Source organism: Lissotriton vulgaris, chromosome 7, assembly GCF_964263255.1.
Source record: "Lissotriton vulgaris chromosome 7, aLisVul1.2, whole genome shotgun sequence".
Lineage (NCBI taxonomy): Eukaryota > Metazoa > Chordata > Amphibia > Caudata > Salamandridae > Lissotriton > Lissotriton vulgaris.
In genome coordinates, this window is record NC_141695.1 from 845,401,163 (window position 1) to 845,689,520 (window position 288,358).

Consider the following 288,358-nt stretch of genomic DNA (forward strand, 5'->3'; position numbering starts at 1 on the left):
GTGAACTCTGCATTCCTTTCCATGGCGGTGTCTATGGAAAGGCATTCTACTGCACACATCTTTTCCGCCTTTCCGCCCGGCAGGCAATTGTGACGATTGCCTACGGGCGTAAAAGCGCCAGACGGACTTTACGTCCATCGCGGTACCCCCCGCCATGCTAATCTGGTGGGGTAAATGGCCGTCTGGTGGTGAAATTTGGCAGGCGGATCGCCACCGCAGGTCGGGCGATGGCAATCTGCCCGCCATGATAATAGGCCCTAAAATGCCAAATGTGATAGGATGAAGACCAGATGGAAGTGTGTGGGGAGCGAACTGTGACTTGGTCATCACAATGAAGGATGCCTCTGTATCAATAAGTGCTGTGAAAGGCGGATAGGAAATTTCTTATTTGGGCGTAGGCTGAGTACTGAGGAGGGATGGACTCACACATATGTTTGGTACAGACTAACTGAACTGTTTCTTCTCTATCTGTGCCATTTTTGTCTGTCATTGATACTCAAAGTACAGCCGGGGAGCTGCTTGTGGCCCTCCTGACCTTACTTGCGGCCCTCTGCTCAACAGCAGCACCGGGCTGCTGGTTACCTGATAGAGCACTAACATTCAGAAAATGCTAAATAAATTGGTAAACATTTATTTACAGGTTAACTGAAATTTTAAAAAAGGAAGTAACTAAAGTGTTCCTCACCACTTAACTTTATGAACACCTACATTTTTAAAGACATCTTGCAATGAACATGTAAAAATATGATAAAGTCGCTTCAAAATTTCTAAACTATTTCATTCACATGCAGAAGAATTTCACCTTAGTACATCAGATTATATCAGTGCATTGAGAAATAGTTTTTTTAAAGGTATAGTTTTCAAACATACATTTAGAAACATCAATGCGTACCCACCCTAGCAATAATGACAATATTGAACTAAAAGGCAAGTCAGTTGTTTTATGCACCCTTGGGGGGCTTGGGTTGCTATTATACATAAACAACATTATAGTTTATTAAATCAAACCCAAGAGAATGCTTTCTACAGTGTACATCCTGAAACGTATTTTGAGGCCATCTAATGTGTAATAATGAAGACAAAGGAGACAAAGTGAAATAAAACAATTGCATAGGATCACACAAGTGGGAAAGTGGGGAAGTCGGGATTGATCCCAGGTTTTTTTAGGTTTCACATTGTGCAATTAAGCCACTAGATGTACTTACTTCGATTTCCCTTTACCAACCTTACAATGACTCCTTTTAATACCTTTGTAGGGATGAAGTACATTTCAAGATGTCATACTCAGATCCTCTACTTATGGGCTTGTTATGAGGGTGAGCTGACAAAGTGAAATGGGCTCATCGAAGGTATGCTTTAGATGATAAACTTGTGGACACCAAACGTGGGCCACAAAAGGATCTGAGAGTATGCAGAATAATGCTACAACCTGTGTGGGTAATTTGTACCCGTGAAGATAGCTCTCCAATAATATGAGCTTAACATAGTAACAGAAACATGCCACAAAAGAAGGCTGCAGGAAAGATGTATGCCATACCCTTAGGGGCAGATGCGTGGCCAAAGACAGGCAGTGAGAGCCCACTCAAAGGAACAGAAATGTCAAGCTTTGTGAAGCTCAATGGCCTGGCAGTTGGCCGCCATGAGCACTAGAACAGACTGATGGCTACAGGGTATCTGGGCCCATTCAAAGAGCAGCGACTAAGGGGCCGATTAGGATTGCGGTGAATCCGCATCCTCCGGGCCGGCGGAAGCCACCGCCGCCCCGGAGGATGCGGATTCACCGCTGCAGTGATAGAAAAGCCCCCGGACAGATTAGGATGGCAGGGGGGTCGGGAAGACCGTCCGCAGCTTTTCCGCCACGGTCCCGCGGCGGAAAAGCTCTAATATGGTGGCTGTGTCTATCAGACACCGCCAGCCATATTAGGATGCATGGGGAAACATGCTTTTCCACTGCGGCTTTTCCGCTGTGGAAAAGCATGTGGTCTTTACTGTTTGGGGGCCCGTTGCGGGCCCTCAGGGTGTAGGGGGTGGGGGTGCACATGGGGGTACCTATGGTACCCCCCAGCATTTGCCTGCATATAGCGGCAGGCACCGCGTGGTGCCTGCCACTTTGTGCATGCAAATGCACTGCATGTATTTTTAGCATTGCGGCGGGTGCTGCTTCAAGCAGCACCCGCCGCAATGTTAAAAATACAGGATGTGAGCACCACGGTGGCGGTCACATCCTGATTTGCACGGAGGGACCGCCGCTGCCCCTGCGGACGGTCCCTCCACCTCTGGGGTGGCGGATGGACGCAAGTCCGTCCGCCATCATAATGACCCCCTTAGTGACAGGTGACCATAAGCTTCTGGAGGAACGGCTGGGGTGCGGCAAGACTGTATCAGGTTAGGGCGGTGAGACTGCAGTAAATTGAACAAGCAGGGTTGCCGAACTCCAGTGGAGCGGTCTCAGCTGGGGAAGAACTAGGCCCAATGTGTTGACAAGGCTTTGTCCCTTAATGCACATCTTGAAATGATAGTGAGCAGGTCCAGCTTTCAGGATGGGCGAACTGTGCCTAGGCCTAAGGTGCCAATCTTCACAGGAGCGCAGGAAGCTGTCTGCATTAAGGGCATGCACTTTGCTCCAAGGATTCAGAATAAACTGCCTTTAATCATGCATTATTTGCAGCACTTGCTGTTTTTAACACTGTATTAACCCCCTTTCTTCCCCTCCCATCTCTCCATCTCTCTCTCACCCCGCACACTCCAACAAACCCATCCGCCCTACCAAATTGGCATCAGCATGATGGAGCCAAGTTGTGGGTGAATTAGACAAACGAAGGATGGTGCTGAAATGTTTGTGTTCAAAGATTAGTTACTGTTGTGATATAATCATCCAGTGACTGTCATGAGTACAAAACGGGCCCTCCTGCCTCATTAGGTCTGGCCTTGGCAGACCATTCATGCGCTGTCTCAGCGAGATTTAAAGTAATCTGTATAGTGGCTACACCTCTGTGTAATTTCTCCTGCCCCTCGTGATAGGTTTAAGTTTGACATTGCGGTTGTTTTCTTGATTGCTGTTGGCCCTATGGTCACTTCCCTGTAGACACAAGGCAGCAGCGCCTAACTACAGTTTCGCTCCGCTTGCACTTAATTGCGTGCAGTGGGCCATCTGGTTGATGGCGTGGCCCTCTTCTCCCTCGTTCCGTGCAGCCGCTTGTTCTAGTTTTTGACCGTTAACCACCAGTTTTACAGCTTGTTGCATTCTTCCATACTTTGCACTGCCCTGCCATCTAGTGATTTGTTTGGAATATGCACTTTGTTATTCTTTTCCCAATTGTCTAGTTTCGGCCACATGTTACAACAACATCTCCAGAGAAATAAACATCAGTTTAGGTTACGCGCTTGCTTCCCTTTCCGTTTTGGAATGCAGTGTGCAGATGCTAAACTCCATATTACATGGTGCTATGTGAATCTTTAACACAGTCTGCAAATCAACTGTCCTAGGAAAATCACTTTTTCCATATAAAACATGTATGTTGTAGATTCACATGCACACTACAGTAGTAACAGTTCGTATTCAACTAATCCAGTAACTGGCAGAAAATCAATAGGAAATGAGAACCTCTCTGTTCTCTTGTGCTTGCATAATCATTGAGTAAAGTCTAGGGAATGAATGGACGGATGCTTAGCACACTCCCACGTATCTCAGACACACCATTGTCACTCCCTTCTTGGAATGTAGGCAAGGGTTCAGTATACCCTGGAGTATACAACTGAATTGCACAAAACACATTACCTCCTCGTCCGTCTTCCTCGCCACAGTATGAACCAGTGAGCCTCCGGCTCCCACAGAAACTCCAAGCAAACTTTAGCGCTCTAGTCTCCCTCTCCCTCCCTCCAAGATGGCCCCCAGTGGCTACAGCCAATCCCATAAAGGGATACAGAAAACAGCCAAATGACCTGTTTTTTTGTTTCTGCAGTACTCAGAGTGCTGTGTGCCTGCGATGCAGGTGAGTGTGGCTGGGTCCGGTGTTGGCTGGTCTCTGTGAGGTTTGGTGTTGGGGAATGTTGGTTATGTGTCCATTGTGTTGTTTTTCTGTTCCCCTCATCTGCCTGTTTTCTCCGGTCCCGCTCTAGCGTACTCTGGGTTTCGTGGGGGTTGGTTCGTTTGGGAGCCGAGCCTCTTGTTCATACTTTTCTGTTTGAATATTTGCGGGGATGCGAGCATCTTTGACCTGCTTTAGCGGTCTTTTTATTATTTGAGATGCTTTTCTATTTGCAACGCGCGTCCTGCTCAGCGGACATGGCGCGATGATTCCCCGTTGGCTAGTGGTGCTGCTGTGCTTCTTCGCTGTGCCTTACCTGTTTCCTCACTGCTGGTTTCTGGCGGGGGAGGGCCTGACGGCTTCGTTAGGGAGGCGCGTCAGACTTCCTCCGTTATTATGCTTCTATGCGAGCATGCAGTGGGAGGGTTTATTGGTTGCCATGACGCCTTGAAGCCTTTTTTACCCGGTGTTGTTTGATGTTTGCTGTCTGTATGTTTCAGTTGCATTTTTGCTAGTCATGGAGAGTGGTTCTTCGACTGGGGCTGCTCCTGTCTCATTAGATATGGCTTCTGGTTCTGGCGTGCCAATGCCTTCTTTGGATATGTTGCAGAAAAGGATTGATTCTGCGGTGGCTGCTGCTTTGAAGGACAAGGTGGTTGTTCCTCATGCTAAGAAGGTGAAGGCTGATGATGCTCCTGCTCTTGACTCTGAGACAGAGGAGGATGTTGACGTCAAGGGACGTTTTGTGCAGGGTGCCGACCTTAAGGTGGTGCTGTTGAAATATATAATCGACAGACATGAACATCGCCGGCGCCATCTTGCCTAACAAGAGCCATAATATACACGTAAACGGCACCCATTTTAGATACCGCGGCCATTTCGTGCGTTGCCGATCACCAGCTCGCCACCCTGAATTCGCAGTCATCCCCCGCGCTCTGCCAACCCCCAAGCACACATGCTAGAGTCTAAGCATGGGCAGAAAATCAGTTCTGCTCGCGGATTTTGCGGATTTTTGGTAAATTCGCGATCCGCGAACGCTCGCGAATTTACCAAAAATCCACAAATTCGCACGCAGCGGATTTTTTTTTATTGGTGATACAATTTTACGGCATGCGGCGTAAGTTCGCAATTGCGAACATGTAGGTGCGGCGGGCAGCAACAATCTCACACTCGCGAAATTACAAAATTTGCAATTCTGCACAGGAAATCCACTAGGAAGCAGCATAGACCTTCTGAAAATTATGATTTTTATCAGAATAACTCCTCAGGTTGACATTTGCCTGCCCTTTTTTGGATTTGAGGCCTTTTGACTTTCTTTGGATCACTTTTGGATTAGAAATCAACTTTCACAAGTAAGTTTGTTTGGGGCATTACATTTGCTGTTCTGCAGAAAAACGAGTTTTGCTAAACTGAAAGCACTCAGCAGGTGCAAAAGTTAAAATTCATCATTAGTAACCATTCCCTGTAGTGCTTCCTGACTGGGGCCCCTCCAGAGATTAGTTGCTAGTTGCAACAATTGTATGACCCTGCTCTGACCCTCACAGCCGGATCATAGAATAGCTACAAGTAGGCCACAAAGGTCCTGGAAAAAAAATTGCACTGCAACAGAAAGCAAATTACAGATAAGGAAGCAGGTGCCAGACTGGAATTTTAAAACAGTGACACATTAATAAATCAACCCCAAATTAATTCATGTCAGTTGAAGCAGGGCAGTTGTGCTTGCTTTTCCCCCCCATAATCTACAGTGATGATGATGAACCAGAGGGTGGCATTGATGTACCAGAGGGTGGCATGGGTGAAACAGAGGGTGGCAGTGTTGAAACAAAGGGTGCTGTGAACCTGTGATGATGAACCAGACGTAGAAACAACATAGTCGCGACCGTTGCATGCCGACAAGTAAGTTCGCAATTGCAAACTGGTACAAAATCCTCGCGAACTGGCAGAAACCCTTGCAAACACTATAAAAACAAAAAAATCCGCAAATTTGCGAGAATTCACGGATTTTGCGGATTGCGAGTTCGCAAATACGCAAATTTGCGAACGCCGGATTCGCAAAATTCGCCCATGCTTACTAGAGTCATAAAGCATCCTCAGCGCGACCCAGCCCCGGAGCCACTTCCCGTGCCTAACACCCATGTGCTTTCATCCCCCTCGCACGAACAGGCCCATCGATAACCTCCTCCCCTGCATCTGGTTGTTTGATCCGGTCCCAGGCAATAACCAGCCCCTGCGGATACAGTTTATTACCGCCGTACAGTAGAAACTCGCTCACCATCAAAGGGGTAGGAATTAATCAATTACACAACCCTCTTAGATCTGACTGATTCCGCATACTTCAGACCCTGCCTGAATGCCTAGCTGCGCGATAACAATCCCCTGCTGAGACCGGGGTGGGGGACATTTGCTGTTGGGTATGTGTGGGAACAAGTTGGAAGCAGGGATTCCGGGGATGCAATAAACCATTGTCAGGAATGTGTTACCCTGCAATAAACAGCCAACATTGTGTATAAAAGGCTATGCCACAGAGGTACAGTAAGAGCACCTCAAGAAGACATTTTGTTTGTCCGAATTGACGTGTTCTCCTCCAGAGAAATAAACCTGTTCATTGCTTTCCAGTGCCTGCCTCTTTATTTGATTAGCTAATAATCGAGTAGATCAGAGGCGATTAACGCAAAAGCAGTGATTGATGATAAATAGAGAAAATCTGCTTTTCTACAATTGGCGTACCAACGCGGGGCCCATCAGCGACACGTGGGTCTGGTAGAGAGGTCCTAACGACGGAGTGAACGACTGCAACGATCGGGAAAGTGCACCTGCCTGAAAGAGACCCTCGTCTGGCAGCCGATCATCCGAACTTCACCGGTTCCGAACGGACCTCTCTCGAGTGATCTACGGTCCTGACTGGGATCCCACAGGAGTGCCGAGGCAAAAACGGAGAATAGAGGACGATCGGGTGCTGGAAGTGGAAGACGAAGAAATATCCAAACGGTCCGAGTAAAGTTGAGTAGGACGTTTATACGTCTGATTGGTAGGACGTTATACGTCTGATTGGTAGGATGATTTATCCATCTGATTGATTGATTGATTGCATTGGAATTGTTTGATTTAAAAATACTAGTATTTGGTTCGTTGGTTCTTTGGTTATTTGGTTCTTTGGTTCTTTGGTTCTTCGGTTCTTAGGATATTTGGTTCTTTTTGAGATATTCCCTGCTTGAAAATAACGACGAATAGGAACGTTCTCTCTCTTTGCAGACAGTGAAGGATAGGTAGTACAGATCTTTGTCCACAATTGTTTGAGATCTTCAGTTGTCTGATTATACGTCATGCCTATTTCTTCCCACTGATTGGTAATTGGTTCTGCCCGGACCGCTTATTAGAGGTCAGTCATCCGGCTCCACCGGAAGGCACCCCTAATAAGGACATGTATGTAAAATATGGATTAGTCGCTGTAGCTTACAGTAAACTATGGCATAAAAGCACTAAAAAAGATCAAGATAGTCAGTGGCCACTCATGGGATCTTTTGACCTAGATAAAATAGAAATTCTACAGAAAGCTCTACACAAAAAGAAAACTACGCCAACTATGCTTGACAGTCTCGGCATGTGGCGAAAAGAAACGATTCAACAAAAGAAGAACGATGAAGCAAGAATAGATAAGGAACTACGGAAATCAGCTCACCTAGCTGGTAAAAAGTTAGAAGAGGAGATTAAGTCAAGAGAAAACGCTTGGAAGGAGCGAGAATCAGAGATCGCAGGAGAATGCCCTGTCAGAGTGCCCTCGGCTATTTACTCTGAGTTACCATCAAAACAGAAGATAGAGAACGATTTACTCCTAGGTCCACCAATTATCAACACCAAGATTCTCAGAACGTAACCAAAGGTGGCACCAGGGGCTCGGTACCCACGGCCTCTGCGCCAATCGAACCTCTCGTGCCTGATACTTCGTCAAACGACACACCAGTAAGAACAGAAACAACAGAAAAGGGGCCGGTAAGAATCCCGCGATTGAGTAAGAGTGAGCGAGCAGGTATTGAGAAAATCGTCAAAACTCTGATAGACAGGAAGGAAACAGAAGAATATATAACAGATATATGTAACTCCTATATCGACAATCACAAGCGACACTTTGTTGTGCGTTTTTGTTATTGCACCCTCACGGCTTATGAGGAAAAGTATAAGAAAATAGGGCCTGACCGACTCATTACTCTATTCAGGAAGGTAGATACAGGAGACGAGAATGACTGTGATGTGGCAGAACTTTTCTCCTATACCCTAGAAGTCTTCCGCCACCTCATAGAACAAGGACGGGTAGTCAAAAACACAACATCGGAAATGACGGAGCCTCCGATGGAGAGGCTAGACAATATGATGCCCATAAAAGAAGCTGCCCCCTATTGGGTCCCCCCTAGAGGACAGGGAACTCATGATGACATAAACCACCAGGACACCAAAGGAAGAGTGGTTTATAATTGGGTATATCAACCTTGGGATAGACAGGACATCTTGACGTTCTGCAAATCCTTGCCGGACTTGCGAAAGAATCCCACTGCGTTTTACACAGAATTAGGAACCGCTCTAGGATCGACAATTATGACGCTTGCTGACATCGACTTGTTCTTTCGGCTATGCCTACCAGCTGATGTGTGGAAACAGATCAGGAAAATAGACCACACTGACCTGTTCGGTCATACCTGGGGACAACTCGATATACTAGACAAACAACCAAACTCCCAGACAGAAACCTGTAAAAGCTATATTAGACCTCCCTGACAAGATAGTACAAAAAGTAAAATCCCTGATTCCTGAGAAAAAGATAGATTGGTCCATAGTAACCGCTTGTCGTCAGAAACCCCAAGAAGATGTCTCAGAATACTTCTCCCGGTTCAAAACAGTGTTCTCCGATTATAGTGGACAAGACATGTCCACTGCGACCGGACATCACTTTTTCGTAAAGAACTATGTTAAGGGTCTGTTACCAGAGGTATCGCAGATGCTACAGACCAGCGAAAGCAGTTGGGTGGCCTCTAAACCAGCGGCCATCCTCCAGATTGCCCAGTACTATGAGCACCAGAAAAACGAAAATGATAGGGCCACCGAAAAGAAAAAGAAGGATTTAAAAGAACGAGTTATGATAGCGCAGTTACAAGGGGTGAATATAGGGAAAGAACAGTACAAGGGAGAATATCATCAAAGTATCCCTCGAACACCACCACCCAGAAATAATGTCTGTACACCCTACACTGGACGTCCGGACTTAGGAGAGGATCAGTGCGCATTTTGTAGATGGTACGGACACTGGAAATCCGAATGCCCGATCCTGTTACGAATGAATAAGGAAAAAGGGGCGAGAGAATTGACAAATGGACCGAGAGGTAGAGGACATGGGAGAGGGTACGCAAACGACGCTAGTGAAGTGAGACCCGGTAGAGTAAATGCATTTGACCGTCCCGACAGAATCAATACCAACAATCTGACTCCAACAACATGTACGACTTCGCATAGGACTGTCAAGGGCAAGGGAGGGATTCAGTCGAGCTCTATGTTGACCAGCAAGGCCCTTATGTTACCGCAAAGGTCCTGGGCACGAAGTCTCCATTTCTGGTAGACACAGGAGCAACACGTAGTGCATTATCTAAGCGACTGATTCCAAGGGCACCCTTGTCTGGCTCACATGTTACATCAATAGGATTTGATGGTACGCCCTCCACTAACCCCTTGTCCAAACCAATCCCTTTTGACCTTGGAGAAAATATCATCGACACGACATTTCTCCTCTCCTCCAATACTTCAGACGCCATTATGGGTCTCGATCTGCTGAAGCATTTTCGAGCGACCATCAGATGCTCGCCTGACGGAGTCCGAGTCATCTTATATAACAACCACCACCACCTAAGACCTCACCCATCCCAACACATGTACCCCATTACCGAAGCAGACGTGTCCCTACTACTGGACACTTTGCCATCGCACTTGTGGGCCAAGGCTGACTCAGACATAGGACGAATGATGTTAGTACCCCATGCAGTTGACACGCTCCTGAATCAAACCAAAACCCAACATCTGATTAGTGCACGACTGACAGGATACGAGTTGACCCTGCTAGCGGCACACATTACTCTGAAGCGATGCACCACTCTAAATCCAGCTACATTGTTACCTCTGCCCGAAAACGACCCCAGCGTGACTCCCCTACATGACTGTGTGACCCTCACTGACGAACAGACATGGAGCAGGGTAGATCTCCGAGACACTGCTTTTCCAGAACCTGACGGGGAACTATGGGTAGATGGCTTGTGCATCAAACTCTCAGATGGTACGACCTCAGCTGCATACGCCATCACCACTGCCCAAACCATAATAGAAACAGCCCGCATTGCCCAACGATCCGCGCAGGCGGCAGAACTGATTGTCTTCCCTCGAGCATGCATCTTAGCAACAGGAAAGACAGTAAACATATACACAGACAGCCAGTACGCTTTCGGGGTGGTTCATCATTTCGGGCTCTTGTGGAGGGAAAGAGGATTCCTGACCTCGCATGGCACACCCATCCTACACGGAGATCTAGTTTCCGCCTTAAATGAAGCAGTCCTCCTCCCCAAGCAGCTAGCAGTAATTAATGCCAAGCACATAAGAAAGTGACGGACATTATTGGACAGGGAAATGCACTAGCTGACATTACTGCCCGAGCCACAGCTGAAGACAGAACTGCAACACGAATGTATGTGACTAGGTCACAAGCTGAGAAATGGACAGACACTAGGGCCACTATAAGAGACATCCAACTGACGAGTACACTACACAAACTGACTGAATGGGCTCAGGTGGGACTGAAAGACGATGAAGGCTGCTGGAGAACAAAAGACAGAGACAAATGGCTGCTACCTAACGCCTATCTGATCCCCATATTGACCATGGCACACCTACCCGCACACATAGGATCCGCTCCCATGACCGAACTGATTGCTAGGGTATGACATAACGGCAAGATATCAGACTCAGCAAAACGCCTAGTGCAACAATGTATGGTATTCCTGCAACACAACCCAGGGAAAGGGACAGTAGTACCACGGGGAGGGTTTGGAGTCCCAGACCATCCCTTTGAAATCCTCCAAATGGATTACATTCAACTAGAAAGGTGCCATGGTCTGAAATACGTTCTAGTTATTGTGTGCGCCTTCTGCAAATGGGTGGAAACATACCCCACTCGTGACAATACCGCCGCTGCCACTGCAAAGGTATTGCTGAAGGAATTCTTCCCCCGATACGGCCTTTGTAGAGTTTTATTGAGCGACAATGGCCCCCATTTCATAGCCGAGGTCATCCAACACATACTGAAGGGACTGGGAGTAAAACAAAAGTACCATGCCGTTTTCCACCCCCGTCAGCGGGCCTGGTAGAAAAGCACAACGCCACACTGAAATTGAAACTAGCCAAAATAGTCGCCACCACTGGGCTGAAATGGCCCAATGCCCCTCCACTGGCATTGCTATCCCTACGCCCCACCCCAACCAGACACCAATTGACCCCGTACGAGGTTGTTTTCGGCAGGCCGATTAATATTTGGGCGGCCCTGAAACGAACAACCATTAACGATGTCCCGGACATACTCATGTCCGACTATTTGTATAAACTAATGAGCGAACTAACTGTTATCCACCAACAGGTGCAGCAAGCCATACCAGATGTATCCAGGGGCCCAGGACACGATATCAAGCCTGGGGACTTCGTCCTGATTCGGAACTTCCAGAGGTCGAAGAGTTTGGAACCCCAGTGGACGGGCCCCTGGCAAGTCTTAATCACCACCCGAACTGTACTTTGAGTGGAAGGAAAGAAAAACTGGCTGCACGTTCACCACTGCAAACGAATAGCACCGACACTGGCAACAAAAGAAGACGTGGACACCCAAGAAGAGCTCCTGACGAAAGATCGACCAGCCCTGAGTTTTTACCCTGAAACAGAGGCACTTGAACTGACAGAGTTTCCAGACCCCACAGTGCCGTCCAAGGAAGGGTACAACTTGTGACGAAAGGAGAGTGCTCCGACGAAGCAGGCCACTAACTAAGTCAAAAGTCTCAGAGCGGTAGCTAACACTACAAAGGCTACAAGGAGAAACGCTAGACGAAAGTATGGGGTCCTGCCAGTCATCGAGTCTCTTGAAGGTGATGGAAGCTCTCGGACATCCAAAGAACCGCCGCAACGACTCCAAGACTGCCAAGATCCACAGCATAAAGACAATCATACTCCTCACAGCATCTCTTGCCAGTCTCTTGCTAATGGTCACAGTCTAGATAATTGAAGAGAGTGCTCCTGCTTACCGAACACTGATACCGACTATGCAACTCACCACTGAAAAGGAACACTATCTGGTTTCACTAGCACCACGACTCCGAGAACGACGCAAAGAGTTCTGGAACAATTATTTTGTACAGTTGTTGCACCAACACAATCTTGCCGCAAATGCCACCAACTGTTGGATCTGTGGGCTGCTCCCACATGCCACTGAACATTCCATTCCTTTCATCCCTTCGCCCTTCTCTGTTCATGGGTCCTGCCTCGCCTGGTTAATGCTCCTGCAAGATAGCTACAAAGACAATGCCACATCCGATGGGAAAATTAAACAATTCTATAACGAGTTCTGGCTGAACAAAACTGGAAGAACGACTGCACCCTTTTGTCCTCTCACTTCAAACGCAACTTTCCCAATGAACATTCCTGCAAAAGAACGAGTGGAAATGCGAATACTGAATAACCCAGCCAGACCAACCTTCTCCTTTCTAAAAAAAAGAACAGCTGCAACCACAACTGTAGCCCTATCAAATTCAAATTCAAAGATCTTTATTCGGTTATTCGAGCAAACAACCATAAAAGCATAATTCAATAGACAAAATTTAAAATTAGATTAATACAATCTAAAAACCACTTCCAGAATTAAAAGTAACAGTTCACCATGTGCATTACAATGTTAAAAACAAGTTAAAACGTTTATCCCTCAACGGTTACAAATAAAGTACAATCGTGGGTTAGCAGCTGTAAATAACAAAGTGCAGGTCTAACCTGTGTAAAATTCATTTTTTTCAGAAGGGGTTTTAAGTAGAGTCTCCGAGCTATGTCATAATAAGGACAAATAAATAGGTAGTGCCCCAAGTCCTGCGGAGACACATTGTCGCAGCCGCAGGACGGTAGCACTTGGCCTCGGTGGCTCCCCTTGGGAACAGCAAGCAGTAAGTGGGAAAGGTCCAAGCGGAACCTAGTTAACAGAAAACGATCAAAGCCCGACATTGGCCAAGACAGATACGATTCCAGACTGGGTGTAGATTTTATTACAACATATTTCCAAACGCTGCTTTTGTTCAGTTCCATCTCCTCTCGATGCAGATACAGAGAGAGGGAAAAGGTTTTCCTCACAAATGTAACCTCAGAACTGCTAATAGACTCTGGTCTTAAAAAAAGCTCAGGGCGCCCCAGTTCTGAGAAACAATCTTTCAAGTATTTAAGCCATGGGATTTTGTGCATATTATCCCAGGATAGAGCTTCTCTCAGAAGTTGGTGATTAAGTGGCAGGTCTTTATTTAGCCAACAATTTAACCAGCAGATTAATGGTCGTAACACTGTGGTATCACTTAAGAAGGGGACGCCTAGTTCTTCATGCACAATAAAACTGGCCGTTCCCCTTGGGACCCCCAACATCTGTTTCAGGAAATTGTTTTCTGCCACCGCCAGGTCATTGGTTGTCGTGTGCCCCCAAAGCTCACTCCCATAACAGCCTATCACCACACTCTCAGCCTGGTAAATTTTTTGCAATGCAGCAATTGGACGATTGCCCATTTTCCTAGCAAAGCTAAAAATGGCTGCATTAGCCCGAGTTAGCTCCCCCCTTTTCCTCTGGACTGCAGGGCCCCATTTCAACTGATTATCAAACAGGACACCCAGATATGAAAAGGTTTTTGTAGTAGGGATCTTCTCCCCATTAACATGAAATGAGGGTGTCTTTTTAGAGCCCTTCCCTACATTCATTACAAAGGATTTTGTGTTGTTAATGGCAAGGTCTCAGGATTTCATGAAGCTGTAAAAGGAGTTAAGTAACGATTGAAGCCCTTTTGCGGTCCTTGCCAGCAAAACGGCGTCGTCCGCATAGAGTAGGATGGGTAGTCCTTTACGTCCAACATAGGGGTAATCTGCTCCAGTATTTAAAAGATTCTCTTCCAAATTATTGATGTATAAGTTAAAAAGAAACGGAGCTAAAATACAACCCTGCCGGACTCCCCGGTGCACTCCAAAATCTCTTGTTACCTTTAGCTCTTGGGAGTAACGGACATTGGCCCTCGTGTCCTGGTGCAGATCTGCCAGCAGGTTAACTAAATTTTGCTCCACGCCAATGTGACCCATGGCCTCCCAGAGCTTGGCCCGGTTAACACAGTCGAAGGCTGATGAGAGGTCCTTAAAAGCCATGTGTATTATGCCCTGACGTGCTAAGGTGTATGTTCCCCGGACCATATACAGATTAAGACACTGTGAGATCGTGGAGTGGCCTGGTCTTAAGCCGTATTGGATCGGGGAGATTATATTGTGATCTTCAGCCCAGGTTGTTAGTCTATTCAAGATTACCCCCCCCGCTACTTTGACCACGGAATCAATTAAAGATATTGGTCTGTAGCAGGCCGTGCTGTTACGATCCCCTTTCTTAAACACGGGAACTATCGTGGAGACCCCCCACGACCTGGGGCATCCAGATACAACGGCTGCAGACCGTCGGGCCCTGGGGCTTTATTACTTGTTAGGCCCTTGATTCCCTTTTCAACCTAGCTAATAGAAAAGCACAGAGGGTTGTCTACTAAAACACCATTTTTAAATTCTGCTTGTGGTGAATTACTGTTAAAAATAGAGCTAAAATGAGAGACCCACTCTTCTTCTGGTATGCTACTACCTACAGTGGAGTTACCTGTTAATTCAAAAAGGGGTTTATTTATAATTTTCCAAGGATTTTGGGGTCTAACAGGTTTCCCCAAATAGAGGCCTTCACTTCTGATTTGCGTTTAGCTAGGGCCTTCTTGTAACAAATGCGTGAAGCCCTAATTCATGCAAGGTCTCTGGGCCTGGCCTTTAGTGCCACCTTTAAGTTACGACTTGCCTTAGAGCAAGAGTGATCAAACCATTTCGGGCCACTGCGAGACGGCCCCATAAAGTGCATGGTTAACATTGCCCCAACTTTAGATACAATGCCATCAAAGGCAGACAGAATCTCCTGGGGCGAAGGTGCCGAAGACAAAGAGACAACTCAGGGCCACCCATATTATTAATTGACTCGTACAAGTGGCTCGGGTCTACCGTTGCCCACTTTAAACGACGTTTACCGTCAGTACACTGTAAGACACCACCATCTAACCTCTTCTTACGCAGTTCAAGAATCACACCACCCAGTTGAATACAAACTGGGTTATGATCGCTATGTTGGTTCTCCTGAATTTTAAAGTCCAAAATAGAGGTACCAAGGTCACCAGAAAAAAGTATGTGGTCAATGTAGGATCCCCCTGGGATGCCTTTGTAAGTAGGTACATCATGAAGGGTGTGGTCAGCCACCACAGACATGGCTGGGGTTAAATTAAATTCATTCAGAAGGTCATTCAACAAATTACCCCACCGTGTGTGATCAAAATGAAAACTTCTCTGTCTGTGGCAGCCCATTGAGCCTGATACAGTAACCCCTAGATTCCCACAGGGGTGTGCGTTGAAGTCCCCTGCGATGAGTATATGGTGTGGGAGGGTCTCCAATTTGTTCCTAAGGAAGTTACCAAAATCCACAAGTCTACACTCACCATTATAATTTGCAGCGTTATAAAAATTGATCAGGGTTAGTGAGTCTTTCCCTTTCTTAACCAACAGCACTTGAATATCGGTATTACAGAAGGAATATCTTTTGACTGTGCATACTAATGCTAGATTAATAAACACAGCCAAACCCCCTTTGGCTCTACCGCTACATGACGGCTCTGCTGGTACAAAGAAGCTTTTGTATACTTCAATGAATACATTATTCCCAACCAACCATGTCTCTTGAAGACATACCACTGCAAAAGATCTTATATAGGCTACCCAGGTCTGGCCACTAATTTTGCCTGCTAACCCAACAATGTTCCAGGAGATTACATTGAAACTAGGTGTCATCAGTTCAGTGGGGGCCTTCACACATGCATCTAAGGCTTTTCTGGGGGAATCACAGGACTAACTTCAGTGCTATCCCCTGTAACTGTGTTTAACTCAGTGTCATTTCTCTGGGTAATTATTGACACTTGAGTAGATTCACAGATTGTTACTGGGTAAACTTTCTCTGGGCCGCTATAATTCAGGGGAACATTATCTACCGCTAGTTGCCCAGGGTGAGGCTCAGCCACGTCAGTTACCCTGGCTATATCAGCTGTGAATGAGCTTGGTGTATCCCTTACAGCAGCTAAAGAAGCCTGAACTACTTTCATCTGTTCCCTATTTGCTGTCCCACCTCATGGTTCAGTAGAATTATAACTAACAGGGAACAGGGTCTTTACACAAAGTCAATCCACTCCCTCGAGGTCTCCCTGAGAGTGGAAGGCGTTAAATCGATTAAAAATGGGAACCCTATATTGATTTTCATAGTGGCCGTAGTACCTGTTTACATGGATATAATTTGAGTACAGGTTACCATGCATCATTGGTTGGTTGTCGTGGTAATCATAAAACCTGTTTCCCTTTGTGTGATATTGAGACGTATTTCTTTGGGTCGTGGGGGTTGGTGGGTAAAAGTAACTGAGTTTGACAGTTTGAATCCTGCTTTCTAGGTTGCCCTCCCTCCAACCACTAATGTAATTTGCCACATGCCTGTCTTTAAAATGTATAATGATGTAATCGCCTTCTTGGGCCTTGTTTCTCTGACCCACCCAGTCTACCCTTCTGACGTGAAGTATTTGGCCATTTAGGTGTGAGGGAATTGGTCTATGTCTGGTTAGCCAATGGCTAACTTTATTTTTCAATTCACTATGATTTTCCGATTTTCCCTCTCCTAGTGTTGGTCCACCTATCATGACCAAGGTGTAGGGGTGGGATTCAGGGGGCAAATCAGTGTGCATGTTCTTATTTACAGGTCTTGGTCTTTTGGGTTGCTCTGGCTGGCTATTGGTAACAGTATGTGTCATGCCCTCTGCCGCCCACTCACTCACGTCCATCCCATTTATATTTTCTGCTGCTGCTTCCCTAGACTTTATTTCGGGAGGGGGCAACACATCCCTACTCTCGCCTTGCTTTTTTCGAGTCTCCTTGTGACTTTTATCTGAAGGTGTCTGTGTCTGTAATTGCTTAGGTGACTTGCATGTAACTGATTCAGCTTCCCGGGTATTTTTATTGTTTAGCGGGTTCAATGGTTTATCATTAAGTTTTTGTTGAAGCTGTGGTTTGTGGGATTTGATCAATTTTATCGTAGTTTCGTTATTTAGCTGTTGTGCTACTTCTAGTTTCTCCAGTTTTTCCCCTATCATTTTTACCCTTTCATGAATGGGGAGCATAAGAGACCTCATTAGGTGTTCCATTTTTTCCATAAAGGACTTCACACAGATATGGTTATCACAGACCTGATTTACTAGTTCAATAGTGTCTTGCCCTGTGGCTCCCTGGATGTCAGCTATCTGGTTTTGGGCTATTGATGTGGTGGGTTTTAGTGCCCTGTAGGTGATCCTCTGTTTATGGCTCGTACTTCTCTTCTGCCTGTGTCTAGATTTGTGCCATACAACCTTCGATTTTGTCCTGAATTTACTGGCAGCCCTCATGGTTCTTCTAGATGACGAGTTGCCTGTGTACCCTTTCACTCTCGAACACTCATTTCGGGGGCTTCCTTTATCAGATGATGTACAGACTTCATTAGGGATGCAAACATCAACCCTTTCTTCTCCGTCCAACTCATTAATGAGGATGGGCGGTTCTACGTTTGTCGGCATGCTGGGGGTCAATGACAGCCTGCTTTCCCTGTTCTCAAAGTCAGGTGGCAGAGTTAGGTCTAATGGGATTATCTGATTGCTATCTATGTTTGGGAAGCCTGCATATGATTGCATGAGGGTGAGACGTGGGAGTACAATGTAGTATTAGAAGTGTTAACATTCGTGGTCATTTGGGTTGACTGGTGGGATAGGCACATAATTGGGGGTAAGGAAAGACGCCTCTCCGTACTCTCAATCGCATTGACCACGATGCCAATGGTCTTTTGGATCATTCTGTCAATTGCGGTGAGAATTGGGAGTGGAGTGGTAACTAGAGCCTTTTTCCTTGAGGTAGATCTAGTCGACATTGGTGTATGTTTGGACTTATTCATCTTGTAATTCCTTAGCACGGCTATAGGTATGGTATACAAAACCCCCCTTATGTAAAATTATTATACAGGCACATATGTGGACGTATGCCAGAATAGAAAACCAGATACCAGGAGGAAGTAAAGTCAAGAGTCACCTTGGTCACAGTTACAGGGAGCAACACGAAGGGGGGATGGCCCAGCTCAGCCTCCTCGGGCCTCTGAGGGCCACAGAGGTCCCGCCCTTAGCCCGGGCTTCACCCGGGCTACTCCCGCGCGCGTCCCGCGGCGCGGGAGAAACGCAGCTGTTTTTGTGCGCCTCCGGGCGCGTCCAATGACGTAGGTGGGCGGGACTAGGAGGGGGTTGTGGGGGCTGTAGTCCCCCCGCTCAGCGGGCGTGTTTGGTAGGCGGCAGCGGGGGGACCGGATACCCAGGTGGCAGCGCTCCAATGTAAAAGCGCACAGCAAGTCTGCAAAGTCCCCAGCAGAAGGAACACGGTAAAAAGCTCCAACAGGATTCCGGCGTGAAAAGAGGGCTCCCGCTCCCTCAGCGAAGCGCAGCTGTTTTTGTGCGCTTACGGGCGTGTCCAATGACATAGGTGGGCGGGACTAGTAGGGGGTTGTGGGGCTGTAGTCCCCCCGCTCAGTGGCTGCGTTTGGTAGGCAGCGGCGGGGGGGACCGGGTGCCCAGGTGGTAGCGCTCCAATGTCCAAGCGCACAGCAAGTCTGCAAAGTCCCCAGCAGAAGGAACACGGTAAAAAGCTCCAACAGGATTCCGGCATGTAGCCCTATCTGTAGTAAGCGTCCCAGGTCTTGCCTACATCGAAGGCCATGGGACTGAAATCGTGGGCCACAGCACTTGCCAGATAACGAGAACACTGAACACTGTTGATCTCCCTTCATTTGTTGCATCACCCAACAATTACTTCATCTGTGGTACAAAATCCTACACCTGGCTCCCAAAAGGCTGGGGGGTCACATGCTACATCGCTTTTGTTCTGCCTCCAACATACACTGTACCTGCTGGACACCACCAAGAAAGGCGATCCGGAGACACGGACCAAGCGGACTCTACTGCATCCCAGTTTCTTGATGCAGCCAAAGGCCTTGTCCCGCTTTGGGGTCCGATGACAAACTGCCGGGCCATTCGACACCTGACTCAGGCAGTAGAGACAGCTCTGAACGTCACAGCCGGCATCCTCACCAACAACACCGCCAAGCTTCAAGCGTTCCGCCTGTTGGCTTTGCAGAATCGCCTTGTTTTAGACGTTGTACTGGCAGACCCCGGAGGAGCATGCCGCATCATTGGTACCAGCTGTTGCACTTTTGTCCCTGATGGCTCGCCTTCTGTCTATAAGGCAATTGAACACCTTCACAGGCTGGCATCAGAGATCCATCAAGAACAAGAGACTTGGACACTTGGAAGCTGGTTTTGGGGCATTTTAAAAGATTGGGGTTGGAAACTGTTGATGATCATCTTGGTGCCAGTTTTCTTAATATGTGGCTGCTGCTTGGGGATACAATGCATACCGCCCTTGTGTTCTCTATGTCTGAATTCTTTATGTTCAAGGACTGTACTAAGCATGGGCGGATTTTGCGGATCCACGATTCGCGAATTTGCGGATTCGCGGATTTTTTAAATGGGGGGGTCTTTTGTGCGAGTTCAAGTGCCTCTTGTGTGTATATATGGTCAGAGACCGATCAGAGCAGCAGATGAAGAGAAAGAAGCTCCTGGTCACAGGAACAGCACGAGGATTGCGCTCGTGAAAGTCAAGGATACAAAGGCCTCTATCCAGCATCACAGCTGATTTTCGATGGTAGATTTGGGAAGAAGGCACACCTGCCCAGCCTCGACGACGCTCACGATTGTTTTTGGGCTGATGAATGAGTCACTGAATTTGAGCTTCAACTAGTTCCAGCGACTATGTGTGTGTTACTATGCAATCGCCCCGAAGGGCGCAGGGGTCCCTTGAGTGAGCTGTCCATCATAGTGGGTAAATGGCGGGAAGACGGTGCACACCGCGAGTGTGTGAGCGGGGCCAAACGGGCGGGCTTCCATGCGAGTTCACATGCCTCTTGTGTGTATAAAAGGTCAGAGACCGATCAGAGCAGCAGATCAAGAGAAAGAAGCTCCTGCCAGGGAAGACATCCGAAGCCGGATCTATTGGCTCGGTGGAACGCGACCAAGCCATCCGCCGGCGCGTTACCTGCACCCTATCATGGGTTGCTTCATTGCATCGTTCACCCCCAAACGGGTTGATGACCTGATTGTTCGCCTTATCACTCTTCCATAACCAAACCCTGGCCGGTGTAGGATTTCACTAATTAAGTGATGGATGCCGTGATGTCCCGCCCTATCCCTTCACTCTACCTGAGGGTTTAATTCGGATTCTACCAGGCTATTGTGGCTTGTATTATTTAGGCATACCTTTTGTCCTGATGATGATCCCTTTGATTTTGTAAGTGGGATCGAAACGCCGTCGACTTGTTAAAACACCATATACCTGAAATGTATACCGAATGTGTTATGCTTGTAATGGTGTAAACTGAATTTCTGTTACTGTTGTATTTACAGAAATCGCTCACTCCTGCCTAAATACTCTTCTCTGTCCCCTCACTACCTTCTCACCTTGCCAATTTGTAAGCGTAAGGGCACAGGCTTGTGTCCTTCTCTAAAGAATTGAAGGCATTTTATATGACATATCAAGTGTACAGTAAAAATTCTTGACCTATGTCCTGCTGGACAAGTCATACTACTCAATATAGTTTCCATTGTGTCTATATTCATTGCTTTCACATAACCTTTTTTGCATGGGACCATTGTTGTAGTAGAAATATGTTCCCCGAGGTCCTGTGCTGACTCGTATGGGTGCCCTTGTTGTTCTGAATACCTGGTCACACGAACAGCACGAGGATTGCGCTCGTGAAAGTCAAGGATACAAAGGCCTCTATCCAGCATCACAGCTGATTTTCGACAGTAGATTTGGGAAGAAGGCACACCTGCCCAGCCTCGACGACGCTCATGATTGTTTTTGGGCTGATGAATGAGTTACTGAATTTGAGCTTCAACTAGTTCCAGCGGCCATGTGTGTGTTACTATGCATTCTGATGTGCGCAGGGGTCCCTTGAGTGAGCTGTCCATCCATCATCCTGTAACTATTTTAGGATGGCGCCGGCAAGCTGCCAGCGCCATCCTAAAATAGTTACTAAATTAGCTTCATCAGGAAGCACTAATAGATAAAATAAAGCAGGTGCTCGAGACTCCCCCTGACTGTTTCAGGTCCACTCCTTGTCCACTCCTTGTCCCAGAGACGCTCTGAAGAGGGTGGCGCTTTTGGAAGGCATCGAATCCCTTGTGCAAAAGAGAGCGGTGATTCCCGTGCCAGGAGATCAATTGGGGTTGGGAGTGTATTCCATCCCGTTCCTGGTGTCCAAACGCACAGGGGAGCTCAGACCTGTGATGGATTTGAAGTGGGTGAATACTTTTGTTCCTCATCAGAAGTTCAAAATGGTTTCTCTCCAGGTGATCCTTCCTCTTTTGTCTCAAGGGGATTTTCTGGCGTCGATAGACTTGAGGGATGCTTATCTACATGTGCCTGTACACCCCGACTCTCAGATGTTTCTGCGGTTCTGCGTCCTGGGTCGACACTATCAGTTCCAGGTATTACCTTTTGGGCTCTGCTTTTCGCCCAGGGATTTTACTAAGGTTCTGGCTCCTCTTATTGGCCATTTACATGGGGAGGGCATTAGTGTTTTTCCTTATCTGGACTATATTTTGATTTCTGCTTCTTCTCTTTCTAAGGCAGAGTTGCATGTCCGGAAGGTGTGCCATGTCCTGGTGCGTCACGGATTCCTGGTGAATGTCGCGAAGTCCTCCCTGGTTCCTGCACAGGAATTGACTTACATTGGGGCTCTTTTCAAAACTCAGTTGGGGATGGTGTTCCTGCCCCCTGCTCGGATTCTGTCCCTGATGTCTGCTGTCCGTTCCCTGTTGTTGGGGCCTTCTCATCCTGTGAGCCTATGGTTGAGAGTGCAGGGTCTAATGTCTGCGTCTTTGTTGAAGGTACCGTGGGCTCACCTTCACATGTATCCAGTGGTATTGAGGAAATAGAAATTTTACGTGGCCAGTGTGTCCCCTACATGCACCCTATGTATGCACCTATGCCCCATGTATGTCCATGTCATCATACAATTCCCTTCTCATGCCTGTAATAATAATGCCTCTGCATTTCCGTCCAATGTTAGCATGTCAGTTATTAGGCCCTCCATGAATGAACTGTCAATTCTGCACTGAGGCCTATGTTGCCAATGCATTTACATGGTACACGTTTAAAAGTCGAGATGCACGCGTTTTTGTGCCACAGTCGAGCCAAGACCCGAATTCAGGCTCCGAGCCTCCTGTTGATACTCTGAAAGCTGCAGTTTAGTTATGTATCCATGACCTCTCCCTTACTTCCTGCTCAGCCGAGAGGTGCCCAGCCAGCATGGTCTGCCAAGACAGTATTTTGCCTACAGTTATCTGTTCAGCTCCACGGAAACACATTCCTAACTAACGAAAGGGATAAACATATTCCGCCTGCAGAAGATAGAGCCCAGCCTTTCTGTCTCCATGCAAGTGATTTACTGAACCCGTTTCCATAGAGGGCCCATGGCCCCATGCAATGCATGAAGAAAATATATGCATACACTAGCATTCAGTGATGAGCAGCCTTTGCTCGAGCGACCTTTACTTCAGACAATACATCCTCCAAACACAAGATACCAGATAATGCCAAAGGTGCAGGTCGTTCTGACATCCCAGACTCTCCTACTAGTGCTAAAGTCAGCTCCCCCCAGCTCTCCCCAGTTACACGTCAAATTTCACGTCATGACTAGTTTTGCGCGCACAAGTAGGGTAAAGGTTCCTGCTGACCATGCAGACCCCCTCTATGCATCCACCCACCTATGACACACCTATGACTCATCAAGTGAACACCCATGTGTACACCTCTTTTCACGCCTCTTTCACGCCCATGTGCTCCTATCTCTCTCACTTGCTCCGCCTGGAGCGCTCCGCCTTCTCTATCCAATGCAATGTATGGTTTAACTATATATAATGTGTTATGTGAATAAAATATAAGATGACGACCCTTCCTGAACCTTAGTGGTGATGGAACCCGATTCTCCTGTAGCTCGAGCTATTGTATTAAAGCCCTTTTGAATCGGACACCACGGACTCTGCCTCTCATTTTATGAGCAATCCTTATTAATGTATAGAAATTATGACTGGGTAATTAATTATTTACCACATTAATTTGGCGCCCGAATAGGGACCAGTCCCCTTCCCCACGCGCCGGTGATGAAGGTCCAGCCCCCTACCCCTTCTAAAGCCGTGACGGACTCCAAGTGTACACGAAAGCGGGACTTTAGCCTACTCCCTCAGGCCCACGGAGGAGACGGAGACTGCGACCAGGCATCCACACGAGGCGGTGAGGATTGCGGACCATCCCGACCAGAGCCCAAGCAGAGAGAGCAAGGTCCGAGGTATCCCGAGGCCCACCTGTTCCGAGGCGCATGCGCAGCACCAGAAGCCGTAGCTGTCCAGTCCAGTATCGAGTTTCCGAGGCCTTCAGTTTTGCTTCCCGGTGAGTACCGTTATTGGGAACGCATAGAGACGGGTTCATTTATTTGAGCCCGGTAAAGACGGGTCTGGGTACACAGATCTGGTAAAGACGCGTCCATTTAGGTGGATGCGGTAAAGACGTGTCTCTTTACGAGACCGGTATGGCTGTACTGTTTTTGCAGTGCATAAAGTAAACAAGTTTTGTTTAATAGTGTGTTTTTTTTCTATGTACTAGTTAGGATGTATCTGTTTTTATGTTTTGATGTCGTAGTATGAATGATTGTCTCCAGTCTATTCTTGTGTATATTGTATGTTCATTCAAGTTAGCTCCAACATGCCACTGTTTTCGAAATTACGTCAGATAGGGACCAGGAAAGGGATACTCGAAGAGGCAGTTCCCGTCCCGCCTAGGGACACTCCTGGCCATTTTATGTACCAAAAGCATGGGCTAGATGCCATACTATTTTTAGACTTATGGGTAGATTACACGAAGGATCTGGAAGAGAAATATAGATGGCCTGTCTCAGGGACATGGGATGCTGATTGCATCATGAGAGTAGAGGAAATACTGTGGAAAAAGAAAGCTAGACAGTCCCAGAAAGATGCCATAGAGTTATGGCGTAAAGAAGCGCATAGGAGATCAGAGAAAGAAATCAATAAAGCAGAGAGAAGTAAAGAAGAAGCAGAAAAAGTTAGAGAAAAAGAGCTAAAGGAAGAAGGTGAACGGGTTAAGGCAGAACAAGTGGATAGACAAAGAAATGCCCTTATTAAAGGCATGTATCCCGTCCTCGCCGAAGGACTACCTAAAGTGACCCCGGAAGTACCTGGTAATTTGCGGCCACCACTGATCCCGACCAAAGTACCTAGTCATAAACAGACAGCAGCAGACATTTTTCTTTCCTCTTATTTGGAAGACGCCGCTCCGGATTATGTTAATGTAGATTTTTCTCCTCCCCCTGGCAACAATCCTAACAATCCTTTTCACCCTCCGCCCGCTACACAGGATCAACCCTCACCAGTAGTGGCCCCGACAGTGAAAGAAGACTCAAGTCAAGGGGCCATGGGAGGGGGGCCCATTTTAGACTTACCACGAACACCACCTCCATCACGAGCATTTCATGAATTAGCATTACAACGAACGCCAAAACTGACAGCCACACCTCTTAAACAAAATGTAACGCTTTCACCTTGTATATATGATCCCGTACTAGGTGTGGGCCCAATAGCCATGATCTCATTACGATTAAGACGCGTTGTAGACTTTTTGATCATATTACCAGGTATGAAGGACTATTTAGACAGAATATACCATTTTATTAGAACGAGGGAGGGACCCGAGAGTATACAAGAGGCAATGGCACAAAGAAAAGTGGAGATTCAACGCTCACTCCTACGTTTTTTAATTAATTGCCTGATCAGGGAACAAGACCAGCCAAGTAAAGAAGTGACTAAAGGTATGCTGGAGTGGAGCGATAACATAGCTGCTTGTAAACATGATACAATGTCAAAAATAGAATGTATGTACAGAAAAATTCGTAAAGAAATTCTGAACTTACACAAGAAAGAGTCAGACGAGAAAGAGGACGATTCAGTCTCTGAAGAGGAAGGGCCAGTAACAGAGGAAGTGGATAAACTGAATTACATAGGTAGAGCAAGACAGTTTGACAGGCCTAAAGGCCTAGATTACAGTAAACATGGCCCTCCCATACCAGAAAGGTATTCTCTCGAACACCTATTCCAAGCTACTGAGAATGCACTGAGAAAACGAGCAGGGGGCGGTGAACCTCATACTATGCATGAACAAGAACTAGCCCGGTCAGCCGTTCAATGGGCTTGTAATTCTAACATATATAATGATGACGTAGTAGCGCAAACGTTTTTAAGCCTTCCCCTGGAGGAACAGCGTTTAGCAGGTATTTACATGGTTCAACATCTGATCACATTGTACGAGAGCCAGCATTCTGATCCAGGTCCCTTGTATAAATTATTGGACGATTTACTCCTAGAGAGATGGAGAGACCTAGGTACCGAATTAATTAATGTCATTCTAGACCAACGACATAAGTACTTGACTTTTCTGACCACGCATTTGATTCCTGCCCCACACCGAGTCAGAAAAACCTTCCACATAGACAGACTGAACCCCCTACGAGAAGTACATCCCGTTAGAACTGCAACCAATGAGCTTCAACGAGTATACGTTTACACACCCTTGACGAAAATAGAAATACTGGAAATGAAAAAATTACTGCCCTGCCATGATAAAGACCCGGGGGGGGTTCCACCGTGAATTAAAAGACATTCTCCGCAAAGGGGATTACACATACGCTGACATCATTAAATTGTTAAAGGTACTGTTACCAGCAGGCATTTACGAAAAGCTTAAAGAAAAAGATTGGGAGGTGGGAGAGAAAAAGATTAATTGGACAGAATTGGAAGATGAAGACAAACTTCGAGGCCCTGGTGTTGGTCTCGGGGAAAAAGCTAAAGCACTACCTGAATTATTGATACAGGTCTTGCCAAGATTATTAGTTACTAAAAAAGAAGATTGGGATGCTATTTCAGCCTGTAAACAGAAACCAGATGAAGACACTAGTGATTTTTATTCTAGATTCGAAAAATGTTTTATTATTAATAGTGGCCTGAAGACGAATAGTGAATCGTACCCACATCTTTTTGTGAGCAAATTAGTAGAGAATTCCTTACCTCCGATCAAAAATATAGTACAGAAGGTTGAGAGTACCTGGCAAGCAAATAGCCCTTCCCAAATGTTACAAATGTTACAGTACCACCAGAACAGAATTAGAGAGGAACAGGAACATGAAAAGAGACGCATGAAAGACACGAAAATGAAAGTACTAGTTGCACAATCAGTACCAGCTGATGGCCATAAAAAGGGCACTGCACCTGTTAAGGGAGACTGTAATTATTGCAAGCAACCAGGTCACTATGTGAATGAGTGTGCAGTCCTGAAACATAGCATAGCTACAGGCAAGACAAAAGAAAGACCGCGTCCTCCTAGACAGGATAACATTCCGCAGAACATGCAAACGCCACAGAACTCGCAACAGACAGTAGCTACACCGCAACCCATTGCTGCCACACAACATGTCACGCAACACATGTACCAGTACGCACAGTCAGACTATCCAGAATATCAACAGTACTCGTGAAATAGCCTAGAGAGGGAGGTTGGCTTGCCCCTTATTGAGGTTCCTGTAGATCAAGAGGGTCCCTATGTACATAGTCGTGTATTGGGAAAAGACAGAAAATTTCTAATTGACACAGGGGCGAGCAGAACTACCATCAGTCATGACGAGGTTCCAGGGGCACCCCTCTCAGGCTCACAGAATATTGCCCTGGGTTTTTCAGGAAAGCCTATTGTTAACGAAGTGTCAAAGCCAGTTTCCCTAGAAGTCGGTCCATTGTCCCGCACTACAGACTTGTTACTTACTAAGTCATGCCCAGAAAACTTGCTTGGTATAAAGACATTGAAAGAACTAGGAGCAGTGATTTGTTGTTCTCCGGAAGGAGTGAGATTGTTTTTACGTGATTTTAAGGGACATTATGTGTTGAGAGATTTTGATCCCAGACTCCGGAATGTACCACAGCATTTATGGGCGCAAGGTCCGACTGATGTAGGTTACATGCACATTACGCCACACCGTGTCACTCTCAAACAAGGAGTTGTACTGCCACGAATCCGACAATACAAGTTACCATCTGATGCCGTAGTAGCATTACTGAAAATTGTTGACGAACTCATTGCACAGGGAGTGGTTGTAGAAACTGACTCCAATGTATGTAATTCTCCTGTCATCCCTATACTTAAACGAACTGACCCAAATGCACCACCAGTCTACAGACTAGTGATTGACCTCCGAGAATTGAACAAATGCATAATACCCCAGTACCCAGTGGTCCCAGACATTTCTTCATTACTGACTGCGATTGATTCTGAAGCGACGTTCTTTACTGTAATCGATCTCAAGAACGCCTTCTTTAGTGTCCCAATACACCCAGAAAGCCAGTACCTTTTCGGATTCTGTTTAAATGGACGCAGCTTCAAATTTACGAGGGCTCCTCAAGGATTTACAGAAAGTCCTAGTATTTATAGTCAGGCCTTGAAAAGACAACTAGACAGTATTCACATGCCTACCGACACTGCATTACTCCAATACGTGGACGATATCCTCATTACAGCACGAACAGAACGAGACTGCGAACGTGCATCACTGACAGTCTTATACTTTCTGGCAGACAAGGGGCACAAAGTGTCCCCTTCTAAGTTGCAATTCTGTGCACAGCAAGTGGTGTACCTTGGACACTTGCTGTCCAAGAGGGGTAGACAGCTGACACCAGACCGCATTCAGTTAATTGCAAATCTTTCACAGCCAAAGACACAAAAGGAGGTACGGGCCTTCATTGGCCTCACTTCTTACTGCAGACAATGGATTCCCCAGTATGCTTATCTAGCCAAACCACTCATACAGTTGACAACACAGGAGGCAGCGTCTTCGACTGTCCTCCCCTGGACTCAAGAACATACCCTTGCATTTGGGGAATTGAAAAAAGCTCTATGTCAAGCACCAGTTTTAGCGACTCCCTGTTACAGCAAGCCTTTTACACTTTTTGTCACTGAACGAAAAGGCACAGCATTATCTGTCCTTACACAAGATCAAGCAGGAAAACACAAGCCCTGTGCTTATTTTTCTAGTACATTGGATCCAGTGGCCCAGGCTCTGCCTGCATGCCTGAAATCAGTTGCAGCAACAGCCTTAGCAACCAGACAAAGTGACTCTATCGTGTTAGGACATCCCCTGACAGTACAGGTTCCACACCCAGTGGAAGTCCTCTTGAACAGAACACAGACTCAACACCTGACTATAGCAAGACTGACAGGATATGAACTGACATTATTCCAGCCACACATAGAGATCAGACGATGCAATATACTGAACACTGCGACACTTTTGCCCTCAAGCACAGCAGACCCTGCACCACATGACTGTGTGGAAGTAGTTAATACCGTAACGAAACCAAGACAAGACCTGACAGACATTGCACTACCAGACCCCGACCTGACACTTTATGTGGACGGTTCATGTATGAGAACAAGCACAGGAGAGTTAGTGGCCGCATATGCAGTGACCACTGATACTGAAGTCATAGAAACACAACGAATCGACACACTGTCAGCTCAAGCAGCAGAGCTCATCGCTCTGACACAAGCATGCATACGAGCCAAGAACATGAAAGTAAACATATACACAGATTCACAGTATGCCTTCGGAGTCGTTCACGACTTCGGAGTCCTGTGGCAAGAGAGAGGTTTTCTGACCTCTCATGGAGCCAAGATTCAGCATGGTCCCCTCATCCAGGCTCTGTTAGACGCAATACACTTGCCCACAGCTGTAGCCATCATGAAGTGCAAAGCACATACTAAAGTCACAGACACTATTTCCCAGGGTAATGACCTGGCAGATCGAACAGCCAAACTCACAGCTCAGACTCCAACAGACATTCCCACAGACACGACAAAGACAGAAGTACCATCATTGACAAACTGTATGACAGTCAGGGATCCCTCACAAGATGTACTCGATATCCAGACACATGCCACTCCAGACGAAATAAAGAAATGGACCGAACAAGGAGGGGTCCAGACAGACCAGGGTTGGATGACAAAAGGCAAAGCCACATGGTTTCTCCCTGACTCCATGGTTCAAGTTATCATAAATACAGCACATAGTCCAGCACACTTAGGAGAAAACTAAGTGCGCTACTAGACAGTTTACAGAATATCTGGTTCAACAAGCACCTGCGTGCAGCAGCAAAACAGAAAGTGCGTACCTGCATGATCTGTTGCCAGTTCAATCCAGGCAAAGGCATTCCCGTGGAACAAGGTGGATTTCATCCTCCTGACCACCCTTTCGAAGTCCTCCAGATGGATTATATTCAGATGGACAGATGTCGAGGATACAAGTACGTCCTCGTAGTTGTATGTGCACTATCTAGATGGACAGAAGCGTACCCAGTCCCAGATTACACTGCTGTGACCACTGCCAAGCAGTTGGTCCGAGAATTCTTTCCACGATACGGCTTGCCCCGTGTCGTGTACTCAGATAACGGTCAGCCATTCTCTTCTGAACTGATGAAACAAGTATCCCTTCTGTTAGGATACCAATGGAGATTCCATTGCGTACGACACCCAGAGGCAGCAGGTCTCGTGGAGAGACACAATCAGACACTCAAAACCAAGTTAGCGAAGGTCTGTGCAGAAAAAGGCGTGGATTGGATGGTAGCTTTGCCGGTTGCCCTCTTGTACATGCGAATGGTAGCTCATTCCAGAACAGGATTGTCCCCGTATGAAGTTGTTTTCGGTAGACCACTAAATATGTGGGGTACGCCTATGCCCAAAAGGATAACAGATGTCGATAGTAATATGCTGACAGATTACCTGGCTTCTTTGATGTCTGCACTCCTTTCTTGTCGTTCACAGGTTGCAGCTGCCTTCCCCGACAACACCCAGGTGAAGGAGCATTCGATTGTCCCTGGGGACAATGTCTTCATTCGAAATTTTGATCGTTCAAGTCCTCTCGAGCCCCGCTGGCGCGCGCCGAAGCTGGTGCTACTGACGACGAGGACCGCCGTCAAGGTCGAGGTGAGGAAGGGCTGGATTCATGCCCACCACGTAAAACGCTTCCATGGACTTGGATCAGTAAAAGACACTAAGGACTGCCCCGATATCATTGACTCAAAACTCCCTTTGCTAGAAAAGACTCCGCAACAAGAGTACAAATCAAAACTACGGTCTAGTAAGTCAGACAGCGTTTAATTGTTTAAGTCCCCCTCGGGTGAAGCGGTTAGACAGGTTCCTGACATGTAAAAGATCGTAGACCCAAATAGACAGAGAGATAGACAGAGAGACAAACAAGAAAAATATTGCAAATCCTTACGCAGTAGATGCATAGTAACTCTGATCGTAATGTTTTTTTTAAGTATATCGATTATATGTATAAGCTTGACGCTACATGTTTTCTTTCCTCCTCTTGGTTCACATATACATTCTTCCTTCAATGACACTGTAGAGCATACATTCAGTGATCTGCCACCCCATGAACTGTCATATCGACTAGCACTACGCAACAATACTTTTATTCGTATGTTACACCATTCTCACCAGACCAGCAATGTAACGAATTGCTGGGTATGTGGCCGACTCCCACCTTATCAGAAAACGAAGGGAGTTCTGCCTCTTTTTCCTTATCCGTTTTCGCACAATGGTTCGTGCGGAGCATGGTTTGCTTTAATGTCATCAACACAAGACAGAAAGTTTACAAATTCCCAGAGTGAATGGGTTTGGGGGGACCTGAATATAGTAATGAACAAGGCATGTTTCCCAGACAAAGATGGTTTTCCCCAATGGAAAGGAACAGAGCTAGAAAATGAAGTGTACGAATTAGGAAATGTTTCCCTTAACTTTATGATTCTGAATGTCCAATCCGAGACAAATGTAGGTTCACCGTTCATAACAGTGTTACTGGTGAAAGGTGAATTATGCATTAAAAAGAAAGGCTCAGTACATTTAGGACACAGTGAATGTAATACTGTGATCGAGTTTAATGATAAAGGAAAGTCTTCTTTCAAAGCTTCCCGCCATTCCTATTTTATTTGTGGTCAGACAGCCTATGTACGTCTGCCCTTAGACTGGGATGGGACGTGTTATATAGCATTCCTCCTGCCACCTGTTTTTCTAGCCCCATCCCACTATCACCGAGATTCACGATTAGTACATGTCAGACACAAGAGGGAGACCGAATCCCCTGTTGTCGATCAGACTGAGACAGCTCTGGAGCAATATACAGATTTCAATAAAGGATTCTTTTTCTTCATAGGTCCCGTCCAAAACAGTAAACTAATACGTAGGTTAACAAGAACTTTGGAAGCAGTAGTGAATGAGACTACTTCTGCCTTAGGTAACTTGACAGAGGAGCAGTCTGCTATGAGACTTGTTGTTCTTCAGAACCGCCTTGTTCTTGACGTCATCCTGGCAGATGGGGCGGAGCTTGTAGAGTGATCGGCTCCAGTTGTTGTGTGTTTATTCCTAATAACGCGCCATCAGTGTATGCTGCAATAACAAGATAGCTCACGAGATACATCAAAATCCAGGCACATGGACTTGGTCCGGTTGGCTCTGGAGTGTAATATCAGCCTGGGGATGGAAAGTACTGTCATTCCTAGGAGTAATACTACTAGTCATATTCAGTTGCTGTCTCTGTCTGCAATGTGGGCCAGCGATTTGCGGCTTGTGTGCCACTGCCTGTATTCCCCGTCCACGTTCACATCCGCGGATGACAAAGGACGAACAAATGATGCTGTATGAACAAATAGATGGTCTCATGAATATAGACGTGTCCTAAAGGGCACAGTAGGGAACAAGGAGGGAATGAGGAAATAGAAATTTTACGTGGCCAGTGTGTCCCCTACATGCACCCTATGTATGCACCTATGCCCCATGTATGTCCATGTCATCATACAATTCCCTTCTCATGCCTGTAATAATAATGCCTCTGCATTTCCGTCCAACGTTAGCATGTCAGTTATTAGGCCCTCCATGAATGAACTATCAATTCTGCACTGAGGCCTATGTTGCCAATGCATTTCCATGGTACACGTTTAAAAGTCGAGATGCACGTCTTTTTGTGCCACAGTCGAGCCAAGACCCGAATTCAGGCTCCAAGCCTCCTGTTGATACTCTGAAAGCTGCAGTTTAGTTATGTATCCCTGACCTCTCCCTTACTTCCTGCTCAGCCGAGAGGTGCCCAGCCAGCATGGTCTGCCAAGACAGTATTTTGCCTACAGTTATCTGTTCAGCTCCACGGAAACACATTCCTAACTAACGAAAGGGATAAACATATTCCGCCTGCAGAAGATAGAGCCCAGCCTTTCTGTCTCCATGCAAGTGATTTACTGAACCTGTTTCCATAGAGGGCCCATGGCCCCACGCAATGCATGAAGAAAATATATGCATACACTAGCATTCAGTGATGAGCAGCCTTTGCTCGAGCGACCTTTACTTCAGACAATACATCCTCCAAACACAAGATACCAGATAATGCCAAAGGTGCAGGTCGTTCTGACATCCCAGACTCTCCTACTAGTGCTAAAGTCAGCTCCCCCCAGCTCTCCCCAGTTACACGTCAAATTTCACGTCATGACTAGTTTTGCGCGCACAAGTAGGGTAAAGGTTCCTGCTGACCATGCAGACCCCCTCTATGCATCCACCCACCTATGACACACCTATGACTCATCAAGTGAACACCCATGTGTACACCTCTTTTCACGCCCATGTGCTCCTATCTCTCTCACTTGCTCCGCCTGGAGCGCTCCGCCTTCTCTATCCAATGCAATGTATGGTTTAACTATATATAATCTGTTATGTGAATAAAATATCAGATGACGACCCTTCCTGAACCTTAGTGGTGATGGAACCTGATTCTCCTGTAGCTCGAGCTATTGTATTAAAGCCCTTTTGAATCGGACACCACGGACTCTGCCTCTCATTTTATGAGCAATCCTTATTAATGTATAGAAATTATGACTGGGTAATTAATTATTTACCACAGTATCCCACATTTTGTTACATTGGGACCCCTGTTCTTAGATATGGATGTTTTGGTCCCTGTGTCCTCCGAGGTTCGGGTGGTTCTGGGTTGGTGGTTGGACGAAGTTCATCTATCTCAGGGTCGCCCATTTCTAGTTCTTCCATCTCGGATTCTCACTACAGATGCCCGCCTGCTGGGATGGAGTGTTGCTGTGGGGGATTCGACGACGCAAGGGGTTTGTTCTCACTCTGTGATGTCCTGTTCGTCCAACTACAAGGAACTGAAGGCGGTTCAGTTGGGTCTGTTGGCCTTCTCGGATCTTCTTCAGGGTGACCATGTGCAGGTCCGGACGGACAATCAGGTGGTGATGTCTTATGTCAACCATCAGGCGGGTTGCAGGGTTCTTTCCCTCAGTTGCCTCAGTTGTCGGATTTGTTCTTGGCAGAGTTGCACTTAGCGTCCCTGTCTGTGATTTACCTGCCTGGTCAGGAGAACACTGTGGCGGACTGTCTGAGCTATGTGTTGCCGTCCATGGGGTCTTTTTTCCTGACGCACTCGATGTTCAGGAGGTTGAGGCGGATGTTTGGGTCTCTGATTGTAGACCTCTTTGCTTCCCAGTCCAATGCCAAGGTCCGCTGCTGTTGCACGATTATGCCTTGCCGAGATGCTTGGAGAGAGGATGCTCTGTCGTTCCTTTGGCCGAGGGGCCTCTTGTATGCCTTTCCCCCTGATTCCGGCTGTCTTGCAGAAAATCAAGAGGGAGGGATCCTTTGCCCTTCTGATTGTTCCGGGGTGGTGTCGTCGCCCTTGGTATTCCCTGTTGTTGGAATTGGCTGTGACACCGGGGTGGACCTTGCCATTCGTGCCTTTCCCTCTGTTGGGCCCTCTGCTTCCTCTGGCTGTGTTCCGATCCCAGGGTCTGTGGGCCTGGCTCTTGAGAGGGATTCGCTGATCCGTGGTGGTTGTTCGTTGGCTGTTTCTGATGTTATTCAGCAGTCCCGGAGGCCTTCTACACTGAAATTCTATGCTAAGCATTGGGATAACTTTGCTTCTTGGTGTCTTCGTCGCGATCTATCAGTGGCTTCTTTGGACCCGGCTCTCATTCTAGATTTTCGAGTCTGAGGGTTTTGAGTTGGGTTTGGCCATTTCTACTCTTTGTGCTCAGTGGGCCGCTATTCGGCCATTTCATGTCCTTCCTTTGGTTTCGGTGGCTCCTTTGGTGGTGCGGCTTTTTAAGTCTCTGTCTTTCCAGCGACCCTGACCTATCCTGTGTCCTCCTCCTTGGGACCTTCCTTTGGTCTTGCGTTCATTGCAATCTGCTCCTTTCGAACCTTTGGAGACGGTTGATTTAAAGTTTTTGACGCTTAAGGTCGCCTTTCTTATGGCTATTGCTTCTGCCAGGCGTATTAGGGAGTTGGGGGCTTTCCTGCGGTCTGCTAAGTTTTTGGTGGTTTTGATGGATCGTGTGGTCTTGCGCCCTCATCCTACGTTTGTGCCGAAGGTTGATTCCTTCTTTCATCGGTCTGCTGAGGTGGTCCTCCTGTTCTGTGCCCGGATCCTTCCTCGGCTGAGGAGTGTCTTTTGCATCTGTTGGATGTTAGACGTGCCTTGTTGGTATATTTATCCCGCATGTCTTCCTTCTGTAAGGTGGACAATTTATTTTGTCAATTTTGGTTTGTCCCATCAGGGCTTAAAACCTTCCCTTTCCACGGTCAGTCGTTGGATTAAGGAGACTATTTTCTTGACATATGGTTCTGTTTCTGAGATTCCTTCTCTTCCTGTTCAGGGCCGTTCCACCAGGTCTGTTGCGGTCTCTTGGGCGGCGTTTAAGGGGGTCTCCATGGAGGATGTTTACCGTGCTGCCACTTGGTCGTCCCCTCATACCTTCATGTCCCATTACCGCCTTCAGGTTGGGGGTGGGGGCTCTGTTTCCTTTGCCTCTTCTGTGCTGACTGCTGGTGTTCCTTGAGGGGATTTTCTTTTGTTTATCTGCAACTTGTTAATAAAATTGTTGTTTAACTGCCTTCGTGATGTGGGCTGTTTTTCCTTGCATGAAGCTGATATGCTTTGGTATCGGCTCACTAGTTCATACTGTGGCGAGGAAGACGGACGAGGAGGTAATTCCCCAGTTACTTACCGGTAATCTTCATTACTCCGAGTCCTTGTCTTCCTCGCCACAGTAAAGTTTCCCTTCCCTCCCGGCCCTCTTGGTGGCTTCATGTCTGCTGCTTGGTTTCAGGTCGTTTGGCTGTTTTCTGTATCCCTTTATGGGATTGGCTGTAGCCACTAGGGGCCATCTTGGAGGGAGGGAGAGGGAGACTAGAGCGCTAAAGTTTGCTTGGAGTGTCTGTGGGAGCCGGAGGCTCACTGGTTCATACTGTGGCGAGGAAGACAAGGACTCGGAGTAATGATGATTACCGGTAAGTAACTGGGGAATTACCTCCTCGTCCGTCTTCCTCGCCACAGTATGAACTAGTGAGCCGATACCAAAGCATAACCGGGGCATTTCAGTGCATTGCCTGCCACCGGGTAATTCCCAGTTTGCACCGTGTGAGGTTGTGACAGTGCAACAAAAAGCTGTTTTCTCATTCTAGTATGCTCGATCCTGCTTAGCCTTCCTCGGTGGCCACATGCCTTTCAATGCTAAACCTGTCATGTCTGCTCCGCATCTCATGCGGGATATATCAGATATAAAGGTGTCCTGCTGGTGAATGTCTACAAAAGGTTTGCCCTGTAAAAAGCATAAAAGGCTTCAGTCGATGGCGCAGCCTACCTCTAGCTACACTAGACCACTCAGTGGCACCGATACCGTGGGCCATCATACTCTTCTTGACAGGGTGACCTCGGTGGTAACGGATGAATGGTTTTTGTCATTTCAAAAACAATGTTGAGAGAGCTGCCCTGGGCCAGTACTGATCATCAGTAATCTTTCCCAATTGTTGTGTCTCAGAATCCTTAGCTACTATGGTTGTCTTTTCAAGTACGAAGTGGGTGCTTTTTTCTTGCTGGACATGGGTTTGAATCATTTGTAATAAGTTCAGTGCAGATGTAACACACTTATGGACGTTTCTGTTTCGTGAACATTTTACATTTTTACAAAAATCGCATCAACCTTGGGCCAAAGAAATATTTGGATCAAATGCCATATTAAGTAGACGGTATAGAGTCAAAATATCGAGTTTTTATTACCGACTAGACATAATATCGAGTAAAAATATAGAATAGACATAATATCGACTAGACATAATAAAGACTACCACAATATCGACTAGAAAATTTTAATATCGAATAGAATGGACATAATATTGAATCAAAAATATAGACTGGACATAATATCGACTAGACAGAATAAAGACAAAAAAAAATCGAATTTAAGGTAAGTTAATATTAATTTTTAATTTTTGTGTAATATAATTCTGTAGCGGGTTGTGGGTTTATAGGGGAATAGGGTGGAAAGTAATGTCATTATAATTATTTAAATATGTTATTTTATTTATTGTTATTTATTTAGAATTAATTGTTAATTAATTATTAATTGGTAATAATTAAAATATAATTGGTAATTAATTTTAAATGATTAATTGATAAATATGTTCATTTTAGTAATTTATTTTCTGTAGCGGGTTGTGGGTTTATAGGGGAATAGGGTGGGAAGTAATTTAATTATAATTAATTAATTATGTTATCTTATTTATTGGTATTTATTTTGAATTTTGCACCAATCCACTCTATGCCACTTCATTCTACTCTAAAACAATCTACTCTACGCCAGTCTACTCTAAACCACTGCACTCTATGCCATTGCACTCTACGTCACTGCACTTCTGTAGTCTACTCCTCGGTACATCACTCCACTCTGGGCCACTCCACTCTACTTTGCACAACTCGACTCTACGCCACTCCGCTTTAATCCACTCTGCAACATTGCACTGTACACTGCTGCACTCAATGCCAATGCACCCTACCCTGAACCACTCCACTCTAAGCCCTACACTTTATGGCAATCCACTGTACGCCACTCTGATCAACTTTGCACCACTGCACTCTATTCCATTGCACTCTATACGCCTTTATGCCATTACTCTACACCATTCTTCTCTATGCTACTGCACTATAACCTGCCCTACTCCACTCTACCCTGCACAACTCCACTCTATGCCACTTCACTCAACTCTGAAACAATCTAATCTATGCCTCTGCATTCTACATCACACTACTCCACTCTGCACCACTCTACTCTGAACCACTGCACTGTACATCACTGCACTCTGCTCCACTGTAGTCTACACCACAGCATTCTACATCACTCCAATCTATGCCAATCCACTGTATGCCGCTCTAATCTACTCTGTACCACTGCACTCTACACCACTTAACATCATTACTCTACAACACTCTACTCTGCAACACTGCACTCTCCACAACTCTAATTTGCACAACTGCACTCTATGCCAATGCACTCTGCAGCACTCCACTCCATGCCACCCACTCTACGCACTGCACTCTATGTCAATCTACTCTACGCCACTGCACTGTACACTGTTCCACTCCACTGTATTCTATGACACTGTATTCTACGTCACTGCACTCGATGCCAATCTTCTGTACACCACTCCATTCTCCACCACTGCACTATATGCCACTGCACTCTACTACGCACCACTCTAATCTACGCCACTGCATTCTATGCTGCTGAATTTTATGCCGCTGCACTCTACGCCACTAGACTCTGTAGCACTCAACGTCAATGAATTCTACAACAGTCCACTCTACTCAAAGCCACTTAACTCGCCTCCACTGTACGCCACTCTGCACCACTCTACTCTTCGTCACTGCACTGTATACCACTGTACTCTATGCTGCACCACTGTACTCAACTACACTGCACTCTACACCACTCTATTCTATGCCACTGAACTGAACACAAATGCACTCTACGCCACTGCAATCTATGACACAATAATCTGCAACACTGCACTCTACACCACTCTATTGAGCACTGCTGCATTCTATGCCAATGCACTCTACTCCACTCTACTTCGCATCACTCTACTCTACGGTACTATACTCTACTGTCACCACTCTATACCACTGCACTATATGCCACTCTACTCTGCACCACTGCACTCTACATCACTGTCCTCTACATCACTCCACTCTACACCACTGCACTCTACTATGCAACACTCTAATCTATGCCACTGTATTCTATGGCGCTGCATTGTACACCGCTGAGTTCTATGCCACTATACTCTGCAACACTCTACGTCAATACACTCTACACCAGTCAACTCTACTCTACGCCCCTCCACTGTACGTCACTCTTGCGATTCCACTTTATGCCACATCACGACATTCCATGCCACTCCACACTACTCCTCTCTTCACCATTCCGCTCCAAGACACTACACACCACTCTTCTCTATGTCACTAACTTTTAGCCATGCAGCCATACAACATGGCTAAAACACAATGGTAAAGCCAATAGCTCTTGCATAGGCGAGACCTGTTAGCTTTACCAATGATTATATTCACAATCAGCAGTGAGGGAAACAATGTTTCCTCTGCTTAGGGCACTACCTGAGCAAGGGCCGGCTCTGAAAGTGGGGTTCACTGCCTCTGTAACATTCCTGTGCATTGTTTGACAGAACCTTTCGTTTATATGCACCCGTCATAGATTATATAATGACACACTTAACCAAACACAGAGGAAAGCAAAACCTCTGGGGTGTGCATGTGCAACACTTCACCACATCTCGTTGACAGTTGGTAATTTACAGTTAAGTGCTATGGGGTATGCATTTCAAGATGATCCGTGGATTTTAGAGGTTTGTTGGGTGGGATGATCAGATTTTGAAAAACAAACACTAGGACATAGCACTGACACAAATGGAAGTAAAATTCTGCAGGGACTATGATATACTGAACAGCTTACCTGACAGAGCTCGCCAATCTTGAAAAGGGATGAAAGTGCATGCTAAGGATCCAAGTTTGGCAATTTTGCATTAATAACATGCACACACATTATCAGTGTCAGTTAAACTCTCCCTCACTCTGTAAAAGCTAGGACGGGGGTTATAGAAATTTGTAGAGACACAAACTGAAAAATCGGATCTGAACCACTAAGGCCAGAGCGATTGGTTCTATTGTTGGGGCAGACACGGCCCTCGCAGGTTGGGGCGGGGGGATTCGACATACTATGACGACGAGGGAAACTTGAATAAAAGAAAAAAGAAAACCACGGTTTTCTTTAAGTATCCCTCGTCATATGACGGTCCCCTGCCCCACTGCTCTTACCTGCATGGACCGCACCTGTGTTGGGGTTTCCCATCATGTTTCAGCGCGTCCCAAAAGGAGTAGGAAAACTTGAATAAACCTTTTGGCTATGTAGTCGAAAGTGCAAGTTACCATCTGCATCATTAGGATTGATAAATAAGTGTGGTGTAATCCTGTCACCAGGGGTGTAGCTGACTCAGTTAAGACTTAGAGGGTATTTGCTTCAGATTTTCTGACAATCGTGTTGGCATATCACCGTTAATCATTATCCGAGAAGGAGGGCATGCGGGGGGCTTAAGGGCCAGTGGAAAGGGGAAACAAGTGTGGATTATGAGGGATATTTACAACACATTATTTTGTAAAATAACCATTTTGACCTTCAAACAGAGAGCCACAAGTGTATTTGTGTGTGTTTTTGTCTGAGTATTTAAAAATTCCAAGTGAAATCCTATAGACACCTTATCTTTCCCAACGGAAAGCTCCTGTGTACTGAACTAGTTATCAAATAATCAGGGCAGAAGTCAGGGGTACACTTGGGTGGACGGCATCCACCCACTATTTTCACAGGGTGGACGCCATCCACCCTGCCAAGAAGTTGGGCCCCACTGAAAAAGTATGCTGAATTCGTCCTGGTGTATTTTCCAAACACATTCAGCAACGCCTACACGTTGCTGTTTGCTTTCGATCCGCAACAACGTGCAGGCGGGGAGGGGGCTTTCTTATTGCAGACTCCTACTGGGCTCAAAACAAAGGCCGGGTCTGAGGGGTCTCAGGCCTCCTTTTGTTGGAGTCTCCTGGCTGGGAGCAGTCAGAAGCCTCACACCTGCAGCAAATTAAGCGGAGGGGAAAGAATGGTGCACACCTTGTTAGCACTTCACACATACTTAAGACAGGCAGCTTTTCACTTTGTTCAGGCTCTGTTTAGGAGATATGCATGGCTTTAAGAATGTTAGATGTTTTGGTCTTTCCCAGTATTTACACAAAATAAATAGCATTTCTTTTTTGATAATCATTTTTTTTGTTTTGAAGAACATTAAACAAATCAGCAATAGCAGGGAAGACAATAAGTCATATACATTCATAGGAGCATAACATCCCACGGTTTCTAACCCCATAAGATCTACACAGGCATAATAATTAAGCGAATTGTATCGATCATTCCACGGTACCCAGCCACTTTCCCCACACCCTAAGGTACTTCTTGTGTCATCCTTTTGCCACATATAGGGTTTTTTCTTGGGTCGCGCACCAGTCCACCCCTTTTCGCCACTTCCCAAGGTCGGGCGGGTCAGGACATTTCCATGCCGCCACTATGTCACGCTTGGCTACTATCATGGCTGTGTTAAAAAATATTTTTTCATTTCTGGACCCATCCAGCTCATCTGTGATCCCCAATAGAGAATGACGTTGGTCATGGGGAACCACCCATCCTAAGAACTCCGTGAGCTCCTCCTCAATGGCTCCCCAGAATCCCGCCAGGTGGGGGCATGTCCAGACCACATGAAGAAAGTCAGCTGGGGCATGGCCGCACCTTGCGCAGGACGCGTCCAGGTATAAGCCGCTTGGTGAATGTGCAAGGGAGTGAGGTAAGCAGTGTGCAGGTAGTAGAGCTGGATCAGCCTAAGTTTGGCGGATGCAGTGATCGTCTTGGGCGCCATGAGGGCATCACGCCAATCCACCTTGTCAAGGGGGCCCACCCATTGGTCCCTCAACTTGTCCAGCGAGGTGGGGTGTTGGTGACTAAAGTGCGGTATATGCGGGAGATGCCCCCTTTGCCCAGGTCACCTAACATAGTCTGCGCCTCGGGAGGGCTATACTCAGGGAGCCAAGTTTCATCTGTGACATTTGTGTGGAGGGCGTGACGCAGCTGTAAATATTTATAGAATTGGGATGGGTGTAGGGAGTAGCGGGCCTAGAGTTCCTGAAATGAAAGCATGTGGACTTTAGCCCAGACATCCCCCAGTTCTGAGATTCCAATAAGGTTCCATGGTTTAAACCTGTGCAGCCCACTAACCTCTTGGAGCCAAGTCCCCTGCCAGAGGGGTGTACATTGGGTCAACTTATGCGTCCAGCGAGTATGACGCAGTGAGGCCCGCCAGGCCAACAACACGGAACGCGGCGCATCGGACAACTAAGATGTAATGGACCCCCGTACATCATCAAGTGGATTTTGGGTAGACCTAGCTCACACAGCTCGAGCCGATAGGCAGGGTCGGACTAGCCCCTATTGAACCTGAACCAGTCGTGGATTACTAGGAGAAGCACTGCCACGAAGTAAAGATAGAGATGCATCATCCCAATACCCTTGTCAAAGGAGGGGATCTGGCAGGTGGTCAGGGCCAAACGCGCCCTCCCCCTGCTCCAAAGAAATTTGGTGACGAGACTGTCCAGTTCCCTGAACCAGGTCCCGGGAAAGCAGAATGGGGTGTTCTGGAGGACGTAAAGAAATTGGGGGAGGATCATCATTTTGAACAGGGCAACCCACCCCAGGGGATTCAGAGGCAGCACCTTCCATTTTTGAAGATCCTCTTTAGCCTTCTTCACCAATGGGGTGACATTGAGAGACCAGCCCAATTCGGGAAGAAGGGTGACCCATATCCCTAAGTATTTGAATGATTGACGCTTAAGCGGTATGGTGAATTGCCAATCGTAGCAATCCCTAGATAGGTGCGGTGGGACCAGTGCCGATTTCCCGGGATTCAGCTGGAGACCGGATGCTTGCACGAAGGACTGCAAGTTCTGAAAACAGTGTGGTCCCGATCCGGCGAGTTCGGCCATAAAGAGCAAGACGTTGTCTGCGTACAGAGCGATCTTGTCCGTTTCTGTACTGGACCATTCCCACCCATGAATACGATCTTCAGCCCGCACCAGGGAAGCCAGGGGCTTCATCGCCAGGGTGAAGAGCAAGGGTGAAATGGGGCAGTCCTGCCATGTGCCCTTGGTAATAGGGAAAGCTTCTGATAACACACCATTGACCAACACGCCCGCTCGCGGATGGGCATAAAGGACATGGACCAGAGCCCTAAAGTGGGGTCCGAACCCCATCTCGGCCAACACATCCTGTAAATATGCCCAATCCACCGAGTCGAAGGCCTTTTCAAAATCTATGAGAAGGAGTGCTAGGTAGGGAGTAGGTAAGTACCGATGGGCTAGGGTCAGCTGTAGCCTCTGAAGGCAGTGTCGGGTCCCACGCGTGGGCATGAAGCCACATTGGTCTGGGTGGACTAGCAGGGACAGATATGGCTTCAGTCGTTGAGCCAGAATGGTGGCATACAACTTGTTTTCCGTGTAGAGGAGGGAGATGGGATGATAGTCTGCGCAGTGACTGGATGGAGGCTGGGATTTCGGAAGGACCACAATGGTGGCGATGTCTGTCTCAGGTGGGAAGGAACCTTTCTCCAAATAAGTCGGCCAAACTGGGCACAAGACTTTTAAGATACATCGCATAATATTCCTGGGGAAGGCCATCTGGGCCCGGGGTCTTTCCCGATGAAGTAAGGGAGATTGCATCGTTAATTTCCTCCCGAGAGATGGGGTGGTCCAGATCTTTCAGGGTGGCCGAGTCCAGCCGAGGGAGATGTACGTCTCCTTGTTCGAGGAAGGCAGCAAGCGATAGGCCGGGGGCTCGTGTTGAGTACAATCGCCGATAGTAGAGGGCGACGATGCGGGCCATCGCAAGTGGGGCACTGTGCACCGCTCCTTCCTCGTCCATTCATTAATAAGAAAGTACTGCTTGAGCTCCGTCCCACCACCTTTTTGAATTCTTTATCTTGGAGGAACCATGTATTCATTCTCCAAGTTTGATGGGCTGAGGAGGGGGGAGCCCCTGAACAAGGAGCACTGGGGAGTGATTAGAAATCCCCTAGGAAGGATATGGACATCTAAAATCTTGAAACAGTCAGTTGAGTGGACAAAAATCGCATCTATGCGTGCCTGCGTATGGTGCGCCGCGGAGGTGTGGGTGAAATGGACGGTGCAGGGGTGCCAGGTACGCCAAGCATCGCAGAGGCCCAGAGACTCAACCCCATTCCGTAACTGTTTCGCCTGCGCCAATCTAGAGGTAGAGGGAGGACCCGCCGTGTCGAGGACCGGGGAGGAAACCGAGTTAAAGTCGCCCCCAATAACAGTGGGACCCAGAGGCAGGGCATTCACTAGGGCCGCAGTGCGTTTAAGTGAGGGTGCGGGCATCGAGGGGGGAGTAGACAGACATAAGATTGAGGGGGAACCAACCAGCGAGCCACAGAGGGTCACCAATAGGCCCTGAGGGTCATGAAGGACCTGAGAGAGAACACGTGGCAGAGTGCGTTTCAGAAGGATAGCCACCCCACGGGAACTGCCGTGCGCTTAAGGCGGTCCAAGAGACCATTGACGATAAAACGTGAAGGGACGCCCTAGGAACAGTTGTATCGGTCATGGTGGTTGGAACATGGGTCCGGGTCATGTGACCTTACAGGGATGTGAGAATGCGCGTGGGGACCTACATTCGTACGAGTGGCGCAAATAGTGAGTACATGTCTAGCCCCTGGAGAGTAAGCGTGAGTTGATCCGTGTTAGCTGAAACAACAAAACTATAAGAACAACAACTTAGGGAAAAAACAATCCCAAACCTCCCCCACCCTACACTTCGAGAACAGAAGCATTTGTCGACCCCCCCATTATAACAATGCCAAACTAAAAATCTCAGGTTGGTTGCGTGGAGGACCCCTCCATATGAACGGATAAGCTATAGATCGGCCGTGTAACAAGATAAGTGAGCATGAAAGTCTACCAGTATTCGAGAACCCCAAAAGGGGAGAATCTTGCCCTTGTGGCCGATAGGCAGCAAACCTGGCTAGGCAGGCCCTCAGAGAGTAGGAGTGCAGGAAAGGTCTGAGTCTAGTCTGGGTGAGCACTCCCAGGTTGGCGATGAGGATGATCCAGGTAGGTCATCGACAGATCGATGCCTGGTGCGGGGTGGAGAGCCGGATTGGCTAGAAGAATCTCAGAGTCTATGGGCTGTCACGCTCGAAGACCTGGACGCCGCTGCCTGAGATTGGCGTCCCCTATGGGAGTGCGTGTGCCGCAGGCGCCGACGTCCCTGTGACCGCGACCCATGGGTTGGGGTCCCATGGGTTCCGGAGACAGATCACGAGGGGACGATCCTCCGTCAACCATGTCCATGCCTCCTGGGGTGATTCAAAAAATAAATTCTTCTGGAAGATGACCCGGAGGCATGCGGGGAACTGAAGTTGGTACTGTAGGCCCAAGGCGCGCAGCTTCTTTTTAAAGTCCGTATAAGACCGTCTGAGTTCTTGCACCTCCCTAGTGTAGTCCGGGAATATCATAACAGTATGGTTTTGGAACTTGAGTGGTCCATTGGCACGTGCCACCCACAGGGTGGCATCCCGGTCTTTGAAGTTGAGAACTTTAAGTATGATAGGACGAGGTTTAGCTCCAGGTGGTGGCTTAGGTGCAAGGGATCTGTGAGCTCTCTCAACCACAAACCATGTCGAGAGGGTGTCTTTAGGCATCCACAACGGTAACCAGGCCTCAACGAAGGTGGCCACCGAGCTCGTCTCAACCCCTTCGGGAAAACCCACCAGGCGGAGGTTGTTTCGACAGGCACGATATTCTGCCTCTTCGGCGTGCTGGCTAGAATTCCCTGGTAGTGAGTGCGGAGGTGCGCTACCTGTTCCTTCAATTGTGAGATGTCATCCTCCGCTGTGGACATGTGGGATTCAGCCTCCGTAAGCCGCGCAGTGGCGGTGCGGAGGTCCTGCTGGAGGGTGGATATGGCCACTTTGATCTCCCCAATCTTCCCCTCGACGGACGCCTGCGAGGCAATAATGATTCAGAAAAGGGGGTGGTGATGAACAGAGTGTCTGAATTAAGCAGACCACTCTTACCCAGTCCAAAGATCAGGGCTTGATCCATCACCGTTTTTCAGCTCACTGCACCATCCCAGCTCAGAACTTGGCTATATGCAAATTAGTCTGACCCTGGCCCAGTGCATCATGGGAACAGGGCAGACCAAACTACCAAGCCAATTCTTATACTGGGAAGGAAACAAGCTACCGGGGACCGGTTTCTGGCATTTCAGCCGTCTTCGGCCCGGCTTGCTTGAATCCTGATGGTGCAATGAGCTAGGGACTCACATCTGAGTATACGCTTCCACGCTTATGGTGGACAAAAATGATTCAGAAAAGGGGGTGGTGATGAACAGAGTGTCTGAATTAAGCAGACCACTCTTACCCAGTCCAAAGATCAGGGCTTGATCCATCACCGTTTTTCAGCTCACTGCACCATCCCAGCTCAGAACTTGGCTATATGCAAATTAGTCTGACCCTGGCCCAGTGCATCATGGGAACAGGGCAGTCCAAACTACCAAGCCAATTCTTATACTGGGAAGGAAACAAGCTACCGGGGACCGGTTTCTGGCATTTCAGCCGTCTTCGGCCCGGCTTGCTTGAATCCTGATGGTGCAATGAGCTAGGGACTCACATCTGAGTATACCCTTCCACGCTTATGGTGGACAAAAATGATTCAGAAAAGGGGGTGGTGATGAACAGAGTGTCTGAATTAAGCAGACCACTCTTACCCAGTCCAAAGATCAGGGCTTGATCCATCACCGTTTTTCAGCTCACTGCACCATCCCAGCTCAGAACTTGGCTATATGCAAATTAGTCTGACCCTGGCCCAGTGCGTCATGGGAACAGGGCAGACCAAACTACCAAGCCAATTCTTATACTGGGAAGGAAACAAGCTACCGGGGACCGGTTTCTGGCATTTCAGCCGTCTTCGGCCCGGCTTGCTTGAATCCTGATGGTGCAATGAGCTAGGGACTCACATCTGAGTATACCCTTCCACGCTTATGGTGGACAAAAATGATTCAGAAAAGGGGGTGGTGATGAACAGAGTGTCTGAATTAAGCAGACCACTCTTACCCAGTCCAAAGATCAGGGCTTGATCCATCACCGTTTTTCAGCTCACTGCACCATCCCAGCTCAGAACTTGGCTATATGCAAATTAGTCTGACCCTGGCCCAGTGCATCATGGGAACAGGGCAGACCAAACTACCAAGCCAATTCTTATACTGGGAAGGAAACAAGCTACCGGGGACCGGTTTCTGGCATTTCAGCCGTCTTCGGCCCGGCTTGCTTGAATCCTGATGGTGCAATGAGCTAGGGACTCACATCTGAGTATACCCTTCCACGCTTATGGTGGACAAAAATGATTCAGAAAAGGGGGTGGTGATGAACAGAGTGTCTGAATTAAGCAGACCACTCTTACCCAGTCCAAAGATCAGGGCTTGATCCATCACCGTTTTTCAGCTCACTGCACCATCCCAGCTCAGAACTTGGCTATATGCAAATTAGTCTGACCCTGGCCCAGTGCATCATGGGAACAGGGCAGACCAAACTACCAAGCCAATTCTTATACTGGGAAGGAAACAAGCTACCGTGGACCGGTTTCTGGCATTTCAGCCGTCTTCGGCCCGGCTTGCTTGAATCCTGATGGTGCAATGAGCTAGGGACTCACATCTGAGTATACCCTTCCACGCTTATGGTGGACAAAAATGATTCAGAAAAGGGGGTGGTGATGAACAGAGTGTCTGAATTAAGCAGACCACTCTTACCCAGTCCAAAGATCAGGGCTTGATCCATCACCGTTTTTCAGCTCACTGCACCATCCCAGCTCAGAACTTGGCTATATGCAAATTAGTCTGACCCTGGCCCAGTGCATCATGGGAACAGGGCAGACCAAACTACCAAGCCAATTCTTATACTGGGAAGGAAACAAGCTACCGGGGACCGGTTTCTGGCATTTCAGCCATCTTCGGCCCGGCTTGCTTGAATCCTGATGGTGCAATGAGCTAGGGACTCACATCTGAGTATACCCTTCCACGCTTATGGTGGACAAAAATGATTCAGAAAAGGGGGTGGTGATGAACAGAGTGTCTGAATTAAGCAGACCACTCTTACCCAGTCCAAAGATCAGGGCTTGATCCATCACCGTTTTTCAGCTCACTGCACCATCCCAGCTCAGAACTTGGCTATATGCAAATTAGTCTGACCCTGGCCCAGTGCATCATGGGAACAGGGCAGACCAAACTACCAAGCCAATTCTTATACTGGGAAGGAAACAAGCTACCGGGGACCGGTTTCTGGCATGTCAGCCGTCTTCGGCCCGGCTTGCTTGAATCCTGATGGTGCAATGAGCTAGGGACTCACATCTGAGTATACCCTTCCACGCTTATGGTGGACAAAAATGATTCAGAAAAGGGGGTGGTGATGAACAGAGTGTCTGAATTAAGCAGACCACTCTTACCCAGTCCAAAGATCAGGGCTTGATCCATCACCGTTTTTCAGCTCACTGCACCATCCCAGCTCAGAACTTGGCTATAGGCAAATTAGTCTGACCCTGGCCCAGTGCATCCTGGGAACACGGCAGACCAAACTACCAAGCCAATTCTTATACTGGGAAGGAAACAAGCTACCGGGTACCGGTTTCTGGCATTTCAGCCGTCTTCGGCCCGGCTTGCTTGAATCCTGATGGTGCAATGAGCTAGGGACTCACATCTGAGTATACCCTTCCACGCTTATGGTGGACAAAAATGATTCAGAAAAGGGGGTGGTGATGAACAGAGTGTCTGAATTAAGCAGACCACTCTTACCCAGTCCAAAGATCAGGGCTTGATCCATCACCGTTTTTCAGCTCACTGCACCATCCCAGCTCAGAACTTGGCTCTATGCAAATTAGTCTGACCCTGGCCCAGTGCATCATGGGAACAGGGCAGACCAAACTACCAAGCCAATTCTTATACTGGGAAGGAAACAAGCTACCGGGGACCGGTTTCTGGCATTTCAGCCGTCTTCGGCCCGGCTTGCTTGAATCCTGATGGTGCAATGAGCTAGGGACTCACATCTGAGTATACCCTTCCACACTTATGGTGGACAAAAATGATTCAGAAAAGGGGGTGGTGATGAACAGAGTGTCTGAATTAAGCAGACCACTCTTACCCAGTCCAAAGATCAGGGCTTGATCCATCACCGTTTTTCAGCTCACTGCACCATCCCAGCTCAGAACTTGGCTATATGCAAATTAGTCTGACCCTGGCCCAGTGCATCATGGGAACAGGGCAGACCAAACTACCAAGCCAATTCTTATACTGGGAAGGAAACAAGCTACCGGGGACCGGTTTCTGGCATTTCAGCCGTCTTCGGCCCGGCTTGCTTGAATCCTGATGGTGCAATGAGCTAGGGACTCACATCTGAGTATACCCTTCCACGCTTATGGTGGACAAAAATGATTCAGAAAAGGGGGTGGTGATGAACAGAGTGTCTGAATTAAGCAGACCACTCTTACCCAGTCCAAAGATCAGGGCTTGATCCATCACCGTTTTTCAGCTCACTGCACCATCCCAGCTCAGAACTTGGCTATATGCAAATTAGTCTGACCCTGGCCCAGTGCATCATGGGAACAAAGCAGACCAAACTACCAAGCCAATTCTTATACTGGGAAGGAAACAAGCTACCGGGGACCGGTTTCTGGCATTTCAGCCGTCTTCGGCCCGGCTTGCTTGAATCCTGATGGTGCAATGAGCTAGGGACTCACATCTGAGTATACCCTTCCACGCTTATGGTGGACAAAAATGATTCAGAAAAGGGGGTGGTGATGAATTCAGAGACTCTGTCCCTCACCACCCCTTGTTGTAAATATTTTTGTCCATCCTAAGCGTGGAAGGGTATACTCAGACATGAGTCCCTTGCTCATTGCACCATCAGGATTCAAGCAAACCGGGCCGAAGACGGCTGTAATGCCAGAAACCGGTCCCCGGGAGCTTGTTTCCTTCCCAGTGTAAGAATTGGCTTTTGTAGTTTGGTTTGCCCTGTTCCCATCATGCACTGGGACAGGAACAGACTAATTTGCATACAGCCAGGTTCTGAAACTGGGATGGTGCAGTGAGCTAAAAAACGGTGTTGGATCTAGCCCTGATCTCTTGACTGGGTGAGAGTTTTCTGCTTAATTCAGAGACTCTGTCCCTCACCACCCCTTGTTGTAAATATTTTTGTCCACCCTAAGCGTGGAAGGGTATACTCAGACATGAGTCCCTTGCTCATTGCACCATCAGGATTCAAGCAAACCGGGCCGAAGACGGCTGTAATGCCAGAAACCGGTCCCCGGGAGCTTGTTTCCTTCCCAGTGTAAGAATTGGCTTTTGTAGTTTGGTTTGCCATGTTCCCATCATGCACTGGGACAGGAACAGACTAATTTGCATACAGCCAGGTTCTGAAACTGGGATGGTGCAGTGAGCTAAAAAACGGTGTTGGATCTAGCCCTGATCTCTTGACTGGGTGAGAGTTTTCTGCTTAATTCAGAGACTCTGTCCCTCACCACCCCTTGTTGTAAATATTTTTGTCCACCCTAAGCGTGGAAGGGTATACTCAGACATGAGTCCCTTGCTCATTGCACCATCAGGATTCAAGCAAACCGGGCCGAAGACGGCTGTAATGCCAGAAACCGGTCCCCGGGAGCTTGTTTCCTTCCCAGTGTAAGAATTGGCTTTTGTAGTTTGGTTTGCCCTGTTCCCATCATGCACTGGGACAGGAACAGACTAATTTGCATACAGCCAGGTTCTGAAACTGGGATGGTGCAGTGAGCTAAAAAACGGTGTTGGATCTAGCCCTGATCTCTTGACTGGGTGAGAGTTTTCTGCTTAATTCAGAGACTCTGTCCCTCACCACCCCTTGTTGTAAATATTTTTGTCCACCCTAAGCGTGGAAGGGTATACTCAGACATGAGTCCCTTGCTCATTGCACCATCAGGATTCAAGCAAACCGGGCCGAAGACGGCTGTAATGCCAGAAACCGGTCCCCGGGAGCTTGTTTCCTTCCCAGTGTAAGAATTGGCTTTTGTAGTTTGGTTTGCCCTGTTCCCATCATGCACTGGGACAGGAACAGACTAATTTGCATACAGCCAGGTTCTGAAACTGGGATGGTGCAGTGAGCTAAAAAACGGTGTTGGATCTAGCCCTGATCTCTTGACTGGGTGAGAGTTTTCTGCTTAATTCAGAGACTCTGTCCCTCACCACCCCTTGTTGTAAATATTTTTGTCCACCCTAAGCGTGGAAGGGTATACTCAGACATGAGTCCCTTGCTCATTGCACCATCAGGATTCAAGCAAACCGGGCCGAAGACGGCTGTAATGCCAGAAACCGGTCCCCGGGAGCTTGTTTCCTTCCCAGTGTAAGAATTGGCTTTTGTAGTTTGGTTTGCCCTGTTCCCATCATGCACTGGGACAGGAACAGACTAATTTGCATACAGCCAGGTTCTGAAACTGGGATGGTGCAGTGAGCTAAAAAACGGTGTTGGATCTAGCCCTGATCTCTTGACTGGGTGAGAGTTTTCTGCTTAATTCAGAGACTCTGTCCCTCACCACCCCTTGTTGTAAATATATGCGAGGCAATAATAGCCTGAAGAATGGTGTTAAGATCCCTTTCCTGGGGGGTAAGGGGGCCCCCTGCCCGGGGGGATCCTGATCAGAGGTGGTAAACCGGTCCATCATCATCTGCGTGGGAGCCAATGCGGATTTAGGGGCCCTGTCTCTTCCCATGGCTGGTGATAGCTCCTATCGTTACCAGGATTCCAAGGACCAGGTGTGAGGGGAGCCGGCGATCGCGAAGGCCCTGCATGAAAGCCAAGATCCCCCACCGGTTCAAGAGGTCTTCAAGTGGAATCACAGGGTCTGCGTGGAGGGCAGGCAGCTGGGGGCCTAGCCCAGTGGTGAATCGAAGCGCAACAGCGCAGTCCGCAAGGCTGGTGCCGGTGGGGGACTGTCGTAATTTGACGGTGATCGGGTTAGCGTTAAGCTTTGCTACACAAATTTTCCCCTTAACTTGACTATGGTACTCGGAAGCCATTTTGAAAACACTGGCGTCCATTTTATATGAACGTGCTGCCTCGTGGTCAGCATGCCCTTTTGTCCTTTCTCTGTACCACTGACCACGTAACTTGCCCAGCAACAGGCTATTTTTAGTACTGGTCAAGCTTGCACATGCGTAGTCACACCCTCTGTACTAGTGGACAGTCATCACTTAGGAATGTCCTTTCAAACTGACCAGTGGTGTTGTAACTCCTCCCATGTGTTGGCTGTGTTCCAAAAATGACCTTATATGTACCTAAATTGAGTAAATGTGTTCTGCCTACTCTTTTTTATTACTGTAAAACTGTATAAAAGAGGTCTCACATCGATGTTCGGTGTGATACTTCTTGCATTGCCGAAGGGTGCTGTAGGAATGTACCACCACCCCATGGGGTCCTAATAAACTTGTCTTTTGCATTTCCAGTTTCCGTGCCAACGTCTGTTTTATGGTGTAGCGGGTTTTGTGGAATATGTAGGCCTGGAGAACCCAATACCACAAATTGGCGACCACGAAGGGACTCATCGGCGACTCGGATGCCCGAAGGAGAGGTCGTGACGAGGGATTGGAAACTCGCCATGGACGCGTACGCTGCCATTGAGTGACCCGAGTCTTGGCACCCACGGTGTTTTCTTCCTTTCCTTCTGATCTGACCTTCCAGGTGGCGCCGGTCCTCGACTGAGATCCTGCTCGTTCGAGTTGTCGTACAGTGCCGGTTTGGCTGATTCGATTAAACAACTTGGCAGTTGGAACCTGGATATTTGAGAATTTGGTAAGCTTGTGATTGGTAAGATTGTCTACGGACGCTTACTGTGACTCTTTGACTATGTTTTGAGTTAGCTAACATTTGGTTCTATGATTTGAATTATATGTGCAGTGCACTCCACATAGGCGGGCATGCGGAGGTATTTCTCTAACTCTGTCTTTGTTTGAACGGCACACCTTGTGTGAAGTATATTAAGTGCCATTTTTGTGATATCACGTTTTCGTGATATTTTGACATGCCCATTTTAAGCACACTCCGAGGAATGTGCTGTCTTGGGAAAGGTACCAATTATCGACTAAATGAATCTCAGCCGGCTCCCCCAGAGGGGACCCCTAATCGCGAAATGTACGTTAGATTTGGCATTCCCCCTATTCTATACAGCACATTGTGGCATAGGTATACCAAATCTGATCCCAAATTACAATGGCCACTACATGGGTCGTTTGATTTACGAAAGGTTCAGTATGTGGAGCAATGTTTGTTTCAGCGCAGGTCTAGACAAGATATGTTTGATTGTGTACGTGTGTGGGGGAAAGCGGTGCGTGAGCGAATGAAGCGTGAATTAGCCTTGGCGGACAAAGAGCAGCGGAAGGCTGCTCGGGATAAGGCTTTACAGCTAGAGGAGAAAGAGTTACAGGAGAAGAAAGAGAGGGAGGCACGGGAACGTAATTTGCAAACGAAGGGTCAATATCCTATTCGACGTCCTCTTTATCCTGTCCTTACTAATGAAATTGATGATTTTTCATTATTAGATCGTTGCCCGCCTCCGTATGTTCTACCTACGGCCCCAGACGAGGATTTGGACGGAGATGATCGAGGGAGTAGTCGTGTTAGGTTGAATGCCAGTGAGGCTGCGGAATTGCGCAGTTTTGCCCGTAAACTTAATTTGAACAAAATAACTATGTCAGAGATTAATGACCAAATGAGTAGGTGGTCTGAGCGAGAACGGTTATATTTTTTGGGTCAGTTTGGAGACGAAGTTGTAGAACGATTCAGGAAAAATTCAAATGATTTAGAGCCTAAGGATGTATCAGTTAGTCGTGAGAACATGCGTAAAGGTCTTTTTGTTATTGCAGATGCGGATGGGTTTTTCCAACGGTTGGTCCAGCTACGGGATGAGGCGTCAAGATTACGGGAAGCGAGGAAAGAATCAGAGGCGTCTGTGCCGGGATCGACGGAGATATCCAAAGAATGTTCTATCTTTGGAGCAGATAAGAGTTCTACGGTTCATGTTATGCCTATGCGTGAAGCTGCACCTTAGTATGTCCCTCCTAAAGGGCAAGGTACAAGCGACGATAAATCCTCTGGGGATGCAAAGGGATATTTTATATATAATTGGGTTTATACACCATGGAATAGAGCAGATGTTATGGCACTGAAAAATGCTTTGCCTGACCCCCGTAAGAATCCAGCAGATTTCTTTGAAGGAGTGGAAGGGGCTATCTCTTCGTGTGTTATGACGCTGGTTGATATTGATCTTTTTTTTGGGTTAATATTGCCCCCTGATATGTGGAGGGCAATTCGTAAGTTCGATGATCAAACGATTCTGGGGGTGGATTGGAAAACTTTATCCCAAGCTGATATAGACAGGGAGCCTGCATGTAAGCCATGTCAATTAATTTTAGATCTCCCGACGGCTATTTTAAATAAGTTGAAAACGCTTGTTCCCCCTAAAAAGATTGATTGGACTATGCTAGCCTCTTGCAAACAGAAGGCGGATGAGTCGGTTTCTGATTTATTCTCATGTTTTGAAGAAGCATTTCATGACTACAGTGGGCAGTTACTAACAGACGATACGGGTAGGCATTTGTTCGTTGACAAGTATGTAGCGAATCTCCTACCGGAGATTGCAAAACGTTTAAAGACTAGTGAAAGTTCCTGGACCACGGCGACCCCTGCTTCTTTATTGACTATGGCTCAGTACTATGAGCGACAGGAATTGGAGGCTAAAGAAAGTACAGATTAAGCATGGGTGGAAAATCCGTTACACTCGCGGATTTTGCGGATTTTCGGTAAATTCGCAATCCGCGAATGCTTGCGAATTTACCGAAAAACCGCAAATTCGCACGCAGCGGATTTTTTTTTTCTTGGGGATACAATTTTGCGGCGTGCGGTGTAAGTTCGCAATTGCGACCATGTAGGTGCGGCGGGCAGCAACAATCTCGCACTCGCGAAATTACAAACATTGCAATTCTGCACAAGAAATCCACTAGCAAGCAGCATAGACCTTCTGAAAATGATGATTTTTATCAGAATAACTCCTCAGGTTGACATTTGCCTGCACTCTTTTGGATTTGAGGCCTTTTGACTTTCTTTGGATCACTTTTGGATTAGAAATCAACTTTCACAAGTAAGCTTGTTTGGGGCATTACAGTTGCTGTAATGCTGTTCTGCAGAAAAACGAGGTGCAAAAGTTCAAACTCATCATTAGTAACCATTCCCTGTAGTGCTTCCTGACTGGGGCCCCTCCAGAGTTCAGTTGCTAGTTGCAACAATTGTATGACCCTGCTCTGACCCTCACAGCAGGCTCATAGAATAGCTACAAGTAGGCCACAAAGGTCCTGGAAAAAAAATTGCACTGCAACAGAAAGCAAATTACAGATAAGGAAGCAGGTGCCAGACTGGAATTTTAAAACAGTGACAAATTAATAAATGAACCCCAAATTAATTCATGTCAGTTGAAGCAGAGCAGGTGTGCTTGCTTTTTCCCCCCATAATCTACAGTGATGATGAACCAGAGGGTGGCATTGATGTACCAGAGGGTGGCATGGGTGAAACAGAGGGTGGCAGGGGTGAAACAGAGGGTGCTGGGAACCTGTGATGATGAACCAGACGTAGAAACAACATAATCGCGACCGTTGCGAGCCGACATGTAAGTTCGCAATTGCGAACTGGTACAAAACCCTCCCGAACTGGCAGAAATCCTTGCGAACACAAAACAAAAATCCGCAAATTCCCAGTTCAGTTGCTAGTTGCAACAATTGTATGACCCTGCTCTGACCCTCACAGTAGGCTCATAGAATAGCTACAAGTAGGCCACAAAGGTCCTGGAAAAAATATTGCACTGCAACAGAAAGCAAATTACAGATAAGGAAGCAGGTGCCAGACTGGAATTTTAAAACAGTGACAAATTAATAAATGAACCCCAAATTAATTCATGTCAGTTGAAGCAGAGCAGGTGTGCTTGCTTTTTCCCCCCATAATCTACAGTGATGATGAACCAGAGGGTGGCATTGATGTACCAGAGGGTGGCATGGGTGAAACAGAGGGTGGCAGGGGTGAAACAGAGGGTGCTGGGAACCTGTGATGATGAACCAGACGTAGAAACAACATAATCGCGACCGTTGCGAGCCGACATGTAAGTTCGCAATTGCGAACTGGTACAAAACCCTCACGAACTGGCAGAAATCCTTGCAAACACAAAAAAAAAAATCCGCAAATTCCCAGTTCAGTTGCTAGTTGCAACAATTGTATGACCCTGCTCTGACCCTCACAGCAGGCTCATAGAATAGCTACAAGTAGGCCACAAAGGTCCTGGAAAACAAATTGCACTGCAACAGAAAGCAAATTACAGATAAGGAAGCAGGTGCCAAATTGGAATTTTAAAACAGTGACACATTAATAAATCAACCCCAAATTAATTCATGTCAGTTGAAGCAGGGCAGGTGTGCTTGCTTTTTCCCCCCATAATCTACAGTGATGATGAACCAGAGGGTGGCATTGATGTACCAGAGGGTGGCATGGGTGAAACAGAGGGTGGCAGGGGTGAAACAGAGGGTGCTGGGAACCTGTGATGATGAACCAGACGTAGAAACAACATAATAGCGACCGTTGCGAGCCGACATGTAAGTTCGCAATTGCGAACTGGTACAAAACCCTCGCGAACTGGCAAAAATCCTTGCAAACACAAAAAAAAGCCGAAAATTCGCGGATTTTGCGGATTGCGAGTTCGCAAATTCGCAAAATTCGCGAACGCCAGATTCGCAAAATTCGCCCATGCTTAGTACTGATAAGAAAGCGAAGGAATTAAAGACGAAAGTGATGTTAGCTCAGGTTTATGCTACACAGCCAAGAGGGAAAGATAGAGGTAGGCGTGGATTATATACTACGTCTTCTGGTCGTACCGACATTGCTGAGGATCAGTGTGCATATTGTAAAGAGTTTGGACATTGGGCCTCAGATTGTCCGGTGCTTCGTGAACAACGTAATCAGCGTGGTCGAGGAGGTGGAAGGACACGGAATAGTTATTCAGGAGCGAGGGGTGGAGCAAGTGATCGCGGCAGGTTTGAAGCGAGGGGTCGTGGTCAGGCTGATAATAATACTTTTGATCGACGGAATCAGTATCAGATATCGGAGGGTGAGAATGTGGAGTCTCAGGACTATGTACATGCATAGAATTGCGTAGGATGGGGTGTGGAATCGGTTGAAGTACCAGTAGATCAAAGAGGTCCATATGTATCAGCGGGCGTTTTGGGTTCTACTGATCAGTTCCTGGTTGATACAGGAGCTACTCGTAGTGCTCTGTCTAAAAACTTGGTTCCAAGGGCTCCCCTGTCTGGCAAAACGATTACATCTATAGGGTTCGATGGAACACCCTCTCTTAGCCCATTGTCACAACCCCTTTCATTTTACAACGACAGATTCTGTGGTCCGTGCCCGTTCTTATTGTCACCAAACACTCCAGACAATATTATGGGAATAGATTTGCTCAAATACTTTCGAGCAACAATACGCTGCGCTCCTGAAGGAGTACGAGTTATTTTGAATGACAATTACCCAGATGTAGAGAGATTGTGTACCGTGCAAGAAATTGAAGCGCTGGCCTCTCTCCCACAAACGTTATGGGCTACTTCAGACACGGATGTGGGACAGATGCTTATTCCCCCTATTCGAATAACTGTCAAGGAGGGAGCGTCTCTGCCTCGTGTACCGCAGTATAAAATATCCAGGGAGGGTGAAATTGCCTTAACTCATATTGTACACGATTTGATTATTGCAGGTGTTGTGGAGGAAGTTCCCTATAATGTCTGTAACAGCCCTATTCTTCCGATTTTAAAGAAAAATACTGATGACAAAATCTATCGATTTATTATTGATTTGAGAGAAATTAACAAGATAGTAGTGCCCCAGTACCCAGTGGTGTCTGATATTACCACTTTACTCACTTTGATTCCGCCCACTGCAACCACGTTTACCGTGATTGACCTGAAAAATGCCTTCTTTTCCATTCCCATCCATCCTGATAGTAGATATCTCTTTGGCTTCACATTAAATAATAAATCGTATAGATTTTGTCGAGTTCCTCAAGGCTATACAGAAAGTCCTAGCATTTATAGCCAGGCTTTAAAAAGACAGCTCGATTCCTTTGATTTGCAGTCTGGAGTGGCTCTCATTCAGTATGTCGATGACATTCTACTTGCAGCAGACACGCAAGAACAATGTGAGGAGAGTAGTCTTGCTTTGCTCTCCTTTCTTGCTCAGCACAATCACAAGGTTTCTAGGAAAAAGCTTCAATATTGTAGACCAAAGGTGATCTACCTCGGTCATCTTTTGTCTAAGGAGGGACGTGCATTGACATCTGATCAAATCCAAGCGATTTTAGATACACCAGTCCCCCGCACTCAGAGAGATGTGCGCGCTTTTATAGGCTTAACGTCTTTTTGTAGTCAGTGGATAATGGGATTTTCACATATTATAAAGCCTTTGTTAGCACTATTGCCCAAAACTACACCAATGCCCCTTGAATGGACGGATGAATGTCAGAATGCTTTTGAACAATTGAGACAAGCCCTTTGTTCTGCAACAGTGTTAGGTACGCCCGATTATACGAAGATTTTCACATTATATGTACACGAGAAAGATGGGTGTGCATTGTCAGGCCTAGTGCAGACACACGGGGATAAACAGAGACCTTGCGCGTACTTCTCGGCAGTACTCGACCCCGTAGCACGAGTATTACCTGGGTGTTTTCGAGCAGTCGCAGCAACAGCAGTGGCCATACGACAGAGTGAGGGAATAGTTTTGCCACACAAATTATTGGTGTTAGTTCCCCATGCAGTAGATGCTCTGTTAAACCAAACAAAAACTCAGTACCTTACGAGTGCACGTTTAACAGGATATGAGCTCACACTGTTGGCGCCGCATATCACATTAAAGAGATGTGCTACTCTGAACCCTGCTACTTTATTGCCGTATCCAGTTGCTGAGGGCCAGGAGGAAGAACACCATGATTGTGTTTTCCTGACTGAAGAACAAAACAAAGGGTCGTGTCGACTTACAGGATACGCCACTTCCAGATGTGGATGGGGAACTGTGGGTTGATGGATCGTGTTTAAAGCTGCCAGATGGTACAACTTCTGCAGCATATGCGATCACGACACTTAAGACAGTGGTAGAAGCAGCACGAATACCACAGAAATCGGCCCAAGCAGCGGAACTGATAGCTTTAACAAGAGCATGCGAATTGAGTGCTGGCTTGTGTGTAAACATCTACACTGATAGCCGGTACGCCTTTGGAGTAGCGCATGATTTTGGCCTACTCTGGAGAGAGCGAGGGTTTTTGACTTCACACGGAGTGCACATCATGCACGGAGAACTAGTGCGTGATCTTTTGAATGCGTTACTATGTCCAAAGAAAGTGGCGATAATCAAATGCAGTGCACATAAGAAAGTGACAGACAAAGTAGGACAAGGAAACGCCTTTGCAGATTGCATAGCGAGGGAAACTGCTGTGCTACGAAATGTCTCGCCAATGTATGTAGTGAAATCGCAGGCTGAGCGATGGCATGATGCTAGAGAAGAGATACTAGACATTCAGAAATCAGTGTCTGAAGCAGAACTCGCAACCTGGGCAACGGAGGGAGTGCTGGATGATGAGGGTTGTTGGAGAAGCAAAGATATGGAAAGATGGAAATTGCCTTCAGCTTACTTGCAAGCAATGGTTCAAATGACACATGGATTGGCACATGTTGGAGCTCTCGCAATTACTAAATTGCTTACGCGAGTCTGGGAGCATCCTGAGATTGCCAATACGGCCAAAAGAGTAGTGCAGACCTGTCTGATATGCTTGCAGCACAATCCTGCTAAAGGGAAGTATACTCCGAAAGGAGGGTTTGTTCCACCTACTGCACCATTTGAAGTACTACAAATGGATTATATCCAGCTTGAGCATTGCAATAACCTTAAATATGTCTTAGTGGTGGTGTGTGCTTTCAGTAAATGGATTGAGGCCTTCCCCACGAAGGATAATACAGCGCTGACAACAGCTATGGTTTTGCTCAAAGAGTACTTCCCGCGCTATGGTGTTTGTAAATTTTTGTGGAGCGATAATGGTCTTCATTTTGTTGGGAAAATTGTGGAATACGTGATGAAGGGATTGGGAATTCAGCAGAAATGTCATGCTGTATTTCATCCGCAGTCAGCAGGTCTTGTGGAAAGGTATAATGCTACTCTGAAATTGAAGCTAGCAAAGATCGTGGCATCCACGTCTTTGAAATGGCCGGATGCTCTGTCTCTGGCATTGCTATCTATCAGATCAGTGCCCCATTCTCGAACTGGCCTCACACCTTATGAAGTGGTGTTTGGAAGGCCTATGAATATATGGGGAGTTCCTAAGCCTCGATTGTTACATGATGTGCCTTGCATAATGATGAACGATTATTTGGCACGATTAACAAATGATTTACTTTCCATTCATCAACAGGTTCGAGAGGCGCTCCCCGACAATTCCATTGGAGAGGCTCACAATCTTCGTCCTGGCGACCATGTGATGGTCAGGTCCTTTGAGAGAACAAGCAGCTTGGAGCCGAGGTGGCTTGGCCCCGAGCAAGTGTTACTTGCGACTCGAACGGCTGTGCGAGTTACTAACCGGAAACGTTGGGTGCATTCGACCCATTGTCGTCGTGTCTATCCGGACCTGGTGAGCCCAACCGTGCTGATGGATTATCGAGACATCTTGGACGAGGAGAAGAGCCCAGCTGTTACGTCTACTGAATCGGAGGGAGCCTTCCCGGACCACACCGTCTCTGGTAGAGAGATATATAATCTACGACCAAGAGAAGCAGTTGTTTTGTGCGAGACTGGTTGAGTTACCGCTCCAGGTTTGTGAAACGGAAGCCGGGAATATCAAGGGGTGGGGGGATCAGTTTTGCCAAGTGTAGCGACACCCGTCTTGAATCTCGGAGAAGAAACCAACGGCTACCTCGGAGCTCAGCACTCATATTTTTGTTTTTTAGTTGCTTTCTTTTTGAGACACTTTGAACTCTGAACTATGGCATCTTCTACAATGCGAAATAAGAGAATTCTTGGCGCAGTACTCTTTGGTATGACAATTGTGGTGATAGCAGTAATAGCTTGGGTGGTAGAACTACTGGTGCCGGCAAGAGAACATTTATTGCCAACTACCCCAATTCCATCTGAACATTTTCATTTTACTTTGCCTTATCATGAAGAACGACACAGACATACTTATCTGAATAATAGCTTCATCCAGATTCTGCATCACACCCACAATATGACGAACACTTCAAACTGTTGGGTGTGTGGGATGTTGCCTGGACATCAAAAGAAAGGAGGCACTCCGCTTATCCCACTCCCATTCTCTCACAATGGTTCTTGTAATGCTTGGTATACTCTTTTATTCACTTTGCGATGGCCGAAAAAAGGTGGATTACTTTTCCGACTCAATAAGGTCTGTTTTAATGACCAAGATGGTTATCCACAAGCTGAAGGAACTAAATTTGAATGGGAAGAATATCGACCTGATAATGTATCCTCGCCTCGAATTTACAGTAACCAACGAAATGTAAATATGTCTAGTCTGCATGTAATCACAGTCATTGATACGAAAGCCGATTTGTGTGTCCGAAATAAAGGTACAATCCCAGTAGGAAGAAGTGAATGTAACACTACTCTCACCTTTGACACTCCAAATGGTATTACTTTTGTGGCTTCACGAAATACTTACTTTATCTGTGGAAATAAAGGTTATCACCGTCTCCCTATAGGATGGTTAGGAACATGTTATATATCCTTTGTATTACCCCCTGTGTTTATTGCCCCACCTATGTACCATAATGACTTTGTTCTGTATCACGATTTTATATTGAATAGGGTGAAGAGAGCATTAGCTCTCGATGAGATAGACCAGACTGATACTTCTCTGCAGCAGTATGTTGATTTTAATTTAGGTCTTTTCTCATTTGTTGGGGCTGCTTTAAACAGCCGAAAAATAAGACGACTGACACGTGTTGTAGAAGCTGTAGCTAATGAGACAGTTTTTGCTTTAGGGAATTTGACTAAGGAACTTCAAATTACCAGAATTGTAACTCTCCAGAACTGAATGGTTCTAGATGTAGTATTAGCTGATCGTGGGGGTGCATGCCGCATATCTGAAGTAGTTGCTGTGTGTACGTGCCAGATAATTCACCCTCTGTATATGATGCAATTTCTAAGTTGCATAAAATAGCTGCTGAGATACATCCTGATAATGGTACTTGGACACTTTCGGTGTGGTTTTGGACATTGCTTAGTACTTGGGGTTGGAAGTTGTTGACAATCCTATGTGTAATAATTGGGATATTGTTCTCTTTATGTCTTTGCATTCAATGTGGCCCTATGTTATGTTCTATGTGCCTTTCTGCTTGTATCCCATCCAAACGAGCTATTGTTAAGAATGAACAAATGATTCATAGAGAAGTAGCAAATATTATGTCTATTGATATTGAGGATGAATACCCTGATTATGTCCACTATGAGGTAGCTTCAGCTAAACGCTAAAAGGGCTGTCTGTCTTAATTTGACGGTGATCGGGTTAGCGTTAAGCTTTGCTACACTAATTTTCCCCTTAACTTGACTATGGTACTCGGAAGCCATTTTGAAAACACTGGCGTCCATTTTATATGAACGTGCTGCCTCGTGGTCAGCATGCCCTTTTGTCCTTTCTCTGTACCACTGACCACGTAACTTGCCCAGCAACAGGCTATTTTTAGTACTGGTCAAGCTTGCACATGCGTAGTCACACCCTCTGTACTAGTGGACAGTCATCACTTAGGAATGTCCTTTCAAACTGACCAGTGGTGTTGTAACTCCTCCCATGAGTTGGCTGTGTTCCAAAAATGACCTTATATGTACCTAAAATGAGTAAATGTGTTCCGCCTACTCTTTTTTATTACTGTAAAACTGTATAAAAGAGGTCTCACATCGATGTTCGGTGTGATACTTCTTGCATTGCCGAAGGGTGCTGTAGGAATGTACCACCACCCCATGGGGTCCTAATAAACTTGTCTTTTGCATTTCCAGTTTCCGTGCCAACGTCTGTTTTATGGTGTAGCGGGTTTTGTGGAATATGTAGGCCTGGAGAACCCAATACCACAGGACCAACAGGTCAGCTGCGGGGGCCCCGGGAATGGACGAGCCCGGTCTCAGGTCCGCCGACCGCCAGGTAATTTGCCATAGTGTATGGAGCCCCTGTACTACTCGTGTGACACTGAGGTGGTAGGGAATTCACAGCAAGACGAATTCGCCGCTAATGGATAGGCCGGATGGTCCAAGACATGTGCCCAGGAGTCGCCTACAGTGCCGCCCCCTACCGCCACACGATATGCTGTCCGAAGTCGCCTGCCCGTGGATAGCGGGCACTGGAGCTCAAGGATGTGCCAGCTCCAGCCCCGCTGACGCAGCAGGCAGTGCAGTCCTCCACACAGCACTGAAGGTGGAGGAAGGCCTCCGCAGCGCGCTGGGGCACAGCCCCCTCACCCTCACTGGCCCCTGGAGTAGCCCCAGAGAAGCGGGCGAGGGGGTTCCTCCGCGTGAGGCCCGGGAGGGGGGCACAAGTTTCCCTCCGTGCGCTGCTGCCCGACAAGACAGCTGGTCCCGCCCAACTCACCAGAGCATGCAGCAGTCTTCAATCACGGCCAGGGGCACAACACAGCAGCCCGACTCCACGGGCGCCCCTCACCACTCCGGATGACACCCCAGATGTACAAGCCGACTCACTGGCCAAAAAGCAGAGGGTGAAGGATTTCTGGCCTGGGACCCGCCACTGCCAGCTTCGCAGGCGGCGGGATTCCCCGACTGTCACCGGGCCGATCTTGCCCACCGATCATGGGAACTTGCTGTAGGCCGTCGCCGCGGATCACTCAGCCCCAGCCGGCACCGCCAGGAGAGAGGCACTTTGGCGCCGCCATGATGGGAACGTCAGGCCTCCATGGGTCTCGGGCTCCGGACGGTCTCAGGGACCCCGTGTCAGCATTTCGGGCACAGGAGGTCGGTGCCTCTGCTCCGGGGTGTCACTGCAGACAGGTAGGAGTGGCGGATGGCTGCCGAAAGTATTAGGATGCGAGGCGGATGACGGAGGGGTCCGGAACACTCTTAGAGTGGGACCGCCATTTTGACGCCTCAGGCCCGCCCCCCAAATAGCATTTATATAGTACTTACTACCCCTGAGGAGGCATTGTAATAATTTAAATATCACTATTTTTCCTTGTAAACCACTATGGGTAGGGGAAATTTACACTGACAAAAGGCAACATTGTTTTAGGCATAGCTTACAAAAGAATGAATCTTCTGCCTAAATCAGGAGGGTTTCCTTGTATACTTGAAATGTGCTACAATGTTCTCATGATAGACATGTTAAACATAAATGTGAGAGTTTAAGATCTGATGACACTTCTTATGATGCCACTTCCTGTGATGTCACGCGCCGTGATGCCACTTGCATTCTGATTAACCAGGTTAGTCCCCCCACTTCTTTTTAGGTCGAGCCTGAGCCGGCGCGCATGCACTGCTATGCGGGGCTTCTTGTAAGCACGTTTAACTAACTATGTGTGGGTCTGAATCCCCCCAAGCATTGGGTTGGTTGTTGGCTGCGTCTTTTTAAAATCAAAGCCTGTAAAGGGCTAAATGTGGGAGCATGTTCCACCTCTTTTGAAAAGGATGACTCCCACAGTGTTTTGCTTGCAGGAATGAGCAGCGGAGCGTACGGTGGCAGACGCTGCAAGGCCTCCTTGGGTGGCAGCTGCATTCTTCGTGGGTCAGGTTACTCTTTCCCGCTGTGCTTTCACTTTCGCTTGTTCATATAATCCGCACGACTGCCACGCACTGAGTTATGTTTTTGTTTTATTTGCCATCCACCTCCCTGGTCGTTCTTTTCCCCTTCGTGTCTGAGTCCGTCCACCACCCCTGGCACGTCGTTCTATTTTGGAGCTTCCTATTTGTCAAACCTTTGACCCCAACACAGGGAAGTACTTTGGAACATTGCTGTTAATCGCAGCAGAAATTATTTACAATTACAAAACCTCACTGTCACGTCAAGCATCTAGAATTTCCGTTCCTGTGGCCCCTCTCGCTTACAGACATGCAAGGCTGCACCCAATTTTCCCCTCCCCTCTACTGAAGAACATGTTTACTCTGTGCAAAGGGGACGTGCTGTGTGCTTAATCACCATCCATTACCGGCAGCTGGTCTCCTCCAAATCAAATTAATAGCTTGATTAGTCCTATTCCCAAAAATGGCTGTTGTGTTTTACATACTTGTCGCTCTTTACTGTGGCTCAGGTAGCTGCACTTCACCCCATCTTCCTGTGCCATCCCCCAGCACCTCCAGCGTCTCCAAATCTCAGTTTATAACTCCCCGGGCTCAGAGAAGGCACTCTCTTCACGTCCATCAACAGTTCCCTGGCGTGCATGTTGCCCTGTTCCCAGGACAGCTTTCTAGCTAGGCCTCAGCATGAAGATCAAGGAAGCAAAGAGCACTGCACAGGGCTCATGGGCAGAGACCTGTCGAGAGATGAGGAGAGATGTGCACCTGCAGGGCGGTTTACGGAAGGTATTTTTCAATGTTGCTTTTTTTCTGTTCCCCCACCACCACGTTGCAGCTTGCCCCGATTGTTGCGTCTCTCCTGCCCCGAGTAGTCCGCCATGCAGCGCAGCACCTTACATTAATGAGGTCAGAGAGGTGCATAAAAGGGGGAGTAGCACTAGCAGAGAGTTGTAATTAATCTATGCAACTGAACGTACACAAGAATATGTGCGCATGTATTTATGTACCCATACCTGGGTATAATAGACGTCTGCATATCCAGTACAGAGTTTACTGCTTAAAACAATGTCATACTGTTTTATGCCACGGTGTACATGGGCTTTCCACATTCTCAAAGAAAGTGGCTCAATAGTATTTTTCTAAACTGGGGCCCATAAAAAAAAAATCCAATTCCTCCGTGTTTTTTTTTTTATTACTTATATGTGATTGATGCATTTGTGCCTGGCTGTTTTGTCTCCTGGACATTTCTAAAGAAACATTTGGTTTCCTTGTTGGTCTACAGTTCCTTGCACTAAAATATATTTTGGAATTTGTGTGTGTTATAGCTGGGGGGACTCGAGCCCCAGCCATTCATCTTGTCTACTTTAATTTCTATTGCGGAGAAGAAGGGCACACCTCGGAGAGCCAAGGCTTGGGTTGGAGTGTGGGGGCGGAGACAGCCTTTAGACACCATCACCCCCCTGGCCGGCAATCTGCCCATCGCCAAATGGTGGGTTTTTTTCAGGTCTCGCGTGAGACAGCGCATGCGTTGTCTCTTCGAGACATTTAGTAAGTGGCTTTTAAAAGTGCCACCAGAGGCTTTTGGTGGCCTCCAGCTTGCGTTCATGAGCGCGTGCACAGCTGCCATCTGTGTTTTTATTGCTGTAATCAGGCTCCTCTGCTTGCACTACCCCCTCCCTTTTCCCCCACTCTTGGTCAGCTTCATTTGTGTCTTCTATCGCTGTGAATCATGCTCCTCTGCTCTCACTCCCCCCTCCCTTCTCCCCCTCCCTCTTCGTCAGTTTCATTTGTGACTCCTATCGCTGTGAATGCTCCTCTGCGCGCACTTTCCCCTCCCTTCTCTCCCTCCCTCTTCGGATATTCTGTCTGAACTCATTCTTCGTCCATACTAGATTTTATGAAGTTACTGGTTCCCACCCATTTATTTGCTTTTTTTCTGAATTTTGGAGGTTCTCGCATTTGAAAGTGGTTTAGAAATGGAGCTTCTTGAAATTACGTTCCTGCGTGAACTGTCACAACATTAGGGCTCTAGAAGCCACTGTAAAAGACCACAAGAACTCTAGCTCGTCCATCTGCTCTGACGTAGCCTGTCGGCAGCTGGGTAGCTTATGACCCTCTTTCATAGCACACCGACTGAAAGGCTCTTAACAGGGAGGTTTATACTTGGTGCTATTTTTACATTTTTTGCTAGATTGCTCTGTGTTCTGCTTAGAGTTGCCCCCTGGTTTTGTCCTCTCCTATTTTACTAGCAAGCTTGAATTCGAGTTTGTGAGCTGCTTCACCAAAAGTTCGCATGAAACTAAACAGACCTGATCTGTCAAAGCTGCCCTGGCAACAAGGTGTAAATATTCATGATGGAAATGCTCTTCAAAGGACTGTTTAGTTTTGGGTGTCTCACGGGAGTACCATGGCACAGCTCTTTGCTTGAGTACGGAATTCAGTGGAAGGCCATAGCTTCATTTATGGAGTTTGGCCAGCTATATGCATACTACTCTGCAGCAGAAACCTGGAGTAAATCTGTAGCTGTCAGTGTGAGATCGCCACACACCTAAGGCACTTGTTTGGATTTTCGTGGAGTTCAGTTACGGGAATTCTGCAACAGAAAAAATTGACACTGGAGCAAGATGGCATTCTTGGAATGAAACATTAACGCACTATTCAGTTCCACGTTTCCGCACTGATTTCGGCAGTTTTCCCCCCACATTTTGCACTGTTTTCTGCTGACATATTCAATTACAATTTACGTGGTGAAATGGGTCCGTAGAAAACCTTGGAATCCTGATTTAGGAAGAAACTCCAATTTCTACCCATCTTTCACCGGAGGGCCCCTTTAATTCGGATTCGGGGTAGACCACATCGTCCCTTGCACGAAGATAAGACGATTTTGGGTTGAGGACTGTCACATTAATATGTGATACTTGCTGTTATATAGTGTTATACACCTGAAGCTTTGTGGAAGTTATGTTGTTTGTAGCTTTATGTTAGATATGCCAGTAGCAGGTTCAAGTATCGGCGTCGGCTCAACAACCTGTGATTCTAAGCAAATCACATAATCTCCCCCGCAGCTACCAACAAGCATTGGCATAGCCAATAGGTCTCGCCTTTGGGACCTCATAAGTGTTTAGCCATGAAACACTCCCCTTTGGGACCTTATAAGTGTTTAGCCATGCAACACTTGATGTTGTTGCACCAAGGATATTGTGCTGGATAACTAAATTATTATTATTATTATTGCATTTCTTATATAGCGCCAGAATCGACCCCCGAAGGGGTATCTCCGCGCTTGCCTTGGGAACCGTCCTGGTTTTTCCCTATGAGATAGCCCCTACAGGGCATCCCCAAGGTGAAAGCCAGGCATCCCGCCGCGGGGGGCCGTTGTGGAGATTAAGCAAGCTTAATGCCCAGAGTTGCAGAGTGTGAACCCATGATTAGGTCAGGCACCGAAGCGAGAATTATCGAGTCCGTGGACATTTGAGCTCAACACCCTGCCGCGTCGGGAATCGAACCCTGGTCCCGGGTCTGACCTCTGCTTCAGGGTCTGCCTGCTCTAACCAGTGAGCCACACTTCTCCACCCTTACACTCTCTAAACACTTATAAGGTCTCAAAAGTGAGACCTATTGGCTATGTCAATGCTTGATTTAATTACTTCCACACTGCATGGCTAACCAACACACAGTGGCCCAGATCACAGCAGTCCCTTCTGACTCGAGCCTACGGTGCACACTGCAAATTACAAGTTAACATTCCATGTCGTGTTCCCCACCAGAACTACTCCTCACCCTCTTCTGTTATTTAAACTGCAAACAGGGGCACTCAGCTAAAATGCAGCCGGAAGCTTCCTATTTTGGCATAGTTTAATGGAAACAAGTCGGACGATAACAGGTGTTCCCATATCTTACATTAACTAAAAGGCAGGGCATTAAGTGGAATAAAAAAACGGAAGGGGTCTCTCAAAGGGGCGTGGCTTAAAAAGACGTAAATAAAAATCTGTGCTTCGCAGTGTGCCTCCCGACTAATATTCGGCTATTTCTATCATTGCATCCAGATATATGATACAACTAGTAACACTATACCTACAACACGTCAGGACTACTGGCTTTGTCAATGGTTGTTAGTTGCATAATATAAATAAGCAGCAACTATGGCTTTTATAGAATATTGCTAAAAAATATCGGCACAAAGCAATGGCAAAACTAGTGGGTCTGCATTCACATCCAAAAGGCGAGACATATTGGCTATGCCAATGGTTGTTTTAGGACTTTTGCCCTGCAAATAATAAATGTATGGGGGGGGGCTAACAGCCCAAACACCTCCCTTGCAACCACGCCCATACCCGCTGCATTTGTAACTGTTAGACACTTAGCTTCTGCGTCTAGAGAAATAAGAAGCTTCCAACGTGATCGGACAAAGGGGAAGTAGTTCAGAAGAACGTCCTTACTTCCGTTTATTATAGCTCGGGAGAACGCGTGTATGTATGCGCATGTGCGTAGGGAAATATCCCTCATGTGGATAGCGCGAACGAGTTCAAGGGGAATCTAATATGACAAAAGCAACGCAGTGGTCACTCGATTGCATAAGATTCCAATAATGAGGAGCCGCGACTCCTTCGAGTTTCACCTCGCTCCTTTTTGAGCGTCACATCTACAGTTATTTTACGACTTATTTTACCAGAAATACATTATTTGTAACTTTCCTTTACCTTATAGTAGCTGCCCTGCAAAATTCAAATTAACATATGCATTCTGCTTAATAAAACAATATCACATACTCCAATGCAGCCACCATTCTAAGAGGGCTGCCTTCTGACTACCACCTACAGCTTGAAGTGCATGTCCTTCTTCAGTGTCTTGTCAGAGACTCGCCCTGTACCTCTTCTCGCTCCACGCCTATTAGGTTGTGCTACAGGATGGATAGCAAAGCTAACCAACGGAAAGCGCTTCCGTTTGATGGATGTGTGAGAGCATCAATCAAAACGAAAAGCTCTACTGCAGCCAATCAGAGTAAGGCTTTTCTTGAGATTACCGTGGCTTCTAAATGGTTGACATTTCGTGATCCAATAAAAAGTTGGAGTCTCCCGGGAAGCCCTATGATGGACGTTTTTGCAGTCCATTCCTGAATTACAAATAAACGTATTAGTCCAATGACCAGCCAGTACCGTCCTTGGGGGCGGGCCAGAAGGCGGGTGGAGGGTTCGGGCTGAGCATCGATCGGGCGCTGGAGCAGCGAGACAGAAAATGGCGGCTACGGCAGGAGAGGCCGAACCTGAGGCGGAGCCGAAGCTGGGGCCCCCGGGGGCGCGGGATGAACAGACTCCGTGCAGTCCGCAGAGCAGCGGGGAACTGTTGATAGTGGCACCGCACCTCCCTTCAGCAGCTGCCGTATTTGAGGGGGCTCACAATGCACATTCAGGGCTCTTAACCCAGGAGGATCCCCTCCACTCACCTTCAGGGACTACAGCTCAAAAGTTGTCTCTCCATACAACGCTAGTAAGACACCAAACGCAAAAGGCTGCCCCCGGTACACCTTTGGAGGTGCTTTCTCCTAAGGCATTTCCTTCAGAGTCACCTCTTCAGGTAATCCCTCTTCACACTCCCCCAGATAGTCAAGCTCAGGAGTGTTCCATGCGAGAGCCTTCTATTCTAGAATGTCGCTCCCAGCGTTTCTCAAACGTTCAGTGTCACGAGGGGCCCTTGCCTGAGTCTCCTGCTGAGGAGGGGCCCCTGCACACATCTCCAGAAAGGTTTCTGACCCAAGAGGGGTCCCTTCGTGTTCTCAGAGGGACTTCCGCCTGTTTTGGGCTCTTCCACAACCCACAAGAAAGGCTTACAACCACGGAGGAGGCACCCCTTTCACTGCATGGGGTTTCATCAGATGATGGAAAGCCCACACTCTCTGATTCCTCGGAACAGGAGGAGGCATTTATAGAGCCCCTGAATTCTCAAACACCAGAGTGGCGACTACCTACTCACCCACTTCCATCTATAGATGTGAGAGGAAGGTCTATGTCCTCCGCACTCAAAGGAGCTGGGACGCAGGGAGAACCACTCCATGGCCCTTTACCTTTTGCGGAAGCTTTGCAGGTGCCAGTGCATGATGGTGAGAACCTCTGCAATTCATCAAGCAATACCTTGTCACACAAGGATTGCACACTGGAGGATCAAGAAAAGAAAAGCCCCTTAAGTGCATCCTCTGGTTCTTCTGCACTCTGTAGCCATACGACTGCAGAGTTACTTCAAACATGTAATTTTCAAGGCCAACTGTGCCCTGTGGTTGGGGCGCAAATCCTACAGGACAGCTCCCAGTGTGTTGTTTCATCAGTAGTAGAGGGACGGCTAGCCAGCAACTCTACTCTCCTTTCTGAGGTGTTGAACAGAAGTTCCTCTCGTGTGGATGGCCCTGCTGTTCCCTTTCTCGTAATTGGACCTACCGTTCCCTTGCCTTTGGCTGACATCGCCACCCCCTCCTCTACTGCTGACCCTTTACTTCCCTTATCCCTTGATTCTTTCTCTGCATTTTCCACCCTTGATTGTCCTGTGGCATCATCAAACACAGTTGAAACCCTGCCATTGAGAAATCAAAATGTTGATGACTTGTCACCTAAACATAGTCCCAGGACCTTATCCATGGATGACACATTGGCTGAATCTTCCAGCCAGGCTGGCCATGTGGCTACAGATGTATCATTGTTGATAATCCCAACAGCTTTCTCTCCAATGCAGCATCATATGGCCCCATCCCTGGATGTCCCTGAGGTGGAGGCCTTCCCACCCATGGACATTCCTGTGCCCAAAACTTGGAGAACTGGTGCTTGCTCAGAGAATGAGGCATTCATGTCTATGCATAGTCCAGAGGCCGTTTCAAATTTGAATAGTCGCTTAGTGAAAGATCCCTCTGTTAATTCTCTGACAACAGCCTCCACCTCTCCAATTTCTGCTTCTCTGGTAGAGGGCACCTTTGCTGGGGATGGTTCTGAAGATGAGACCTCTCCTATGAATGTCAGGAATACCTGTACAGTTAACATTCAGACTGAAGGTCCAGTTCCAATGGATGTTGATGGTGGTGACCCAGTTCATACAGATCGAGTTGATAACCCCTCTCCTGTAACTCCATCCAAAGCCATGCCAGCATTGCTTGATTTAGTTGCTGAACCATCCACTTCCTTGGAAGGTTCCGACTTGTCCTCGCTGCTTAAGGTCCCTATAACAAATGTGCACAAGCCCCATTGGGTCCTCCTGAACGAAATTCCATCTACCTCTGAGATCGCCCTGACTGAGACTCCCACAGCTGACAATGCTTTAGCTGAGACCTCCATGGCTGAGGACCCTCTGGGTGAGGTTGCCTTTTCTGGTGATTCCCATAATCTGGATGACCTGCATGCTGAGGTTGCCCTTGCAGAAGCTCCCTTATCTGAAGTTGCCCTTGCTGAAATCCCCATGTCTGACTTTGCCCTTGCTGAAACCCCCATGTCAGATGTTGCCCGTGCTGAAACCCCCATGTCAGATGTTGCCCGTGCTGAAATCCCCATGTCTGACGTTCCCCTTGCTGAAACCCACATGTCTGACGTTGCCCTTGCTGAAACCCACATGTCTGACGTTGCCCTTGCTGAAACCCACATGTCTGACGTTGCCCTTTCTAAAACACCCATTTCAGACATTGTCCTTGCTGAAACACAAATGTCTGAAAATGTCATTGCTGAAACCCCCATGTGTGAAATTGCCTTTGTAGAAACCCCCACATCTGAAATTGTTCTTGCTAAAACCCCTCTGTCGGAGGTTGTCCCGGCTGAAGCTCTCCTTCCTGCAGTTGCCACAGCTGAAGCTATCCTGCCTGGAATTGCCATGGCTGAAGTTCCCATGCTTGCAGGTGCAGCTGCTGAAGTTCCCTTGTCTGTAGTTGCCCTGGCTGATATTCCCTTGTCTGTAGTTGCCCTGGTTGATGTTCCCTTGCCTGCTGTTACCCCGGCTGAAGCTTCCCTGGCTGCGGTTGCCCCTGTTGAAACTCCCCTGGCAGCAGTTTCCCCTGTTGAAACTCCCCTGGCCGTAGTTGCCCCATCTGCAGCTATCTTGGCTGCAATTATCCCGGCTGAAGCTCCCTTGGCTGCAGGTGCCCCGGCTGAAGCTCCCTTGGCTGCGGTTGCCCTGGCTGAAGCACCCTTGGCTGCGGTTGCCCTGGCTGAAGCTCCCGTGGCTGCGGTTGCCCCGGCTGAAGCTCCAGTGGCTGCGGTTGCTCCGGCTGAAGCTCCCGTGGCTGCGGTGGCCCCGGATGAATCTCCTGTGGCTGTGGTTGCCCCGGCTGAATCTCCTGTGGCTGTGGTTGCCCCGGTTGAATCTCCTGTGGCTGTGGTTGCCCCGGCTGAAGCTCCTGTGGCTGTGGTTGCCCCGGCTGAAGCTCCAGTGGCTGCGGTTGCCTCGGCTGAAGCTCCCCTGACTGGTGTTTACCTGGCTGAAGCTCCCCTGGCTGGGGGTTCCCCGGCTGAAGCTCCCCTGGCTGGGGGTTCCCCGGCTGAAGCTCCCCTGGCTGGGGGTTCCCCGGCTGAAGCTCCCGTGACTGTGGGTTGCCTGGCTGAATCTCCCCTGCCTGCAGTTGCCCCTGGTGAAGTTCCCCTGCCTGCAGTTGCCCCTGCTGAAGGTCCCCTGCCTGTGGTTGCCCGGGCGGATATTCAGTGCGCTGGCAGGTCTTCTCTGCCCTTACTGGTTGCTCAGTTTGAGGCTCACTCAGAGGTTGCTGTGGATGAAAAACCTTCACAGGTTGATCTGGGTGAGCATAGTGCTGAGATTGCTCTCCTTCCGAATCCTTCTGGTGCAGCTCTGGGTCAGACTTCATCTGAGATTGCCTCTGTGCCTATGGATGATCTCCAGCCTTGGGTGCCCTCGGACAACGCCTCAGTCCAGATGTCTACGGGGGTTGCTCCAGGCAGGGTATCTTTAGAACGCACTCCGATGCAGGCATCGTTGACCTTTGATTTTCCCCCAGGTCAGGCATCTGTGGATGGTTCCCTCTCCCAAATTCCTCTAAAGGTTGTCCCTGTTGGGATGTCGATGGGTGTTAAGCAGGTCCTGGTACCCTCAGAGACTGTTCTATCACAAGAACTATTTCATGCTGCTCCAACTGTGGCTCCATTAGAGATAGACCCTGACCAATTGCCTATGGAACTTGTATCAGCCCGGGAGCTGGAGGTGGTCTCAACTCACAAAGCCAAGGAGATTGCCTTTGCTGGATTGCCATTGCATCTTGCCCAAGGGCCCTTATCAGTTCATCCGATTAGTATACCACCCAAGGTTGTCCCTGCTCGAGTGCCGTCAAAGGTTGTTATGGCTACACACCAGTCTGAGTTGTACCCTAGCCAGGAGTTTTCTAAAGCGGAAGAGCATTCTTCCAGGGACAGTCTGCTGTTTACTTCTGATGAACTGGTGGCTCAGTCCTCATTGCCTTGTAAAGAAACCTTGGTTAAACCGCTCATACAAAGCGATGGTCCTCTGCTAACTGAAGATGGTGCTCTCATTTATACTAATGCAGCATCTCTCATGGACGCTCCCCAAGTTTCTCAGGATGGACTTTTGAAGAAGGCTTCGTTACTCCATGACGGATTCATTCACCAGGATGAGCTTTTAACAGATTCTCCATCAAATAATGAAGAGCCGTTGGTCATGGCCACACGAACCCAAGCTGAACCACTACTTTCCAAGGATGGCTCTTCAAAAGTGGTACCATTGTGTCAAGATGGGCCCCTGACTGCTTTGACCCAAGGCTCCGAAGTGCTGGTCACTTTGGATCACATTATTGAAGATGCCTTGGTGGTATCTTTCAGGCTTGGTGAGAAAATCTTCTCTGGAGTCTTGATGGATGTTTCAAAGAGGTAAGAAAAGTGGGGAACTTGCTGTAGTCAGTTAGAAGTCATGATGTGAAGCAAAGTGTGGGTCCTAAGAACGGTTTGAGAGGACTGGTGTTTAAAGATGTCTATTTTCAGGTGCTATATGGCGATAAGATGACGCTTGAGTACATTAGATTTGCTTGGAAGGTTTATCTACTTGCACTTATGCGTATAACAGTCATGACTGCTTGGACCATTTTAAGCTTTCGAGAATCACATGGAAAGTGTCAAATGACCATTGTATGATATTTTTTGCTATGATCACTGGTTACTTAGCGCAAAATGCAAGTTGGCTTTACACTGGATTTAGAGGCTGTGGCAGCATCTAAAATGGCCTTCAGAAAATACTAACACTTGTCTATTCCGCCAGCATTTCTTCAGTATTTGATTATGGACTATCTCATACCCTCCCTCCTGTCTTTCTTGAAAAACGGACCAGTCCCCTCTCTGTCCTCCTTCTGTGTGTTCATTCACTGCTTGCTGCTCCAGCAAATAATCACAGAACCTACCTGCCATTCTACCAAGTGCTTTATCAATATCTATTACCATGATGGGTCCAGGGGTTGATTTTTCAGTTTTGTGAACCAGAATGCTGGGTCACCTTGGCTATTATCAGACCCTGTGGCCATCAAATGTTGAGCAGTTTCAACAGCAGATACATTGACTAGGGAGGCCTTCTGAATTGTCTTTAATATGACAATTGCTTTGTGGATTGCTTGAGGGATTTTTTCACTCACTACACAAGCCCTTTAATCTTTGGTTTAGACTTTGATCTATTGTAGATGCTGCCACGATGTATAGCCATTAACTGATTCTTATCCTTGTCCCGGTGCACAAACATCCATGTCTTTAGCTGCCTACGAAATCTGCTTTCGGATGGCTCTGTTCTTAGATCCATCGGTAGGCTGTTCCACATTTTAGCTGCACGGTACCTGAATGAGCGTGCCCCCATTCTTGCTCTGAATATTTTCGGTACAGTCACCAGAGCCTTTTCCAATGATCTTAAGCTACGCCCTGGTATGTATTTGGTAATTAGAGGTTGGAGATATCTTGGGCCTTTCTTTAGTAGGATGCGGTGGCAATGGCACATTGCCTTAAACACAACTCTTTTCCACTGGCAGCCAGTGGAGAGCTGTCAAGGCTTTCTTCGTGTTAGATCTTCTCGGAAGGCTAAGTACCAAACGAGCCGCCGCATTCTGTACCATCTGCAATTTGGACAGACACTTTTGTGTAGCTCCAAGATATAGTACATTCCCATAATCCAATTGGGGAGGTTATTACTGAATGTACTATGGTTTTCCTGGCATTAGATGGTAAGAGAATCAGAATTTTCATGGCCCCATAGAATTTTCCCGCTACCTTCCGAATTTGGCTCTCAAATGTCAACTCTGAGTCATACCAGACTCCGAGGTTTTCCATTTCTGCTTTTGGGGTATGTAGTTAGCCTAGTGAATCGGGTCACCACGCGGTTGACCATATGGATGTCATCTTGCCTACAATCAGTACCCTCCGTTTTGTTCCCGTTTAACTTGAGGCAGTGATTCGACATCCAGTATGCTACCTCTTTTAAACATTCGGAGAAAAGTATAGCTGACTGGTCCTTGTTCTGTGATACCAACACACTAAACTGTGTGTTGTCTGCATAAGAGACGATCAACACCGTAAACATATAACCTATTAAAGACATTGTAGTGTGAATAGTTGTCAGATGCAGATCTCTCTTACTTGATGTATACCGCTCAAACCATTCCATACATTATAAACCATCACTGTAGTTCAGTACAATATTTACACTATTTTTTGGTTAGCTTAATGTGTATTTTTGTGGAAATTTTTTAATCTGCTTTTCGCTCTTATGTGAAGGCATAAAATATGCACAAAATGTAGTCACTGGACAGATCAAAATGTATTGAACTGAAGAGGTGGTGTAACTATATGATAAATGGGAATGTCTGATTAGTTGGCTGTGATATATGGATTATGAAAAGAATAGTTCCCCCATATACAGCTTTATTTATAAGAGGGCTGGGAGTTTTGTAACTAAACTTCTGTCAGAACACTTAACTCACTGTTACTTTTTTACGATGCTACACACAAAACATATGCAAAAACAACAATTGATGGACGGAATGCAGAGCAATGTCATACATTCACCCCAGTACAGAGATCTGGACCTAAATTCATCGTTTTTTTGGACTCCACACCACCCTTGTTCAGACATGGCCATATGCAAATCAGCCTTGACCCTGTGCCTCATGGGAACAGTCCAGCCCGAACTGCCAAGCCATGTCTTCCCTGGACCGGAATCGAGCATCCTAGGACCGGTTTCTGGCTATCAGCCGTCTTCAGCCAGGATAGCTGGACTCCAGTGGTGTGGAGAGCACAGGACTCACGTCTGAGCCTACCCGTCCCACTCTGGGTGACAAATGCAAAAACAATAATTGATGGACAGAATGCAGAACAATGTCATACATTCACCCCAGTACAGAGATCTGGGCCAAAACAAAAACACAAAACCTAAGCAAATTAAACTGTGACTAGCCCTTATGTTGATATATAAAAAAACGACAAAGGTTACATTAAGGGTATAGTTAGGCTCATATTTCCCTTGTATAAAACCTGTGAAATTCAGAAGTTATAGTTACTTAAGATGACTGTGACCTCATATATTACATCACTCATGACATGGTCAGTGTTTTTACTGATATCTTAAATGAGATCAAGTGAATGTAAGTGTTTTTAAAGAGTTTATGGGTGTTAAACATTTATAGCACCCTATCACAAAAGTTAAATTAGTATACTAGGTGCACTACTACTGAGTGATACTACCTCTAACATATAGTATGTGAGTAGCTGTGTTACTGTACTCTTGTGTGTATGTCTGTTTGAGTGGGTGTTTGGTTCAGGGAGTTGTTGTGTGAGTGGCTGTGTGGGTGAGTGACTGGATTTGTGAGTGCTTGAATGGATGTGTGGGTGCTAGAATGGATGCGTGGATGGAATGCAAGTGGTTGTGTGGGTGTGCGAGTGAATGTATGGTTAAGTGAGTGGCTGTTTTGAAAGGCTGTATGGGTGAGTGGGTGTGTGACTAGGTAAATAAGTGGGTGTGCAGAGTAGCAGTATGGGTGAGTGTGTGGCTGTACGGGCGGGTGAATGGTTGAGTCGCTGTACAAATGAGTGAGTGGGTGTGAGTGCCTCTGTGAAGGAGTGAGTGGGTATGTGACTACTGATATGGGTCTGTGAATGGGTATGCGAGTGGTTGTATGGATGTGTGAGTGGGCGTACGAGAGGTTGTATGGGGGTATGAGTGGCTCTGGATGATGTCATCCGTGATGTCATTTGAGATGTAATCCGTGATGTCACTGACCTTGTCATGAGTGATTTAATATGTGCGATCATAAGCAGTTCATTGCGGCGGCATAAGTTATAGTTCGCTCAAGCAACTATATCTGCTGAACTTCACAGGTTTTGTACAAGGGAAATCAAGTCTAACTATAACATCCCTGTAACCTTTGTGTTTTTTAAAAAGTGAATTTGTATGGCCGTTTTAACTGGTAGTCGTTTGCAGAATGGTGGAGAATGGGGCTGGGCCTCTGACCAGTTCTCAGGAATACAGCTATAAGGGACTGTTAGAAATGGGGGTCTCTAGTTTGCAATGGTTTGCACATATGCCCAAATAGGGATCCTTTCTTCTAGTGAGGACAAGGAAGATGCTCTTCTAAAATAACCGCTGCTCAACCCCTTGGTAGGTTGGCACGAGCAGTCAAGCTTATTTCCGAGGCAATGTGTAAAGCATTTGCACATAACACATAGCAATACAGTGAAAACACTACCAAAGGACACTACATCAGTTTTTGAAAAAACAATATTTATCTGTGCAAACAAGACCAAAACGATAAAATACCAACATAAAGTAATAAACAAGCATTTGCAATGCAATATGTCTCGCATTTGCGAGAGTTTGAGCTATTTTTATTGTAAATGACTGCCTTTTATTTATGTTTTGGTTTTTGAAAAATAAATAAAAGCCATTGTCATTTACATTGCCAATAGGTCAAACTCGCGTAAATGCAAGACCTATTGCATTGCAAATGCTTGTTGTTACCGAAAAGCCCTTTCTACAGCGCATACTAGCTCTTTCAACGTTACTCACAAAAACGAACAAGTACAGGTAAAGCACGAGATGGGTTTGTGTTACCAAAACCACAATGCTCCAGCACTGGAATTATAATTAACATAATGGCAGAACTTAAATCCCAGTGGCAGGAGTCAGGAGGCCTCACAACGACCATATTAACCTGTAATAATGTGCTAGAATCTGTTGGAGGAATATGGTTAAAGACTAGTGTGCACACTGATGAGGCATGTGAGTCTAGGACAGTGTCTCCTATGAATGAGCAGTGCGGACCCCGAGTAACAGTCTCTTAATCATGCCGTTTTGCCATCTGCACTAGTCCGGTTATCAGCGCTGTTCTCATTGTTTACATGGGCACTAGTCCCATTGGTATCATCAGTGCTATTCTCATTGTTGGCATCAGCACTAGTCCCATTGTTATAATCAGTGCTATTTTCATTGTTGTCATGGGCACTAGTCCCATTGTTATCATCAGTGCTATTCTCATTGTTGGCATCGGCACTGATCCCATTGTTATCAGTGCTATTCTCATTGTTGGCATCAGCACTAGTCTCATTGTTATTATCAGTGCTATTCTCATTGTCATCGGCACTAGTCCCATTGGTATCATCAGCGCTATTCGCCTTGTTGGCAAAAGTACTAGTCCCATTGTTATCATCACTGCTATTCTCATTGTTGGCATCGGCACTAGTCCCATGGTTATCACCAGTGCTATTCTCATTGTTGGCATGGGCACTAGTCCCATTGTTTTCATCAGTACTGTTCTCATTTTTGTCAGGAGCACTAGTCCCATTGGTATCGTCAGCGCTATTTGTATTGTCAGGAGCACTAGTCCCATTGTTATCAGTGCTATTCTCATTGTTGGCATCAGCCATAGTCCCATTGTTTTCATCAGTGCTATTCTCATTTTTGGCATTGGCACTAGTCCCATTGGTATCGTCAGCGCTATTCTCATTGTTGTCATGGGCACTAGTCCCATTGGTATCATCAGTGCTATTCTCATTGTTGGCATCGGCATTAGTCCTATTGTTATCAGTGCTATTCTCATTGTTGGCATCAGCACTAGTTCAATTGGTATCATCAGTGCTATTCTCATTGTTTGCATGGGCACTAGTCCCATTGGTATCATCAGCGATATTCTCATTGTTGGCATCGGCACTAGTCCAATTGGTATCATCGGCGATATTCTCATTGTTTGCATCAGCACTAGTCCCATTGTTATCAGTGCTATCCTCATTGTTGTCAGGAGCACTAGTCCCATTGGTATTATCAGCACTATTCGCATTGTTGGCCAAAGTACTTGTCCCATGGTTATCACCAGTGCTATTCTCATTGTTGTCAGGAGCACTAGTACCATTGGTATCGTCAGCGCGATTCGTATTGTTGTCAGGAGCATTAGTCCCATTGTTTTCATCAGTGCTATTCTCATTGTTGGCATCAGCACTAGTCCCATTGTTAGTGCTATTCTCATTTTTGGCATTGGCACTAGTCCCATTGGTATCGTCGGAGCTATTCTCATTGTTGTCATGGGCACTAGTCCCATTGTTATCATCAGTGCTATTCTCATTGTTGGCATGGGCACTAGTCCCATTGGTATCATCAGTGCTATTCTCATTGTTGATATCAGCACTAGTCCCATTGTTAGTGCTATTCTCATTGTTGGCATTAGTTCTATTGGTATCATCAGTGCTATTCCCCTTGTTTGCATGGGCACTAGTCCCATTGGTGTCATCAGCGATATCTCATTGTTGGCATCGGCACTAGTCCCATGGTTATCAGTGCTATTCTCATTGCTGTCATGAGCAATAGTCCCATTGTTATCATCAGTGCTATTCTCATTGTTGGCATGTGCACTAGTCCCATTGGTATCATCAGTGCTATTCTCATTGTTTGCATCAGCACTAGTCCCATTGTTATCAGTGCTATCCTCATTGTTGTGAGGAGCACTAGTCCCATTGGTATTATTAGCACTATTTGCATTGTTGGTAAAAGTACTTGTCCCATGGTTATCACCAGTGCTATTCTCATTGTTGTCAGGAGCACTAGTCCCATTGGTATCGTCAGCACTATTCGTATTGTTGTCAGGAGCACTAGTCCCATTGTTTTCATCAGTGCTATTCTCATTGTTGTCATGGGCACTAGTCCCATTGTTATCATCAGTGCTATTCTCATTGTTGGCATCAGCACTAGTCCCATTGTTTTCATCAGTGCTATTCTCATTGTTGTCATGGGCACTAGTCCCATTGTTATCATCAGCGCTATTCTCATTGTTGTCATGGGCACTAGTCCCATTGTTATCATCAGTGCTATTCTCATTGTTGGCATGGGCACTAGTCCCATTGGTATCATCAGTGCTATTCTCATTGTTGGCATGGGCACTAGTCCCATTGTTATCATCAGTGCTATTCTCATTGTTGGCATGGGCACTAGTCCCATTGTTATCATCAGTGCTATTCTCATTGTTGGCATGGGCACTAGTCCCATTGGTATCATCAGTGCTATTCTCATTGTTGGCATCAGCACTAGTCCCATTCTTAGTGCTATTCTCATTTTTGGCATTGGCACTAGTCCCATTGGTATCGTCAGCGCTATTCGTATTGTTGTCAGGAGCACTAGTCCCATTGTTATCATCAGTGCTATTCTTATTGTTCGCATCAGCACTAGTCCCATTGTTATCAGTGCTATCCTCATTGTTGTCAGGAGCACTCACTACTCCCATTGGTATCGTCAGCGCTATTCTCATTGTTGTCATGGGCACTAGTCCCATTGTTATCATCAGTGCTATTCTCATTGTTGTCATGGGCACTAGTCCCATTGTTATCATCAGTGCTATTCTCATTATTGGCATGGGCACTAGTCCCATTGGTATCATCAGTGCTATTTCCCCTTGTTGACATCAGCACTAGTCCCATTGTTGATGCTATTCTCATTGTTGACATTGACACTAGTTCTATTGGTATCATCAGTGCTATTCCCCTTGTTGACATCAGCACTAGTCCCATTGTTGGTGCTATTCTCATTGTTGACATCGGCACTAGTCCCATTGGTATCATCAGTGCTATTCTCATTGTTGACATCGACACTAGTCCAATTGTTTTCATCAGTGCTATTCTCATTTTTAGGTCTCGGCCTATTTCCATTCCGCAGGAATGGAATAGGACGAGTCTATAGCAGTGAAACCAAGAGTTAACTAAGCTCTCCAAAAAAGAGGATTTCCACGAGTACATGTGCTCTCGTGCACGAGCTTGTCCGAGTCTTCTGCCTGCCTCCTGCCTTGAAGGCAATCTGCTTCTCCACCCCCTGCTGTTCCCTCCCACTCGCTCGCACATCAAAGGCTGCTCACTCAAACACCATATGCCTGCTACCCTCCCCCACCCCACGCCTCGCACCAGACTTCATTGGAATGTGCTACGTGCATTCTCCCCTCCCTTTCAGCCCTTTTAGCCTCTTTCCCAGCCGGACCCTCCTTTCGTCTATCTCGTTATCTTCTCCACTCTCGCCTCATTTTCTTTATTTTCTCTCCCGGCCCCTGCTTATCTTTATCTTTCTCACTGAGTTTTCCGGCCGTGTCTCTTTCATGGCCAATGCTTGTTGGTGTTGGGTCTATCTTTTCGCACTGAGTTTTCCCGCATACGTGATTCATTATTTATTTAGTTTTTCTCTGTGCATGTATATATGCTTTCCCATAGCAACCTTCAACCTAAGCACATAGACGCATACGCACAACACTCAGGAATGCTTGTATTCGTAGTGTGTAATTTTCTATGCATTTTTCGGACACCGAGGTTACTTACGTTTTCTTACTTACACTAATAAATCTTGTATAGAGAATTTATTTGATTATCATTATCAGTTTTAATGTTTGTTTACCACTGGCATGACCCGACCCCATATGTGGTTCCGGTTTAGAAGCACTTAACTTCAGTGTTATGGCTACGCGAGCTATCACTTCACCGAAAGCATTTGAATGTCAGAAGGTAACAGGTAAGCTCCTCAGTGTACTTGGATTCTCACAACTTCAGCGAAATGATTTAGGCACGTTTACTCACTTTTTAGGTCTTTTAGAACCATCTGTCCGCCTGCAGGCTTTTGGGAGCATTTTCGGGGCGGCTTTGATGTTCTCAATGAGCCGCGCGGCCACTGAGCACATCAAAGCGGCCGCGAAATTGCTCACCATTTGCCACCCACTTCCTTCATTGGCACTTGCGGGATAGCCACGGCCAATATAATGCTGTTCCACCATCTCCTGCAGAGCTGGGGGTAGGCGTGCATCCTTTTGCTCACCTCATTTCTCTGCTTAGCTCAGGGGTTACTTGCTGCTAAATAGCTTGATGGGTTCATACAATTACTGCTGCGTCCAAAATCTGTGCTGACCTTCCACGCTGAGTGTTAATTAATTCCCCTACACCCTAAAAGGAGCTCTGCAGGGTAATTGTATCCTTCTTTATCTACAGCTACGGGCAGGGATTTAAGTGAGCCGGGTCCTGCCAGTGCTCAGCACCTACAGCTCTGAAGAGCAGGTGCTGAGACGGGTCCCTTTGGGGCTCACCATCAAATATTTTATTTGCTTTTCATGTAACTTTTTTTTTTGCAGTTCTATATTGCGCGAACTCGAAGCGCTTTGCATGAGCTTCATCAAGGACATATACATTTATTATTTGGTAGGCACAGGGAGAATAAGCCATTTGCCCAGCATCACAGGATGTTGAGCCAACGAACACTCGAACCTCCTTCCCCAGCTCCAAAGTCGGTAGCACAGGCCCTTACGCCACAACCTCTCACACACAAACTGAAGTATTTTCAATATTCTATATAACGACGCCAGAGCTGTGTTTTCACGTTGTATATTTATTTTATGCAACTATTAACCGTTGTCAAAGGCAATAGTCCTAACTTGTAGGTGTATCGTTACTTGTCTTCTCTTTCGCGTGTATCTGCACTCTGCTGATTGCCAGTATCAGCGGCACCGGTCCTCAGGGAGATGTTAAGTCGGGCTGGAGGCAGCTGACACAGCAGACCTCAATAGCATCCACATACCGTGGCAAAACGGCTCTCTTGGGCTCCCAACCTCCATCACAGGTGTGAGGGGGTGTCATAGTACTGCAGCTGGTCGTTAGACAGGCCTTCTCTGGGGGGGTGGTCTGAGGCAGAGGGATTGATATGATCAACAAGTGTGCGGGTGGGTTAACACAATGTTCAAAGTATAGATAAAGGGGAATCAGTAGGCATCTCGAAGCTCTACTGATCACAATACATGTGTTTGTCGTTTACTAGGCTCTCATGATTATAGCATTAGTTAAATAAAAAATTGATTCTGAATAAAAATCCCATCTGAAGCTACGCGTCTCTAAATTCATCAGTCCCACAGCGGATCAAAGGTCGAGTACGGATAGGAGATTCGGACGCTATACTGTGCCGCTCCGTCGCTCTCTGCAGACAGCACTTTAAAGCAGCGAGCGCTCTCCCCGTTCTTCTTCACTCAAAGGACATGCGAGTTCCCACAACTTAAATCTGTATAAGACAATTGTTATTCAAAGAAACACATTCATTTACATGATTTAATCTTTTCGAAGTGTTCTCTGTCATAAAAACACCATTGGTGGGTCTCTGGGCACTCATTCAATCGGTGCAGTTATCAAATATCTTTATTTTATCGCTTTACAATGGATACAAAGCTGGTTCAATTGCATGCAAAGTAAAACTTAATTAAGAAAGCATAGATGAAAGGGGAGGATGCTGGCTGGTTTCTCATGCCCCACCCATTCTTCAGTTCCATTCCATCATTGGACCTCCCTTCCCTTTGTTTTTTTCTTCTTTTCTGCCCCCCTGCCATCGCACAAGCTGGGACCTTGCAGGCTCTTACTACTATTGTGCTTTGCATGCTACGCACTGGGTAAAAGTGAACTTTGTTGCAGTGTGCATGTTCAAATAGCCTGTGGCTGCCCACCTCCGTTTACTTTCATGCCCCCTGGTTAGTTAACTAAATACTAATAGTTTTGTGTTTTCCCCTCATTACAACAAGTTATAATAAACACCTGGCTACAGTATGAATACAGCTCATTATAAAGAGAGACCGGGTGCTTAATTTTGTGACACAGAGTTGATCATGATTATATTGTACACTACTCCGGTGTGGTGAAACTGGCTGACTCACTCCATTGTGGTCTATGAAGATGAGCATCCAGACGCCCTGTGCATAGGAACAGATGCCTGTTCGTTTTCACTACACCCTGGCACCGGCTAACTCTCTCTCTCTATCCCCTCCCACCTCCCTCTTTTCCCCTTTCATCGTTATCGTATCCCCTCAACTCCGATCTTAGCACCTACACATTCCAAAAGGACAGGTGAGTTCTTACATAGACATAAAAGGCATATAATATTTATAGTTTAATATCTACAAGGTTGGTAACAGGACAGTATGCATACAATATTCAGGTAAATGCTCGCCCGTGTGTGCTCTTCCTATTGGCTCGTGCAGTGGTGTAATTGCGGCGCTGGGGGGCACTTTACAAGTGCACAAATTCCATCTTTCCTCTTTCTTTTAAAAGCACTACTCCTACCACCCCTGTTTTCCACTGTTTTCTCTCCATCCCCTTTCCTTCCTATCTATCGCTCGCCCTCACTCTATCGCTCGCCCTCACTCTGTCGCTCGCCCTCACTCTGTCGCTCGCCCTCACTCTGTCGCTCGCCCTCACTCTGTCGCTCGCCCTCACTCTGTCGCTCGCCCTCACTCTGTCGCTCGCCCTCACTCTGTCGCTCGCCCTCACTCTGTCGCTCGCCCTCACTCTGTCGCTCGCCCTCACTCTGTCGCTCGCCCTCACTCTGTCGCTCGCCCTCTATCTATCTGTCGCCCTCCCTCTATCTATCTGTCGCCCTCCCTCTATCTATTGCACCACCACAACATCACTCAGGGGCACCACAACATCACTATGCGCTACCACAGCATCACTGAAGGCGACAGCATTACTCGTCACCACCACAACATCTCTCCGCGTCACCACAGCATCAATCTGTGCAACCATTCAACAACTGGTTCAAATATGTTCTGTCAATGTTTCAAGCTTTATTACAAATGTCACAAAAAGATGTTAATATTTCACTTCTGTTCTTGGATTTTCATCAAAATAAAATACACTGAACATAATCTTCACAAAAGTTATTTACAAAAGTTTAAGCTATTGCCATTATAAATTACAATAACTTTTATTTAAGTATTATTCAAAAAAATTGAAAAGCCATTGTTATTTGTAATATCAATACATCTGTCACGTAAATACAACACATATTGCATTACAAATGCTATAGGTGTCACATTTGCGAAAGTTACAACTATTGGCATTATAAATGACAAAGCTATTAGTTTTGCTATTTTCAAAACCAACACATAAATAAAATATTTTTCATTTATAATACCAATAGCTCAAACTTTCCTAATGCGAGACCTATTGCATTGCAAATGCTTGTTGGCATTGACACTAGTCCCATTGTTATCATCAGTGCTCTTCTCATTGTTCGCATCAGCACTAGTTCGATTGTTATCAGTGCTATCCTCATTGTTGTCAGGAGCACTAGTCCCATTGGTTTCATCAGCGCTATTCTCATTGTTGTCAGGAGCTCTAGACCCATGGTTATCAGCACTATTCTCATTGTCGTCATGAGCAATAGTCCCATGGTTATCAGCGCTATTCTCATTGTTGTCATCGGCACTAGTCCCATGGTTATCATCAGTGCTAGCCTAATTTTTGGCATCAGCACTAGTCCCATTGTTATCATCAGCGCTATTCTCATTATTGGCATCAGCACTAGTCCCATTGTTATCAGTGCTATTCTCGTCATCGGCACTAGTCCCATTGGTATCATCAGTGCCATTCTCATATTTGTCATGGGCACTAGTCCCATTGTTATTGGTGCTATTCTCATTGTTGTCATGGGCACTAGTCCCATTGGTATCATCAGCGCTATTCTCATTTTTGTCATGGGCACTAGTCCCATTGTTATCATCAGTGCTATTCTCATTGTTGTCATGAGCACTAGTCCTATTGATATCCGTGCTATTCTCATTGTCATGGGCACTAGTGCCCTTGTTATCATCAGAGATATTCTCATTGTTGTCATGAGCACTAGTCCCATTGTTATCAGTGCTATTCTCATTGTTGTCATGGGCACTAGTCCCATTGTTATCATCAGTGCTATTCTCATTGTTGACATGGGTACCATGTCATGCCATGGTTATCGGTGCAATTCTCATTGTTGGCATCAGTACTAGTCCCATTGTTATCATCAGTGCTACTGTCATTGTTGGCATAGGCACTAGTCGTATTCGTATAATCACCGCTATTCTCATTGTTGGCGTGGGCACTAGTCCCATTGTTTACTAACAGTGTTTAAGAATGATGTTCCTGAATTTTTGACTGATGACGGTGTACTTTGAAACCACTATCATATGTTTGTTCTCAGTCTTCTGTTCTTTGTTGGAAAGGCATGGCTGTTATGTCATGTTTGATGAGTTTTTTGATGAGGTTTTCGAAAGTATCGATCTTGTGGCTCTGTGGAGCCATGAATGTGCTATGTGGTCTCAAACCTCTCAGTATATCATCTTCTTGGACTGGTGTAGGTACCACATTTTGAAAATAATGTCGCAATCTCGAAAAACAGAACAAAGTAGATGATCGTATCCAATTTACCTGGGACTATGACAAAACAAGCATACACTTTCTGGACGTCAAAATCCAACGACAGGATGGCAATGTATCCACCACAATCTTCCGCAAACCCACAGACCGCAATTCGATCCTGCACTATAACCGCTTCCACAGATTTGGTTTAAAACAAAATTTACCCTTTTCCCAACTTCTAAGGGTCAAACGCATCGTCTCCTCACCCTCAAAGTGAGACTGAGATGACAACAATGCTTAACAGATTCAAAAACAGAGGATACCCAGAAGAGATTCACAAGATGGCTGATGAACGATGCAAAAGGACCAACAGAAAAGATTTACTAACGGTAAAACAGAAGACTAAGAACAAACGTATGGTAGTGGTTTCAAAGTACACCATCATCAGTCAAAAATTCAGGAACATAATTCTTGAACATTGGCCATTGAGTAGAGAACCAGACTTTCAAGGATTGTTCACACAACGACCAATTTTTGCATATACTCAAGGTCGCAACCTCATAGAGATACTCACGAGACCTGCGGAATCTCTATTCACAACCACATACAAGGGACTAGTACCATGCTATAACTGTAGCAACTGCCATAACATCATCCCAGGCAATTACACTCATCACCCCATGAAAGGCACTCAGATCAAACTTAAGGTCAATGCAACCTGCAATACATCTAATGTAATTTACATGCTGAAATGCCCCTGTGGCTCCTGCTACTTGGGGCATACTGAAAGGAAAATACGTGTACGAATCTTGGAGCACAAGAGCAACATAAGAACCAGAAATGTAAAATCCACAGTGGCAGCACATTTTCTGGAAAAGAACCATACAGTGGTGCAATTGACGTTCCTCATCCTAGAACAGATACAACCCACCAAGAACAATAAAAACACTCTTCTCAAATGAGAAAATTATTGGATCCGTTATATGGCCACGATGCAACCAAACGGGCTAAATGACGGGATGGAATTTTCCTGTTACCTATGACTGACTCTAATGCACTTTTGCTAAAAATTGATAATACACAGCAGCATTGGTTTATGTTTATCTATGTTCATGTTTTACATACCAACTGTATATACCTTTTTTATGTTCATTCTGTGCAGCGGTATACTGTTGACTATCTTATTAGTGAATGGCACCCTTCACATTGCACACACCTCTCTAAGATTGCGCCCACTCTAGGGACTCACATCACTATCTGTCTATTTCCACACTGATCGCTCCGTTATAGTTCTGGCTAACCACACAGGCGGGATACATCGTCTATCCAGATCACCTTGGCGTTTTGCAATATCGCAGCTTTCATCACAGTCTAGCACACAAGTAAGACCCTCGTATCCTAGGACCAGCCGGCGGCACAATAATGATGTACTTTTTATAAGCACGATATAACAGAGAAACCTGTGTTCATAACGCTATTCTGAAATCCGCTGGTTGAGAAGACATTCACGGCGTCATCGCGTGAGTGTAAACTTTTTTCAGTCCTGCATGAAATCACACTGGGTACACGTTCCCATATGCTTGGGCAGTTCCGACACTAATAATTATTTTTAATTCACTTGGCTACCACTAAGGTTTCGTGTTAGTTCAGCGTCCATTTTTTAACCACCCCCATTATGTTCGGCACTAATCCGAGATAACATTTTATTGGTTTAAAAGCCTTCACTATTTCGATTAAACGGTAATGTCGCAACACAAGGCAGCAGTATTATCAATGTTTGGCATTTAATGCATGATTCACGCACATGTACACTGAACCACAGTGTTAGACACACTCAGAAATTAATATATATACTTTCTTTGCTCACAAAGTTAACCCCTGACGAAGGGGGTAATTTGAGCCCGAAATGCATTGGGATAGAAAATAACGGTGATGATATACTCCAGATGATTTATTGGAGGACCATGATGATGTGTGGAAAATCAATTATGAAGAAAATAATTTGATCAATAATAAAAAAAACAGAAACCATATCATGGGATCGAATAAACTTTATTGAACGTTGACAATTGAATTAAACCTGAGGGTTACCCTATAGCTGTGCACAGAGGTGCCACCTCCCATCAGGGGTAGCTTTGTATTAGTCCCATTGTTATCATCAGCGATTATTCTCATTGTTGGCATGGCACTAGTCCCATGGTTATCAGTGCTATTCTCATTGTTGGCATGGGCACTAGTCCCATTGTTATCATCAGTGCTATTCTCATTGTTACCAATGGGACTAGTGCCAATGCCAACAATGAGAATAGCGCTGATGATACCAATGGGACTTGTGCCCCTGACAACAATGAGATTAGCGCTGATGATACCAATGGTACTAGTGCCAAAGCCATCATTAGCACTATTCTCGTTGTTGTCATCGGCACTAGTCCCATTGGTATCATCAGCGCTATTCTCATTGCTGGCATCGGCACTAGTCCCATTGGTATTATCAGTGCTATTCTCATTGTTCGCATCAGCACTAGTCCCTTTGTTATCATCAGTGCCAATCTTCTTTGTCATGGGCACTAGTCCCATTGGTATCATCAGCGCTATTTTAATTGTCATCAGCACTAGTCCCATTGCTGTCATCAAGGTTACTCCCATTCACTTAGAACAGGTCTTGAAAACATTGAAATGTGGTGCCTGTTGCGGTTGCTGCAGTCTTCCTGCAGATTTTGAAAAGCCCTTGCTGTTGAATTTACTTAAAGAGCAGATCTGCCTTCTGAAGAATCTGACAAAGAATCTGCTACAGGTGATTCTGGAAGGAAGCCAGGCACTGACCAAAGCAACCGCCTTGATTGACAATGTATATGCTACGAATGTTGTCTGCTGTGAAGCTTAAGGAGATTTCACCGCCAACATCGCTATCCTGGGAGGTGTGAAAGTAAGTCCGAACAAAACACAGCTTCTTTCATTTAGTTGGTTCCCTTAGAAATGGATTAAAAAAAAAGAACAAGCCCGCGAGTGGTGCACGTGCGCCTTCGAGCCACGTTGTTTCAATTATCGCGCCTGTGTCTGGGCACGAGAATTGAAACCACATGACGGCCGGTGCGCAGTATAGAAACCAATAGGCCATGGGCGGAGCAATGTGCCCGCCTTTGGCCTATTGCGTGCTCTCTTGGTAAAAAACACGCACGCAAAGCCCAATAGCGTGCCACACAAGGAAAAGCACACACTCGTGTGTGTGCCATTCCTAGGTCAGCTTCTGTAACTCCATTTTTACCTACTAAATGTCTCGCCCTGCGCGTGCACTGCAGCGCTAGGCGCGAGAGCTAAAAATATGCACTTTGCAAGAATAACTTTAAAATGCAGTTCCTTTATGCCGAAAGCTCCGTTCGGGGCTACAACGGTGCAGAAAACAAACTCCAACAGTTCCGGCTGAACGCGTCGGTGCGGATCAGTGTCATTGTCAGCAGACTTGTAAATAATACCTTTGGTTTCGGCTGACCGCGTCGGTGCGGGACGGTTGTGGCAACCGTCGCGATATGTAGCGTAGCGGTGCCCTCATGTTGTAGTGCAGGCAGCGCAGTGACAGTCATCCAGCGGCGTCGGCGAGACCAGGGCTGCGGTGCGGAGCGGAGCTCGTTGAAATGCTGTCAGGTCACGGTGCAAGCGGCCATGCCGGTTGAGGGAAGCTGGATTCGGTGAGCCCAGGCTGTGGTATGAGCTGGGCAGTGTGTTGTGTGACTTACAAGCAGTGCCCCCCAATCCACGGTGCAGACACGGTTGTCGAGGTCGGCGGGCAGCGACATCGGCGGTGAGGCCAGGGCGGTGGAATGAAGCGAGGCGGTGCAATGCCCACATGTCACAGCACATGCAGAGGCTCAGTGGTTGCGGCTGTTGTCCTTGGTTAGACCAGGGTTACGGTTATTGTTAATTGGGATTTATAGAGCGCTTAATACTGGCAGGTCTCTAAGTGCTACGAGAAGATTAGCTTTAGTCCCAGAAGTGACTGTAGTCTGTAAGTGGTGGATGCTATGCCAAGGCTTCTGTGAAGGTACCAAGTGCGGCGGTGCCTTCAGGACACGTAGCCAGCAGCTGTGTCAGTGATGGTGTCTGCTGCTTTCCCCCTCTGTGGCAACTGAAACCCACGGTTCCAGAGCCAGTACCCAGAGGTAAGTGAAGTGTTTGCTGTCCCTGAGACTTCATGAACAGGAGGCAAAGTCTTTTTTTTAGCTCTTGGAGATAGAAAAAAGTTCAGTTCAGTCCTTTCAAGGCAGATGCAGCAACTGCAGCCCAAACCAGCAAAACAGCAAAGGAACAGTACTCTTCCTGGCAGCTCTTCCAGCTGTTCTCCTTGGCAGGTTCTTTGATCTAGCAAGTTCTAAATTTCTGGGGTCTGGGCTGCCAAATGTATACTCTGTTTCCATTTGTTATTTTGGGCAGCGAGTGTCTGTGCTCAGTCCAGCCAGTTCTGTCCCCTCAGGACCAGCTTTTTGGCAGGAGGTGGAGGCAGCACTGTCCAAGGCAGACCATGCCCATTCTGTGCAAGTGAAATCTCCCACCATTCTAAATGTAGACCAGACCTATTCTGGTGCTAGGGAAATCTCCACCCACCACTTTAAAGGCAGACTAGGCTTTTTCAGGTGTTACTGAAATCTCCTCCCACTACTCTGAATGCAGCGTAAGTCTATTCAGCCCAGCCCTGACTCATCCATGAAAAGCAAGACACACCTCGACCTCCACCCCCCCAGTGGCAGTCTACAGTGAATGTACATCCCCAGCCCCTGTTACTCCAAAGCCAAACAGTCAATCCACAACCCAGCAGAGAGAGACAGGATGGCAAAGCAAGAAAATACCCACTTTCTAAAAGTATTTTGAAGCACACTACGTAAAATCATCTTTACTAAAAGATGCATTTTTACATTCTGAGTTCGGGCATACTATACTCCATTTCTCTATCTCGTCCTAATGGGAAGTTATACTTGTAAGAGGTTGCAAAGTACCTCTCATTCTATCCCATGGGACAGGTAGCCTTTGAATAGTGAAAAACAAAATAGACTGTATTTCACTATCAGGACATAACACACACATCAGTACATATCCTACCTTTCACATACACTGCACCCTGCCCTTAGGGGTACCTCTGGCCTACGTAAGGGGTGACTCATGTAATAAAAGACAAGGTTAGGGCCTGGCAAGTGGGTGCACTTACCAGGTCGACATGGCAGTAGAGACTGCACGCAGACACTGCAGTGGCAGGCCCAAGAACACTTTGAAAGGCTGCTTGTGTGGATGGAACAATCAGTGCTGCAGGCCCATTAGCAGCATTTGATTTACAGGCCCTGGGTGCACACAGTGCACTGTACTAGGGACTCTGTAGTAAATCAAACAGGCCAATTATGGAAAAAACAATCCATAATAACAATTTAGACAGAGAGTATATGCACTTTAGCACTGAATAGCAGTGGTAAAGTGCCCACAGTTCTGAAACCATCAAAAACAGGAGGCCAATAAGCAGAAAGTCTTGGGGTAAACCTGCTGAAAAATCTGAGTCTAACACAGACTTACTGAAGGTAACAGGAGGGCTTCTTGGCCCCCAAGGTCCCTTCGCATCCAAGCGGACTTTATCCCCCCAACCAGTAGTGAGCCATGTGGCATGTGAGCAGAGTGGTCGAGAAAGGTGGCAAGGCCTCCTAAGTCTTCACACCAGTTGTGCTCTGTGGGACTTACTGGAGGTAACAGGAGGGATTATTGGCTCCCAATGACCCTGTGCAGCCAAGTGAACTTAATCCACTCAGCAGCAGGAGGTGCCTTTGCAGAGTGGTGGAGAAAGGGGGCTTGGCTTCCAAAGACCTCTCAGCAATCCCACTATGTGGGACTTACTGTAGGTAACCGTAGTAGGGCTTGTTGGCCCCCAATGACCCTCTGGACCTAAGGAGACTTATAATGAGAGTTCCATACATTTGGTTGATGTGATTTAGCGGAATTATTCGGGAAAAAGAAACCAGGCATACTTTGCAGGGTCTGAATTGAAGCAATTTGAGGTCACCAATGCTTGGTTACATAAAAAAATAAATCTTAGCTCCATTTAATAATATCCCACTACAAGCCATGACCTTTGAGCTTACTGTTATTAATGAGGTTGAGTCTATTGAGTTTAAGATGAGATAAATTTAATACAAGGTGAATGTGCCGTACTGGAGAAATGATGTATTCTGAACTGATGATAAAACCTGCAACGGTGGTGCTATTGTGATAATGTATATCACTGTAATAGACAGGAATGTCTGTCTTTTAGGGAACACTCATAATCTATCTATATCTATACTACTATTATAAAGCGAGATCTTGGAACCTTTGAGGCGGGTAAACTCCAGAAGTACACCACCAATCACAACACCCAATATAACGTTGGAAAGGGTAGGTCCAGGAGATGGGCATAGGCTATACATTTGTACAGCATATACATTATAAAGGGCAAAGAACATTCGGGCTAAAGTAGTTCCTTGTGGGCGTTGTTCTGCTGTTAGGGAGTAGCATGGGCGTGTCAAACTAATGTCGGCGGTTACATTGACAGAGGGGCATGTCCCAAAATGCATGACACTTCACTCGCTTACAGGGGCCAACCACACACAAAACACAGCCCCTTCCGGGGCCAAACACACAGGAAAAACACAGCCCCTTCACAAAACACAGCGACTTCATGAACAATCACTGGAGACATACACACCGATTTGTAGACAGCGATTTCAAATACAAACCTTTAAGCATTTATACAGCTTTCGATGGTGACCAAAACAGCGTTTTGGGAATGTTACTGAGGACCGACATTGTGATAGGGGCATGCCTCCAAACATTACAAGTTCGCTGTGTGGCATGGGCTGGGTACTCACTTCAAACATCGCTCACACATTCAGCGAATTCACCAGGGTTTGGATCCCACATAAACAAAGGGGCGCCTCTTCGTAAGAAAAAGGGTCGCAGAGATAGGGGCGCGATACTACAAGTCACAGCCCACTACACAATCCGATCAGTGTCAGTCAAGTGACACCACACCAAAGGGGCGCGCCCTGCCCAAACTACCTATCACACTACATTACATAAAAGTTCTGCAGTACTTGCCAAGAAAACTTTCCTACACTTTCACACATTGGTCCAACACGCACGTGACTACAAAAAAAAAGAACAAGGATTGGTTGACACACTCTGCACATTATTCCTGTCGTACGGACAAACGCGTTCGAGGAAAGGAGCACTGTATTACCTGCGCAAAAGCGGAGATACTTTCAGACTTAGCGGTACAACAAACTTTCCACCACGGACCACATTATTAACGTCAAAAGGACAAACCCCGTCACGGAGGGCTCAATTAAATTCAGGCAACAACGCGGACACAAATTAACAATTTTCAGCACTCGATTTACATGCGAAAAAGCGGACACACTTTCACACTTAGCAGTAAAACAAACTTGAATGCACAGAGCACATTATCAACGTCGTCACGAAAAAAACACTTTCACAGAGGGCTCAATTACATTCAGCCAAAAACGCGGACACAATTTCACAATTTCCATGACATTAAACGTTCGCACAAGGGGCGGCCAAGAAAACAAAAAGAAGACTAATTGACTAAGCCTCATTTACAATGCCGAGGCATGATGGCTGGTAATTGACGCCGCTTTGCATTGCCTCGCAACAAACCTCTAACTTCATTTTCAAACCACAATCAGTGCTTCACTAAATGCACACATCATTTCAACAACTAACAATAAAACCTTCACGCACACATGTGACAGTGCAGCATGAACCAACAAAAAAAGTCTCACACTTGCACATAATTAAAAGGTTCTCGCTGGGGGCTGAAAAAGGCAGACTCGGAGGCCTCGTTGTAATTGCTCCACAAAGGCAGACACACTTCCACAATTTGCACTACCTCAAAGGTTCTACAAGGGGGCTGCCAGTGAAAGGAAAACATGCCAAGATAAAGAAGGCTCATTACACTTGAAGAAACACATGCATGAGCTTTCACGGACATTTCCCTAATACCACTGTTCACTAAAAACAACAATAAAAACAACAATAAAAATTGAGTACCAAAACACAGCGCAAAAAGCAAAACAAAACATTAATTACACTCCCTAATTGAAAAGGCAGACATAGGGGCACACAGTACAAGCAATAACACCTCAAATTAAACTTACATTGCAACATTTAAAAAACATCAAGCATCTTTGGACCGCAAACTTTAAGAGTTCTCTCTTTATAATCTATACTACTATTATAAAGTGAGAACTGGGAACTTTTGAGGCGGGTAAACTCTGGAACCACAGCGCCAATCCAAACACCCAATACATCATTGGAATTGTCAGGGTAAGCAGATGGACATAGGCTATATATCTCAAAAAAAATGTTATAAGGGCAAAGTAACTTTTTGGGAAAAGTAGTCCCTTCGAAGTAGCGCCAGCTAACAACGTGTGTGCTGACATCTCTGGTCAGCGAACTGGAGCGCGGGAAGGAGCGTCCAGGAGCACGGAAGCCGGAAGCAACACCCTGCGAGAGCCGGAGCGCGGAAGTGACACCCTGCGAGGAGCGGACAGGAGCGCGGAAGCGTCACCCTGCAAGGTTGGGAGCGTGGAAGCCACACCCTGCGAGGAGCGCCCAGGAGAAAGGAAGAGACACCCTGCGAGGTCCAATTCACATGGGGTAGGAGCGGCCAGCAGCGCGGGGAGGAGCGTCGACATCGTCATGCCCAGGGGAGCGCGAGGAGCGCCCAGGAGAAAGGGTGCGACACCCTGCGAGGTCCGGAGCGCGGAAGCGACACCCTGCCAGGTCCAATTCACATGGGGTAGGAGCGGCCAGGAGCGTGGGGAGGAGCGGCAACATCTACATGCCCAGGGGAGCGCAATGCTGGTGAGTACCTCAAGCCTACTGGGACAAGGTCGGGACGGGCTGCTAGTTGTCTTAATATGCACATGAATACCACTAAAGATATGTTGGCATTGATCAAGATGATGGTGGATGGAGCTAAGCAGCTTTATTGGATTACTAAAAAGGAGGCAGAGTTTCTAGTAGTTAAAAATCCTAACATTGAGTATTTTTACACACCACATAACATTCATAAATCTAGTACACCATCCCCTATGTGCCCAATTTATTTCTTTTATTTGGTCAACCCTGGAAATATTTTTTACTTTTTCAGGTTCGTTCCTTTGTTCTTTAGTGTTCAATATACTGTCCTGCTTCAGGAATACTAAGGAAATGTTTAATTTACTCTCCGATATACCTTTGATCCAGACAAGGATTTTTTTTAACTTGGTCTTAACATTAAGCCATTACATACTGGTATCCCACAGGAAAAGATGATGCATGTCATTGAAGAACTTTTCCAAAATTCTCTGTGGGACATCCTTACACCCATTCACTTATTCATTGAATATGGTTGTCTAACCTGATTCAAAAGTCCTTTTGCTCCAACTTTGGCATTCCTCTTTGTACAACTAACACAAGTTGTGCGTGTCCTTTCTGCTGGTAATCCTTAGAAAAATCACTTGAGAATGTACCGTAGATACATTGATGTATTTATAATCTGGAGTAGTGACAGAAATCAACTCTTCCAGTTTATGGAATAGATTATCACCCACAATGGATATTTTAGAAATGCACACGCTATCTGGATATTCTAGATATAAATCTTGCCCAAAGATAACTATCTTATCTACTTTTCAAATTATTTCACTCATGACCTTTAAGAGACCATATATGGTTTGGTCAGACGCGGAATAACTGCTGTTCACTCTTTCACACAAATTGGCGAATTCCACTCCTCCCCCCCCCCCCCCCCCCCCGCCATTATCATTTAGGCAGCCAGAAATCAAGAAGGCAATAATAATTGAGGCACTTTTAAAAACTTACAGTTAATGGCTTTGTCCGTTTTTTTAGCCATGTTGTACAGTAGCGCGGCTGCTCAGTAGAGTGGCTGAAAGTGAAAATAAAACAAGCATTTGCAATGCAATAGGTCTCGCATTTGCAAGAGTTGGAGCTATTGGCATTGTAAATGACAATGCCTTTTATTCTTTTGTTTTGAAAACCTACAAGCCATGCATAAACATGCACTTTGTACGTATAGTCCTTGCTTACGAGAAGCAAGGCTGTCAGTAAAAGAGACTGCCAGCTTTGCTTCTCATAAGCAAGGACTACAATCACAAAGTGCTTGTTTACGCACAGCTTGCAGGTTTTCAAACGCAATTAATAAAAGGCATTGCCATTTACAATGCCAATAGCTCAAACTCTCGCAAATGCAAGACCTATTGCATTGCAAATGCTTGTTTTAATGAACTGTGCAACTACAGATTTGACTCTAGTGATTCACCGCTTGTGGCGGCGCAGAGTACTGTGAGCCACAGCATCCCAATGCTAGGCGTGCCAGGGGAAGGCCAGATTCTGACAGACGGGTATCCCTGAGACAACATAGACGGAACAGTTCCAGTGTCAGGAAGCCACCTGAGCCCTGTGAGCCACGGATTTCTCAAGTCACCAGAGCCTGTGGCCGGGCAGAGAAAAGCAGTGAGCCATGGTGAAACAGAGCTACCTTAGACCGTGGCAGGGCATCCTTTTAAGATGAAGTTTCGTGCAGCTCTGTCTTAAATGCACCAAAATGATTACAAACACAAAATTGTTTTTTTCCCAAGGACTTGCGAGTCTAATAGGCACCAGAGAGGCACCAGTGCCACCGCATTCACACTTATAAACATCTGCATAGCTCCCACGCGGTTGTCTCTTGAGAGGCGCTGTATCAGTTGTGCGTTTTCCTGCAGACCCCGGCCAGTATGCACTAGCTGTAGTGCAGTGTGAGGGCAGCAGCAGCCCAGACCCCTCTGCGGAGGACGCCCCCTAACCAGCTGTGTGGGGCTAACAGAATGCTGGTGGGATATTAAGCCGGCCTTTGATTAGTAATTACAGTTATATGGGAATCTCAGCATATGACATGATGATCCACATTTGTAAAGCGGCACAATCACCCGTAAGGGTCTCTAGGCGCTGGGGGCCGTCGAGAAGATTAAGCAAGCTATTGCCCAGAGTCATGATGGTAATTTAGAAACGTTACTATTGATGCCAAGCCCCTCCAGAGATCAGCCCCAGCCCGTTTTGAGAAGGTTGCAAAAGTCCCCTCGAAGGGATTCCTCAGATCTTGCGGTTGTCGAAGTGCACATAAATCTGAAAGGCGCTGCTTCTGAGCGCTCCATAAAATCATAGCTCCCCGCCCCTTCCTCCGGGAGAGCCCCCTCTCCTGACCATTCACCCTCTCCCGCCTCGTGTTAATTTCTAGGCAGATGCATTCAGGGGCCGGCAGCGCTCGATGGGGCTGTGTGGCAGCCGCCCCTAATTGGCGTTAAAGCACTCAGTACTTGGGAGCATATGCGGGGAGGGGGCTCCCAAGTCCCATCGAGCAGCGCACCCACCCGCAGGACCCTCACCCCGGAGGGGAAAGGCAGAGCAGAAGCTGAAAGTGTCAGGGTGTGAGGGAGCGGGCACTGGTACGGACCGAGGGACATTACCCCTTGCATTCCGCAAGTGTCGGAGCAGGAAGGGGGTTACTGGAGATCTGCCTTCTACAGGCAGAGAAATCTCGCAATAAGCCCCACAGGCCAGGCCACGAGGAAGGGCCAGTTGTTCTGCACTCTGGCTCTGCAGTACAAATGGGAAAGGGTTGGGGGGGATGCGCACCCCATGGGGGGCATCGATGGAAGGACATTACCCCTGCATTCCACAGACTGGGCCCAGTGAAGAGCGCTCATGCACAGGTGCCCTCTACAGGCAGAGACATCGTGCTATAAGCCCCACAGGCCAGGCCAAGAGGAAGGGGCAGTGGCTCTGCACTCTGCAGTACAAATAGGAATGGGTGGATGCGCACCCCATGGGGGGTCCTCGATGGAGGCACAGTGGTTTGGGTCCCCTCAGGCAAAGAGCCCGGAGGGGATCTTGGCGAGCTGCACTGTACAGGCAGGGCCTAGAATGAGGGCTGCGGGCATCGGACTGAGTGCCACACAGGCAAAGCCCCAGAGAGGGTGCTTCAAGGCTTTGCGCCCGCATGCAGGGGCCCAATGGGGTGTGAGGGGGCTCAACACCTCAGAGAAGAGGTCTGCTTGAATCTCACAGGAAGGGCCATGAGAGGCTGGGAGGGAGTCCCAGAGGATAAAGGCGGTGGTCTCACCCGGCATAAAGAGGCCACTAAACAGGGTTCATCCAGCTGAGAGAGCCTGCAGTGAAGTCTACCCAACAGGTGGATCCAAGGAAGACAGTATCTCGCACAGCTGAGGCAGTTCTTTTTCCTCCTAAAACAGTCTATAAATGGTAAAGTTTGTCTAAGGCTATAAGAGTAAATAAATTTGCCATTCAGGTCAGAGTGAGCGTTGGAACTTCAGACTGAGGTGAGCTGGGGCAGAGCAGAAAGTGTGTCTCTCTCTCTCGAAGAAGAAACCTAGGTTGGGATCCCGGCTCCCCACTTCATCAGCTTGTGTGATTCTTGGCCTATCGCGCCTCCTTGTATACAGCAACATTCGCAGCTCTTTAAAATGTAAATATTCTTATCTAGCTAATTGAAAGCTTAGAGCGCATCAAACAAAGTTGGTAGACACTGCTGAGAAACGCTGCAAGCTAATGCCGACCACAACACGCAACATACCTTTCTTGGATTGAGTGTTTCCGGTCCCTCTGCACGGGCGAGAAACAGGAAGCCTGGCTGGAATGCCCGGGACTGCCTGCTTGAGGGCGGGGCCAGCAGCACAGACCGGAAGCGGACGGGAGCCTACCCCGCGCTCCTGCGAAGGGAAGGGAGCTAGCCGCCTACGAAACCCGTGCAGCGCCACTACCGTGGGACAGGACGAGAGTAGTATGAGAGACCCGGTGAGTAGGGACGTCGGGGCACATTGACGGCTTGACTGATAGACGGAAGTCAATAGGCGCGGTCATTAGGCACGTTCGGCACGTTCACAACACCAGAGCTGCAGCGCCCAGGAGAATCTGAACCAGTGATGCGAGCCTGCCAGCTGAAGCGCGTCCTCGAGGTGAAATCGCCGAGGTTATGCGCGTAACCACCCCCTCTCAGCCATTCCCAGGAAACTCACAACAATAGGTCTTTCGCTGGAGCAGCGCTATGCGCTGCTAACACCAGCAAGACCTAAAAAGCACCAATCACATTAGTTCACAACAGCTGAACGGAAGCGCACAGGAGAGTCTGCACAGGGCCAGCAGAAGCGGCAGTGAGGCGGCTTTTTACATAACTTGTTGATTTTAAATAATTCCATAACATGAGAGCCCACCGTGGTTAAATAAAAATCACCAATCACATTAGTTCACAACAGCTGAACGGAAGCGCACAGGAGTGTGCGCAGAGGGCCAGCAGAAGCGGCAGTGAGGCGGCTTTTTACATAACTTGTTGATTTTAATTAATTCCATAACATGAGAGCTATCGTAGAAATGATATATTGTAAGACGTTCTTTTAACCGTAATGGTGTCAGCGACAAGAAGGGTTACGAAGTTTGAGACGTGGTAATGCTTTGGAATTTAAAAGCAACCATAGTCCCAGTGAGGCGGCTTTTAACGTACCTTTGCGACCTTTAACACCGTGGTTAAATAAAAATCACCAAGCACATTAGTTAACAACATCTGAACTGAAGCGCACAGGAGAGTCTGCACACGGCTAGCAGAAGCGCGTGCCTCTTGCCTAAAATAATTAGAGACGCGGAAGTCATTAGGCGCGATCACAACAACAGATCTGCAGCGCCCTGGAGAGTCAAGCGCGTGCAACTTGCCTTTCAAAAAATGCGAGGCATGGAAGTCATTAGGCGCGATCACAACAACAGATCTGCAGCGCCCTGGAGAGCCAAGCGCCTGCCACTTGCCTGCAAAAAAAAAAAACGCGTGCAACTTGCCTAAAAAAAACGAGACACGGAAGTCATTAGGCGCGATCGCAAAAACAGATTATTAATTAATTGCAAGTTTATATAGCGCTAGGATCGACTCCCGGAGGAGTATCTCCGCGCTTCGACCGCTGCGAAACCCTTCCTGGCTTCCCTGAGAGATGGTCCCTTAATGGGTATCTCCAGGGTGAGACCAGGCATCCCCGGCGGTCTGGTGGGGCCGTTAGTGAAGATGAGGCAAGCTAGTGCCCAGAGTTGCCGAGTGCGATCGCTGATCAGAGTGGGCACCGAGGCGAGAGAATTATCGAGTCCGCTGACCCTGGTCCAGAAACTCTGCAGCGCCCTGGAGAGTCTGCACACGTGATGCAAGCCCGACTGCAGAAGCGAGTCCTCGAGATGAAATCGCCGAGGTGAAGCGCGTAACCACCCCCTGTGCCCCATTCCCAGTAAACCCACAACAATAGGTCTTTCGCTGCAGCAGCGCTTTGCGCTGCTAACACCAGCAAGACCTAAAAAATACATTACTCGGCCATAACTTGAGAACTGTCCGGGGTATAACAGTTTTTAGGTTGAGCTTGCTAGACTTTTAGTAAGGGGGTTTTCAAAGTGCTCCCCCAAGCTTTTCCTGACATCAAGCTTGCTTGCACGCGCGCAGCCGCCATCTGCCTTTCTTATCTCTTCCTCTGCATCGCTGGCCATTACTTTCACTTTCGCGGCCTCACACGTCATGATTGTATCCAGTGCAACCCAGGTCAACTGGAATTCCGAGCAGCAGCACTTAACGTTTCCAAAACTGCAACCGGGCTTGTGATTTTAAAATGCATTCCATCTACTGAGCTAGTGGCTTAAGCAAGTGCTTCTGTGTTTGGTGCTTTCTCGAGACCCGCCAGGAATATCAATGAAACCACTAGCGCTGCCCTTTCGTCAACCTTTTATAGACTGCCATGGATCTTTGTTGAAAAGAATTATGCAGGGTGCAGGTAGCGACTTTAATAAATATGAAAAACAAGCCCAGATTAAGTCTGACACCAAAAATATCTTACTTCACTATGCTGCACAGCAGTTGCCTTTCTGAAGATTAAATGTAAAGTGATGTAAACAGGCAGAACAGAGCGCGCTTGCCATTCTTAGTCGTGTCGGCCAGCTCTGACACTTTTCTCAATGGCGTCCCCCGGCACTCTGGGGCTCTCCACATACTTCACCCTCCGGATTGGCCTGGTTTCATATATTTTTCTAGGATTAGAGCTAAAAAAATATGTTCAAAGCAAAAGGGCTGCCTTAAATTTTGAAAGTTAAATACTGCCTATCAAATATGAACTAAATGACAAACAAACTCCTGATCCAACAAGGACAGACTCCCCAAATAAAGCACAAATGTTGTTCACTACAGGATGCCCACCCACTGAAATGCAACAAATGGGCAAAGGTAATTCCTACCATAGTAGCCAAACATAAGCACTGCATAAGGCTGCAAGCGAAGCATGGACTACCGTAAAAGTCCAATCATTTGTATTAAAATTGAACCTCTAAAGCCAAGCAGCTTCACTGAGAGCAAACATGCAGCACCGTGGCTGGCTACAACACACACACCACCACGCATTCATTCAAACCTACCACCAAGTAAGTGCAAGTGTGCACCATCTATGATTGTGGAACTAACATATGGATGGCTGACTGCAAGCTACCAAAACCAGAGCCAAGGCACTGAAGATGACAAATATTCTGCTAAAGGTAAATCTGTTTTTGCTGGTCATGTGGCGAGTCATAATAATAATTACATTTTTATATAGTGTTACATACTGAACTGGTGCTGTTTCTGTTTATCCGGTTACCACTAGTTTACTGGCCTTGGGAGGATGGAGGTCTGAATCTGCCTTGCCGGCATTCAAACACATTTGTCAGCAGTGAACGTTCAGCTCACAGCGCTATCCCCGACTACAGCCAACACCTCTGTGCCAAAACCAGCATGGCTGAACGCCTTGGGTGGAAGATTTAGACCACTACCTGCTAAGTCAGAACGGTAGAACCAGCGGGAAGTGTGGCTTCTTAACACATACTGCAGAGGTTCAGAGATGCAGTTCAGCATTCCTTCCGGGGCACAAGGGGCACTGATCCCAGAGGCTTCCTTCCGTTCTCTCTGCCTGCTCGTGTATTGCTAATGCTGGTTCCTGGACTGCTGTCTTGCAGCTGGGACCAGTTCTCACCGGCGGCCGGCAGGAGTTGGACTTTGCACCACTCCACGGTGGTCAGGTGCGCAACACCCCCCCCCCCCCCGTCCTGTGTCGCTGGGTTACAGCAGCTCTCAGTCCCTTTTGCAGATATGCGCACGAGGAAGGACACAATGCTAAGCATGAAACCCGCTAAGTGACACGTCCACACTTTCATTTGGAGCGTCTGTTTTTAGGTCTGGCATTAGCCAAAACCTTTTGATTTTTAGGTCTCGGCTAAACGCGCGGAAGCGCGTCTCGCCGAGAACTATTGTTAGCGAGTGTGCTTCCCAGGAGACAGTTCCGACCGCGCGCATCCTTGGAGCCGATTTGAAACGGGAACGCGCGCTGTGGCCAGGCGCTGTCTCCTGGGAAGCTCAAGCACCACACACGCATGCGCATACACACACACAAGCGCCCATGCACGCACGCACATACATACATACAGAGACACCCCCCCCTGACACATACACACACACACACGCGCACACACACAGGTGCACCGAGGCCCCCCCTCCCTCCCCCGCCCGCCGTCGCACACATGCATACACACACGAGCATACACGCACACACACAAGTGCACCAAGCCCCCCCAGCCTTTTGGAACTTACCTGGCCAATGTCGGGGACTCTGCTCTCAGCACACGGCGCCCAACCTCCTGCTGGCGCGGCCCCGGGGCTCCACACCGCTCAGAGGAGCCCCGGGCGCGAGACGCATTTGACTCCGCCTCCCCCCCCCTGACACATACACACACACGCGCACATACACAAGTGCACCGAGGCCCCCCTTCCCTCCCCCGCCCGCCGTCGCACACATGCATACACACACGAGCATACACGCACACACACAAGTGCACCAAGCCCCCCCAGCCTTTTGGAACTTACCTGGCCAATGTCGGGGACTCTGCTCTCAGCACACGGCGCCCAACCTCCTGCTGGCGCGGCCCCGGGGCTCCACACCGCTCAGAGGAGCCCCGGGCGCGAGACGCATTTGACTCCGCCTCCCTCCTCTTCCGGTCTGGACGTGGCCCCGCCCCCGTCACAGGCGACCGTGCCTGACTTCCGGGGCGGCCGCGGCGGGATTCCGGGGGCATTGTCAACCCTTCCCACGTTATTAGCTGCAATCTCACGTGTTGAAAGTGCAAGTGATGTGTTTTGACATCGCCTGCATAGTGCGAAAGACATTCCACCCGTTCGACTTAATGGATGCCCTGCCACAGAGTTCACATGAAGCGAAACTGAAACGACGTCCAACACGGAATTGCTGAATTTGAGCATTACTGTTTTAGTTTTTACACGTCGAATTTCCTCGAGGGCCTAATGTCTTTAAATCTATCGATTTAAAACCGATGTGCTCTTTTGGTTATTTCGTTTTCCAAGCAATTTACGATATGACTGGTTCAAATGGTTCCCTATAATTATTTGCAACTTTGCGTTCTACACTATCAAAGAATGCTTATTTTTAAATATGTATATTGCATCTCATGATTATCCAAGTGAAGTTGTTATTTCTGCTAAAATTGTTAATAAACAGCTTCTTGGTTCAGCATAGTTTCTATATCGATTGAGGAATACAAATGCTGCCTTTTATCAAGTTAGGAATACACTGATACATGATTCACGAATCGAACTGTGATACTGAGTCATGCATTTATGGACTTTCTGCCCTTTATTACGCTCTATGCACTTTAAACCCTTAATCAAGCTCATATCCACCTTATAAACAGTCGATGGAATTAGTGCAAAGAAATACATTGTTTGTTGAGTACGTATATTAGCCAAGAACTAAATGATCTTTTGTATCCCACACTATAGTGCAGAGTGCGCAGTTGAGTGCAGAGTGCTGTGTATTGGCAATGTTAATGACAATGCCATTTATTTTTGATTTAAAGAAAAAAAGTCACGAGCAATGCCAATAGCTCTACCTTTAATGATGCCGAGACCATTGCATTGCAAATGCTTGTTATTATAATTGAATCTCTATTAAACTTACCCACAGGGCCCTCCAGCCTGTCCTCTTCATTCACTGTCTTTTTTAAGTGTCGTTCGCATTTTTCTTCTGCTCACTGCAGCTTGGGGCACCGGGTCAGCCCACTTCCGCCACTAGCTGACTGCACTGTGCATGACACCATTCAGAGCACATCCGTGCAAATGAGATCCCTTGTTTTTAGCCAACATGTTTATATTGATGATGGCCTAGAAGGCCTTAAAAAAAAAAAAGCTTTACAAAAACCATGAAAAAACAAAATAAGTATTGACAAAGTATAAAGGCTGGCAGACAACGCCAGGGCTATTGGCTTTGCTAATGCTATTAAGTTCAGCACGTCTCTGCAGAAAACATTAAATAAATAGATTGTCCAAACACAGGGATTTGCAAGAGGAAATAACAAGCATTGGCATAGCCAATAGGTCTCGCCTTTGGGACCTTATAAGTGTTTAGTTATCCAGCACAATATCCTTGGTGCAACAACAAGTGTTGCATGGCTAAAGATTTATAAGGTCCCAAAGGCGAGACCTATTGGTTATGCCAATGCTTGTTTTATATTGTTGGTTTGAGAGAGGGAACACAGAGTATGTGTGTGGGACAACACAGACCAGGGTGGGTGTGGGAAAAAACTGCTTTGATCGAACAACTCTGACTGGGACGTGTCGCTTTTTAGGTCGAGTCTAGCCGCAGCTCGTATGCGCTGCTCTCTCTGTGAGACTGCTATTGTAGAGCATGGGAGAGAAGCTGCACCCACTCTGCCATATTTTTCATTGGCTTGTGTCATTGTATATCGTAAATGCTGCCTTTGGATTTGTTAATAGGCTTGTTAGTTCCTCCTTAGTATGGCTTTGTCTTCATTTGTAACCTCCCAAGGCTACTGACCCCTTTACTCCGGTTGTTACACGGGACCTGTTATTTAGTCTGTAAGCACTATTTACTTTATTGAGTTTCTCTTACTGCAGACCAGACATGCCCTGCATGAGCTGTAACCGCTTGGGTCCTTTTAAGCAGCAAGGCGGCTGCCCCCCTAACACAGGCACCCGCTTTCAATCACCCAACAGTTATCTTGTGTCTGTTTCAACCGCCCAAGTAAAATGGATTTAGAAATGATTAGTGAATTAAGTCCTCTGAATTCCAGGTAGCACATATTCGTGTGCTGATGGCCTGAAGCTTACAACAGCACACCTAAGTTACATGTCATCTGCACCAAGCCACCTGGCAGGTTGTTTTAAAAAGCCTGTTTATATTAGCACCACCACCAATATCAACACTACTACCACCAGCACCAATTCCCCACCACCTATACCACAAGAGTAACACCACCAATGCCGCCACCACCACCACCAACAATACCACCACCAGTACCACCACCTCAGCACCTCTCGCTCACTAGTAATAGCAGGGGCACTGTACGAGGCTGGAGCTGCAGCCAAGACCATCCCTGCCTTCCTCCATGCCTGCCATAAAGCACAGCCTGCCTTGAGCGAGAAAGCAAAAGACACACAATTGATGGATGGAATGCAGAACAATTCAAAACATTCACCCCCCGTTAAGAGATCTGGGTTAAATCCATAATTCTTTTGCTCACCATGCCACCCCAGTTTACACCTGGCCATATGCATGCAAATCAGTCTTGACCTTGTGCCTCATGGGAACAGCCCGCCTTGCACCTGGGGGTGAAGCCAGGGGCCTACTTTAGCTGGAGTGTTTTTTATTAGGCCAACGATAGCAATGACATTACGCACTGCCACACAGCACACTCAAATCACGGAGAGGGCATGAAATAGCCCCCTCCTTCCTGCTCTTCAACCTGAGCTGCGACAGTGTAATCACAGTGCGAAAGGTGTTGGAGCGCTTTGTTAGTGTTTATAGCTCGGATCATATGTAACTCTCACTTCACACTTTGTGTCTGGGTAATTTACAACAGTTACACATTTTCTTCACTGCACTATGTACCACCACTTTGAAGACATCGCAGGCCGGTCTCTTCCTCTGATTTTTACAATTTAACAAGCGGTCGAGAAGGCCCTTTATTGCACTGCAATAGGTTGCGCATTTGCGAAAGTTTAAGCGATTAGCCGCTTCCATGCGTCGGTCGGCCCTTGCTGTCTGACATCACGGTGGGCGAGTGCGGAGGACTGCCGGGGGCTGTTTGAACCGCGCACTCGTGGAATTCTTCCGCACAGTGGGGGAATTCCGGCAGCAGCGAAGCAATTAGTATTGTAAATTACAATGCCTTTTATTTATGTCTTAAAACCCAAAACATTAATAAACGGCATTGTCATTTACAATGCCAATAGCTCAAACTTGTGTGAATGCGCGACCTATTGCATTGCAAATGCTTGTTTTTGTTTTCTGCATGGCGATGGGAACAAAGGTACATGGAGATAGGGTTGCTGGAGGTAACATGGGAGGGGTATAGGAGGAGAGGCAGAGGGCATGTCAGGGGCATCATGTACAACGTAGGGTGGGTGGGAGGGGCGGAGAGCCAGCTCAAACAACAGAGATGGACTGGGGCAAGATGCCACAGTGGAGGGTCGGGGGGTGAGAGGAACACGGGATAGTACATGAGGGAGACCTCTCAAAAGACGCACTCTTGTAGAATGCTTAAAGACAAAGTAAACCAGCATTTGCAGTGCAACAGGTCTAGCATTTGTTAAAGTTAGAGCTGTGGTGTTGAAAATAAAAAAGATTTTTACTTTGTTTTATTTGCAGTCATTTTCAACTCCAACAGCTCTAATTTTAACACATGCAAGACCTATTGTATTGGACAATCAATGTGTGTTATTGGCATTATAAATGCCAGTGGTTTTTACCTAGCCATTTTGCAGGGTGCAGTACCATATGGGACCCATGGAACCTCTTTTGGCCACATATGGTACTGCACCCTGCAGAAGATATGGTAAATCCACCCTACCCATAATGCATTGCATGCAAGACAGTACCACAAGTACATTCAAATAGCAATCTCCATATATTAGTAGCTTTGAAATGTGACAAAATAATGATTATATTAATTTCGGATTACGTTGTACTCTGTGCGAAGCTGATAAAGGGAAATTTATAGATGGTCTCATATAAATGTGAGCTGTTCTAGTAAGTAAAGTAACCACTGCCAGCCTTGCTTAGGACCAAGAGTGTGTTCTGGCTGTAGCCCTTTAAGAAAATAGTGCTCTGAGGCTGTAATTAAAACTCGGTGACTAACAACACTTGTTAAACAGGGTGTTCTCATGGGAGGTTACAATAAGTGACAGTGGTAGTAAGGATGGACTACTAAGCCTATTGACCACTGAAAAACCACCATTTTTAAAGGACAGGGACAGGAGCCAATTAAAAAGATGGGTGGAGATTTATGCTCATATCCTGAATACATCTTGTCTCGAAGAGACAGCACAAGCGCTCCGTAGGCGAGACCTATAAAGTGGACTCTAAAAAAAGCAAGCATTTGCAATACAGTCGGTCTCGCATTTGCGAGAGTTAAAGCTGTTGGCGCTGTAAATTAGAATGTCTTTTACTTATGTGTTTTTGTTTTTAGTGGAGTGGATGTATGTAGTCTGGAGTTGAATTATATGGTTTTTTTGGGAAATGTTGTGGAATTGTGTGGTGTAGTGCAATTATGTGGCACAGTGAATAGATAGGGGTGATAGATCCATAGAATAGATGGAAAGGAAGATAGAAAGGGATGGGTAGTTTGTGTACGAAGTGGTTAATGAACTCAAGATAGAGGAGCAGAAAGGGGTGTGAGAGAGTGAAAGAAAGCGAGAGTAGACCAGAGACTCATAAAGAAGGAGCGATTGTCTACGTGGGAGACAGCCTAAGAAGAGGAGGAGAACATGTTTTTGAGGGACGGAAACCTTGAAAAGGCCTAGGTTAGGAACTATGGTGGAAGTCTTGAATTTTAGCATATGAGAGCGGCGGGAACAATGGGTGAGAGAGTAAGAGGCGTGAGAGATTTAGAGAGAGAAACTAGTGTGAGGGACATCCCCTGGTGGGGGATGGTTGGGTAGAGGTAGACTAATGCAGAGTGCAAGGAGGTACATGAAGGTAGCATGTGTGAGCAGATAGCATAGAGAGGAGATGGGTATTATGAGGGAGGGATGAGGGGGTAGTGGTATTGTGAGATGGCCTAGTAGCAGTGTGAGGGAAAGAAGAGTTGGGTAGTGTGTGTGTGTGGGATAGATAATAGGGTTGGTGGAAGTGTGCTGAGTTATATTGGAGTTGTACTTCGTGAAATTGCGTGTGTGTAACTGCAGTTTAAATATGTGGCATTTGCAGTGGGGAATTATGTGGATTGTAATTAAATGATATTAGGTGTACTGGAATTATATGCAGTAATATTGTGTGTTATGGAGTTAATTATGTGGAATGGTATTGTATGTTGTGTAGCGGTATATTGTGTAGTTGAATAGTTTGGTGTTATGTTTAATTTGGTGGCATGATGTGTAAATCGGTGGTGTGTGGTCTGTGGAGTTGAGTATTTGAAATATGTTTTGTTGCTGAAATATGTGGTGTGAATTGTAAATGTGTGAAGTTGAATTGTGTGGTGTTGAATTGTGTGATGAAGTGTGAAATTATGCTGGAGTGTAATTATGTTGCTTTTAGTGGTATTATGCGCAGTGTAAATATGTTGTGTGGTAGTGAGTTGTGTGGTGTGTGAAATGATGTCTTGTAGTGGTATTATGTGCCATGGTGGTAGTGTGAGAAATGGGATCCCTGGCTGGCCAGGGCTCGCGCCAAGGTTAGTCAGAGATCACCACTCCCAAGTCAGGGCAAGGGGGTTACACGCCGAGATAACCCCTGCTCACCCTCTAGGTAGTGTGGCACGAACAGCAAGGCTAAACTCGGAGGCTATGTAGGTTAAGTATCTGCGCACGCACCCACCAGCAACAACATCCAGGGCCCCCCACAAAAGGAACTCCACACAAGGTATATATGAAAATAGTCTTTGTATTAAAAAGGACACATAGGAACACACACTTTACAAGGTGCCAGAGGCACGGGCAGGATTTACAAGGGACTATGTACAGGGCAGGACCAAGGGACCAATGCTAGGAATATGCACTTGATGGAATGGCATTTTGAACATATAACAACTGGGAGCTTCACAGAACTAGCATTAGAACTCATTCTAACCAGCAGTACATACATGAGGCATAGGACATTCAAGAGGGGAAAATTAGCAAGGCACGTAACGCATTTGAAGCACCTGCAGGGAAGAAACATAGAATAACTCTCAAGAAGCAAATTTAACATTGGCCAATACTTTCAACAGGCCAACTGGCCTCTCTGGGCTTAGGACACCCAATGTCTCAATGTCAGGACAGCTAACAAGTACCCAGGAACGAACGTACAGGTGGCAGCTGCCCACGAAGTGCTGTGCAGCTGAGGGGCAAGGATGGGACCAACACGTTGGAGCCTCGCAGGCTCGGTATAAATGTGCAATGATGGAGCCTCTCTGGCTCTAGGGCAAAGATGCTGGGCTGAGCCTCGCAGGCTCGAACAATAGGCCAAGGTGGAGCCTCTCAGGGCTCGAGGGACAATCAGGGCGGGGAGCCTCTCGAGCTCACTGAAGATGCGGGCATCATCGTTGGAGTCCTTCCCGGACTCGAGAACAGGGAGGGGCCCTCAGGAACCTCGCAGGCACACGGAACTTCCCCAGGTAGAGGAGCGACCTGGAGCCCGCCCCCACTCACCGGTTGTCGGAGGCGGCGGCTCCTCGTGGCCTTCAACTCCTCTCTGCTGGGCTCCTCGGCGTGGCGGTGGCGGGGCTCTCACTCGGCAGGCAGTGCCTAGTTGATCGGCCAGACGGCGGAGCTCCCAGGACTTCCGGGTGCGCGTGGGGGAGCCCTCTGGGTCGGGCCAATCCCTGCGCGGCCCAGGAATGACGTGGTAGGAGTCCCGGCCGCCGGGACCAATGAAATTTCGGCAATGCTTTCTCCGGGGCCGCCAATAGCAGCGCGGCCCTGGATAGGGGGGCGGGCGCATCGCCTCTCTGGCTGACTCCGTGCTGCGGCGGTGACGAGAACAATCTCAGGGCAATGCCGGGTGGGCACCGGCGGGATAAAAAGGGTCCATAAGTCTAGGTTGGCACTTAATGGGGATCCGAAGCTGAGCAGGGTCCCTGGGCAGGGTAGGGACGTTACAGCAAACAGCGGCGAGGGCAGCCGCAAGAGGGGAACTAAAGCGCTTCCCAAGCGCTAGGCAGAAGGTAGAGCGCTTCCCAAGCGCTAGGCAGAAGGTAGAGCGCTTCCCAAGCGCTAGGCAGAAAGTAAAGCGCTTCCAGGCGCTAGGCAGAAAGTAAAGCGCTTCCAGGTGCTAGGGTTTCAAAAAGTAGCAGAGTCTTGGTAGAGTCCAGGACAGCAGAAGCTCAGGGGCTGGGCAGGGCTCAGGGAGGCAAGCCGTCCCCTGAGCCCAAGCAGCAGCACGCCCCTGGTAGGATTCAAGTCAGAACAAGAAACTTCAGAGTGTCACAGCACCCTTTTTATACACAACATCCTTGGTCTAAGGGGGCAGGCAGGGGGAGAACCAGCTAGAACTGGTTATGGGGGATTCTTTTTACTGGCCAGGCTAGGGACATCAGACGCACCCCAGGTGGTGGAGCCAGCATTGTGTGGGGAAAATGCAGCCTCATTCAGGACCCTCAAACCAGACAGTCAATCCACAAGCAGGCCCAGGCTCACTCCTCCCCTCACATCAGCATGCTAAACGCTCCATTCACCATCGGGGCAGACCCTCCCAGATTCTTGGAGCCAGGCTCACCAGTCAGCCTCAGCCAATCACACGCCAGACACACATTACACAAATATGCCAACTTCTAAAAGTGGCGCTTCTGCACTAGACACAATCATACCGCATATACCGTTGCGCAGCATTCAATCTCACGAGTTCACACATACCAAACTCGACCCTGCACACCCTACGCATCTGGAACTACCAGGGACACATACATTCCCCATGCATTCCTATGGAAGGGCAGGTCTCTCTCACCACACGCACTCAGAGTGGGAATCACCATTCCCAGGTTACCTATAATCAAACAAAACTTCAGGGGTGAACCTGCCAGAAGGTAGTATTATATTGTGTGGAATTATGTGACATGTTGTGAAGATGAATTTATTTTGTGGAGTGTAACTGTTTGGGAAATTGGTGGATATATGTGGTGGGAAATGTTTGTAGTGGAATTATATGTAGTGAAATTATCAATATTTGAATTGTGTTGTGGGGAGTGTAATTACATGGATTCATTTGTAGTGGAATTATTTAGTATTTATGCCAATAGGTCTCACATTTGTCAGAGTTAGCACTATTGGAGTAAATGTCAATGCCTTTTATCCATGTGTTATGGAGTGGATGTGTGCAAAGTGGATTGGAATTGTTAGTCGTGTTATTATGTGGTGTGGATGTGTGTATTGAAATTATTTGGCATGGTGTGCAGTGTTATCGTGTGGCTTGTAATTATGTGGTTTTGAGTGTATTGGAATTATGTGGAGTGCGAGTGTATGGCATGGAGTGTAATTATGTGGAATGGTTTTTTTGTGTTGTGTAGTGGTATATTGTGGAGCTTATGAGGTGTGTTGAATTTTGTGGAATAATATGATTTTCAGTGGTGTGGATTGGATGTATGTGATGGGTTGTGGAAGTGTTTTGAGTTGAATTATGTGGTGTTGCTGAGTTATATGGCGTGGAATCCTAATGTGTGGAAGTAATTGTTTCTTGGAAGTTTGTAGCGCTGAGTGGAAATTGTTTATTGGAATTATGTGGCATGATGTGGAATGTATGTATGTGGATTGTTGCTATGTGCCGTGAAATGAAAAATCACACGTTGCCTTTCAGATACTAACAAAGCAGTAGTAAAAATGGGAAAACTTGAATAATATCACACCCGGAGCACGAGAAGTACAATGTTGGGGAATCCATTTGCGAAGCGGATATGGGGAACCTACAATGGGTGACAGTAGATTATAAATCGTACAACTGGACATATCTGCATGCAAAGACCATGTGAGTAGAAAGAGCACTACCTGAAACTTTTTCGAATGAAGGCTTCAAAAATGTGTCTTGAGGCACTAATCTAGGCCATTTAATTAGCACCGAGATTAGTACTACAGGCGCAAGGCCCACTGATCTGTTTTACCAGTTTATAAAGTTACTTGTACTCACCAAAGCATGGCGTTTTGCCAGACTTGGCATTTTCTTGACACGGTCTGGGTTATTGGTCCATTCTGCAGGCATCACCTGGTAAGTTGCTGGGATATGGGTATAAGCTGCATCAACCCCAGAGGCACTACCTAAACCTAGCCTCGCCCTCGAGCCTCTCTTCAGATGGGCGGGTTTGCACACCGAGTGAAGGAGGCCCCCATTCGGTACAGTGGGATAATGTCTACATCTGCACTTGTGAATTCACGCTGCTCATTGATCAGCACTCTGCTCGTACCAACATTCACTCACCTGGGTAATGACATGCTGGGGGTACTTGCACGTGTGCACAAGCAGGATTTCACTGTTTGGAAGAGAAAAGCGTGAGCCCCAATGGGGTATAAAGGGGGGTAAGGTAGGTTAATGCTCATGCTACATTGATCGTAAAGGTGTGCACTCCTGGCAAGATTGCTCAGCAGGGCATCTTTCTTAGCTTCTTGGTTAAAGGCTAAATGCTAGTCAGGTCGCTCGGTGCATTAGGGTGCCTGCTGTGGAGATCTGTGTGCAACCTATGGGTCTCAAGATCCAATCCAATGAAAACAACACCGTGGGCTAATGCACAAGAGCATCGCGGGGTGACAAAGATAACGAGACACTAGAAATTAACATTGACCAGACAAAATGAAAGCAATTAACACCATAAGGAACTTTTTTTAAATAAGTGAGCCTGGTACCTTCCATGCTGCGGACGGTCCCCGGCCATCCCACGTGACGGTGGACGTGTGCGGAGGATGGCCGGGGGCGTCCGAACCCCGCCCACTGATTAGACTGCCAGCACGCGGCGGAATTTCTCGCCGCGGTCAAGGTGTTAATAAAACAAGATTAGTTATTGTTTACAAACTTTAAAAAAATAAAATGTATATTGACTTTTATTCAAACAAATATCAGCATGTACCATATTGTGTGCATACATTACTGATTGTCCAAACAATATATACAACAGGCCTTAGCCCAAGTACAGCAAAAGTAAGTGCAGTTTTTAAACTAACGTCTTCCCCACATATATCTTAATGCATAGTGCCTCATATATGAACAATCCCGCAGATTCCTACTGTGGCCCATGCCCTTAAACGTCTGTGCTACGGAACAGCCAACCATCACCCCCTCCCATCCCTCCCCTTCCCCAACAGAACTCCCCCACCATGTATAGTGTACGATACCACATGATGTATCTTGGTGCACCAAGCTCCTCAGATCATTCTGATCCCTGCCATGTAGAGCCATGTTACCCTGCCTCCCTCACCTCCTAGGTACTGTCTGGCCCCCTTCCTGAGGTTATGTTCCCCCGCCCCCTGTCTACTTCGCCGTCTTCTCCATCTGCCCCTTTTACCAGCCCTGCCACCATTGCCCTCCAGGCCTGTACGTCATCTTCTAACTTCTCATTGCGTCTAGTCTGCTGCATCCAAATCACCTCGGCAGTCGCCCATTCCTGCATATCCTGCACCCACTGTTACATACTGGGTGGACTGCGACCCAGCCATTGGGCACTAGCTACAAACTTGATCAGAACGGGCTGTTGACACAGCTATGTGGAAGTGCATTCGCTGCTGGCATGCCAGATCTACTGTGCGTCCTGAGGGTGAGGGTACAGAGGGAGCGGCATCAATTTTATTTATCCACACGGCCAGCGCTCTCTGGTTCCCATCCAGAGCAGCAGTGGACAAGATGCCCCCACCCCTTCCAGGGTTGCAAGTTCACGGGCAGAGAGTCGGGGTCCCAGCAAGCAGCCATTGTTTGCTTTTGGTTCTGCAGCCAACTCAAGCGGGTGCGGCACTGGGTGGGCTACGAGGAGCACTGGGAAAGCACCGGGCTAAGTGCAGGAGGAGGGACTGGTTGAGATATTCAGAGGAAATACAAACAGAGCCATTGATTTCGATGACAGATCTTCAGCCTCCGTTTTCTCATGTGCACTGAGGCATTAAAGCGCTGTGAGCTACAGAGGCAGCTGCAACCTGAGATGGAGCGAAGAGCAGCTTTTTAGAGTAAAAACAAGCTGCGAGGGGTGAGAGTTGTTGTGGGAAGAGTTCAGGAGATTAAGTAATCTGGGAGCATGGGCCAGGTGAGAGCAGAAAGACAAAGTAGTGCACTGAAGTAAAACATATGGCCCCTAGTGAAAGGATCCATATAGCAGGGGCAGTCTAGATGGGGAACAAAACACCCCAAAGGTGGGACAAATGTATGCAGTTGACCAACGGAAACAAAGGAATTTGTAAAGGCAGACAAAAGAACCAATGGAAAGTGCTGGGCGTGTTTAAAAGCCCATAGGCTGAATACCACATGTCTTGAAGATACAGCGCAAGCACTGCCTAGGCGAGACCTAATGAGCAGAGGAAGGACACAAGTAAAGGATCTGTGCTTTAAGGAAAAGGCAAACATGAAGAGGAAGGCAGTCTATGGCAACTGACCACTAGGAAGCAAGGAAATGAGTGACAATGAACCCAACCAATATTAAGCAGTGGACGAGCTCTGAGCCCACTAATACAAAACAAAAGGTCTTAAATGGGACACCACGTGCTGTCTAGATAAGACCTAAAAATTGGTGAATTGAAGTTTCAGGCAGTCTGGCAATGGAAAATCTATGTTCTTTAAACAGGTGCCACTTTTTGAGGCATTTTGGTACATAGAAGACCAAATACCTCTAATTGTGAATATAGATTTACAAAGATATAGGGCTTACCCTTGGTGAGGGATCACTTGATGCAGCAGGTTGTAGTATTTGTCCATTCACCAAGTCCAGCAAATCCATTGACCTGGGCCTACAAACACCATAGCAGCTTAATAAACGCACCTTTGTAATTCAGAGAACTTGATCTATATACTCCTATTTTTTGGGTGGATTAAAGCACATCAGCATTATGATACATAAGGCATGGATTCATATTGGGGAACATAGAAGTAATATCCAGTGTAAAAGAGAAACAACACTTATGACCACTTTATTGAATCTGGTCATACTGAGAAGGACTTAGAATGGGTAGTTACTGAAATATTTCAGGTGGTTGAATTCACATCAAACACTACCATACAATTATTGGCTAGAGATCAAAGATGGGTATATACATTCTACACACATGATTGGTCTTCATGCCGAATTCCAGTAGTCAAAAATATATAAGCAGTGATAACATTAATCTGATTGTCGAGCTACTGCTAAATGCTCTATATACTTTGAATATAGGAGTGCTGTCTTTAGTATTTTTCTTTTATCGATCAGCTCCCTCCTACGCTTGGTAATCATTTACCCATTCAATATGACTTGCCCTTTGGGGTCAAGACTCTCTCATAGTAGCTACACCCTATAACCAGGGGCACAGGGATTATGGGATTTTGCACCACTGCAATTCTCTCAACTAGGGAGATGCCGTATTTACCATCATCTTATGCTTAATTTTCACATTTTAACTAAAATGAATTGTGTGCAGCACAAGGCACTTTGCAAAGTTTGACTGTACATCCTTCAGTTGCATATTGCGGTATCTGGGTCTTTAACACTGTCTGAACAAGTTTCATCTTGTGAGTACTAGTTTAAGTGTAAGAATGACAAAATAATAAACTGACACCATAACAATGTGACGCATTATGCCACATAATTTGCCTTTCCTTGCTGTATGACTTAGTTAAACCTGGTGCATAATTTGCTCTTCAAAAAAGACCTTACGTTTTAGTTATGCTAAAAAATCTAAAAACTCCGCCAGTCGAGGGAGGCACAATCGAGGACCCGCACACGCTCTGCATTGTTACCAACTCATCCTCACAGACACTCAAGTGAGGGTCTTGAACAAAGGTTTGGGTTTTGTACCCACGGCACATCTCGATAAATTCAGCCTTCATTGTGAAATGTCTGAGTTTGTTTTAGAAAACTAAAACTTTAGGCCTTTTAAGGTCTCGCGATTGCAGGGTCCTTTTTGCTTTCAAGGACTAGGCAGAGCGGACAAGAGGCTGTTACGTGCACGCAGCCTGCCGGAATCGGATCAGGTCGCGCGCATGAACACGCGCTCGATTCCGGCAGGCTCTTCACAACACATGCACAACACACATACAGCCCAACCCCCCCCGCCGCGCATACACCCACATACCGAACCCCCACCCGCCGAGCATACACACACGCACACACAGAACCCCTGGCGCTTACACACACACATCCCCAACTCAACCCCCACCCCCCCACACACGAGCGCACACACACAGACAATCCCCGCCGCCCCCGCCCACACACACACACACGCATTCAGAGACCCCACACACACACACACGCATTCAGAGACCCCACCCCCCAACTAACCCTACTCACCGCATCACCGGACTCTGCAGCCTCCGCGGGGCTCTCCCTCAGGCATGGGAGCCCCGCGTCACCAGCACTGCTTTTCTGTCCAGGCACTCCGTGGGCGCGGGCTTCCGAAAACGGAAGACCCGCCCCACGACAGGTTTCGTTAGGGCTCGCTGCGAACGCACATTCAGACGCATGGCAGAGTCGGATTCCGACGCGCGCCTTGGGATTGGGTCGCGCGCGTCGGAATCCAACTCTGCCATGCGCCTTGGACTTGGGTCGCGCGCATGAGCTTCAGCTGACGCCGCGCAGCTTGAATGTCAATGGTTTTATGCGAGTAAAATTTCCATCTAACTATAACTGGTGTGAAACCTATGGTTTTTTCAGTGAATAAATAAATATATATATATATACATATAGGGCTTTCGTCATACCTGTAAAGACACTCTGGTAAATTGAAGGGACACCCTTGTAAAAAAAAAATGAAAAAAGGTATTGACTTCCTTTAGCAATAGGCACACAAAAAAATATATATTTTTATCGAGCACAGTAAAATATTTGGCTGACGACATAATCGTGTTAAAAATAGAATTCATGTCAGGAGCAACAGGATATTGGGGTACTACAACTTTATTAATAGCTAGAAGATCAATCTATATTTATCAGGGATTCCCTCTGTGGGTTTTTTCAAGAACAGGAAGTATAGGACTATTACATGGGCTGCCTTCTGTTTCTTTTATTATTACCTTAAATATTAAATCTCATATGAACTCTTTGAGACCTTCCTCTCCCTACCGGGATATTTTGTATTGAGGAATGCGGGTAAGGGAACACCTTGTTTAAAAGTGATAACTATGGGATCTATGTCCATTTTACCAACATCATTATCTCCTGGTGCCCAGACCATTTTATCAATTGCCTGTAATTCAGATGGTAGGTGAGTAACATCTGTCATTGTAAGAAAAAAAATCTAAAATTATCAGAAGCCATTGAGATAATAACTCACTCAGGAGAAGTATAAATGTTAGCATTCTCTCTTTTCAATAGGTCCAGACCAAATAAGTTCTCAGCACAGTTTTTTAGTGAGCACAAATGTCAGAGATGGTGAAGGGACCTATAGTAACAGCTAGGGGTTTGTAGATTGGGCTCGGGATGGGGATACCTGATAATCCCACTGATGTATTCATTCTGCCCGAGAGAGGAGCCCCTGGAAATTGGTCATGACTCACAGAGGTGCAAATGGCACCAGTATCAACTAGGAAGTTGCGTACTTCCCCTTTCTATACCCATAGTGACATGGACCTGCTTGATTAACTGGCATCATGACCCTATTTCTACCCTTTCCATTGCTGTCCTGTTGTGAATACTTAAATGTATTGTAATCAATGTGAGTAAAATCTTCAGTATAGAAACTTCTGTCAACTTGGTGGCCATCAAAATAATTCTGACTTCTATTATCATTCTGATGCTGGGTGATATCTTGCCTATTTGTGTCCCCTCTCCCTGTACCTCTTAGCACCAAACTACCTCTTCCGCTTGCCACAATTGCTTGGCCTTGTAGGCTAGGGCATTCATCCTTCCAATGACCCTCCTGAAAACAATGGGCACCCTGATTTTGGCCTAATCCTGCTCTGTGTTGCTGTGCAGGAGCTGATGACTCTGCAAGCCCCTCTTCCACGTCCACCTCCCCTCACATTTCTCATACCCCTTTGTCTTCCCTTGTCTGGGAATGCTTGCTGTAGCAAAACGTTTGTTTTTTAATTCTTTAACTTTCTTATCATTCTTTATTTTCTGTTAATTCTCATAAAATGTAGCCATTGCCAAAGCAGTTGGTTCTTTATTTGGCCAAGTACTCTGGTACTTAAATCAACTCTCCTAATTCTTTAATCGAACTATTCAAAAATGTGTCAGCAAACATTCTTTTCCCCGTGACAGTTGCTAAATCTTGACCACAGTGAGCCCTGAATATTTCCTCCATCCTAGTGCAATATAGTCTGCGACTTCTTCTGCAGGCTTTTGTTTACAAGCTGATATTTTATCCCAATTTACGTCTTCCCTTGGTATTATTCTTAGCAATTAAGCAATGATTAGATCAGGTACATAGAGTATAAGTTGATCTGGTCTGTCTCCTGGCCTTCTCTGTGTCTCAAGATTTTTAAAATGTACCCAAGCATGCCCAAAGTGTGCCACATCATGTCTGCATATTCCGTTCCATATTTCTCTGGGGAGTAAGGCAGCAAAAAATAGATCCAAGTCCTTGAACGTCTTTATAAATAATATAGTGGCTGACTCTAGGGCTTCATAAAACCCTTTTGGGTTTTTCCTTAAGTCTGGCAAATATTTCTTTATTGTCAATAAATCATACCTACTCCACGGAGTATGGACAAATTGGTGAATGGGGTTCTGGGGTTCTGACCAGGAACGCCAGCAGCAACAGGGGTTGCAGGAAAAGGGTCTTTTTCCCTCGTGGGATATTCCCCATTCATTTTTTATATTTTCTTCTAACCTTAACACCCCCCTGCAAACAATTTTGAGCAGCCCGTGGGACATCTGGGGAAGGGATCATGTGACCTTGTGCATCATGCCACAATAGTAACCACTCTTGTGGGGTATTTTTAGTACACCATGTCCACCAGTCCTCTTTCCTTTCAGTCATATATTGAATGAGTACGTTTTGCTGAAAAATATCAAACCTATTTACTGTTGGCATAACAGTATTTATGGTGTTATTTTTTATGTTATCCGTCTATCTATGCGCTATCCGTTTTAACTCTTCTAGATCAACTCTCTGTGAGCCTTATCTAGTATTATGTCTGTCCCTCGAATTCCCACTCAATCACCACTATGCTTGTGAATCAAATGTGGGGTACCTGCAGGCGTGTTTCCAGCAGATTTGGATGCAGGTATCGCTTGTCCTGCTTGTGTCCGCTGTTAAGCAGCGGATGGATTAAGTATTGGTCTGGGTGGGACAGGCAGTTGCTGACCTGGTAATGGTGCAGAAAGAATTGGTATATTTAGAATGAGTACTACAGCTGCATTTCTCTGCTGACCCATCTGTAATGGTGCATTTGTGCCTGTGCAGCAGGTATGGGAACCTGTGGAACATATGGTGGGGGATTCTCCAATAGTCTCTCTAATACCTCATCCTTGTCCTCACGTTGTTTCTCTTGTAACATATAGCTTTATGGCCATTCTAAACTCTCTGTCCATACGTTCAATACTTTCATTTTGTGGTAATTGATCATATGCTTTGGCTTTCTGCAACACTCCCATTTTCTGTTCTCGTTCCTTCTCTTTTTGTTCTTTAATTACTAACATTGTAGCATGTTCTCATTTATTGAAACAGTCCCACATCGCTTGTCACCTTTTTCGCAAACAACCATTGCTGCCAGTATTGAATTTTATCTAGATCAAATGAACCGTCCAGCGGCCATCTCAAATCCTCATTTCCTTTAGTATATCGATGCCACAGTCTGTTTCAGAAGTTCACACCTGCCCCATATTTTGTCGTCATCTTCCATGCAGGACTACCCTCAACTGGGACTCATCCAGGCGTGGACTAGTGCAACAGCAACAATGACACTGTGAAATATGTTTCATTTGTTTGCTCATTGTGCCTTAAAGTCAAAGACTAGCTAAATGAGAAAACGTACAAATACAATCAATACAAGCCTATTTATCAGGTCCAACCTGAAACCCAACCAATATAATGCAATAAAATTCTCATTACCATAAACGAATCAATAATTCAAAACGCCTGTTTCAAAATAACTCAGAACAATCTCACCAGGTATTTGCTGAAGACGTCCGACTCTCTATACTCTGCAATTCATCCACTTTTCGCTTGACCTCTGCCGGGGAGATCCTGTTGTCAAGGGACAGCAGTTCGGGACTTCAGATGGCATCTACGAGAAACTTGTCTCTTCTGCAGGGGCCGCCACTATCTTTGTCTCTGGTCTTGTCACCTCAGCCACCGACTCAAATGCTATTGGATTTCCCACATAGATGTCCCATTTGGGGTGCCATCTGTGGAAAGCGCACCTCTCCGCTCTGGATACTTCCACTCTTATCCACTTATATCCAACAAAGTACAGGTAGACGGAAGTAAAACAGAGCAGTTTATTCACGCTTAAGCAGGTGCAAAACCAACAAGGAAAAACCTGTTCCGTGAAGGTCATTAAGAACTGAAACCAATTCTCCTTTCATATTTATACTATATTTCAAACAAGCCTGCGTGCAGACTCCACTCCCCTGCCCTGATCCATTGGAAATGTCCTTCCAGTTATACATACAAAACGAATAGCTAACCACGCTACATTTTCAATGTAAGAAAGAATAACAGACCTTGACTAATTGCAAATTAAATGGAAAAAGAAATGTAGCTTTACATTTCTGAGAAGCACAAATGATTAACAAGGTGTAATTATTCTAGCAACCATTCAGTACTTTTCCAAGGGCATGCAGAGTAAAAGAATGCACAATGTTAGCAAGTACATGGAAAATTCCTCCGACAATGTTGTACAAAGTCATGTGAATTTAAAAAATGACTGCACTCATGTTCAGATTATATAACTTTTGCCTCATGCCAACTGTGGTTATCTGGTCGCTTCAGTCTGGGATAATGTCACAAGGTCAAGCTGACCGCGATGGAGCACTGGCCGAATACAGGGACCAAGTTAGCCCGCTGAACAAAGCGCCAAAAATCTTGGTAGACTATGAACTTTGCGATGCAAAGGCTTGCATCACACAGCAGCAGTTCCGAGGAGACGGCGGGCTGCGATTCAAGGACCTGAGTTGGGGATGTGTTGCGCAGTAGTGGTTACAAAACCGAGATGATTTGTGCATTAAATAGGGTTTTAAATTCCAATTCTTTGGACACGAAACTTGACATTCCTACCTGCTGCCATTGCAAGTTATCACTTACTGAATGTAATAAGTTAACCCAATGTTATCTATGAGAGAGGTAGTCCTTGCAGTAGTGAAAAACATTTTTTTTAAACATTTGTTTTTCACTACAAGGACATGTTAAAGTTAAGTGCATATCCAGCTTGTTAAATACACTGCACCCTGCTCTATTGACTGTTTAAGACATATCCTAGGGGTCACCTAAATGTATTAAACAAGCATTTGCAATGCAATAGGTCTCGCATTAGGAAAGTTTGAGCTATTGGTATTGTAAATGACAAATTTTGTATTTGTTTTGTTTTTGAAAATAGAAAAATTAATAGCTATGTCATTTACAATGCCAATAGTTATAACTTTCGCGAATGTGACACCTATAGCATTTGTAATGCAATATGTCTTTCAATAATTAATACTTAAATAAACGTTATAGTAATTTATAATGGCAATAGCTTAAAGTTTTGTAAATAACTTTTGTGAAGATTGTGTTCAGTGTATTTTATTGTGACGAAAATCCAAGAACAGAAGTGAAATATTAACATTTTTGTTACATTTGTAATAAAGCTTGAAACATTGAGAGAACATATTTGAACCAGGTGTTGCTGAAAGGTTGCACAGATTTATGCTGTGGTGGCGCTGAGTGATGTGATGGCCAACGAGTGATGCTGTGGCGTTCAGTGATGCTGTAGTAGCGCATAGTGATGTGGTGCCCCCGAGTGATGCTTTGGTGGTACGGAGAGATGCTGTATGCTATGCTATGTTTTGTTTTGCTTTCCTATGTTTTGTTTTGTTATGCTATGCTATGTTTTGCTATCCTATGCTTTGATTTGTTATGCTATGATATGCTGTGTTTTGTTATGCTATTTTGTTACGCTATGCTATGCTATGTTTTGTTAAGCTATGTTTTGTTGTTTTATTATGCTATGCTTTGTTTTGCTATGCTATGTTTTGTTATGCTATGCTTTGTTTTGTTATGCTGTGCTTTGTTGTGTTTCGGTATGATTTCTTTTGTTATGCTATGTTTTGTTTTTCTATCCTATGCTTTGTTTTGTTATGCTATGCTATCTTTTGTTATGCTATGCTGGTGAGGGAGTGTGGGTGAGAGTGAGGGTGTGTGGGTGAGAGTGAGGAGGTGTGAGGGTGGGTGAGGAGGTGTGAGGGTGGGTGAGGAGGTGTGAGGAGGTGTGAGGGTGGGTGAGGAGGTGTGAGGGTGAGAGGATGTGAGGTTGAGGGTGGGTGAGGGGGTGAGGGTGTGTGTGAGGGTGTGTGTGTGGGGGAGGGTGTGTGTGGGGGAGGGTGTGTGTGGGGGAGGGTGTGTGTGGGGGAGGGTGTGTGTGGGGGAGGGTGTGTGTGTGGGGGAGGGTGTGTGTGGGGGAGGGTGTGTGTGGGGGAGGGTGTGTGTGGGGGAGGGTGTGTGTGGGTGAGGAGGGTGTGGGTGTGTGAGGGTGATGGTCTGTGAGGGTGAGGGGGTGTGGGGGTATGAGGTTGTGAGGGTGAGGTTGTGGGGTTGTGACGGGTTGTGAGGGTGGGGGTGAGGGAGGGTGTGAGGGAGGGTGAGAGGGTGTGAGGGAGGGTGAGAGGGTGAGAGGGTGTGAGGCAGGGTGAGAGGGTGTGAGGCAGGGTGAGAGGGTGTGAGGGAGGGTGTGGGTGTTTGAGGGTGAGTGGGTGTGAGGGTGAGCAGGTGTGTGAGGGGGGTGTGTGAGGGTGAGGGGCTGTGAGGGTGAGGGACTGTGCCTGCGAGAGCGAGTGTGCGTTGTCAGAGCTGTGTGTTTGTGTGGGAGAGTGCGTGCGCGTTGTCAGAGCTGTGTGTGTATCTGCGTGTGCAAGAGTGAGTGTGTGTTGTCAGAGCTGTGTGTGTGTGTGTGTCTGTCTCAGTAGAGCGGAAGCTCAGTGGCCTGGCAGAGCAGTGTCGCCTAGTCCTGGAAGGTCATGTTTGCTGAGTGTCATTGAGATACTTTGGCAGAGCAGCGTTTGTGTGCCCTGGTGCCCAAGTTACTGAGTGCTCTGGGCGACACTGAGGTGCACTGGCAGAGCTGTGTGGGCATGACCTTGTACTGTGAGAGCAGAGGTACAGAGGGCTACTGAACAGCACGAAGGTGAACTAGCAGAGCTGTGTCCGTGTACGCTGTATGGTAGAGCAGGTGGTGCTGCGGTCCTGGCAGTCACATGTGTGCATCCTAGTTCCAGAAGGGCAGGGTGGATGCAAGTCGCCGGGAGGGTCACTGTTAGCAGAGTTGGGCATACCAGCAAATTAACTGGGAGGTCGAGCCTGTGCCCAGAGAGGGTGGTAGCCAGAGCCCGAGCCGTAATGCACGTGGCAGGTGCATTGTGCAACAAACAACATGTAAAATATGGCGAAGACTTCAAAATCCCCAAAATAGGTTTGTTTTTACATGCAAAACATTTCACTTCCGGGATTTATATCACCGGTATGAGTGGCATTTATTAGAAATGATGGTTTCTAAACATGAGCTTAGAAACATGTATGCCATTCTCCACCGCCTTGACGACAATGCCATTACTGACCCAATTAGCAAGTCAGTTGTCGTGCATATCCGGTCTGTGGCTTAGATTGTCACTACAGATGGAAAAATATTTAAATGTAGCCAACAGCATGTTTTCGTACTGCACGCACCCTGAACGGGGGAGTTTAAAGGTGATGATAAAAGGAGGCACAGTGGAGAATAAGTAACTGCCTAGGATCACACCATTTGTTCAAGTGGGGGAAGCCAGTATTTATCCCGGGTTTGCTGGTTTCATGTTGTGCAGCTCAGCGGTAAAACAGGTGTCTCTTCTTTCTCCCGAATTACATCAAAGGCTAATGCCATGCTTGTGGAATCCTGTGAGAGGCAGCTGCTGCTGTGCTTAAAGCGAGCCCATCGGGGATGAGTAGCTTTAAAAACAAACCAATACGCCCACTTTTTTGGGATACAGGATTCTGCATGCAATTTTCTTTTCTGACATGTTGCAAGTTGCGAAGATCCGACGCTGAAAGCGCTTCAACACAAAATAATCCATGAGCAAACCGCGGGAGGGGAGTAAGCGGACTGTGTGGAAAGTTAAATGCAACATGAAACATGAAAATAAAGCTCATCAGCGGCGCTGAGATTTGCATCGGATTAAGTCAAAGAGGCAAAAGAGAATGGGTGAAAAGGATGGGGGTGCGAAGGGAGGCTGCGCAGAGGAAGGAAGGAGGGAAGGGGAGAAAGAGACGAAAGCTGAACAGTGAGGCTTTAGAAAAGAAGCTCTCTGCATTGCTGTGGGGGGGAGAGCATTCCTTTGAAGACTGCTGCGGTGGGGGAGGAGAGGCCATGAGACAAGGCAGTGCTGGGAGGGGGGCTGGGCAGAAATGCGAGTCACGGCCTGGCGGGCGTGAAGTGTGAAGCAGTGGGCGGGGAGGCAGGAGCAAATGGTAAGGGGAGCCTTTGAAGAGCAAGGCAGGGGGATAGAAGCGCGTTCACGAACACGTGCACTTCTACAAATCCGCATCGTAAAAAGTCAGCTTTCTGGTTTGGCTGCAATAGGTCTCTCTGCGAGACCTAAAAAGGAATGCTTGGGCCTGACAAAATGTTTATTTTGCCAAGTACAACTGGCAGTTTAACTGTACACACCGGCTGCAGTGGCAAGCCTGAGACATGTTTAAAACGACTAGTGAATGGGTCGCACAGTTAGTGCTGCAGGCCCACTAGAACTATTTAATTTACAGGCCCTGGGTATATTTAGTACCACTTTACTAGGGACTTACGAATAAACTGAATGTGCCAATTGGGTGCAAGCCAGTTTCACCATGTTTAAAGGAGAGCACAAGCACTTTTACACTGTTTAGCAGTGGTAGCGTGTGCAAAGTCCTAAAAACCAACAAAAACTGGTTCTGAAAACATGAGGATGAAGGAATAAAGATTGGAGATTGCCCTACAGAAAGAGCCAGATCCAACACTAGGGCAACTGGGATATTCCAAGTATATTGTTTGTAGCTAGGGAAATAGTTATGTGCAGAAGAGGCAAAGTTTCTTCCAGAGTTGATAGAAATGCAGCAAGCTCCGCTCACCTCTCAGGGTGAAAGACTGGGGAGAAGAGAATGCAGGCTAGCAGAAAACACTTCGCCCAGCTATTTCTTGCCTTAACCCCTTCTGTGCTGGCCGACGGGAGCACTCCCCTCCCTAGTGCTGCGAACGACCAACGGCCGTCGCAACCCCGCCCACTCATTAGAACACCTGCACCTCTGCGGAATTGCCACCGCGGTTAAGGCGCTATAGTTGTCACTGTGAACTGTACACAATGCTATGCTGGTGAATGTCTTGTTGATCAATAAACAGAGATCCTCTTTTTGATGAAGGCTGAATTTTGGGTGTATATTGCCTTGTAGGTTGTGACCAGTTTACAATTTTCTGTCTTATCTGTAGGCAGCTCATGGATGTTATTCAAGGCTGGCATGCATTCTTCCACAAGAATGGTGGCTGGATATTAGCTTGACTGTTATGTTTTGAATATGTTGAATTGTGATTATTTGAAGGCATTGGTGTTCAATGCACAGGGCACCAGCAAAATCAAGCTCAGAGAATTCTGGAGTCTGGCACTCAGGTGGGCTGGAAGAAAGCAAGATAGGTCTATAACCATGTTAATGTGATAGTTACAGTTCTTGCCTACAATTTTTTGGGGGGTAAAGTCTGGTTTATAGTTAATAAAGATGATTATGTATCTGCCCTGAATACCACTACTCTCTCTCTCTTTCAAGCATTCTCTGCTTTTAAAAAGTGTGATATGGCGTCCTTCTAATTGTTTGTTTTTATTTTTTTAAGGTTTGGACCGCATGGAATTCCAGTGACAGTGTTTCCTAAAAGGGAATACAAGAATACATCACCCTCCATTCAGCCCCAGGTGAAATCATGCCAAGAAGAGACTGTTGCCAAGTGTGAGGCAAAGGGTCCATCCGAAATACCTCCTTCTCCTGTTCAGTCTTTGGAGCCAAGTCCAATTCAAAGCGTATGGACGTCCAACCCCCCACCGCTCTTCCATGAAGGAGCCCCTTACCCCCCACCTTTGTTCATCAGGGACACGTATAACCAGTCTTTACCTCAACCTCCTCCCCGGAAAATTCGGCGTCCCAAGCGGAAAATGTATAGGGAAGAACCAACTTCAATAATGAATGCTATCAAATTGCGACCCAGGCAGGTCTTGTGTGATAAATGTAAAAACAGTATTGTAACAGACAAAAAGGAAGTTAAAAGAGGGGGGACTACAAGTGACGACAGCAGAAAACGCAGGCACGAGAGCGTAACTAACGTAAGTAAGAGATTAAAAACACATCATGGGGTGGATGGCAAAACCCAAACTGAAAGCCAGAAACGGAATCCTGTGGGTAAAGTGGCCAGTCTTTCACATGGTCGCAGCAGAATTGTGCGTGTTGTTTCGGCTCAGGCGAACACTTCAAAAACACAGTTACACACAGAAAAAGTGCTCCAGAACAAAAATATGGAGCATGCAAAAGCAAGAGAAGTGTTGAAAATGGCCAAAGAAAAGGCACAAAAGAAACACATAGACACACCCAGCTCCAAAAATGCACATACCAGGGTCCAGGTCACGCGGCGCTTTCAGAACCCCAGCTCAGGAACTCTCCCGCCCAGACTGCGACTAAAGCCACAAAGGTACCGCAATGAAGAAAATGATTCCTCGCTGAAGACCAGGCTTGAAAATGAGCGCAGCAGAAAAATGGTGGTCAAGCCCCAACCTCGCTACATAGCTACTCGCTCAGCAGGTGAGGCCCTCTCAGAAATGCAGAGCCCTGCAATTGTCCCTGAAGAGACCAGCAGGGAGGTTCAGGACATTGAAGTGTGTGCAGCACCTGGGGAGCCGGACGACCCACCGCCACTGGACAAGAGTGGTAGCAAAAGCAATATAACAGTTTACATGACCTTAAAGCAGAAGCAGCCGGGCTCTTCCAGTGCTTCCGTCTGTAGTAGCGAGGGCACAGACGATCTGAAATCCTCCCACTCTGAATGTAGTTCCACTGAAAACTTTGATTTCCCTCCAGGCACGATGCACACACCTTCCTCTTCCTCCTCCTCCTCCTCTTTAAAAGAAGAGAAAAAGCGGAATAATTCCTTGAAAATAAAGGTGTTTTCTAAAAACGTTTCTAAATGTATTGGAGCCGATGGCAGGACCATATGTGCAGGGGACATTGTGTGGGCCAAAATTTATGGCTTCCCCTGGTGGCCTGCCCGCATTCTTAATATAACTGTGAGCCGGAAGGATAACGGCCTGTTAGTGCGGCAGGAGGCTCGCATTTCATGGTTTGGTTCCCCAACAACCTCTTTCGTTGCTGTGTCACAGCTCGCCCCTTTTTTAGACAACTTCCAGTTGCGCTTTAACAAGAAGAGAAAGGGCCTGTATCGCAAGGCAATCACAGAGGCAGCAAAAGCTGCCAAACAGCTCACTCCTGAAGTGCGGGCTCTGCTGACGCAGTTTGAAACGTGAACACAGCAAGTAAGGTAGGCCACACCAACTTGGAGGTGCCAGCTTTTAAAGCCTAGTCCGATTAAAGTACTAGGAAGTTAATTTGTCTGAAAGTGAAATGTTGCTGTTTGGCTTCTTCTGGAACATTGCTGCGACGAATTTTGTGGGTGGGACGTGAGTTGCAACGGAAAAGGAGTGCACTTGATGTGGGTTTGTGGGGGACATTAAACACTAATTTATTTATTTCCTTATATGTCTCCTTTAAGAGCTACCCACCGTACATTTAAAGGAGCCGGACGATGGGTAATTAATGTCACTAAAAGAATTGTCAATTTTCGTAAACTGTTAACATTTTTTGTCTCTAGGAGCTAAGTGTCCAGGATGTGAGTTGCATACAGGCCAATCTGGCAAGTTGGGATTGCCCTACAAGGCTTCAGCTTGGGAGCAGTTTCATTTTTAGAAGGCATTTGAGCCTATTGTAGCGTCAGCTTCTTTCCACAGAGAGTTCTTGATTTCTTGTCTCATAACTAGCTGCTATAAATCCTGAGAGAGTTTGCCTTGACATTTAAATGATTGCCATATCGGGTCTGTTGCTTCCTTCTAGCCATTGCTGAAATCCTAGGGTATGTTCCAATACAGAACAATTTGTGAATGATCAGATTTGCAATGATTTTTTTTTTCTGATGTTAATTGTTTTCCTCCAAATTCAGGGTTTTTGTTTCCAGGTCAAGATTGATGTAATATTTGAAATGGTCTCAAATGTACAAACATGTAAATAAACTTGAATAAATCAGATTTTCTTTTGTGCCCCAGGACGTTTTGAAAGTCAAATTTGTGAAATTTAAAATGATGCAAGGCATTCAATTCCATGCTTTCCAACACTGTATTTTGGCCTTCTGAACAAAAGCCTTTGATCCTCACGGATTTGGAAATTTCAGGTTTACATTTTTTGTGTGTTTCTGCTGTGTATTGGAACATAGATAGGACAGATGCCACATTTTGGGTGGACTAGTTAGTTTGCTCGCTTTGCATTAAATTAAGAGGTTGTTATAATGAATTTATATATAGTCAGTGAAAAATGTTAAGTTACAGGGATATTATAGTTCTCTTCCAGGGGATCCTCATCAATAGTGATAAACACTGAATATTCCCGCCCATGTGCGGGGACCCCGGAAACAATATAAAAATATATATGGAAATCACATGTATCTCGCTCCCCATATATGTATGTATGTACATATATCATTTTTTCTCACACCAATGCAGCCCCAAAACTGAGGCTAAACAATGTAATTATCCTCACATAAAACTGTATTAGCAAGCATATACAAACACATTAGATCAAATAGCACTTGAACTCTGTTTTAATGAGCAAAACACTTAAATTGTGAAAATTGCTAATAAATACAGGCTGCATTGAAAAGCAATAGCATAGAAATAGAAAGCATTTTCAACAAAAATGGTCACCGTGCCTTTAAGGCAGCCATGACCCCTGGCTTCCCATCATGCCTCAGGGGTGACAGGTCAGTTATTCTTTCCGGCTCCTTCTGTCAGGACCCTGATTTAACAGCTCCCTCCTTTTGGACTTTCTGTTAAAAATCCTTTGTGATTTTCCTCAATTTTTGCTTTCACCCTACAGTTTTTAGCCTTAGAGTGTTAGTGCTGCCTTTTTTGAGTTTCAAAAAAGGATAATTTTTGTCAAAATGCCTTCTCTTTTTGCCACTGCCCTTCCTGTGGGAAGAAGACCAGGTCTGATACACATCCTGTGTGTATCCTATGTCTCCCTGAGACGCTCTGCAGATTCCTGTGAACACTGCAAGACTTTGTCTAGGTGAACCCTTAAAGATAGAGCGAGAATAAGGATTTATGGTCTCTCTTGAGTGAGGTAGGTCTCTTTAGAGGCAAAAGAGGCGAAAGACACGATCGACTTCGAGAGAAGTCCCGACTTGTTCACCTTCGACGTCGGGATCGGCGTAGAAGATTCCGTCGACGACTAAGACGAGTCACCTTCCTTCGACGGCGAAGACTTCAGCGTCGAGAACCAAGGTACCTCCGCTGCCGTCAACGGGGCGATGCACAGCGTCGTGGGAGAGGTCTCCGTTTTTGCACAGGAGCTCAACGTCGAAACAGCTGTCGTCGAAGCCGCATCACCAGTCTTCGACGTCGAAGCTTACTCCTTCGACGCTTAGTCAACAGCGTTTGACGTCGAGGCAACCTCCGTCGGCGTCCAGTCATCGACGCTCGACATCGAGGCAAATTCCGTCGTCTCCCCATCACCGGTGTGCGACTTAGAGGCGACTCTCCGTCGACTTTGGCTCACACAGGATGTTCGACGTCGAAACACACTCAGTCGGTGTCAGAACATTGATGCTCGACGTCGAGCCATCGGTCGTCAACTTCACAACACCGAAGATCGACATCACGACAGGTCTCTCCTTAATAATCCAGAAGGCATTTGACGTCCAGTCATCAGCCCTCAGCGCAACCTTCATCTGCTTCGAGGACGGTGCTGTCCGGGTCAGCAGCGGCCCAGAAGACCATGACGTCGGGCCAGATGTAGGAGCCCTAATACCGGTCGGAAACGGCCGATTTCGGCCTTTTCCGACCGGTATTAATGTTTTCAGATGTAGGGGGCTGAAAAATCTAGAATCGGTATATTTACCGATTCGGTAAAATTACCGAATCGGTAAATATACCGATTCTGTAATTACAAATGTAGGTGGCACAGTTTACAGTGCCACAGGCCCTTAAGAGTCGGTATTTTACCACACAATCCTATTGTGTGGTAAAATACCGAATTCAGGTGTGCATGCACATCTGTGCAATGTGACACACAGACATGCCCTTAGGGCATGTATGTGTGCCACATTGCACACAAGCCTGTACTTGGGGTGCTAGAGGGTGTCAAAGTGACACCCCCTGCACCCTTGCAGGATTCGGTATTTACCGATTCTGTAAATACAGAATCGGTATTTCCCATTGATTCCTATGGGCTTCTAAGCCCATAGGAATCAATGGGAAATACCGATTCTGTATTTACAGAATCGGTAAATACCGAATTTTACAGATTTGGTAATTCAGATTTTAAAATTACCTACATCTGCCCCCTTCCCATTTACAGACTCTTAAATACCGAATCGGTAAAATTCGGTATTTAAGAGTCTGTAAATGGGAATTACCTACATCTAGCCCATCGAGTTTGCCACCTCCGTCGCAAGGTCCACAAAGATCTCCGGTGTCGGCTGGTGAAGGAGAATCAACCTCCGTAAGAAGGCCTAGGTCTGCAGAACATTCTCCTGTGGGCATGAGCCCTCCTGCTAAAAGGAAGAGAGGTCCAGCGGATCAGACTTCTCAGAGTCGGTCTAGATCCAGCTCGAGAGACCCTTCGAGAGGAGACACGCCAGTGAGCCTTTCGTCATAGTCTTCAGGCTCTAGATCTTCACGAAATAGATCACTGGATGTGGTCATCTATTTCTCTGGCAGTGAGAGGTCAAGACATTCTCGTGCAGGTTCACAGCATGGTAAGAGAGCATCACCTCCTCTGTCACGTTCACCATCAAGGAGAGGTTCAGAAGTCGCCTCACATCAGATCAACATGATGCGGTAGGCTTACTCCTGCATGGTACCCCAGCCAGACAGGTGTCCAGACCCAGGGATCAGTCACGCACCCCAATGCGTTCCAGCAGATGGAGGTACAGGTCTAGGAGTAGAAGAAGAGAACACAGGTCTCCCACTCCCTCCTCATCTCCTACTCGCTCTCACATAGATTATTCGCCGACCTTGGCGGACAGTCCGCCCTCGAATATCTCCAGTGGACGATATCTTCACTTTTCAAGACATCTTGGGCAGAGGGGCGCTTAAGCTGGGAGTCCCCATGACGACTCACCAGGTCAAAAGCTCAGTGATTTTCGAGACTTTGCACCACAGGTCAGCACCCAAACCTCTACTACCCTTGGTTTTGGATATTATAGAACCAGTGATGGAGGTGTTCCTTACAGGATTCTGAAGAAATATCGTTCACCAGAGGAGGATCCTCTTTTCCTCCGGGCCGACCCTCCACCAGACTCAAGTGATTATTGAGGCGGCAAGAAAATCACACGCGGTGGCTTCCTCCTACAGTTCCTCCGGATAAGGAGAGCAAATCTGAGGATTCTTGGGGAAGAAGAGTCTGTAACACCTCAGCCTCACTTCTGAAAGTTTCTAATGCGGAAGCACTCTTGGGCTGCTATGATCGATCCCTGTGGGATTCTCTGCAGCGGTTCACCGAAAAACTACTGCAAGAGGATCGAAGGACTTTGAGGAGATTCCCTTGCAGGGCAGCCAGGTCTCCAATCAAATAACCGGTGCAGCTGCAGACGGAGCTACTCTATCTGCGCACGGCTATGCACACGGGGTATGTGCAAGGAGATCTTCCTGGCTGCGTCTTACTGCCCTTGAACGGAGGCTCAGTCCCACATCTTGAACTTGCCCTTCTTTGGAACATCGTTGGTTGGGGCAAGTACCGACGAAGAGATGGAGCGAATGAAAGCAGAGTTGGACTCTCTTAAAGACGTAGGGCTTCAAAAGAAGAAAGAGTTTAGAAAAAGGTTTCGCACCTACAATAAGGGCTCTTCCAAGCAGAGGGTTCAAACCCCTCAGTGGCAGAAGGGTCAGGACCAACAGGGGCAGCAGAAGTCTCAGTTCAGAAGCAGGCGCAATTCCAGAGGCGGTGGAAATCAGCGCCAGGGCAACAATTCCAACAAGGCCCAGTCCAAACAATGAGTTCTTCCTTCCCCCAGCGCTGTTGACCACTCCAGTGGGGGGGAAGCATTATGCATCATATGACAGAGTGGCAGTCCATTACAAAAGACCGCTGGGTGTTGACTGCACTTCAGAATGGCTACTGTCTTCGTTTCCAATGTCTGCCTCCACCCGTTCCTCCAATGCCAACATCCGTTCCTGAGCTGCATCGACCTCTGCCACCGGTTGGGACTGCATGTCAATGTCAACAAGACAATCTCACAGCCTACGCAGAAGATTCACTTCCTAGGGGCTCTGCTAGACTTGAGTTAAGAAAAGTGTTTCCTTCGGAGGAGAGACAGTGTTCCATAGCTCAGAAGTGTTGTCTGGTACTTCAAAGCAAGGTCCAGAAAGTGCGAAGAATTGCCTCCCTACTAGGGTCGATGGAATCCTGCATTTTCCTGGTCCCGAATGCCAGACTTCGTATGCGTCCTCTTCAGCAGGATCTGGAGGACAAGTGGGATCAACAGTCATCTCGCTGGGACGACTAGATTTCTCTGTCAGAAATAGCTCGAGCCTCCATTCCGTGGTGGACAAAACAGCAGAATATGCAGGTTGGAGTCCTGTTCCATCAACCTCCTCCTGCACAAACGTTGATCACGGATGCTTCCCTACAAGGCTGGGGAGCACACATGGGTCATCTCCAGATACAAGGTCTGTGGTCTTCCAAAGAGCGCATTTACCACATTAACATGTTGGAGTTGAGGGCAGTCCACCTAGCTTTCAAAGCATTCCTACCCTTGATTCAAACATCATCAGTGTTAGTACAGACGGACAACACCACCACAATGTACTACTGAACAAGCAGGGAGGAACACGCTCACGGACTTTTTCATTGGAAGCCCAACGCATTTGGCATTGGCTTCTGGCTCGCAAGCTGTCAGCCACAGCAGTCCACCTACCAGAAGAACAGAATGTGAGGGCGGACGCTCTGAGCTAGCATTTCGAAGACAGAGAAGACTGGGTTCTCAACGACGAGGTAGTCAAAGGCATCTTCCAGTCTTGGGGTCGTCCCACAATAGATCTCTTCGCGGATGATGAAAACACCAAATGCCAAGACTTTGCCTCAAAATTTTACCGGCCAGGATCTAAAGGGAGTGCCCTTTTGATCGACTGGTTAGGGGAATTTGTGTACGCCTTTCCACCCCTTCTGCTGATCCCGAAGGTGGTGAGCAAGCTGACACACTCTTGCACAACGATGATTCTCATTGCCCCCGACTGGCTGAGGCAAAGGTGGTACACCGACTTGCTTCATCTGTCACTGTCCCCTCACAAGAGGCTGCCATGCAGGCTGGACCTGTTATCCAAGATGAACGGGAGGATTCATCATCCCAACCTTACGTCACTGAGCTTGGCAGCATGGCTTCTGAGGTCATACAATACGGCCATCTAGGACTGCATGTCCATCTTGAAAGAAGCGAGACGTCCTTCCAAAAGACATTCCTATGCATGTAAATGGAAGCACTTCTATATGTGGTGCATGCAGAACGATCGTCATCCTATCGGGGGTCAGGAGGATGTTGTTCTTCCTTATTTACTATATCTGGCTAAAACAGGGTTGAAGTTTAATTCTATTAAGGTGCATTTAGCTGCTATAACAGCTTATAGGCGATCACCTTCACAACCTTCTTTTTAGGTGTTGCCTATTCCAACACGTAAGTGATAAATAGGACGAGAGTATAGAGGCTCAACCAAGCTCTGAAACCATTGCAGATTTCGTCGAGTGCATGTGCTCGTGCACGCGCTCCCTGAGCCGCCTGCCTCCAGAGCTTCACTTCAAAGGGCTCCGCTCCCCTGCCCCCTGCTTCACACTTTTCACGGGCGCCAGGCCGTTTCTCGCATATCTCCTCCCCTCTCCCCACAGCAATGCCAAGCCAAGAGCTTTCCTGCTTTCACTTTCACTGCCGTAAGCTTCTCTTCAAAGGGAACAAAGGAATGCGCATTTCCCGGCCGCTTGCATTTCCCGGCCGCTTTTCATTATTAGTCAGTGAACCTTTGTCAATGTGTTAATTGGCCCAGACCACATGGGTGCTGCTGCAGTGGAGATCACACATGGTCACAGTACTTTTAAAGCTACCAGCAGCAGTAGGCCGTGTGTGCTCTCTGCACTTCTTTCTATTTACTGTTGATGTAAAAATATTGTTCTTTTTCCTGATACCCGGCTAAAAAACTCCGAAGAGCCATTGCCGTGCACAGCCAGGCCCAGTCACTGGGACGGCACCCGCATCCCATGATTCTCACAAAGAATCCTACTGTAAACCTGCACCTCCCCTTGCCCCAGCGCAGCTTTCACATTCACAGCTGCAACAGAGTGAAGGCTTCAAAATGACTGCCGTGAGCCGATCATTTCTATCAGACGCAGGACTCCGAAAGGGTACCCTGCAGCAGGCTTCATTACATTACTTAACATTGCCAGATTTGCATTCAACAGGATGTGGCCTTGGGTTTACTGTCTTGGGCAAGTACTATTCAGCGCCTCGACGCTTGCATTTCCCGGCCGCTTTTCATTATTAGTCGGTGAACCTTTGTCAATGTGTTCATTGGCCCAGACCACATGGGTGCTGCCGCAGTGGACATCACACATAGTCACAGTACTTTGAAAGCTACCAGCAGCAGTAGACCGTGTGTGCGTGCTCTCTGCACTTCTTCTTTCTATTTACTGTTGATGTAAAAATATTGTTTGTTTTCCCGATACCCGGCTAAAAAACTCAGAAGAGCCATTGCCATGCACAGCCAGGCCCAGTCACTGGGACGGCACCCGCGTCCCATGATTCTCACAAAGAATCCTAATGTAAACCTGCACCAGCGCAGCTTTCACATTCACAGCAGCGACAGAGTGAAGGCTTCAAAATGACTGCCGCGAGCCGATCATTTCTATCAGACGCAGGACTCCGAAAGAGTACCCTGCAGCAGGCTTCATTACATAACCTAACATTGCCGGATTTGCATTCAACAGGGTGTGGCCTTGGGTTTAATGTCTTGGGGAAGTACTATTCAGCGCCTCGACACGAAAAAATGTAGTGCTGATGCAGCAAGTGCCAGGTATCATCAAATGACCCCTCGTCAGCAGTATTAGGTTATTTGGGAAGAAAACCTTCTTTGTGTTCAGGCACACAAAAGGCTTGTTAAAAGCGTTTTACATGTTTGCAAAGTATTTCTGAATTCCACTTTTTAGAGTGCTCTTCGGTATGTAGGATTAGACTAAAAGGAATTTTCTGTGCCTTTCTGCCCTCTGTTACACTAGTCTTTTTGTGCCTTTCTGCCCTCTGCATCACCACATCATCACTCAGCTCTACCCCAGCATCACTCAGCACCACCACATTCTCACTCAGCACCACCACATTCTCACTCAGCACCACCACATTCTCACTCAGCTCTCACTCAGCACCACCACATTCTCACTCAGCACCACCACATTCTCACTCAGCACCACCACATTCTCACTCAGCACCACCACATTCTCACTCAGCGCCACCACATTCTCACTCAGCGCCACCACATTCTCACTCAGCACCACCACATTATCACTCAGGCCCCCTCCGCATCGGCTGATCTGAAAAACTGTTTGCTCCCTCGCCTTCACGGGATAGTGCTTCGACCCTGACCAGAGTGGACCCTTTTGGACTTTGTGCAGAGCTGGCTGTCCCTTGATTCGGCGCTTCACATCAACTCCTCGCCGGACCCGCTGTGCGGGTCCCGCTTCGTTAAGGGGGTCTCCAGGGGACTTCTCATCTGTGTGGCGGCTGGGGAGTGCTGGGGCTTTACACAGGGCTGCGAGCATAACTGCAGGGACTCCATATCCCAGGAGTCCCTGACTGGCCAATTGCTTACACCTAGCCTGCTCTCCCTGTTTGCCCCGCCCCCTCCGCGGCCCTTAACCGATAATAGATGAACCTATTGCAGCTACGCGGGAGCGTCCCGGGAGAAGCCCAGGACAAGGGCGGGCTGTCTGTGGCCGTCAGGGGCTGCAGGAGGCTGGTCTGGGCCCACTCTCTGACATCTCATATCGCCAAATGGACATTATTGTAACTAGCGAGGCAATTTGTTATTTAGTGTTGCTTACTTTACGGGCCGTAGTTTTGTTTGCTCCTGTGCCTCGAGAAGTCCCGCTCTGGCCCACATTGATTCTACCCGCATTCTAACTGACACTGATTACTAAATATGTCTCCCCCCCCCAACCACCCCTGTACTGAGTCCCCTCCAGCCCATGGTAGGGAAAACAATCTTGGGTCCCCTAGACAAGAACTTTAGTCGGGCAACCCGTGATATTGATAAAGGGATTGCCTACGCTCAGCGCGTCTCTCAGCTAAGGCAATCTATTGAACTCCTCAAACTTCGTTGGAGAAACGGCCACCTTTGGGTTTCTTTGCACCGGTTCCCTTTTCACCATCTTTTACCTTGCCAGTGTTAGTAGAAAAGCCCCACGCCTCCTCCCAGTCGTCCACTTTGGATAGGGCGGAAGGCAGGCTAGGTTCAGAGCCCCACACCGGAAATACCCTTTCGGCCGCTGTCTCGACCACCTTGCCTCCCCCTTTATCTAATATTTCAAATGTTTCATCTATTGACGAGGAAAACACTGCCCAATTGGGTGTGTTATCCGATGCGGTTTCCAAAAACCCTCGCACCAAAAGGAAAAGACACACTACCCTGAGGAAGTGTTGTTTCCCTAAACATCCCAAGAAAATTAGGAAACTGGGCATAGGTCTGGGAACTCCCTGTAAGCCTAAAGGGGTCGGTTTAGGTGGGGCTCAAGTTGCTAAGGATGGAGTCACCCCGGTTAACTCTGTATCTAACCCTAGTGATTCTCCGGTGACCGGGTCCGCTGAGATTTCATCCTTAGATTTATCTTTGCTTACGCAGCTAGAGAAGCTGATGAAGTCATTACTGACCCCTATTGAAGAACGAGTTAAAAGGTTAGCTGATCGTTTAGACTGCTTGAACAGGCTACCTTAGACAACTTCGTTTCAACTAAATCCTTAATTAAAACCCACCTTAGGACAGGGGACAGTAATAATCCCACTAATATAAGTGTGTTGGCAAGTGGAATACCTGTTCCAGAGCCCCTCCTAACTGTTGTTACTACTACCAAAACGGGGCCCCGTCTCTCAGGGCAAATCCCTAAGATCACTCCCCACCCACCAGACTATTTACGGGTTAATACATCTCAACCCAAAAAGCGTCTAGATACTGTGGCCACGGGTATTAATGATAGATTAAAAACTGGGAATCTTGGATTCAAAAATCCCAACGCCTCATCTCAAATTCAATTGACCAGCCCTGCTTCCTTTGCCTCTAGCCTGCCCGACAATAATCCCTACTAAAGTGCCCCGCAGGATACCACCCATGAATCTGCCCCCAGACTGCTATCCTTTTGTTGCCATCCTTACCAACGTACCACCGTTGTTGGTTGGGCAGAAAGAATCCTTCGAAATGTTGAAAAACAAAGCAATGCACTGGTTAAGGATCAACAGACCACTGCCCAGGGAAGTGGATGGGCTGATTATTGGTGTTAGAAGGATAGGTTGGGTAGGTAGTACCCCTAAGCGCTTTGAGGGGGATTGTGTAGTTGTCAACTTCCAGGATTCTAGGGTCGCACATCTAATTTCAAGGCAGAACTTGGGTACAAGTAGCGCCGGTATTGGTGTAGTTGACCTGACCTTCTTTTACCCGCGACCTACAGGTATCTTTTCTGGCAACACCCCAGAAGTAGGTCGCTATTGCAACCTTCCCTTTCCCGGACTTGACCTTTTCACTGTACCTTACCAGCAGGGAAATCTTTATAATGTACCAACTTGTAATCGTTTTGAAGTGATGGCAGATCCGGGGTGGGTTAACTGACAAAATGGTAACAATCTACAGAGATCGGGCTGCGATAAACCCAGTCCAGATTATACTATGATTAATTGGGAAAGTATGAATTTAGAGGAAAGGGTTGGGGAGTCTGCTTCAATTCCCGGGGTATTAGGAAACTAGGATTTAAATGAAACTAACATCCCTGGCATTCAGAATATTGCGAATAATAATGAGGACAAAAATTTATGGTCTCATGGAACATCGCGGGATTAAGTAGTAAGTTGGCATCCCAAAAGTGGATAGACTTCATCAACAGCTTTGATGTATGTCTATTCCAAGAAACATGGGCCTGCGATCCTATATTCCTCCCGGGTTACCTAAACTTCTCAATCACGGCTAGCAAAGGTGCCAAGGGAGGACCCATGGGGGGCTTAACTATTTGGATACGTCATGGTCTACCCGTTACAATCAATGTGGTGGAATTGGGTAGCAATGATATCCAATTGATAAGAATGGTTTTAGACCCCGGGGGAGGACTAGGCATTTATAATGTCTATGTCAGGGGCAATATAAGAGGGAATTCAGCTATACTAGAGGCCTTGTCCTCTCTTTTGGAAAAACAGTCCTTGGGCAACAATGTTATAGTCGCTGGCGATCTAAACCGGACATTTGAACCCCTAGATATCTGACGATTCACTGGGGCGGGAGGAGGACATGCAATGGGGTGTTCCAATTTTAGATCTGGCCCCGGTTAGGTGGTGGACTAATGACCTAATACGATTGAACGCCATCTGCCTGGAACAGGGACTAACAGCCCTAAATGGGAGAACAAAGAGTGACGGGAGGCGTCTGCACATTTGACAATGGTTGTACTCAAAGTTGGATAGACTATGTCCTTTGTAGCCTGAACTTGTTGCAGCTAGTATGTGATATGGAAGTAAAGGGTAGATTGGAGAGTGATCACAACCCTCTCTGTGTGGCCCACTACTGGTGGTCGGTCACAACAGGGAATTCCCAATTGACCAATGCTCCGCTGCCTGACATGACTAATGACATGCGTAGATTGAAATGGCCTTGTGTACTGGCCAATGCAGAATCCATGGCATTTATAACCTCCAAGGTGGATACTGCTATAACCGCTATGGAGGATGCAGCCTTAGTAACTCCAGGGTCAAGGGAAATAACTGACATCCATGATAAACTCTTTTCCCTCCTAAAACCGCACTTTCTGAGGCCTTGCAAGATAAATACCAAACAACCACCTAGACTAGCCAAATGGTATAATCATCAGTGTAGGGAAGCTAGGCTAAGCTTGGGCAGAGCAATTCGGAGTAGGGATGGGGTAGCGATTAGTGGCGCCAGAAATCATTACAAGGCCAGCCTATCCTTAGCTAAAAAACTATGGGATGAACAGCATTGGGCCGAATTAAAGGAGGCCTCGGGGGCTAAGGATTCTAGGTTATTCTGGAACATTGTTAAGTGGGGCAGAGGTGGAATCCCAGACAAACCCGGTAACATTGTCCAGAGGGTGCCTGGTTAGATCACTTTAAACCCCAATATGCAGAGACTGCTCAGCATAAGGGCATGGAAGCTATTCCATCTGTATATTCCACTGGGAATTTATTTACCCTTAAGGAAACTGAAACTGTTCAATGTACTGTCCCCGGGGGAAGGGCCCCGGGTTTAGATGGCGTACCAGCTGATGCTTTCATTAATGATAAGGCGCAGTGGGCCAGATATATATTCCTTCTGGGAAATGCCATTGCGAAGGGATCGGTCGTTCCGGAATCATGGAAGGGAGCGATCATTATACCCATATATAAAAAAGGGGATCGGTCACTTCCAGTCAACTACAGGCCGATAAGCCTGATTGCCACTTTTCAAAAAGTGGTAGGTAGGATGGTGGTTAACAAACTGATGGATTGGGTTGACAAAAACAATGCCCTGTCCCCTTACCAGGCTGGTTTTCAGCGGGCCACTAGTACAGTGGAGCAGGTGTTTCGTTTCGTTCTGCTACAGTGGGGGACAGTGGTGCTAGGCGAAGGCAGTCTGTATGTTGCTTTTGTCGACCTGCGGGCTGCCTTCGACCTGGTCCCAAGGAGAAAGCTCTGGGCAGTTTTGAGTGAAATGGGTCTCGCGGCTGAGCTACTTACCCTGGTAATGAGGTTGCATGAATGCAACTTCGCTAAAATCCAATGGGGCATGCATGGTGAATCCTCTGCTGACTTCCCGGTTGAATGTGGAGTGCGCCAGGGGTGTGCAATGGCTCCCTTGCTTTTCTCATTATTTATAAATGGGATTGTGCCTCGGATGTTCGACGCCAGTGTAGATGCGCCATCGTTGGCGGGCCTCAGGGTTCCGATCCTGATGTTCGCCGACGATACGCTAATTCTATCCAAAACTCCAGGCGGTCTGCAGCGAGCACTGAACATCTTCGATTCTTTTTGTGGGGAACATGGCCTGGAAGTCAATGTGGGTAAGACCAAGCTGATGGCCTTTACACCAAAACGTAGGCCCAGGCCAAAAATATTCTTGAACAATTGTTTGCTAGAGGTGGTCACTGTATTCACCTATCTTGGGATACAGATAACAAATGATTCGAGATGGTCCCAGCACATAGAAATGGCGGTCTTGAGACACCAACAAATCTCGGGGACACTTCGGGCGGAGCACAAAAAATCCAGGTCCAAACCAATAAAACCTGTTTTGGCAGTATATGAGGCAAAAGCTCTTGGGTCTGCTCTATATGGTGCAGAGCTGTGGGGCTTTGGGAAGCTTCGTCCCTTGCAGACCTCCGAGAATAGGTTTTTTAGGGGAATTACAGGACTTCTGCAGAGCACCCACTGAGTCCCCTTGGTCTTGACCTGGGGAGGAGAGCAGTAAGTGATCTAGTGAGGTTGCACCCGATTCTTTATTGGAGACGCCTCTGGACTACCCCGGAGATCCTGCACTATGCAGAGGGCTTTTTTAGCCATAATAAATGCTGATATCTTTCATAGGATAGATTGGCTAAAAAATCTTAGGTCTTCCTTATGTGATCTTGGTCTCTCAAATTTATGGGATAATCCAACCGCGGAGCTCTTTCCAAGTAAAAAAGCGATTAAAGATCTGTATTGGGATCATGTAGCTGCAAGAGTTTGGAATAAAACTAAATCTGACTCCATGACGGGGCGTTTTGTGGTAGCTAAACTGTATCCAGTCTTGGAACCCTACTGGGATAGTATAACCAACCCGGGGGACAGGAAGCTTTTCTTCCAGTTAAGATCATTGACAGGTAGGTGGAGGAGCTCCTCCGCCCTATATTGTCCAGCCTGTGGTGCATCAAACGAAAGTATAGGCCACTTTTTATTCTCTTTTAAGGCCTATACCACCCCGAGGAAAGTTTGGCCAGTCCCTGCTTGTAAAAATCTAGGGACATCTAGGGGTGTAGAGGCCTTACAAATTATTTGTACCTCTACTTATATGCCTGTAGTTTTAGCAACAGCTAAGTATTTGGCTTGGGCATGGTCTATTAGACGGAGGGCTGTTCCCAAGAGTACACTGAATGGAGCATCCCTACTGGCACCTGTGTAATTATGTATCAACGTTTTTTATCCATTTGTTTTAATCAATTGTGTAGGTCTGTTTAATCCTTTCTAAACTATCGCATTTAACGAGGAAACAGCTGTCTATTGATGTATTTTAAATGTATGCTTGTGCTTTTATGAGATTAATCCTCGAATAAAGCTTTAATACCATTACCACTCAGCACCACCACATTATCACACAGCACCACCACATTATCACACAGCACCACCACATTATCACACAGCACCACCACATTATCACACAGCACCACCACATTATCACACAGCACCACCACATTATCACACAGCACCACCACATTATCACACAGCACCACCACATTATCACACAGCACCACCACATTATCACACAGGATCACCACATTATCACACAGCATCACCGCATTATCACTCAGCACCACCACATTATCACTCAGCACCACCACATTATCACTCACCACCACTCGGCACCACCACATTATCACTCACCACCACTCGGCACCACCACATTATCACTCAGCACCACCCCAGCACCACTCTGCACCACTCTGCACCCCAACAGCACCACTCAGCAGCACCACTCAGCATCACCACAGCATCCCTCAGCACCACCACAGCATCCCTCCGCACCACCACAGCATCCCTCCGCACCACCACAGCATCCCTCCGCACCACCACAGCATCCCTCCGCACCACCACAGCATCCCTCCGCACCACCACAGCATCCCTCCGCACCACCACAGCATCCCTCCGCACCACCACAGCATCCCTCCGCACCACCACAGCATCCCTCCGCACCACCACAGCATCCCTCTGCACCACCACAGCATCCCTCCGCACCACTCTCTACCCCACAGCATCCCTCCGCACCACCACAGCATCCCTCCGCACCACCACAGCATCCCTCCGCACCACCACAGCATCCCTCCGCACCACCACAGCATCCCTCCGCACCACCACAGCATCCCTCTGCACCACCACAGCATCCCTCCGCACCACTCTCTACCCCCACAGCATCCCTCCGCACCACCACAGCATCCCTCCGCACCACCACAGCATCCCTCCGCACCACCACAGCATCCCTCCGCACCACCACAGCATCCCTCCGCACCACCACAGCATCCCTCCGCACCACTCAGCACCACTCTCTACCCCCACAGCACCACTCAGCAGCACCACAGCATCACTCAGCACCACCACAGCATCCCTCCGCACCACCACAGCATCCCTCCGCACCACCACAGCCTCCCTCCGCACCACCACAGCATCCCTCCGCACCACCACAGCATCACTCCGCACCACCACAGCATCACTCCGCACCACTCTGCACCCCCACAGCACCACTCTGCACCCCCACAGCACCACTCTGCACCCCCACAGCACCACTCTGCACCCCCACAGCACCACTCTGCACCCCCACAGCACCCCTCCGCACCACCACAGCATCCCTCCGCACCACCACAGCATCCCTCCGCACCACCACAGCATCCCTCCGCACCACCACAGCATCCCTCCGCACCACCACAGCATCCCTCCGCACCACCACAGCATCACTCCGCACCACCACAGCATCACTCCGCACCACTCTGCACCCCCACAGCACCACTCTGCACCCCCACAGCACCACTCTGCACCCCCACAGCACCACTCTGCACCCCCACAGCACCACTCTGCACCCCCACAGCACCACTCTGCACCCCCACAGCACCACTCTGCACCCCCACAGCACCACTCTGCACCCCCACAGCACCACTCTGCACCCCCACAGCACCACTCTGCACCCCCACAGCACCACTCTGCACCCCCACAGCACCACTCTGCACCCCCACAGCACCACTCTGCACCCCCACAGCACCACTCTGCACCCCCACAGCACCACTCTGCACCCCCACAGCACCACTCTGCACCCCCACAGCACCACTCTGCACCCCCACAGCACCACTCTGCACCCCCACAGCACCACTCTGCACCCCCACAGCACCACTCCGCACCCCCACAGCACCACTCCGCGCCACCACAATATCACTCGTCGCCACCACAATATCACTCGTCGCCACCACATCACTCCGCGCCATTACAGCATCAATCTGTGCAACCATTCAACAACTGGTTCAAATACGTTCTCTCAATATTTCAAGCTTTATTAAAAATGTCACAAAAAGATAATATTTCACTTCTGTTCTTGGATTTTCGTCACAATAAAATACACTGAACATAATCTTCACAAAAGTTATTTACAAAAGTTTAAGCTTATAAATTACAATCACTTTTATTTAAGTATTAATTATTTAAAAAAATTAAAAGCCATTGTTATTTGTAATATCAATACATCTAAGTCACGTAAATACAAAACATGTTGCATTACAAATGCTATAGGTGTCACATTTGTGAAAGTTATAACTATTGGCATTGTAAATGACAAAGCTATTAATTTAGCTATTTTCAAAACCAACACATAAATAAATAAAAAAAATTTACAAGACCAATAGCTCAAAGTTTCCTAATGCGAGACCTATTGCATTGCAAATGCTTTTTTTCCAGTTGCCAGCTGTAAAAGACTTCCTGCAGAGGTTGAAGAAGGTTTACCCTCCCGTGCGCCCACGTTCTCCCCCCTGGGAGCTGAACCTGGTGCTATCAAAATTAATGGGTCCACCTTTTGAACCCATTCACAAAGCAACTTTGCAGCATATTTCCTGGAAGGCAGCTTCCTTGGTAGCAATCACATCAGCTCGTAGGGTGAGCGAAATTCAAACTCTTTGTTCCAAAGAGCCCTATACTGTGTACCATTTGAATAGAGTGGTACTGAGGACACAGCCTTCTTTTCTACCTAAGGTGGTGTCAGATTTTCATGCAAACCAAACCATCTCTCTACCCACCTTTTTTTCCCCAATCCTTCTACTCCAGCTGAGAGGGCCTTGCATTCTTTGGACCTGAAAAGGGTTTTAAAGTTCTATCTGGATAGGTCCAAAGCTATACGCAAGTCTGATTATTTGTCAACTGGTTCGATCAGACCAGGTTATGCAGCCTCGAAACATTCTATTTCAAGATGGATAGTTTTGTGTATCAAGCTTGCCTACCAATTGGCGCAGAAGACTCTAGGGTTTTCTCCCAAGGCACATTCCACAAGGGGGAAAGCAGCTGCTACAGCTTTTCTCCATAATGTACCCATGTCTGAGATTTGTAAGGCGGCAACTTGGAGGTCCGTCCATACATTTACCAGACATTACTGTCTTAATTCGGACACTAGAGCAGGTACCCAAGTATGCCGGGCCTCCTTGCGGAATCTGTTTAACGGCTTAGTTTTCGGCTGTTCAATTTTTTTGTTGGGTCATGTATTTCTCATTTACCTGCAGATGGTTGATGGGCTTGCTATTCTATTCAGTGCTTATGACTATGGATGAGGATCCCCTGGAAGAGAAGGATAAGTTACTTACCTGTAATCCTAGTTCTCTTCCAGGGGTATCCTCCTCAAACTCATAAGCAACCCACCTGCCTCCCCAGGTAAATGAGATTTGTGATCAATGTGTTTATAGTTTAATTGTTGAGCCCTGACATCAGGGTTATGCAAGGAACTGACCTAACTGTCACCCCTGAGGCATGATGGGAAGCCAGGGGTCATGGCTGCCTTAAAAGCACGGCGCCAGTTTTTGTTGACAATCCTTTTATTTTCTATGCCATTGCTTTTCAATGCAGCATTTAGGCTAACAATGTCTATTTATGAACAATTTTCACAATTTATGAGTGTTTTGCTCATTAAAACACAGAGTTCAAGTGTTACTTGATCTAATGTGTTTTTAATATGCTTGCTAATACAATTTTATGTGAGGATAATTACATTGTTTAGCCTCAGTTTTTGGGCTGCATTGGTATGAGAAAAAATGATATACATACATATATGGGGAGCGAGATATGTGATTTCCATATATATTTTTATATTGTTTCGGGGGTCCCCGCACATGGGCGGGAATATTCAGTGCTTATGACTTTGATGAGGATACCCCTGGAAAAGGACTAGGATTACAGGTAAGTAATTTATCCTTAAGCTCAGACTTCAGTCGTACAAAACAAGTGAAATTCAGCAGGTATAGTTACCTGAGCTAACTTGGACCCCCGCAAGGAACTGCTTATGACCTCACATATTACATAACTCATGACATGGTCAGTGACATCACTGATAACCTCACTGATGACATCATCCAGTGATTGTGTTTTCTAAAGGTTTCAGAGTTTTTAATATATATATATATATATATGTGTGTGTGTGTGTGTGTGTGTGTATATTATGATACTACGAAAGTTAAATGAGTATACTTTGTGTACTACTAATGGGTGATATTTGAAACGCATATTGTGTGAGTGGCAATGTGATTGTGTGTATTTATGTGCGAGTAGGTCTATGGATGTGTGAGCGATCAGGTAGTGCATAAGTGGTATATGGGTCAGTGAATAGGTGTGTGAGTGACTATGAGTGAGTAAATGTAAGAATGGCTGTATGGGTAAGTTTGTGCTAGTCAGTGACTGTATAGGTGAATGAGTACATGGTAGCATACATGTGAGTGGGTGAGTAAGTGACTGGGTAAATTAGTAGGTGTGTGAGTAGCTGTATGGGTGACTGACTCAGTGTTTGGGTGGATGGGTGTGTGAGTTGGTGTGGTAGTGTCTATGACTGGATGTGAGTGGTTGTATTGGTGAGTGAGTGGGTGCATGAGTGGCTGTATGGGTGAGTAAGCAGTTGTGTGACTGAGTGATTGAATGTGTGAGTGGCTCTATAGATGAGTGACTGGTTGAGTGTGTACTTGTATGGGTCTGTGAATGAGTATGTGAGTGGTTGTGTGGGAGTTGGTGTGTGTATGGTTCTATGGGTGGTTCTGTGGATGATATCAGTGATGTCATTTGAGATGTCATCAGTTATGTCACTGACAGTCATGAGTGAAGTAATATGTGAGGTCATAAGCAGTGCATTGCGGGGGCCTAAGTTAAAGTTAGCTCAGGTAACTAGAACTGCTGAATTTCAGTGGTTTGTATGAGTGAAATCTGAGCTTTACTCTAACGTCCCTGCAACCTATGGTCCTCTCGCAGAGGATTTACATTTTTTGTCATAAGTGCTGAATAGTCCCGCCCACATGGGGGACCACAAAGCAGATATATATATATATATATATATATATATATATATCTATCTATCTATATCTATATCTATATATATCTATCTTCGTAAGTGTAGGTTTTTGCTTTTGTTCAGGAGGGCCTACAAAGACAATTAAGGGAGAAAAACAGATTATGCAGCCTATTTACCTAAGGTACAATGGGCAGAATCTTCACCTCGAAGAGAAAAAAGGGGCCAGGATAAAGTAATTTTCAGATAATTATAGTGCCAAACAGTAAAAATATCCCTCACAAACCCATTTTTATGATCGAGATGAAGGGAGCCTGACCGAGTAGCCTCGTAGGCTGCCATTATCGGTCTAAAAAAGTCACTATGCCTTTAGGAATCTGGACACCACCAGTAGCCCATCAAGCACAGTAGGTGGCAGTTACTTCAGTTCTTTTTTCCGGCTCCTGCTGACGGGACACTGGAGCATTGAGCTCAACCAAAAATTGTTTTTTTCTTCAAAATTCTTAACTGAATATGACTAATTCCACTAATTACTGTTTCACTCAATTATTTTTTTTTTGTCTCTCCCTGCCTTTTTTGTGTGTTTTCCTGACAGGAATTACAGGCAATTTGTCAGGAAAATGCCATCTCTTTTTGACAAGTGCCCAGTCTGTGGGAGAAATGAGACCAAGACAGATCCACATGATGTGTGAATAATCTGCCTTCCACGTTCCTGACTCTTGCCAGCGCTGCAGGTACTTTTCCAGGCTCACCCCTTGAGACCGTGAGAAGATTCGCCTTCATGGAACAGAGGAACGATCAAAGGCTACAGTCTGTCTGAAGGTGGAACCTCAGGGCATGGAAAGGGTCAGACCTCTACCAGGTCACTGTTACCAGCCTCTGGTGTACATGCCAATAAGGAAACAGCGCAAAAACATAATCAGTCCTGGTCAAGGACATCGACGTCCAGGAGAGGTATAGCACCGACCTGTTCGCCGTCTATTCAAGGTACAAAGATCCGCGTCTAGGCTAGGGACAATCAACATTGTGCATTGCTTCATTGATCTGCAGGCTCTGTTTGATGTCTAGGTCTCCATTGAGGTCGTGGTCTCCATTGAGGTCAAGGTCTAGGTCGCCATCGAGGCACTGGCGAAGATCAACATAGAAGTGCAGAAGATCACTGTTGAGGCATACTGCGTTGACGTTCACCGTCGCCAAGTAGGTCGAGGCATCGAGGTTCATAGACATCTTCCAGTCTACAGGAGGCTACGGAAAAGAGAAGGTGCATTTACTCCTCACCAGACTCTTGAGTATTCGAGAACGTATTCTCCATCTTCCGGTCTTCATCCTGCTCCTCCACCATCACCTCTGCCACCACCACAGTCACCAATCACACCACGGAGATCACAATTGTGCCGTCATTCTAGGCACCGTCATCATCACAGCTCACGGTATACTTCAGCTTATTCTAGACGCTCCCATTGTCGTCATAATCACTCGCACTCTCGGTCAAGATCCTCCACGTCTACTGACGTTCACCAACATTGTCTGACCCTCCACCTCCACTAATTTCACCAGTGGATGATGTCCCCACATTCCAAGAAGTCCTTGTTGACACCAACGACATCGATCATTTACGAGACTCTGCAACAGAGATCAGTAACTAGACTCTTGTTACCGTTAGTGCCAGATCTTCTTAAACTGGCTAAGGAGCCTTTTCTAACACCAGCCTCTGTAAAGACAGCACTTTCCAGACTCCACAAAAAAAATCATCCTCCGAAGCAGGATCCAGCTTTCCTTCGCACAGATCCTACACCAGACTCTGTGATTGTTGTGGCGGCAAAGAAACATGCCACTACTCCTTCTGCTATGGTTCCTCCTGACAAGGGAAGTCGGACATTGGAACTCTGTTGGTTAGAAGATGTGCGGGACGGCTGAAACTTCCTTCAAAGCAGTTGGCACCACTGCCTTACTAGGCAGGTACCTCAGGGCTGTTTGGGAGTCCATAAATCAATTTATTGAAGGTATGCCTAGGGAGAAGAGGGAAGACTTAATGGAGATCCTGGGTTTAATGGTCTTGAATCAAGTGATTAATACTTCAGCAGAGTACTCTTTATTAGCTGCTCATGAATACTGCAATTGAGTAGCTCTTAGATGACACTCATGGCTATGCCTAACATCCCTCAAGCAAGAGTTACCACAGAGAATTTTAAATCTGCCTTTCTCTGGAACAACTCTTTTCGGGCCTCATGCGGACGAGGAAATGGCAAGGATGAAGGAAGAAATGGAAATTCAAGGCAGTCAGTCTAGAGAGACCCACAGTGCAGAGGAAATCTTTTTGGTCATACCAGTGCCACTTTTCTTCCCAAAGAGGCCTGTCCTTTCCATTGTATCTGAACTGCCAGCAAAGCAGTGTTCCCAACAACAGCACCAACGTCCCTACCTGTCTTAACGATAGCATTCTAGAGGGAGATCTACCCAACAGTTTGGTCAAGGAGTCAAACAGCCTTTTGGGTTGAAGCCCTGAATTATTACTTCACCCTGTTCTGTTCCCCTCTCCGGTAGGGGGAAGCATACAACATTACCTGGCAGAGTGGCAAAAAATAACACAAGATGCCTGGGTACTGAATATTGTTGGCAATGGATATTGTCTGCGGTTCATCAGTCCTCCACCGAGCATACCTCCAAAACCATCCAACTACCAGCTTCTACTGTTACAAGCAGAGGTCAAAATCCTTTTACAGAAGTTGGCAGCGAAACCGGTTCCTCTCCATGAACGAGGCAAAGGCATTTATTCCAAGATACTTTCTCTTCAAGAAAAAAGACAAACTAATTCAGACCCATTCTTGACCTTCAAACAGCCAACAAGTGGATGTGGTGAGAATAGTTCCGGATGCTGGCTTTACACCAAATTTACCCCAATTGCAACAGTGGGATTGGCTCTGCTCTATCGACCTAAAAGCAGTGTACCTTCACATTCCAGTCACCAGAAAGCATCACAAGTTCTTGAGGTACGTGGTAGGACAGGACCATTACCAATGCCAAGTCCTGTTTAGTCTGAAGTCAGCACCAAGAACAGTCTCCAAGTGCATGGCAGTAGTGGCAGCCCATTTCTGGAGACACAAGGTATTCGTCAACCCATACCTAGACAATTGTCTAATCAAGGCGTCCACGTCTCAAGAAGTTCAGCTACATTACAACTGGACTTGCAATCTGCCACAGAGGCTGGGCCTTCAAATCAATCACAGCAAGTCCATTTCTACCCCAGTACAAACCTTGATTTATCTGGGAGCCTCCATCGGCACTGTAAGGGAAAGAGTGTGTCCTTTGGGAATAGCCTATCGATCTTTCGGAAATGTCAGGCTCTCATGAAAGCTTCCCTTCCAACGGTGAGAAAAGTATACTGCCTTCTCAGATCGATGGCTTCCTCCATCTTTCTCACACCAAATGCCCGTCTCCACACGAGGCTTCTATATGAGTGTTTTGCAGATCAGTGTGACCAACTAGCAAGCAACTGGGAAGTTAGGATATAACTGTCCCTTCATGCAAAGCTGTCCCTCAAATAGTGGTGTTCTCCAGCCAATATCCTCCAAGGCACTCCTTTTCATCAGGAGATTCCGCATCAAACCATAGTCACGTATGCTTCACTGCTGGGTTGGGGAGCTCACATGGATCGAAGGAAAGTGGACATAGAAGGAATCAACGTACCATATCAATCTCCTAGAACTTCATGCAGACCATCTGGTGTTGAAAGCTTTTTACTCGTCGTTCACCTCCTGCTATCTGTTTGTTCAGATGGACTACACCTCACCAAGCAGGGAGGGACAAGGTCCAGATCCTTGTCTCACGAGTCCCAAACTATCTGGAAAGGGATTGACTATCAATCACAGCAACACACCTGCCTGGTGTTCAAAATGCACAAGCCGAATCACTCGGCAGACTCCTGCAAGAAAACCGTGAGTGGGCCCTAAACGACGACTTAGTGCAACACATTTTTCAACAATGGAGAACTCCTGCCGTCAACATGTTCGCTACCGCAGAAAGCAGCAAATGCCAAAGCTTTGCATCACGGTTCTTCCAAACAGGAACTTTGAGAGAATGCCCTATGCCGGCAGATTTACCTACGCTTTTCTGCTGATTACTCTGATCCTGGCAGTTCTCTTAAAAGTGGCTCACTTCTCGACAAAGATGATCCTCATAGCTCCGGAGTGGCCACATCAATGGTGGTTCCTGGACCTTCTTCACTGGTCTATCCGTCCACATCTGAGGCTGTCATGCAGACCAGATCTGCTGACAAAATTCGGAAGTCCGGTAGTTCAACCCAATTTCTGCTCTTCGAATTTGGCAGCATGGCTTCTGATTTGGTACAATATAGACATAAAAATTTGCCACAAGACTGCATGGAGATTCTCAAAGAAGCTAAGCGGCCTTCTACATGTTCCCCATACGCTGTCAAATGGAGGAGATTCTGCATATGGTGCTCATCCAAGAATAAGGACCCTACCACCTGCCTTCAAGATGTTAGTCTTCCATACTTACTCCCAAATTTGGCGAAATCTGGTTTACAGTTTTCTTCGATATAATTTCATCTGGCAGCTTTGACTGCCTACAGGAAGTGTCCTTCACAAACCTCTTTTTTTAGAATCCCTATAATCAAAGATTTCCTAGAGGGCTTAAAGGTTTTTCCTCCCATCAGACGTCCTTCCCTTCAATGTGAGCTTAATGTAGTCATTTAGTGCCTTTTGCAGGATCTATTTGAACCCCTACACAAGGCGTCTCACCAACATTTGTCTTGGGAACCCGCTTTCCTTGTGGCGATAACATCAGCCCCCAGGGTTAGTGAGATCCAAGCTGTCTGTTCTCATGAACCGTATACTATTTTACATTCAAGCAAAGTGGTGAGGAGAACTCAACCAAAGTTCCTCCCTAAAGTGGTATTGGATTTTCATATCAAAACAGAAAATCTCTCTGCCTACTTTCTTCCAAAATCACTCTACTCCAGCAGAAAGAACCCTTCATTCCCTGGATGTTCCAAGAATTCTGAAATTTTATTCAGATAAAACTAAGGCCATCCGCAAATCAGACCAATTATTTATCAACTGTGGCCCAGTCCATACAGGGGGAGGTGTTGGTCACCAGAGCCGAGGGTCCATGCGGACCAGTGAAACCCCCCCCCCCCCTCCTCTCCATTTTGATGTATTTAGCCCTGGGAAGGAGGTGTTACCCGTGGGCTTTCAAAAGCTCTAGAAGAGGGTCCGTGCGGCTCCCCCCTTTTTTAAAATTCTGACCCAGGGAAAGGTGCGCCCCGGTGGGGTCCTTGAGCCCCCCCCCATATGTATGTCGCCCCGGGACGTGGTGGTCCCCAGGGGATAAAAACGACCTTGAAGGTGGGCTGTGGGTGATGAAAAGCAGCGTGACTCCCAAGACTTTCGATGCCGCTCGGTGCAAACCACCTCTAATTCACCTTAATATTAGCTATCGAAATAACGAGGCAGGTGCTGGAAACTGGAAGGCGCAGAACAGGTTTATTACTCCAGGAGGAGAACACATCACATCAGACACCGGGGCTATCGTCAGGAGGTGCTCTAACTGCATCTCTGTGGCATGGCCTTTTATATGCTTTTTCGTCAGTTTATTACATGGTCAAACATTCCTGGCATCAGTTTATTGCATAGTCAAACATCTTTGGAATCCCCGCCTCAAGCTAGTTCCCACACATACCCAGCAGCAATCGTCCCCCACCCAGATGTAACAGATGATCGCTATCTCTCAGCCGGACATTCAGACAGGATCTAAAAACACGTGGGATCGGTCAGATCTAAGGGTTTGGGTTATTGATTAAGTCAGGCCCCTTTGTTGGTGAAACAAGACCTGCCGTGTGTAGGCAATAAACAATGTCCACAGGGGTTGGTTAGTGCCTGGGACCGGATTGAGTGGCCAGGTGCAGGGAAGGAGGTTATCAAAGGGGCTTGCCTGTGCATGGAGGATGAAAGGACAAACGAGCTTGGCACGGAAGTTACTCTGGGACTTTGTCAGGATGACCAGATTTTACAACCCCAGTACATTTGTTCAGGCTTAGTCAGAGCGCGGGGGATGATAGCGAGGTCTGGGTGACACACAGGTGACCAGCAGAGTATGAAATGGCCGCGATGTCTAAAATGGTTGCCACTTACGCGCACGCAGAGGCTCTTGTTAGGCAAGATGGCGCAGGCAATGTTCATACTTGTCGTTTTATATTTAACACGGGCACCCGCTCCAGTATTTTTAGGTCTCGCGTGCGTTGCAATGCAAATCGCTGCTCGCTCGCCGAGAGATTTTGTGGATGAGGGGTTTTCAGAAATGGACTTGGAGCCCCACCCCTCATTTCCATTGTCTGGCGTCACCATTTATACTAAACGGTGGCCTGCCATTGGAAATGAGGGTTTTTGGTGGACGCTCTTTGGCCTCTGAGCCTGACTAAGTGGCCTGCTTTGCTGTTGTCTCAAAGAATTTTCTTATCTTTAGAGGGCCATGTATTTCTAAACACATGGCCCCATAAAGATAACCGATTGAAGACTAAACCAAAGCTGATTAAGCAGGGTTGAGTGGAACTCTGCTCCTCCTGAGATCCTTGCGCTTTGTTTCTGCCTGGCGCAAAGTGCACTGCATACTTGTTTGGCATGGCTCATTATGTGTTTTTTACTGAATTTGTTAAGAGATTAGAACGTGTTACTTCGTCGGCTGCCACTGGTCTGGTGACTTCCGGTCATATTGCACGGGAGAAAGGTGCAAAAAGCTGTCAAGGGTGACTTGCTGGTTTTGGAAATATCCCAAAGCTGCTTTGTACGGCTATTATGGTGTGCGCTTGGATCAGGTGATTTAATGGGCCGCCCTTTTAGTGCTTTATAAAGACCTGCTTGCCATTTTGTAGGCTTACGGAGTTCTGGAAAAAGTCTCGGTGATAAATATCCCTGGAGAAGAAGACATTGTAGTGAACCCCACGCTTTATTTTCTGGTGTGACTGCCGTTAAAAGCCTCACACGAGATCTGGTGTGATTGCGAGTGCCCAAACTAGGGCGAGCGCAAATCTCTTTTGTTAATCGAGCACTTTTCATCTTCTAAGTTAACAAAATGAATTTTCAAAGAATATTGGAACGTGGTTGTTACGCCATAAACAGCCGCCTTCACCTCGCTGAGAACGCTTGCGGACATGAGCTCCTCTCAAAATCCTTCCTATACATTTGTGTTTACATCACTTGGCTGCGACCTGGGTGTATTTTACTCCGCTCCACACAAACGCACAATAACCCACTGACATGTCGTCGATCAGGGGTTGTATTCCCGCGTGTTCACTTGCCGCCCGGACAGTGGGGTGTTTTATTCTGCTTGTTGCAGTTTTGTAGTGTTTGCACATTGTGCTGGTGCATTGTGCTTACTATAAGATACACAAATGTGCACCAAGGGCTCCCTGACGGGTCTGTAGGTGAAGGAGGGATGAAGGGTGAGGTCTTGATTCCAAACTCCGTCCCGGCGCCCACCATGCGTCACTCTCTCCATGATGGGTGCGCCTTTTTCTGTACCCCTGTAGTGCTTTTGTAGGCCACCTGTAGTGCTCCTACGTGCCGTAGTGAATTAGTGCCCAACCCTTTAAAATGGAAGGACACTGAAATAGTCATCTGCTCAAAATGGCCCTGGTCTTCTCTGCACTTTACTTCAAAGGAAGTTGGATTCACTGGGACACCTAGGAGTGGTTAAAGAGCAGCCCTCGCCTACTCTCTCGTACTCATGACGGGTGCTGTTCTATTTCCCCCACAGCCAAGAGCACAGTCAGCCTGAGAGCTTGAGTGGAACCTGTGGCGAGTAAACCATCACAATCTCCGTCCCAGAACTGGAGTCTCGTGGTCCGGAGGACGCCATCTCAGGGCTCAGGTGCCGTGTGTCAGTTGAGGCAATGTTTGAAGCGCAGAACCCCCTCTTCTGGGGAGAGCATTGTGCCGGGGTATATTGGGCCCTCTTGTCAAATTCTCACTCCAAAAGAAAGGTTTCGAAATCCGAATGGGTTTTGTTTTCCTTATTCGGAGAGAGTAGTTACGTCGGCAGTCCTCCTGCCACACTTGCTGGCCGCCAGCCCGAAGCTGCCAATCTGTGAAAACACTGAAGCCGGGGTGTGTACTTCTACCATCGCGGAACGTGCGACTGTTTGCGATTTACTGGGTAATACTAACACTAATAAAAGTATTTCACTTAAAGCGGCTTTCCGCTTCTAATCTTTCACAAATTTTGATGCTGTGTGCATATCTTATAATTTCACACCTGTATTCACCATTTACCCTTCCATTGACTAATTGGTTTGGAAATGCTGCAGTTCCTTTAGTACGAATAAAAGCTAACTGTCTCGTATCCATCCTGTGCCCAAAGGGAAAAGAAGTATTTACAGCTCTGTCCTTTCTCAACACGCCCTAAGGGCTTGGTGACCCAGCAATGCACTTGAATGAAAGTTCCCCGTCTTGTGACGTTACAAAGCTGGTTTGTGGCGAGATGATGCTTTCGGATGTCACAAAGCATCCAATTGGGAGTAGTTTCCTGCTTTGTGACGTCACAGAGCACCTAGGTGATAGGTTTTTCAGTTATCATAGAACTTCAGCTGTGATTCAGAGCTTTGTGACTACAGAAAGAAAAAACAAACATGTGCAGTGGTCTCTAGCGCTGTGACATCACAAAACTCAAATCGACTGCTTCCTTTGTTTAAGTCCTTTTATTTAGTTTATATAAGCACGATACAGTGAAATATTTAATTAAATCCACACATACACATCTCCTAAAGTGTGTAACCAACTATAATGTTCATTTATAACACAAAATATATGTTCGAGGCATATGAGCTGCAGATTGCACACTATGCATAGATTGCGACCTAGTGTTGGGCCCGGATGTTTGCAGTTTGTTTTGTAGGAAAGTCTTTGGAAGTCCCGGGATAGGTGACTCCTTCTTTGGATGATACTGCGCATGGTCATCGGCTCCTTCCCCAGATTGTTTTTTTCCGCCACCGGGCTCGGATGTGTTTCCAGCGCTCAGTGTTGAAACCGAATTCCTTCGGCGCGCAATCCTCACCAACTTTCAGAAAATAAGTTTTGAGCGCTTCTCCACTCTACGCTATTCTTCAACGTCGAATACTTCGATTCCGGTCGTCGTCGACGGCCTTCGGGCCTAACTTGGCCTCAACTCCAGCTCATGGAAAGGACGCCATTCAAAAAGTGTCCTCAATGTGGGTCGAAGTGTCCCCACACTGACCTTCACAAGGTGTGTAACCTCTGCCTTTCTCCGGAGCATGAGGCAAGGGACTGTTCAGCTTGTGACTCTTTCCGCTCCAAAAAGACTATCCGGGACCGAAGAGCGAGAAGAACATTGGCTCGATCTTCATCCTCCATTCCGGACGACATCTTTGAGGAAGGCGTCAACGTCCCAGAACAGGACATAGACAGCGGTTCCGAACATGAAGAAGATTCGGATGTCGAGGACGTCACTCCAGCGCAGCGGGTCGTAAGTAAGACCGTCGACCCTGACCCTTACTCGACACACCCAAAAAAGGCCCAGGTTACACCCTCGCCCTCGTTGCACATCGACACTCCGCTTCTACTGCCCCACCTTCGGGCCCAGCAAAGAAGCTAATTAAGCCTTCGGGCGACTCTGGCTCGAGTTAGCCTTCCCATGGTGCCTGCACCAACTTAACGGCACCGAAAAAGACATTGACACCGGCTACGCTGACGCCCAAACCATCGGCGCCGAAACACACAACTCCTTCGGCACCGAAACCCAGGTCGGAACCAAGCAAAGCTTCGGATTCCAAAAAAACGCCGGAACTGAAAAAACCATCGATCCAAAGAAACAACCGGATCCGAAAACAGCACCCGACCCGAAAAAACCTTTGGAACCGAAATAACATTCGGAGCCGAAAAAGACTCCTGCTTCCCCGACAAAGGACATTGTCATAAAACCAAAGCAAGCCGCTTCGGTGCCGAAACCTTCCACAGCACCAAAAGATCGGCCTCCGGCAGAGGACTTATATATTCCGGACCCTGCCCAAAAGACTCTGGCTAAGGACCTAATAACTGGACAGTTGATTTTGGCCTCAAAGAAGCGACCACTGGACAAGCCAGCTCCAGGTCCGCTTGCAAAGAAGAAGGACATGGCTACCTCGCCGTTAAGACCGCCTTCCCCATCTCCTCCACCTATGCCATCACCACAATCTCCCATACCACAGCATTCCCCTACACCTTCTCATACAGATGATAGTTCTGATGATATGGGGGAATATGCCTGATCCAGACACACCTACAGGATCACCTGACCCATGGGTTGATTACACCACTCCATATGTACCAAATGTTCCTAAGGATGACTTATACCCCTCATGGCCTTCCCCACCTGAAGACACTATAGGGTTTAACGAACTAATACACAGAGCTGCACAATATCACGGGGTAGACATGCATACAGACCCTGTAGACGAAGACGTCCTGATGGATGCCTTTTGATAACGCACAAAGGTCGGCATCCATCTTACCAATGCTCAAAGGAGTAATCAAACACGCTGTTGAAGTCTTTAAAGACCCAGTCAGGACTAGAATTATTAATCCTCGTGTAGAGAAGAAATATAAAGCTGCCCCTTTAGACCCAGAGTACATTAAGGTGCCAGTACCACTAGACTCACTTGTAGTTTCCAACGCACGCAAGAGAGCTAACTCGCAAACATCAGGTGATGCTGTCCCACCAGATAAGGAGTCTAAGTTACTAGACGCACCAGGGAACAGAACTGCATCTCAAGCTGCAAACATCTGGTGTATCGCCAACACACAAGCATTGCTAGCCAGATATGATAGAGCACATTATGACGCATTAGAGTCAATAATGAGACACCTCCATGATAAGTACAGGGATAGGGCACATGAACTCTTCCTAAAGGGTAAAAACATTACAAATACCTCCATCAGTTGTGCCCTTGACGCAGCGGATACTGCGTCTAGAGCAGTTAACACCAGCGTCCTGCTACACAGACATGCCTGGCTACGTATATCAGGATTCAAACCTGAGCTACAAAATGCCATTCTAAATCAACCTTTCGATGAGCAACACCTATTTGGACCCAAAGTGGATGTATCTCTTGAAAAAATGAAAAAAGATGCAGACGCCGCCAAATCTATGGGAGCCCTGCAGTCACAGGCTCCCAGACGTTCATTTTATTGCTCACCATATAGAGGAGCCATCAGAGGATATTCCTCAGGCACAGCCTCTGCCCCCACACAATCCACTTACGGCAAGGGCTACCAAATGGGCGGGTACAGGGGTAACAATAACAAGGGCAGAGGCAAAAATAACAATTCCCGCTCTGCTTCCACTCATGCCCAATGACTCCCTTCCCCTTCCCCCGCCCCACTCCACTCCGGTCGAGGGAAGACTCCAACAGTACCTGCCAGCCTGGGAATACATCACATCAGACAAGTGGGTGTTACAAATTATTAAATCGGGTTACTGCCTAGAACTACAATCTACCCCCCCAAACATACCACCCAGGCAGCGTCCAATACATAAATGCGAATTGCAATTTCTAACCTGGAAAGTAGCTTCCCTAGTAGCCATTACGTCTCTCAGAAGGGATAGTGAGCTACAAGCATTTACCATTCAGGAACCCTTTCTGCAAATGCATCATAACAAAGTGGTTCTTTGTACTAATCCAAAATTCTTTCCAAAAGTAATTTCCCCTTTTCATCTAAATCAATCTGTTGAGCTGCCTGTGTTTTTCTCGCAGCCTCAAACAGTCGCAGAAAGAGCTCTGCACACTTTAGATGTCAAGAGAGCATTACTGTACTACATTGAAAGGACACAAACCTTTCGTAAGACAAAACAACTTTTTGTGTCTTTCTCACCGCCACATAAAGGCAATCCCATTTCAAAGTCGGGGATAGTTAGGTGGATTGTTAAATGTATACAAATATGTTATCAAAAAGCTAAACGCACATTAACAATCCCACCAAAAGCCTATTCGACCAGGAAAGTGGGGGCTTCAATGGCATTCTTAGGGAACATTCCCCTAGATGACATATGCAAAGCAGCCACATTTGCTACACCGCACACATTCAAAAAGCATTACTGCGTAGATGTGCAAACTAAACAACAAGCCACTGTGGGCCAGGCTGTACTCAAAACTCTGTTTCAAACCACTGCAACAGATACGGGTGGTCGCCGCTAGGTATGGGAACTGCTATGTAATCTATCCATAGTGTGCAATCTGCAGCTCATATGCCTCGAACGGAAAATGCTATTTACCAGTATGCATCTGTTCTTGGCATGTAGAGCTGCAGAGTTGCACACGCCCACCCGCCTCCCCGGCTACCTTTATCTGTTCCAGTATTATCTTAATTAGATACATATCACATGGACATCACTATCTCTTATACAGCTCCATCACTTCCCTAATGGCGAAAAACAATCTGGGGATGGAGCCGATGACCATGCGCAGTATCATCCAAAGGAGGAGTCACCTATCCCGTGACTTCCAAAGACTTTTCTAAAAAACAAACTGCTAAACATCCGGGCCCAACACTAGGTAACAATCTATGCATAGTGTGCAACTCTGCAGCTCTGCATGCCAAGAACAGATGCATACTGGTAAGTAGCATTTTCCATCCTTGTCGCAAGGCTGTCTTTTTTTTATTTTGTATTTTAACTAGAGATAAACCGTCTACCGGATGGAAAGGGTGTCAAAGACATTATCGAGAAGTTTTCGACCCTTTTTTCATTGTACAGGTTCCGCTCATGCTCACAAATGTAAATTCATTCTGACACCAGCTGCCTATTGATTATTCAAATAAGGCATCACATGTGTTAATTGGAATATCCTCTGATAGGGGTTGTTAAATAATAATTTACATGTAGCTGTGCAAACCACAGCACTGAACGTGCTGTAACAAGACATACACTAAGGTGTAAGTCATGCAAACTTAAATACGCACCACACACAGACACTCACTCACGCTGCTCAAAACAAAGGTACACCGGTAGATCGTGGGAGCCTACAATCCATATATAAAAGCCTACCTCTAATTTACATATACGCGATTTGTGAAGTCCCTATTGTCTGTAATAAAGAAATGAGGTAGCTGCTCAACTGTAATATTGTATTACAGTTCAGTTCTGAGTCACAATGCCTGCTGCCAAAGCCCGCAGACCAGGGAAAAGACAAGTGAAGGGGTACAGTTTAAGCTGCACTTAAAAACATGGAAACAGCGATGGATTTTCCTTATTCTGCTCTTTGTTTCTAGATGAACGTCTCAAAAGCATTAAGGAGCTATTTATGGCAAAATGTTTGTTTATTTTGAATTTTCACAATGTAACTAGTCATTGGAAAGAGACTCTCTGCTTGCTTATACTTATGAGGTACAGTTTTTTTTTTAAAGTCTGCCTTGCATGACACTTATTCTAGTATATTTTTGCAACAAATACCTAGCTGCTTTTTGGTGTATTTGGTTCTGCACTAGAGCTGCTATTTATATTCTTCATGTTTACAATTCAATTCAGTTCAAAAATACTATATTCGGTTTTACAAATAGAAAACCATAAAAGCAACATTACAATAATAAAAGGGGCAATTTAAAAGACAAATACATTAATCATGAGCAAGTATTATAAATAAGTCATACAGATATTGGCACAAACATGTTAAAAACGTAGCACCCGTACAGTATGTGCAAACTCTAAGAAATGTTTTGGTTAAAACAGTAATCACAATATAGGGAGACGTTAATTTGGAAAACTTTTTCTCAGTCTCAATGCCGATTTTAAAAATCCAACCACAAATAGGGTACTTTCTGGTTTTAGCATTTGCAGGAAGCAAAGAGCTGGGCAAACCTGAATAAAATTCATCTTTTTTAAAAGGGTCTTTAAAAAGTATCTCCTGGAGGCATCATAGTGGTGGCAAAAAAACATAGTGCGTCAGGTCCTGTGGAGATGAATCATCGCAGCCACAGAGAGACAACACCTGACCTCTATGGCTTCACTTGGGAACAGCAAGTAGGAGATGGTAATAATCAAGTCTGAACCTGGTTAATAGGAACCGCTCATGGGAAGAGAGGGGCCGCGTAGGATATGGTTCAAGCGATGGAACAGTTTTAAGTAACATAAATTTGCGTTTGCTGGGTTTTACCAAGTCTGCCCCATCTCTGTTTGATTTTTGCCATAGAGAGAATGTATTTTTTGCATAAGCCACGTCCCCAGTGGTAATAGTTTTAGGACTTGAAAAAAGATCCGGACGCCCCAGTTCATTAAAACAGGTTTTTCAATATTTTAACTAGGGAATATTAATCATGTTATCCAAGGACATGGCCTCTTTAAGCAACTGGTGGTTAAGGGCAAGATGTTTATTTAACCAGCACTTAAGCCAAAAGAGCAGTGGTTCACATAGCTAAAGTGTCTCCGATATATGGGAGCCCGGTTTCTTCGTGAGTAATTAGATTTGAAGTTCCTTTGGGTTCTCCCAATAGCTGCTTTAGGAAGTTGTTCTCCGCCACCTTGACGCCCTTGGCTGCTACATATCCCCATAGCTTGCTGTCATAACTGCCAATTGCAACGCTCTTCGCCTGGTATAACTTCAGCATTGCGGCAATTGGGCGCTTGCCCATCTTGTTCGCAAAGCTGAAGATAGCGGCGTTCGCCCGTGTAATCTCTCCTCTTTTTCTCGACTAGGGTGCCCCAATTTAGTTGGTCATCGAATAGCACACCCAAGTAGGAGAAAGTTGTGGTTATAGGCACTTTTTCACAATTTACCATAAAAGGGTGATTACGCTTCGTGCGGGACCCAACCTGTAATATGTAGGATTTGAGGTTTGGAGTTGTTTATGGCTAAGTCACGGTCAGCCATAAAACTACGGAAGGTATTCAATAAAGACTGCAGGCCTCTTGCGGTTCTACCCAGGAGGACCGCATCGTCCGCATAAGGCAGGACGGGAAGGCCCTTGCGCCCTACATATGGGAAATCCACCCCAGTTTCGGTCAAAGTCTTGTCCAGCTCATTAATATACAAGTTGAATAGAAAAGGGGCTAAAATACAACCTTGCCTTACTCCCCGGGCAACAGTGAAATCCCTTGATACTCCGAGGTCCTGGGAGAATCTGATGTTCGCCCTAGTGTCCCTGTGCAGATCCCTCAGGAAGTTAACCAGAGTGACATCCACCCCCATGGCGTACTTGGACTGCCACAATTTCACCCGATTGACGCATTCAAATGCGGAGGAAAGGTCCATGAAAGCCATGTAGATGGCACCCTTACGGGCGACGGTATACTTCCCGAGGATCATGTACAGGTTAAGGCATTGTGCCAGAGTAGAATGCCCTGGGCGAAACCCGTATTGGATATCAGAGATGACCCTATTTTCTTTTGCCCAGGATGACAGTCTATTCAACACTACTCCACCCACAACCTTACCCACAGAATCAATAAGAGAGATCGGTCTATAACAACTAGTGCTGTTACGATCTCCCTTCTTGAAAACTGGGATGATCGTGGAGGTACCCCATGACTCTGGACACCCTTCCACCACCGCTGCGTTAAGCACGGCCGTGAGGACCGGGGTCCAGAGGGACTGATTTGATTTAAAGAGGTCTGGTGGCATACCATCCGGGCCTGGGGCCTTGTTACTGGTCAAGCCTGAGATACCTTTCTCAACCACACGCAACGTGAACGGGAGCAGGGTTTCTTCACTTCCTCCCAGCTGGGGGTGTAACTCGGACGTGGTGCTCTTGAGTATGGATCCGAATGTTGTACCCAAGCATCTGTTAAGATGTTAGTGCCAATAAAGTCCGTCCCTTCCCTCTCAAATAGGATTCTGTTGATTAGTCCCCAGAATTTAGTACTGTTACCTAGTATGCTGGGATCTAAGAGCTTTTTCCAAATGGTGTCTTTTATTTCAGTTTTCCGAGTTGCCATGGCCCTTTTATAATTAAGACTGAGAAGCCTAATCCAGGGCTGGTCTCTAGGGCTGGACTTCAGGCCCGCCTTTTGCTCTTTTGCAGCTTTCGAACATAGACAGTCAAGCCACTTGGGGTCTCTGGCTAACGGTCTTTGTGCAGGAATCAACATCAAGGTTCCCACCTTGGTGATGATACCCTCAAAGGCCTTAAGTACATTCCCAGGTGAAGAATCAGGAGACCTACATGATGCTAGTTCAAACATTCTATTTCTTTGTACGAAAGAGCACAGCACTCTGATTTAAGTGGTTTGTGGGAGTGGTTATGGGGTGAACATGTATTATAAGGAATAAAGTACCCCTTCCTTCTTACAGATGGCAATTGCAAGTCACCTCGGAGTTCCTAATCATAAACCTGTAGGTATTCCAATTTTGAAATTGGCCAGTTTCTGATCGGGGTTATGGAAACTGAACCAGCATTTTATCATTTCGTATTCATTTTCTCCTGCATCTTAAACACTCTGCTGTACCCTTTTTGCTTCAGCCTGGCATTACCCAGATGTACCTTGGACCGCTCACCGGGAGACTTTATTGAGTTATCTCTAATTTAATCCTTTGCAAAATGTCATCTTGCTTTATTTTTGTTTCACATTAAAACAAATTGCTGTTAATAATGGCAAGGTGAACTGAAAATCTACATTTGCCACATAGTTACCGGACATCTGACAAAGCATGACATGCTTGCTATATTTGAGGGGGTGCTAGAGTGGAAACATGTCTGGGGTCTCAGGTTGCCTCTTACCTTTCCTTGTGAGGAAGAGTCCGATCATACCTTTTACTCCGACCAGACCTCCTCTGGGGCTGAATGAACGGGTTCACATCTAAGTGCTCAGGGCATGATTGGTGCGTCAGGTGCAGTGGCACTGGGGCCCAGAGGGAGCCCCTGAACGCCAATTCTTGCTATTTCACAGTTTAACCAGTGGCCAGGAGACCCGTTTCCTTGCTTGAACTAGAGCCCATGACGCGCTTGCAGAAGTCACGGTATGCAGTATAGTGACCACCCCGACTCTTGTCTCTTCTAGCATGTCTAGATGTGCCGCTTGGTTCATTCAAATGATTAAAACCGAGACACCTGCACCGTTGAATCCTGGCCTATATTGCACTAGTGACGTCAACGCTCTGTAGTACTAATAATGCCGGTGCACCACTGTGTTTACGGCACAGACCCTCTCTCGTCCCAGCTGTCACTGGCCTACCTTCCTTCAACTGGCCCTCCGCTCGCCTGCTATTACAGGCAGGGGTCCTCTGCATAGTCCTTGTGTAGAGTTTACAGGGCAGTGCAGGGCACAGGCAGCACTTTGGCACTAGAGAAACAAGCGTTTGCAAAGCAATAGGGCTCGCATTTATGCAAGTTGGAGCTATTGACATTGTAAACGAGAGTGCCTTTTATTTTTTATTTAGTTTTAAAACATAAATAAAAGACATTGTCATTTACAATGCCAATAGCTTAAACTCACGTAAATGAGACCTATTGCATTGCAAATGCTTGTAAGTGAACTCACCTGGGGGCTTTAGTATAAGCAATTCCGGGAACTGCGTGTGTTTATTTATTTTCTTTAAATTTTGCTGCAAATTCGCTGATCCACCAGTGATTTTGCGGCAATATTGAAAAAAAATTTTTGACCCAAAGCGAAGTACCGGTGGGACCCCAACCCCCACATCTGGAAGGTCAAGGAATTCTACCTACCCTGCCTCCTTTTCTTTACTTTTAATGTTTTTGTGGGGATTGGGCTGAAACAGAGTACCTAGGTGGCTTCTAAACGTTCCTTGTTGAAGTGTTGGCAGCCAATCAGTACCGTTGGATTCGCAGAAGCGCTGCGCCAAATCTGCACGGTTTATATCTTTCAAACTACTGACCAAATTTATACCAAATCACAAAAAGCGTGCTTTCTAGACCAAGAGCTAGCTGTCTGCCAAATTTGGTCTAATTCCGTCCAGCAGTTTGGGCTGCAATCGTGTTCAGAATCCCTGTTGGAATTAACTTTGGGAAAATGCTTTTTGAGACCCTCCCTTTTTCTCAGGACCCACTTCGAGGATCATCCTGAAATTTGTCAGACAGTAGCAGATTTTGGGGGGAAAATTTCATAAAGATTCGGTAAACCGCGCCTAAGGTAAAAGCCAAAAAACGCTTTTCCTATGGAAACTAGGTCCTATTTCTACCTACCTTCTAGGGACTGTCAGTAAGTTTTTATATATATTATATATCAAAACACTCCAAGTTTTGCCTGCTGTGGAGGATGCACACAACAGGTAAGAATTTGCCACATCAGCTTTATTGGCGGAGCAGAGAAGGACTGCAACACCATCCACACAATATCGAGTCCATTCCCAACGCGTTTCATACAGTAACTTCCTCAGAGGCTCTGGACTGGGAGGTGGCAGCAGAATGATTTGGCGGCAACCTAAATGTTCAAGAGACCCCGCCTCCATGGCCGTGCCCACTGCTGTGGCCTGCTGGTACTCGTGGAACAGTCCGTTTTACTCTGGTGTTGGGCTTGGACACGTGTAAGTTATTTTTCTATGGAGAAGTCTTTCAAGTCACAAGGTGTAGTGGCTTATTACTGGTATTGCACAGGTGCATCGGATCCATTGTTAAAAAAAAATGTCTCTGCCATCTCATTCAGACGTGTCCCTTCATGTTTCGAGTTTGCCACTGCATGTTCTCGCCAGGCCAGCTCGGACCCTTCTTACGCGTTGGATGAATTAACAGTTGGTTTTCCTCGTCAGATCCAGAGTTGCATACCCTTTCTCTTCCGATCTGCTGTCGAACAATTTTGACACGCTGTTCGAGGCCTAGCCCGTCCGGAGCTCCATTAAGTCCTTCACACCTTAGACTGTATCCATGATGGAAAGAACTCCATTCCACTACTGCCTGAAGTGTCGAGCAAAATACCAGAGGGCAGACCCTCCATCAGGCATGTAAGGACGGTCTGTCAGTCCCTGAACCACTAGGAGGTCTCCTGCTCGGGGAGTCTATTAGTTCCGGAACAAAAAGACCATCAGTTACCGTAAGGATCCTTGCATCACCTCTGCTTCGAAGGATGCAACATAGAGTGAATGATACTGTAGACCTGTTTCGCAAACAGGACATCAAGGGCGAATTACATTCAGAGGCTTCAGGCACAGAGACTCCAGTTTTGGAGATAGAGGAAAGCTTCGATAGTGAATCGGACAAACCTGGACAGATACCACCTACCTCCTTCCACCCCTCGACACCACTCAGAAGCCGAGAATTGCTCTTGACAGGGTAGAGCATCAAGTTCACAGGCCCCCCATGAGACCTTCAGTCTGCGACTGCCAAATGCCCTGGTTGGAATGCCCTCCTGCCCATCTCTTGGTGCTGAAGCCTGATGGATCAAGCCCTGATCTTTGGACTGGGTAAGAGTGGTCTGCTTAATTCAGACACTCTGTTCATCACCACCCCCTTTTCTGAATCATTTTTGTCCACCATAAGCGTGGAAGGGTATACTCAGATGCCCGGTAGCTTGTTTCCTTCCCAGTATAAGAATTGGCTTGGTAGTTTGGTCTGCCCTGTTCCCATGATGCACTGGGCCAGGGTCAGACTAATTTGCATATAGCCAAGTTCTGAGCTGGGATGGTGCAGTGAGCTAAAAAACGGTGCTGGATCAAGCCCTGATCTTTGGACTGGGTAAGAGTGGTCTGCTTAATTCAGACACTCTGTTCATCACCACCCCCTTTTCTGAATCGAAACCGGACTGCGAGCATCGCCCTTCGACCAGCTCTTCAGCTCTGGCCTCAAAGACACAGCTCGGTGCTGGCAGGCCAACAGACTTCTTTGGCTCCGAAAAAAACAGTTTTTAGGGTAGCTATCGCTACTACTAGGATCAAAACATACCCATCCTCCTAAGTAGCCGTGGTGCCATGACAAAGGCACCCCTCGACCGCTTCTTTTGCCTTGCTCTCCTCCTCCTCGCCCTTCTTCTTACCTCCTCCCCACCACCCCCACCCTCGCCACTACTACCAGTAGATCTTTGCCATAATCACCAGAGGATTCTTCTCCTTCTGAGTTTGGAGGTGATCATCTAAGGTCTCCCTATGACCCAAACAATACATTATGCAACCCACAACTCAACTGCCACGGATGGGATAATTATGATGTTTAACACTCGGGCAATACTGACCATGTCCTCTGTATGGCCAAGCCTTCACCGCCGGACAATATAACTGCATACCACGAGTTAGAACAAAGGGGAGCCGCATTCCATAAATGGAGATATATAAACAATCAGTGGAGGACGACTTCACTCTCTACCACCCAGAAGTCCATGTAATGCTTGCCCATGTTAAGGGGAATGCTTAAGCCTGCCTCTGACATCTTTAAGGAGCCGGTAAAGGCACGATTCATCACGTCTTAGGTCGACGAGAAATGCAGAGCTTCTCCTTCCTATCCTCCCTACATCATGGTTGAATTTCCGCCTGACTTCCTAGTCGTGTAGATGGTTCGGAAACGTGCCAGTTCTCAGGGCACAGAGGATTCGTTCTGCATTACCCCCCATCCCATCTGACCGACTAGGAGAGTAAAAAGATAGATGCGGCAGGAAAGCTTTGATCATTGCCGTAATGCCAGTTCTGTGTATGTTCTGCCCCAGTACGATTTAGGGGCCACTGGGATGAGATGGAGAAGTTGTACCAGCACCTTCCATATGAATATAAGAAGAGGGGTCCAAAATTGGTAACTGAGGGGAAGATTGTCTAACAGAAACATTTGGTGTACCCTAGACGCAGTCCAGTCGCATATGGTTAACATGTCTTCAATGGCGAGCATCACTTCTACAGGGGAGGGTATAAAAATAACACCAGTAGAGGTAAGGGCAAAGGCAGAGCCCCCAAAGGGGCTTCTCCTCCCAAACAGTGGCTGCCCCCACACCTCCCAACCATTTAACACCTGTTGGGGGAAGATTGCAAGGATTCTGGTCCCGCTGGACAGTGGTCACCTCAGCACAATAAACATTAAAGAAGATCCCCTAAGTGCTAATGACTTTGAACTAGTCCCACACAGACAGCATCACAAATCACTTTTTTAAATGTTTTATTTTCAGAAAATATATATATCATTATTTCTTTTACTCAATAGTCAATAATTTTTAGGTTGAGTTTACTCGAACCTATTGTCAACCCAAAAAATTCCTTTCCTAACAGGCGGATTTTGGACAGTGCACGAGAGAGTCACGTGACTCCTCGTGGACGAGCATGCCCGAGCCTTCCCACTGCCAGCAGCATTTATCCACGGCTGCCAGGCCACATCAAAGGCTTCCCCAGCACTGCCCCGCCCATCAATCACCCTCCCACGCTGCTTCACACCCTCATCGCCGCTCTCCCCGCTTCACCCCCTCCCCTGCCCGCCGTGTCACATTTCTACTCCCCCCCCCCCCCCTCAGCAATGCCCTCGGTCTTGTTGTTTATTTAACTCCTTCGACGCTGATGACGAGCTGGGCTCGTCATGGCGTAGCCTCCTCGCACGCTGATGACGAGCCCAGCTCGTCACGTAAAGTGCGTTTTTTAAAAACCCAGCGTGCGAGCGGAATTCCGCTAGCGCGCATGCGGTTAAGCTTTGGGTGGATGCTCATGTTAACTTTAAAGGGTTCTCTCATTCTTAGGCATATCCTCAAAGGCTTCCTAAAACTCTTCACACCTGAGCTCTAATACGTGCCTTGTTTCTTGTTTCATTTCGCGGCCGATTTTCGTCAAAGACACATTAATTGTTTACAGGCACAGAGAGTAAGTGATTTGCCCAGAATCACAGGCTTTTGAGCAGACGCAAAGACCCCTTTTCCCCGTTACAAAATCGTCAACTGTGGCCGTAATGCCACATCCTGGGTAAAGCTCGGCTCGTTATGGGCTGGAGGTTCAAACGGGAAGGAACTCGAGCTGAGCCAGGCTTCAGGCTTGAGCTTACACCGGCTTGCACACCTCTAATGGGGTGGGGGCATGACACAGAAGAGATGAAGTCTCAAGTGTGACACGATACCTCCCACTTCTTTGACAGTGGCAACAAACCGATTATACCGTATGTATCAGCATATAGCGTTTATGCCATTTTTAATATATAATATGTGCTTTAACAAAATATATTTAACTACAACGAGAATGCACAGGACCACGAGAACATATAAAAGGGCAAAGCTCACACTATTAGAAGGGATATAACTGGAATCAATGACACAGAGCATCAAAAAGAGTGACATTTGGTTGAGGGGGTGAATAACGAAAAGTACATGTGCATGGGCTTTAAAGACGTATACATACAATTTTATAAGGACATGTAAAAACATTACAAATGCCATTCATGTTCTTTTCCATTAGAAGAACTAGTTTGTACGTGGATTTACGCACGTCATGAGTGGGCCGAACATCATTTCCCGCAAATTATACACCTTAAACTTGTAGTTGGTGCATTTTACGCGTTAAGCTACAATCTGTGTGTGTGGCGTTAATGTAAATATTGTAAGAATGCTGCATTAAACCAAATCCTCTAACTTTCGTGCCTGGCCGTCGTCTATGCAGAAGGCGGCTCTGTGCAGCAGGGCTCTGCAGAGCCGCTGCCGGCTGCCATGTCTGAGCTCCAGCTTTAAGAGCCGCCATTCCTCGCCAGGCATCACGTAAAGGACACCCGCAGCGGGTTCCTGGAAGACGGAAGCCTCGTTTCCAGGAATCTCACATCTGGCTAGTGAATGTAACTATGCACAGAACCACCATGTCACATGTGTCAGAATTTGACTGTGTCTCGGCACAGAATGAACGTGTGGATGCGAAAAGTAAGTATACCAACATAAGATGGCGGGTGATGGAGACCGTTCTCTGGAAAAACTTACCCACAAGTGCTATCAAGAGAGCAAGAATGCTACACTGTAAAAAAAAAAAATGGTAATAATACAGGTTTTACTCTTCCGAAAGTTTTTTTAGAATGGGCATATCAGGAGAAGAATCACCATCCAGACAATGTAGGAGATGGCCAGGTGTTGGGTTGTAAGACTCAAATATAGTGAGTGGGCCATGGACACGAACTAGTGCAGGGCAGCAGAAAGGGAGTTATATAGATATATATTAGAGCGGAGGGTTCTTTCAAAGATACCAGACGATAAGGAGGAAATGTACGACCATGAAGCGACCATGAAGCAGAATACTCGTGATCGATAATTCGGATAAGAGCCAATGTGGACTGAATTGGAATAGTGAGAAAGCCAAAGGAATTCCTTCCGCTCCTTATCTCCTCAGGCACTCACTTAGCGTCTACGCGTGTCTCCCAGGCTCCTCACAGTGCCATATGTCCTCAGGGCATCACACTTCCAACGTGAACGACCATCTGCTCCTTGGAATGCTGGCATGGTTGACCAGCGCTGCCTGATCTTTTTCAAAGGCAGCTTGTAACCCTAGCTGCCCTCTGCCTTTGCATTGGCTTTGCATTCTGAACTCTTTCTTGGATTTCACACACAGTCCATAGCGCTTCCTTCTACCTTTCACGAGGCACACACACAAACCACCAGCTTTCAGTGCACGCTTTCACCAGGCACACACACATACACACCACCAGCCATCAGTGCACGCTTTCACCTGGCGCACACACACACACCACCAGCCATCAGTGCACGCTTTCACCAGGCATACACACACACACCACCAACCATCCGTGCACGCTTTCACCAGGCACACACACACCACCAGCCATCAGTGCACGCTTTCACCAGGCACACACACACACACACCACCAGCCATCAGTGCACGCTTTCACCAGGCAAACACACACGACTAGCCATCAGTGCACGCTTTCACCAGGCATACACACACACACCACCAGCCATCCGTGCACGCTTTCACCAGGCACACACACACCCACCACCAGCCATCAGGGCACGCTTTCATCAGGCATACACACCACCGGCCGTCAGTGCACGCATTCACCAGGCACACACACACACGTCCAGCCATCAGTGCACGCTTTCACCAAGCATACACACCATCGGCCGTCAGTTCACTCTTTCACCAAGCACACGCAAACACCACCAGCCATCAGTGCACGCTTTTACCAGGCATACACACCACCGGCCGTCAGTGCACACTCTCACCAGGCACAGACACCAACAGTCATCAGTGCACGCTTTCACCAGGCACACACCACCAGCCGCCAGTGCACGCTTTCACCAGGCACACACACACACCACCAGCCATCAGTGCATGCTTTCACCAGGCTTACACACCACCAGCTGTCAGTGCACGCTTTCACCAGGCACAAACACCACCAGCCGTCAGTGCACGCTTTCACCGGGCACAAACACCACCAGCCGTCAGTGCACGCTTTCACCGGGCACACACACCACCAGCCGTCCGTGCACGCTTTCACCAGGCACACACTTCCAGCCATCAGCGCATCCTTCCACCAGGCACACACACCACCAGCCGGCCAGGCACACACACCACCAGCCATCAGTGCATGCTTTCAACAGGCACACACACCACCAGCCGGCCAGGCACACACCACCAGCCATCAGTGCATGCTTTCAACAGGCACACACACACCACCAGCATCAGTGCACGCTTTTACCAGGCATAAACACCACCAGCCGTCAGTGCACACTTTCACCGGGCACATACACCATCAGTCGTCGGTGCACGCTTTCACCAGGCACACACCACCAGCCGTCCGTGCATGCTTTCACCAGGCCCACACACACCACCAGTCGTCAGTGCACGCTTTCACTAGGCACACACACCACCAGCCATCAGTGCACACATCAATTGTTAACGCATCCACAATTAACTATTGTAGCAATCGCAGTATGGCACACTTTACTTTTAATCATATTCATCTAAAGCGCAGCATGCCACCATTCCCTTACACTCTGCACCCTCACACACACTGCAATGGAACATACACTCCAAATACCACTCAGTGCCACATAATTGCACGCCACATAATTACACTGCACTCAATGCAACATACACTTCAAATACCACTCAGTGCCACATAATTTCACTCCACATAATTACACTGCACTGAGACAAAGCAGACTCTGGTCTGGATCTCTTTAAGTGCTTGCAGGCTACGGCCAAGTCCTTGGGCTTCGCAGTTGCCCCACGTCATCCTCAGTCTACCTATTGTCTGTTCTGTGGCTATGGAAGGGGCGTGGAACCGTACCAACTCTGTTCGATCCTCCACACCCATGCAAGCTTCCCAAACTGTGCAGGGGCGAGGGCGTGGTTCATATTGACCCCGTGGGTCATATAGTCACTGTATTCCCACAACCACCAATACCCCTGCAGCCGCAACCTCTAAGCCTTCCTAATATTGCCCTACAAGATAATGGACTTCCAGTTGGTTGCAAAATCAGCCATCATCTCCACCACCAGCATTCCATAACATCGGACTGGTGGGTTTTGCACTTTATTCGGAGGGGTACACCCTTCAACTGGAATCCTCCCCTCTGTCTCTGTCACGGCCGGCTAACAAAGATTATTTGTCCTTGCTCTGCGAGTAAGACGCAGCTCTCTTGACTAGAGAAGCCATGGAGAGGGTTCTGGTGTCAGAAGTAGGCACTGGTTGCTATTCCCGCTACTTTGATTCCCTTAGATCTGAGAATAGTCAACCTCGTCCTCAAAAAGGAGAAGTTCCAGATGGTCACATTGGCTCAGGTTTTGTTTGCCCGGGACCTAGGAGACTAAATGGTAGCGTTGGACATGCACATGCCCATCCTGCCTGCCCATCAGCGTTACTGTGCGGTTTACGGTGGACTACGAGCACTTTAAATTCATCTGCTCCCTTTTGGCCTTACCAGCGCACAAGGTAATGGCGTTCGTCGCAGCTCATCTGCGGAGGTCAGGGGTGCCAATCTGCCCATATCTTGCCGACTGGCTGTTGAAGTCGGGCTTGTCCCAGGTTGTCGTCTCCCACCTCAAGACTACTGTGAAACTCTTGCATTAGCTGGGATATTCTGGCTGTGATACCGATGTTTCAGCCTCTATCTTGAATTTTGGTGAGAGACTCTGATGCTGCTGGGCCTGATGACTCCTGCATCCTGATCGTGACACATGCCAACTGGCATATATGGGCTCTGCAGTGGGACCTGAAGTTCCAGTAGGTGCAGCACCAGGGGAACCTCTCTGACATGGACCAGGTCTTGGAGAGAACTGCAAAAGACCTGCAGTGGCGGCTAAAGAAACTACAGTTGGGTTAGAGGCAAAACCCTCTCCCTTCCCCAAACAGATTGGGACAGATGCGTCCCATCTGGGATGGGGTGCCCGTCTGTGAGAGGTGGAGATCAGAGAACTCTGGCCTCTGGCAGAATCTGGACTCCAAATAAACATGTTGGAGCTATGACAATCTCAATGGTATTGAAAGTTTTTCTATCGTCCATCAAAGAAGGCTGGTACAGGTGTTCACGGCCAACACCACTGCCATGTGGTACTGCAAGAAACAGGACAAGTGGGGTTGCGTGCCCTTTGTCAAGAGGCCCTCTGTCTCTTGAAATGGCTGGAACAGCAGGGCATATCCATGGTGGTTTAACACCTGGCAGGTTCTCTGAATGCCTGTGGGGACTAACTTAACTGTTGATTGCTAGCGGATCATGAATGGTATCTCCATTCGGTGGTAGCGCAAGGTGTCTTTCAGTAGTGCGTAGATCCTTGGTTAGATCTGTTTCTCCTCTGCCAAGAATGAGCAATGTCAGCAGTTTTGCACGCTGAAGTTTCCAAAGCGCTCTCTCTTGGAGTGGCTTTTCGTCTTGAGTTGTGTTCGGGCCTCCTGTACACCATTCTGCCCCTACCACTCCTGTCCAGAGTTCTCAAGAAGATCAGAAATGACCGGGCCCAAGTCATCCTTGTGGCTTCAGACTGGGCACGGAGAGTCTGGTATCACGAGCTTCTCCGCATGAGCATTGATCCTGTGATCAGGCTGCCCCTTCAAGAGGATCTTCTGTCGCAACAGCAGGGGAGGGTTTGCTACCCAAACCGGTCAACTCTGTGCCTTCTTGATTGGAGATTGAGCTGCAACAGTTGACAACTTTCGACCTTCCTCCTGAAGTCTGCAGTGTTATTCTGGTAGCCAGGCGTCCCTCCACAAAAAACAGTATACGCCTGCCAGTGGAATAAAATTGCATTCTATTGTACAAAATGGTATTTTTACCCTCTTTCTGATGTCATTTTTATTCTTACCCTTGCCCAGTAGTACTCTGCGCACTCTTCAAGGTTGCCTTTCTGCTCTGTCTGCCATTTTGTGGCAGACTGACCAGCCCTCTTTAAGTCCCCTATTGTAAATAGATTTATTAAAGGTCTTCTATGTTACCCCCTTCTCCTTTTAATATGCCTCAGTGGGATCTTAATTAGGTTCTCACTTCCATAGTGTGTGCTTTTTTCGAGCCTCTTCATAATTGTCCCCTGCGGCTGCTCACCATCAAAACTGCCTGTCTTGTGGCAATTACACCTACCCGGAGGGTGAGTGAGCTGAAGACTGAATTATCCAAGCCTCCATTCCTGTCTTTTTCCCTAGACAAACTGGCGCTTTGCACAAGGGTCTCTTTCTTGCCGAAAGTGGTAACACCATTCCATGTGGGCCAGTCCATCACTTTGCTCTCTGTGGGGTATGTTGGAGCAAAGAAGGCTCGGGCAGTGCAGAAATAAACCATTCGCTAAGCATTGGCCAAGAAGCAGCCCCCTGAGAGCTTAAGGGCTCATCCAACCAGAAGTAAAGCTGCTACCACTGCGTTAGCGTAGTCCTGGACATCTGCCAAGCAGTAGCGTGGGCGTCCCTGCACACGTTCAACAAACATTACTTCCTTGACAGGGCCACAGGGATGGGCTTTTCGCCCGTTTAGGCCTGCAGGACTTTCTAGTTTAGAATATGTCTGCAGCCCACCACCGGGGACGGTATTACTTGGGTATCTATTCAAAGGTGAGGAATCTGTGGCTAGATGTCTATCAGATGAACAAGTTACTTACCTTCGGTAATGCATTATCTGGTAGAGACAGACGCAGATTCCTTACCTACCCACCCTCCTCGCTCTGCAGACAGATTTCTAGGATTAGGGATAATCCCTTTCAGGGCCCTAGTTTGGACTCACCATTGTCAGTGCACTTCATGGCTCCACGCGTCTGGAATGGAAAGTCACAAAAAGTAACTATCATCAGCACGTCAAGGTGGCACCTGTATAGATGATTTGAATATCCCTTCCGGCGCAGACCCCGGCACACAGGAATAGAGCTCACACAAAAAACGTCTGGATTTAAACTGACACCTGGGAAATTAAAAGGTAAGGAATATGCGGCTAGATACTGTCTCTACCAGAATGCGTTACAGAAAGTAATAATTTGTTCTTCAGGCCTTTAAGCTTGTTTCATGCTAAGAGGAAACTAGGTAGCATTCAAAGCCATGTTCTGGAAGCTGCAACGTGGTCTAAGCACGCCTGGTTGCACAATGATCAGTAATTGGGGGAAAGCCCCAGCTTATATTTATCAGTCTAGGCAGTAGCAATCCTCTGCCAATCGAAGTCTGTTGGTCCTTGAAAACTTGAAATTCCAACTAGGTATGAACAGAGTTTTCCTTAATAGCAGGGTTTCTGTGAAGGACACCCCTGGCATGTTATAGAATGCTTTGAGATTGCAAATGCCTTGATGCAGATGGCCAGGTGCAACTTCCAAGTGCCTTCAATTCGAAAACCTGGAGTATTCTTTTGAGATAACTCTGGAATACAAACAACTAACATGGAAGTAACGGGGGCTGCCCTCGTGCACTTCTGTAAGCAGCATCTTATCTCCATTCTTACAAACCCAAAAAATTATTGCGTACATTTACTGCTAATGAAAGCAAAGCATTCCCAGTGTTAATGATCTAGGTTAAAAATATTAGCACACAATGTTCTTGAACATTTTAAGCAATAAAAATAAAAAAGCACTAATTACCTCCATTTGCCAAACTACCGGATGGGAAGATCAATGACATGTCCTTGGTGAGCAGTAACTTGTTATTTGAATAGACTTTCTTGATCAAGGGCACTACAAACTGTTGTCAAACAGACACAGAAATAGCAGAATAATCACGTACAAATCAATACAAGCATCAGCAATGCCAATAGGTCTAGCTTCTCTTTACATACATGCAAAACTGATTAGCATTTCTAATTCTTCTTTTTAGTAGTCTTTCAAGCTCCCTGTTGTATCTCCCAGATTACTGCTTTCGTTTTTCTAGTGACCAAGTGGCTCTGAAAGTCAGCAAATGTATGGTATTTAAACATGGCTCTATTTGCAATGCAGCGTTCAGAGCAGGAAGAGTGGAAGATTTACTGATGGCAAAACCAAAAAACCCTTTGAGCGAGTCAAACACAAAAATCCGAAGGGAACAACAAATAGGAGCAAGGCAGCTGAAGTTGAAACGAAAACCAGAAGTTGAAACGAAAACCATCCGATCTTGAGCAAAGACTGGGTCTGTGGGGTATGATATATAATGCTGTCTCCTGACAGACAGCTTGAACAGTCTAACCACAAAAATACTGGGGATGGCCCAGTATGTTTGGGACTTTTGTTCTCACATGGTGGCATTTGGGTGCTGCACTGAAGAGACATGTAGATGTGTTTTTCCCTTAATCGAAGTGAGAAAAATGGCAAGAATAATCTGTACACCTTCCTTATTTTTAAGTTCTGTCCATGCTACGTCTGTCGACTCAGATATTTGGCAGTCAAACAGAACTGTTTTTTCCGTGCAACATTTTGTGACTTGCTACCTTTCGAGTGAATGAGCAAAATAAAAAGGCGTGCAGAGCAAAAAAGGTGCCTTCGTATGGCCTATTTGTTTCTACAAAATGGTGCTTCAAATGTAACTAGTAGAATGTATGAAACTGAAAATATTTGCTACACATGCTGAGGTGCTCTCCAGTCATTTTGGAATTTGGCACTTGTCGCTTGGTGCAGTAGGACCTTGGCTAGATTCATAGGAAAAGTATATATTTGATTAACTTGGGAGAAAGAAAGTAACTTGCATAGTTTTTCGACTTTTTGATTGCGTAATTGGTAATATTCGGTGCAAAATATGATCATGATTGTTTGATTTTAAAAAAAAATAATGATAATTTTAAAGCTCATTGCTTGGGCCTGTAGGCTGCTTGTTTCCGGTCCAGGAAAGTCCTGGCTTGGCAGTTCGAGCTGGACTGTTCCCACGAGGAATGGGGTCAAGACTGATTTGCATATGGCTGGGTCTGAAGTGGTGTGTCAAAGTGAGCTAAAGAACGATGATGGATTCAGCCCAGATCTCTAACTGGGGGTGAGTGTCTGAAAATTTTCAGTGCTCCATTCATCATCTCCTTGCGTTTGCGCTTTTCTGTATATCACAGACGAAAGTGATCAAATTCTGTGAAATTATTTCTAACAATTACTATGTTTACAGCATATTTCATAATCTCATAATATGCTAAAGTAGTATTCCTGCACTAATCCTGTTGGTTGCGCAACTAGATTACCGATTTAGTGAAAAATAAAATCAACTTCCATAGCTAGCGCCTGAAATCAGCTTTTTTTTTTTCAGACTACAATCACAAAACTGGTACTTGGTTTACATCTGTATAATGTATGAAAAATTATCAGGCAAAAACAGAACTTTGCTTATTTTGGAGGAGTGATGTCTTGGCACATAAGGTCTGACACATTCCAAATGTGCTGCGACGGTTTGGTGAAATTTCTGTAGCTTGCACATGTGCACAAATTTGATAAAGGTTTTAGTGAGTGAAGGCTAGAATGTGTGCTAATATTAAGTGCGGAAACACTTTCTCTTGACCTTGCAGTTTTCCCCAAAAATGGCTTTTAGAATTTTAAATTTTTATCAGTCAACAAGTAGTTTGACTTTTTGATCCTAAATGAACGCATTTGAAGACCAATGTAACATTTCTGATATTCTGCATGTTTGAATAAAGTGAATGTGTGAAAAGACCTATTTGACATTTTATTCCTCACCAGATGTTGTACATGGCAATGTGTATGTCATTAAAATAAGCATTGGCATAGCCAGTAGGTCTGCCTTGGCAAGCCTTTCATTTATTTTTTGCGAACATGCTATAAGCATTAAAGGTTTAACATTAACAGTGAAATGGCTGTAATTATAGGTGTTGTGCATATGTTTGAAAAAACTTTTAAAATGCACATTTTACAAATAAATGCCTTTTAGAAACCCTATGAACTGGAAGGAGGTTGGGACACAAGCTTTGGCATTGAGGTAGAATACTTTTTAGGCGAATGTGCACATTTGCTATCAGTGAATCTATATGTGTGTGTATATATATATATATATATATATATATATATATATATATATATATATATATAATGGATCCATAAATTGCACTTGCTCATTCATCTCAAGAAGGTCAGGAACAGCTCTCCAGGTGATGTTAAGCCTAATTTAAAAAAAAGTGTGTACTGTAACTTTTGATTAACTGATTTAACAATTTATTGTCCTACATGTACAGACCAGGACAGCATATTCCTTGAAACCACTGAGTTTTAAGTACTCGAACATCTAGTATCCAAGTGGTCAAGTCCATCATCATTTGTTGCCAGGCAATACCTAATCTAAAACTCTGTGGTAATTCACATGCCCCTCCACAATTTCAGTCCGAGAATTTTAATTGAAATCAAGAGTGGTTGGGTTTGTTTTATGTCAAAAGTCTCTAACTTAAAGATATTTAAAAAACCTTTTTGTGAGGGAGTCTATATTTTGATTGGAGGTTACTGAATGAAGGTAAAGTGTCCTTGTTATACTTTTTGCTGATTAGATTCAGAATTGTCTGGCTTAAGCACTGGAAAACGAGTAGTGTTCATCATCGACTGACTAGGCACTATCACTCCATCAAACTACTGTAACTGGTTGGATTGCTTTCTTAAAGTGCTTTTGCCTCTGGTTTCAATAGACCTTGAACCTGCACATGTAATTCACTTCGAAAAGGTGTTACATGTGGCATACAATCTATATCCCGGTTTGATTTCTATAAAATGTTGGAGCTCTGTTTTAAAGATCACTCGCATGAATCTGTTCCTAAAATCCTAAGGAGGAAATTCCTAGAAGTGTTACCTTCCCTCTACAAAGTGGCATCTGACAAATGTGACCATAAAACTGCTTTTATTATGTGGAATATAGATCACGCTCCATCTGGATTTCTGCATTATAAACACCGTCAGGAGCGTTTACTTGTTCATACGGTATTTGCCAGCATGTATTCATCAATAGGAATCCTGGCCATATGCTGCTTGAGTCTGGCGAACTACAGTTAGTCATGATGTGCTCTCCAGAAACACTACTGCCCATGTCTTGTTCTGCAGAAGTACTTGCAATTTCTGAGGCATACTTCTCATTTGTCAAACCAGCCACTTTCTTCTTATAATATTCTTTTTAATTTAAACCTTTCTCTACTTTATTTACACTATGCTCAACCGAGTTGCGGTTTGTCTACTGTCCTGAACACGGACTAAGGTGTCATGTAGGCGTGGCCTGGCCTGATATGAAAAGGATCCAGGGCGTTTAATCTAATGGGACCCGCACATAGATGGCATATTTTTATATGGAGAACTACAGTTTCACGAGACTCATATCATGGTATATTGGCTGTACAAAATAAGAACGCCCTGAAGAAGTTCACAGTGGTGAACAAAACATGTTGGCTGTGTTATGTTGGAACACTTGGATCTATATGTCTACTGTACAAGCACACTAAAGTTATGGAACATTCTGCAATTTGATTTGGACTCTTTCACATTATTTACAGTTGGCGCACCACTATATTTTCAGCATTATTATAACCATAACGTTGGGCTTACAGTGATGTCATGTGTTTGAAAGGGAGACTATGTTTTAAGGCGTGGATGGCACTAGTTTAACCTTTTTCCTCCTGAGGATTAAGTGCCAGCTTTTTAGGTGTGGCTTGACAGCACATTTGTCTGCATGACCTGTTATTATCAATGTTTTAAAAAACACCTCTTTTAGTTAGGATTCAAAATACAAAGCTGGACTGTTGGCTTTGTCTGTGCTTGCTTATTTGGTGACAAGACATATTGAAGTTTACCTCACGTATATAACATTTAAAATGCAAAGGATTTTATACATCATGCCATGTCAGTTGTACTTTTGTTTTTTTCTCAGCCTTTCATACTTTTTCCTTTGTGATCTTGGAGTACAGTTTAAGAAACATTGTAATACTGTCTTCTTCAGATTTGATTGAAAACGCCAACCCCGCTTTATCACAATCGCAACTCCCCAGTTATTTATGGTTTGAGTAGAAGAACAAAAACTCAACCCAAGGAGTGTTAGAAAACAGCTTTTTAGATTCCTCGGCGGTCAAGTGTGTCTCTTGTAAACTACATATATGCGCCTCGGAAAGCTCTAAATACTTCATAATCAGTCTCTGCCTCCTTGGGCATTTCAAACCATTAACGTTCCAGGAGAGAAGACACTTCTTTCTACACTGAACTGTTACCCCTGCCATTGGTTAGAAATCTCCTGTCCAAAGCAACTCGCCCATATGCTAAACTCATTGAGTGAGATGAGTATTTTTTCATTTTATCCCTTTGCTCCCCACCCAGTGCCGCCCCCCCCCCCAAACCACCCACCCTTCTGTGCCCCTAAACTCCCATAAGGTACCCTCCCTTCCTGAATAGGCGAACCTATATGGCTACGCCACCTCATAGAATAAAAAAGTAATTTCTACATCAACAAGGAAATGAATGAACAGTCTAAGGTGCGGCGATGAAAAAGATTCTTATATTGATATTCTACCCGCGTTTTAATTCTGTATAATTATTTCCCAGATTTCTCCCCTCTGATCTTTTCCATAAATTCGTCCACCTCTTCGGTTGTGCGGAAGAGGTGCATTTGGTTGTTAAACATATTTCTTAGCTGAGCTGGGAATCTCAACTGGGCCTTCACACCTAGGCTTTTTAACTCCTTCATCCTACACCCTAACTCCCATTGCCTAGTGGCTGTTGTGTGGGATATAGCTGACCTTATCTGAAAGACAAATGGCTCTTGGCCTTTAAATGAAAGGGGACTGACCCTTCTTTAAGGCCTGCAGACAGTATCTGTTCTTTGACAGTGTAGGAGAGGAAGTTGACCAGGATCTTCCTAGGCTTATGTTGGCTGGGTTTTTTCTTGAAGGGATCCCGATGGACCCTTTGAATCTCTGATGTCAAATTTACATCCGGGAAACTTTTGAGAACTGTCCCTTGTAGCAGCGAGATAATAAATCCCTTAAGGTCTGTCCCTTCAAGATTCTCTGGTATGTTCAGGAGTCTCAGATTTTTTTTCGTGAGTGATTTTCCAGTCTTTCCAAATCTTCTCTTAGTGCCTTATTCTGGGTTGCCTACTCTGCCATGTCTGTTGTGGCAGATTTGATCGCTTTCTTAATTATTGGTATCTCTGCCTCTACTTGGTCTGTTCTAGCGGCCGCCTCCTCCGATTTCTGGGCCAGCACCTTGCAAGAAGACTTGATTGCCACCTGATTGGCTTCAGAGACTGAAAATCTATTCGCGAGATCCGCCTGATTAGTCTCTGAAATGTTGAAACCACTTATCATTTCCCCCTTCATTGTAATCAAAATGTCAGAGAGAGTGTGCACCCCTGACCCTACACTTCCAGGATTCTCCAACTCCGCACCCCCCAGTTTCACTAGTCGTAGTTGTACCCCCCATAGTTACAACTTAATTTGTCTTCTCTTGCAAGTCTTCAGTTAGGCTGAATATGCAGATCCTGAACCTCTAAAGCATTAAATCTATTGGATAGCGTTACTTCTAAGTGGGACCCGGATGAGGTCTGGGGGGAGATTTTCAGTGGGCTGCCTGGTCTCCCTCTGCTTACATTGCTGAAATTGAGTCAATAGGGTGGGAGGCTACGCTGTCGCCATTTGGTACCTTAGTTTTGGTTTTAGATTTAACCTTGGCTTTACGCAACCCTCCTTCCATTTCCTCTTGGGTGTTTAGTTCAGCTGCACTACTCAGATTTGTTGTAGAAGACATAACTCTCTGGTAGGTTTTTAAGGAAGGGGTTATTTTGTTTTTAAAAACAATTCTTTTCTTCCCCCTACTTTTTCATCTGCTTTTTGGAGCCTCCCTTGCATTTACTCCCACTTCCCCAGTCGCTATACCTTGTCTCTTCTGTGGACCCCTATCACCAAGATAGGATATTTCCTGGGGGTCACTATTGGCAAAATAATATCCGAATTTTGCAACGAGTGGGCTGCCCTGGCCCTTAAAGTGTAGCGACTTACTTTTGGGGGCGGGGGAGAGACATACTTCTGCCTTCTCTGCTGCTTTTTGTGCCACTGGCACCTCTGCCTTCGTAGCCCCCACCGCCATACAACATGGGGGGAAACACTGCGAGCCTCCCAGCACCCAGGTATGGGGAAGATTGCCCTGCTGGGGACTACACCAAGAAAAAGGCTGATATCTAGAGGCTCACCGGGGAAACTAAACTTTCCCCAAATTGATGCACTGTTCTCAAGCCCCCCTCCCCCGCTTCCCTGCACAGCGAACTACTCAGTGAGCTATTTAGCTTGAACAGGCCCACTTCAGGGCCCCCAAACGCAGGCTCTGTGTGTTCTGCTCCGATTGGGGAGCGAGCCATGCAGCCTCCTCCTACCTCCAATCAGTGTGCTCGCGTCTGTCGGAGAAAGCCGGCTCCTCGCCAGCGCTGCAGCAGCCCCTCATGCCCTCTTGCATGGCCCCTTAGACCTCCGGACAGGGAAAATACGCAGGACGTAGAAAAAAACCATTGCCAAAGCCTCAGAGCCTCATTCCATAATTCATGAGGTGAGCGCAACCGTAACCGTCAAGCTGGCGGCTGCCATGTTCCTCGGGGTTCACCCCACTTAACCAAACGGGGAGGTGGATCGTTGCACGTTTGAACATCAAGGGTAAGGATTTAACCTGTGCCGCCTCCTGCAGTCCGAACGTGGACGATTCATCCTATATCTCCAATCTTTATTCAAAGTTGATTTTGGAGAACCCGACAATGATTGTGGGGGGAGATTTTAATGTCCTCTTAGATCCCCTAAGGGATAGGTCAAATCACAGCCATTACATAGGGGCACCCCGTATTCGGCGTGCAATTTAGAACTTGATTCACGACCTAGATTTGGCAGATATCTGGAGAGGGAAGACGGTGAGGTAGCCGGTTTCACTTTTTATAGTAAAAAAAAAAATCACCACTTTTCTAGGATTGACTATATATTAGCGAGTAAAGAACTCCTGACTAAAACATCTGCTATATCCATCCTCCCGTTTCTTCTTTCTGACCATGCCCCTGTGTTGTTCTCCTATAATGAAATAATTAATTCAACTCGGACTAGGTAGGCAGACTCCTACCGTCCGATCTCCCTGCCAAATTCAGACTACAAAATCTTTATGGGTATATTAGCTGGAAGATTAGCCAAATTGGCCCCCGGATTGGTAAACTCTGACCAAAAGGGATTCATTAATGGACGGTATATACAGGAGCAAACGCAGCTTCTCACAGGCAATATCGATCTCGCCATAGTAAGAGCAGAACCCTTGGTGGTAATTGCTTTAGATGCCGCCAAGGCGTTCGATAGAGTTTGCAGGTTTTATCTTTGGGAGGTACTAGAAGCAATGGGCTTTGGGCCTGTGTTTATTCACACCCTAAGACACTGTTACGAGCGAGCCTCAGCAAAAATCCTGATTATCGGTTCACTTACTCCCAGCTTTGAGATACAGAGGGGGAGCAGGCAAGGGTGTTTGACTTATACATAGTGCCGATGGCCCAGGCAATAAGGCTAGATGATCAAATGCTCCCTTTCAAATCTCAGAAGTATTCGTCAAAAATAGCACTATATGCCTGCGACATAATTTGTTATACTAGCGACTCAGCAGCAACCATTCCGAGGGTTGAGACCCTTTTGGGGGAATTCGGCTTAATTTCTGATTATCTGGCCAACTCCTCCCAGACTGAGGTAATGTGCTGGAATATCGAGCAGTGGAGGGGACAGGCCAGTATGGAATTTAAATATTTAGGTATCACTATAGTTAGAGAATTGGAAAAGATTGCTCCTTTGAACTTGGGAAAAGTTACTAAGGAGTTAGACCGTCTGTTTGCAAGATGGAAGAATCTCCCCCTAACTATATTTGGTAAGGCAAACTTGGTCAAGATCACTATCCTCCACAAGCTGACCTATATTTTTAATGCCGTCCCCCTGACGTTCCCCCAGCAAGGTATTAAGAAAATACAGAGTAAGATCGGGAGTTTTGTATGGGGAGACAAAGGAGTGAGACTGTCATGGAAGAAATTAAGGCGGCGGTTGGTTAAGGGTGTGCCAGCTCTTCCAGATATCAGCTGGTATTTGGTAGCATTCCAATTTAAAGCCACCCGGATGCTTTGGCAAGCCCCGCAGGTTCAGCGTGGGGAGCACTGCTTGGAGAGCTGGTTAAGAATGAAGGGGGCCATAGCACAGAAGGGTTTCTTTTATAAATTTGGGTCACTGAATTTTTTTTAAAAAGGACGACTGCAGGTCCGAAAAAATGCACTAGAAACTTGGCTTAAAGTAAGGAATAGTTACTATTAGGCTACTATTCGGACCACGCCCCTGTCTGGGACTCCTCTCGGTCTTAAAGATGGGTTGGCTGTACCTATTAGGAGAGCTGGAGTTAGAGACTCGGGGATATGGATGGTATACGTCCATGTGTGGCATTAAGAGCTAGGATAGGCCCTGGTATATTTAAATTTTTGCAATTAAAATCCTGGTTCAAGGCGGAGAGCGGGGGGTAAGGGGTGATTGGGACACAGAGCTTCTCTTTTCATTACCACAACTGTTGAAGAAAGAAATTTCAATTTGGTATAGAAAACTGGTAGAAGCAGATGATCCGAATATTCCAACACAGGCTTCTGCATGGAATCAATCTCCTTTTGAGTCCACAATAGGGGATCTCTTAGAACCTTCTTTAAAACTTCTTTATAAATTCACAAAATCAGCCAGTTTAAAGAAGAATGATTTCTTTGTCACCAATAGAATATACTATACCCCAGCTAAAATTGTGAAATTCGCCCCAGCCCCGAAATGTTACTGATGCATGGCTCCCAAAGCTGATGACATCCGTGTTTTTTTTTTAGTGTCCGGCATTGGGACTGTTTTGGAAAGGGACTGGGAATTTTCTTTGCAGGATCTTTGACTTGAATATAGTGGTAAATGGGTCTTTGGTCTTCTTTGCCGATGACTGCGTTTCAACAAAGGACCTGGCAGTGAGGGATAAAGGACTACTATGTCTTATTCTGTTGGCACGTAGAGAAATCTGTGTGAAGTGGAAAGACCCAAGCCCCCCAATATATATATATATATCTGGAAAATGTCAAACCTCAAAGTTATATTGCTTTCCACATTAAGACACATCTGGCATTTATGTAGTCCTAGCAATAAATAAATCGGAACAAGTTTGGTAAATAACACACTTGCATTTCACTTGTCTTCATTTATGAAAGAAAAGGAAATCGGCCAACGTTCAGAAGCCTCTTCAGTAAAAAAAAAAAAAAAAAAAAAGGCGCCTACTGCTGCTTTCATAGTATAGTAGTGAAGATGGCTATTAGAACCAGTTGCTGCTAAAAAAAAATAATTAGTGCACTGGGTTACTTGATCATTACGAGTGGTACCAACTACATAAAAAACTTGTTTGATCGTTCACATTTGTGGAAAAGGGTTGTTGTGCATGCCTATGATAAAGATCGTTGCTGTTCATCAGTTCGAGAAGGGCTGTGAAAATGTTTCCAAATAATATGAAGTATATCATTCCATGGTGGGAAAGATTTACAAATTGGGAAGTTGATGGCGGTTGCCAGTCTACTGTGGGCATCCCAGCAAATTCTTCTCTGGATCAGACTGTATGATGCTCTTGGAGATCGAAGAGTACTCCTCATAAATTCTTGTGTGTACCCAGTGCATTATAGACAAAAATGTTAGGCCATCTGTTAAACATCAAATGCTGAGTCAAATCGAATCATACACCCAGGACAATGATCCAAACCACATCAGTAATAATCCGTACCAGTCAACTGAATGGCTGAAGAAGAAAAGAATCAGGATTTTGGAATGGCAAAGTCAATAACCGACCTCTACCCCACTGAGATGCTGTGGTGAGGCCAAACGAGCGGTTCACGTAAGAATGCCCAGAACCATCAATAAGCTTAAGCAGTTTATTGTGGAGTGGGCCCCAATTCCACCCAGGAAATGAGACTGATAGTCTTGAATGAAACCTGTATTTCAACGTATTGCTGCTAAAGGGGAGCTGGAGTCCAACATGTAACTGATTCATAGGTGCATTTTTTCACACAAGCCTAGTTAATGTTGATATTTTTGTTGTTGCTCACTAATGACAGTTACATTTGAAAGTTATTTGTTACATGAGGTTAGTAGAAAGATCTATTGTAAATACTTGATGATTAGATTTAAGTCAAATATTTTTTTAATTTATAAAACTATAGAATCGTAAGCGGTTTAGGTTCTTTTTCACATCATTGTATGTTGATGTTTGGTTAAATCATGTGTAAGAAACTAAAATGTTTAATTTTAACATTATGATTTTATGAATACAATGTATATGGAGCACTAGCTCCCTCAATATAGGAGCAAAATGAAGCAGATACCTTGTTTCTAAATGTACAGCTTGCTCCTTAGAAATGTGTCCACGCTTTGAGGATTGCATCCTGAATGGAAGGCGAAACACAGCAGATCAACGTTCTTTGTATTTTCAGATGGGAAGCAGGGCAGTAGGTTGAGTCGGTAAAACTCTTGATTTAGACCTAAAGTCTACAGTGCTCCACAACATATCCCCCATTTTCTGAATCAATGCTTTCAGAAGCACACATACTGTTGGAATCTAAGGTTTCTTGAATTGCTGATTTTGCTAAGGTTGCCTTGCTTCATATCTACATAAGATACTGTGGTCATCGGCTACAGTAGCGCTTTGGGGCCAGGAAACTTCAACCTTAATGTTCTTCGGTTGTTGGTGATGCAGAATGATTCCTACTCTCCTGTCTGGTGTTTGCTTTCTTTTGGATTCGTTTTTATTAAAAACATTTAATTGAGGCATCATTAACAGTGTTACACCAGAAAAATTTAATGATCTTGAAGAAACGCCACTCCATCACATTACTATACATCTTAATATCTCAATAAAAACAGCCCCCATTACACATAAGGAGCCATCTATTAGCCGCCACCCTCCTCGTCTTCAAGTCAGCGCCTCGCTTCTATCCTGATTGGCAAGTGAGTCCAAGTCTTCCTCCCAAACTCGTCCTAGCTGTCTGAAGGTGTCTGGGGTATTAATGACCAGAGCAATATATCAGTGTGCTTTTGTGAGTAGATATTTTGGCCATTAGCAATTGCGATTTAATAGCGTTTAAGTCTGGGAGTGTGTGTGTAGCTCTACCACGTAAAGGGCAAGCGGTTGTCCGAACTGAGCATAGCGGACAAATTGAGTTTTTTGTGGAGTGGAAATGAGTCCTGTAATTGTGTAAAGGATTTAAAAGCTACCCCCGTCAGTTCGTCTCCTAAGCAGTGTCGTACAGTTCCTACTAAGTAAATAGGACACTGCATTGTGACGACATGCATCAAAGTATGGGGACTGAGGCCACTCATACCATCTGAATATGTGTGCCCATGCCCTAGCTAGCTCACGTTGCACCTTCTGGACCCATGAACCTGATCCAACTTCAGAACAGGACCATTCTAATCCCTCCTCCTATGATAATTGTGGAAACAGAACTATCTTTTCGTTATTATCAGGCATGCTCAAAGGGGGAGACAAGAGGTAAACAAACTGGCATTGCAAATATTTATTAAAGCAATTGGTTTGTTGTGTAAAAAATAAACGAGCTTCAATTAACAGAAGGAAACAAAGCATTGTTACCAGCATTACAAGACTGGTGAAAAAGATAAATAATTCAACCATTATGATATTGCAGTGATTATATGAATATGTATCTCATACTAATAACTCTACCTAACGCTAATGAGCATAAAAATGTGTGCATTCTGCAGGAACTCTAGAAGTAGCTCAACTCTCTATTTACCTGAATGAGTGATGTATCAGGAAGCCAGAATAGTGTGGAACACCATTTTCAGGAATGGTGAGCATTATAGGCATTCTTTAATACACTATACCACCGAAGATGTTTCTTTTGTAGCATATTTAATTTGAAACAGTGAATTACATCCAGAATCAGACAGTTAGTTTTCTTTAACATGTTCTTGCCTCATCACTTTGCACACGTTCTACCCCACCACGAGCTGATTTTTCAAAATGTATTTTCATGGGGCTCTTATCTAGTTCCAGTGAAATCACATTGACTTTGCTTAGACTAGTTGCCGCAAATCCAGCATCTTCTTTGACCAGCAGGGGGTGGACTTGCATAGCAAACCAGTTTTGGCATTTAACAAGAACACAGTAGCTTTAAGCGTTTATTAATGTCTTATTGTATTTCGCCCATCTCTGCAAAAAATTTATATCTAATTGACGATTTGTTACTTTAAAGATTATTAAATTAAAATTGCTTATTATAAAAATCATGTTTAATTTAATTACATGTTTTTCCGCGTTTCAAACATGCGTGTTTTTTAAGAACACAGTGATTCAGTGAATGATCCAATTGAATCATATTCGTAGTTTAGGAAATCGTTATTAAGAATGTAGTGGTTTGGCTTTGTCCGTGGTTTGGAATTCGTGGTTTAGGAATTCGTTGTTAAAGTAGTAGTTGTTAAATCATATAACCAGATAGAAGGCCTGGAGCTATTGTAATGTAGACCACTCACTTCCCTAAATGTGCAGAAAATCTCAAGGGTACTTGGACCTGTGCGGTCAGGATTCGCTTAGAAAATCAATCCTCAGCTGTGTAGAGGGTCACCTTATCCCTCGCTCTTTTCTTCCATTTTAAACCTCTTAACTAGTGCTCATTCCTGATACATTTTTCCAGTGGTTTAATGGCGAGCGCCGAAGTGACGGGACAACACTGGCGTGTATTGCATTGTGTTAGGAACATTTGAAAGACCTCCCTTACCCCAGCAAATATGTTTGCTTGAAGAAGCCAAGCATACTTTAGAAAAGTAGGCCTAATACCGAGTTTCTGCAACAGAGCATAAAGATAATCCTATCCCACTGAGGCGAAAACATAATGAGAGAAAGTCATGACCACCCAAAGTATAACGTTGGGGTTGTGCCTTCAGAAACTTCCAGAATGCTTACTATGCGAATATTGGAACATAGTGAGGAATTTGTTTGAGTCCTCACATTTACATGTAGGAATTTTTATTTGTTCATTGGCCCTTACTTGATTTTCTTTATGTTGTTTGACAGCATGCTCCAAGAGAGATCTTATGTAGGACCTTGCTGATTTCAAGGAACGGAGTCATCTGTTCTCCATGGAGCACACCTTTTGCACCACTCTAGAATTTTACTGACTACTTTGCATTTCAGTCAAAAGCCAGTTTCAAAACATTTGGCAGGCTTATGTGCGCCAGTAATTAAGGGAGCAAATCCACTGCAATAGTTTATTACGTGGATTTCTTGTTTCAGTTCTTAGTTCTGTAATTATCTCTTTTGCCTTGGCTTGTCTATCTTGCTGAGGGCCAGGTGCATTGGTGAATACACCTATTGTGCTATTGACAATATCAGAGCAATTACCAGAGCTTTGTTCCGTAGCATATGTGAAGTTTAAAGGCCCACCCTGTTGCAGAAAATTCAAGGTGGTTTTACAGCAGACAAATGTATCAAATTAGCAGAGGGCAGAATGTTGAGATCAGGGCTAATAGAGCTAGAAGGGGAAAGTATGCCTTCAACAGGTTGAGGAGGTGGCAAAAAGATCCATTGTATTGGAATATGTCTAGGTTATCCATTCCAAATCCTACAATCTAATGAAGGAGAGATTGAGCTAAATGAAAAACACCAAGGAGGTCAAAGAAGTCTGCTTCATGACAAGATTCATTGCAACATTTTGCAGTGCCTTAATGCTGTCCGGTGACAAGTCATGCGAGAACTAGAAGCCTCCGCACGAAAGAGGACGATCTAAGAGAGCACTGGGATGGTACCCTGGTGGAGAAGTGTAGCTGCAGAGGAGACTGCAGATGTTGAATGTTAAAGTAAAGTAGTTCTTTATTGTTGGTTAATTAAAACCATTACAATATATACAATTCCACAATGTTTAAAATGAACATTTAAGTATATAAAAAGAGAAAAAGTATGTATTCTAAGTGTCCAAAAGACTGACGTGAGTTTCAGTGAAATTATTCAAGACACAAATTGTCTTTGGAAACAGGGTTCTTAAGTCAAGATGAAGGTCGGACCTGTGACAATAGGTCTTGTTTTTTCACGAAACTGTCCAGGAATTTAACTGATCTACAAATCAGTTGAGGATCCGCAGTGCATAAGATTTGGATTATCGCAGTCCGGCAGGTACGAACTCCTTGCTCGTTGAGCTTGTCCTTTAACCAATACCGCCGACCTTGATACATGTTGAGTGTTAAGTTTTGCATACTAGGATTTTGTGTGGGATGTGAATGATATTTGGTAGATGTTGGCGAGTATTTAATTTCCTTTTTCTTACCTTTCTATCCTTATTTAAACTTTTTTGACTATCTTTCTGTATTTCTTTTCCTCTCAATCTGTTTTGTTTCCATCTTTAATCTTCTCTCCCACTTTCCTTCCATCTTTCTACTTTTTTTCATCCTGTTTCTTGCTTTTTCGTTGTAGGTTTCTATCTAACGTTTTTCTTCCTTTCATGTACTTTCCATTTTTTTGTTCTATCCATTTGCCTTTCTTTTGTTCTTCTTTCTTGACTTCTTATTCTTCTCTGTTCATTGTGTCTTATAATACGTCCTTATTTGCTTGTTTTTATCTGCTCTCGGTTGTTCCTTCTCTTCCTCATTTTCTCTTAAGCTTTCACTTCGTTTTCCACTTCTTCCGTTCTTTCCAATTTTAATTATTTCTGAACTCTCTCTTGGTGATTTTGTTTGTGTTCTTTGTAATTGATAAGCCCCCCCTCCCCCCTCAAACACCTCAACCTTGGCATATTATTCCTTTTCATGTTATTTATTAGCTTCTTTAATGAAGTCTTTGAGTCCTTGATCATACTCAAGGAGGCCATAAAATTAATTAAATACTTTAATATGACATAATGGGAATGGCCCAGGAGGCAGCTGCTAAAGTGGGTGGTTCACAATGTGCTTGATGGTGAATTCAGGGAAAGGAGATAGAGGTGAACCAGGAATATCTGGAGTCTGCTGCTACTCTCTAGTAGTTTTCAGACCCATCTGGTAGGATGTGATGAAAGCCGTCATTTGGAACAGGATGAATCCTGAGTGGCAGCCGAAGAATGTATGTTATGGCAGATTAGGCTGGAAAGGATATTGAAAGCAGCTAAGGATAAATAAAAACTATTCAGGATCAAGAGAGACTGTAAGTAGATGGTAAAGTTAAAGGGCCAAATGAACATGCTGTTTGTTAACAAGCAGGAGAGTATCTTGCCTGTTGAACAAAAGTTGCAATAAGCCACACGGATTTTTGGCTTGAAGGTTGATGATGTAGGTGAATGAGGACAATGTACAGTTATTGATAGAGGGTCTAGAGAGAAAATGGTAAATTAAGATGGACCGAAAACATAATAGGATTCATGTTACCTGGGGAAAGTGAATCCGATTGCAGGTAGGATTACTGTCTAAACTAGTTGTTTCTGATAATCTTGTTTACACAAAGGGAGTTACTGAAAGCCCCCATATTCCATGTAAGAAGTGGTTTGATGTGTCAGAGGCTTTAATCAAGTAACCTAGATGGGTTATCATGTGAATTCTAAATTACTCTTACACCATTCCTGGCTTCAACATTAGTTGAAGTGTATAGTTAAGTTAAAGAGCTGGGCATAGTGAATGATGTCCGACACCGATATTGTGTTAATCCACTCCAGATTTAGGTTACTTTACACCTCATACGAACTAAGTTCACTGCTGGATGCAAGAGGTTTATATACCTGAACCTTAAAGGTCATCACTTTGCATAGCCCCACCAACAAAGTTGCATTGAAATAATTTTGACAGCCACTAACAAGAAAAATATGTTGCAGCTTCGGAATCTGAAGGTTTAGGTCAGTGCTCGAGAGATTGATATCGTGCCGCCTGCCCAAGTTGAATGACTCCCCCAGGGAAGAATGACCCAAGAAATTAAGAAGAAAATATATGGAAGAATTGCCAAGGTAATATGGAGCATGCATGCTAACATTTCTGAACTGGAAAGTGGGAGATTTTGAAACAAAATTGGGAGAATGAATGTTCCCCATTGACGTCTATTAAAGCAATTTCAAGCTTGAATTAGCTGAAGTAGAGCTTGTTTTAGCTTCCTAAATCAGGAGTCTTCTGTCTGAATCGGGGAGGGAGGGAGGGAGGGAGGGAGGGAGGGAGGGAGGGAGGGATGGATGGATGGATGGATGGACGGACGGACGGACGGACGGCTTAAGTAAGTGCTTCTTCAAAGAATGCTTGAATCAATATCTGTCTAAGCTTCTAAGTGTGTTTCAACACGGCAAGATATGTTTTCAAAACTCTAGCTACATCTAAGGAAGTTGCTCCTAGAGAAGAGCACAGATTTCGCCTTCCCCCATTGAATTTATTTCCATGTTTTTCCAGATCACTTATTATTGAAACTGCTTGCCAGCATTTGCTTAGTCTCACAACTTGATTGTAAACTGTTAGACATAGGTAAAAAGACTGAAATTGCAGCAGCAACTCAAGGGTGTATCGCCAAACCTACATTCCTGCCCAGTAGGTACAGGCATCAATAATGGAAGGACAGTGAAGACATTCTTCATTACTTGCCTAAGTAGTACCTGAAAGGTGGGTGGTAATTAACTTCCAGCACATGCCTAGAAGTTTCTCTACATATGACCGATACTGCTAGAAGATGTCTCACTTCAGACTTGGTTTTGTATTCTCACTCTTGGTTTAACATATTGTAGTGATGAACTCCGCGGCCAGGATGTAGTTTCATGTAAGTTTATTGAGTTCAGTTACAGGTAGTGGAGTTGTAGAGATGCAGCCCCACCAGGAGCAGTCTTCCTGCTGCTCAGCCGATACCCCAGCTGAAACACTCAAGCATCCAGGCACCCAAACATTCTATTCAAGACTCTCACACCAACATTGCATGCATCACATTCACACTGGCTGAGCAGCTAGGGAGAAAGTAACCAGATACATACAACACAGGTTACTACATACCTTGCCATCTTCTACAAAACAAAGGTAGCAACCACCAAGAAGAGGAAGGTTCAAACAAGGGGAACCCAAAGAAATGGAAAAAGGGAGAAGTAGAGAAAAAGTAAAAAGAAAGTGGACCCAAAGCGTGAAAGGATCATAGCAAAGAAAATCCGGTGTGAGCAAAGAAAAAAATACAATGGAGGTTACTACACTTATCATGGTTCAGCCTAGAATTATGAAGCTACATAATCAAAATATGCTTTAATGAAAAGCACCTTTTGACCTAACTGGATGATGCAATAGAGCTATAGAAGATATCAATGTGGCGGAAAGCCAATTTTTCACCAGTAGTCATGTTTTTGCAGTGTAGCACTAATACCACAAAGCAGACCTCAAAGTAGACCGCTGTATGCTACTCAAGGAGATCGAAATACTGCTCACAGAGTATGTAGCAGACATTAACTTCATGCCACCTACAACCAGTGGGTTGTCGCCATTTATTTGGTGGCAAAGGCTGAGAAAGCAGACCAAGTTCCAGAGACACCGGCCCAGCAATAAGTAAAGCTATATTTACTCACTCGCCCTAGTGAAGTAGACATCTGCTATTATTTGTATGCCAGTTGCAAGACAGCCTTTTATCAGTGTTTTTTGCAGGTGATTCTACAAGGGCATTTCATCAAATTTATCAGTAAGATGCATGCTGAAGCCAAAAAGATCGCAGCTAATCTAGATCAAATTTCTCCCCGACAAGATGAGATTCCTGCATAAAGAGGCGCTGAAGGAACAGTGCTTAAGTTGTAAAAAAAAAAAAGTAAGTAAGTTCAAGGGCCCTCGTTAGGAAGCCACTGCAGCTTGCACCACTCATAGCCCCTGCAAGCGCTACCAATGACAGTACCAACACAACTACTAAGCAGCACACTTCTGAAAATGTGACAGTTCAGACTATTTCAGTCCCCCAAAGCTATAAGAATGGCTTTGGCTGCAGGTATTAGTATTTTTTAATGTATATTGAATTAATAACTGTTTTTGTCTTCATCTCTCAACTAGCTACCAGGTGCAGACTGTCATAAGTGCTGGTGCTGGAAAATAAGTGCCGGTACTAAGCCCCGGAAACCAGTGGCTCAAATTAAGCACTGCTAAGGAAGTGGCATTATATGCGAGCAACTAATGTACTCGGTGTGTTTTGTTAAAAAAAACAATGGCATGTTGAGACAAATTCCGTAGTAACACTTCTGAATCAATGCAAATTCAAGTTGACTTTATTCCAAGACAACATCACCACCTATCCTCGAAGAAGATTAATTCTTGGAGACAATTCACTTGAAGTAAGCATCCTTTCACATCCTGTTGCTTTCAAAAGAGCAGTAGGTGCCGTAGATTTATTGTAGGAGGAAAACCATTGGCAGCTATAATCTGATTTAGCCTGTGCTTCAAAAGCAGTTACCACCAGTCTCCTAAACTAAAACCGCCACTGGCAAAATTTTCCTGGTTCTTGAATGGGTGTAACATGACTCAAACAGTGGGTCTGTATTTCATGTTCTATTTCAGTGTTGGTAGGTGTCATCATAGGGTATAACATTGTCTTTTAACTATGAATTAAGCTGTCTCCTAATGTGTCTTAATGATTATACATTTGAAACCAAACTTCCCCCGCTCCTCCAAATCTGATCGCCTCCTCAGCCGATATGAAGAAATGTCCCGCTTTTTCTCGTGAGAAAATAGCCAAATTGATCAATCCTTCCTTTCCACACCGCTCCCCTTCAACTCCCAATGCAAACCCGTCTTCACCTCTAATGCCTACTCCACATCACCCTTGACCAGTTGACCCCTTCTCTCTTCCACCCACTATTCTACCGCTTCCCAGCCACTCTCCTCACCCCCCTCTCCCAACCACTCCCCACACCTATCCCCTACCACATCTCCGGAAACCAACTCCCCTAACTCACAATTAAAGAACAATGTCTCCTTGCTCAACTTCCTCCCTGTAACTGAGCTAGTGGCCCTTAAAATAATTGGTAATCTTAAACCGTCCTCCCACACAAGACCCCTTACCCTCTAACCTTGTCCCTGCCCTTAAGCACATCATTACCCCATACTGGACCACAATCATCAACACCTCTCTCTCTCTCTCCACTGGCTGTGTCCCTTCAACTTGGACAAATCTCTCCCATAATCAAAAACCCCAATGCTGACCACAATGACCTAAACAATCTCTGCCCAATCACTAACCTCCCCCTTCTCTCAAAGGTCCTTGAAAAATGGGTCCTACTACATCTAGACAAACACATCAAAAACTTCAACCTACTCGACCCCTTTCAATCAGTCTTCAGGAAAGGCTGCAGCACCGAAACACAATGCTTAATGTCGTTGATGACATCCACCACTCACTTGTTAATGGCGAGATCTGCTTTCTTATCCTCCTTGATCTCTCCGCAGCGTTCAATACAGTCAACCATTCAGCCCTGCTTATTGTGCTTAGGACCTGTTTCTGCCTTAATGGTACTACCTAAAAATGGTTTGTCTCCTACCTACAACACCGAACTCGGCAAATAAAAATTAAAAACTGTCTTTCTAACCTCACTCCTGTCACCCTTGGAGTCCCCCAAGGATCTATTCTCTCTCCCTCACTCTTTAACCTCTTTATGGAACCCCTCACCCTCATTCTTAAACAAGCAGGCATCAACTACCACCTGTACGCCGATGACACCCAAACCTATTACAAGATTAAAACTCATGCTGACATCTTGCACCTGAACAACACCCTTACCAAGATCCAAACCTGGTTCCATTCCAATCATCTCAAACTTAACCCTAATAAAACAAAATCATTCTCTTCTCCCCTAAAAATAACCCTCTCCCCGTTCAATCCTGGATCTCTGACCTTAAAGCACTCAACTGCTCACTCACCCTGTCCAACTCCGTCAAATCTCTTGGTATTTCTATCGGCAACACCCTAACCATTAATGTCCACATTAAAAAAATAAGAGCCCTCTTCACTCGCCGTCACCTCAAGAAAATCAAACCCTTTATACCTACTGATGACATTAAACTTGTAGTTCAGTTACTTGTTCTTTCATGTATTGATTATGGTAACCCCATCCTCAACAGAATCCCCAAGGTCCACCTTGCTCCAATCAAAGCTGTGCTCAACCTTGCAGCCAGACTCATCACAGACTGCAAATTCTTCGATCATATATCCCCGGCTCTCAAATCTCTTAAATGGCTCTCTATTGAAGGCAGATCTGCCTACAAAACTGCCTGCATTACTCTTAAAGTCCACCACCAAAACACTCTGCAGTACCGCTCCAAGATACTCCTCGTTGCGGGCACCACACGACCTCTGAGAAGCACCAACTACCTCCTCCTAATCCCACCACTGCATAAAAAGAAAGCCACACAATCGCGCTCCTGCTCTGGTAATGCCCCTATCATCTGGAATGCCCTCCCAAAAACCTGCCCTGTAACCCCTCCTATTTCAGCTTCAAAAAAGACCTCAAAACCCACCTCCTGAATTATTATTGGGGATCCTAACCTGCGACCTGCACTTGATTTCCAGTTCACCATGTTATATTAGTCCAGTAATATTTCTCCATTTCCTGAACATCATATACCTAATTACTTTATGTATAGCTCTTGGCCCTGTTTATCTATTTGATTTGTATATTTCGCATGTTGTTTTCATTATCTTTTATCTACTTGTATGCCATGTTTGGCCCAATTATTATTAGGGGTCCTAACTTGTCACCTGCACCTGATTTCCAATCACCATGTTATATTTGTCCATTTCCCGAACATCATCTACCTAATTACTTGAAGTGCATAGCTCTTGCACCTATATATCTACTTTGATTTGTATATTTCACATGTTGTTTCATTATCTTTTTATCTACTTGTATGCCATGTTTGCTTTATATTATCTTCTCATGTATAGCGCTCTGATACCTCTGGGTCTAGCCAGTGCTATATAAATCTTTTAAAATAAATAAATAATCTGTAGAATTTGTTTGAGTTGCATCAGAAAGCTCAGTTTCCAAAGATAACGGACCAACCCAGTTCTCTGCGGAAACACTATTCCACGTCCTAAATTCTACTGCAAGCTGAGAAAAAAAGCAGCAGCCTTGGGCCTCTTTCTAAAGGAGTAAGAAAAAGGGAAACCATAATGGTTCGACAAAGGGATGTTGCGTTGATGAAGTGCAAAATTGGACCAATTAATATCAAATGCATTGCTTCGGTTTTGTGTGTGGGGGAGGTGTTAGGAGAGCAAAATATTCATAGGCAGCTCAAGTGAAAACAAACCAATACATTTAGAAGACAAGCTGAATTTTGTACATCAAAATGAACATTAAAATCCAATAAAACATTTGTCTGCGTAGTATCAATAAACACATTCAAAAGAGCTGAGGCCAATACTGTGAGGACGTCTCTAAACCAATAGAATGTGCCATTGAGAACCAGAGGGGTCAACTAGTTTAAAGGAAAGTTCCCAATACAGGAGCTAAACAAGCATCTACCGTTGTACATTTTCAACTATATCTCATGAAAATAGCAAAGCATTCACCTTTTAGAAGAACAATTTTCTGTTAACCGCATCATTGCTACTGTATATTCCCGTGCTGTGCTGTAATTTTCAAAATCCCTTGTTATGTGACAAGGTCAACTCGTCAAACGCACAGCGCAGGTAACACCCATGACGAGTTGACCATGTCACAAGCATCAAAGGTGTTAATGTTTATTTGTGGTGGGGGTGGATTAGGCTAAAATATTGGTTGAAGGGCCTGGCATGTGGTTAATAAACCAGGCTTCAGTCATAAGCATAATATCTAGATTGAATTAGGTAATCTGAATGAGAGCAGAAGCACACTACTTCACATTCCAGCATTCAGTATGCACCAAGGCATCATGGTAAATGCAGTGCATGATAACACTTACTTCAGTGAAGCATTGAGAGGAATTGAGTGCTAAGATGTGAGTCAGTGTGTTCCCACCCCCTTTTTGTTTGAAAAGGCTCTCTTGAACTAATGAGCTCTGACTGATGCACCTGTGCCCAAAGAGTGGTACGGAGACCTGAGAAGACCCTGGGCAGAATTTCCAGCACCCCCAAAAAATGTATTGCTCTCTACTAAGGACAACTATCCTGAAACGCATGTCTAAAGATAGACCAGCAAGGGTGAAAAACAAAATACTGTCACTGAAGTAAGTGTTATCTTGCACTGCATTTACCATGATGCAAACTTAGTGCTGGGGTGTGAGGCATTATGCTCCCATCCTCTCTTTGTGGGTAATGAAATCTCTAATGGCCTGGCTTTTTTTTAATTTTATACAGCAGAATGGTCATTAATAAAAAAAAATACAAAAAAAGATCAACTCTTTGATTGAGGGCGAGAAAGAAAAACGGACAAACGCTGGCAGTTTATGATTAGAAGATCACACATTTTTCGAACCTCTGGGTGACACGCATCTAGCTGCTGCACTGAAGTAAAAGAGGTTCAAAATAAAATGTGCAACTGTAAATAAGACGACCAAGCGACTTACCGGTTAAGTTAGTGAACTGGCATCATGCCTGGGTGCTGGTGCAGTCCATAAGTGAAGTGTCCACACTCAAGAATGGATGCCCAGCTCAGAATTAACAGAGGAAGTTAATAAAGGGCGGCTCCTCTGTTACAGAGGAGGAGCGTCACCCCACTGAAATGCCCTCAGAGACGAAAAATGAAATGGTAATTCATTACCATTTAATTTTTTGTCACCCTGTCCCGAACAGAGTGACAAGACTGGGTGGGCCTGCTGAATGGCAGAAGCAGCACGGAGGGAGGTGGGCTGCCTTTGCACTTGTTTAAAGTGTGCAGGTCTCTTTGGCCAGCAGCCTTGTGACTGCCAGCCAAACATTCGCACTTTAAACCTTTCAATCCAGCTGTTTTAAGACGACTGGATGGAAAGTATGTGCAGGCCTCCAGTGCGCTGTGGAGCGCCATGACAGGCCGCTCCCTCCAATCATGGCACTGCCCTCATGTTGGTTAGCAGTATGAGAGCAGGCCAGAATTGGCTTGGAAGCCTTTCTCGAGGAGAGAAGACGATTGAGTACTTTGCATTCATTGCAGAAAGATAAGTGTATTTAATTTAATGTATTTATGTTCGTTTGTGCCACCCGCCCCAACACCCTCAGGACATGCTTGGGCAATGAGCATCGAAGTTTGCAAATGATATACAAGGCTGATTTTGCCAATGGGCCTCTAACAAGACACAAAGGTAGAAGTGGGTGAAAGTTAGGGTGACCAGATGTTGTGGATCCCAGTTTTCAGGAATTGTCCCGGCATCCCATCTTTTTCTTCTAAAACAATAACATGTCCCGTTTTTTAAGAGAGGGTCGGGTGAACATGCTCATTAATCAGTGTTGTGCAGGCTCACATTTCAACCGGCCCTCTCTAAAAAATCAGACACAGAAATTTGATTTTTTTGGACTGCCTACTGTGCCGACTCGTCTCATTCAAGCAGCAAAGCAAGATTTAACGAGGTGTGTATCAAGGCTGCAGAGCTTGTAAGTCAAGGCCAGACCCACCAGCAGCGTGACCCTGGAGATCTTCACAGAAATGGGAGGGAATGTTTAATTTTTAATTAATATATATATAAGAATGCCTGATACCTCATAGGTCCTAATAGGACATATAGTCCTATTTGTATGTCTGTGCTCGTCCCCGTTTTCCGTTCTGAAAATCTGTTCACCCTAGTGAAAGTTGCCCAGAGGGTTTCTCTGCTTTTGAAAGACCAAAAAATACTCATCAGCGCAACCTAGTAACATATTGTTCTCTTCGCCCCACGGAGATGTGGCATGAGTAATGCAGTTGGCCTTGGCAAATGATTAGGAAATAATTTGATAACCAATTCTTCAGTGCTTAATTTGAGCCTTGGTTTCGGGTGCTCGGCACCAGCACTTAATTGTGAACACCGGCACTTATGACATTCTGCTACATGGTGGCACTATTTGTCTAATACAGAGACTGCCGCCCAAGCCACTAATAGCTTTTTTTTGGGGGGGGGGGGGGCTGGAATAGTCTCAATTGTCACTTTTGTAAGAACTTGATGTTGGTACTGGCATTCAGTGGTGGCTGCTAGGGCATTAAAATGGCGGGGCAACACGGGGTAGTCTGTGCAATGGGGGCAGCACAGAGAAAATAATTTTTAAAATGCTTACCTGCGATCTGCAGCGTTGGTGCTCTTCTAGCCTCTGCTCCTAGTCTCCTGGCATGCCACAGGCCCCACTACATCAATCCAGATGTTGGGCCCATGCTCTTATTACCCAGCTTGAGAGCAGAGCCGTGATTGATGTGAGCACCCTAGTTAGGCGCCCACTATGGGTCTATGACCCTGTGTTTGCTCTCCACCCGGCTGTACAGCACAGCTCGGGTGGGGAGATGGAAGTTCCCATGATGGTTTTGCCGGCCTTAGACAGCCGGTCAAAATGTCATGCGCACTTGAAGCAGTGCCATCACTCCTCTTTCCTGCAGCTGTGTCATGACGGAATGGACGGCCCGCCCTGCCTTTAACTGCAGGAAATGAGCAAGGGAAAACAATCATAAAAGCCTTTATTATTATCATTTTATTTTTCACTGAAAAGCAGTGGGGCGATGCGCCTCCGCTTTAGCAGGGGAGCTGCTACTGCAGTGGCAACTGGCAGGGGCACTGGGTGGTGCAAGCTACAATGGCCTCGTGACGAGGGCCCTGGCACTTATGTTTTTTGCTTTTTTTTTTAATTAAGCACGGCACATGTACTTCCCATGTAGTTCAAATCAGGAGGAGGGCTGTGACAGTGGGCAGGGCGCCTTGTTGCAGGATTGGTGAGTGGAGATGGGATTTTTTTTTAAATATGCTTACTACAGATTATTATACAAGTTACTTTCTAAATAGGGTACAGACTGACTCTTGAATGATAGATCACCTGGTTTGGAATTTGAAGCGCTTTTATAAACTCAATCTGTTTTAGTTCGTGTTATATATATTGGGATATTTAATTCTTTTGGTAAGGCTGGGCGATCAAACATGCACGTAGAAAAATATAAAAAAAGGTAAGTGTTTAAGAGTTCACAACTTGAACACATTGTGTTATCTGTGCTTTTTCTTGGATTCACTTTGAGAGCACTGTAAACGTTGTTGCATTTTAATGATTTCCGGGTATAATTCATTTTAACCGATTGGAAGCTGTTTAGGTTGAGCCTGGGCAGCACATGCACTGCTCGGCGAGGCATGCTGTATTGAGATAGGGAGGTGAAGCTCCGCCCACATTTTTCATTGACTTGTCATTGTCCACTGTGAACTGTGGCTGATCATTGGTCAAAAGGCTTAGTAGCCCCGCCCTCTCTCATTTTGTAACCTCCCATGGCGACAGCCCCAGTTAGGTGTGTTGTTGCTTGGTAGGCTTTAATCACAGCCTCCGAGCACTATTTTCTCAAATAGCGTTGTCCTACATGCTGTTGCAGACAGGACAAGGTCTCTCCTAATGCTTTATTTTTTTTACAGTATGCATTTGCAATGCAATAGATTCGCGTTTGCGAGAGTTTAAGCTACTGGCATTGTAAATGACAATGCCTTTTATTTATCTGTTTTAAAAACAACACACAAATAAAAGACATTGTCATTTACAATGCCAATAGCTCAAACTCTTGTAAATGCCAGACCTATTGCATTGCAAATGCTTGTTAATAGTTCTTGTGAGTGAAACAGGAGTATGCGTTGTTAAGCAGTGCCGGAACGCTCTACATCGCCCTCCTTTCTCCAAGCTCAAACTTGGATTAGATTAGTGGCTCTTCCTCTCAGTCCTATGGTTTTTAGAAGGATGGTAAATTGGACAGGCGTCAATCTGTCAGGCCAGTATGTGTGCAGTGATGTTGAAGAGCTCCAGTACAGTGAGGCGCACTGGGGAGTTAGTGTAATGCAAGATGGGAATTCCAAAACCACTTTTGATCCGGCCCCAGGTTAAAAATAGCCTGCTTTCCGCGTCATTGCTCTCCATCAGCATTTTCTTTGCATAAACAATGTAAAATACAATAGCCTCATTGCCCAATGTTTGATATGATTTCTTCTTCTTTTCTAGCTCAATGACATGATTGGTTTGTGCGCTGGGAATGTTACCACACTGCCAAGTAGAGGTCCTGTGACTCGCTGGAAAGAAAGAAGTCAGTAAATTGCAACTTCATGAAGAAGTAAACCCTAATCTGTGAAAAAAACGAAAAACATTGAGACTCGTGGATCCGTTGTGAATTATTTTGCTCTTTGAAACAAAGTGTCCAAGAGACTTATTTTTTTTTTTTATAAAATATTTTGCAATAACTAACGCATGAACTGGAGCAGCCGTTCTTGGACGTTTTGGGGACCGACTTGAATTCTTTGGACCAGGTCTCACTGATGAGGACTTAGCTTCATGAATGTGTCAATACATCGCTTGATAATTTCCCATCTCCTGGTGCGGCTGGGTTCAAGGTGAGGAGGAACCTAGTGCTGCCTTTGTGTTTTCTGTCTAATTCTATTGTGTCTACTTGCATCTTCAGGGGCTTTTGCAGGAAGACACAGATCATAAAGTACCCCTCTGGTATCCAGGCTGGCCCTCCCAATTCACCTCTTGTCTCCCAAAAGAAGTGTAACTTTGCTGTACTGTGCTGCCAACCATCTCATCACTCCAAAACTTTAATTTATTTACTGTTTTTCTCTGGAAGACCAAACCTTGATGTTTCCCTATTTAAACACATTTGCGTGTGTATGCAACAGCTCCCTTCACGGTGTGTATGAACATTAAGAAACCTGCCTTTCCATTGGATAATTGTAGGATTAGTTTGACTTAAGAAGAAGGGGCCCAGATGCCTCTCAACAGTGTGACATGCATGTCAAGGTACATTACTTGTGTAATAGCGGACCACATGACAGCGAAGTTTTTGACTGAAGATTTTATATGTTGGATTGATACAGAACGAGGACATGTGATAGTGTTAATATTTGTATAGAAACTGTATGTGAAGCGCGGTAGATTGAGGCACTGTTTAGGTTCTTAAATTATAACGAAAAGTTACCATTACTTTTTCTTTGCATTTCAGGGGTTTAATTTAAACCTCCTTCCATCTCCACCCCCTCACTGACAAACCCCTCCAAAGCACCATCAGTGACATTAAAACATTGAAAGTTAATAAAAGGTTTTCATTTTTATCACCATCCTCTATTTAACCACCATGATCAGATTTCCATAGTGCAGCCAAAATTACACTTGAGTTCGACCAGTAGGAAATCATTACGTGTTTGTGTGTATGCAGCAGTCCAGATAAGAAAGCTGCCAGTTGAAAGTAGATTTTCAAGCCTTAAACGGACCCATATTTTTGCTCAATGGATAGCTTTAACGTTCTAATTACTTGTACAAACGGTTATGTGCTTGCACTTGTTCACCAGAAGGATGTGGTGACTGACCATGTGCTGTCCTTATAGCACCCATGTTCTTGAGGTGCATATGCGATCGGCAGCCCTTCTATGAAATTCCTTGCATATGATTACAACTTGGTCATATACAGTCTTACAATAAGGTTGTGCAAGGAATTCAAATCCTCTGTATCACTCCATTCATTGTCTTTGATTTTACCAGGCATTCTGAGGCTATTGTGATTTTGACAGTGCCTTTAGTTATCCGGAGTCCAGTGCATGTCATCGAATGGTAAGTTATGACAGTAAATCTTCAGCCAAATTGAGGAATATAATTGTTGCCCACATTCGAGCAGATATAGCTAGTCAGGATTAACCTGTGACTATTGTGTCCCGATATTCTGTAAATTTACAATTTTTATAGTTTTTCACAAAAATATCAGTTTTAAATTTAATTCATTATGTTTATATTTGTAAAATAATGTATTTATAGAAGTGTGAGAAGCTTTTTCCATCCTGTGATGCTGTTGATGGTCTCCGTGGTCAAAACTAGACAGCTAAACCCATGGACAGTTTTGCACACTGAGAGTACCGCTACTTGGAAGACAACTTACTTTATGGAGCATATGCTACCTTTTGCACCACTAAGTTTAACAACCTAGTTTTAAACAGTTCTGTTAATTCTTTTTGCCAATTGCTCTTCTGCCATTGGCAGGGTCTTGTAGTGCTGTGAGTTATAGATGTCTTAGTGTCGTATGGTGCGTGGAACGCCAGAAGATTATAACATTTCGTTCTTTTTACCATTATGTAGTTGAGTTGGGAAACGAAGATGCAAATATCCATCTATACCGGAGAAAAATGCAAAGTAAATTGTCTTTGTGCTCTAACATTCCATTGAAAAACATTAGAACAATCGATATTTTAAAGCCCCGCCTTGTTTTGCCCCACAGTCTCTCAACAACACTTTGACACATTTCGTTTTGCAAATTAGATACAAGCATTCAATATTGAGTCGGCCATTAAATACAGGTTTTGTAATTTCTGAAACGGTGAACAGACTGTGATCTATGCGCCTTCTAAAACTGTGTTGCTAGCAGTGCCCTAAAAGCAGATTTGTCACTCTTAATTCTTCGCAATGGAGATTATTTTGCATAGTGAGCAGAGATGAACAAGTGCAAATCTGTTTTTGTAATTTAGGCAATAACGTATATGATACATTGTTTTGTCGCCTAAATCTTAAAGTGCTGTTCAATACCAAGCATAATGATACTATATTCTTAAACCTCTCCAGAGTGAGTTCCTGGTATTCAAATGAATGACCGTCGGGTCCCATACAGACATGTTCATCAAGTACATTAGTTATTTGTTGCGAAGTTATTTAGAATGCATGCCACATTCGAGCTTCGATGCCCGAATTCTGTAAGAAACTATGCAGGGCCGTAACCAGCACACAATTCCATTAGGTAAGAGCAAAGAACTTTTATTTGAAATTGTATAGGTGGCTGGGGTGTTGGGCAGGGGTGCATATGGAATATCTGAACTCCAGCAAGCTTTTGCTCCTGACTTGGTTTTGTGACAATTCAACAATCATTGGTGAGACAATGAGATAAAATACTTGACTCACAAGAGCCATATACAGTTCCTCTCTTGCCACACAGCTCGGGGACAATTGAGGCTAAATGGACAGCTGAGGAGGAGAGTGTAAGAGATAGAAATGAGGCGGTGGTAGTGCCTGTGAGAGCCATTAGGCCTGATCGGGTAAGACCATGTTAGCCTGTTGACATGATCTGTTTGGGGGGGGGGGGCTTTGCCTTACTAATAAGGGGATCAAAACACACATACAAAAATACAAACATCGTTATATGGGTTGCCAGCCTGTTACATGGTAAATAGTTGCGGTAAATATATCGAAAGGCAATCCCTCTGTACGTTATACCGTGGTGGTAGGATAAGGATAGAATAGGAGGAAAGGAAGGGAGAATAGGTGTAGAGGAGGGATAGTATTAAAGCAGTTTAATTAGCAAGTGTTCTTAAAGCTGCATGGTTTAAAAACCATTACAGCTCGTGGAATACTGATTTACAAGCTGTGGTTTGCATCCACTGAGGGCAGGCAACACCCACGGATTAAAGGCCACGCTGTGTGTCTCTGAACTACTGTGTTAAAGAGTCTGGTTAAAGATTCAAAATAGACCTCGGACTGGTCAAAGAAAAGAAGCCCAGCAGTTATCACTCCAAAATCCATCTCTATGAATGGCGTTTACAAGGTAGGTCTCAGAAGTGAACACTTAAAATACAAAACGGCCCAAGGATGAACTGAGATGTTAAAGTGTTTGGGAAAAAAAGCCAAAATCATTTACTAATTAAAAAGCGAAGATTATAAGTTGACAGGCATGGACCGTTCAGTAAAATATAGTGTGTATAATGTTTGCTAGTGTGTAATTTTCCCAGTAATAATCCTTTACAGTGCATAATACAAACACTTGTTTTAGGCACATGAAAATCTTACTACCCAACTAAATTTCAGTCGCTTTATCAATCAAAACGTGACTTAGCCCTACAATGATTGAAACCTTTGCCATGCAAGTCACACTGATTTTTGAAGCATGAGCATAAGCCACAGAAATATTTCATAGGATTGAAATTCGGAACCCCCAGGCTACACATGGATCTCTGCAACAACTACATAGTCTCACTGAACTAGCTTACTAGGGTTTGAACCTGTGACCTGCTGGTTATATAGAGCACTGCAGAGAAAGTACATTAACATTGGTAAGAAGATGCACTTTTGCTTGAAGTGTAGATGGACACCCTAAGATCTGCAGAGTAGTGAAATGCTGACTGCATGGTGAATTTAGATACCTAGGGACCTTGTTGTCTGTGAAGTTAAAACTGGCTAGTAGTGAGTCCTCCGTGGGCTGTGAAGGCCAGAAAAGGTTATTGTGGCTACTGGAGGATCTCAAAAGTGCTCTGAACAGGTTCTGAGCACCGTTTCAGGTGCTCTTTGTGGCTGGAGGATATATGATTCTGTAGAAGACTCAGATGATCTAGGTGTTGTCAGGGTACGATTGGGGCTCTCAAAGTTGCTGGAGAGAGTGTGACCCAGCTAAAGGGTTCTGAGGTTTCAGGTGGGGGTGCCAGCCTGAGCAAGTGTCTATTGGCTTGTCCGCAACCGCAAGTCAGCAAAGAGTGACATGGTAGGCTAAAGTTGAATAGCTGGTGAGATTAAGAACCAGTAGCACAGGTTATTGGGAGCCAATGGAGTAGGTGAATGCAAGAAAAGCGTTGAGTGCCTCTAAAGGTCACAGAAGTCTAGTTTGGGATATTGTAAGGTTGACTGACATCTGTAGGTGCTGGCTGAATGTCTGTGATGGACAGATGATGGTCTGTGACGGCTAGTTCAGTGGATAGAAGAGTCAGCAATAGGAATATGATAGGGTGCACGCATTGGCCAGATAAGGAGCTTTTTGGATCTATAAAGGGGATGAGTGGCACGTAGATACGGTCCGAAGGATATAAACCGCTCTAAGGGATACCAAAGGATTGTGCCGCTGCCCCCACGTACATAGAGGCCCTGTTGCAGGACCTTTCTCTTGAGTGCCTGGATGAACTTTGTATCGGCCCCCACAGCAGACTTCGACCCCAAGGCTATCTTTGGCTGCCTCCACTGTACCATATCTGTCTGTGAGGTAAGTGTGCATTATAGTTGTCTTTTTTAAAGAAAACTTACTATGATGCTTCCACACCGTACGTTCTTTACAGTGACATGACAAAGAAGGTGTATCCTCTTAAGTTTGTTTTACATACTTTGTCCTTAATCTAGTTACAATTTAGTGATGACTAGATGAAGTATAACCTCGTGCATCAAACAACACAAATGACACTTAATATTTTATTTGCATTTATAATGTGTTTACTACCCCTATCCTCATCCCCCACCCCGACGAAGTAGATTAAATTAATAAAAGTGAAGTGTGATAATTAGTGGGCGGAGGTGATTGCAAATTCACACAGATGGTTGGCGAGGGGAAAAGCTGAGACAGGAGATTAGATATTGTTGAGTTGCCTGGTATGACTTTTGAAGTAGGAGAGGTTGCAATGTTTAAAATGAGTTTTTGGCAAATTGCAGCTATTCTAGTTAAATCAGAAGCTTTAAGCAAAGGTCAGTGTCTAGTGCAGGAGTTTAGGAATATAGAGAATGCTTTTGAGGCTATAATGCAATTTGGTGGTGAAAAACTGTAGAAACTACTTTTCGCATGTGCACTAGTGCTAGATTCAGTACGTTTTATTTGGATTTAACTAATTTATCAATTAAGAATAAACAGCAAACAGTGTTGAGTCATCTACAACTGACCAATGAGATTGTAAAATATCACTGTGCATACAGTAGCATAATCAGATACATAGGCGGCTTATGCCTTATTCCAGTACTCAATCCCAACTCTTGCGAGTGCTCAGAGTCAATGTTCATTGCATTTAATCCAGCTCTGCGCACCACTTCTAGCACACTCCCTGAGTCTGAACTCAGCTGTCTGTCGCATTTCATAAATGTCCGGAAAAGATGCTAAACCCATTTGAACTTGTCCACTTGGTCGTAGACTACTGATGTCAGTTTTTCCAGCGCTTAAATGTTCAATGCTTTCCTGCACCACACTGATAGAGGCAGGATGACTGTCTGCTTCCCAAACTGTGCCAGTGCCTGCCTGCCTGGCTGCCTCCACCATGTGGGTGATGAGTTGACCTCTCCGAGTGGTCATGAGATATGAGTTGTCATCAATCGCGCCTAGGAGGTTGATTAATGGTTGGAGCGTGAGGAGAGACACCCAGCATCTCTCTGATGTGAGTCACAATTTTGGATCAATATGCTTGGACGAGTGGGTAAGTGCATTTGGAGGAAGGTGATGTGCCTGCCACAATTTTTCCAACGTATCTGAGCCCCCTAACATCGCATGGAGGGGAAACAACAGTTACAACGCAACTGTTACAAGGCGACTTTTACAACACAGGATCCTTTAAAACGCATGACATTACATAGCAGATGCTATTACAACGCATGCCATTACAATGTAAGTGTTGGTAAGTTTATCTTTTTTTAAACATTAATTTGATTTGGGTTTTGGGGTACAGGGGTATTTTTAGGGTTCAGGGCTAGGTTTGGGTTATGGGGTACAGGGATATTTTTAGGTTTCAGGGCTAGGTTTGGGTTATGGGGTACAGGGGTATTTTTAGGGTTCAGGGCTAGGTTTGGGTTATGGGGTATTTTTAGGGTTCAGGGCTAGGTTTGGGTTTTGGGGTACAGGGGCATTTTTTAGGGTTCAGGGCTAGGTTTGGGTTATGGGGTACAGGGGTATTTTTAGGGTTCAGGGCTAGGTTTGGGTTATGGGGTACAGGGGTATTTTTAGGGTTCAGGGCTAGGTTTCGGTTATGGGGTACAGGGGTATTTTTAGGGTTCAGGGCTAGGTTTGGGTTATGGGGTACAGGGGTATTTTTAGGTTTCAGGGCTAGGTTTGGGTTATGGGGTACAGGGGTATATTTAGGGTTCAGGGCTAGGTTTGGGTTATGGGGTACAGGGGTATTTTTAGGGTTCAGGGCTAGGTTTGGGTTTTGGGGCACGGGTATTTTTAGGGTTCAGGGCTAGGTTTGGGTTATGGGGTACAGGGGTATTTTTAGGGTTCAGGGCTAGGTTTGGGTTATGGGGTACTTTTAGGTTTCAGGGCTAGGTTTGGGTATGGGGTACAGGGTTTTTTTAGGGTTCAGGGCTAGGTTTTGGTTGTGGGGTACAGGGGTATTTTTAGGGTTCAGGGCTAGGTTTGGGATTTGGGGTACAGGGGTATTTTTAGTGTTCAGGGCTGGGTTTGGGTTTTGGGGTAGAGGTATTTTTAGGTTTCAGGGCTAGGTTTGGGTTATGGGGTACAGGGGTATTTTTAGGGTTCGGGGCTAGGTTTGGGATACAGGGGTATTTTTAGGGTTCAGGGCTGGGTTTGGGTTTTGGGGTACAGAGGTATTTTTAGGTTTCAGAGCTAGGTTTGGGTTATGGGGTACAGGGGTATTTTTAGGGTTCAGGGCTAGGTTTGGGTTTTGGAGTACAGGAGTAGCTCTAGGGATTAGGGATAGGTTTTGGGTATAGGGGTACAGGGGTTTATTAAGGGTTAAGTGTTTTTAATAAACTACTTTAAATTAAATTAATTAAATACAATTAAAAAAAGATATACTTGCCTAAACTTACGTTGTAATGGCATGCGTTGTAATAGCATCTGCTATGTAATGACATGCGTTGTAAAGGATCCTGCGTTGTAATGGTATGCGATGTAAAAGTATGCGTTGTAACGTCATACATCCGCATGGAGCCATGTTGGAGAGAGGTACTATCTAGTTATGGACATCGATTCACCAAAATTCCATTGGTAGCAGAAGTGACTTATATACATTTTGACCTTAAATATGTCACTAGAAGTAACATCATATGACCTTTGACCCTGCATCTTCCTAAGAAGTGATGTCAGATAGCCTTCATCCTAATGACATCACAATTAACATTGCAGAAGTTACATAATTGCACAATTATTATGATGTTCGAGGCACATGGGCTGCAGATGGTACATTATGAATAGATCGCCATCTGGTGTTGGGCTCGGATGATTGCACTTTGTTTTTCTCTTGGAGAGTCTTTTGTAGCTTGGTGACTCCTCCTTTGGTTGGTAGTGCGCATGGGCATCGGCTCCATCCTTAGATTGTTTTTTTCCGCCATCGGGTTCGGATGAGGATTGAGACGCTCCAGATCGAATTCGGAAAGAAGTGATTTATCGGCGCGTATTCCCTTTCCAATTCGACGGTATTGTTATCGAACGCGATTTCATTTCCATTCCGACGCATTACGACTCCAACATCGAAGAAAACTTGATCTACGTCGACGAAAAGGAGGCCTTTCTCGACGTGGTCAAGCCCGGAGTCCATGGAAAGGACTCCATTTAAAAATGTCCAACGTGTGGTGCTAAGTTCCCACACAAGGACCTACACGAGGTGTGCAACCTCTGCCTGTCGCCTGAACACGAATCCAGGGACTGCGAAGCCTGCGCAGCATTCTCCTCCAAGTCAATGATTAGAAACCGTCGAGCTCGAAGACACGAGGTTTCCAGAATGCAGTCGGAGGCGATCCCGGAGCTGTTCGAAGACCAGCACCTCGATGAAGAAGAAGATCATGAAGATCAGTCGGGGTCGGAAGGGGACGAGTCGGATGTCGAGGAACTCGACGTGCAACAAACCGTGAGTGACGACGTCCCCTTACCAAAAAACCGACCCCGTGTGGTAACGACCTCGCCTTCGAGCCCGGTCAAACCGCAGAAAAAAGTTTCCGACGCCCCGCCTTCGGGCCCGGCAACAAAACTGAAACCGAAACTCTCGGTCTCCCACCATGTCGGATCCGAGAAGCGGTCGACATAGTCTTCGACACCGAAGCTTCATGCAAGGGAAAGCTCGGCATCGAAACACTCCATGTCGAAACAAAAACATGATTCGACGTCGAAGACTCACTCGACACCGAAAAAATCGGAATCGAGCAAACACTCGGTGCCGAGAACACCGAACATTGACGATCGAAAACAAAGGCACCTTTCGGAACCAAAGGCTTCGGTACCGACACAGGAGCAGCAAACAGATCCCAAACAAAAGATTTTGTTTATAGATCCGCAAACTGGCAAAGTAGTGACGAAGAAGAGGAAGAATGAACAGTTAGAAGACAAACATCTTCCTTCTAAAACGAGAACACTGGGGACAAATACAACTCCTCCTACTTCTCCTCGACCCAAAGTCACACCCTCTTCTCCTACTCCTCACACTATGCCAAATATTCCTCCACCTTCAACACCAAGACCATCTACACCTCAGTCAGATGTAGACAGTGACACAGGGGAGGGAGAACCTCAAGGGGATGATGACACTATCCCAGATGAGGATAACCCATGGGAAAATTATGACGCAGGGTCAGATGATGACAACGACCCAGAGTTATATCCCTCAAAGCCTTCACCACCTGATGATAACACAGGGTTTGTACAGCTCATTAATAGGGCAGCAAAATACCACAAGTTAGATCTACATACAGAACCTCAGGTAGAGGATTTCCTATTAGAGGCACTACCTACTGCACAAAGAACATCAGGTACTCTACCTATGCTGAAGGGTCTTCTCAGTCACACAGCAGAAATATTTAAAGACCCAGTGAGGGCTATGGTGTTAAACCCAAGAATTGATAAAAAATATGAGGCGGTTCCAAAGGATCTAATATTTATCAAAGGACAGGTACCTCTGGACTCGCTTGTAGTTTCAAACGCTCGCAAGAGAGCAAACTCATTATCTACAGGAGAGGCCCCTCCACCAGATAAAGAGTCAAAATTAATAGATGCATCAGGCAAAAGAGTAGCATCACAAGCGGCAAATAGCTGGCGTATAGCCAATACACAAGCGCTACTTGCACGTTATGACAGTGCACATTATGATGAGTTAGAAAAACTCATCACACATCTCCCCAAAGAACATCAGAAGAGGGCAGATCAGCTAATACAGGAAGGAAAGATAATAACTAACACTTCCATTAAGTGCGCCCTAGACGCAGCAGACACTGCAGCAAGATCCATCAACACCAGTATCATGTTAAGGAGACATGCATGGCTTAGAGTCTCTGGGTTCAAACAAGAAGTACAAACATCCTTATTGAACCAACCCTTTGATCAGAAAACACTTTTTGGCTCAATCACAGATGAGACTTTAGAAAAAATGAAGAAGGATACAGAAACAGCTAAGTCAATGGGGGCATTACAACAGCCAACACAAAGGGGTTCCTTTCGTAGATCCACCTATAGAGGAGGCTCAAAAAATACAGGAACAAATCAGCAATCCACCTCTTTTACACCTACGTCACCCAAGGGTAATTCAAGAGGTAGTTACAGAGGTAACAACAACAAGGGTAGAGGCCGCGGAAATAATAACAACCGCAACTCCCCAACCCCAAAACAGTGACTTAATACAACTTCCCCCGGACCACATAACACCGGTCGGGGGACGTCTATCACAGTTCCTACCTGTCTGGGAAAACATCACATCAGACAAGTGGGTGAGACAAATTATCCAACATGGTTATTGCCTAGAACTCACAGATACCCCACCAAACATCCCCCCCAAACAGCGTCCAATGAGTCAAGAAATCTGACATTGTTAAAAGAAGAAGTACTATCACTGCTACAAAAGCATGCCATAGAGAAGGTTCCAAAGCACCAACAAGGGACAGGAGTATACTCTCTATACTTCCTAATCCCCAAAAAAGACTGGTCTCTAAGACCAATCTTAGACCTAAGACCTCTCAATGCATACATAAACTCGGAACATTTCCAAATGGTCACGCTCCAACAGGTACTTCCTTTACTGAAGAAAGGGGACTTTCTTTCTACACTGGCTCTAAAAGACTCTTACTTTCATATCCCAATTCACAAAGCACACAGGAAATACCTAAGGTTTGTAGTGGAAGGACAACATTATCAATTCAAAGTCCTTCCGTTCGGGGTCACAACGGCACCAAGAGTGTTCACAAAATGCCTAGCTGTGGTGGCAGCACACCTAAGAAGATAACAAATACATGTCTTCCCTTACTTGGACGATTGGTTAATAAAGGCCAAGTCACAAGAAGAATGCCTTCACAACACACAGAAGACCATTCAATTGCTGCACCACCTAGGGTTTACGGTGAACTACAAAAAGTCACACCTGCAACCAAACTAAATTCAACAATACCTAGGGGCGACTATAGACACAGAAAGAGCCATAGCATACCCCAATCTAATCAGGATACAGACAATGGTCAAGTTAATACAAAGATTTCAACCACAACACTCACTACCAGCACGAGTGTTTATGCAGCTGTTAGGCATGATGTCCTCCTGCATACTGCTAATACCATATGCCAGACTACAAATGCGTCCACTACAAGAGTGTCTAGCGACACAGTGGAATCAGGCTCAAGGTCAGATTACAGATCTGGTGTTGGTAGACGACCGTACGCATCGCTCTCTGAAGTGGTGGAACACAACAAACATTTCCAAAGGACGGTCGTTCCTAGAACCGATTCCACAAGTGATACTGACAGCGGACGCATCGCCCTCCGGATGGGGAGCGCATATGGACAAATACACAGTGCAGGGGAAGTGGAGTGTGCAACAAAAGAAACTGCACATCAATTACTTATAACTATTAGCAATATTTCTAGCACTAAAAGCTTTCCAAATGCAAATAAACAACAAGGCAGTCCTGATCAGAACAGACAACATGACTGCAATGTATTATATTCAAAAACAGGGGGGGACACACTCTCTCCAACTATCCAAACTAGCACAGGACATTTGGAGATCCTCAAAAGATCTATCCTGTTAGCAGAACACCTACCAGGAGTTCAAAATCAGATAGTAGACATCCTAAGCAGAGAGTCAGAACAAGTACACGAATGGGAGCTGCACGACCAGATACTGCAGCCATTCTTCCAAAGATGGGGGCAACCAGAGATAGATCTGTTTGCCAATCATCAGAACGCAAAATGCCAAAACTTCGCATCCAGGTACCCACACCACCGGTCCCAGGGCAATGCACTATGGATAAATTGGTCCAACAGATTTGCTTACGCTTTTCCCCCTCTCCCACTAATTCCGTTAGTGGTTCGGAAACTGCAACAACACTCAATGACAATGATAATAGTGGCGCCCACGTGGGCAAGACAGCCGTGGTTCACCACGCTACTACAACTCTCACAGGTGCCACATCAAAAGCTAAGATTATTACCCATGCACCTTACACAGAACCATGGAGAAATAATGCACCCAGATCCCAAACAATTGAACCTAGCGATCTGGCTCCTGAGGTCATAGAGTTTGGATATTTAGATTTACCACCAGAATGTATGGAAATCATTAAACAAGCAAGACGTCCTACCACCAGAGCATGCTATGCAGAAAAATGGAAGAGGTTTGCTGTACACTGTAACAGTAATCACATCAACCCTCTGGACGCATCCACTAAACAAATCATTTGCTATTTACTACACTTGCAGCAATGTAACTTAGCATATACCTCTATCAGGGTTCATCTCGCAGCTATAGCGGCGTACCTTCAAAACAGGCAACATCTTTCCCTGTTTAAAGTACCAGCAATTAAAGCTTTCATGGAAGGACTCAAAAGAGTCATTCCACCAAGACGGCCACCTTCCCCAGTCTGGAATCTCAACATAGTACTTACCAGACTTATGGGACCACCATTTGAACCTATGCATAAGTGTGAAATACAATTCCTCACATGGAAGGTGGCCTTCCTCATAGCTATCACGTCACTCAGAAGAGTAAGTGAGTTGCAAGCTTTTACGATTCAAGAACCATTCATGCAGTTACACCAAAATAAAGTGGTTCTTAGAACAAACCCAAAATTCTTACCAAAAGTAATTTCTGCATTCCACATCAATCAGTCAGTGGAACTACCGGTCTTCTTTCCAAAACCACAGACGGTAGCGGAAAGGGCCCTACATACATTGGATGTCAGAAGGGCAATATTGTATTATATAGAAAGAACACAAACTTTCAGAACGACAAAACAGCTATTTGTTGCGTTTTCTCCTACACATAAGGGCAATCCCATCTCTAAAGCGGGCATTGCCAGATGGTTTTAAAATGTATTCAAATATGCTACTTAAAAGCAAAGAGGACATTAACTGTTCCTCCTAGAGCTCACTCTACACGTAAACTAGGAGCATCTATGGCATTTTTGGGAAACATTCCACTAGATGACATATGCAAAGCAGCTACCTGGGTTACACCGCACACCTTCACAAAGCACTATTGTGTAGATGTGCACACAACACAACAAGCTAGAGTGGGACAAGCTGTATTAAAGACTTTATTTCAGACAGTTGCAACAGACACGGGCGACCACCGCTAGGGAGAGAACTGCTGTATAGTCTATTCATAATGTACCATCTGCAGCCCATATGCCTCGAACGGAATATGCTACTTACCAGTATGCATCTGTTCTTGGCATAGAGGGCTGCAGAGTGGTACATGACCTCCCAGCCTCCCCGGAAACCTGTGTCTGTTCCAACAATATCTTATTTAGATACACTTACATGGGCATTTCTATCTGTATTCTATCATACTACTCCATCTAACCCTACTATGGCAAAACAATCTAAGGATGGAGCCGATGCCCATGCGCACTACCAACCAAAGGAGGAGTCACCAAGCTACAAAAGACTCCCCAAGAGAAAAACAAAGTGCAATCATCCGAGCCCAACACCAGATGGCGAACTATTCATAATGTACCACTCTGCAGCCCTCTATGCCAAGAACAGATGCATACTGGTAAGTAGCATATTCCATATTCGTCTAGGTGGGAACAAAGGGTGCTGGCGTGGGGAGGCTGGCCCGCCTTCTTCAACAGAGATAACGCTGTGGAACCGAGTCCCACCCCAGCGAAGCCCCAACCCGCACCAGACAGCAAGCGGGGTGGGAGAAGGTAAGTAACTCCCCTGTATGTTGCACGATCTACATACCCGTCCCTCCCCGCCCTCCAATCGAAAGGCCTTACATTGGTGCATGAGGAAACAGTGGCTCAGTCATCAAATGAATGGCTTGGCTCAGGTGCTAATCTTCAAGCCAGTCCATGCAGATTTGCGCTCAATAATGGTTCCTTAATCCCTTCATTGTAATGTAAGTGCAGGTTATTGTGGTCAGGGATGAGTTCACTGGACTGGGTGCACAGCTGGGGGATATGACTGCACCATGACTTTGGTCTGGGTAGAACTAGCTTCTGCACATAAACATGCTGGAACCGCTGGCAGTCTGCTTTACTGTGAAAGCATTCCTCCCTTCCATCTCAGGGAGCACCATTACATTTTTGTCGGACAGCACTATCACTATATTTTTATATCAACAGACAAGATGGCTTGAGATTGTGGATCCTGTGTTATGAGGTGATTTGCCTTGTAGTGGTGGATGCAAGAATGGGGAATTTTCCCGGTAGCAGTTAACCTTGCAAGTTCCCTCTTTGTGGGGACAGATGCTGCCAGTGCCTAATGGAGGACCACAAGTGGGAGGTTCACCTTGAGGTGTTCTCCCTATTCGGGTGTCCTGGTGTGGATCTGTTTGCTACCGCCCAAAACAGAAAGTGTACTTCAGTTTTGTGCCATACACTTCCTTCTGAATGGTTTCCTGGGGGATACCTACAGGGTAATTTTGTCTTCGGGCCTGCTGTACATGTATCCTCCCATTCCGCTTCTGTCAAGTGTTTTCCAGAAGGATCGAGCAAAGGTCAGTCTGATTTCCACAGATTGGGTATGCTGATTTGTAGACCCTGAATTTGACCTCCTCTTCCACTTCACAATGTGTACCTGCTCTCACAACAGGATGGTCAGGCCCTCCAACCCAAATAATTAGCTCTGCAACTACGAGCATGGAGATTGAGTTGTACTAGCTAGAGTCTGTTTGTCTTTCTCCTGACGTGTCGAATGCCATCCTGACTGCCTGGAAACTTGATATGAAATGCATTTATCTGGGATGCAGGAACCGATTTGTTTAAGGGTACGAGCCAGAAGAACTGAATCCTTTTCAGTCTCGCCTTTCTATTTTTTAGGTCTCGACCTCTGCCAATGCGCTTGCGCATTGCAGATGTCGAGACATATAGAGGTGGAAACAGGAAAGCTGAACCAGGAGGATTACGCCAAGTGCATGTGCCTGTGCACGCGCCTGCCGTTTGCTCCCCGAGCTGCCTCCATTATTGTATCAGACCCGCCACAGCAAAGCCGAGAGCTTCACACTTCAAAGGAATGCTCTCCCCCTCCCCCCTGCCTCTTGTCTCACCCTTTCGCTATCTCCCCCGCCCTCCCACCTTCAGCCTCTTCCTCACACTGCCTTCTTTCTCGCTTAGAATTTTAGCCCAATCCTTTTGAAAAATGATACACTCAGAACCACTCTTTGTCTGGTCTTGTTCAATTCTTGCGTTCATGCTGCCTAACACGGTGTCCCTTTTCATATATTTTTTTTAACTCTTGCCACATCCTTTGACCTCGAAACCATCATGCACCCTACGATCTTAAATAATACTGTGTCCTCAATACTTTTCACGCTTGGCAGAGCCCTTTGACTCCCGCAGCGCAGCATGAGTTTTAGACACAGCTGTACATATTAAGTGCATTGCTGCCTTTAAAGGCTGCAAAACCCCAGGTTTCACCACTGCTTTTCTTTTCACCATCACCTCACTAAATCCAGTGTTGGATCTTAAATAATGCAGTCAAAAGCTTGGCCCCTAGCACGGTGCCCGGTTTTATGGTATTCTTTCAATGAATGTGCTCGGGCGCTGTGCTCCCTAGCATGGTACCTGGTTTCCTTTTTTTTTTTTTTTAAATTCATGTGTTCACGATGCCGCATCCTTTCACCTCAAACCATCATCTTAAATAATGTGCTAGGGCGCCGCGCTCCCTAGCATGGCGCCCGGTTTCATGTTTTTTTTTTTTAAATGGTTGTGCTCGGGCATCACGCTGCCTACCACAGTGCCCGCTTTCATGGGTTTTATTTTCATTAATTTGCTCCTGCTCCACGCTGCCTAGCAAGCACTGTGCCCAGTTTCCTTTTTTTTGTAAATCTTTCCTGCCTTTCGCGTCCTTTTGCCACTTTGCCTTTTCCTTCTAACTTAGTAGTTATTTTCTACCTGCTGATGCTTAGTCAGCCTATTTTTTTTTCCATGCTCTTATTATGACCTGCCTCTTCAATAACCTGCATGCCTCTCTGATTACCTTCTTCCCCTGCACGCCTCCTCTTCCTCACTGTTGCCATTGTATCCGCCCCACCTCTCCCCCCTGCTATCATGTTATTTCCTCTCCTTCTCTCGCTCCAGATCGCTCCTTAATGACTCTCGTCCCTCCCTCTCCCTCTTTGCCTCCGCCACCCTCCCGCATCATCCCAACTTACCAAGCTTTCCAGTTCACAATCAGTCATCACCACATCTCACAAAGGTTTTCAAGTTCACAATCAATCATTGTCACATCTCCCCAGGTTTTCCATTTTTATTTCCACAATCAATCACTATCACCTCACCACGGCTTTCCTTTTCACCATTCACTCACCATGGCTTTCCAGGTTACAATCAATCATTATTACATCTCACCAGCGCTTCCTTTCCACCAAGAGACATCTTTTATATTTTAGCCCACTTTAAGCATTATTTTTGAATTATTGTGCACGGGTTTTATGTTAGCACGGCACCCGTTTTTTTATATTTACAATACAGCAGGATCGCTTTAGATATGGTCACGGCCCCTGCTTTTATGTTTTAAAAAAGCAATAGCTTTAAGTCTCACAAATGCAACAGGTTTTGCATTTGCCCGAGCTTGAGCTATTGCATCTGACTAGGGGAGAAGGGTAATAAATGAAGAAAAAGTCGCGTTTTATGATCCAGATAAAAGGTATTTTATTTGCATGTTTTCCGCGTTCAACTACATCCCAGCACCCCAAGAGAAAGCATTACATCAAACAAATGTGCTTGTATTTGTAAACAAGAAGAACGTGCAAGGATAGGTAGGTGCACAGGGGCAAAATACAGGGAATAATGTAAACGTTTCTCAACTTGCTAATAATATTAGCATTTGCTAAATTTGTCATGTAGACAAATCACTTTTGGTGAAGCTGGAGTAGACTTGTTTTTTGTTGGCTTAGCTAGTGCCGCTTTTACAGTGCGGGTTACAGCTGCTTTTATAAAGCTTAATTTGTGACGGGATAGGTGCTGGGGATCTGATTATGTGGCAGCTTTTATTGAAATAGGTTTCTGTTAGCCTGCCTAAGAAACAGCACAGAAATCATATTATTCAGGAGGACATGTTGTTTAGAGAGAAAAAGCTGAGACTTTTAGCACTCGTGTTTATTTTACTTTGAAAGGAGCTACAGACGCTTTCACTATTTCTGGCCTAAAAGAGTTTCTTAGGCTGCCTTTGGAAGCCGTGTGTATCCTTTCCAGGCCATACCAGCCTTTTTTACCCGCATATAAGCCTTATCATATGTGCCCAGCCAGCTGCAGTTCATTGCCGTTTTTTGTCTGTGTGTTAATGTACATAAAAACGTTAGACAATAAACACTTGCGTGTATATTATTTTTAAAAGCAACTTATCACCCATTGCACGTGCACACAGCCAGCTGCCGTTCCTTGTTGTTTGTGGCTTAGCTACAGCTGCTTCGCGCAGTGCTGGTTACTTTCAGCCGCTTTTCCAGTGCTTAATTTGTGACAAAAGAGGTGCCGGGGCTATTATTAGGCGGCAGCTTTTTAAAAAAAAATATTTTTTTGTGTCAGCCTCTGTGTGTGTGTGGCTCTGTGTGTGTGTGTGTGTGGCTCTGTGTGTGTGTGTGTGTGTGTGTGTGTGTGTGTGACTCTGTGTGTGTGTGTGTGGCTCTGTGTGTGTGTGTGTGGCTCTGTGTGTGTGTGTGGCTCTGTGTGTGTGTGTGGCTCTGTGTGGATAGCTTTTTTTTATAGGTGGCTCTATGTGTTGGTGGCTCTGTGTAGGTGGCTCTATGTGAATGACTCTGTGGGTGGCTCTGTATGTGTGTGCGGGTGGCTTTGTGTGTGTGGCTCTGTGTGGGTGTAAATGCAATAGGTCATGCATTTGCGAGCGATTAAGCTATTGGCATTGTAAATGACAATGCCATTTATTTAACGATTAAGCTATTGGCAATGTAAATGACAATGCCATTTATTTATGATTTTAAAAAAAAATGTCATGAGCAATGCCAATAGCTCTACCTTTAATAATGCCAAGACCATTGCATTGTAAATGCTTGTTTGACTGTGTGTTAATGTACATAAAAACGTTCGACAAAAAACACTTGAGTGTATATTGTTTTTGAAAGCAATTTATCACCCAATGCACGTGCAAACAGCCAGCTGCCATTCTTTGTTGTTTGTGGCTTAGCTACAGCTGCTTCGTGCAGTGCAGGTTACTTTCAGTCGCTTTTCCAGTGCTTAATTTGTGACAAAAGAGGTGCCGGGGCTATTATTAGGCGGCTGCTATTAAAAAACATTTTTTTATGTAAGCCTGCCTAAGAAAGATCACAGAAATCGTACAATTGGGGATTGCATGTTGTTTAAAGACAAACAGTTAGAAAATCTGCACTTGCATTTATATTATTTTTAAAGGAGACTTAACACGAAATGCAAATGTGCCCAGACAGCGTGTGATTTTTATTTTTTTTTTAAACAAAATCCAGAGACAATTTTGGAACGCGTGTCTGTAGGCAACTTTGTAACACATTACATGTTTGGTTTTTACACTGCGCTCAACGCAACACACACTCCAAATATCACTCAGTGCCACTTAATTACACGCCACATAATTACACTGCACTCAATGCACCATACACTCCAAATACCACTCAGTGCCACATAATTACACTCACATAATTACACTGCACTCAATGCAACATACACTCCAAATACCACTCAGTGCCACATAATTACATGCCACATAATGACACTGCACTCACTGCAACATACACTCCAAATACCACTCAGTGCCACATAATTACACGCCACATATTTACACTGCACTCAATGCAACCTACACTCCAAATACCACTCAGTGCCACATAATTACACGCAACATAATTACACTGCACTCAATGCAACATACACTCCAAATCCCACTCAGTGCAACATAATTACACGCCACACAATTACACTCTACTGAATACAACATACACTACACACAATCCCACTCAGTGCCACATAATTATATGTTACATAATTACACTGCGCTCAATGCAACATACACTCCAAATACCACTCAGCGCCACATGATTGCACTGCACTCAATGCAACATACACTCCAAATCCCACTCAGTGCCACATAATTACACGCCACATAATTACACTGCACTCAACGCAACATACACTCCAAATCCCACTCAGTGCCACATAATTACACGCCACATAATTATACTGCACTCAATGTAACATACACTCCAAATACCACTCAGTGCCACATAGTTATATGCAACATATTTACACTGCACTCTATGCAACATACACTCCAAATACCACTCAGTGCAATATAATTACACGCCACATATTTACACTGCACTCAATGCAACATACGGTCCAAATACCACTCAGTGCCACATAATTACACGCCACATAATCACACTGCACTCAAGGCAACAGCGTGTGATTTTTTATTTTTTTTTAAACAAAATCCAGAGACAATTTTGGAACGCGTGTCTGTAGGCAACTTTGTAACACATTACATGTTTGGTTTTTACACTGCGCTCAACGCAACACACACTCCAAATATCACTCAGTGCCACTTAATTACACGCCACATAATTACACTGCACTCAATGCACCATACACTCCAAATACCACTCAGTGCCACATAATTACACTCACATAATTACACTGCACTCAATGCAACATACACTCCAAATACCACTCAGTGCCACATAATTACACGCCACATAATTACACTGCACTCAATGCAACAAACACTCCAAATACCACTCAGTGCCACATAATTACACGCCATATATTAACACTGCACTCAATGCAACATACGCTCCAAATCCCACTCAGTGCCACATAATTACACGCCACATAATCACACTGCACTCAAGGCAACAGCGTGTGATTTTTATTTTTTTTTTAAACAAAATCCAGAGACAATTTTGGAACGCGTGTCTGTAGGCAACTTTGTAACACATTACATGTTTGGTTTTTACACTGCGCTCAACGCAACACACACTCCAAATATCACTCAGTGCCACTTAATTACACGCCACATAATTACACTGCACTCAATGCACCATACACTCCAAATACCACTCAGTGCCACATAATTACACTCACATAATTACACTGCACTCAATGCAACATACACTCCAAATACCACTCAGTGCCACATAATTACATGCCACATAATGACACTGCACTCACTGCAACATACACTCCAAATACCACTCAGTGCCACATAATTACACGCCACATATTTACACTGCACTCAATGCAACCTACACTCCAAATACCACTCAGTGCCACATAATTACACGCAACATAATTACACTGCACTCAATGCAACATACACTCCAAATCCCACTCAGTGCAACATAATTACACGCCACACAATTACACTCTACTGAATACAACATACACTACACACAATCCCACTCAGTGCCACATAATTATATGTTACATAATTACACTGCGCTCAATGCAACATACACTCCAAATACCACTCAGCGCCACATGATTGCACTGCACTCAATGCAACATACACTCCAAATCCCACTCAGTGCCACATAATTACACGCCACATAATTACACTGCACTCAACGCAACATACACTCCAAATCCCACTCAGTGCCACATAATTACACGCCACATAATTATACTGCACTCAATGTAACATACACTCCAAATACCACTCAGTGCCACATAATTACACGCCACATGTTTACACTGCACTCAATGCAACCTACACTCCAAATACCACTCAGTGCCACATAATTACACGCAACATAATTACACTGCACTCAATGCAACATACACTCCAAATCCCACTCAGTGTCACATAATTACACGCCATATATTTACACTGCACTCAATGCAACATACGCTCGAAATCCCACTCAGTGCCACATAATTACACGCCACATAATCACACTGCACTCAATGCAACATACACTCCAAATCCCACTCAGTGCCACATAATTACACTGCACTCAATGCAACGTACACTCCAAATCCCACTCAGTGCAACATAATTACACGCCACACAATTACACTCTACTGAATACAACATACACTACACACAATCCGACTCAGTGCCACATAATTATATGTTACATAATTACACTGCACTCAATGCAACATACACTCCAAATACCACTCAGCGTCACATAATTACACGCCACATAATTGCACTGCACTCAATGCAACATACACTCCAAATCCCACTCAGTGCCACATAATTACACGCCACATAATTACACTGCACTCAACGCAACATACACTCCAAATCCCACTCAGTGCCACATAATTACACGCCACATAATTATACTGCACTCAATGTAACATACACTCCAAATACCACTCAGTGCCACATAGTTATATGCAACATAATTACACTGCACTCTATGCAACATACACTCCAAATACCACTCAGTGCCACATAATTACACGCCACATAATTACACTGAACTCAATGCAACATACACTCCAAATACCACTCAGTGCCACATAATTACACTCCACATAATTACACTGCACTTAATGCAACATACACTCCAAATACCACTCAGTGCAATATAATTACACGCCACATATTTACACTGCACTCAATGCAACATACGCTCCAAATACCACTCAGTGCCACATAATTACACGCCATATATTTACACTGCACTCAATGCAACATACGCTCCAAATCCCACTCAGTGCCACATAATTACACGCCACATAATCACACTGCACTCAATGCAACACACACTCCAAATCCCACTCAGTGCCACATAATTACACTGCACTCAATGCAACGTACACTCCAAATACCACTCAGTGACACATAATTACACACCACATAATTACACTCTACTGAATGCAACACACACTCCACACAATACCACTCAGTGCCACATAATTATATGCTACATAATTACACTGCACTCAATGCAGCATACACTTCAAACAATACCACTCAGTGCCACAGAATTGTACTCCACTTAATTACACTCTTCTCAATCCAACGTAAATACACTCCACATAATACCACTCAATGCCACATAATTATATGCTACATAATTACACTGCGCTCAACGCAACATACACTCTAAATACCACTCAGTGCCACATAATTACACTGCACTCATAGCAACATACACTCCAAATACCACTCAGTGCCATATAATTATATACGAATTGTAACAAAAGGGGGAGAGAGAGAGTCAGTGGATTCAGTCTCCCTAAATGTATGAATAAACAAAGTGGAATCCACTCAAAGTGATAGTGATCCCTAAAGTGATGGGGAAACACACAGTGTTGTTTAAATGCCCCTCACACACCAACAGGCCCCTTGGTGTCATGCTTCATCATCGGGGCCTTCGCACCCCTCTACGGGATGCGGCGTGCTACGACTCGCGGATACGCAGGAGCACTTAGAAGTGAACTATGTGTGGGGGTGTGTGTATATAGAGCCAAGGTGTGAGTGAGGTGAGGTGAAAAAGAGTGAAAAATTAAAAAATACCTGGCACGTGGGAGGAAAAAGTATTTTAATTTAATCCCCGGCTGGTATTATTAAAAAGAAGTGCAGGGCGTGGTTAGGTAGATACGAGTTAAGGTATCGAAAACCACTATTTAAAGTGTCAACATGTTTCGGAGGTCACAGCCTCCTTCTTCAGGACAAGGGTTATGCACTTACCCTCCCCTTACTCACATGCAGAATGTAAAAGTGTATTAAAAAATTACAAAATTACCACAATGTGTAATATTCCTAACAGTGTTTTAAGTGTTAGCGAATGCAGTTGCGCCCAGTTGGCGAGAAAACCTGCGAAAAGAAATGCATAGATAAATACATGCGAATGTCGTAAACAAATTAATGGAGAAGAAGAAACCTTCTCTGAGTATCACCAGGTCATACCAAAAATAATGGGACCCTGTGAGGAAAAGAAAAGACACAAATGGACATAACAAAACTGACACACACATACACAAAACATAGAATTACTCTCTGCTCTGATGGAAGGAGAGCACATAATAAGAAGGAAAAGTCTTACTTAGAGTTCTAAACTATAAGACCTCATGAGCCTAAGCGTATATTGGGGATCCTTCCTTCCTGCTCAGCAAAGACCTATAACAACATTAATGAACTGGGTTCAGTTGGAAAAAGAGCATGATATTAAGTCTACCAAATTGATGGAGAAAGCTCGTCTGCGTCACCCATAAACTCACGGTTACTGCAATGGCAAATCGCCTGCCTTCCCTCAACGCAGCTCCGATGAAGTGAGCCTGGGTAGCGTCGGGGCCCTTATATATACTGTCCCTCGAGGTAATTAGTGGTGGTTAATTAGTTGATATGGACCGGTATATGCCCAAATACGGAGATCGCAATCACCCCAAGTCCAGTGTTGCGCTTCTGTTGAACACTAACTGGCGCGCATGCGCTCAGAAGCTTGTCTAATATGCATGCGCGACCCAAAAAGGCGACCGCGCATGCGCGAAACAAGAGCGCTACAAGTGAAAGCCGAAGAGGACAAATATACAGTGCCTCAACTCGGCTCGACACTCGAAAAATGAAACGAGTGTACTGCAGGGTTGCACTGCGTATTCAAAAGGGGCAGTATTTACTATGAAAATACGGATGTGTTATAGGATAGATATTGTTTTGCACGATACTATGAATGCGTGTACTGTACAGTAGTGCCTAGACCCCTATGAATATCCAGAAGGGGCTCACGCTATCTCATAGGTATTAAAGGGGAAAGTCTGCTAGAGCTAACGCACAGATGAATCTCATTTGCAGGGCATGGAGGCCAGGTGCACGTGGTGAGGCGGTGGCAGTATGACCTAATAGACCAAATGCATCATGATTTTGGCTATGGACAACAACATATATCAGAGAAAGATATTATCTCAAGAGGCTCCAAGGGATGGAGTCATTAAGCCCCGTTGTGTCAGTTCCCAACCGGAACACCCACCGTTGTTCTTTTTCCAGGAGACCCACCTCTGAGGGTAATTGCTCAATAACCGTCCACTGCAGTTCATTCACACAGTGTTGGTGTTCGATGAAGTGGGTTGACATTTTAGTAGTGAGTTTCTTACATCTGATGTTACTTTTGTGTTCATTTAGTCTCACTTTAACAGGTCTTGTTGTCATACCAACGTATTCTTTTCCACAGGGGCACGTGATCAGATATACAACATTCTTGCTGTTGCAATTTGTGAACACACGTTGCTCCCATTGTGTCCCATTTGAGAAGGTCAAAGTCAGGCTTTTCTTAGTGAGGTGGCAGTTATTACAATTACCACATGGATGGTGACCATGTATGCCCTGAAGTCTTGTTTGATCTTTTTTCGTAGGAGGGGGTCTTGTGTGGACAAGCATGTCTCTCAAGTTCCTGCCCCTTCTATGGGCAAACAAAGGCTTCTCCAAAGTTAGACCGCTACTCGTCAGAGTGCGCCAATGTTTGTTGACCAACTTGGTCACTTGGTTGGTTATTGGACTGTATGTGGTGACACATACTGTTCTTTTTTCGGCTTCCTCCCTCTGAGGGTTATCCTCCAGGAGGGCCTCACGGTTATTATTCCTGGCCCTTTTTGATGCTTTTCTGATTACACTTTCCGGATATTTCCTCTGTCTCAGTTTCATACTTAGATCCTTAGCCTGAGATTTATATTTAGCAATGTCACTGCAGTTCCGCCAAAGACGCAGGAACTGTCCATAGGGAAGGTTCTCCCTCAGATGACGTGGGTGGAAACTGTCAAATCTGAGGAGGCAGTTCCTAGCCGTTGGTTTGAAATGCGTCTCTGTTTTGAGGATTCCTGCTTCGTAATAGATGTTTAAATCCAAAAAGACCATGCTTTGGTTAGACACCTGGTGAGTAAATTTTAAGAAGGCATTTTGGTTGTTAAGCCAATCGGTAAAGTCAGTTACCGTAGTCATATCTCCTTCCCAGATAACCAAAATATCGGCTATATACCTCCGCCAGGTACGAATCCTCGCCCTGTGTGGGTTGTCTGGGTGGAGGATTCTTGTGGACTCCAGGTGATGGACATATAGTCCGGCCAAACTTGGGGCAAAAGTACTGCCCATACTGGTCCCATGTTTCTGCCAGAATAGGGTGCCCTCATACTCAAAAAAGTTCTTGGTAAGGGCCAATGAGATGCATTCCAGTACTACATTCCGTGGGGTGTGGTATTCCCAATTTGTAGAGTGCAGTACCTCCTCTATGATTTGTAAAATCTCCTCGTGTGGGAGGCTCGTATAGAGGCTCTCCACATCAAGACTGAGGAGCATCTGGGAGCTGGGATCAAAAGTCTGGTTGCTTAACAATTGGAGTACTGCCTTTGTATCCTTCAAGTATGTGTCAGTGGCCTGCACAATTGGTCTAAGAAAGGCATCCGCAAATTTGGACAATGGTTCCAGAATAGATGAGATGCCAGAAACAATGGGGCGGCCCGGAGGATTTTCCAGGTTTTTGTGCACCTTGGGTATGGTGTAAAAATAAGGGGTACGTGGATTCTTTTGTATCAGAAACTCCGACTCCTTCTTGGTAATCCAGTCATGTGTAAGTGCCTCTTCCACCATGCCTCCTATCTGAACTCTCAGTGATTCAGTAGGGTCTTCAGTAAGGATCTGATAGTTTCTATTATCAGAAAGGAGCCTTCTGCACTCTTTGTCATAGGCTAAGGTGGTTTGGATGACTACTGCCCCACCCTTATCCGCGGGTTTTATGGTCAGGTTCTTATTCATCCTCAATTCCTTGATGGCCTCACTCTCCATTCTTGTCATGTTCTGAAAAACCTTCTGTTTATTTTCTAGACATTTCAATTCTTGCATTACGGCTTTCTCAAAGGCCAGAACCTCAACCGGGAGTTGATTATCCAGCGGTGTAAAAGTTGATCTCGGTTTTAAACGGGTATTTGAGGTCTCTGTAGATGGCTCCTTATCTTTGAAAAACGCCCGCAGTTTAATAGTTCTAATGAACTCCTGCATTTCTTTGTGCAATAAAAAGATGTCGGGTTTGTTCGTTGGGACATATCCCAAGCCTTTGTTCAATACCTCCCTTTGCAAATCAGTGAGGGGCCAGGGAGTTATATTAATAACTAGGTCCCCCTGTTGCTCGATGACGCCTGATTCGCCGTCATACTCCTCGTCAATACCCGTGGGTCTGCCTCCTCTGTGGGTTGCCAATTGACGTTGTTGCCCTTCTTGTTCCTCCCTCTGCGGGATCCTTGGCCCCAGGATAAAAAAGGCTGTTGGTTCTGGGGAGCATTAGTTTGATCCGGAACCCATTGAGGGTACATTTGTCCCATTTGTGGTGGAACAAACTGGTACTGTGGGAATTGGAAAGGGGGCTGATAAGGGTTAAATTGAGGTCCTTGGAAACCTCGCCAGCCTCTCTGGCGTGGAAATTGGCCCCTTTGCTGTCGGAAACCTCCCCTTTGCTTTCTTTGTTGAAAACCTCCTGACTTATTGCTTGAGTTACTGTTGTCAGAGTTGACACTGTCAGTATCACTTGAGTTATCCTTCATAACATAGTCAGCTCGGGTGTAGGGGTAGGCTCTCTCAGGGGTAAAGCGATCTTTATCTTTTTAAAATTTATTAAATTTACTTTGTTTTAAGGTTGCCTCGAAATCTTTCATTTGTTGATTCAGCTCCTCAAGGCCTTTTTTCAGATCCGCAGGTGAAATGAAAGCTTTAAGCTGTACTTCCAGTCTTTGGATCTCAACTTTTAACTCCACTGACTTTCTTGCGGCGGTTTGGACTATGAGTACCAGCCAATCCCTGGTACAGTGCCATGAGATGAGTGACCATGCCTTTTTAAAAAGGAGGTCATCTTGGAAAATAAACGGTTCTGTTTTGACCAGTAGGCCTTGAGGGGCCATCTTGTTTCGTAAATACTCCCTCATTAGTAAGCCATGAAGGGCTGTCCTGATTTGGGTTTTTCGGGCATTCATTAATTCATCCCAGTCTGCTACAGCAGGGCCACGGTCACTGTTGCTAAGGCCTTCAAAGGGTTTGTCATCAGCTAGAATACGGTCAATGTCATCTTCGCTAAAGGTCAGTCCATGTTCATCCTCCATATGGTTGGGTGAGGAGAGCAGAAAGGTTTTCAAAGTAAAGTGTTCTGTATGTGTGTCTAGGTAGGTCCAAAAGTGAAGACTAAGAAATGGGAAGGGGCTCCCACAGCTGTGCGCTGTCAATACACGAATTGTAACAAAAGGGGGGAGAGAGAGAGTCAGTGGATTCAGTCTCCCTAAATGTAGGAATAAACAAAGTGGAATCCACTCAAAGTGATAGTGATCCCTAAAGTGATGGGGAAACACACAGTGTTGTTTAAATGCCCCTCACACACCAACAGGCCCCTTGGTGTCATGCTTCATCATCGGGGCCTTCGCACCCCTCTACGGGATGCGGCGTGCTACGACTCGCGGATACGCAGGAGCACTTAGAAGTGAACTATGTGTGGGGGTGTGTGTATATAGAGCCAAGGTGTGAGTGAGGTGAGGTGAAAAGAGTGAAAAATTAAAAAATACCTGGCACGTGGGAGGAAAAAGTATTTTAATTTAATCCCCGGCTGGTATTATTAAAAAGAAGTGCAGGGCGTGGTTAGGTAGATACGAGTTAAGGTATCGAAAACCACTATTTAAAGTGTCAACATGTTTCGGAGGTCACAGCCTCCTTCTTCAGGACAAGGGTTATGCACTTACCCTCCCCTTACTCACATGCAGAATGTAAAAGTGTATTAAAAAATTACAAAATTACCACAATGTGTAATATTCCTAACAGTGTTTTAAGTGTTAGCGAATGCAGTTGCGCCCAGTTGGCGAGAAAACCTGCGAAAAGAAATGCATAGATAAATACGTGCGAATGTCGTAAACAAATTAATGGAGAAGAAGAAACCTTCTCTGAGTATCACCAGGTCATACCAAAAATAATGGGACCCTGTGAGGAAAAGAAAAGACACAAATGGACATAACAAAACTGACACACACATACACAAAACATAGAATTACTCTCTGCTCTGATGGAAGGAGAGCACATAATAAGAAGGAAAAGTCTTACTTAGAGTTCTAAACTATAAGACCTCATGAGCCTAAGCGTATATTGGGGATCCTTCCTTCCTGCTCAGCAAAGACCTATAACAACATTAATGAACTGGGTTCAGTTGGAAAAAGAGCATGATATTAAGTCTACCAAATTGATGGAGAAAGCTCGTCTGCGTCACCCATAAACTCACGGTTACTGCAATGGCAAATCGCCTGCCTTCCCTCAACGCGGCTCCGATGAAGTGAGCCTGGGTAGCGTCGGGGCCCTTATATATACTGTCCCTCGAGGTAATTAGTGGTGGTTAATTAGTTGATATGGACCGGTATATGCCCAAATACGGAGATCGCAATCACCCCAAGTCCGGTGTTGCGCTTCTGTTGAACACTAACTGGCGCGCATGCGCTCAGAAGCTTGTCTAATACGCATGCGCGACCCAAAAAGGCGACCGCGCATGCGCGAAACAAGAGCGCTACAAGTGAAAGCCGAAGAGGACAAATATACAGTGCCTCAACTCGGCTCGACACTCGAAAAATGAAACGAGTGTACTGCAGGGTTGCACTGCGTATTCAAAAGGGGCAGTATTTACTATGAAAATACGGATGTGTTATAGGATAGATATTGTTTTGCACGATACTATGAATGCGTGTACTGTACAGTAGTGCCTAGACCCCTATGAATATCCAGAAGGGGCTCACGCTATCTCATAGGTATTAAAGGGGAAAGTCTCATTTTTCGAGTGTCGAGCCGAGTTGAGGCACTGTATATAGGTCTTTGCTGAGCAGGAAGGAAGGATCCCCAATATACGCTGAGGCTCATGAGGTCTTATAGTTTAGAACTCTAAGTAAGACTTTTCCTTCTTATTATGTGCTCTCCTTCCATCAGAGCAGAGAGTAATTCTATGTTTTGTGTATGTGTGTGTCAGTTTTGTTATGTCCATTTGTGTCTTTTCTTTTCCTCACAGGGTCCCATTATTTTAGGTATGACCTGGTGATACTCAGAGAAGGTTTCTTCTTCTCCATTAATTTGTTTACGACATTCGCATGTATTTATCTATGCATTTCTTTTCGCAGGTTTTCTCGCCAACTGGGCGCAACTGCATTCGCTAACACTTAAAACACTGTTAGGAATATTACACATTGTGGTAATTTTGTAATTTTTTAATACACTTTTACATTCTGCATGTGAGTAAGGGGAGGGTAAGTGCATAACCCTTGTCCTGAAGAAGGAGGCTGTGACCTCCGAAACATGTTGACACTTTAAATAGTGGTTTTCGATACCTTAACTCGTATCTACCTAACCACGCCCTGCACTTCTTTTTAATAATACCAGCCGGGGATTAAATTAAAATACTTTTTCCTCCCACGTGCCAGGTATTTTTTAATTTTTCACTCTTTTCACCTCACCTCACTCACACCTTGGCTCTATATACACACACCCCCACACATAGTTCACTTCTAAGTGCTCCTGCGTATCCGCGAGTCGTAGCACGCCGCATCCCGTAGAGGGGTGCGAAGGCCCCGATGATGAAGCATGACACCAAGGGGCCTGTTGGTGTGTGAGGGGCATTTAAACAACACTGTGTGTTTCCCCATCACTTTAGGGATCACTATCACTTTGAGTGGATTCCACTTTGTTTATTCATATAATTATATACTTCATAATTACACAGCACTCAATGCAACATACACTCCAAAAACCACTCAGTACCACATAATTACACGCTACATAATTACACTCTACTGAATACAACATACACTCCCCATATTACCACCCAGTGCCACATAATTACACTCCACTTAATTAAACTTTTCTCAAACCAACGTAAATACACTCCACATAATACCACTCAGTGCCATATAATTACACACCTCGTACTTACACTCTACTCAATGCCACATAAATACACTCTATCTATCTAGCTCTCTATCGCCCTCACTCTATCTATCTATCTAACGCCCTCACTCTATCTATCTAACGCCCTCACTCTATCTGCTATCTCGCCCACACTCTATCTATCTATCTATCTATTGCATCACCACAGCATCACTCAGCACCACCACAGCATCACTCAGGGGAACTACAACATCATTATGCGCTACCACAGCATCACTGAACGCCACAGCATCACTCGTCACCACCACAACAGCACTCAGCACCACCACAGCATCAATCTTTGCAACAATTCAAAAACAACTGGTTCAAATATGTTCTCTCAATGTTTCAAGCTTTATTACAAATGTCACAAAAAGATGTTAATATTTCACTTCTGTTCTTGGAATTTCGTCACAATAAAATACAATGAACATAATCTTCACAAAAGTTATTTACAAAAGTTTAAGCTATTGCCTTTTAAAATTACACAAACTTTTATTTAAGTATTAATTATTTAAAAAATGAAAAGCCATTGTTTTTTGTAATATCAATACATCTAAGCCACGTAAATACATCACATATCGCATTACAAATGCTATAGGTGTCACATTTGCGAAAGTTGAAACTATTGGCATTGTAAATGACAAAGCTAGTCAAAAGTCAAAAGTTTATTATGATTTGGCTCTCAATGAGGGCCACATAAAATAACATACATGTGAACATACTTTAAAACACAAACTTAATACAACGACTAAACGACCACTTGATTATATGCAAAGTTACACTCATCAACATCTCACCATAATCACATTAATAGATATCTAAAAATTCTTTAAAATATTTAAAAATTCTAAAACAGAACATTTCATTAGGGGGGCAGAGAAGAGCATTAAAAAACATTTTTACATTCGTAATTCCCATTTGTATACAGATTGGTTTTATCCATTTTTTCCTTAATAAGTACAGCCCTGGGCAAATAAGCAGAACATGTTTAAAATCTTGAACGGCATTATTACAAAAATTGCACAAGGGGGACACTCCATACCATTTTGCAAGTAATGTATTTAGTGGAAGCAAATTGTGGCGAAGGAGGTACCATACCCTACGGACACCATGCGGAATGTTCCAAGTTAAATATTGTTGGGCTTGTTTAGGTGTATAGGTTAAAACCAGGAGTTCCCTATCTTTATCTTTCTCTTTCTGTTGGGCAAGTATATCCAGTTTGAAGCAGTATTCCCAGGACATACTTTTTAACTTTAGCTTTAGTTCTACTGGAGAGAGTAAAAACAACGTACTTTCATCCAATTCCAATATTGAAACAGCCAGTCGGAAGTTTTTTACTAGCTGCGAGAACTCATTAAAGTTGCCCAAGAGCTCCTTTTTTAAGCTTTCTCGTAAGGTTCCTGGTTTGCCTCGGGCCAAGCATGCTATCCATGACAAAGCTATTAATTTAGCTATTTTCGAAACGCATAAATAAAAAAATTGTCTTTTACAATACCAATAGCTCAAAAGTTCCTAATGCGAGACCTATTGCATTGCAAATGCTTGTTGAGATTCAAATTGTCTCTATTGCCTAGCAGGGTCTGGCAGTGGCAAGTATGAAAGGCTGATTGACTGCCCTGTCCACCTGCATGTGTGGTTTTCTAAGTTTAGATCACCAAAAGTGGAATGTTTTCCAAAACATTTACTTTGGTTCCTCCCACTCTGTTCATTATTCCCGAGTAGGATTTGAATCTTGTGTTGGCTTTATTAATTGCATCACCATTCGACCTGATGCATATTTGCCCTGTTCAATTCTGAATGTGAAGACAACACTATTGATGGCAACAGCTTGAGCATGTAGGGCCATAGAATGCCATACCCTTTCGGTTTGTCTGTCTTTTATAGTTCTCTAGCTTGATCAGGTAGTCCTCCCTACTTGTCTATCATTCCTGCCCAGTGTGGTATCTGCCTTTCATGAAGAGCCAGACTTACTCTTCCATCTTTCTCTCTTCCTTATCAAACCAGGGAGGAAGAGTTGTTGCATAGTCTAAGCCCCAGGCGTGTGATATCCTTCTACACAGATCACACTCAACAGAACATGTGATGATTAGCTCTTTGTGGGTTTTGCGGGAGTCAAGAAGGGAAAGGGAGTGGCGGGAATATTATGTACCCACCAGAAGTATTGTTACTGAATGTGAGTAACTGTTCCTCACAAGCATGCATGTATGGTTAGATACATTTACTGCACTTGTGTATTGCAGATTCAAAATCATTGGACATTTCTGTTTTATATTTTTCGGTTTGGAATATTTCTTTTTCTTGAAGATGTTTGATTCACGCATGGTTCGAATGACTGGTCATTCTTTGCCCACAATGCACTGGGACAGACTTCACGTTCTTTCTTCAAGGATTTGGTAGAGGATTTTTGTTGCCTGCCTACGAATGTAGGTGCTGAGCAGATGCAGAACATCTTTAAACTGTTTTTTTCAACTAAAGCCAGCGTGGAGATAGGTCAAAGGTTATTGGGAATGGAGAATACTGCTCGTATATTAACATTGTGACCCCACTGCAACACTCGTTATGGTCAGAAACACTTTCACTTATCAGCCAAAGATCACAATGATGCTCCTTGTTGAGTGTGGTAAGAATTTTGCAGCAAGAAAAAAAGGAAAACTAATAAAAGATCTGTACTGGGTTCATTATGTTTTGAATATAACAGTTTTAATCAGTCACCAAAAAGGAGTCTTTGAAAAAAATGGTCATGGTTATTGATCTAGAACCTAGATAATGAGGAGGGAGTGATTCATTATCTGTTTTTAGGCCGTTCCTTCGATGGAATAATCAGAGGGATACTCAGAAGCCTCGAAGTGGATAAAATATCCCACCTCAGAGGAGACTCCAAGAATAGCAAACATTTGGCCTTGAGGTAAGCATGAGCGGATTTTGCGGATTGGCAATCCGCGAATTTTGCGGATTTGCGGATTCGCAATCCGCAAAATCCGCGAATTCCCGCGAATTTGCGGATTTTTTTTTTTTTGTGTTCGCCCGTGTTTCTGCCAGTTCGCGAGGGTTTTTACAATTTCGCAATTTGCGAACTTACCTGTCGGGTCGCAAGTTTTGCGAACTTGTTGTTTCTACGTGTCCAGCCTGTTTGGGACACTCTTCTTCATCACTGCCACTCTCTGTCACCACTGCCACTCTCTGACTACTCATGCCACCCTCTGGCCCACCCATGCCACCCTCTGTTTCATCACTACACCCTCTGGTTGTCCAGTGTACATTATTTTCGGCAAAGCAAAGCACACCTTCCCTGCCTCAAGTGACCTGAATTAATTTGGGGCTGATTAATGTGTCACAGAATATTTTTTTAGCTGGCACCTGCTTCCTTAGTGCGCCCTGATTAGTGATCTTTTGCACTTGCTAAGTGCTTTCATTGTTGCAAAATTAGTTACAACACCTGCCCTGCCCCAACTGACAATAATGAATTAGGGGCTGATTAATGGATTTTAACTTCCAGCCTGGCTCCTGCTTGTCTCCCTTAGCTGTAATTCAGGACCTTTGTGGCATATGTGTAACTATTCTGAGGTTCAGAGCAGGGTCACATAATAGTTTCAACTGGCAACTGAACTCTGGAGGGGCCCCTCAGGAAGCACTACAGGAAATGGCTACTAATGATGTGCCTGAACTTTTGAACCTGGTAAGTAGTTACTTTCAGTTTTGCCAAGATCGTATTTCTGCAATTTTGCACTTATTCGCGGGGCGCGAACTCACGCGAACAGTGCGAGCAGTGCGAGCAAAATCCGCTGCTCGCGGATTTGCGGATTTTGCGGGAAATTCGCAAATCTCGCGGATTGCGGATTTCCCGAAAATCCGCAAAATCCGCGAGCGGAACGGATTTTCCGCCCACGCCTACCTTGAGGCAACTAAATATTGTGGCACAGTTGACCATGAAGAATATACTAACACTGAGCTGAAGATTAGCCTTGTTTTAGGGGACTATTTCCACTCCACTCAACAATCGAGCTTGAGAGGTGGAGAAAGTAGCCTTGGACTCTGGTACGATCATAAAAAAGGATCGACCTCAAGAACAACATTTGTCAAGATCATACCCTAGAGTCTAACACAAGTCATGCCCAAAGTGAAGAATGTACCCGCCTTCAAACAGAAGTACGCTAAAGAAACATTCATATTGATTGCAAAATTTGCTCTATTATGGCAAACCCCATTAAGGTGACAGAATGAACTGTGATTTTATTTTAAAGACCCCAATTGTTGAAAACTATTTTAGGATGCAATTTCTCCAACATTGTGCACTTTTCCCATTCCTAAGAATGCTTGATTTCAACTCTAGATAAAGCATAGCATGGGGCAGTTTCACTTCTTATGTATCATAAGGAGTACCTGTATAGGAAGAGCAGGATCGTTTTTAGGTCTCGCATGCCGTACTGCGCACATGCGCAGTCAAGCTCGTGACATTTTGTGTCTTACAGTCAGTTTCTCTAGCGAGGGTTAAGCCCCGCCTCTCTTCTCCATTGGCTGGCCTCCTAAACGGTGGCCAGCCATTGGAGAAAGGTCGCCATGACGTATTTCTTTCTCTTTAAGCCCCGTCCTTTTCAGATTGGGTTCCTTGCCTTACGTTTGTGGTAAAAGCTTTCTCAACTTCTTTATGGGTCCAGATGGCCCCATAAAGAAGATAAGAAACCTTTTAAGTCAGTGGGAAGTCCGGGAGCCTAGTCTGAAAAGGATGGGGCTAAAAGAGAAATGTGCACGTCGTCCTTAAACATGCAAGAATTGGTGCGAGCATCGGATCTTGTATAAACATGACTTCAATTTGTGGAAGGACTCTGTCACCAGAAGATTTCTGGGCACTAGAAGTAAAGGGACGGTTCGGAAGCATGAGCTGCGGTGTCACAGAAGAGCAAGGAAAACCCCCTGCATTCCTTGGAGGGCAGCACTGCTGATTTTGAAAATTAGAATTTGAAACAATTAAGCTAATGAGCATCGCTCTTCCCAACTGTTAGTCATTAATGCCAGAGGCGCTGTGCCCCCACCCCGTGAGTCAGCAACTAAAGCCCATTCATTGTATGGTAACAAAGAGATAGCACATCTTTAACCTTTGACCCCAGGAGCATTCAAGACAGTACTGCTGCTAGTTAATCACAGGCATGAAATAAACCCAGAAAGGGATTTTCTAAAGAGTAAATTAGTGTATCCTCGAAGCTGAAAGAGGTGAAACAAAATATCTGTTGAGCATCTCAGAGGTACATGAAGGAAGCGTGAAACCCCAAGTGTGACCAGGTTTAAAGTTGTGTGCTTGGGCTTCACATGCGTGATACAGACAGCACAAGCGTACAGGGAGTGACAGGCATGGTCATGCGACCTCTGCAAGGGTCCCTGCCACATCTGGACAGCAGCCTCAGAATACTCACCTTATCCTAACTTCTACCGCGTAGCACTTTCTATGGTCAGGATTTTATTTCAGTCTGGGTGCAAACATTTGAATGCTGCAAGATGGAAGTCTTGAACCTCGAGGCGCAAAGCTCCCCCGATCCGAACAATGAATCTGAAAGCTCGTCCATGTCAAAAGCAGGGCTTTATTCAGTCACCCTTCATGGCACACATGAAGATTGAGTGAAGGGTTAGGATTGTGTTAAGTCAGAACCTGAAGGTCAACCCTTCACAATTTCAATCAGTCAAGCACTGATGTCCAACAAGGCACGTGCCAGGGGGGGAGAGAGAGAGATAGATAGATAGAATTTTAAACTTAAGAATTGTAACAATAGGTATGACAGCCTAATATGACATCAGTCCGGCTTTCCTGGTCCATTGGACACGCCTTGACGGATCACTGAAACAATATCGACCGCAAAAATATCGAGGTAAAAATATAGAATACCAAAATATCGACCTCCTATCTCCAAACAGGTAAGTACAAAAATGTCGAATCAAAAATATAGATGTAAAAAATATAGTTAGTCAAAATATCGATTTTTTTTTTTAAATGCTTTAAATTTATAAAAAATTAATAAAATAATAAACATACTTAAAATACTTAATTAACCTTAAAATGAATAAATAATTATTGTAAGTAAAAAAAACATACAAATTGATTTGTTAATACATATATATAACTTAATATTAATAAACAAATTACAACATTTTTACCATAGGATAGCGGAAAGGGTAAAATTTACTATTCCCACTCCAGAGAGTGCAACAGTAGGGAAAGCGTTGGATAGCAGCAGGGTAAAATTTACTATTCCCACTCCAAAGAGTGCAACAGTAGGGAAAGCGTTGGATAGCGTAGGGGTAAAATTTACTATTCCCACTCCAAAGAGTGCAACAGTAGGGAAAGCGTTGGATAGCGTAGTGGTAAAACTTACTACTCCAACTCCAGAGAGTGCAACAGTAGGGAATGCGTTGGATAGCGGCAGGGTAAAATTTACTATTCCCACTCCAAAGAGTGCAACAGTAGGGAAAGCGTTGGATAGCGTTGGGGTAAAAATTACTATTTCCACTCCAAAGAGTGCAACAGTAGGGAAAGCGTTGGATAGCGTAGGATAAAAAATTACTATTCCCACTCCAGTGAGTGCAACAGTAGGGAAAGCGTTGGATAGCGTAGGGGTAAAAATTATTATTCCAACTCCAGAGAGTGCAACAATAGGGAAAACGTTGGATAGTGGGAAGGTAAAAACTACTATTCCCACTCCAGAGAGTGCAACAGTAGGGAAAGCGTTGGATTGCATAGGGGTAAATATTACTATTCCCACTCCAGAGAGTGCAACAGTAGAGAAAGTGTTGGATAGCGTAGGGGAAAAAATTACTATTCCAACTCCAGAGAGTGCAACCGTAGGGAAAGCGTTGGATAGCGGCAGGGTAAAATTTACTATTCCCACTCCAGAAAGTGCAACAGTATGGAAAGCTTTGGATAGCGTGGGGGTAACAATTACTATTCCCACTCCAGAGAGTGCAACAGTAGGGATAGCGTAGGGGTAAAATTACTATTCCAACTCCAGAGAGTGCAACAGTGGGGAAAACGTTGGATAGCGGGTAGGTAAAAATTACTATTCCAACTCCAGAGAGTGCAACAGTAGAGAAAGCGTTGGATAGCGGCAGGGTGAAATTTACTATTCCCACTCCAGAAAGTCCAACAGTAGAGAAAGTGTTGGATTGCGTAGGGGTAAAATTTACTATTCCCACTCCAAAGAGTGCAACAGTAGGGAAAGCGTTGGATAGCGTAGTGGTAAAACTTTCTACTCCAACTCCAGAGAGTGCAGCAGTAGGGAAAGCGTTGGATAGCGTTGGGGTAAAAATTACTATTTCCACTCCAAAGAGTGCAACAGTAGGGAAAGCGTTGGATAGCGTAGGGGTACAAATTCGTATTCCCACTCCAGAGAGTGAAACAGTAAGGAAAGCGTTGGATAGCGTAGGGGTAACAATTAATATTCCCACTCCAGTGAGTGCAACAGTAGGGAAAGTAAAGATTTAATACATTAATAAAAATAACTTAAATATCAATAACAAGAAAATATTAATTAAATAAATTACCAATTTAATATTATATAATAATTAATCAATTAAAAATACAAATTAATATCAATAAATAAAATAAATTACCTATTAATACAAAATAGTTACCAATTAATTAATACATTAAAAATAAATACAAATTAACAAATAAAAATGATTTACTTAATTACAATTAAATTACTTCCCCCCCATTCCCCTAAAACCCCACAACCCAATGCACAAAATAAATTTATAAAATTCACTTAATTATCAAATCAATTAATAAAATTAAAAGTACCAATTAAAAATTAATTAAAAACTAATTCAAAATAAATGCCATAAATTAACATTTTTAATTAATTACAATTAAATTACTTCCCACCCTATTCCCCTATAAACCCACAACGGAAAATAAAATAATTAAATTAACATAATTATCAATTAATACATTTTAAAAAATACATTACCAATTAAAAATTAATTAACAATTGAAAATTAATTAACAATGTAAAATAAATACCAATAAATAAATTTACATTTTTAATTAATTACAATTAAATTACTTCCCACCCTATTCCCCTATAAACCCACAACCCGCTACGGAAAATAAAATAATTAAATTAACATAATTAACAATTAATACATTTTAAAAAATACATTTCCAATTAAAAATTAATTAACAATTAAAAATTAATTAACAATTTAAAATAAATACCATTAAATAAATTTACATTTTTAATTAATTACAATTAAATTACTTCCCACCTTATTCTCCTATAAACCCACAACCCGATACAGAATTAAATTACGCAAAAATTATATAACATACAAAACACTTTAAAAATTAGATATTATTAAAAATTCGATATATTGTAATATCTATATTATATACTTCAATATTTTATCTTTATTTTAAAAATCGATATGACTTACTTCGATATTTTAACTTTATATATTTAAAAATTCGATATCACTTACATCGATATTTTGACTTTCTATATTTTAAAAATCAATATTACTTACCTTCTATTCCATATATAGATATTTTTAACAACTGTATTCTGTCCATTCAATATTATGTCCATTCTATATTTTTTACTTGATATAATGTCCATTCTATATTTTTTACTCAATATTATGTCTGTTTACCACGTCTTGACAGTCTGTTATGACATCAGTCCGGCTATCCTGGTCCCACATTGGACACGCCTCGACAGTCCAATATGACTTCAGTCCGGCTATCCTGGTCCCACTTTGGACACTTACGAGGCAGGGGCTGCATGTGAGGACACGGGGTATATTGGGGTTCACCGGTGCAGCTGTGAGGTGATAGGTCGAGCCCTGGTGCTGCATGTGAGGGCAGGGGGTGCACGGGGTATATTGGGACTCTGATCTCCCATCCATCTACCACTCTCTTATGCGTTGGGGACTTTGCCACAGGGGTATTATGAGTGCAGTTAAGGAAGCCATTAGGGGTTTCTTGGCTCCGGTGGTCTCCAGGTTCTCACCTGCACTATCCTATGAAGCAGCGCAGAGTTCTCTACAGAGACTAGAAGGGCTGGGGCGAGTAGAGACACAGGTCCCGCTCCTACAGACAGAGGAACTGAGCGCTGCTGCAGAGATGTGCGAGTGTGTAACGTGCACGTCAGTGTCGTGACTCATAAGTGCGGGGCTTAACTCAGCTTATCATCCTTGCTACAGTCGGCACTAGTGAGTGAGATGACCCCACCAGTTCTTATTTATGCATGTACATAGAGTTAGTTCGGTGTGATTGAGATGGCCATCATCAAGGTCCATCGCCTTCTGCCCTCTCCTAGTGGTTCTGTCTACTGCGGATGTTGGAAGAACTGTTAGATTGTGTGAGGAGAATGGGGAAGGGTGTCCAGAGAGTGTGAGGTAAGTCGGGGCTCGGCAGGAACGCTCTTAAATTGTAAATTTGTAACGTTTTCTGCTGAATACCGGGCTCGCTGAATACCAAAGCGGTTGGTCTTGCTTCCTACTCATGCCCTTTTCTTCCACCGAATTCCTCTTCATGTCTCTATCTCTCTCCAGCATGGTCTTTTTTTTTTATTCGTTTTCTCCTTTTCTCCTTTTTTCCATCTTTCTGAGCAGCATGTGAGAGCCCTGGCTGTGCCAAGCTGTAGCTTTGTGTGTGTGACCAACCATGATTCTGGGTGTGTGCAAAATGTAGGTGTGTCAGTGTGTGTGAAGTGGGTGCTTGAATGAGCGTGCCGGTGTGTGCACGAGTGTCAGCGTGTGATTAAGTTGTGGGTGTGAGTGTCGCCTGTGTGCAAGTTCAATCAATCAATCAATCAAACAAACTTGTAAAGCGCTCTACTCACCCGTAAGGGGCTCAGGGCGCTGGGAAGGGGGGGAGTCGCTACTGCTCCAACAGCCAGGTCTTGAGTTGTTTCCTGAAGGATAGATGGTCCTCGGTCAGCCGTAGGTGGGTGGTGAGGGAGTTCCATGGCTTGGCCGCCAGGTAGGAGAAGGATCTTCCTCCGGCGGTGGCTTTGCGAATTTGTGGGACGGTGGCGAGGGCGAGGCTGGCGGATCGGAGCTGGCGCGTGGGTGTGTAGAATGTGAGGCGTATGTGTGCGAATGTGTGTAGTTGTGAGTGTGTCCGTAAGTTGTGTGTGTTGGCGTGCGTGTAAGCACGAGTCAGTGTGTGCAAAAGTTATGGTGTGTGTGTGTGTCAGCGTGTGTGCAAGTTGTGTGTGAGTGGAAGTATGAGAGTGTCGATGTGTGTCGGGTGTGTGCAAGTTATGGTGTGTGTATGTCAGCATGTTGTGTGTGGGAGAGTGTCAGCGTGTGTGCAAGTTGTGTGTGAGTGTCAGTGTGTTTGTAAGCACGAGTCAGCATGTGTGCAAGGTGTGGTGTGTGTGTGTAAACCTGCTGCGCTGTGTGTCTCTGGGCCTCGGCAGACCCTGGCTGTTCCCCAGTCCAGGCGAGGAATGCGCTCTCCTCCCATATCCTCAGCCAGCCTCCTCCATCACTCCCTCCCACTCCCCCCTCCTGCAGCCTCTCCCTCCCCAGGGACAGCGGCCCTCCCCTGGCCCATCCCCAGCCCACCCCACATCACCCAGCCTCCCCCGTCACTGCTCCCCACCAATATGAACAGCACTAACTAGAACAATACGGTACAGTGCGTTTAATTCTTCGCGTTACTATGATCGATGCTGGCCTGGACTGTGCGTTTTTATGTTTTTAATGTGAACATTTTATTTTATTTGTGATTTCATATAGCGCTAACATCGGCCGGAGGCATCAGAGCGCATTACAGTAAAGCAGAACATGTGAATAGCAACCAGACCTGTCCTTTAGGAAACTGATTAGTTGCCCACATGACTCGCGTTGCTCCTGACCTGTGCTGTATCTGTGTTCCTTTGAACATTTCCGACAGGGCCTCACCTTCTATCATTTATTTTTTAGTATTAAATCTTTTTATTGCAAAAAGAAAGGCTCTTTCACAAAGCAGAGAAGTTTCGTTGTACAAAACATATGGCAAGCTGCCGATTATCATGGCAATATTAACGAAACACCACCATAGGGTACTTCCACCTCGTCCAATAGTCCTCGGAGGTCGCGGGCCCATCAGGAGGGGCCGACCCATTGTCCACAGAGCCATAACCAGAAACAATCCCACCCTCAACAAGCCCCCCCCCCACAACCTCTCCCCAACCTACCCTCCCCCGTTCTGGATCCAACGTCTCGCACCAAACATACCACCATACACACCTAAACAATTCAGTCATCCGTGTGTGATAAGCGGAGTAGTCCAAAATACCTTGGGCAACTCACCTCTCGAAATTCAGTGGCCAATAGGGACAGGAAGGGCTGCCACAGCTCCGCATATTTAGCCCCCTCCCCTGCCCTCACCAGGCATAGTTTCTCCATGCCTAGGACAGACCAGAGCCGACCCAACCAACCCTGAAAAGTGGGGATCTGCGTAGTGCGCCACAAAGCCAGCAAAGCCTGAACGGGCTAACCCAGCGCTATCGCAATTAGTCGGCCTCTGCGTGCTCTCAAAGGGAAGGTAAGGGCATTGGGAAGCCCCAACGGGACATAGGCCGGGAATCGTGGGATTTCCGTCTCAAAGTGAGTGTCCACCTCGTCCAGGATTGCCTTCCAGTAGTCTTGGATGTGTCTGCAGTCCCACAGAAGGTGCGTCAAAGTGCCCCTGTCCCCACAGCCCCGCCAGCAGGAAGTATCCCTGGTATGGTGCATCTCATGCAGCCGTTCTGGCGTATAGTACCAGTAGGTCACTAGTTTTGTAAAGGTGCCCGTCAACCCCATAAGGTAAGCCGAATGTCAGGCGCGGTAGTAAATGTCGTCCCATTCCTTATCACTCAAGTTTCGCCCTAGTTCCCTCTCCCACCTTACCCGTCCTGCGTTATAAACGTGGGAGTACCTGTCCAAGAGTAGTCGATAGATGTCCGAAATAAGACGTTTGTCTGCAGTGCGCGAAATAAGTCAATATTCGTATTTACTAAGCTTATGATTCGCTTCTCCATGGGTCATGGGTTGGAGCACCTAGTGCCGCACCTGAAGATACCGAAGGCGCTCTGATTCTGGTAAGCCATAGACCTCTCGGAGATCCTCGAAAGGTATCACACGTTCACCCGAATACATGTGATTAAGGCATCTGCAGCCCGCAGGGCGCCAGCGTGCGAAAGCTCGAACATCTCTACCCAGGCTAAAATCAGGGTTCTCCAACAAGGGCGTGAGAGGTGGCGGAAACGTCGTCAAGCTGTGTCGGGTACAAGTTTGATCCCAAACTTCAAGCGGGACTCTCATGATAAACAAGGCATACAGGTTGGGGGGTCGTTGGTGTCTTCGAAGGAAGGGCACCTCCTGTAACGGACGCACCGCCACCGCCTGATCCTGGAAAAGCCAGTGTTGTTCCGATTCCCATTTACTCCATTCCACAAGGGTCCGGAGTTGGGTCGCCTGATAATAGAGATGTAAATCCGGCAAGTTTCCCATTCCATACAAACTGCGCCAACTCTGATTGCGTACGGCGGATCCAGACTCAGGGGGGCGAAGCGGGATAGCCCGAAAGGTGTACAAGATCTGCGGGAGGATCGTCCTCTTCACCGCCGACACCCGACCTAGCCAGGAAAGCGGGAGACGTCGCCACCATCCCAATTCCGTGCGGCTAAGGTTGGCGTAATTAATACGCACCGTATCCTGCAGTGTGGCCGCCAGCTGTATCCTCAGGTAGGGGACGGCGCCATCCGCCCAGCGGAAGGGGAGCTGTGCTTCCAACGAAGCACGTGTCCGTGCCTCCAGGGAAAGATCAAGGGCCAATGATTTTGCAATATTTACTTTGAAGCCGGAAGCCTTTGCAAATGGTGGCGTTTTATAGATGGGAAATTAGCAACATCTTTGTTCACCAAGCCCACTGATCGCAACAAGGCATTGCTTTTCTCCAGTAACCATCTGCGGAGTTTAAAAGAAAATTTGCCCTTTGGGCAATTTCTACGAATTTGTAGAAATTGTTCTTCTAACGAGGACTACAAATTTCATGCTGAAAATCTAGTTTCCAAGCTATGTGACAGGGGTTACCCCAAAAAACTGGTCCGTAATTCAATAAAAAGGGCTAGATGGGTTCCCAGGGACCTTCTCCTTGAACGAAAAACCAAATCTAATTCCAACAGGCAAGTTTGTGTAACTACCTACTGTCCCAATGCCAATAACCTTAAAAAAATCAGTCAAAATTGGCACCTGATAAAAAACTTGGACGTAAGCCTGCAAGCTCCCCCGCTATTTGCCTTTAAAAAGGTGAACAGTGTGGCTAACCACGTAATAAGAGCAGGAATAAAAAAAGAGGAACAACTGTCCCTGAGAAAAATGATGGGATTGTCCCCAATTGTCGGTCACCACAAATGTGGGACGTGCTTATGCTGTGACCTGACAATAGAAGGATCATTGTTCCAACATCGTGGCATCTCATGGAAACATGAAACTTTCAGCAATTGTAAATCAAAGTATGTAGTCTATGGTATTGTTTGCCCTTGTGGACTCCTATATATAGGAAAGACCAATCAAGAAATTCGCAACCGAATCACCCAACATAAATCCAGGATAAAAAATGGAGTTGAAACTGCCCCGTTGGTGAACCATTGGAAACGTTGCAAACATCTTATAAGTGACATCAAATGGACTGTCATTTCTCCCGTTGAAAAAGATCCGCGAGGTGGAGATTTGGACCAGAAACTATCAAAGAGAGAAGCCTATCTGATTGTAAAGTTTGACACAGCAGTTAGGGGACTTAATGAAATATCAGAGATATACAAACTTTAATAAAATTGTCCCTGTACAGAATTTTGAAACATTGTTTACCTCCGCTATCCCATTTGTTATAGATTATAGCCGGTGCCCAATTTAAGCCACTTCCTTGGTTTAATAAGCCTCTGCGTTAGGAAAGTATTATCCTCATAAAATAGAAACCATCGTAGCCGATTAGCATCATGCATGTGCGATCCATCTCCACAAATAGAGAAGCTACTCTATCCGGACTGCACTCTACGCATGTGCGAGAGATTAGTGCCATTGGAGACGCCGGCAACTACCTTCTAACAACAATATTCCCCAGCCGGTAAGCTTTCACTGGACCTTGCTGTTCACAGACCGATAACTTGCATCCCGAGTCGAGGTCTGACACCCTTTCTCCCTCTTTTTCAATAGAGGCTGATTATTATTCAAGTCGATCTCTCTTCGATCCTCTTGTCTGGACGTGCATGTTTCCGACCTTCCGGTAAGAATAATGACCCTGTACTTAATCGTTAGGGCACTTCAATGGTACTTTTTTAGACACTAAATAGCCTACATCTTTTGCAGGCCATCCAGCTTCTCCCACCTGAACTAAGACAGGCTTGGCTTCTACTCCGTGCACCCCCAAGGTAACCCCGCGTTCTTGATCATAACGTAGGCTCTACTACAATCGAGACTAGCAGGCTAGACATACACTTTTCAATTTTAATGTTGTATATATTCTTTTCCTTTTTTCTGTTGTCAACACAGGTGACATCTACCTCTGGATATTCTCCTTAGTGGTAAGCATAGGTAACTTTGGGTGGTTTAATGCTCATTAGATTCTCCTTTTAAATAGATGTACACGGGGGGAGGAGCTTCGTGGGCAACCAAGATGGCCGCGTGAGCTCGGAGCTCCGAAGACCCTCCGATCCTCCGCATTGATCCTGTGATCTATCCTGTCCCACGACGGTGGGAATCAATGGCGGAGTTGATGCTGACGCAGCACCCGTTCTCAGATTAAAAATCCGAGTTTCCTGGACCAAGTAGTGCCGTCGTGAAGCTGGCTGGCGCTGACGACATTGTTGCCGGGCATTGTTGGGACTGAGACGAGGCCCGCTTCGGCGCCCACCGTGTGGACCTGTTGTACTCGCTGAAGCCGGTGGTCTCCTTCATAACTCGCTTTACTCGTCAGGAGGTGGTGTGGACTGTGTGTCCAGAACGTGTGGTGGTGAGGTGGTTGACCTATCCCCCTGTTGGACCGTTCTGCTCCCGTAACCCAACATGGCGGGCAGGGGTGATTCAGACAAAGGGAAACCCCCGAGAGTCAGCAAGAAGCCCACCCAGTCCCAATCCACCATCCCCGAACGTTTTTCCCACTCCAAGGGATCACCGGGCACGTCGGGCCAGGCCAAGGGCCCGCATCGAGATGCGCCCCCTGAGGATGCGGAACCCACTCTTCGTGACGTGATGGGAGCCATTGCTGGGGTGAAGGCTGAGATGCATAGCCACCTCGAAGCGCTGTCCAGCAAAGTGGACACCCTCAAGATCGAGCTCAATCTCATCAGAGCCGACCTCGGCAAAACTAATGACCGGGTCAAGTCGCTCGACATTAAAACGTCGAGCCTGACTTCTGACATGTCGGATGTGCAGGCCGAGGTGCGAGAGTTGAAGGCGGCTAATGGGACACTTGCTCGCCGACTTGATGATTTTGAGGGCCGGGCAAGACGCCAGAACATCCGCATCACGGGTGTGCCGGAGGGAGCCGAGGAAGAATCAGTGGACTTGTTTGTGGAAGACTTGGTGGTGAAACATTTGGCACCGGGGGGATTGAGTAAATTCTTCTCAGTTGAGCGAGCACACAGACTGCCGGGTGGCCGACCGAAGTCGGGCGCATCCCCGCGCCCCATCATTGCAAGACTCTTTAATTATCGGGACCGGGACGCCATTTTGCAGGCGTCGAGAAGCGGCGGACCGCTGAGATTCCAGAACGCTGACATTAACTTTTTCCCCGATTTTACCCAGGCCGTCCAGAAACGTCGTCAGAGTTTCGTGGGAGTGAAGCGGAGGCTGAGAGAAATGGGGTTGAGGTACTCTATGCTTTATCCAGCGAAACTGCGCATTGAACATGGCAACCGGACGTTGTTCTTCGACCTCCCCGATGCTGCAGGGGACTGGCTGGACACTTTGCCTCAGCGTCGGACCGATCCGGAAGACCAGTCTGAGGGGGCATCAGGAGGTCCAGGTTCTCAGGAATAAACTTTTTGTTTCTGCTCATCCTTCTGGGAGGGTTGTAGCGTACGGCATCGGCCACTGTCATTGCTTCCTTATTTTTCAATTCTTCTGTTTTCCTATGATAGGAGGGTGACGGGGGGGGATAGGATGTCTCCTTTCTCCTCTGGGGGCTTTCTCCAGGTTAGTTTTTAGGGGCGACAGGCACACTGCTAGTTGGGGTGGCTTTTAGTTTAATGCAGGGGTGCAGGGTGGGGGGTAGTTGGGGTGTGTGCTTTTCTTCTGCTTTTCTTTTCTTACTTTTCTCATGGCTAAGGTATTATTGTTTTGCAAGCAACGCTTCGATGGCTGCTTTCCGGGGGGGATGGTGGGGGTGGGGCATCTTTGATGATGGGGGGTAAGGTTTTGAATATACTCAGCTGGAACATGAATGGGTTGGGGGATCGTATTAAACGAGGGGTGGTGTTACAAATGCTCAAACGTTGTGTTCCGGACATTGTTCTTTTGCAGATAACTCATCTTGTTGGTAACACATGTAAAGCTCTGAATAGGAAGGGGTTTAAAATGGTGGCCCACTCTGGGTTCTCTACGGGGTCCCGGGGGGTGGGTATCATGGTGCGCATGTCTCTTCCCCTGGAGGTGGAGCCCACGCTGGTGGATGATAGAGGCCGATATGTAGCCGTGGTGAGCAGGTGGGAGGGGCGTACTTTGGTCCTAGTTTCGGTTTATGTACCCCCGGGACTGCAGGCTGCCACCTTTCAAGACCTTGGCGGCGCCATTTTGGGCCTCCCGGAGGGGCTGTTGATACTGGGTGGGGATTTTAACTCTGTGGTTTCAGGCACCTTGGATCGTTTTCCGTCCAGAGATCTTCGTAGCGCGCAATCATGGCTCCCGGATTTCATGAATACCATGGGCTTCATCGATTGCTGGCGACTTTTACATCCCGCCCAGCGTCAATACACCTTCCATTCCGGGGCTCATGGTAGTCTCTCTCGTATTGACTACATTCTTACTCCCTCGGCCAATGCACAGTCTGTCTCCAGTGCTCGCCTTATGGCCAGGAGTATATCGGACCACTCTCCGGTTTGGGTGACGTTTGATTTTGGTATTTTGGCAACGACCAGAGTGGCGCCGATCAACCCCTGGTATTTTCGCAATCCGAAGACCCGAGACCTCCTAGCTAAGTCTATCGAGCTGTATTTCACTGAAAATACGGGCTCGGTTACGTCGGCCGTTTCCCTTTGGGAGGCCTTCAAGACTGTCCTTAGGGGAGAGGCTTTCTCCCTGATAGCCGAAGCGCGCAGACGACGGGATGAGGATTCGGTGCGGTTGGAGTCGGATATTATGGACCTGAACGCCCAGTTGGCATTGGGGCCGACACCAGAGCTGCTCCATGCTCTCTCCCTGAAGCAGTCGGAGTATAGTGCCACTGCTACTGACGCTGCCAAGGCGATGGGCAGAGAACAGCAAGGAAGGATCTATGACGCTGGAGACAAGGCGGGCAACTTCTTACCCGAGATTCTGGGAGAGGACGGCCTGGTCCTTACTGACCCTACTGCTATTGCCGCGGCGTTTGCTGACTATTTTGAGACGGTCTATACTTCTGTCTCCGCTCTGTCCGAATCGGACTCGGCCTCGTTCTTGGAGGAGGTCGAGCTTCCCTGTCTGTCTGATGTAGAGAGGGAAGACATGGACCAAGGCATAACGGTAGTTGAAGTTGCGTTGGCGATAAAGTCGCTGCGTTCCGGGAAGGCACCAGGGCCCAATGGCATCCCAGTGGAGCTGTACAAAATCAAAGCGGACACTGTTGCTGCACCTCTGCGGAACATGTTCCTGGCAGCCCGAGACGCTGGTGAACTCCCGCTTGATCAACGCTTGGCCACCATAGTGGTCATCCACAAGGAGGGGAAGCCTCGAGACCTTTGTAGATCGTACCGTCCTATTTCCTTGTTAAATGCCGAGCCTAAAATCCTGGCGAAGTTACTAGCCAATCGGCTTGTGGGCGTGATCGCGGACTTGGTCCATCCGGACCAGTCTGGTTTCATTCCTCATCGAAACACGGCCCTCAACCTTCGCAGGCTCCACGCAGTTATTGCACGGGCGCATATGCTTCGTGAACCGACTGTGCTCGCCTCGCTTGACGCAACGATGGCATTTGACTCGCTCGAGTGGAACTACCTCTGGTCGGTGCTTTCTAAATTTGGATTCGGCCCTGACTACATAAGTTGGGTTCGGCTCCTTTACTCTTCCCCGATGGCCAATGTGACGGTGAACGGCCGTTTGTCTGCCTCCTTCGCTTTACGTAGAGGTACTAGACAGGGTTGCCCGCTGTCGCCGCTCCTTTTTGCGTTAGCGCTTGAGCCTTTGGCCACATGGATCCGTATTCATCCTGACATCGCCGGTATCCAATGGTCGCCTGGCTTTGAAGATCGAGTCTCGCTTCATGCGGACGACACACTTCTTTATCTCACTTCCCCCTGTCGGTCCTTAATTGTGGCCTTTGATGTACTGGGTACTTTTGGTAGTTACTCGGGCCTGGTCATCAATTGGTCTAAGTCCTACCTCTACGTGCTGTGTGGAGACACTCCGCGTCTCCCTAGAGGTTGTGCTATACAGGTCTCGCAGCAGGGCTTCAAATACCTGGGCATCTACATTTCCACGGATGCCAGGACACGGTACGCGAACAACTTGCTCCCTCCTCTGGCGCGCCTGCGGCGAGACGTGGAGGGTTGGAAGAGACTGCCGCTGTCCCTGCTGGGCCGCGCAGCGCTGTTCAAAATGATGTCCCTGCCGAGGTTCCTCTATGCGCTTCAGAACACGCAAGACCCAGTTCCGTCTAAGTACTTCGGGGAGATTGAGAGCCTGCAACGTGCCTTGTTGTGGGATGGCAGACCGCGCATTTCTATTGTCAAATTGACCATTCCGTGGTACGACGGTGGGATTGCCTTGCCTGACATACGCCACTACTACTGGGCGTCTCAACTGGCGGCCATTAATCATGGCTTCTATGGACCGGCGGTTAACCCAGGTTACGCAATGGATCGCTGGCTCATGAATGATGGGATGTATTACAGGGCGCTGTATTCTAGATCTCTGGACCGGAAACTGACTGGTCCCACCAGGACTGCAGTTCATTTGTGGAGGGCGGTGACAAAATCTCTGGGTTGGCAGGGCAGGCTCACCATGGCTACTCCCCTTTATGATTCAGACTTACTGGGGAGACTGTGGCACTCCAAGGGGTTTGACTGGTGGGACCTTATTGTCATTTCTAAAGTTGCAGATGTGATGTCAAGGGGGGAAATCAAATTGTTTACTGACTTGCAGGCCGAGTTCCAATTGGGGGCCACGGAATACTTCCGTTATGCACAACTGAGACATGCACTCACATCTTCCTTGCCTGTGGGTGACAAGGTTCCCGAATCATCCCCGCTTGAGGACAGAGTGTTAGACGGCCATATGCCGGACAGTGCTATTTCCCTGACCTACAAGAAACTTATAAATGTACGGACGGACCTGTTGGTGAAAGTGCGAGACCTCTGGGTGAATGACGGGATTGAGATGGATGACGAGGAATGGCAGGCGGCGGTCTCCTCCCCCAAGGAGGTGGCCATCTCTGCCAGGTTGCGATTGGTTCAGTTGAAGGTGCTCCACATTGTGTATGTGACTGGCCCCAGGTTGATTCGTATGGGGCTCTCCCAGGATGGCCTTTGCAGGAGAGGGTGTGGGGAACTGGCCACATTCATGCACACAATTTGGGAGTGCCACGTCATCGCTACCTACTGGGAACGAGTGCATGCGGTTATGAGAGTTGTGACTGGTGTGACTCTACATGCGGAGGCTCGACGCTGCCTGCTGAATGTATGGGGTCCGAATGATTATAATACTGCTCAGACTCGTTGGGTCACCCTGGGTAATATGATTGCCAAGAGGGACATCGCCCAGAGGTGGGGTGCTCCGACCCCCCCCCCACTGTCAGTCTTTGGAAGACCAATATGGATTGGTGCATGCTCCGGGAGAAAACAGTTTACATGGCCCGGGGTAAACCCAAGATGTGGGGCTTGATCTGGAGTGCCTGGAATTCATACAGGGGTGACATCTGTGTACCCCCAGAGACAGCTCCCCTGGAGGTACGCCTATCTCCGTAGTTTCCCCCTCCCCAGGTTTCACGTGGCTTATCCTGTTTTCCTGCTCCCCGTTCGCATATTTGCTTTATGATTTGGTACCTTTATGATGTTATTTACCCCGCCTCTCCCCTGGGACATGTGCCTCACCGCTTTTTATGCTCCTTTACCTTGCCATTTTCCTTTTTTCTTTTCTTCTTTCTCTTTCTCCTCTTCTCCTCTTCTCTTTTCCTTGTTTCCGTTGATTCTTCTTGCTTTTGAGTTACTTTAATATTCATAAAATTAAACCTGAATGCTCCTTTTTGTGTTTTGTACATGTTTTCGACCTGATTCACAATGCTGCCTGGCCTCCGGGATGTACGGCTGAATAGCGGTGTACTTCTATCAGTAAATAAAGGTTTTCCAAAAAAAAAAATAAATAAATAAAAAAAAATAAATAGATGTACACAAAGTCTTTTCCTTTTCTTTTTTCAGAGCTACCCGGCCCTGATGAGAATCCCTCCCAACCTTTAGGGATTCGAAACGCGTAGGCCCTTTCATGCCCAGTGTCTGCTCCTTTTGTTTTTTCCTTAGTGTTAATACACTGTTACACTATTGGCTTAGAACTGCTTTATATATATTGTTTGACTGCGCTATTTGATTATTATGACTTATCTGATTCAGACCTATATATACAAATTCACTGTATAATTTTTTGTATATAATTGTATATATTGCAGCAGACCTAATACTCAACCCGCTTGTCTATTCATATTCAATAGGGCTGAGTATTTGTATGTTGTTTTTGTATGAATGTATGGTATGATTGAGATATGATTGAGTATGGAGTGCATGTTTGATTTTAATGCTTCACTGTTTGTGTCCATAATTGTTCTTGTGTTTACAAAAAATGTTCTGTTTCTATTTGACAGTATATGACTAAAACAAATATACTTTCTTGATGACTCGGTTGTAATAATAAAAAGCTATTCATTAGTATATCCCAGCTTTGATAAACAGTCTTTGTTCTGGTGTTAGAGCATTTCCATTGAAGATACGATCAGTATTGGCACTTCTTTCTTGTTGATTATTGATTACGGCTCAGCCTTACTGATTACGAGCCAACCCCAGTTGTTCTCAGGTGGGGAAGGTGTAGCAATTCAAGATCCATGTACTTCCAACCCCGCCCTGTTAAGCACTTGTTCCAGGTACGGCCAGTGGACGTGGTCAAACGGCTTCTCTGCGTCTATTGCCAGCATCATGAATTCGCCTGGCAACCTAGTGGCCCGCTCAACCAGGTGGAGCACCCTTTTCGTGTTATCGACTGTCTGTCGTTCCGGGATAAAGCCGCCTTGATCCGGGTCGATCAAACCCTGCATGAGAGGCCCTAGCCGCACAGCCAATATGGAATTAAAAAGGGCGGTCAATAACTGGGCAATCTGGGAGCATAAAGTCTTATAGAAGATGGCAGTGAAGCCATCCGGACCGGGCGCCTTAGCAAGCTTGAGGCGCGAGATCGCCGATATAACCTCTTCGGGATGGATCGCCCTCTTCAATAGCTCCGACTGCTCTGCCGACAAGGATGGGAGGGACACAGAGTCCAAAACGGCCATGCTGTCTGCGGGGTCAAATTGAGCCCCTGCGTATAACGTGGTGTAGAAGTCGCTAAAGGCTTTTGCTATGGCTCCATCTTCGGTCACTTTGTCCCCTCCCCGTGTGTGGATCTCCTGCACCACGTGTCGCTGCTGTTGCTCACGTAGGGCGCGCCCCAACAGTCTCCCTTACCTGTCACCCCCTGTGTAATACGCGTGTCGCACTCGCAAAGCCGCATATTCCGCTCGGTCCTGGTCTAAGGCCGCCAGCTGTTGACACGCTAGACGCAGCTGTCTCCATACCCGTGGCGTCCCTGTCCGCTGGTGTATCTGTTCCAATTCCTTCGTGCGGGAAGAGAGCTCCTCCCTCTTACGTGTCCGTTCCGCGTTTTCTGCCGCCGCGATCGCTATGAACTCTCCCCGCAGGACCGATTTGAGAGCCGCCCAGTGGGTCACAAGGGAGGCGTCCGCTGGTTGGTTATGCATTAAGTAGTCAGTTATGGCTCCTGTAATTTTGGCCACTACATCCTTTCTATGTAGTAAGGTATCACGCAATCTCCAACTACGCGCGCTGCGCCAAAGAGGTGGGAAAGTGAACCCAGCAGAAAGGGGTGCGTGATCAGAGAGCGCCGCCGCCCCTATCTCTACGCTAGATGCTAGCGCTCGAAGCGTGGTGGATGCTTGGAAGTAGTCAGGGCGCGCATAGGTCTTGTGGGCGTTAGAGTAGTATGTGTAATCCCGGACTCCCGGGTGAAAGCTTCGCCACAGGTCAGTCAGTCCTAGTTCCTCCAGTCTGCTTCGGCCCCTTCTCTGAAAGGGTGCCCGCCTCCGTGGACCACTGCGCTGATCTGTCCAGGAGGTTATCGAATACTAGGTTAAGGTCCCCCACCACCAGAATATGTCTGTCAGGTGCAGAGGCTGCCTCATTAAGCGCCTGGTGGAAAAACCTCTCCTGTCCCTCATTTGGTGCATATACCGAGATAACCGGGAAGGTGTCTGTTCCTAGTGAGAATCTGCAGGACAATAAGCGCCCGTTAAGCTCGGTTCCCTTGTGTAACACCCTCCCCTTAAACCGCTGGGACACCAAGATCGCCACCTCTGCCGTCTTTGTGGGTACAGAAGAAAAGAATTGTATCGGGAAGTGACGGGACCTGAGCCTGTGGTAATCTTTGGAAAGCAAGTGCGTCTCCTGGAGAAGACAGATATCTGCTTTGGAATTCTCCAGCAGGTACAACACAGCCCGGCGCTTCACGGGGTTGTTAAGCCCGCGTACATTCAGCATGAGGACGCACAACTCAGTCGCAGGCATAAGGAAGCATCCCCCTCACTCGCTCCAGCACCCAGACCACTGGCCCACTCGCCGGCCTGTCCCGCAGTTGGTCTGACCACCTGTGACCTCTCTGCCCCAGCTGCTCAACAGCGACCCTCGCCCTAGTACTCTCACACACCCCCAGCCATACTCGGATCCGGAACCCCTCCATCCCGTCAAAACTACCTGCCCAACCATGAAGTAAAACCATTGCAACTATCCCCTCCCCCAAAAACCCAAAGTCAATGTCCATCATCCCAAGATGAATGGTAAAGTGTCACCTCAGGGAAGATCGACTGCACCTCACTCACGAGTCCTGGTCTCCCGCCGGCAGCAGGTCCATTACTACCAAACCCGCCCATTCAATGTAGGGCATGATTCGGCTCTCAGCTGGGCTGGACCCCCCCCCCCCGTAGTGGAGGGTACCGCAGCCACAGCCGAACGCTGCCCTTCTATTGCCGCTGCCGGAGGCCTGTTGACTCGGCGTCTTCTGCGCTGCTGCTGCCATCTGGGCCTTCCATCGTCTCTGTCTGGCGTGGGATCCGCTTCTCCGTCCGTCTCCTCCGGTGGATCGATTCCCAACAATCTGCAAGCCTCTGTCAGGGATCTCAATTGGAACAGTTTGTTGTCATTTTTGAACTTTAGTCGGAAGGGGTGACCCCAGCTGTAAGGAATTTTGTGCTGCTGCAGAAAGGCTGTGACCGACTTGGAGTCGTCGCTTCTGCAAGGTAATAGCGGACAGGTCTTGATATAAGTCTGGAGCCTGTCCCCTGTAGGAAAGAGGGTGCAGATGCCTGGCCTTTTGGAGAATCTCCTCTTTAGTGCGAAAGTCCTGTACACATGCCAGGATATCGGGCGGGGGGGCCTTAGGAGAGCGTGGCGGGCCCACTCTGTGTACACGGTCGATGCGTATCTCTTCCTCCGGCGAGCGTCCCAAAATGTGATTGAAGAGACCGTTGGTGAAGCCCAGAAGATCCTTGGTGTCTTCCGCCATGGTCACTCCCCGAATGCGGACATTATGGCGCCGGGAATGGTTCTCAAGGTCCTCCATATGAACTTGCAGGCCCACATGTTGGTCGTGAAGGCGGCCCACTTCTTGGCGCAGCCCCTCTATCTCCAAGTCCCTGGAGTGGCTTTTAGTTTCGAGGTCTGCAACACTTTTCCCCAATACTGTCTATGTCTCTTCGGACCTCCTTAATCTCGTTCGTGAACTCTTTCTTCAGGGATTGGATGTCCTCGTGTAAGGCGGAGAAGAGGGACACCAGGAAGGCCTTCGTTATCAAGTCTTTGCCTTCCGACATCTCCACCGCGGGCTTTGGGGACCCGGCAGCCATGTCCTTGGCTGGAGGTCTCACCTGGGTCGACGCAAAAAGGTCCTTGACCGTCCTCTCGTTCCGGTTTCTGGCGGCGGACATCGTTGGCCTGCGAGGGTCTCCCTCGTGTGTGCGCTGTCGGATGGACTTCTCTCGGGCCTCCAGCCTCTCTGGAAGTCGCTACCGCGACACCCCAACACCCGCAGCCGTCTTCGCCCTGCCCCCAGCGAAGGGCCTCGCTATCTCTGGCAGTCACAACTGCTGCACGTCAGGCACTAATCGTCCCTCCGATGCTTTAGCGAATGGCCACCCTCCTCCGGACTGATCACCCTCCCGTGAATAGCTCCAGGGCCCGAACCCCAGCGTCCCGGTGCAGAGCCAGGCACCAGCATCACGCTCCGTCTCCTCTACCTCCTTCACCTGTGGGTCCACACCACAATCGCAGGGCTGGATTCCAGACACAGCGGTCTCCAGATTCCCTTCCGCCTGTACACCACCACACCACACCACAGGTCCCAGGTCCCACGTCGGGCAGTATGTGGTGAGAGGCGCGGAGCCAACACCCCCCGTCTATTGCTGGAGACGCTCCTTCGCGGCCCCAATGCGTGCCTGCCCCTCTCTGCGGAAACAGCCGGGGCCCTCCACCATGCGCCCCTCAACCTGATCACTGCTGCCAAGGCGTCCAGGCCAATACGCAAAATTGCGGCACTCCTCGTATCCCCCGCCGAGTAGCCTGGAGCTTACCTCATCCGCCGTTGTACCCGGCTCACCGCCGATCCTTCTGAGGGCCTGTCTCACCCGTGGTCGGGGCGCTCAACACTCAGCGCATCCCAGGGCTCCAGCAAGCCGCCGCCGCCGAAGTTCGGTAAAATGGCGGGCCGCCAGAGCGCCGCCTCCTTCCTCTCCCTCGCGGTCCAGAGCCCCGGCCTTCACTTCGCTGCCTATTTGTGGGCAGTCACCCACCGCCTCCGGTGCTTCCGCGGGTACCCCGCCCCGACCGGGCAGTTCCCCACGTCTCCTCGGATCAGCTGCCTCGCCGCACTCCGCTTCCGCGGCCACTCCTTCTGCCCGGCTGCGGTCTCCCCGCCGTCATGCACCGCCTCCAAGTCCGGAGCAACAGTCTGCCACCCTCGATGCCTCCCGGGACCTGGGCCACCACCGTCTAGCACCGACAGGCGCTATGTCGGCCGAGGGCCCGTGCTAATAGTTGCTGTCGGCGGGAGCTCCGAGAAAGCGCGTCCGATCACGCCGCCATCTTGGCCATGCTCCCCTATCATTTATTTTTTAATAATAACCAGTAACCCCCCAGATCTCGCCTGATATAAATAACACAATTATTACTGACCAGTACTACACCTTTGCAAATATATTTTGTGAAATATTGGCCAGTAGGTCACATATTTTTAGTTTATATGAACAATATTGACTGGTAAGGACCAGTGCACGACTGACAAGCACACAAACATGACAATAGTGTGTGCAGCTGTGTACGAGGACAGTGTGCTCCCGTTAGTGTGTGCGACTGAGCAGTGAGGACACTTCTCCTGTTAGTGTGTGCATGAGGGCAGTCAGTAGGCGCGCACGCTGGTGAGCTCAAGCTAGGGTCACACACGCGGGTCTGTGAGTCTGTCTATCCATGGAGCAGTGCACTCAGAAGAGGTGTGTGTGTTTGTGTTATTGTTGGTCCGGGTTTGTGAAGTATGCGAGTGGATTCGGCTACGGCGTGTCTGGGTGACTGAGTGCATGTAGTGATTGCAGGGGTGATGTCTTTATGGGTGTGTCTGGGTGAGTCTGTGGCACAGCAGTGTGTGTATATGGGTCTGTGGTAGGTCGGTGTATCTGGAGGGGTCTATGGTAGGTCGTTGTGTAGAGGGGTGTGTGATAGATGGGTACGTCTGTGGCATGCCGGTGCAAGTCTCTCGGAGTTCGGTGTGTCTGGATGTGGCTTGCTGTGCATGTAGTGTGAGACAGCATTGTGTGTAAGAAAGACAGACAGCAGTGTGTGTGAGAGAGACAGCAGTGTGAGAGACAGCAGTGTGTGTGTTCTAGGGAGAGACAGCAGTGTGAGAGAGACCAGTGTGACAGAGACAGCAGTGTGACAGAGACAGCAGTGTGAGAGAACTTTTATTTATGTTTTGGTTTTTGAAACATAAATAAAACGCATCGTTATTTGTAATGTTAATAGCTCAAACTCGTGTAAATACGCGACCTATTGCATTGCAAATGCAATAGGTCTCGCATTTGCGAGAGATTAAGCTATTGGCATTGTAAATGACTGCCATTTATCTGTTTTCAAAAGCAACACATAAATAAAAAGTTTGTCATTTACAATGCCAATAGCTCTAACTTTTGCAAAGGCAAGACCGTTGCATTGTAAATGCTTGTTTACTTGAAGCTCTTGCTAAAACAGGAAGAACAAACTAACATCTACCGAAGTCGAGGACAGGCAATTTTTCTACAGGGAGACTGTTACACTATTGCTTGTAAGTATTCCCTCACCCTTGTGACAGCAGATCGGTATACCCCTAAGAAGAGCAAATGCAGAGAAACGGAGTACAGGGCAGCCGACGATACAGTTTTAATCTGGCGAATAGCTCAGTTGGTACAAGAGATTACAGCGGCAGGACATGACACACTTAATCCAGTACCTTCCAGTTGTTCACGGGAAAAGGTAGAGGAACTATTCAAACCGGCAAAGCGGTCTCCAACACGAGCACTTGTACCGCAGCAAATGCGGCAGACCCTTCTATTCCTCAACAGTTTAGCAATTTGCTGCACCGCCGTACATGGGTCCGCGTGTCAGGCTTTCACCCAGAGGTACAAATGTATCGATTGAGTCTATTTTTTACACAGAAGTCTCTTTCTGCCAAAGTTCACTGCATGTTCTATAGTGCTCGGCAACACTGTTTACGCATTTTTACTGTCCTCAAAGAAGAATTCTTGTCTGAGTAGAGAGACTATTTTACCCGATGCACCAGATATTCTGGAATCAGGTGACAACGACCATAGCAGAATCTAACCGGCATCTTTCGAGGCTGTACTTGGTTACAAACTAAGGACATCAAGGGCGAGGCTCCTCGATTACCAAACACGGACACCGGTGTCAAGACGGGGAAGACTGAGGTATTTTCCTGAAGGACGGTAGTAATAAACGTCAGTGTGTGTTCGATAACAACAAAGATGGCTGTCACACAGAATTCAAGCAGATTTCACGCTACTGACCGCAATATAAATACTACTGCAAACTAATTGCACCTTCTGGATCAATTTATCTTCTTGTTAGAGCATTCTCAAAAATAAATAAATCCGTGTACTCAATTTTTTTGTGGCTTTAACCTATTTTGCATCCATATGCTGTATGTTATTCGGCCACTTAGTGATTAGGCCTAAAATGTTCTTGTAGTTTTGAGCATTTACCATAGCAGTGACATTATGGCTCACAACGACTCAGACCATATGCCCATGATGCCGTACGCCGTGACCATAAATAGTCAGATTCTTTTTTTAGGTTTCGCCTGTCGAAAGCTGCGCAAGCAGCGTTTCGCGCAGGCGAAATCTTTTGTGTAAAGTATGTGTGTGTAGTCCCGCCCCTCTGTTCCATTGGCTAGCTCCATAAATGGAGGCTAGCCATTGGAACAGAGATCTGTCACTCAATGCCGGAGCAGATTCTTGGGCTTTCCCGAGACTTTTAGGCTTTTGCCTACGTCATGCGGCTGTGGGCGTGTTTCTCCAATCTCTTAAAAGTGGCTCACCCTCTGACCCTGCCCCAGTTAAAATCTTAAAACAAGTAACACCTACCATCCTCACACCTATGGTACACCTGATTAATGCCTCTCTGTCATACGGAGTGGTTCCCCCCAGCTGGAAAAAGGCGAAGGTTAGAGCCTTACTAAAAAAACCTAATCTAGACCCCCTCAACCTAGCCAATTTCAGGCCTATATCGCTCCTCCCAGACATCAGTAAAATGACTGAAAAATGTATAAATGCCCAGCTTTCACACTACCTAGAATCGAATGAACTCCTTAAACCATCTCAGATGGGTTTCCGCCCCGGTCAGGGCACGGAAACAGCAATGGTGACAGTGGTCGAGGAGGCCAGGAAGATCATGGATGCGGGAGGATCAGTGGCAGTGATCCTCCTGGATTTGAGCGCGGCCTTCGACACGGTCAATCACCAAATCCTAGTCCAACGACTTAGTGATCTTGGGATTACAGATGCTGCCCTTACCTGGATAAAATCCTTTCTCCATGACCGTTCATTCCAGGTGATCGAGGGTAGTTATACTTCTAAAGAGACCCCTATACGTTGGAAGTGCCACAGCGCTCTTCCTTGAGCCCCACGCTCTTCAACGTATATATGTCCCCGCTGGAAAAAATTGTCACCCCTCACGGGATTAAACTTCTAACGTACGCTGACGACACCCAGTTGGTCGTCTCCCTCTCTCAGCAGGAAAATCCTACCACCAATCTTTATTCCTGTCTGAGAGACATAGTCAGTTGGATGGACAGTTCTCACTTGAAGCTCAACAGAGACAAGACGGAGATACTGGTAATGGGAAATCAGGCTCATTTCCGTCCAGACTCTCTATGGCCCCCATGCATGGGCAAGCCCCCAACCCCTAAATCCGAGATCAAAAGCCTCGGACTATGGCTAGACCAAAATCGCACCATGCACACACAAGCTAGGAAAACGACCGGGGTCTGCTATGGGCTTCTGCGATCCGCCCGGAAAATTCTACCACTCCTCCCTTTCCCATCAAGGAAACTCCTCATCCAAGGCCTTATCCTGTCACGCCTGGATTACGGCAATGCACTGTTTCTGGGTGCCCCGTGGAAAGTCACTACCAAGCTCCAGGTGGTGCAGAACGCGGCTGCACGGATCCTCACCAACACCAAGAGCCGGTGCTTGGCCAAGCCATCCATTAAATCACTTCATTGGCTGCCTGTGGTAGAAAGAGTGCAAGTTAAGGCGCTCTGTCTAACGCACAAAATCCTTAACGGTAAAGCCCCCCCTATCTTCAGAGACCTGGTGACTCCATACACCACCTCTAGACCTCTTCGATCTTCTAATGCCCACTTAACTCTGCCACCTAAGATCAAGAGAGCACGTTCAGGAGGTCGGCTTTTCTCCTATAACGCTTCCAAACTATGGAACTCCCTCCCTCCTGATATTGGTGCACAGCCTAATCTCCTGGCCTTCCGAAAATCCCTGAAAACCTGGCTGTTCCCGTGAGCCTCCCACTTTGACTCTGTCTGTACTTACTCAGCGCTGGGACGCTCACGGGCAGCTATGCGCTTTAGAAATCCTGTAACATTTAACATTTAACATTTCGCTCCGGGGTGCCGCCTAGTGATTAAAAATGATCCACAACGGCTTCTCGCGACCAGACATGCACGGGGGCCAAACCCGCCCTACCGCCGCCGTGCACGTTCTTATGTCAGTTCCTCCGGCGCAGCGCAGGGTGCTACTCAGTATTTCTCCCGGCCACCGCTATTCAGGCATGCCGTCAACGAGGCATTTAGGCTCACCTTTATTTCAAATATGGTCCATCATCCATACTCTGCATCCAGGGCACCGCCGTGCGTGCCAGGCGTCGCAGCTGCAGTCCAAAGCACAACCCATGGCTTCAGTTTCACTTTCAGCAGGTAGGCCACCGCTGCGCCGGCTTTCGTTCCATGTTTGCAAGTCATCTTATGTGTTTACAGTCGGTGTTTTCGGATGCATGTACCAGTCCTCAGCTTTCCAGCAGCAAGTTTTCTGCCATCATCTGTGTACTTGAGGTGAGCCATCTCCAAAACAACTGAGCAGCCAACTGTCCCAATGTCCTGTGCGAGCCCTGGGTTTTTAGCCAGCATCGCTAAGAATACTGGGACTTGTAGTTTCACTTTCTTGTTTGTATGTGTGCGGGGAGTTCAACATACAAAAACGCCAGGTCAAAAAAGGAGGTCACGCAGCAAAGTTTCGCTCTGTGTTAGTTAATTTAGCATTTTACCAGTGGTCACTTGACTAGTTTTAGAGCAGCCCAATACCGCAGTTGCTCTCTCTCCGCGCTCACCTTCACCACCCTGCCCCCCCCCCCCCCCCCACCAAAAACAAACTCTTCAGGGAATCAGGTGGCCTCTCTACTGCCTATGACTTTAACATCTATCTCCCCTCAGGTTAGTGGAGACCTTGTTGCAAATATAAAAATCAAAGGAGCACTTTTAGCCACACCCTCACCAATCCTCCATCTGTGTTGTCACTGTGCTCTTGGAAATCAAGCCCTGCTCTGGTCGGCCAGGCCCGGGCCTCGTGGAGCTGTTTTTAGCAGTGTGTATGTTGGTGTATTTTTGGTCTCTGCCAGCCCTGCTTTTGGAACTAGAATTAGCGCCTATCTGTCCCAGCGAGGCGCCCTGTGTTTAGGCAGGGCGTGTGTGCGGTGGATTCTGGGCCGCGGAGGTCAGGGGAGGGAGGAGGCATTGGGGGAGAGGCGCCCCACAGAGTGGGGGGGGGGGTGAGGGGAGACTTGAAATTGTGTACTTCAGGAGGAGGGCATGTGTCTGTGACACGATGGTGCCCTGCCCATTGATTAATCATTGACTACGCCGGAAAGGGGCAGGGTGGCAGGGACTGGGCAACTGCGCTCCTTTGATCCTCAATAGATAGAAATAAGTCCTCTGTTTTTGTCATTTAAACCTCTCTTCAGTCGCGTCCACCCCCCTCTAAGCTGCAGTTGCGTGCCTTCACTGTCCCCTTTGACCCCTTACCACCACGTCTCCATTAGCGCTGCTTCAGTCCGCATTAACAAGCCCGTTGCCAGTGAGAACAGAAGCCCTTCTGACTGGTGGATCATGAAACTTCTGTAAAGGTCACGCTGGGCCGGTGACCTCTGCCCCCTCACCTGACCAGGCGCCCGGATTGCATACATCTAGGATCAAATGCAGAGCGTTTCTGCCTGGGGCAGGTGCTCAGCTGATCCCAGCGCCTCGCAGCAGTCACTTGTTGCTCCCAGCTAGTGTTATTCTGTGAAAACAAAAATTCTGGGAAAACAGATCAAGCGCCTGTGTGAGATGTAACCCAGCTGCTGTGAACACAGCCATGTATTTTACTCCTCTTCCACAGACCCCACCGATACTAACCAATGGATGGCGGGGAACGGTGCTCATCACCAAATGAAGCTGTCTATTAGTGGATGGTGGTCGGTGCCCGATGACTTAAGTAGACAGGAGCAACCACTTAGCGGTCAACTGCGATCATGGGCAAGTAATGCTGGCCACCGATGTGAGGACCACTGGAATTATGCGGGAGCGTTTACTCAATTATGCGACAAGTAAAGGATGTTCCTTTATTATTTTTGCACGTTAACACACTCTAGTCACATGTTTCACCTCATTAAAACCAGTCTGACACCTAAATACAGCAATAAGCAACAGAAAGAGGACCGGTCAACCTATGCGTCGGGTCTTGCATTGCACTGAAACATGTTGCCACGTTTTTAGTATTACTAACTTTTGATCCGTTGGAGCTAGAAGCAATTTTTTGGTCGTGGTTTAAATCTACAAATTAGGCAGCTGATGATGGATTATGTAGCAAATTCATACTTATGCGGAAAACGCAGCAACCACAAAATTGCATAAGTCTAGTGGCCCCAAGACCGGGACAGAAGGTCGACTTCAGAGCAGACGCACCACAGCTAATAGGAGATCAGCTGGCACTGGCCCTTTCGTAGAGCAAAACACACAAGTCTTGGTTAGGGATCATGCTTCCAACCACAGTTTATCAGTCTCTTGTCTGTCCGGGTCCAGCTTCAGGGGGCCTGTGTTTCAGTCTCACTGGCAGGCAGCATGAGTTTGCATGTGTCTAATCTCAGATTTCAATCTGAAACCCCATCAGATATAGCTCCTATGACTGGTGGGCAGAGATATCCTTTCTATGATTCCCTCCCACCCACAGTGTAATAGTCTCTGACGCATGATGAAAACGACATGATCAGTTCAAAACTTTCAAAAGGTCACATTAGTAACACTCCGCAAATTAGGCTGCTCTGAAATAGGCCATTTACATTGACGTTTTTGCAGTGCTCCATTGCCATTCATATGGTCTCGAAGCGCTATCGTGCTCGCAGTGTGTGGGGGGGCTCGCAGTGTGTGGGGGGGCTCGCAGTGTGTGTGGGGGGCTTGCAGTGTGTGGGGGGCTCTGTGTGTGGGGGGCTCTGTGTGGGGGGGCTCGCAGTGTGTGGGGGGGCTCTGTGGGGGGGGCTCTGTGTGTGTGTGGCGGGGTCTGTGTGTGGGGGGGCTCTGTGTGTGGGGGGGACTCTGTGTGTGGGGGGGGCTCCGTGTGTGTGTGTGTGGGGAGGGCTCTGTATGGGGGGCTCTCTGTGGGTGTGTGTGTGTGGCATTTGCGAGAGATTAAGCTATTGGCATTGTAAATGACAATGCCATTTATTTATCTGTTTTCAAAACCAACACATAAATAAAAATGTTGTCATTTACAATGCCAATAGCTCTAACTTTTGCAAAGGCGAAACTGTTGCATTGTAAATGCTTGTTTTTCCTGTTGCTGGGTTCAAAAGTGAAAACGGGAATTCCACGCCGACATTTGTGTTTTTGGGATCAAGGACTTCTAAGGAGTCATCGCTTAGTGAAGCAGAAATATGCACTTTAAATGACATTGTCACTTACCGAAAAGCACCAAGTTGACAATTGAAAATCGAAGGAGAAAGGGTTTATTGAGCTTAGACCACAGTAAGGTATTCGGCAAAAAGCGGTAGAAAAGCATGGAAGCCGAAATGGCCCCATTCAAAAAGAAGGAATTTGACGTGGAAATACGCACTTTCCAAATTAACTCAATGAAGGGCCACAAAAGGCCTAGAAATGTGGTGGACATATTAGCGGAGTAACATATATTCTACCCCTTACTCTTGATGCTGAGGAGTATCAAGAAAAACTTCACCAAGACTTGGAGGAAGAGGAGTCACAACAACCATAGGATTTAGGAGGTGAAGATGGTACTAATCATGATAAAATTATTAGATGATACGAAGAAAAAGATTGGTCACAGGAGTACGTAAACCCATTACCATGTAGACACATCCCTCTGTATCATCTCTTTGTGGGAGATTCAGTATTTAAGACAACATCTGATACTTATGTGGTACAAATAGAGGAGATGCATGAAGATTTATGTTTTCTAATAGACACATTATAGTCGTTTTAAAGAAAGAAATATGTTTCTTCCAAAGTTACAGAGTGTACTACAACAATAGAACCCAGCTTCTTTAAAGGATGGAGAGGTGTAAAGTCTATTTTCAAGACCATACAAATATAAAGTGGAATTTACCAGCAGAGACACTTGCGATGTGTACAACCTGCAATTATGCAAATCCTTTACCCACCAACATCCAGAGACACCCTCTGGTAAGGAAAGCAAAAGTCTGGATACTCGTGCAAAAAAGTTGGAGAGAGTAGCAGCAGCCTATTGAAGTATAGGTAGTTCATATGCTTTGTGCTCTGCAGAATGGGCCATCTACAGTGGTAGAAGATAGAAGAGCTTATGGCTTATTTGCCTGCTGAGTATGAAAAGAGAGCTAAAAATATCACCCAAGCGAGCTGAATGTGTATACCCGATTTAAGTCCTTTTCTCGTGCAGTTTATATGGCCTGCAGAGACAGCGGTGTACAGATACCGTTCTATGCAAATCTAGGTATACCAGAAGTACAGGCAGACATTATTAATGCCCATTTTTCTGGTGAAAACTTGTTTAAGAGGGTTGTTAATGAATCACTGGAACAGATTAAAAAAGCCAATCAGAGCAAGCATCGGCAAAGTCAAAAGATCTCGCCTATGCAAGAGCCATTGGCAAAGCCAATGTCTTTTAGCCATGTTGCACACCAGCATGGCCACTGTTCAGCATCGTTAAAAGTTAATGCTGTAAAGGTGAGTTGAGTGGAAGGGCGTAGAGTAGAGTGTCATAGAGTGGAGAGGTATAAAGCAGAGTGGAGTGGCATAGAGTGGAGTAAAGTAACGCAGTGACCTGGTAGGAGTTGAGTGGAATGGAGTAATGTAACGTAGAGAGAAGTATAGTGGAGTGCCATGGAGTAGAGTGCAGTGGAGTAGTGTATCATAGAATAGAGTGGAGTAAAGTGGCATGGCGTGGGATAGAGAGTTTCTGAGAGCGTCGTAGAGTGGAGTATCGTGGAGTGCAATGTCGTAAAATGGCCCAGAATGAAGTGACGTCAAGAACAGTGGAACAGAGTAGATTGGCGTAGAGCGCATTGGTTTTGATTAAAGTGTAAAGAGTGCATTGGCATAGAGTGAAGGGACCTAGAGTATAGTAGTTTAGAGTAGAGTGCAGTGGAGTGGCACAGAGTAGAGTGCAGTGTAGAGTGGCGTAGAGTGTAGTGACATAAAGTGCATTGGTGCAGAGTGGCATATAGTGACAGTGCAGTGTTGCAGAGTAGATTGTGATTGAGTTCAGTGGTGTAGAGTGGCGGAAAGTGCAGAATAGAGCAGCATAGAATAGAGTGGAGCAGAGTGCAGTGGCTTAGAGTAGACTCGCATAGCGTGGAGTGTCACTGAGTGGCTCCAGAGTAGAGTGGTGCAGCATGGTGTAGAGTGCAGAGGAGCAGAGTAGATTGTTTCAGAGTAGCATGGTGTGGAGTGGTGCAGGGTAGAGAGGAGTGGCGTAGAGTGTTACAGAGTAGAGTGCAGTGGCATAGATTGGAGTGGCGCAGGGTTGATTTGAGTGGGGTAGAGTAGATTGTTTTAGAGTGGATTGCTGCAGGGTAGAGAGCAGTGGCATTGAGTAGAGTGGCATAGAGTGCAGTGGTGCAGAGTAGTACAAAGTGGCATAGAGTTCAGTGGAAGAGTGCAGAGTAGATTGCTTCAGATTAGGTGGCTGGAGTGACGCAGAGGCATAGAGTAACAGTAGGTTTGGAGCTTACAATTGTACTAGATTCACGTGACCCTCCAACCTCCTCAGTGAAGGTGGAAGTTATTGCAAATAAGCTGTAAATAGTAAAATGACTGTAAGGTCAAGAATGTTACTGAGGCCTTGTGGGCTTGCGCTTGATGTCTTAGTGAGTCATGACTGCCTATGTTTGACCGCCAAAACTCAAACCTTGGTTAGTACAAGAACATTTCCAGATTTGACCACTGGCTACAGAATAATATGAATCTGGAACACTTTTAAACTTCAAAACTATTAAAGTAGGTAAAGTAACGAGTTTCTGACTGCGTCTTTTCAAGAGACACAGTATACTGAGACCAGTTTTAAATCTCAATTCAACGGATGTGTACGGAATTCACTGCTACAATGAGACTTCATGGTGTTCTTCGTTCTCAATACATATTTCCACCTCCCTACAGATCCAGCACAACAACGTGAGCATTTTTTATGAATAGGAAATATTAGAGTCTATGTTGGAGTCTTGGTGGGATTTAGTCAGCTCCTGTGGTCTTTGCCAAATGTTTTTTGGAGTTGGTGAACATGTTTTATTTCATCCCTCTAGGGTCACCATACCAGAGTAGGATCTTTAATCTACCAATTACCGACCTAGTGAGGTTGTAATTTTTCTTTTCCTTTCTCACATTTATTTGTTCACTGTGTAGTGCTGTCACTATAGGTCCTGAAGAATTGCCCGATAGGCAAGAAACATGTCGACCTGACTAGAGGGTCGAGATAGCTAGCCATTACCCGCCCTGTCTCTCTATCTCCCCTCCCACTTTTTTAACTAAGGGAACCAGCCACATCAATAAAGGTCACTGTGGACTGTTTCACCTTTTTTAAATTCACCACTCCCGCACGACTACACTATCTTTGAACTTCTTACACGCACTCACCAACTGTCCGGAACAGAAGAACTCCGCCAAAGAGCACCTATAAGGTGCCCGTCAGACATTGCAGCGCCAGTCTGACGAGGAGCAGAAGGCCAGTAATGAAGCATGACATCTAGCTTGCTGGGTGTGTGAGGCTTTCTAGTTCCAATAAGGGAACCTCCTAGTTCCCTGTGCAGATACCCTCCACTCGGAACACACACTTTGTAGTCTTTATTTTCATTTTCCTTGGGGAACTTTGTACCCTGTGTTGCTATCAGTTCGTTGGACTAGTACACTGGACCCCACTAAAATATTGTCCACTGAAGGTTCCCCCTTTTTTTGCTCTACCAATAGTAAAATGACTGTAAGGTCAAGAATGTTACTGAGGCCTTGTGGGCATGCGCTTGATGTCTTAGTAAGTTATGACTGCCTATGTTTGACCGCCAAAACTCAAATCTTGGTTAGTACAAGAACATTTCCAGATTTGACCACTGGCTACAGAATAATATGAATCTGGAACACTTTTAAACTTCAAAACTATTAAAGTAGGTTAAGTAACGAGTTTCTGACTGCGTCTTTTCGAGAGACACAGTATACTGAGACCAGTTTTAAATCTCAATTCAACAGGTGTGTACGGAATTCACTGCTACAATGAGACTTCATGGTGTTCTTCGTTCTTGATACATATTTCCACCTCCCTACAGATCCAGCACAACAACGTGAGCATTTTTTATGAATAGGAAACATTAGAGTCCAGGTTGGAGTCTTAGTGGGATTTAGTCAGCTCCTGTGGTCTTTGCCAAATGTTTTTTGGAGTTGGTGGCACGCTTGGGCTGTCAAGGCATATAAGTAAATCCATTGCTGGATTACTGACTGGCCAACAGAAAGGCATTTCATCAACCTCAGATCCAAGCAAAGCATACACTTGTTTCACAGTTTAGGGTTCAATATCAAATTGCCAAGTTACCATCTTCTTTTACAGAAGATATCAAATGTTCAGGGTCAACTGTAAAGGTGTGAAAGGCCTATTCCACACAGTAATGGGTGCAGGCATTTCCGATCATCAGTCGCGGCTGGTGACATTTGAAAGTGGCGGGGCGTAAAAGTTGTGGACGGCACACTGTGGCTAGCAAGCGCAGCCAGCAAGCATGAACGCATCAAGAGTGCACCTCGCATTTCTTCACATGACCCTTCAATTTTCATTAAACTGTATCTGTCACGGCCTGATAAAACACATACTGTTAAAACAACTACCAAAATTCCATTGTCGGCTCTCTGTTCCCAGTGCACAAGGCGATGCTTCACAATGAAAACATTAAACAACCATTAGGCAAACATTTTCACTTAGGGCGCAAAAGGACGTGACAGAAATCCAGATGTGAAGGCAAGTCACGAAAAGGAATTTTGTTTCTTTTTGTGACCCGAAAATGTAAAGAATGTAAAACACAATCTGTATTACGGTAGAGGTTGGATTACACATTTAGACTATCTCAGGGCTTAAAGTATGTAGCGGATTTTTAGCAAAGGGAGATAAAACCAAAGATAAAAGAAGTGAAACACGTAGAGTGCCATTTCACGCAGGAATACACAAACTGATAGAAACTGCTCAGAGCACATTCAACTGCCCTCTTACCAGTTTTGCAAAAATCAAGCCAGTGCGAAAATATTGTTTGGGTATTGAAAATAATAAAACGAAGTCAATAAACTTAACTTACCTTCCGCTTCCCGCCTTCAAGTTGGCTCCGACTCCAGACGTCCTGTTGTTGAATTCGTCGTCATGCAGGAAGCCAGGCAGCCTCCCTCCCCGCCACCACAGCACAGCGCTGTGATTGGTTCGGCCGGCTGCCCCAACACCACGTCATTTCTCTGTATGCATACAAAGAACAGGGAGAGTGGGAGGGGTTACTCAAGGGCAGGGGGGAGCGGCTTGCCCGCTGTTGTTAATACAGTTAATACTGTCTGTTTGGACAGCCTCTCAGGCTGCCCAAACAGACAGTATTAACAACAGTGGGGAAAGCCACTCCCCCCTGCCCTCGAGTAACCCCTCCCACTCTCTCAAGCAGGAACTTCTGCTTTCTCGCCGTGCGAGAAGGCAGAAACAAATGGTAGTTCTCTACTATTTGTTTCTGCCTTCTCGCACGGCGAGAAAGCAGTGGGGCGGCGCCCAAACGCCCCCATGGAGGATCCGCCACTGCTGATCATGGTTTCTCTAACCAGTCTCTGACAGTGATGGAGATTGTTAATCTTTTAGATGTGATGGCCTAGTGCAGTGCACAAGTTACCCATGTGAGACTTTGTGTGTGACTGTTTCAGGACTGACTGCAAATACTGTGGTACCAAGTAACCAGGTCTTTGAAGGATCTACTATTGGTAATGTCCAAAATTCAACACAAAGTGCAGAAGTGAAACAAACCCAGTCTATGGGCATATTCTTTGCAGCAACTTGACCACAAATAAACATTACAACATGCATTACGCACGAATAAGCTCTTGATACATGCCAGGAAATCCCTGAGTTTGTGTAACTACACATCAGTGTCTTGAAACACCTCGCAGACACCTTGGGTCTGACAGCTTTTCAAACGTTACTTTTTGACAAACGTGGGGACATATTTACAAGCCCCTATTGCCACCAGAGTGTCACTTCTTTTTTACGCTCCAGTGGCATAGTGCCATTTTCTTTTTTTAATTTAAATATATTTTTATTTAAGATTAAGAGTAGTAAACAATATAATAGTCAAACAAGTAAAACGGCTAGTTAAGTACAGTCGACAAATTATATTTAGTCGCCGAATCCCCTAAAAGGATGTTATACAAAACAAACAATGAGACGATAAAATGAACCAATTGTATTTATCTATATTTTAACTATTTTTTATAGAAAGAGAGCGAGAAAAGGATAGAAAAAGAGGAGAAAAGGCAGAGAGAAGATAGAAAGGTATTTATAATGCTTCAGAAGACTGAGTGTGAAGATTAAGTAGTGAAGGGAGCCAAAGTAAATCAGATTAAATTTTTTTTGATACCGAATAAGATGCAACAAGAGATATTCTATGTCCATCACAGATAAGCTTCCACCAAGATAACATACATATTTTAGAGTTGTCTTTCCAACAAGTTAATATAACTTTAAAAAGCAAGTGCAATAAAGAGATAAAAAAAACAGGTTTTGAAGAAAGTTTCGGTAAAACCAGGAGATAGGGTTCCAAGTAAAACATTTAAAATAGATAATGGAACATTACATGAAAATATTAAACATTTTGACCAAATGGATTTCAAAAATTCCTTCACTTTGAGACAATAATATAATTGATGGGTCAAAATACCATCAGAGGAAAGGCGAACCAGTATAAGGGTGAAACAGAGGAATCAGTTTTATGAAGAAGAGGAGTGATAATGGCTCAATTATATACAAGAAATTGAGACTGAGTAATATTGGCAGCTTTAGAGGTACTGAGGATTTTACCCCACAATTGAATCCATTGGTGTGCCGATAGTGACAGAGAGAGGTCAGTTTCCTATAATAGTTCAATAGGGGATTTATTTCTTAGAGAGGTAGGTGAGGATAGAAATTTGTATATGAGAGATCCTTTGGGGATGGAATCATAAGTAATATTGTATAATGGTGTTAAAGGAGTAAATGGGATAGAATCTGGAGAGAAATTTTTGGTTGTTAAAGATTGAAGCACAGATGACAATTGATTATATTGTTGGAAGCAGGTAGTGACTATCGTTCTTGTAATTGAGCAAAACAAAATAATGGAATTTTGAGAAACGAAGTGATAAACATAGAAAATACCCCTTTCCTTCTAATGTTTTAAATAAATTGATTTATGACGAAATATAATAAATGTATTTTACCAAATAGAGGATGCGAGGAAGGATTGAAAAAAAGATCAGATCCCTTGGTAAATATTGTATGTAACAAGTGTTGGGAGTACTTAAAAATTGGATTTTTAGATATGAATGTGCAATTAGGCATGAAGACAGCATCACAAAATAGAAAGTCATGCAATAACGAATGTTCAAAATTAATCCATTGTGGTATAGGAGAATCGCAGTAATCATTTGCCAAAGTATAAAATTGTCGAACTTAAAAGGCAGTGTGATATCACTTAAAGTTAGGGAATTGAACACCGCCTTCAGTCTTTTTTTAAAAATATTTCTTTTTATTGAACCAAACATCAGCAAAAATACATTACATAGGGTCAATTACGGTAGCAGAGCAAACATCATGGGGTGACAGGATAAACAAAATTCAATAGAAATTTCGGAACTTCACGGAGAGGGGGAATCATCAGATGCAACATCGAAGGGTGGTGTACAAATTTCTCCCCTGTAGCTATTCCAAGGCCCCAAATCATTGACCATTTCCGAGGTCGTCCCCTAGCAAGATACGTTGTCTTCTCCCTGAACATACACCAATCTAAGTTGTTTTCCCACCCTTCCAGTGTGAGACCCTGCTCCGCTCCCCATAACTGTGCGATATTACTTTTGGCGATCATATAACCCAGAGTAACCCATTGTGTCTGTGAATTACTAAAGTCAGTAGGTTCCCAAATGTTAAGTAAGCGTCTCCTCGCCTCCGGAGAAAGGGAAACTCCGAGCACTTTGTAAATAGTGTTATGTATACTACGCCAGTATGTGGTGACATATTCACACTCCCAAATTATATGCATAAAGGTACCAACTAGACTACAGTTCCTTTTACAAAGCCCCGAGTACGAAAGTCCCATATGGACCAATCTCGGACCCATTAGGTAGATCCATGTAAAATCTTGAGTTGAACCAGTCGGAGGCAAGCTGGGATCGCAACCTCCTTAGGAGAGGACACAGCCGACTGCTGTAGGAGAGTAGGGTCTGCTTTCTATGGTCACCCCCACTTTTTGCTGTGATTCTCTGTTTTTTCGACTTTAGTGTGGCTGTGTGCCTGCTAATCAGACCCACAGCCCAGCTGTTCTGTCTCTAAATTGATACCATTCACTTTAGGTGCATACCAGATTGGTTACTGAGCCACCCTTGTGAGCCCCTGTATAGTGTACCCTCGGTACCCAGGACATAAGCGCACCTTAGGCCTACCAGGGGCTGCAGCATGTATTGGGCCACCCCTGGTTTGCCTTCCAAACTGACACCACCGGTCTGTTCACACAGCCTGGGTAAGGTGGTGTAATCACCCCTTACTTAGATATAGTATACCTATATCTACCTTTACATATAGACACATATACACCTATAAGCCACTCCTATGGTAGGCCTCGACAATCCTGGAGGCCGAGTGCTAGATTTTATGTGAGAGGGTGCTCTGGCGTGAGCTGAGCCCCTCTGCAGCTTTCGGAACCATCTCCTTATAGCTGTTCTATGATATAGCCATACCATATACTCTTAAGTGCATTATAATCCTCGCGGTTAATGCTAACTTTGGTTTGGCTTTATCAAAACATGTCGTGTAAGGTGTCAAACACTTTGGAATACTACCCCCCACCAATTCTGGCGGCGGGGGTAGCATTCCACCCTTCTAGAGGGAAAAGACATGTAAGTTACTGCTTTACCCGGTTAAAGTTAAACAGAGCCTCAGCATCACAAAATGGATGTTGCTGCCACAGACACTAGTCTAACCTCCTGCTGCTGGACGAAACTCTGGCAGGGGAGGCCTGGACAATAGGTTTCCTGTCCAGGGAGGTGCTGGCACCTCCCCAGACAGGGTTTGTGTGTATTGGGGCAGGGAGGGCTGCATTCAGTGAATGCACCTATACACTGACTGGGGCACACAAGGTGCTCTATGCATAGCCCGGTTCAAACCAGTTGCTTGGGCACTCCAGCCCCAGCTCTGGCGCAAAACTGGACAAAGGGAAAGGGGTTTAACCACCCCCTTCTCAGGTCCACCCATAGGAGGGACCTAGTCAGGTAATCCAGCCCCCATCCTTAGTATAAGTATAGGAGCTGTACCCCCAGGACTTTAGATTATCCTGGGCGGATCTTTATAAGACATATCTTGGACCTTCAACATTCCATTCTGACTGGAAGACGGAAGATATCTCCTTTGTGGTCAAGGAGTGACCACCCTGTGCAAATAGGCAACACCAGCAACTTCGCCGGTCTGCAATTTCAAGGCTCCCGTCGGAACCCGAATACTCTGCGACTCAAGAACTGGACTTCCAGACTTCTCTGAACCCGATCCACATCCACAGCAAAGCTGAGACCCATGGCGGACACGAGAGACGTGGGACCGGACATCTTGGACATCCTGCGTTTTGCTACCTGCACTCCTTTCCCGAAGCCTCTTTAAGTTGTGCATTGGGTTACGAAAAGCCCCAGCCCCGAGCACCATTTGAACCGAAGCTCAGGCCCCCACACTCCGTGAGTGTCCTGTGGGCCCGCCTTTACATTTGTGCTCGACGCATCTTCCCAGTTCCTTGCCCGTTGGCTAGTGAGCCCCCTGAATATGCCATCTTGAATCTAAGTTGCGATCCTGGTTGCTCCAGCCTTGCTCCAGCTTCCCTAAAAAGGAGAAGAGCCACAGACCTTGCTGTCCTGCAACAGAGCCAATCTCGACATCCTGCATGGGTTGCGGTTGCCAAGGCTTGTTGTGTCCAATCCGGATACAGACGCTGCAGTCATCTAGATCCATCATGGGACAGCTCGAATCCATCTCCTGGTCCTCGTCGATGCCTCCTGGACCTTGTGGCTGAAGAGATAAACTCACCTTCTTCACCTTAAAGCACCCAACATCGCCTGGTTCCTTCCTGGTTCCTGGCTAGTGACCCAGACTATGTCCCTTCTGCTTTCAGGTTCTTCACATCTCCGATCCACCCGGACACTTTTCCTCTGGTCGCCTGCAGCACTTTTTTGCAGCTCTCCATAGAAAACGACGACGAAACCCGACACGAATAGACACCTATGCACCCGGCTTCCTGGGTGAGGTAACACGAGTACTCCGGTGCTCCCGTGGGTCTTGACTCTCGAAGTGTCCTAGTTAAAAGGGGTTCCATCCTAGTCTATTCGGAAGTGTCCTTAAATTGTAACTTTGTATCTTTTTACGAACACCATAGAAAGTCAATGGGAACCGGCGCCTGTGTTTAGACACTGCATGCGACTCCCGTGGGTCTCCTACTTCCTAACCTTTGGTTGTTTAGTGTCGCCCCAGCGATTCTACAGGCCCTAGGACTGCTTTCTAACTCTCATGTGGTACTTATACCACTTTATTAGTAAATGGTTTGTGAGGCCCCTAGGGCATAACGTATACTGTGCAACTTATCGTATATTAACTGTGTGACTTGTATTGTATTTTTACCTCTGACCTCCCAAAGAGTGCAGAGGGGTTGTGTTTAGATTAAATACATATATATTTGATATATACCTTGTGTGGTGTCCTTTCATTGTGTATTCAAGGGATTTTTTATGGTAAAGCAACTTACTTAACTCGCCTACTGAAGTCTTAGCCTGAAGACTGCTGGTTCATGCTACCACTAGGATAGCTTTCTATAAGGTTGACTTTACAACCACCATCAATAAGGGTCGATTATACTGGTACAAGGTGCCCACTAGAACTAGTGGACATCATATGCCAGGCTAACTTCTCACAACTGCCAGTCATCCTCATCTAGTTTAATTCCATCTTGTGACCACTTGTCTCTAAGCACCTCAAGAGATTCAATCCTGTGGTTAATCAGCTTTATGTATATTAGAGAGATCTTTTTGTCAGGCAAATAGCGATCTAGTATTCTATCTTCCAAGGGGAAGCCTCTGAGGGTTCCGCCCCACTGGGCAATGATGACAGGAGAGAATGTCGGACCTGTCCATACCGAAGGTTTTCAGAGTGTGCAAGTTTATATTTGTTCTGCATTTCCTCAAATGATTTAATCTTAATCTCCCCATCCCCCAAACATCTTTAACAGTGGAGATACCAATAAGTTCCCACTTATCAAAGCCTTTCGTCTTCCACAGCTTGCCAAGCCGTTCGGAGTCCCAAAGCGGGGTAGCCATAGTCAACTTGTTTTTCCAACCCAAAGAGTCCGTAGCCCCATGCCAAACGTGGACCCTGTTAACGTCACCCTGTTAGGACGAGAGTATAGGGCTTTGTTATAGTTATTACCGGGAAGTAGCCATTTGTCCATGGCATAGCCAGGGTCATCGACCAGGCCATACGTACAATGATTAATTGCCACTAAGTGGGCCGCCCAATAGTACCTTTTGATATCAGGGAGGGCAATGCCTCCATCATACCAAGAAAGAGTCAACTTATGCAATGCAATGCGCGGCCTCCCTTCCCACAACAGATTACGCTGTAGACTCTCAATTTCACGGAAATTACTTGAAGGCACCACATCAAAGGAATTTTGCAAAGCGTAAATAAAACGTGGAGGGCCATCATTTAGAACAGAGCCGCTCTACCCAATAATGAGAGAGGGAGCTCCTTCCAAGTGGAAGGGGGAAGAAGGTTACGAGAATACGTAATTGACGAATCTAGGGACACAAAAATCCCCAAGTATTTAAACCCTTCTACGCTAAACTGTATAGGACAGTTTCTAGGGGGTACAGGAGGATCACCCTTTAAAACAAATAAAACAGATTTGTTCCAATTAATGGAAAGGCCAGAGTTTCTCCCGAAGGAGGCAAGGACTTTGAAAATCACAATGAGAGATTTACGGAGGAGGCCAAATAAAGTAAAATATTGTCCGCATATAAGGATATGCGGTCCTCCCAGTCAGGGGACCACCGCAGACCCCTGATCGAAGGTTCCCAGCGTATTCAAGCGGCCAGAGGCTCTATAGCCAGCACAAAAAAAAGGGGGCCCAGCGGGCAACCTTGTCGGGTACCTCGCCCCAACAAGAAGGAAGCAGAGACTTTGTTATTTACTATTACTTGTGCAAGTGGCTTTGAATACAAAAGGCGTACCCAGCCAATGAATCCAGGGCCAAACCCAAACTTCGCCAAAACCGCCAGGAGATATGTCCATTCAATCGTATCAAATGCCATTGTTGCGTCTTAATGATGCAATTATAGCCAGTTCTTGCAGTGTCTGAGCCCTGGCCAAGACTCCGTGCAGTCTATGCAAATTCAAAGCCGTAATTCTGTGGGGCATAAAGCCTGATTGATTGGAGTGAACCAGATCTGCAATGACCTTAATCAGTCTGTTTGCCAATAATTTGGCCAAAATCTTGGGCTCTGCATTGAGCAGAGAAATAGGTCTATACGAGGCACAGCTGGTTTTGACCTTACCCTCCTTGTGAATCACCACTATTGATGCGACCCTCTGGTCCCTCGCTAGGGTAATTCTTTCTCTGAGCTCCAGATACACGTCTTTCAGGTAGGGCACAAGTCGATCCAGTATAAGCTTGTAGAGTTCTATAGGGAGACCATTAAGGCCTGATGCTTTACCTGAGTTTAAAGAATGGATAGCCAAAGCAATCTCATCCGGCAAGACGAGACCGAAGTATAAACTGTGTAGAAGTGTTTGGCAAATTAATCTACTATAAGCTGTGGGTCTGTGAGTTTTTCACCTTCCGCCGTCATGAGTTCAGGGACCAGTCGGCTGACCCAGTCCTTCTTGTCCAACCATGCGATGAGTTTTCCTGCCTTATCTCCCAAATCATAAAGCCTACCCTGTTGCTCCCTCCCAAGAGCTTTTGCCCTGTCTGCGACTATGGCTTTGTAGTAGTGTTGTTTAAGGCTTAGCTGATGAAGCCTACCCTGCGTCACTTCTAGTTCCGAATCCCTTTCCAACCCCTCAATTGCAGTCTCCAACTCCACCACCTCCCTCTGTTTCTCCTTCTTAGCGCCCTCTATCAGCGACAAAGCCTGACCCCTAACAACAGTTTTAAAAGCCTCCCATAAGGAAACCGAAGAGGAGACAGACCCCACATTAGTGACAAAGTATTCTTCTAGTTTATCTAGGTATTTTGGGATTACGTAAATAACATGGGTTTATGGGGGCCCCAAGCCCTGCTGGGCCGCGGTGTACGACAATGAGGACCCATAGTGGAGAATGGTCCGAAATCCCTCTGGCCATGTGACTAACCTTCGTCACATTTGAAGCTTGTGTATCTGGGACCAGACAGTAGTTCAATTGCGAAAGACTATTATGCGTCCGAGAATGGAATGTATATTGCTTCTTATCAGGGTGCAGCAGTATCCAGCAGTCAACCAAACCCATTGCCATCGCATCGCCCGCCCCATTTCTCGAGGGGGATGCCTGTCCATCAATCTTGAGACGACCGCATTAAAGTCGCCTCCCAAAATTAAAAAACCCTCCGGGAGCGACAGGAGGACCGACCCCAAATCTGCTAATGTTGTACCCTGAAGCCCCGGGGGACATAAATGGAAAGAAAGGTTATGTAGTGGCCCTCCCACATGCCTGAGACTCCGACATACCTACCCCTCCCATCCTCCCAAGTGGAGGTAACCGACAGTGGAAATGCCTTGCGGATCAACATTCCTACCCCTCTAGAACCTGATGTGAACCCCGAATGTGCAATCAATTTATATCCCATTCTGTGTAGTGCGTTACATGAGTTACCAACTAAGTGAGTTTTCTGAAGCAGAACCACATCCGGTGCCTGCCTCCTGAGAAATTGAAGAACAACACTCTGTTAAATTGTGTCCCCCAGCCCGTTAACGTTTCAACTCAATACTTTTATTTCACTACCCCCATCGCCTACCCAGCACCGCCCACCTCCCCCCACATGCTGCCTATCAGACCAATATATAATGCTGATGAAACCTACAAAACTAAAAACACTAACCATTAACATTTCCCCCCAAGTGCCCCCCACCCCGCAGCCCTGCCCATTGGGCTCAAAACTGCCTGCTGAAAACTGCAGAGAGCCTGTCGCACCTAACACTTTAAAGAAAGAAAAATTGGAAGAGGATCCCGCTGCACCACCCCCGCCCGAACCCCCAAATGCAACAACTTTCCCCCCCCCCCAACCCATACTCATGCAACCCTCAAAATTCCAGATGGCCACGCCGCAGTCCGATCACAATCAATCCCAATAACATCATAAAGTTAAAGTTATGCTAGGGGGACTAGAGGCGTCTCATTCCTGTTCCAACCCCGCCTCCTCCTCTGATCGGCCTGGTGATTCCGCTTCGTCCCGAGAGAGAGTGTCCAGCCAATCAGATACAACAATTGTCAAAGATCCAAACCTTCCCGCGTACCTCCACTCTCAAAGGCGCGGGAAACATCATAGCATATTTCAAACCTCTGTCTCTTAGTTTCTTTTTGACTGCCAGAAAATTACGACGCTGTTTTTGTACTGCCTGCTTGAAATCCGGGAAAAAGAAAAGGGTGGCATTCTCAAATCGGATGGGGCCTCCAAGCCTTGCTGTCTGCAGGATGAGATCTCTGTCCCGAAAGTTCAATAATCTGGCGATCAACGGGCAGGGCAGGGCCCCGGGTTTCGGTTTCCCCCCGGGCACTCTATGCGCACGTTCAACCGTAAATAAATTACTGAGACCTTTAGGCTGGAGATGTTTGAGGACGATATCCTCCACAAATAGGTCGGGGGCCGGCCCCTCTGACCTTTTAGGAACCCCCAGAATGCGGATGTTGTTTCGCCGGGCCCTACTTTCATACTCATCCAGCTTGCGTTCCGCTTGTTCATGAGAGGATTTGAGCACCCGCACATCCTGCTGGAGCTGAGCAACATCATCAACCAGACTGGAAGTCTTAATGTCTAATGATTTGACCTTACTTTAGTGAGGTCTGCTCGTATGAGGTTTACTTCAATAGATACCGTGTCTAATTTGGCATCCAGCGTCACCATTTGCTGCCCCAGGGAGGATTTAACACCGTCTATAGCTCCCATGATGTCCTGTAGCGTGACTTCCCCTCCCCGGCCACGAAGCGACAAGCGGAGACCCCGATCCAGATGACGAGCCTTTAGGCTGAGTATAACGGTCTAATTTGTTAGTCTGCACCGGCTTCGGGGCTCTCTGTCCCCTAGAAGAGTGCTTCTCTCCCTCCTGCTTGGACGCCATTTCATATAATGTTTAATGCCTAGTCCAGTCAACAATTTGAATGCGCCACTCCCGGTATTCCTGCACCCCAGGGTCAAAGTATTATTGCTTCCCCAGCAAGGTCTCCGAGCAGGCAACTAACCAGGTGGAAGGCTCCAACTCCGGCAACCGATCAACTCAAAACAGCCACCACTTGCCTCAAGGCACCCCCACACCTCCAGCTCTCCCTTTCAGGCCACCCCAAATTCCGTCTCCAAGAGAGCCACTGCTCTGTTCGCCTCACTCCGGGCTGGCAGCCCTGGCACTGGATCTCCCGACAAGCAAAGAGTCCGCTCCCACCAATGAGCACAGGGGGCCGTTGTCCGGGATTCACCGGAGCGATCTATTTATTATGCCAGGGTTACTCCTAATAATGGCCTCGAAGCACTAGAGGGTCAGTCGGGGAGGGGCCCGAGCGAAACCTCGACCCACACTCACCCTCCACCGAGACACTGATGTACTGCACCGTCCCCGCCATATCCACCAATCAGGCCGAGTACAAAGCCCTCCAGGACAACGAGTCCATCCGCAGAGGAGGGGGGCTTCTTCCAGTTTCACCGGCTACGCGTGCTGCCACCACCGCCATCAGAGCTGCTCCTCCGAGGGACCCGACCGGCAACTTCCAGTTTAGGGCCCCTGATGTTGTTGAACTTGGAGACTGCCGGCGCGCTCACTCCAGACCCCGGCTTCTGCTTGTGGTAGGCCCAGATTTGGAACGGACACAACTTCGGTCCAGAATATCCCATGACACCCGGAGTGAACCCCAGATGCCCCACGTAACCTCCAGAATCGTTTCCTGGGCTCAAGGGTCAGGATAGACCTCAGGATATTGGGGCCGGTGGACGGACTCGGCAGAGTCGAGAGTCTACGCAGCCATCTTCACCAGGCGCGTAGCTCCTCCCCACCGCCTTCAGTCTTTGGTCGAATTAATTTGGATAATGCAATACCAGCATGTTTGCTATTCCAAAGGAACCAATAGAATGAATTCTGGAAAAATAGTAATTAGGAATTTTGAAAGGTAGCAGAGGGCATAAATAGAACATGAGGGACAATGACCATTTTGATGGCGTCTAATCTACCCCACCGGGATAAGTAAAGAGGGGACCAGGTAAACAGTAATTTCTGAAGTCTAGGTTTTAGTGTATTAAAATTATGAGCTAGTGTATTAGAAATAGTGGGAGAGAACCAGACACCCAAGTACTTAATTTTAGAAGTACTCCATGCAAAATTAGTATTATCAAACATGTAACAATAGCAGGAGGCGTTTAGAGGTAAAATCTCACTTTTGGAAAAGTTTAATTTATAACCAGAAGCAATAGAGTATAAATTAATCTGTTGCCAAAAGGGTCCTACGCAAGTAAGGAGGTTAGACATATACACCAAAATATCATCTGCATAGGCAGAAAGTTTTATTTCTAAATAGTTGTGTTTAAAATCAGAGATGAGGGTATTACCTTGTTTACGTTTAAGGAAGGGTTCCAAACCAAGAAGAAAAAGCAAAGGTGAAAGAGGACAACCCAGTCTAGTACCTCTCTGCAAATTAAAGTAAGGGAAAAAATGACCATTGACAAAAACACAGGCACTTGGAGAAGGGATATAAACTTTGGACCCCAGCCAACCCAGTCGAGATTGGTAATTTATATGATCAAAAGCTTTTTCAGCATCAAGCGAGAGAGCAGCAAGAGGAGCTGGATATTTATTCCAAAGGTTAAGGACGGTAGAAAATATTCTAGTATTATTGGAGGCAAGTCTGCCCTTAACAAAACCAACCTGGTCGGGCTTAACAAGAAGGGGTATAACAATTTTCAAACGGGAGGCCAGAATTTTAGCAAAAATTTTACAATCTAAGTTAATTAACAAAAATGGACAATAATTTTCACAAAGGGTAGGATCTTTATCTGGTTTAGGGATAATGATCATAAGGGCATCTAAAAAAGAGATAGTGGCTTTAGAGTTATTCAAGAAGGAATTAAAAAAGTTCAAGTAATTTAGTAGCAAAAATTGACGAAAAGGAAGAGATAAGCTCAACAGAAAAGCCATCCGGACCAGGAGCTTTAGCCTTTTATAAAGACTTCATAGCAGTTAAAATTTCCTGGAGAGTAATATCCTTCTCTAGAGTTATAAGAGTTTCAGAAACAGAGAGAGGGTTAGGAAGGTCATTAAAAAAATGTTTTAACATCGCATTGAGAAGGGTTAGTATCCTTTTTATATATTAGTTTGATAGGATCAGAAGTCATCAATTATATCAAAGGATAGCATATCGTTGCTGCTGTCATCACGAATAGGACCAATATTTTTCCATTCTAATTAGATTTTTAAATAATTGGCCAACATTCTCCCAACTTTGTTTTGGCTTCCGTGATATTTTGATTACATTTTAAGGAGGACATTGCAAGCATCAACCGTAGTGAGTTTATTAAAGGCTGGCCTAAATTGAATCAGTTCTTGGAAATTAAGGGAGGATTTGGAGGTAAAGTAAGTATGCTTAAGAACTTCAATATGACAGAGAGCCGACAGATAGTTGGAGTTTAATATTTTTTTCTTTTTAGCAGAGTAGGCAATAGTTAAGGCCCTAAAAGAAGCTTTAAAAGCGTCCCAATAATTATGAACTGAAGTATCTTTAGGTCGATTAGATAAAAAAAACTCATAAGTAAAAGACGTTGCTTCCAAAATAAAGGTTTGGTCTGATAGTAAGGAATTATTAAATCACCAATGTCCCTGATTAGAAATATTAAAAGATAGGTCAAAAGAAGATAAAACAGGGGCATGATCAGAAATAAAACCAATTTCTGATGATTGAATAGAAGGGAGTAATGATTTAGAAACTAAGATATAATCAATTCAAGACAGTGTGATGTGTATTTGAACATTGATTTCATATATATCTGGATTACAGGTTTTCCATACAGCAAAGAATGGACAAGAGGCAATGGCAGATTGAAAAGATTTGAGATTCATCAGGTTTAAATTTGAACTTAGATTTTCTATTGGTAAACGGGTTTAACCAATCATTATAATCCCCAGCAACAATAATATTGTGGTTAGAAATAGAAGATAGCTTCAATTGAACATTCTGCCATGTTTCAGGGTTAGATTTAACAGGGCCATAAATGTTAAAGGAAGTAACCTGTTTTTTTAAAATCTAGTATCAACCAAGACCCATATTCCATTCGTAACACATTCAGTTGATAAGATCTGAATACTCAAAGACTTGTGGCAGAAAATGGCTACACCACCTTTACAATTAATAGCAGGAGAAAATACAACTTAAACAAATCATTGATGTTTGAATGTAAGTGATTCAATATCATTACGATTCTTCTCCTCAATAAAGCAACATGGTTTTTTTTTTTAGGTTTTTATAGAGCGCATAGTCACCCTCGAGTATCCCAGCGCTGAAACCTCGGACTCCTAAAGGAAGGGGCAGGGAGAAGCTACAGAGGCATCAGGGGAAAAGGAGGGTTTTGAGGGATTTCCTGAATCGTAGGAGGTTTGGTTCAGCTCTGAGACTCGGGGGGAGCGCATTCCATTTTTTGGCTGTGTTGACTGAGAAGCGGCGGCCGCCTATGCGGGCCTTCTTCACCCTAGGGACAATGATAAGGTTTCCCTGTTCTGATCGGAGCGCTCTCGTCGGTTTGTATGGAGTGATCCAATTTTTCAGAATAGGGGGGCCGGCGTTGTGCAGAACCTTGTGGGCTAGGCAAAGGGCCTTGAAAGCGACTCTTTCCCTCACGGGGAGCCAATGAAGTTTCTTCAGAGCTGGTTTGGCTGAAGTTCTTGCTGGGGTGTTCGTGAGTAGGCGAGCTGCGGCGTTCTGGGTCTTTTGCAGTATTTGGAAGGTGGCTTCCGGTGCTCCAAGGTATATGGCGTTGCTATAGTCTAGCCTGGATAGAACTAAGCCTTGGATCAGCAGCAGACGGGACTGGGGTGGTAGTAAAGGGAGCACCTTTCTGCATGATCTAAGTAGGCCATAGCAGATGCCGGCTGTTTTCCTGGCCTGTGTCCTGAAGGTGAGATCTGTCTCCAGCCATACTCCCAGACTCTTAACCTCTGTCTTGGGAGTAGGGGGTTCACCCATACAGGCGGGCCAGAGGTTGGAGGGGAGGCTCCTAGTTTTGTGACCTAGGAGCAGGATCTCTGTCTTTGACCCATTTAGTTTGAGGTCAGAGTCACTCATCCATTGATGGACGTTGGAGAGGCAGTCTCGTAAATTGGAGGGCTCTAGCTTGGGGTGGGAGAGTGTCACCACCAGCTGAGTGTCGTCAGCATAGCTGACGATGGTGACTCTGAATGGTGAGACCAGCTCCTCCAGTGGGGCCATGTACACGTTAAAAAGTGTGGGGCTCAGTGAGGAGCCCTGAGGCACTCCACACCGGAGGGGGATAGAGGGGGAGCGGCTTTCTCCTTCCCAGACCTGGAAGGAGCGCCGGGAGAGAAAGGATGTGAGCCATTTCAACGCGCTGTCTTTCACGCCGATGTTATCCAGGCGCTGGGTTAGGATCTGGTGGCTGACAGTGTCGAATGCGGCGCTTAGGTCTAGGAGGACCACTGCCACTGATCCTCCCGTGTCGATGATTTCTCTTGCCTTCTCTACGGCGGCAAGGAGGGCGGTGTCGGTGCCCTGGCCTGGTCTAAAGCCTGTCTGGGAGTTTTTGAGGAGCTGGTTTGTTTCTAGGAAATGAGATAGCTTTTTATTTGCAAGCTTCTCCGCGACCTTACCTATCCACGGGAGGAGCGAGATGGGTCTGTAGTTGGATAGGTCCGTGGGGTCTAGTGAAGGCTTCTTGAGTAGTCCTTTGACGACAGCCTCCTTCCAGCTCTGTGGGACTTCTCCTTGGACAAGCGAGATGTTAATGAGGGCAGTAAGTTTCGCTATGATGGTCCGAGTGATGTCTTTAGCGAACCGTATTGGAACTGAGTCACTGGGGGCGCCACTTTTTGTAGATGCTAAAGTTGCTGCCACCTCCTCTTCGGTGACTGGTCCGAATGAGGCTAAATGAGGTGCATCAGGTTTAACAAGGGAATTCCCTAACGGAGGGGGTGAGACCTTGGCTTTTTCTGCGGTGGCAGGATTGGTAGCAGGAAGGGAGGAGAGGATTTTTTTGATTTTATCGTCGAAAAAATTGGCCAGGTTGGTACATTTTTCTTCGGCTGCTTTGGGGTCCATGGGTATCTGCGGGGGGGCTGGAACGTGAAGGAGCTCTTTGAGGATAGAGAAAGTCTCTTTAGCTGAGCAAGAGGAGTTCTTTATTTTTTCCTCATAGAAAGAGCTTTTTGCGTTGTGGAGGGCTTGTTTGTAAGCTTTCATGGCTGTTTGATAAGCGTCTTTCTCCATCGCCGATTTGTTTTTCCTCCATGTACGCTCTGTCTTTTTGCACTCCTTCCTTAAAATGTTCAGGGACGGAGTGTACCAAGGAGCATGGCTGATCCTTTTTACATGCTTAAGGGAGCTGGTTAGTGGGACAAGGCTGTCTAGGGGGTTGGTGAGCCAGCTGTTGAGTTCTCTGTCGGCGATGTTAGGGTCGGTTGAGAGGGGATCAGTGGATTCGCGTAGCTTCGCTTCCCATTCTTCTGGTTTTAACTTGTGCCAACGTCTAGTTTGTATCCTAGTTTTCTGCTTAGGAACAAGGGTGGGCTGGAGGGACCAATACATGGGGACCAGTAAATGGTCAGTCCATGGGAGAGGAATGGGGTCTTGGGTTTGGAAGTTCCTGATGTTGGTGAAGACTGGGTCGAGGAGCTGTCCTTTCTCGTGGGTGGCTTTGGAATTCAGAAGCAGGAGGTCAGCTGACATAAGGTCTGCTAGAAGGTTGGCGGCAGCGTTATCCGCCGGGTCTAAGAAGTGTAGGTTCAAGTCCCCTAGGAGGAGGAAGTTAGGGGTTGATATTGTTTTTAGAAGGATGTGGTCCATCAGGGTGCTTGAAAAATCACCAAGCGATCCTGGCGGTCGGTATACATGTGCATTGAGCTTTAAAAGATGAGAAAGTAGAGGGGGCGTGGCCTGCAGCTAACCAAGATGGCCGCTGTGAGAAGGTGGCCTGATATGCAGTGCTCACTATTCTAGTGAACACTATGTATCAGTCCAGCAACCCTTATTGATGATTGGTTGTAAGTCAACCTTATAGACCAGCTATCCTAGTAGCGTGGATACGAGCAGTCTAAGGCTAAAGACTCGAGAGGGCGTGTTAAGCCAGCTGTTTACCACACATATACCCCTTGAACACCAAGTGAAAGGACACCACACAAGTGTTATGAAAATAAACAGTTATTTATTAAGTATCACAACAGCCCTGTACTCTTTATGAGGACAGGGTACTAAGCACAAACCAAAACTCTTACAAAAATACTTAAGTTAGCACAGTATATACAAATGCCCGAGGGGCACGGAAAACCATATACTCTGAAAGTGGAATGCGAAATTACTAGCAGGTAAGTACAGTACTAATAGCTTTTGGAATCGCTAGGACTTGACTAGGGAATCGTTAGATTACTTCTAGGAGGCCTAGGGGACTCGGGTGCAGTGTGTGCACTCTCACGCGAGATGCGGACAAAAGTCTATGGTAGCTAGGAATTGAAAAGTTAGTGTTCTCGGGCGAACCCGACCTGGTAGGGAGAAAACGAAAGTAGATTCTGACCCTTAGATAGTGAGGCTATGCTGGGGCACCGAAATGCCGAAGTTACCTAGCCCAGGG

At 46.0% G+C, this 288,358-nt stretch overlaps 1 protein-coding gene across 1 annotated transcript; it reads left to right on the forward strand.

The window, feature by feature from the left end:
- Positions 1-69,719: 69,719 nt before the first annotated feature.
- On the forward strand, positions 69,720-204,688 carry PWWP2A (PWWP domain containing 2A). The gene is made up of 3 exons (XM_086931206.1): positions 69,720-74,380; positions 127,405-129,093; positions 203,586-204,688. Exons 1-2 carry the CDS (start codon positions 69,759-69,761, stop codon positions 129,077-129,079), a joined length of 6,297 nt encoding a protein of 2,098 aa, XP_086787332.1. The 5' UTR covers positions 69,720-69,758; the 3' UTR covers positions 129,080-129,093; positions 203,586-204,688.
- Positions 204,689-288,358: the final 83,670 nt, after the last annotated feature.

Excerpts from the sequence above, each read along its gene's own strand:
- PWWP2A (XM_086931206.1), top strand. The coding sequence starts at position 69,759 with ATGGCGGCTACGGCAGGAGAGGCCGAACCTGAGGCGGAGCCGAAGCTG. Across the intron at positions 74,381-127,404 it reads TTGATGGATGTTTCAAAGAG|GTTTGGACCGCATGGAATTC; the intron begins GTAAGAAAAGTG and ends TATTTTTTTAAG.